Source organism: Strigops habroptila, chromosome Z (genome assembly GCF_004027225.2).
Source record: "Strigops habroptila isolate Jane chromosome Z, bStrHab1.2.pri, whole genome shotgun sequence".
Classification (NCBI taxonomy): Eukaryota; Metazoa; Chordata; class Aves; order Psittaciformes; family Psittacidae; genus Strigops; species Strigops habroptila.
Window position 1 is genome coordinate 62,673,974 of NC_044302.2, and position 234,918 is coordinate 62,908,891.

Below are 234,918 nucleotides of genomic sequence, written 5' to 3' on the forward strand. Positions count from 1 at the left end.
TAGTTATAGGGTCACAGCACATGTCAGTATCAAATTCAGAAGAACAAAACAAAAAATGCTCTCCGTTTCTTCATTGAATTTCCATCCTCCCCAGACTAGTGTTCAAGCAAATGATTTGCATTTATCATTCGCAGCAGTCAGTGCTGAAATTCTGACACATAAGTGCCTTGTCACTGTCACTGACTTCATAAGCCTACCCTCACTGTTGCTTAAACTCAGGATGAGCACCATTTTTGGCCTGTGGGAGGTAATGGAGAATATCACAGTTCTAGGATTAGTGTGGTCCCCTGAAGTACATATGTTGACTTTGGGCCTTTGCTTCCCTCTTCGTTAGGGTAGAAATCTAAACACCTAGTCCTGAGTCCAGGATTTGAGGACTGCAATTTATTATAATTATCCAAAGAGTTTGGAGATCAGTACTGGCAGATCCACTGCAATTTCACAGTGAGTGAGTCCATAAGCAGATAGCTTTACAGAAGTGCAGTTCATTTTGTTTACAGAGAAAACGCACTGTAAAAAACCAAATAGCCTACATGCCTCCTAATGAGTCATCCACAAAAGCCCCTGACCGTCACTGTACACAACAGGCTTCTCCTAAGATTCTTAGCAATTTATATTTACGAAATTCCAATACCAAAGGTATTTTCTAATTTCTGCTAGAACTGTACGGACTTCTTTGCAGGGATGAATGTTCCTACTTAAAGTATCAAAAGGATTGAATGCATTGTAAATGCATTCAATGAAAAGTAAATGAAACATGCTGTTATGGAGGTTATTCCAGGCCTTGCCCTCATCTGTGGTACTTTTTTCACAAATTCTCTCTGTGCTCAATGGGCCCAGATTAAATGTTGAGGAATTTTAAAATTTCACATATAGTTGGCAAGTGAATGGTATGTCAGTCACTTTTCCAAACAAGAACGAAGATGGTCATCTACCAGGACGATGAAAAATCATGCCAGAAATACAAAGGGGTTTTTGTTCCTGGTAGAAAAAATAACTATGGAAAGAATAACTATGTAAACCACCAAGGTTCTAAAGATGTAGAAGTTAATGAAGCATCTATTTCTCATAAATAGGTCAAGAAAGGCATTTTTTGGTAAACTTAGCAAGATGTATTTTGATGAAATTTGTTATTTAAAGAGAACATACCTATTTTATATTTTGTTATTAAGGACAGAATATTAAAAATCTATACATTTTAATACATCTAGAGCATCACTCATGTCTGAGAACCTGCCTTGCGCAGTCACCCTTGCATGCTTTCTTAGTATCTGCTTCAATCTTCCAGAAATTACTGATAAACGCTCCCATAGAGACTGACTCTTTAACTAATTTAAAGCAGTATTCTGCTTCCTCAGTTCCTAAAACATATTACTTCCCTATGTGGTCCCATTTCGAGGATGCATAGGCTGCAGGAGTATCTTGCCTGTACAGTGAGTGTATCAGTGCAGTGTTTCCGTGCAGTCTGCCTACAAAAGGATCTATCTGACTGGCTAACTAACTATCCAACTACAACTTCCTGTTTTCTAAAAGGCTTTTCTTCACTTCTCAGTAGTACCATGTAATTCCCCACTGAGTTCTTGAGGAGAAGCGCTGAAGCTAATTTGGAACTAATAAAAACTCCTTGATATCCCTGTGCACACTGCTTTCTCGTTAGAATTGCCACATCTCATTAGCTGTCAAAGCCTGAATCTTTGTGGTCTCAGACGTACAAAATTCAGCCTACATCCCACTGTTCTGACACATGGCAAATACAATCTGATGAATACCATGTTAACCATTATTTTACCAGCTGCCCTTTAGGTTCACCAAGAGTATTAACTGCTGCCATTTTATCCAGAAAGGTTATGCTTTTCAGCCTCTGTATTTTGTAGCTTGATGAATCCCTGTATTTACTCTGTCCAACAAGGAGTGAGTGCCTCAGCTCCTGAAATGGGGTTCCGCCAGGCAGACCAACCTGGAAAAGTGGACTTATTTTTCAACTTGGTACATTTCTTAGTTACCATCCCCTTCCAGAGTTCTCAACTGCAGTGACCTTAGGTCACAATTACCTAACTACAGCACATTTGGCAGACAGGTTCTGTCTGTTGCATCCAACAAAGAAGTCCCTGGTTGACATCCAGTCTTAAGGACACTTAAAACCTATCTTCGAGTTATTACCAAGTAAGGAAAAGTAGGGTCAAGTTTTTTGCTCTAACATCATTATTTATGTGAAATGCAAGTGAAGTCTATAGGTCAAGAGGAGAACGGTTTCTTCTCTGTGATAGATCAGACCTGAAAATCTAATGCAGGACGTTATTCAGTAAAGTACCTGATATCACAAGTGTATTTAGTTTATCTGCAGTACTTGAAAAGTCACACTCATGAGGCAATGTGTCAGAGAATGATAAGGGACAGAGGTATGAGAATAAATGAGTCCCACAGGAAAGTTCATTATGCAAAATATAGGCAAAGTGCCAGTGGCCTCCTGGTTCTAGCACTGACACACCAAAATGACTTACATCCCAAGCCTTTGTGCAGCTGTAATAAATAACTGTGGTAAAATGTTTTACCACCTTAGACTTTTCATATATCTGTGTCTCATTCTGACCTGTTCCTTATACCACTATTGAGTCCTCTGCCAGACCTGGAAATGTCTTCTGATCATCTATCTACCTCAATTCTTCCAACCCATTGAAAACAAATCTCAAGTTTCTGAGTACCACCACGTCAATATATTTTGCCTACTGAGAGTAGCAGAAAGCAGTTGTTGCAAAATCAGAATGAGTCAGGAGCATGGACGCAGGTCCTGGGAACATGCCATAAGCTGCATTCACAATGGTTTGATTTGTTGACTATAGATTTTAAGATTGCTGTTGGACAGAGTGAAAGGTGTGCTGGAATGAAATATTTCCAGAAACTGAAAGCCTACAGTTCTGAATAGAAGTGACGGACTTGATTACAGCTGAATTTAATATATTCCTGCCAAGCAACAGGGAAAAAAAATCACTTTTGCATATAAGTCTATGATTTTTAAAAGTTCTCTTTCGTTTACACTATAAATAATTTCAGAAAGCCAGCTGTATCCTGAGCTGTATCAAAAGGAGTATGACCAGCAGGTTGAGGGAGGTGATTCTTCCCCTCTAGGCCACTCTTGCATGACCCCAACTGCAGTACTGGGTTCAGCTCTGGGGCCCCCAACACAAGAAGGGCACGGAGCTGTCGGAGTTAGTCCAGAGGAGGGCCACGAAGATGATCAGAAGGCTGGAGCACCTCTCCTATGGACAAAGGCTGAGTGAGCTGGGCTTGTTCAGCATGGAGAAGGCTCCAGAGAGACCCTATAGCAGCCTTCCAGTACCTAAAGGGGGCCTACAGGAAAAATGAGGAGTGATGCTTACCAGTGAGTGTAGTGAGAGGATGTGCGGTAATAGCTTTAAACTAAAAGAGGCTAGACATAGATTAGAAATTAGGAAGAAGTTCTTTGCTATGAGGGTGATGAAGCACTGGCACAGGTTGCCCAGAGAAGCTGTGGCTGCCCCATCCTTGGCAGTGTTCAAGGCCAGCCTGGATGGGTCTTGGAGCAATCTTGTCTAGTGGAAGGTGTCCCTGCCCATGACAGGAGGTTGGAACTAGATGATCTGTAAGGTCCCTTCCAACCCAAACCATTCTATGGTTCTGCAATTCTATGATAATTTAATAGTAGGAATAAGTGTAACTTTAGAAGTGGTAGGTCAACACAAGCAAACAAAACAGTAGCAGTAATTCTAAAATGGCGTAGTTCAAATATTTTACATGCAATATTATAGGAGAAAAGCCTCTTTCCTCCATGCTTGTGCACTAAAACTAGTGTTCCCCCTTCAGATCCCTTTTAGCCAAACCCAGGCTAGAATGGGTTTGGCTAATGCAGAAATGCGTTAATGATATTCGTGGTAGCAGACCTACAAACTGAGCTGTGGAGTGCATTAATAGGAGCTTGACGATGATAAAGACTACTGAGCAGTGGCTTTGTGCCCTTAGGTGGAAACACAGGCAAAATAGGCAGCACAAACTCATGGCTAGCTGAGACTATCTTTGATCAGTATGCAGTTGATGTTTTCTGTAATGAACAACTTTTCTGTAGTGCAGCAAGTATTTAGCTACTATGTGGATGGACTCTTACGCGGAGTGGCACTAACATAGTAAGGAGATACCAGCATGTTCTCCTACTTTTATTTTGATTACATGTTTCTTTAAATGTATTATGTTCTGTTTATAACCTGGCTTTATATAAGTCTATGCACAGAAAGAGTTGTTTCCCACAATACATATAAATACATGCATATAGAATCATAGAATCATAGAATAGTTAGGGTTGGAAAGGACCTGAAGATCATCTAGTTCCAAACCCCTGCCATGGGCAAGGGCACCTTGCACTAAACCATGTCACCCAAGGCTCTGTCCAGCCTGGCCTTGAACACCGCCAGGGATGGAGCATTCCACAGCCTCCCTGGCCAACCCATTCCAATGCTTCACCACCCTCACTGTAAAGAACTTCTTCCTTATATCTAATCTAAACTTCCCCTGTTTAAGTTTGAAGACATTGCCCCTTGTCCTGCCACTGCAGTCCCTAATGAAGAGTCCTTCCCTGGCATCCTTGTAGACCCCCTTCAGATACTGGAAGGCTGCTCTGAGGTCTCCACGCAGCCTTCTCTTCTCCAGGCTGAACCGCCCCAACTCTCTCAGCCTGTTTTCACACGGGAGGTGCTCCAGCCCTCTTATCATCCTCGTGGCCCTCCTCTGGACTTGCTCCAACAAGTCACTATCAGAAGTCTATTCTCAGCCGGAGAACCTCAAAGGAGTACTCTGGTAACTGCTAGATCTTGAGTCTTCCCAGATGAAATGCTGACTTGTAACATGGGCTTTTGTGTCATCAGGGTAAAAAGAGCATCGTGCTGGTCAAAACCAATGTAGTTTAAATCTGATTTACGTTTCAGGGAAACCAATTTAAATACAACTGACATTTATTTCACTACTGATCTTATTAGCAATAACATATAGCTATTTCAAAATGTTATGGGTGGAACTTAAAGTCACTTGGTGTTGCTGTTCCATTACCAGTCATCACTCAGTCTTACAGCCTGCAGGTTTCTCCATCTTTGGCTGCCATTTTTGATAATCCAGTTCCCTCCCAGCTGAATAATTATATTTTTTTTTTCCTTTCACTAGAGGATATCAGCTTTTTTTCTCCCAAAATAAACTGACATGGACAGGAGTTGGCATTGCTGCTGACATTATCAGAAGCCCTAATGTTTTCCACGATACAAAATAATCGATGTGTCTTTTAGTAACTTCTATGTGTCTATTTTGATTTTTTAAGGCAAACTTTCTTTCACATATCATGTCTAATTTTTCTTGACTATTTACTTCAAATATTATCAGAAACTTTGTTACTAATTTCCCAGATTATTTTTCTTTACTTGTTTCAACTAAAGGAATCCAAAAGCCTGTCTTCGTCAATCTTTCTCAGTCTTGTGATAATTCAAATGAGTAGACAATTATCTGCTCGATTTCCACTGCCTGGTTTGCAGATCTCCACATGTTGAATGTTTGATCTTAAATGCATTAATGGTCTTTTGGAGACCAAGCTGTATATTTATAAAAGGCAGCATTCTCCTTTGAAAAAATCTGTTTACAGCTGTTGAACTGTATTGCAAGCCCTAGGCCTTTTCCTTTCATCTTATACTGTCAACCACATTAATTCATGCTTACCACTTTCTATGTAACTCGTGCTAAAGGCAGGATTTCAACCCTTTTCCCAATATTTTATGTGGTTTTCCTTCAATGGATGTAGACATGAATTTGTTTTGTTCCTAACCTGTTCCTTCTGAGTCTTTGAAGATACTACTGGGATAGAACTTAAATCCTACTGCGGTAGAACACTTCAGTATTCCCTTTGACTCTGGTTGCACCTTAGATTTTGCAAGAAAATCATTCACTCAATAATTCAGACTATGTATTTCAGCTATCCCTATTTGATTCCTTTAAATGCTCTTCTTTACCCTTACTCACAAACCTAGTTTCATATTTTAACTTCTGGACATCTTCATTTAATATGGTTTACAACTTATATACATTAATTTTTGTAACTTGGCTTATACATGATGGAGTGGTTTACAGGAATATATCTGTACATGAACATATCAGGTTTACAGGATATACCTGATTACAACTCCTGCACACAAAAAGTGCATAAACCAGGCTGCTTGTCATTCTTTTGAACACATCTTTTGAACACACTTTTTCTCTGTCTTTAGTACCTGATAACGCAAAGCTTTGAGGATCTTAAATGAGTCAATGCATTAAGTAAAAATAACAAACCTGGCAGAATTAGAAAGAGAGCGAGGAAGGATATTATAAACCATTGACTTAAACAAGTCAATGGTAATACAAGTAATTACTCTTAAATCTCCTGGTGGTAATATGTAAGAAGATTATTTTCTGGGGAATATGAACCTAGCCAGAAAGCAATCAAAATTTCTTGTCTAAAAATTGTATGCTGGAACTTTTAAAATACAAAATCTTCACATAAAATCTAAAGTAGCCTTTTTAAAAACTGAAATGTGACAAAGAAGATAGTTATTAGACCAGAAGCCAGTTACTGCAAAGAAACCTATAATGAAAACCTGATTAGAATCATAGAATCATTTAGATTGCAAAAGACCCTTAAGATCATTAAGTCCAACCATTAACCCAACACTGCCAGGCGCACCACAAAACCATGTTCCTAAGAGCCACATCTTTTAAAACACCTGCTGGGACGGTAACTCAAACCACTTCCCTGGGCAGACAGTTCCAATGCTTGACAACCCTTTTGGTGAAGAAATTTTACCAATATTCAATCTAAACCTCCCTTGGCATAACTTGAGGCTGTTACTTCTTGTCCTGTCACTTGTTATTTGGGAGACTGACCCCCACCTCGCTACAACCTCCTTTCAGGTAGTTGTAGAGAGCGATAAGGTCCCCCTCGAGCCTCCTTTTCTCTAGAATAAACAACACCAGTTCCCTGTATTTATTATGGTCAAGACAGTTCCTGGAATTAATCTATGTACCTGATACTTCAAAAGTGCCACTTGGCCAAAGCTAGGGAAAATTAGGACTGACGTATGGAATAAAAATAAGCACAGAATACTGCAAAGAAAAAACACAATTTTAAATGAATTTATTACATCAAGAAAAAGATATTCCATAACAACACATATTTGGTGAAAGGTTCGTCTTGACTTAGTAGCAAAGGGAAGGGAAAGCTCTTAAGGATAAGTGATGCTAAAAAGGCAAATGTTTTACAGTACATTAAAGTATATTAGCAATATTAGAGGTCCTTTGTGGCTTTAAATCAAATGGTAAAACATGAGGATGAAGAAATTATGCAGCAGGCATATCAGATGCTGTTATCTGGTGTATGCCTGAAGAGAACATAGTGAGCTGCTGCCATGTGGGTGTAATTTAGTATTTCTAACCCATTAGCAACTAGGGATAATTGTGAATAATACTGAGCAGGAATTAAAACAGGCCCAGATAACTTGCAGCCAAAACTTCTGAGGAGGTCTTGTTCTATTTGATGTGAAATTTTAATAAATCATGAACTCTAAGAGAAATACCAGAAGATTGTAACAGTGCTGCTATTGTGCTACTGTTAGCTGTAGTTTAATTAATTAAACACTGCCATCAGTCAGCAAAAGTAAACACCCTGATAAATTTTCAAAAACATTCAAAACCTGAATGTTACTGAGTGCTTTATGATAAACCGAAGAACAGGACAAGAAGTGATACAATCGGGCTTCCTGTTCCAGCTCTGCCACAGTTGCAGCATGACCCAGTGAAAATGGATTCATTGCTATCTTGCTTTTCAGATAGGGGTGGTGGAGCACAGGGAGTAAAAGCAGTCCATCTGAACAGGCGTTTGTGGGAGGTAATGCATTATTTTCAGTGAAGTTTAGACTACACTGTAAAAGATAATACAAAAATGCAAAACTTTGGTGTATTCGCCAGCAACAGGAACATGTATTTTTTCCAAAACATCTTTTAATTCAATATATTTCTAAGTCTCTCTTTGAAGCTCCGGTTATTTAATGTGTTTTTATCTGCACCGTAAAATACTTGAACATGACAGAATTTAAAGACTGCTGTTAGGGCTCATCACTGTAACAAGAGATCGTGGGTTTAAGTCCTCCACAGATACTGAAACATCTACGTAACGTTAATTCTATCCAGCAGTTTTAATTGTAAAAATACAGGATTTCTTTCCTCATACAACAGGAATGCGGGCTTGTAGTTAAATATGCATTAGCTCCTTTATCCCTGCACACCATAAGACTTTACAAAGCAATATTAGCAAATCTTGACAGCAGTGCACGCGTGGAGTTAGAAAAACTCTACTATGTGGTCAAACTTTTACAGTTTAAGAGAAGAGTCTTTCTCTTATCCTTCCACTTACATGAACAATGATCTGAAAATTCCTTTGCTTCCTCATTTGCTTATCTTGCTTAATGTCTTTTTTATTTCTTTCAGGAGATAAGACACACCAGCAGTTTCGTTTTACTCACATTGGTTTTTGGTTGTTTGCAGTACTAGTATAGTGAGTAACATCACACTGCAAAGATGAGATTAGCCTACCACACAATTAAATTAGCAAAACTTGGCTATGGTAAGTCTCAAACACCTGCAGAAAGAAACCTGAGCTGCCACTGCTACTGGTTGTTCTCAAAGTACTCCTACTGCAAGGACCAGTTTTGTCTTTTGAGAACTAGACTAATTCGTGATTTTTATCCAATTGCTTGTTCACTTTCTAACTGCCACTTTAATTAGTACCCTTTAATCCAGGCTTTTCTGTTGAAGGGTAAGAGCATGTTAAATAATGTGTACTTGGAAGGTGGTTGACTCTGGGATATTTTTCACTGCACCAGTATTTGGGGTCATTGAACCTGTCAAACTTGTTTGGGCCAGTATGAAAGTTGCTCTGGATCTATTCCTTTTAAGGAGTGCAGCTACAGTGAGTTACTGAGCAATGACATGCACAAAGTATACAGCTTGGCAAAGAAAATAAATAAGTTAGCTGGAAACTTTATCACTGTGTAAAATAATAAAACAAATAGGAACTCAACCATCCACCCTTAAGAGAAAGCCACACATGACTGTTAGTGCAAAATTGAGTTTATTTTTATCTCCCAATTTTGAAATATGCATAAGATTTGGGGTCTGTTTCTCTTTGAATCTCTGTATCCTACATAGCTGTTTAATCCTAAGAAAAGTGGATATAAACCACCACCAAATAAAAATCCATTTCCATTTTTCACAGATTAAAACAACCATGCTCTATGAAGGCCCTGAAAAAACACCAATTTCTCATTTTTACATAGTTTTTGAGTGAATGACAGCAGGATTTCCAATGCTCTTCTATTACTGCTGTTGCTCTGTAGTAGGTAAGAACATAGCTAGAAAGAGTTAAGAAAAAACATATACACAGTTTAGGAGTAAAACTGAAATATCATTTCTTCTGCCTTGAAGTTCTCTCTCTGCATCAGCAATACCCCAAAAGCCACTGTGAGCCATCGAAATAAAACTACTTTTAAAAATAGAAAAACTGAAGTTACTTCCCTCATTGAACCTAAATTGATACATTTTTGGTCCAAATTGATACATTTGGTCCATTTTTGGTCCATTATTTCCTAAAGCATAATCTGCCCTGCTTCTGTAGAACTTATTATTATTACGCTTACTACCTTTTTAATTCAAGTTACTACCTCCATGTAAAGCACATAATAAAATACACCATTCTGAAATATCTAAAAGTTCCTCCTACTGTAGCTGATCTCCAGGTTCCTACGTCTACCTAAAACCACAATATCCACTCTCTTCCTGGTTGTTACAGAGCACTGTTTCTTGGTTTTTTTAGTTGATACCCTCCTGATTTGAAGATGACGTTCACTCCTAAGGAAGCATAACAATGAAAATGTGATCACAAGAAGAGAGCAGTGTATGACTTTGTGTGTCTTTTTTGCAAGCAGAAGAAAGAGAGAAGTACCTGTAGCTGATTTATGATGTTGTTACAAGATATTCACTGAAAATTACTTCTGAGTGTCCTCCATGAGGTCAAACATAACTACCCCCACAAAACTCAACAAGAAGAAGTGATTTCAAACTTTTCCCGATTGCACACAAGCACAACTTTTTCAGCTGCTTTTCAGCAATATGGACACGTCAGACTATCAGATGTTTCAGTTCTAGGCATTTTTATATCATGCCAGATTTTTAAAAATCTCAAACCTACTCTTAGCAAACCATACACTTTTTTAGCTGAGGGCAGAATTTTCACCACTGATGGTTATTAACATTGTAACCACCTCTCAAGAAAAACAATACAGACACCAGCCTTTTACATACCCCTTAGGTTTTGGCAGCCTTCTCAAGATCACTAGGAGTTCACATGCCTGCATCTGCGGGAGTGGGCATATCTGGTTAATGTCGATCACGTAGAGGGAAATGTGCTGGGAGCTAATAACTGGTCTAGAAAATACCATTAGGTCTTAATGTTCTGCACAGCCTTAGAGTGTAGCTTTTAATAAAGCCTAGAGGCTGCTACAGACAAAAGCGGTTTCCAGGTATTTTGAGTAGTTTTATTTCTCTTCAGCTGCACTGAGAGATGTAGCAGCATTTTGGATAAACAAAGCCCTCAGGAGTTCAGCGGAAAATACTGATAGCCTTGTAATCTGCAAAATTTTATTACTCAGCTACAGGATAATCAAACCATAAGTAGTGCAGGTTTATTCAAGAAAGCAACAAGTAAGGTGGTAGAAATAGTACCGGTGATTGGAAGAAAGTTTATGCCTATCACATAGAATCATAGAATCATAGAATCGTAAGGGTTGGAAAGGACCTTAAGATCATCTAGTTCCAACCCCCCTGCCATGGGCAGGGACACCTTGCCCTAAACCACATGGCTCAAGGCTCTGTCCAACCTGGCCTTGAACACCGCCAGGGATGGAGCATCCACAACCTCCCTGGGCAACCCATTCCAGTGCTTCACCACCCTCACTGTAAAGAACTTCTTCCTTATATCTAGTCTAAACTTCCCCTGTTTAAGTTTGAACCCATTACCCCTTGTCCTACCACTACAGTCCCTAAGGAAGAGTCCCTCCCCAGCATCCTTGTAGGCTCCCTTCAGATACGGGAAGGCTGCTATGAGGTCTCCACGCAGCCTTCTCTTCTCCAGGCTGAACAGCCCCAACTCTCTCAGCCTGGCTTCATACGGGAGGTGCTCCAGCCCTCTTATCATCCTCGTGGCCCTCCTCTGGACTCGCTCCAACAGCTCCATGTCCTTTTTATGTTGAGGACACCAGAACTGTACACAGTACTCCAAGTGGGGTCTCACAAGAGCAGAGTAGAGGGGCAGGATCACCTCCTTCGACCTGCTGGTCACGCTTCTTTTGATGCAGCCCAGGATGCGGTTGGCTTTCTGGGCTGCAAGTGCACACTGCCAGCTCATGTTAAGTTTCTCATCAACCAACACCCCCAAGTCCTTTTCTGCAGGGCTGCTCTGAATCTCTTCTCTGCCCAGCCTGTAGCAGTGCCTGGGGTTGCCCCGACCCAGGTGTAGGACCTTACACTTGGCTTGGTTAAACTTCATAAGGTTGGCATCGGCCCACCTCACAAGCGTGTCAAGGTCCCTCTGGATGGCATCCCTTCCCTCCAGTGTATCAACCGAACCACACAGCTTGGTGTCATCGGCAAACTTGCTGAGGGTGCACTCAATCCCACTGTCCATGTCGCCGACAAAGATGTTGAACAGGACCGGTCCCAACACCGATCCCTGAGGGACACCACTCGTTACAGGTTTCCAACTGGACATCGAGCCATTTACCACAACTCTTTGCGTGCGGCCATCGAGCCAGTTTTTTATCCACCGAGTGGTCCATCTATCAAATTGATGTCTCTCCAATTTAGAGACAAGGATGTCGTGCGAGACAGTGTCGAACGCTTTGCACAAGTCCAGGTAGATGACATCAACTGCTCTGCCGCTGTCCATAAACGTTAGTTCCAGGAATAAATTGCCCGAATTATTTCCTACATTATATTGACATGTTCTTAGATGAAGAAATAGATAAAATTCACTGTAACATGTTGGGAAGAGCTCTTCAGCCTGTTAAAAAGTTGTACAGGTAGGGAACTCCACAGTCACTGAGAAATAGTTTAGAATGTGACTGTGTTATGGCACACAAAAAACCCCTCATCTAGAAGCCTAACCCTGCTACCTATAAGAGATGGGAATCTGTGTAGCTTCCCTTTTCCTCTCCCTTCCTTTGGCTGTTGCATTATAATGATTTTTTGTTGTCACTGTGGTTAAAGAATCACCGAAGAGGGAACTGGGACTCTCCTCCATTGAAAAAGCATTTTTTATTGATCCTTCTTAAGCGAGCTGATGTACTCCTGCAGAACCATGGAGGAAAAATAAGCATCTGTCGGTGCTTACTTCTGCTTTTGAATAATGCTAATAAAGGTTAGAGATATACGGTAAGAATAAATTTGGACTTTGAATTTTTTCCCCTGGAGAGACAACCCTAATGTGTGAACAGAGATATGATGTGAATTTTCAAAGTTGTTAGGGTAGTGGGAATTGTACTGCTGTGTACACCTTTCTGTCATTCACCAAAAAACCCTGATTCTGATACTTATCTCAAATTGTATGCACTGGAAATCAAATACTATTAGACAAAGCAAATATTTACTTGCAGTAGCAATGAATAAAATTATTCAGAGAACAGCCACATTTGTATGAAACTGCAGGATCAGCAAACTTTAAGGATCCTGACTCCTTTGAAACCCGCCTGCATACTTTCTTATGCCAGTAAGGTATTCTAAAAAGTTATTATCACTAAAAAGTACAAAAATATTTAGCTTTCAAATTATGAAGCAACTCCTTTATAATTGCTCTTAAGATTTAATTGGTAAAGGTAGAGACAATTGTTTTCCACGGACTTAGAAATACTAAGCTCTGATTTTAAAAAACTCACATGCAATTGCCTATGGGGAAGAAATCAACAAATCAAGCACTTATGTTTGTTTAAATAAATATTTACTTATCTTTCTATTGTCTAATGATTTCAGCTATCACTGTAGCATAAACTTTGAGTCAAAAGGTTGCTTGGTATTAAACGCATTTGAAACTCTGCAAGTTCAGAAGTTCAAGTATCATTACAAGGTTTGTTTTGTTTAGAATAAACCAGTGGAGAAAAAAATGATATAAGGATGACAGAGTAAAGAATCAAACTCCAAGGAAACTTTGAACACAGGCACAGAGAAAGCAAGGCTGAGACAAGAAAAACTTCAATAGTTTGATTCTTAATGCATACACAATGTCATTATAAACATGATGATCTAGCTCCTGTGCAATAAATGTTTCTTTCTCCTCCCCCCCAGAAAAAACAAACCACAAATAAACCACAAACCCACCCCCCCAAAAAAAACCTCCAAAAAAACCAACAAACCACCAGAAAAAAAAAGCTTTCCACATCTGAAAGAAACTTGGAAAGAGATTTCAAAATCATGTGCTGATTTTGCAGACCTTCAGTAGAGTTAGAAGGTCATAAATATTATTCTCCACTGTTTCCAAACTGGTAAATGAGTCTCAAACTCTGGGACATGGAATATGATGTAGTGTTACATTAGTAGATGTGTCCGGCGTGAAACAGCTGTGGAGATGATTCTGCACGGAGAAAAGAAGGGGCTGAACTGAAAAAACCTCATTTTTCTCAGCCATAGGATCTCTGGCCTGAAAGGAGTTCTTACCTCAACCACCCTGAAGCTAATTTTCAATTTTAGTACAAGTGCCCATACAGCTCTTCAGCGCTAGTGAGTCAAGCAGCTTGCTTTCAGTTCTGTGTCCTCGGAGGATGGTAATAGTTGTTCTGTAATACGTCAGTGCTTTCTATATCAATGAATAGCAAACATGCCTTTTTATAATAATGCTAATTGCTATGTACCTGTATTACCACAGACCTTGAAATACTTGTAGCAGGCAGAAGCAAAGCAGCCATTGCCTTACCATGAGATATGGTAGGCTTCCAGAACATCGGCAGCCATTGGGTAAGAAGTGACCTTAAAGATCTTCTAGTTCCATACAGCATCTGAAGCAGCCTTGCTTTGTAGCTGCTCTGAGGGATACTAGTTTTCCTACTGCAGGCATGACTTAGATGTGACTTTCCATGACTGTATTCCTTACAAAACACAAACCAGTTAAGTTAAATGCTAGATTCAACTATGTAAGCAGTGAGTGAAATACAGCTAATTCCAAAAACCCTCTAAAATGAAAACCAGCTGACGCCATCCGCAAGCATGTCCCCTCCTTTTCATGCTTCCATCCTTGTTGGGATGTCAGGTGGGAAAAGAGCAAGAAAGCCCCAGATACAGCGTTTTACGATACTTAACTTCTCAGGTCGCCCCTGTCCCTTCCGGCCTCCTAACTTTCTCCAACGGCTGTGTGCGGGTTTGGGGGAGGTGGTGTTATATTGGGGGCTTTTCAGTGTGTATGAGGGTTTTCTGTTTTAAGTAACCGGTTCCCGCTGGCCTCGGCGCGCTACCGCCTTCCCGGGGTCTCTCTCCCCCTGCCCAAGGCCCGCCTGCCCGCTGTCCCTCTCCCCTTGCCCGGGGCCCGCCTGCCCCGCGCCTCTCCAACCCCAGCTCCCTGCGCGGCGGGAGGAGGATCGTTCCCGCCCCGCCGGAGCAGGGGCCCGGCCGCGCCCGCAATGATTAACCAGGAGGGGAGGTGGCACGGGCCCATCCCGACCCCTGGCCCCTCGGGTGGCGGGAGGGGAAGCGGCAGCCCCTCTTCGCGCTGGGGCGCGGCTGGAGGGGCTTTCCTCCGCTCCCCTGCGGCGGCGGAGCCGGGGGGCCATGGCCGGCTGCTGCCTCTCTGTCGAGGAGAAGGAGTCGCAGCGCATCAGCGCGGAGATCGAGCGGCAGCCACGCCGGGACAAGCGGGACGCTCGCCGGGAGCTGAAGCTGCTGCTGCTGGGTGAGTGCGGGCTGCCGCCACCCGCATCGGCCCCACCCGGCCCGGCCGCCCCGTCCTGCCCGCCCCGGCCGCCGGGTTCTGCCCGCCCCAGGCGGGAAGGAGCTGTGCCCGGCGGGGTTCTGCTGGTGCAGGGGTCTGTACCGGTGCAGGCAGGGCTCGTTTAAAGTTGCCCCCGTGCGGCAGGGCTGGGGAGGAGCGGCGGGTGCCGCTGCCCGGTGCGCGCAGGGTTGGTACCCAGTGGTTCTCTTTCGAGACAAACCAAACCCAACCCAACGCAACCCAGACGAGCGCGGGCGCTGTGGGGAAGCCGCGGTGTTGTGTACAGGAATGTTGTGGTGAGAATTAACAAGGGAAGGAGAATTAACAAGCGCAGTAGCAGTATTTGCGCGCCTCTCTTGCCTTGCGCCGTGTCAGGGCCTCGCGGCGAGGAGCGGCGAGAGGCAGCACCAGCCTGCAGGGCGCTGCTGTTGAGAGCATCGCTCCCGAGGCACCGCTGCCTACATCAACCAGTTGACTTTCTCAGTGAGTGCTTTTCCGCTGGTGGTAGTTCAGCTTGGCGGAGGCGTTGGTGAGAGCTCCAGCGCAGATGAAGCTGGCGCCTTTCAGCCTCTCTAGCTGTTCCTGCTCCATGCAGACGCAAACACGCCTCCATTAGAGTTCTTGCTGCTTAGATACAGGCGGGGGAAAAGAAGCCCCCAGCAGTGTCTGAAAGAAAACAAGAAACTTGGAACCATCAGATACAAAATTTTAAACTAAGGTGAAGCAGCCTCAGTCTAGGAAAGTTTTATTTTTATGTGACAAACAGAAAAACAGCTCGATGCAGAGGCTCCCAGCCGTCAAAGCTCCCAGTGTCGGAGCAGCGTCTCTTGCTGTAACCCGTGCCATAGGAGAAGTCTGTGTCTCTAGTGCTACCCTGTCCTGGTGCTAACGCTCCCTTGCTTACTCTGCCTTCATCTCTGCTGTAGTCAGGTCAACATGTAGAAGCCCGCATACTGTAACTTACCAAATAACTGGCCAGGCTTCACTCACTAAGTTTTTAGGAAGACTGAACAAAACTGTAGATCACAAACCAAGTTTGAACCGGCTGCTCTCAATGTTGAATTAAAAAGTTATTTTAATATGAAACCAATTTAAAAAATTAAAACCGAAACCCACTGACTTGCCTTCAGTGCCTTGTGTCTGGTTTGCTACTGTCTTTGCCTATTACCTGCATAGAAATCCGTGGTTGGCTGATGCAACAGCCTGAACTGATGTATGTTGGATTTTGCAGTGAATACTTACAAGAAATAAGAATCATCTGTTAAAACTCCTCTAATGCACTGTTTTGTCTGTGCTGCTGATGCCTTGAAAGATTGTGAAGTATGTTTTATTCCAATTTGCCTTTCTTCAGTATAGTGCTCTACCTTTATGCAGTTTAAATGTTACGATGTTTTCACACTTCATCCTTTTTTGCTCTTGGGATATCACATCCTGTGCAATGTTGCTTTGCATATTTTTCTATACTCATTTACTGTTTTTACCAGGAAAAGAGGTGAGCATGAGGAACTGTTCAGTTTGTTTTGAAAAACATAGGACTAAGGAAAAAAACCCACACAAACTAAAAACTTACATTATTACTCTGTCTGTATTTTTTCTTGTTGAAATAATTGTAAAACACCTTCTCCAGCTTTATGCAGCAGTGTACAGCGATGATTATGTTGTGTACAGTTGAAAGAACTGTTCTATTGGACAGCTTCCGACAGCTTCCGACAGCTTCCAACAGCTTCCTGGCTGTTTGAACGTAAAGTAGAATATACAACTAATACTTGTAGTTTGGGGTCAAGCATAATTTTATGGGTTTTGAGCAAGAAACAGCAAATTCTTAGGGTGATTTTCGTGAAAGAAAAAGGAAAGAAATGGAAAGATAGAACCTAGTAGGCAAATCATTAGGAGCTGCTGCATCTAGAAGGTAGGGTTGCATACCTTCATATCAGAGATGAGATGAAACTTTTCACTGCAGGTAGAGTCTTCAGGTGACTCCTGGCTGCATTCCTGTGGACAGCTTGGTGAAAATTGTTAGGTTATGGTGAGGAGAGCCCATGGATAAACAGCCCTTGAGAGGCAGCAGTTTTAAGAATTGACATAAAAATGGTAGGCTGGCAGTACAGTGACTTCTGATGAGAAGTAGGAAGATCTCCAACCAGACAAGACCATGACATATTTGAGTGTAATGAGAATGCAGTTTTGATAGGCTTGCTGTCGTAGGCCTTCATTTTCTTTTAAACACCTGGAAGAGTTCATGTGCTTTACTGAAAGCTTTGCTGTCATGCATGGGATGCTGTAGTCACTTAACATTTTTCCCATTTAAAACATAAAGTTAACAGAAGAAATCATGAAGCTGTAAGACTGAACCATGAAATACTCTCATGTGCTTTGGAGTTTCTAAGATAGCAAAGGAATTGACCAGCACTGCTTTTTTGCATTTCTCAAAGAAGTGTCCTGTATTTAGAGAGAGAGTAAGCACAAGCATGCAGATTTTGATTGGCTTCTAACTGCAGCATGAAGTCCTGTGGAGGCTCATCTGATTCTGAGAATTGGACCATGGTCTGAAATACGTGATAGGAGTCCTTCTGTAGGATCTGTCTTTCAGGTGTGCCAAAAAAAGAATGAGTTTCTAAACGTACTCAACCACAATTTAGTATGAAACAGTCCAGTTTTACGTTTTCACTTATATCTGGGTTTGTGGATAGAAGCACTATGTTAAACCAGGAACTTCCATAGAGGTAGATGAAGCATTCTATGGCAGTCATTGTGGTAGCAAGGCATCTCTTTCAACCTTTCGTTTCCTCGAAAGAAGTCATTACATTTCTCCAGGAAACACAAATCAATGTTTCTGAGAATAGCAAAGTTTTAGGTGTGTCAGCATACTCTATTTTTTTTTGAAGGCACTGGACAGGCTGACATTCATGGATGTTCTAAAACGCAGTTTATTATTTTTGAGTAAGAAAGCTGTCTATGATGAAACTGATTTGCATTTGCACAAGTCAGAAAGATACAGAGAAAGGAAATATATCCATATAAGTCTAGTGATGGTAGAGTCCATCTTACCGATGTCCTCAGTAGATCTGTCACAGTTAATCTAAAACAGGAGACTCTATTATTTAATCCCAAAGAAACATTTTTTTCCTTAATTGTAAGCTCAAAGAGCCAAGACTGAGCATCTAGAGTGAGTAGGACTTTTTTTCTCAGCACACTAATGGCTTTGAATGGTTTGTCAGTTTTCTGCTGTAGCTCTCACTGACTTGTAATTACCAAAAATGCTTTACTCTTAGATTTTTGAATGTGGGTTTTGTGCATCGTTTTTATAGTGTCAGTAAGCAGATCTGTCTGTAGTGAATAAAAGGCTGAGTTAATCAGTGTGACTGTACCTGAACCCATGTAAGTGTTGGAGGGCGCAGTCAAGACATCTTAGCCTGTGCAGCTCCATGACTCACTGCAGATACAGACATGAGAAAAAATGCTGCTGTGCTTCAGCTCCTCACTGTTAACTGGCAATCATGGCTCTTGGTTTATCTTTCTGGGATGTGTGTGCTAGAGGAGTGCTTATACTCTTAAGTCATGAGGGCATATCTGATAGTGATTGCTTGCTTTTCTGCAGCCTTCTTCCAAGCTGTCTGCCTACCTTTGTCAGACATATTTACTATATCTGTGTTGGCTTCTGTGAACATATTTCATAATAAACAAGGAATCTCTCTGCTTACCTACTTGGTAAATTTGTTCTTTTTCTTTCCTATCTGTTTGAAAACTAGTACCAAGAAGAAATAATGTAAAACTAATCTAACTTGAATAGATGCAAAGAGAGGAGGCTGTCGTAGTTCGAAGAACATTTTGACGTGAATTGGGCTAATTTTTGTTCGTTTTGTTTTAGTAGCTTGCTAACTTGGGATTCCAAAAACTTACTCTAGAGAAAACTGATGCAATGAAGAAGTGCTAGTTAGGCCTTTGATTCTGACTGCGTACTGTTGTTTCTAAGAGTAAATGAGATAATCCATTTCTTTAAAAATTTAATTCTATCTGGCCTTGATTCCAAAAGAATCACAGAATCATAGAATCAACCAGGTTGGAAAAGTCCTTCAAGATCACCAAGCCCAGCCGTGCGCCAGCACTGCCAAGGCCACCACTAAACCAGGTCACTAAGAGCCTCGTCTACATGGTTTGCAGATACTTCCGGGGTCGGTGACTCCACCACTGCCCTGGGCAGCCTGTTCCGGTGCCTGACCACCCTTTGGGGAACAATTTGTTTCTAATCCCCCCTGGTACAGCTTGAGGCCATTTCCTCTTGTCCTGTCCCTTGTTCCTTGGGGGCAGAGACCAACTACCTCCTGGCTCCATCCTCCTGTCAGGTAGCCTGTTAGCAAATGACTTCAGTTACAGTGATTTAAGGAGCATCCATGGGGAAACCAGCAATTTAACTGGGTAATTGGGAGTGAATGTTGGGAAGTAGCACAATAAAAGCTGCACAGACCACTCTGGGGAGGGCAGGATGTGAGCCCCAGAGCATCTGGGATCCCGAGGCAGCAGCAGAGCAGATGCCCAGCATCTGGGAATGCCCATGCTGTGATGCCCAGTATAAGGGGAGATTCCAGAGGGTGTGATGCACAACAGAGATGTGGGCCCTCCATCTGGGTGCAAGAGGAGACAACATCAGGGCAGCAGAAGCAGCGAGGGGCTCAGGAATGACCTCTGGGGAGGTTTCTCCCATCCCACAGCCCAAAGTCATGTCACTGCATCCTGGGGTGTTGCCACCAGGCACCAAGTCATGCAGAGTTCCCTGCACTTCGTCCTGCCCAGGAATGTGGCTGGTTATTGCCCTGCTTGGCTGCCTTCCTGGGCACTCATGCCCAACTGAATGGAATTTCCCAGTGGATGGGCACCTCCATGCACCATGCAGGGCACCAGACAGTCCCTGCACCACTGCAGAGGGGCTGACATTGCTGTGAGGGTTATAGCCTTTCTGGCCAGCCCCAGCAGGCAAAGTCCACCAGGAGGCTCTGGGGAGATAGAATCATAGAGTCAGCGAATGGTTTTGGTCGGAAGGCACCTTAAAGCTCATCCAGTTTCAACCCCCTGCCATGGGCAGGGGCACCTTCCACTAGACCAGGTTGCTCAAAGCCCCGTCCAACCTGGCCTTGAACACTGCCAGGGATGGGGCAGCCACGGCTTCTCTGGGCAACCTGTGCCAGTGCCTCACCACCCTCACAGTAAAGAACTTCTTCTTTATATCTAACCTGAACTTCCCCTGTTTATGTTTAAACCCATCACCCCTTGTCCTATCACTACAGTCCCTGATGAAGATCATGGGATCGGCACCTAACCTGAGGAAATAATAGCATACTAGGCAAGGCAAAATTAGAATTGTCTGAAGTGATCGCTTTACTTAAAAGGGAGATTAATGGGTAGTATAGTGTAGTCATCTTTACTCTTCTGAAGGAGAAAGAATGAAGACATGAACAATTTTGGTTTTATGTTATTAATCTTCTGTTAATTGCAAAGTGATTCTTGTAATCCAAACAAGAATTTGGATTCTTTGGATTACTTTGTTCTACCGTATTTGCTTCATTGTTCTTTGTATAAGTTATGTTGTTTGCCTAATATTGGTGGAAAGAAGTACATTGAGTAGTATATCTTTCAGCTTTGAAACAGAAATACAAGGACTAGCTTAAAATAAGTACTCAGAATTCCAAAGTTCCCTCATTATGCAGGAAGACCATGTATGAAGTACTGGACAGTGAGCTCATATAAGTGAACTTGGGAGCTTATACATCACAAGCTTTGATTTTGGAAATTCTGAGGAACTACAGCTTAAAACCAAAGGCTGACTCTTCGCTGAATTTCTCTCTGAGCAGCTATGGCTGAGTGAGCTAAGCAATAAGTGTTTTCGTCTGCACATTGCAAACCAAATAGCACATACATTCATTTTATCTAATTTGGTGTGACTCATAGTCTTTTCTACAATCCTTCGCAAGTAAACGACCTGCTTGACTATTCAAATAGATTAATAAATTGCTCTGTAATATCACAGTCACATTTTGCTCATATAGTTTAACTAGATCTGATAAAATGATGAGCTACTAGCTTTTAATGATCTGTGTAGCATTCATAAATATATCTACCTGGCTACCTTCCCTTTTTTCCTCCAGGGTAACTTAGTGTGAATGAAAGCACCCAAAGAAGCAAGGACTGCTGTATGCCATTCCTTTATTTGCCTGGCTTAAGGGTTGCCGTAACACATCTTAATTGATTAATAGCTACTATTAAACACACCTTTCCTGTTTAAAACAAAACAAAACAAGAAAAAACCAAAAAACCCAAAGTCTGTCATGTGTCACCAAGTAACTTTTTTTGCCTGCTACGTAAACAGAAAACCTCTCCAAGTAATAGATGTTGATTTTGTGTCTAGTAAGTGCTGATCCATGACAGACTAGTGCTTGGCTTCCACTTGAATGTGAGAATGATAGCAAGCCACTATTAATTTTGTTCCTTTTTGATTTGTGGTCAAACGATGGTCAATTTGAATAAAAAAATGCTTTTGAAGGAACACTCCTGTAGGAAAGAATAAAACATACAAACTAAAATATTGTCCTGGGAAATAGTTTAGCTCTAGGTTATGCAGTAAAATATTAGATACAAGCTCTAGTTGTTATGTTTTCCTTTTTACTTTTTCTAAACAGTTCCAGGTCTAATGGTTTCTTCCACCGAGAACAAGTTAGATCATTTTTTATGAGTAGTAGTGTACAAATTGTTGCTTCAAGAACTGTTTGTTTAAAATGTGCCTTCAAGGCCCTTGAGATCAATTTTGCCACTTCCTCATGTTGTAAGTGTACTGTGTTTAATTCAGTCTCTTTAATTTGGATAGTCATCTAAGCCTGCAGCTTCATTTGCAAACATCAAAAACAGATCAGAACTAATTTGGAATTTGTTTTCCAGAAGATGTGGACATATCTTATTTTTGCATGCAGAATGCATGTTGTATTATGCAGCATGTTGGAAGCTTATCTTGGCTATGTTACTTTCCTCTGGCTTCAGTTTTAATGTGTTTACATGTTGATCTTTGGGGGTTTTTTACTTTTTTTTTCTTTTTTAAAAATAACTTAAGTCCTTTGAACTTCATTTAAAAGCTGTTGCATGTAGCTGCCTTTGCAAAGTAAGCTTTCGGGTCAGTATCATGGAAGGAGAAAATTCTGGAAAGATTTTTTTATATTGTTTTGGGTCAGACACCAAATATTTCTAATTGCAGTACTTTACAAATGTATGTGAATATTTTCCACTTCAGTGGTATTAAGAGTTACTTCTGGGCTTGTTTTGGAGGAAGCGATCAACTTGCTGATGTGTGCTGAAGACTCTTGCTAGCCCAATTGTTTATAAACCTGAGCACTGAGAAAGCTTACTCAAAGCATGCTTTTGGGTTTCTCCTTAGAAGGGTTCACTCATAACTAATAGTTTGTAATGTTGTGCAGGTTGCCGCTTCAAATATGCTAAAAACAAAGTTAAAATTTGATTCAAGTAAATAAAATTTCATTCTAAAATTACAATCTGATTACAATAAGTATATACTTTATTGGAATGTAAGTATATACTTATATAAGAAATCTCAGGAAAGAAATTACAGGTATTAACAGGTAACTACTAATCTGTTTTACCTAAGTACTTTCCTATTTTCCTTTAGTAAATTCATTTAGCCTGTGATTTAAAGGCCCCTGAAGAAAGACTTCTTTTTCTTTGTTGAGCAGATTTCTTTGTTGACCAATTAAAAAAAAAAAAAAAAAGTGAAAAATTAGGTTGTATTAGTAACTTTTATCACTGAAATTTCCATTCTCTATCATACTTAAGTGCTGAAATTTAGCAGTAGCTCACAAAATTTTTTTGGTTTTGTATTTTAAACTGTGCATTAAGTGGCCTTTGAGCTGTCTTGTATCTTAGTGATTTTCTGTAGTTATGCTTTGCCTCACATCTGTTGCATGTATAATATTCTATGTAAATTTAGATGAAGATTTTGTAGGTATAACTTCGTTTGCAGGATTTCTTGGAAGAGTAAGCTGATTTCTCAGTATGTCTAGCAGAGCGTGGTTTTCTACCTGGCCCTTTTCCACTTCTCAGATATATAGCTTGACATTTGTCTGTTGGCTGGATCTCTTGTTTCTGTCTTAAATAGGGACAGTAATCTGCTTTTATTTTTCTGAAATACTATGTCCTGTGAAGTGTTCCATCAGTTCCTATGGAAAGCAGCACTGCAGTATCAGTGTTAGAAGAATTGTAAGATATAGTTGAAAAATGAATGTGCCAACATGCAGCAGCCTATTACAAAAAATCTGTCAAATTTGAGTTTATTTAAATCAGAAGCATATAATGGTATTATGATTTCTTGGACATTCCAGTTTCCACTGTTGCATAATTAACCCAGAGTGACAGTTGCAGAATAGGAAGCTTTGAAATGATTTTTCCATCATGTCTGCTTGCAAATTTTCCACTGATATGTGAGTTGAAGGCAGCACAGAGAGGCAACATTTTCCACTTAAAACATGTGCACTTAAAGCAAGTATCAAAAGCAGTGTGAAAAAAGATTATGTACTTATTTCCAGTCTTTGCTTAGCACAGCAGTGTTTGTGTTTTGTCCAAAAAAAGTTATGGGGTTATGTTAAGTTATGTCCAAAAAAAGAGGGAACAAGATTTGATAATGTGCTTAGTATCTTGTTTCTTTTAAGTTTTGTTGTAGGAAAATTAAATTCAATGCCTCTTTAATTCAGTGCAAATTAAATATACATGCTTTTAAACAAAAAACAAACATAAAGGCCAACTTCATTAGCTGTGATTTTGCTTCTATTTTCTCAAATGTCCTTTTGAAACCGAATCTCTTTCCAGTTGATTGAATAGTCACTACTTTGTACATTTCTTCTAATATTCATAGCCTTCTAATAGACTCATAATACGAAATAACACAGGGATGATTAACTTTCTCTAGATAGCATTTTGAACTGTAAATAGGAAAACAATCTTTGCTTGAAAATTAATTAATTTTTGGGTTGGTTTTTTTTTCGGTGGCTGGAGGTAGTAGGCTTTGCTGTCTGAATGTAGTCTCTTCTGTGTAGTAGTGGTGACTGTATTTTAAATCAAACTCAAGATTCATTTCTTTCAAATACATTTACTCTGGTTCTGTTGAACCTGCAATTTTATCAGGCCAAGCCTGTAGTTATGAGGAAAATTGGAATCTTTGATAAGATTCATCCAGCTCTCCGTACATACAGGATTCTCACTTGAAAACTACCCTTTCTATATAATTAGGATTATAGGATGTTCTTTTTGCTAAGAGAAAGAAGAAAGGTAGCGAATGTCTTGCTTAGAATTATGAGCTGACTTGAGCACTGTCAGTCTATCCTTGAAATTAAACTGGTCATAATTTCCCATGGAAGAGAACTGAGGTCCTGTAAAATGTCAGGATGGTAGTTCATTTAGGCTAGAGCACCCTACTATCCTGTTACTGCATGACACAGATTTCAAACTTCCATTCTTGTTTTGAAACTGTTTATGTGCTGAAACTCAAGATAGGTGGGTTAAAACCGGTTCTGACAGATTCAAGAATATGTCTTCTATATAGTGCCATCTAAATCTAAAGGAATTTAGATGTTCAGGTGACATGAGAGCTTTTTTTACTTCAGAGTGTTTTTTTTTTTTTTTTTAATTAATCTTTAAATGGATATGTTTTGAAGGGCACCAGTTTCTTTCTTACAAAGTTGTTTTTAATTGTAACATTAAGTAGTCTGTTATTGCACATGATGCAGAGTATGCTTTTTAGTACTTTTAAACTTAATGCAGCAGGAATTTCTTTTCATGAGATGTACTTATCTCTCTAAAAGCAGAAAATTTTAGTTTTAAGTTTGAGGTTGTTTTATTTTGCACTATTATGTCTTAGTTTTATTATTGTTTTTTATCAGTGCAGTCTGTAACAATGTTTCATTTGTTAATCCCTCACCCTTTAAATCCTGCAGTTCTGATCACCTAATTATCTTTAATACCTAGATGTTTGAAAATCTCAGTTTAAGCACTGGGAATGATAAACGAAGGATCTTTTTGGGGACTGCATATTACTTGCATTTTTTATTTGGCTATGTGGAGAAACAGCTGGCACTCAGTGAAATGCAGACTAAACAGAGGAAACTGCGTAGTACTTGCAGTCTTCTTATTGCAAATCATGTATGTAAAGTATTTCACACTTTTGAGCTTGTATGTGAGGTAGAGAGACATACATTAAATGCAAAACAGTATTTCTGGATTGATAGAAGCATGATGATAATGGCAAGAGAATGGTGGTACAGTATTTCAGTGGCATTCTTCAAACCTTAATTCAGATGGTTTTGAATCATGACCTAAGAAACCAGATAAGATACAGAGATTGTGTATTGATCTTATTGCCATCTAACGTAAAGAACTAATATTTGGCTTCTTTGAACAGATTAGGACACTATATCTCTTATCACTTTCTGAGGAAAATGCTTTGTGTATGACCAAGTATGCTGTTGTGTGAGTCTCGTTTTTTAATTGTTTTCTGGAGGAGCTACTGGGCATTTTGAAGCTCAGCATTTTTCTGCTAATAAAATTTGCTGTAATCAAGCTGTAGTTTCGATCATTTGACAGTTTTCATTAGGGCCAGTCCCAAGGAGATCAGTAAGTAAATTTTATCCTAACTGCATGATTTGCCTAAGCACATATGTAGCATGTGTTAAAGCAGTTGAATGGTTTCTGCTCTGCTGAATACGCTTTGCACTTAGAGTGCAATCCCTAACTATTATCTGTTTTACCTAATAATTCACCATTTCTAGGAGTAATGGTGTGCCTATATGCTGGAATAAAGTGCATATTTTATCAGTTTTTGCTTTGTAAAACTCATCTGAACCTGTGTTCACATGTGCAATTGAGGGAGATGTGTGGAGATATTTTTTCATGCGTATATATTACAAATATTTAATTGAAGAATTGTTCTTAAGGTCAAAAAGACAGCTGAGAAATCCTCAGAAACCCCTTTGAGGGCTTCTTTGATTAGATGAAATAATTCTTAGAATCCCCAGAAAAACCCTGCCTTAGACTTCAGTATTAGTATGATATTTCTAAGAACAATTTTCCTTTACTACCTGTGGCTGCTCCTTTATGACTGCTAGTTTTTTGATGGGCCACCCATTAAACCATTTCTACCTCCCTGGCAAATGACTGCCGAAGTAATCTTTACCAGATTTATCTTGTCTCTTATATTGTTGTTTGGCTATTTGTCTGTTATTTCTGGCTCTGGAGTAGGGTTTTGTAGTGGTTTCCTAAGTGCTATCCATAATGTACATTGAAAAGGTTAGGTACAGACTTGTTATATGTGACCATAAGGGCCTCTATGGGTCTGGAGGCTATATTTTTCTTCACTGTAAACTATAACCTCTAGATCTGAGTTACAGTCATTTTCTTAGGGTGATTAGAACTTTGCATTTCAGGAACACTTAGTTATTCTTTTTGTCTATTTGCTAAGATTCATCCAGCTGTGCTCAGTTTATTACAACAGCCACAGGAAAGTGATAATAAACAGGTTGATGTATGTTTATATTCCCTGAGAGCCACGGTATAAAAGATTATTTTTACTGTAAGTTCTTTTACTTTTTTTTTTGGGGTGGGGGGAGAAGTGTGGGGCATCTGTTTCTTTGCCCTTTTGAGTTCAAATGTCAATGCGTCAATAATGACAGTTTTGTTTTCAGGTTACCGTGGTTTTCATTGAGCTTATGACCCCAAATCCTGTTTAGTTTTTGCCAGTCTACATGGATGTGTATTACTGTATTCCAAATTATTGTATTTGCATGTTGATGGATACAGACACCTTTTGAAGTCCTGTAAGAAATTTTTAATAGTTTCTTCGTAAACTTACTTATTTTGAGAAGTTCTTCAGCTTCCTGAGTGCCCTGAAAAACAGTTCTCTTTTATAATATAGCTGTATTTCTTGGCTAGGGTGTAAGTTTGCACTACGACTTCTATCTCAGTATTAATCTTAGTGTTCACATAATAATACAAGTGTCCTATGAGGTCTTTCAGCTGTTATAATTAAGCTTACAAAGGGTTCAGTACCAGTAGCTGATTGGCTCCTGCTTAGTTTCTTAGCATTAAACTCTTATTCTGTTTTTTAGTTATGCTCTACAAGATCCTGGCTTCTTTGAGGTTTGGCAATGGTTCTAGGTTCAAAGTCTAAGTCTGAGCTGAAAAGGTTGAACCTGAAACACATTGGATGACTATGTGTTTGGTATTAGCAGCTGTGGAGAACGGTACAAGTATAAGGGACACGTAAGCCTGAAGGAAGGACGATATGTGTTAACTAAATGTGTGCAAGTGTTAAATAATTTAGTGATCACTTTAATTTAGTGATTTAATTTGCCCTTGTGGCAGTACCTGTTGGGATGTAAATCTAAAACAGTCTATGCGATGGTGGGGGATATTAAGGTCAGAAGTGAATGCAGATGGTTGGACAGGCATGCACTAGCATGTGGTTCTGGCCTCCTAAAGAAATCAGAGTCATTGTCAAGGAACTGCAATGGCAAATGGCTGTGGCTAATGTCAGAGCCACTGTAGAAGCTGTGGTTTTGGCACCTACATGCTCATAGAGTCTCATTGAAGGACTGTGTGGCATTATTTGATGAAGACTAGCTGGGAATTGACTGCATCTAGTAAATGATACCATTATGGATATGATCTGGTATAGTACTGCATTGGGACCTGGTTCATTAGGTTCAGTGGTGTGGTCGTCTGAGCCTGGGAAAGCATTTTTGTCTCATATGAGAGATTTTGGAGCTAGAGGCAGAGGTTGGAGAATCGTGTTCCTTAGAGTAAATTTTTTTTTTTTTTTTAATCACCTTACTGGAAACAGTAAAACCAGGAAAGAGGGTTTTCACCAGCCTAAATTAATTCACCTATTCTTACACTTGCTATGTTATATATTTTTGGTAAGGTGTAGATCTGGTTCAGACACTTCCTAAGTAACCTCACAGAAATGAGGCACTTAACTATTTTGTTTTGGCACTTGTGTGTGCACTGGAACCGTTTCTTCCGCTAACAACTAACAATGTAATCTAGCAGACAAGAACATGTATTTGAAGTTCTTGTTGTCTGATAGATTTTGTCAGTTTTAAACAAGCTTTTTCTTGTGTTTAATTCTTGTTCTTGCTTGTATAGAACTTCCTATTACACACACACCACCAAGAATATAAACTGTTACTGGCATCATCCGGGACTTCCTGCAGCAGCAGCAGATTTTCCATTAGGAAGCCGTTTCACTGTTGCCTGTTATTTATTACAAAAAAGGACTGTTAAAATAAATAGAATATTTAAAGTTTTAATTAAGAGAATGCATTTTCATGATGAAAGATGATTATTATCTATTGTGAGGATTAAGAAATCCCAGGAAATTTTGTTCAAAGAAAAGATTAGAGTGTTCCTTTTGTTCTTCCTTAAACATGCATTTGTTCTGCTGGATGCATAGTCCAGTTTAGTGTAATGGAATGTGAAGCCTGGATTATCTCTGAAGCTGTTGTAGCCCACAGAGATTTGCTTACTAGTGCATAGCTACTTCTTTGTTGCCAGCTGAGGGAAATGAAACATGCGGCACCAAGGGAAACAGAGATTGCAGGCCGTCTGGCCCAGCCTCCTTCCCTGAAGAAAGGGAATAGAGATCAGTGTCTGGGAAGGAGGTGGATTAGGATTAGGAAGCTATGCAGCAGGGTAGGAGTGTAACATGATTTCTTGTAACATCTATGTTGATGTTACAATGATTGAAAGGAATAAACTTCAGTTTGCTAAAGTCGAATGATAGCCTTTGCTGACTTTTCAAGGAAGATTCAATTTAGTGTGAATATTGTAGATAAAAATAACAAGCTGATTTACCTTTTCCAGGAATACTAGTAAAAGTATATTTAGAAGCTAATATACTTCATCAAAGAAGAGACAGAATGATTTTTGTCTAGTAGCTGAAAAGCATAAGTTAACAGTCATTGGATGAGTTTGGGAGAAAAAGAGAAGGTGAGAGAAGACCTTGGAAACTTCAGTATGTGTAGCTCAAATTGGCTCCTTAGTATTATTTATCTTGATTCTTATTATTCAGTAATATTTTAATTATGAAGAATAATTTAGAAATAAACAAGACTAATGCAAAGTGGAGGAGCATTGCTCTACCACCATATGCAGTTTGCTCAGGCTTACCTATTCTCTGCATGCTTGTCTCAGTCTTTCTGTGTAAAACTTTTAATTATAAACTATGGCAGCTTTATCTTCGTTTGAATTTTCATTATTTCATCTTCATTAAATTTTCATTCTATTGAGTAACGTATTATTTAGATTCTTTCATTCATATAGTTTTCCATTTAGAATCATAGAATCATAGAATAGTTAGGGTTGGAAAGGACCTGAAGATCATCTAGTTCCAACCCCCCTGCCATGGGCAAGGGCACCTTGCACTAAACCATGTCACCCAAGGCTCTGTCCAACCTGGCCTTGAACACTGCCAGGGATGGAGCATTCACAGCTTCCTTGGGCAACCCATTCCAGTGCTTCACCACCCTTACAGTAAGGAACTTCTTCCATATATCTAATCTAACCTTCCCCTGTGTAAGTTTGAACCCATTACCCCTTGTCCTACCACTACAGTCCCTAAGGAAGAGTCCTTCCCTGGCATCCTTGTAGACCCCTTCAGATACTGAAAGGCTGCTGTGAGGTCTCCACGCAGCCTTCTCTTCTCCAGGCTGAACAGCCCCAACTCTCTCAGCCTGGCTTCATACGGGAGGTGCTCCAGCCCTCTTATCATCCTTGTGGCCCTCCTCTGGACTTGCTGCAACAGCTCCATGTCCTTTTTATGCTGAGGACACCAGAACTGTACACAATACTCCAAGTGAGGTCTCACGAGAGCAGAGGGGCAAGATCACCTCCTTTGACCTGCTGGTCACACTTCTTTTGATGCAGCCCAGGATATGGTTGGTTTCTGGGCTGCAGGCACACACTGAAGCTGGCTCATGTTAAGCTTCTCGTCAACCAACACCCCCAAGTCCTTCTCCTCAGGGCTGCTCTGAATCACTTCTCCGCCCAATCTGTAGCTGTGCCTGGGATTGCCCTGAACCAGGTGTAGGACCTTACACTTGGCTTGGTTAAACTTCATAAGGTTGACATTGGCCCACCTCACAAGCGTGTCCAGGTCCCTCTGGATGGCATCCCTTCCCTCCAGCGTATTGACCGAACCGCACAGCTTGGTGTCATCAGCAAACTTGCTGAGGGCGCACTCAATCCCACTGATGTTGAACAAGACAGGTCCCAACACTGATCCTTGAGGGACACCACTTGTTACTGGTCTCCAACTGGACATTGAGCTGTTGACCACAACTCTTTGCGTGCGGCCATCGAGCCAGTTCTTTATCCACTGAGTGGTCCATCTATCAAATTGATGTCTCTCCAATTTAGAGACAAGGATGTCATGTGGGACAGTGTCGAACGCTTTGCACAAGTCCAGGTAGATGACGTCAACTGCTCTGCCCTTGTCCATCAGTTTCGTGGCTCCATCATAGAAGGCCACCAAATTGGTCAGGCAGGATTTCCCCTTAGTGAAGCCGTGTTGGCTGTCACCAACCACCTCGTTGTTTTTCATGTGCCTTAGCATGCTTTCCAGGAGAATCTGCTTCAAGATTTTGCCAGGCACAGAGGTGAGGCTGACTGCTCTGTAGTTCCCCGGGTCTTCCACCTTCCCCTTCTTAAAATAATACGAAGAATATGTAAAACCTGAAAACTACTGGTCGTGGTTGATAATCTCCTTAGGTTGCTACATTTTTACCACTGTTAGACTAGTTTTTCTGCTTTGAATTGGAGATTATTCTACTATAGTGTCACTGCCAGCATTCCAGGCAGAGTGTTTTGGGGTTTTTTGTTTGTTTTGTTTTTCCTGTGACTAAAACCAGCTGTAGTCCATCCAGAAAAGAGTGAGAGAGGTTTTTCCAGTTCTGTTCTGGGGCTCGAAACAGACTGTTTCCACACCCCCACCGTGTTTTTTGCCTCTTACAGAAGTGGTGAGGCTTGTTTTTATCTGTACAGGGTGATTTTTTTTTTGGTCTGTTTTGTTGTTTAGTCTCTGGGAGAGAGAGGGAGATGCATAAACATACAGAAATGAGCAAAGAAATGCACACTTATTTTTCTAGACTATATATTTGAACCTGCTGTGCAGAAATGCCTTAGGGTTTTGAGCATAGAGATCCCTGGTGCTAAACAGAAGGGAAGTTGGGTGACAGAGCACGTTTTGAAGGTCTGAGGATCACTTGTCACAGCAGAATTCTACTGCCTCAGTGAGGGCAGGAGAATTAATTTGAGAGAATAAAGCTAGCCAGAACCAGGGCGACTTTAGTTCTGAACACCAGCATCCTATTGTAAAGGTTTAGTGCATTTTAGAAGCATTTTTACATTGAACCTATTCCAGTGCTTCTTAGCACGTTGGCAGCTTCATTGTTACAGATGCCATTCTTACATGAGAGATGTTGTTACAATGTCCTTTGTTGTGGAGAAGGAGAACATCTGGGCTTTGCAAGAAGTGCCCAGAATCCCAGCTGTGGAGGAGGCAATCAAAGGAAGAGGGATCACCACAAGGGTGAGTGCTCAGCTTTGAAAGATGGTTTCTGGTCTTCAAGTTGTGTGCTAGAACTCTTAATATGTAGTTTTTCATGCATGGTGAGAATACTGGAGCCCAGATCATTTGGGGGTTTTTGGTAGCAAAAAAAAAAAAAAAAAGTGCAATGCACTGTAAAGAGCTAGAGGGTGGTTGCTTGGAAAATTCTAGGAAAGGAAGCTTCCCTTTCATGTTTATTCTGTATAACACAGTTGTAACAGAATTTTAGGGACTGCTTCAAGATATATTAAGACATTGATTATTAGTGTTTTTTCCCTGGCAACCACCTGTTGAGAATCTAATTTTGCTTGATGCTACTGGCTAAAATGCGACATTAGAATTGATCGAGGAAAATGATCTACTGAGTGTTCCACCTGTCAGAAGACAAAGCAATAGCAAGTCTGTCCTCTTAGATGTTCATACATGTTGTGATCTAGATAGGGTGAAGGAGTTGGCCTTCACATACCTTGATATACATTGTTTTTCAATGTGTGTTTTAATTGCAGCAGTTTTATTTGGTGTCTTTTACATTACAATTTGATTTCTTGGGATTAGTAGTAGTTTGCAATACGTATTTGCCTGAATGATTGCACAGAAATGTAGCTGGAAACCTAGAGATCCAAAAATTATACAGTCTCAATAAGAAAGAAAGATGAAGAGTGGGAAGAATATAGTACGGAAATACCTTTTGGGTCTTCACTATTTACTTATTTCATAGAATCATAGAATGGTTTGGGTTGGAAAGGACCTTAAGATCATCTAGTTCCAACCCCCCTGCCATGGGCAGGGACACCTTCCACTAGACCAGGTTGCTCAAAGCCCTGCCCAACCTGGCCTTGAACACTGCCAGGGATGTTGCCTGCTTGGATTCTTGTGAAGACTGTGTTTGAAAAAGCATTAGCTAAACTTAGGAAGAAGGAAGAGGGTAGTGGGGAGGAGAGAACGTATAAGAAAGAAGTGAAACTGGGAAGAGATAGAGGGAGGGTGGAGACAAAGGGGATCTGGGAGAGTGAGAAGAGAGGAGAGAGAAAGTGAGCTCATGAAGAGCATCGTGTCAGTCACTCTGCACACTATGTACTTTCTTCTCTTTTTCCTTTACATTTAGAGAGAGTGCTTTCTCTTTGAAGTTACATCACTGTATGGTAGAACCTTGCTGGTAGTAGTCTATTCAGCTGCTTGGTTTCATTTGATATGTGGTGCTAATGCAAAGCTTCTTTCTCAACACCGAAAAAAATCACTCTGGATTCTTGTATCACACTTATTTTCAGATTTCTGCCACATGAGCTTCAGAACCAGAAGAACTTTTTAGAGTTTTGCTATACTACCGCCTTTGAATTTGATGATGAGATGATAAGTTAATTAACTGCAGTATCAGCATTTTATATGATTGTAAATGAACCTTTCTATTCAACATTAATTTTTAACTATTTAAAAAAAATACATGGCATATGTGTATTACATATTTAATATTTATTTGCCCCATTCTGCAACTCTTTATGATACTTTAGCCACATCAGTTATACCATGTTTGCAGTGGAAATTTGCTGACATTTATTTACCAGTATCTGCAGGAATAGTCTGGGATTAGGACTGGGCAAACAATAAATGCTGATATTGACCCTGTTTAGGACAGTGTTTCTCAGTCAAAGATGAGTTTTCAGACTACCACTTCCTTAAAATATTTAAAAACATTTTAGTCTGTATCCTGTCTACCACTAGATAGACTAAATTCACTTTGAAGTGAATAGGAGCCACCTATGTATTTCACAGGCAGAATGTGGCCTTTCATGGAGCTAGGTTGCTGTGAAAGGACACACACATCTTGGAGTTTGTTATGAAAGAACATCTCATCCCTAAGTACGTTTTGTGGTCCATCACAGTTTGAAATTAGTGTATGTACTGGCTTCCACTAATGTGTTCGCTGGGAATTTTAATGCAATTCTAAATTTGATCATAGAGTGGGTACATTTTTAAGGAGGTAATTTGCTATCTTTTTCTAATGACTCAACACTCTCAAATACAACTCTTTGGGGTTTTTTTGGTTTTGGTTTTGGTTTCTTTCCTCCGCAGGCATGTGATGATTGTAAATGAGCATGTCCCAGACTCTATACATTAATGTTGTAAGGTGGCCCTTGATGAAGTCAGAAACCTGTAAGGTGCTCAGGAGTTGTAGCCACAGCAGTAAAGCACTTGGCAGTAAGAATTGAGGAAGTTTTACAGAAAGTCTGTCTTTGGTTTGTGTGTATGCTGTAGTCAGTTAAAAATCAGTGGTTGGAGCAAATGAATGTCATCTGAAACAACTCCTGCGGCTCCTGATGGAAGAGGTTTGAATCAGTGTGCACATATATATAGATTATATCCCATTTTGTAACACTGAGCTAGGCTTCAGCCTCTTGTTGCTGCTGTCTAGTAATGACATCTTACTGTTCACTAACTGCAGTCTCCACTGTTTTATGGATTAATCTGGAAAAGGTACTCAAACTAAAAGAGTAAGATTTTAAAGTAAGGTGTCAACCTGAAACAGGTCACTGCAATGCAGGGGAAGACTCAAGAAGGATAGATCAGTCATTGCCTTTCTCAGCTGTCTCCCAATAAGTAAGTAGGGTTACTGACAGTTAATCTGTAGGCAAATTTTGCCTCAGCTGTGGTGTCTTCTTGGTGCAAATACAGTGTGAATTTGCCTCATCATTCTATTTTATAAATGAATATGCCAAAATCTAGGTTATAATGTGGACTACTGGGTATGGCTTGTGCACCTAGTGAGATGGCCTTAAGTAGCCAACCTGAGTTTTAACTGGGTGGCCTCTGTTCTTTAGGAAAAGTACATTATTTGGGGAATATTCAATGTCAATTAATTATGAGTGATATGAGACTGTTGTGATTTCTTCAAAGGAATAATGTGTCATGAACTCTGATTAACACAGCAATATTTCCCCCCCCATCTGCTAGTGTAATTCTGCTGAATTGTGACATAAGTTTAAAACTTGAGAACTAGCTATATCAATGAATTTGTATCTTAATGGAGTTTTAAAATTCAATAAGAAAAGGGACAGATGATTCTGTCTTAAGGGAAAGGAGCTCAGCTGTTTAGGAATGTTCATTCCTATAGAAATCCATAAAGACTAAGGTAAGTCATGCACACAACTTTGGTATGATGGTATTTTTCATAGGATTAATTCAACTGACTAAAACGATTTATACTGAGTAACATTGGTGCATGAGAAAAAGGGTTCCCTCCATGTCCTAGTGGCACAGGACACAGAAATAGTTGATGTACTGAATGCTTTTTTTGCCTCTGTCTTTACTAGTAAAGACAACAGAAAAGTATTCAGAAATCTATGGACCCAGAGACCAGACAGAGCATGTGAAGCAAGGTGGAAGAGTATCAGGTTGTAGAATGATTAAGCAAACTGCACATGCAAAAGTTCATGGGCCCTGGTGGGGCACCCACAAGTACTGACGGAGCTGACCATTCTCAGTAATCTTTGTGAGGCCACTCTCAGTAATCTTTGATCAGTCATGGTGACTGGAAGAAGTGCCTGAGGACTGAGGATGTCACCCCCATCTTCAAGAACAAGGACCCAGAAACTTACAGGATGGTCAGCCAACCTCAATCCCTGGGGAGGTGAGGGAGCACCTAATCCTGGAAAACGTTTGCACATTAATGACAAGAAAATCAACCAAGGTAAAGTCATGCTTTAACAATGTGATAACCCTCTACAATGAAATGACTGGTGTTGTAAATGAAGGGTGAGCAGTGGATGTTGTCTGCCTAGACTCCGTGGGGTTTTTGGCACTTTCTGCCATAAGATCCTCACAAAGAAGCTGATGAAGTATGGACTGGATGAGCAGGCAGTGAGGTGGATTGAAAACTGACTGAATGGCCAGGCCCAGAATGTGGTGATCAGTGGCACAAAGTCTAGTTGGAGGCCAGTAATTGGCAGCATACCCCAGGGATCAGTACTGGGTCCAATACTGTTTATCATCTTCATTAGTGATCTGGCTGATGTGGCTGAGTGTACTCTCAGGGTTGCTGATGCCCTCGAACTGGGAGGAATGGCTGATAAACCAGAGAGTTGCGCTGCCATCCAGACCCTCAGGACCTCAAGATGCTGGAGAAATGGGCTGATGGGAACCTCATGCAATTAAACAAAGGGAAGTGCAAAGTCCTGCACCTGGGGAGGAGCAGTCCCAGGCAGCGGTTAGTGTTGGCTGACTGGCTGGAAAGCAGCTTTGCAGAAGGGACCTGGGGGTCCTGGTGGACACCGGGCTGAACCCAAGCCAGCAATGTGCCAATACAACAAAGGCAAATGGCATCCTGGGCTGCGTGAGGAGGAGTGTGGCCAGCAGGCTAAGGGAGATGATCCTTCCCTTGCTCTCAGCACTGGTAAGGCCACACCAGGAGTGCTGAGACCAGTTCTGGGCTCCCAAGGGAGAGGGCTTTCCACAAGAGAGAAAGAATCACAGAATCATTGAGGGATGTTGTTCCGGAGAAGTTCCTTTGTTTCCTATTTAAGCCCTGTCCAGGTGCTACTGTCAGTTCCATAGGATACATGTGCACTTGCATTGTCTGTGATCTCCTTTTCTATTTTTTTTAATAAAATTATTTTAAAAATATTTCCATTATTTTCAATAGTAGCAGATTATTGAAAGACACTTTGCCGGGGCTGAGGGGTAGCTATTGCATGTTAAGCATATGAACTATTTCACAAAGCCCCATATTCCACATGCAAGGCCTTGGAGAATTAGACTGGAGGTTGTGAGTTTTGATTCCAGTGCTGATTTTGCTCTGGTGCTTTCTTTGAAGGTGTTTGGAATGACTTAAAATAACGGAATGAAGAGTAACTTCATCCTGCACTTTCATAGCACAAAAGACCAGAATAAGCTATGGAACTTTCACTTTATAAAATTGTTCTTTGCTAAAAATTTATGTATTTAAGCTTTTTATTTTTCTTTTCTTTTCCTGTAATTGAATAGCTTATTTGCAGTCATGTAGTCACTTCCACTTTTATACTTAGTAGCAGAAGTAACACTGAAATAGTGAGTTATGTAGGTGTCAAATGTGGTGCCAGAGCAGAAGCAGACATTCAGCTATATGTGTATCATTAGTATATACGGACTTATAAATCATTAAAAAAAAAGAAAAAAGTGTTATTTTTTGTTTTTTGTTTTTGTTTTTTTTCCTTAACAGAGCTTTTGTGGTGATTATTAAATATGTTTGGAGCCTCTCCCTATCTTAATTTAACTTCAGAAACTGCAAACCTCTTATTCGTAATCATGTTCTCTGTCATCAGCAGGGGAAAAAGTCACCAGAATGTGGTTTTAATATGTGGGATTTTAGAATGAATGAGGGCTGTGCCCCTGGTAACAGATGTGGAATATGGTTCTGAATCCCACAGAATATGAATGGAGCTTCTGAAATAGCTCCTGGGTTTTGGGGGGTTGTTTTTTTTGTTGTTTCCCTGTCCTTGTGTGTCTGTTCCTCATCCTTCCCATCTTCCCTCTCGCCAAATTTGTTTATACATTTGTGGAGTGGGGGTTGTATTGTTGGTTAGTAAAAAGTAATAGATAATACTTCAAAATATTGCCTAGCACAAATATCAGGAATGCTCAATGGTAAATGAACAAAAGAAGTGAAAACATTTTATTTTTGGTTATAGTCCTATAGGAAAATGAACTAACTGTGTGTGTGTTGCCAAGATGAAATCTGCTTTGGCTTTTGCCAGGTCATTAAAAACACTGTCTTGTCCCTGCCTTGTGGTAGTGGAAATGGTTGTGGCTTTGTTTTCGTGGAACTACGTGCATTACATTGTGAAGCTAATTTCAGCATTTAGTATGGTACCTTTGGTAACTACTAGGGAAGTAGTTAACAAAATGGGCGGAGTAATCCTCCAAGATGACTGATTGACTCCCAAAGATTTTCCTTTCTGATAAACCTCAAAAATTTCCTTTCTCCTGCTCCAGAGCTCCTCTTTGAAGTAAACAGATTTCATTCTGTGTTCATTTATATGCCACTGTTATTAAAAAAAAAATTAAAAAAATTTGTTGCTCTAACCTTATAAATTTTCTGTAAGTGAGGTTTATTTACTTGGAAGCCCTTTTTATTATGTCCACATTTGGAGGTTGGGTGGGGCTTGGAGCAACCTGGTCTAATGGAAGGTGTCCCTGCCCATGGCAGAGGGATTGGAACTAGATGATCTTTAAGGTCTCTTCCAACCCAAACCATTCTATGATTCTATGACATTTGTGGACTAGCACCATTTAGTTCTGTATATCAAACTGTTACTCCTAAAGTCATAGAAAGATGCTTTCTTCTTTCAGTCCAACAAGCCTAACGACTGCAATACAAATATTAGTTCAGTTTATAATGCAAGCAGCAAATCTCCCAATTTAATTACTAAATGTTGGTATCTTTATTCTCATAATTATTTCTGACTGTGAATAGCTATTTTTGCTAATAAAAATGGCTATTTTTCTATAAAGACAGTCAGAGAGTCAATCTGTCATGCCAGCTTGAGAGCGGAGGATTGAGGCCACTGAGTTTTTCATAGCTGGTAAGTCATCTATTGCTGTAAATGTGATTTTGCCAGTGAGCCTTTTCCATTGGCACCTCATAACTGGATAAGATGTTTAGTACTAGGTTGTAATCTAAAGATGGGACGTGGCATTGAACATTACTTTTGTAACCCTGTACCTTACCTTTTTGCTTTACTTGTGGTGGTTTGACTTCATCATGTTTATTATCATGCTTGACAACAGGGACAGTTGGGAAGGCTTCTGCTGGGACCAGAGGGCTTGCTCATGGATCTATCCAGTAACTTGTTCCTTACCAGCACCACAGTTGCCAAGGCAAGAGTGAAATGTGTTGTCATGTAGCAACAGATGAAATATATTTGCTTACTAACTGACCTACACGCATTCGGGTTTGGCAAGTGGAAGTGAGCACTTGGGCAGGTCTGTACTGCAGGTGAAGGTATCATTGCCATTGCAGAGCTGATAATGGTGAAGAGCAACCCAGACTTCAGTCATTTGAACTGCTCAAGTGTGGATCCAGGATTTACAGTAGGCTTTGTCACCTCTGCCAAAACTGCTGCTGTGTGTTCCTTTATGGTGGTAGGCTCAGCAGAACTGGTTAGTTAGAACTGGTTAGTTAGAACTGGTTAGAACTGATTTGCGCTGTCCTTAGCAATTACATCCTTCTAGTTCAATTGTGGCTGTATTCAGAGTCTGCTCATTGACGTAATTAAGTTGCACACGCAAAGTCCTTAGGAGAATGGGAGTGCAAGGTTCTTTTGTTTGGCGTTTTGGATTTTGTTTGTTTAATAACTTGTTGTTTCCTCCATAAAGATTTGAGATATTAGACTTAGCAAATAAAGCTGATGGGCAAAGGAGGAGTTAAGGGCAAGACAGACAGTGGCCAAAACAAAGATAATGTTTTATTCTTTGAATTAACTGGGAAAAATTCCAATATTTCTTTTGATTGAGAAAACGGATTTGGGTAGGTAACACCTATGTGGCAATCATATGTTGGAAGCAGAGGAAAAAAATGAATGCTTGAAGTGACTAGAAGGAGGATAAATATGTGACATTAACTAATATAGTTATGTCTCACCTTTTGCAAATATTCTGTCTCTTGACCTAGTCAGAGTATGTGTTCCATATTTTGGCAGTAATGATTCAGCAGATCATTTCCTGAAGATAAATGCACTAAATGAATTCTGTGCAAGTGCTTACCACAGATGTCACTGAGGAGTAAAATACACTTTGCCTTCATCTTTTAAAACATGCTTATAATGACGGAATTCCAACACCTTAGAGGTATATAGCCATGTTTTAAAGCCCCCCCCCCCCATTCTCTAACACTTCTAGAATGGATGGCATTAAGAGACTATTATATACCTCCAAGCTATATAATACATCAATATTTTATTGCTCTTTTATCTACACTTTCTATACTACCTGCCTTTTATTACCCTATTACCATTTTTATTATTCATAATATAAAAACTGTACTCCATTTTCTTAAGCCCCAGCACCTGAAGTCTTAAAACGCAAGTTCCAATTTGTGTGTCTCCATTTGTTTTCCAACTATTTTAATTAAAAAGATAATCCAAATCTGATTGTGTATGCAGTTGCCTCCTGAAATGCAGTTATCTTTATCTTAATATCTCGTAAATATGCATACTGGCATGACTACTTCATATTCAAACTTTTTTTGAAAGCCCTGCCACTTTTTAACATGCTTTAAAATGATGGTTTGTCAAGATGTGCTTCAAAAGCCTTGTTTCATTTTAAGCTAATGAGCCCTGAAGATTTTTTTAGATAGTTTACGGGAATGGAGAAACAAGGAGCATGTGTTGTTGGATTGGCAGAGAAACCCTGTATTCTGGCTTTACGACAAGAGGCACAACTAGGCACGTGAGGAGTTGCTAGAAAGAAGAATACAAAAGGAAAACTTAAGGTCAGAGTAGGGAGTATAAAGCTTTTAAATCAACTTGTCTTCAGGATTATGAGAGGTCAAGGGGTAAAGCAGGATGGCTGTGTTTAGTACCTGTGTATTTCATACCACTTTATAAATAGGCAATTTTCATTGTAGGTTGATATAGATTAGATCAAATCAGATAGTAATAAAACACTAACCTTAAATTTCTTTAGAAATTAAGTTGGACATGTGCAGGAAAGAACTCTAGCTTGGATTACAGATGGTAATATCTTCAAACCTGGCTTCATCTACCTTTGGTGTTTGCATGGCTTGGAAAAAAGCATCTTTCTTTAAAAGCTGAAGTTATATTTTTTTGAACTTAATTTCACAGCATTGTTACTTATTCCTGACAGTGAAGTTAACAGTTTCACAGTGTTTTTTCTTGAACACAAACGTTAATTGAGGGCACACCTGTAATGCAATAGGACTGTTTATTCTGATTTATATAAAAATTTAGGCCAGCAATTCAGCATGGCTTAATCAGAGTGTTTTATTGTCAACTGTAAGGATTCCACTGGCAGTGAAAAAAATTGGTGGTGAGGTTTTGTTTTTAAACTGAATTGTATTTGGATAGTATTTGTGTTGACTTCTCAAAGCTGACATCCCAGGACTGCCTTTCTGAGGGCTGTAATTTATAATGTAGCATCAGCATTTTACTAAAAGAAATTCCTGTAGGACTTTGTCTCACATGTATTCCAGCATATCTCTATGTTCCATCTCTCTCACGTAAACGAATAGCATCCAAAACTTAAAGAAATACTGTACATCTACTGAAAGACATGCACTCTCTCTTTTAATTACTTACAGTACAGATAACACCATGATGCCCCTTCATAAATCTAAGATTTGGCAGCACCTTAGTATTTGAATTTTTGGTACTCCAGGTATATCTCAGAGGTAAACAGAGCTGAGAATGTTTCAACAGGTCAAAGGGATCATCAAGCTAAGGAGTATCTTCCACCTGAGAACTGGTGGACTCTTCAACCTAGAAAAAGTACAGCTGAAGATGAATATATATGGTGGGTTGACCATGGCTGACTTCTAGGTACCCATCAAATTGCTGTATCACTCCGCCTTCTCAACAGAACAAAGAAGAACATATAATGAGAAAAATAATGGGTCAAGATAAGGACAGGGAGATCACTTACACATTATCATCACAGGCAAAATGGATTCAGCTTAGGGAAATTAATTTATTGCCAGTTAATAAGAGAAGGACAGTGAGAAATAAGAACAAATCTTTAAACACCCTTGCCCCTAACCCTCCCTTCTTCACAGGCTAAACTTCACTCCGAATTCTTCTGCCTCCTCCCCTTGTGCAGCACAGGGGCATGGGGAATAGGGGTTGTGGTCAGATCTAACACTTAGTCTCTGCTGCTCCTCCCTCCTCATGCTCTTCCCCTAGTCATTCAGCCTGGGATCCTCGCACATGGCAGTAATTCACAACCTTCTCCAACATCAGTCCTTCCCAGTTCTTCAAAAACTGGTCCAGCATGGGTCCCTTCTACGGTGTACAGTCCTTCAGGAACAGCTGCTTCAGTGTGGTTTCCCTGAGAGCCACATCTCCTGCCAGGAGCTTGCTCGAGCACAGGCTCTCCATGGGCTGAAGCTTCCTTTGAGGCATGTACATGTGCTCTGATGGGGGGTCCTCCATGGGCTGTAGGTGAATGTCTGCTCCACCATGGATCTCCATGGGCTGCATGGGGACAGCCTGCCTCACCATGGTCTGCACCATGGCTTTAAGGAGAGACCTTTCCAAGTACTTGAGAGGCACAGTAGGGCTACCAAATAGTTAGGATTCAGCTAATGAACTTCAAGCTAAGTCCTAACTTTAAAGATCCAGGGAGCGTATTGTGGAGGAAGTGTCATAGATTCTAGCCCCTCTTTTTACTCTTCTCTTTGCTACTACTTACAAAGTTGTTTGGAGATGGGACACTGTCTGAATGGACCATTGATGAGTCAGTGCAGATGCTTTTCTCCTGTAAGGCTAACAACAGAGGAACAAGGCTTCTGTCCTGAAAAACACTAGGAAATCACAGAATCATAGAATGGTTTAGGTTGGAAGGGATCGTAAAGATCATCCAGTTCCAACCCCCCTGCCACAGGCAGGGACACCTTCCAGTAGACTGGGTTTCTCAAAACTCATCCAGCCTGGCCTTGAACAGTTCGAGGGATGGGGATATGGGTAGCCTGTTCCAGTGTCTCACCACTCTCACAGTAAAGAATTTTTTCCTAGTATCTAATCTAAATCTATCCTCTTTCAGTTTAAAGCCATTCCCCCATGTCCTGTAACTACATGCCCTTGTAAAATCTCCCTCTCCAGATTTCTTGTAGGACAGCTTTAGGTTCTGGGAGACTGCTTATGGTCTACCCAAAGACTTCTCCAGGCTGAACAAGGCCAACTCTCTCAGCCTTTCTTCACAGGAGAGGTGCTTCAGCCCTCTGATCATCTTTGTGGCCCTCCTCTACATTGTTACATCCTGTAAATGGGCTTTAAGCAATATGTACATGCAAAATATTACCTGAATGATGTAAGTTCATATATAACTTTATAATATCCATTTGTTGGGTTTTTTTTTTTTTTAATAGGATCAATAATTCCCAGAGTATTGACAGTAATGAAAGTATTTTTTGTAATTTTGGTTAACATGTTTTCAACCCATAGTTATGTAAGAATCGGTGGAAATGTGAAACTGAGTAATATGTCCTAATGATAAAATTCTTTCCTGAGTTCAGGATTAGTGCACGCTTTATTTTTAAGGTGTAAATGGTACATAAACTTTGTACCAAGTCCTCAGTATTGAGGAATTTGATCCTTACACAAACAAAATTTCTTTCTTTTGTACTCACATACCTTGCTTGTTTTGTAATCTGACTTCTACATACAGGATGCTTAGGTTAAACATTGTAGGATGTATTATAAGATACTTTTACCAAGTAAACTCTCCCAAACCCACCAATGCAAATATTTTGACTAAAACAGTATAGATTATAGAGAGTGGAAAATTTAGAAATGGTCTACAATTAATGGTGACTCTTGTGCATGCTCAGATGGGGTGTGCATCCTTCTATGTGTATTTACAAATATTCTCAACTGCCAGGGTTTACAAATGCAATACTTTTGTCTCTCTCCTCTTTCCCCCTCCTCCAGGCACAGGAGAAGATGGCAAGAGTACGTTTATTAAACAAATGAGGATTATTCATGGATCAGGTTACACGGAAGAGGACAGGAAGGGCTTCATAAAACTGGTTTACCAAAATATATTTACTGACATGCAAGCAACGATCAGAGCCACGGATACTCTCAAGATACAGTACACATGCAAAGAGAATGAGGTAAGCCAGGAAAAAGAAAATTCTAGTTTCAGTCCATGAAATTTCAGTTTGTACACAAATTATTTTAAGTCATAACCTTCTACAGGCAGAACCTTAAAAATCCATATGTCTTGTGGGGAGTTTTGTGCCCTGCTGTCTGATTCTACACAACAACAGGTAGTTCCTACTGGGAAGAGGGGCAGGGTGAGCAGAGGTGGGATGGAGCTGCCTAGGAAGGGGGGAATTTTCAAAGTTGAAAGGTGGTTGTAAGTACCAAAAAAATAAAAATGTTTTTTTGAAATCCAAGTTGTAGACTTAGACTGCACATGATAGGAATGTGCAGCAGAGCAGGGTGTTCAATAGAGCTCCAGAACCAAGAATTCTGGGCCTGCTGCAGGAAAACATCCGATCTGCTTGATGCTGGTATGCTTTGAAACATACCAGCTAGAGCCATTTTGTGGCTTTGGTAGCAACCTTTATGTACCTAAAAAGCTTGAAAAAGTAAAGTGGCTTCTCCAACCATATTTTAGTTTCTGTGTATGTCATAAAATCACATTTTTTGTTTCAGTGGTTATGATTTGTAGAACTAAAAAAAAAAAAAAGTTCCGCTTCAGTTAAAACAGTTGCATCCTTTGCATCCATCCATTGCATCAGTTGCTCAGGTATCATGAAGAATATGTAAGTGAATCATTGAGACAGATTTCCAGTTAGCTGAATTTTAGTGTTAAGATAGGGAAGACTGTGTAGGAAATACAAAGGCAAAAATAATTTGTAGAATTTATAGGTTTATTATCTGAAGTACTATATGACAAAATAGCCTATTTTTCATTCAAAAAATACATTGCATTTGAACAATAACAAAAAATATGATCAGATTTTTTGTTACTTAGGTTGATTTGTGTTACTTATTCTCCTTAGGGTTATAAAGAAGAGAGATAGAAAATGTTTAAAATAAAGGACTGGGAAATTAAAATTGTTTTATTTTTTATCACAAAAGAACAGATGGTGTCAGGAAAAACAAATTTTGGACTTCAGAGAGCTGAGGTATTAGGGTAGTTCTTTCCTACACAAGAAAAGTATTCTGAGGGTTAATAAGTTGTCGCCTATAAAACACGTTTAGATCCGTAAGAAGGCAGCAGTTACAGAAACAGCAAATGCGATGGTGAATATACTTCATCCTAATTCAGATTTGTATATTTTGATGAAAAATGCTTATAATCAGAATCTATTTGAAGGAATACATTTGCACTGCCTGTTCTGTTTGTTTTGGGGTTTTTGTTTGGTTTGATTTGGTTTTTGGTTTTTGGTTTTTTTTTTCACTTGCCATTAAGAACAAAATAAAAGGACTTAATAATTCCGGGCTCTGAAAGCTGAGCTGGATGCGTTCCCATAACACACTATTCTGGCTAAATTGTGTTCTTGATGATAACTCTGCTGCCAGTGTCTTCAGATTCAGAAGATTATAATGCTATTTTTCAGTTTCAGGGAGGCAGGGTTTGGTCTTGTGCTTCTTTATTAAAGGTAACAAACTGCTAAGTGATGAGAATACAGCTTGGCAAGCTCAGCTTCAGTGGCATTTAGAAAGCAAAGTCATTTTTGCGTTACACACAGAGAAACTCTGGAGAGACAACATGAAAATAACCACTCCAGTCGCTCCAGTTACTTTGCCGGAGACTGCTGCAATTTAATCTTTCATTTAGGTGATGAATATAATGCAAAGTATGATAGATACTGTAATTGCCTCTAATTAAAGGAGTTGTGATTCTGCTGTCATAATTGTATTGCAAAGGTGTGTCCAGTGGCTGTACAGAAATTATCCAGCATGCTTCTCCACATTTCAGTATGTCTGTCATCTTCGTGGCCTGTCTTCTTTTCCCTAAAAAATTTGTTTCCCTCTAGCCATGTTATTAGTTTTTGTTTGTTTGTTTTTCTTGTATTCATTCTGTTCTTTGACCAGATCAGGTTTTCTCCTCTGTGGGCCCTGGAATTCTCTGCCTGCTGAGTATCTTCATTTAATGTTTTTGTAGCGAAGAACAGATTGTTCTGCGCAGAGTCTCTCTTCACTGTAACTGTGACATATGTCAAAATCTGTAACTCATATGTGGATAGTCTATCTTAAAGTTTGCAAATAAAAGCAAGTTCTATAGCAGGTGTTTAAAGATGTTTCTTATTGCTGTTTTCAACAGCAAGTATTTAAGTAAATGGTCTGACTTCCTGACGCTTAGATGCTGCATTGAGATGGGAAGGGGATTTTGTTTTATATTGACTTGAAATTTCTTCGATGAAGTACTTATCTGTATAGTCATGCTTGACCTTTATTTGAGCAGGCAATTTTTACCCTAATTTCAGGTGGTGTGTTCTTTGGGTACTTTGTCTCACCCTCAATTTGAGGTTGGAAGTTTTGGGTATATTTTAAGCATAAATCCTGCGGATGTTTAGGAACCTAATAATTCAAGGAATTACTATAGTACTACCTAAACTCTACAGTTTTGGAATGGATTGTTTGGGGTTTTTTTGTTTTGGGTTTTTTTCTGCTTTTTTTCCCTATTACGACAACTCAGTAAAATTTGCTGCTAGAAATGAACTAGTTTTAGGGGGGGGAGGCTGGAGTAAGTAATTTTTTTTTATCTATATGTTACTTTTTTCTGTGGTTTAGAGTGGAAATTGGTAAATTGAATGTTGGTTAAGTAGCCGGTTACAGTACAACATGATTTACTGTCTCTGAGGATAGTAGTTTTGTGTGAGGGCTTGAATCTACTTCTTTCCATATGATAGTAGGGATTGCCAAAAAGCAAGATGAAAGTTAATGGCAGCCTGTCTCTTGGCTTCTTGAGAAATTGTGATTGAGTTAATGTGAATATTAAGTAAATGAAAGAAGGAAAGTACATGGGATAGCTGGGAAGTAGTGGAAGCTCTTTTTTGCTGTACAAATTTTTTTTTTTAAGCAACTGAAAGTGTAGGAAAAGAAAGCCTCAAACACAAGGAAAAAGATACCAGGTGATGTTGGAGGAAGGGAAAATACAGCATTTCATTTGTGAGTATACATCAATCTTAAAAGGCAAATTTTAAAATATTTATTGATTGCTTGACTGTGCCAGGCAGTCACATCTTGTTGGATTATGTTAGTTTTTGCTCTGTCACAAATACGCAGAAGAAACAAGTTGTTTAAGCCTATTTGAACTGGAGATGCAACAGAGATTTTAAAATACTAGTCCACCAAAACTTTTCTGTCATCTTCCAAACTAACATGTATTCTATATCACCAGAAAATCACTCTCTTTTCCTTCTCCACTTAAGGCAACATTAGAAATTTCAACTTATTTGCATTAAAAAAAAAAAAGTGTGCACTTAGCGCCCTGGGAAGACATTTTTGTATAGCTGTTCAGGATAAGGATCATAGAACAGGAATTCAGTCCTCTTGTTGTGGGTTGGTTTGTTTTTTAAAATATCCTGGTAAGATGACATGCATATGTTTGCAATTAACAACAAATCTTTGTAACAGTATGAACAATTACTTTTTTCCTAAGGAGAAAAACAGAATTCTGTAGAAAATGCATTTCAGAAAGAGGTCATTATGTTGCATCTCCAGAACATTCCTTGTTTTCAATAAGCACTAATCTAGTGTCTTTCTGTCTTACAAAGTTGTCCCAGCATGAGTGTGTGTCAGCAAAACTAGTATTTTTCTGAACAAAAGAAGTACTACAGTGCCAAATCAGTTGTACTGGGCAGATAATTAACTTATGTCAGAAAAAGGGAATGAAAAAACACAAGTACAGTAAGATGAGATTTGGGAATTACTGAAAGAAGCCATGTAGCTGGGACAAATGGAAAACGCAGCAAAGAGTAATTATTGGTTGATTTCATTCATGGTGTTCACTCAGTCACAAAATGTGATTTAGCTGTCCGTGCATGAGCGTGTAGCATCATACACTTAGGCATTTGGACACACATCAGACCTTTTGCTTCTTCCCTGGAAGCGCATAGTTTTTTCTTGTTATTTTTTGGTTTTAAAGTTATTTTTTTGTGTGAGAATATGGCCTTAGAGCAAGAAGATGAAGTGTCCGCTTTGGGAGATTAAAGATGTGTGCTGCTTTACATGAGCAAATATAAACATGTTCATACTGAATTAACTGCTCTCCACCTAGAAGTCAGTGGAAAATTTACCATTTCTTGAATGATAATCTCCCTCACACACATAGTATGTGCATGTGCTCAGTTGGGACTGTGTGCATGCATGTTTGTTGACATTAGAGTATATGGGACTTTCTGAGGATGTGTGGGGAGTCTTTGTTTGCTTGTTTTGTATTTGGGTTTGGCTTTTTAAGATCATATCATCAAAATGCCTTATAGTATGTACAAATTGCCAGATCCCGAATGGGACTGTTTCCAGGCATACCACTGCCTTGAATGGTGGAGTTCTTATTCTGGTATGTCATACTAAAAATGTGCTCTTATAAACAATAATGCTAGTAACTAATTATTATTAAGACATCTATGGGAGTAGCCTGTATAAGCCTGTAAATATATGGACCATTTATTTTTCCTTTAAAAACTTCTGTGCATCTCTACCATGCCATCTTGTTCAGGGGGGTGAATACTGTGATTTGTTTCATTTACTTATCCCTGACAATACTAAAAATTGAATTTAAATAAATGTGACTGGCTACATATAGAGGGTTGGGGTTTTTTTGTTTCTTCTTGTCTTCGATAAATTCTGAATCTGCTGGTTGGCTGCTCTCAGACTTCCTTCCTAAATAGTTTCTAGACAGATCTAGATGCAAAAGCAATATTGACTTGCATTTACTTATTTTTCTTAGCAAGCAAGCTCCATCTAGCCACTTCCCTGTTCTCTAGTGAAATCACTGTTTTCATTTATTCTTCAAAATAATTGGCTGTTGGCTAGAAATCTTCAGGTATTTCTTGACCTTTTAAAGTCTCAGAGCTACCAGAAATCTAACGGAGTTTTCCTTCAATTTATTCACGAATTCATTCCAAGTTTTATGTTGTCTTCTTGCTATTTAGTTCAAGGTGAAGTTGGTTTTGCTTTGTTTCATGGTTTGGGGTTATTTTGGTTGTGGGTTTTTTTCTCCTTTCTGTCAGTAAAATCTTACATTTGAGTTCTAATTATTTTCATTTTGCTTTTGGTATTTTGCACTAGGGGAGATGGTTTAGCTTATCAGAAGCAGAGCTAACATTTCCAATTATTTCAACTAATTTTAACTGCCTTTTGGATGTTTTAGGAAAAAACCACTGGAGCAATGTCACAAACAGAAGAGTAGAAAGGAGAAAAAAAAGTATATCTTAAAAAGCATATACATTTGAGGTTTCTGGCAGAGAAATGAAAGATGGGATAAAGCCTGGGTGTATGTTTTGGATTTTTAAGAAAGTTTGGGCTGAACTGACTCATTTGAGTCTCTAAACTGAGTTGTATTTGTAATAGTGGTGATTTTTAATTTCTTAGGTCTTCTGATTTTTGAGGTCAGTACATAGTTCCTTCTTTAGAAGGAACACATTTTCTCTTAAAATACTAGCAAGTATATCCATACCTTAAATTCTGTTGTTTTTATGTAAAGTAAATATTGGTGGATACTGGGTTCATAGTGAGAAAAGTTAAAAGTTTTCTAACCATTAATAGAGCCTATGTTTTCATAAATATGAAAGTTTGGCTAGAGGTACACCATTAGATCTACCATAATCAGGTACTTCTCAGAACCAATAACTTTGTTTGTTAGACTTTTTCCAGGAAATGTCATATCTCTATCTTCTGGAATTCACTGAGGCTTTTTCTCTTGATGTGGCCTCTCTTCTAAAGTGTTCCAACTTTATAGTTACTATTTCTATGCAGCATTTAACATAACAAGCAAAAGTACACAAGCACACAGCATGTAAGTAACCAGGCTTGATCTTCAGTGCAGTTATGAATAATTGGGCAGAAGCCCTCAGCCAGAAGTGAATTGCTGTGCCTAGTTCTCCTCTTATTTTACAATGTTATAAATCTTACTGGCATAAATAATACATATAGATAAGAAGTGATCTGATAATGAAAAGGAAGGACAGCAGTGATGGGAATAAATAATTAATGATGTAGAGCTCAAAAGTGAAGTCTCCAGACTTAGTTTTGTACTTTAATGTAAGGGATTGTGTATAAGGGCAAATACTAGAAGGATATGTACACTTAAGTTTTTTTTGGCTTTTCAGAGCAGACTTTAATGTTCTGGAGACCAAATGTCCTTTCTGTTTCCCATACTCCCTGCTTCATAACAACTGAGTAATTCCATTGCTGCCTTTGTGGCTGTGAAAGCATTATTTATTGGCAACTGACACCAAGGGAAGCTTGGTAAACAGGTCTGCTAATGGCGCAGAGTGGAGCAACATCCAGTTATTCTTTGTGCTGTGGGTTGGAGAGATGAAAAGTGGCAAAACTTTGCTATAGAGGCTGAAACAAAGTCACTGTACAAAGGCTTCTGTGGCTGAATACATTTTGTTACCCAGCTTTTTGTCAGACCTCGCTACTTCTCCACCAGAATCAGGACGGAAGCATGCACCTTTGGCTCTGTCACATAAGTTCAGTCTGTCAGGTTCACATTCGTAGTTCGCACAACACAATTAGCCAGAGTTCATCTCTCAGAGCCCTTGGTCAGCAGAATGGGGAAAAAATGACTCTCAATCAGAAAGCAGCAATAAATTGCAGTTTTTAAATGATTGACTTGTCAGAGGCTCTAAGAAAATAATGTGTAAAATGACACAGAAGTCTGCATTTTCGGGTTTGGCATGAGGAGCCAGAGGTTGAATCAGTTCTGAGGGGAAGATAGTCAATAATGTGTGTGACAGCTGGAGGCTTTTGCCTCCTGCACACAATTGACTGTGTAAAAGACGTTCTCTGTGTGAAAGGCTGTGTGACTGTTTTTACTGACAGCTTTTTCCAGTTAATTTTTTCTTTCTTTCTTCCTTGCATACTTTGCTTTTTTTGAGATAGAAACGAGTAGCGCATGCTGTTGAAAACTCCTAATTCTTAGAAGAATGATGAACTCTTTTATAGAAATATTTACTGTAATATGGGACTAACGACTTGCAATGGAAAATCTGGGAATTTTTTTTGTAATGGAAATTTTAATGGGTATTTTTCTAAAGGAAAATTGGTGGAATTCTATGTTGTTTTAACTAAATCTCTTAATGAACAGGAAGACAAATAAATTAATGCAGATGAAAAGACCAATTAGTAGCAACTCAGCCAAAATCACTTAAATCAGCATCTGCTAGCATGGTAAAAATGACAAGCCACTCGAAAAAGAGAAGCAGCTAGAAAGTCCTCCAGGCCTGCTCTTTTTTTAGTGTTAAAGCCTGTGATACATTTTGTGGATTTATGATCTGCTGACAAATTATTCTTTGGAATAAATTTGCCACAATGAAGAAATGTTTTTATTGTTAATCTATTTCCTAGTAAACGCCGTGGTGCTATTTTTGGTTTGGTTTTGGGTTTGCTTTTTTCCCTTACACATACTGAAACATGATGCGTATTGTTCTTTTCATGAGTTTAACTTACATATTCTTACACTGTATGAAGTGTTTCTAAGGACCATTATATTGGTGCAGGTCAACAGGCCTCCATATCTGGCCCTCTTAAGTCTTGGGGTCTTTCAGAGCATTTTAGCGGGGGAGAACATGCTACTCTGTTACTTGATGTCGCAGTTGTTTTTTTATTGCAAGCCATTTCAACGTCTCCAAGTTTGACTGGGAGATTATTTCTTTTTTTTATTATTAATAGAAGAGTACTGATACTCTTAAGCACTCACAGTGCTTGTCCATGTTAATGCAGTGACAACTCTCTGACCAGCTTGCAAGCCCTCTGCTACATATCCTGTATGGCAGCTACCTTGGCAGAATTTCATATAAACACTTGCATTTGCACACCAGTGTCTGAGATGATAGATACTTCAGCACTCTAGTTACACATTCAAACCATGTGTGCTACCATGAACTACATCTTGTCTCTGGGAAAGAGTTGGATGGCATGGGCAGCTGATGGCTCATGAAAGAAGAGATGATAGTCAGAAAAAGAGGAGGTTTTCTTAACTTTGAATGACCTCCAGAGGTCTCTTCCAACCTCAGCCATTCTGTGATTCTGTGAACTCTTCAGGGATGGGGATAGATGGGTTGGGGAGAGGGCATGGCCTTCAGAGCAGTGTTGGAAGAGGTAGCCTGGGAGGTAGGTTATGAAAAAGAAGTCCAGAGGGGATCTACAGCTTTAGAGCTTTAGTGAGCTTTGTCAGCAGATAGCCAAGAGGTCCTTCATGTATTTGCTGCCCTGATCTCCATAGCTGTGAGTCACAAAACCATATGTTCTGTGTTAATTAAGTGTACGGCAAAGCCAGGAATATCTAGCATTGTGTTTGTTAGTCTTAAAGACACTTGTCAAGAGATTTAACAAAACACTAGGCTTTTCTCCTTGCTTTTTGATTTGTTTCTTTTGCTTCTACTTAAAGGGACAGTTGTTGTCTGATGAGCAGAAGTAAGAAGGTAAATTATACAGGGCTACAGACACTGTGGGTGTACAAAAAGAAAGTTGCAAAAGGTAAAAACTCATTTCTGCTTTAGCAGTAGAAAAATAGCAGTGGAAAAATTAGTAGAAAGACTAGACTGGCAAGACCTGGTTATGTTCCCTTTTCCCCCAAGTCATGAAAAGTAGAAAAAATAGGGTTTTTCAAGGATAACCCCTGTGACCACAGGGATTGTTAAAATATTCTTGTACAAAAAGAAGTGGTTGGGGTAAGGGATCAGAAGGCAGTTGGGGAGGCTTAAGATAAAGCTGTAGGAAACCCAAAAAGAACAGGGAATACAGAATGAACTAGAATGAGGAGTAGAAATTCTAAAAATAAATAAAGTTTAATATTGTCTAAGTTAATATTTTATTCCTAGTTGTCCTTTGTTGAATTCCTGAGTTTCTTCTTTTCCTTTTGATGCTAGATATGTGCTTGTAATTTCCCTGCTCTGCTGGCTTCTGCTGTGTTCCTGCTAGGAAGAAATTAAGCTAAATATATGGAACATAACACACATTGTGCTGAATTGCAAGTGATAACATTTCTTAAAAGTATCTGCTGACTGTTATTTTTCTGTTATGCCATGAAAATATGCCCCAAAAGTTCTTGGCACAAAGATGAATTATAGAATAACATAATGAACTGGAGAGATGGTGCTGCGATTATCTGGACTGATTTCCTGTACAGCACAGACCATTGGACTTTTGTGCATTCCAGCTTGGCTGTTTTTCTGAAAGATACGCTCCAATTAAAAGTAAAATAGGAATCACTGTAATAGTAAATTCACTTCAATTCTTGATTAAATTATTCCAGTTGTTATTCTCATAGGAGTGGATGGAAAAGGTGCCCTGTTCTGTTCCTTGCCAACCTTCCACTTTCGGCATGTGGATGTTGTTACATATTTGCTGGTTATCTTGAAAAGTTATCTGTTACTTTCTGTTCTACGCTTTTGAGTTACTTACTCTCTTTGTACCCTTAACAGTTCCAGTTTTCTCATGAAGGCACATACTAGGCATGGCTCCAGTCATTTAATCAGGATCAATTCCAAGCTTCTTCATGCTGTAGGCTAAAAATCAAGAGGCAGAGTGGCTAAGCTAGCTTTTCCCCAAGTCTCAATGTGATAAGACACCTGGCTTGGAGGGACACAGGGTGGTTGGGAAACTTTGCTTTCTGGTTTGCTGGTGAGTTCTACATTAAAATAAATACAGTCACAGTGGAGTGCCTGCTAGTGATTTCTGCTGCTTCGATCAGCCTGGCGTCCTAGGCAGCAGTTTCCCTTGTGTAGGTGCAAGTTGTCTTAAATGGTAAAAGAATGCCTTCCACCAATGTCATAGCTTTTCTGTGAGCACTCTTCAGTCGTTTGTGCAGGAAAGATGAAGGTCAACAATAAAGTATTGCATGAGATAAATAAATTGGCAGATGAATTTTATTGTAAAGAGAGGTTAAGTAAGTGGTGCATATAGGGAAAAGAAATCCAAATTTCACACAAAATGATGAACTCTTTTGCTTCTCAAGAGTGATATTTTGGGGTCTTACTAGATCTTTCCATGAAAATGTCAATTTAGCATTCAGAGCAGTCAAAAAGAAAGTTAAGAAAGTTAAGAAGAAAATGCAGATCTCTGTGCCACTGTATAATCCTCTGCTTACCTAAGCCTGTGTGATTCTGGTTCCCCACTGCTAAAACTGTATAGCAGGCCTGGAAAAGGATGAAGAAAGTTATGAATAGTTACAATGAAGACAAATCAGTAAGAACTGGTAAAGAGACAGGGAAGGGGTGGTTATAATGGTCTATGAAAGCTGGAGTAGCTTAGAGAGAGCTGGAAGAGGTTGAGTTAGCCTTCATTTCTTCAACATCAGGAACTGTAGAGCACCAAATGAAGACTGAAAGCAAAGCAAGGTGGTTCTTCACAGAAGATTAGTCAAGCTTTGGAATTCCTTCCTGTAGGATTGCAAGCAACACGAGAATCTACTCAAGTAGGTTCAAGAGCTCAAGCAGTCATGGTCAAGTTAAGGAAAACATCTCTCTTGAGGGTTATTAAATACATAGAAAACACATAGATCACAGCCTCACTGATCTGCAAGTGATTGGATGCTGGAAGATACACATGAAGAGGAAATACTGTGTGTGCTTTTAGTTGTCCCTAGATGTCCAATTTGGCCACAGCTAAAGACTAAGATAGAAGGACATTTGGTCTGATCCAGCATTGTCCATTGCTATAGAACTACCAAATGTATTTGAAATTCTGATAGTGAGGCATCTGTGTCAAAAATGGAGATAAAGCTGTTGTGCTTTTTGATTTTACTAGCAAGAGTCACATTAGCCTTTGTAACCTCAATATGGCATTGGAAATTCATGCTCAGCTGTCCACATAATCTGGTTTCCAAGTCCATTTGAATTGTTTCTCTCTAGAGTAGAGTTCTGTCTCTTCCCCACACCTCCCAGATTGTTGAATTTTCTTTTGTCTATACTGAAGCATGGCACTTACTTTGCCAACATATGTAATGAGTTATTTGGGAAGAAGAGGCTCATACTCTCCTACATTTGCAAATATATTTTTTAAAGCAATATTTTGTAAATTACCTCTATATTACAAGCAGTATTTAACTCATGTTAATATGTAAAACTAACAAGGTGATGTTTACTATGGGAACTCAGAGGGGAGCTTAGAAATTATGAGAATTCATCAGGCATTTTCTTTATGAAATGTTTTATAAACAGTTTGCTGGGAAGGTTTGCAACACCAGAACACAGACCTTCTGTTCCTCCCATAGAGCTAAGTCGTAACAAATTTAGAGTCCATACCTAGGATTTGCAAGACCAGTGACAAAGCTGATTTGGGTGAGAAAGAAACACTCATTAGCTCTCTATCTCCTGTCCCAATGTATATAGAGCATTTGGAATAAATTACCAAAAGCAGTACATCAGAACATATGATCTAAAATGTCAGTTCTTTGGTTCCTCCATTCATTTTCTATCTCTTCAAAAGTAACAGCCATCATTAGGATAGAGGAAAATGGGTTTTCCAACACGCCTTGTCAAAGTAAATCATTAATGAACTAGGCAGGCGTTTAAGATGCATCTTCTGTCTTGTCATATTGTTTTTAGCAGCCCAGAGTTTTCAACCAATACATCAAATTTCATGCTTGGTATTTCATAATATCCAGTATTTTCATCAAGACTCTATTTTCCAGTGCTACTGCTGATAAAGATGGCTGAGAAATCAATTGTGCAGTTGGGAGTTGTGTCGTACCCTTAAGTCTCTTTGCTTAGAGGGTCTTAGTACTTACCAAAGAAATGACAATGAATCTCATTCCTTTCCTTTTGCCTTTCAAAAGTCAAAGCCAAGTGCAGAGTGATCTGCTTCGCTGTATTTGAGCAGGTGACAGGAAAGAAAAGATTGGGCCTCTGTGTCTATGGATTTTTAAAAACTCAAGGGAGAGTAATGAACAAGAAATGGCTTTCATGAAAATGTGGAATTTCTTAAATAAAATTCATTGGGTCTATTCATTACTTAAACCAATGATCTAGTAGTGAATTAAACAGAAGCTGAGAATGCAACATCTTCTGAGCTTGAGGAGGGAAATCGTATCAACAGAAGTCTAACATAAGATTCTCTGTATCTCTCTTTGAGCATACAGTGATACTCTTGCATTTAGAATGGTCTATTTATTATTTCATAAAAGAAGACAGGAAAAGTTTGAAAGAACCAGTCTAGCATATAAAGCGGTATAGCTAAAATGTAAATCTTAAAGACTGAAATGTTAAAGATAATCTTGTAAACTAAGGTACATTTTGGGGAATCATCTAGCATATTTAGATATTGGACTATTGCTAATTGAGGCCTAAATATTCTTAAAGATGCACTTTTACTTAAAAAATTCTTTCATATTTCCCTGTGTACTGAATTAAGGAGAGTATTTAATGTGGTGTTTTCACTGATAAGTGATTTCTTAATTTTAATGTATTTCATGGGATGTCCTTAGAACTGAACTGCAGGGAAACTGAGTACTCAGAGCTATCTTTTATTATTTAGAATGGTTATATAAGTTTTGTTCTCAGTAATTTTTTTCTCAGTGTATTGCAAATAATTGTGCTCAGCTCTATCTGATGAAGCTGTTACACATCTTAATGAAGAGCGGTCAGAAATAATGTCCACAATTCAAATCCTGCAAATAGTTTGTGTCCTGTATGTGCATTAGTAAGGCTGCAGGTAAGTGAATTTTGAGGTCTGGTGTGGCCTGTCAACTACTTAAAGAAATGTCTGTCCAGCTGATTTAAAAAACAAACAAACAAAAGCACAACAAAAAAAAAACAAAACAAAAAAACCACACAAGCAATATATTGTAGGGAGTAGTAGGTGAATGTTGTATGTCATATTAAGTACTGAGTGATGATGGAGATGCAGCATTGTGTCCTGAAAGTAACAGTGAAACTGTATTATACTTCTCTTTTTGTTCTTGTAGCATGTTGCAGAAACTTAATATGGCCAGAAACCTCATTTTCTCCAGATGCTCTTAACGTGGAGTCTCCAAGGACATGATGTATTTCTTGATATTTTTAAGTTTGACGCTCGTGTGTGTCTTAAGAATGACACAGTATGTGATTTCATGCAAGGTACCTGCTGATGGCATGTCACGTATTTTCGTTATTCAGGTCAGGATTTGGTGCATCAGAAGTAATGAAGTCAGAAGTAAAATTCACCAGGAATGGGAAGCTGTGTATAGGGACGAACTGACACAGTCTGATTCCAGGAACACAATTTGTTTTCAAGAACAGCATAAGTTGTTGGCAGTCTTGGTAGTTCAGATGCACAGAGGCAAGCTGCTGCTTTGTCTAGAGCTGTTTGAGAAGAGGTAAGTAATAGTTCTCATTCATAATGAATATTATCTTTTTACGAGACAGTCCTAGGAAAGAAAGACATTTTTTCTTTTGAGATGCTTTTGAGATCATAAAGTCTAAATCATCTGGATCCTGTCCCCAGCTGGCTGGGCAGCAGAAACTCTGTACATGATTTTAAGAAATGAGTTAGGATGCAGGAACACTGAATTGCTCAATTACAGCAATTTTGATGCATTGTAAATATCCAGAATTGTTTGTAATTATTCACTGCATAACTTCCTTTGCACAATACATTCTTGTTCTCAGTAATACAAGAATTTTTTGTTTCCAAGAGGTTGAGGTATTTTCTGGTAGAACTGCAGAAATAAATAAGAGGAAATTAATCTTGCAGTATCAATGTTTACTCCTTCAGAACTTTAGTATCTTAATAGGTGGGTTTGGAGTGGGGGGAAATCTGGTGAACTTGCACCAAAATCTAGTGAGCTTGCACCAAAGTGTAGAGTGTAGAGGTTAAACATCCACATTCTTGTCCTTTTTTGGTTTTTTTGGGGTTTTGTTTTTGGTTTTTTTTTTTTTTTTTTGTGTGTGTTGTTTTTTTTTTTCTGTGTATGCATGTCTTCAGTTGGTTGGAGAACCCTTTTTTGACCCCAGTAGCTCTTACATATATAATAGTCACAACTTTAAAAACCAATTTATGTCACTTTTTTGTCCCACAACTGACGGTTTCCGCTGTGAAAATTCCAGTGTTTTAAATCCGTGCACGTCAGAAGTAAGAAACTCTATGCAAGTTCTGTCTGAAAACTGGTTTTCTTGGACTAATATTTGAATTTGTTTCTTTGCCAGAAGATCATTCTATTTCACTTAAATGCTTGCATTTTGATGTGTTTTCTTTCCTGACTGTGAATTCGCTAATTGAGACTCTTCCTCAGCCTAGGAAATCTCAAAGTAGTCTGTATCAACAGGAGTCCCACCTCTCCTACCACTTGAAAGGTTTGCTCTACACACAGGGCTGTACAGAACAGGCATGGAGGCTTTTGGATCTGTGAACCTTATTACTTTCAAGGAAGGAAACCAAGGCATGGATTAATTTCCTGTTCTTAGCCAGCTGCATTTTTCTGTTTTGTTTTGATTTGAGATGAACATTATCTAATCACAGATTTTTATTTCTTTTTTCCCCCCAAATTTGTTTCCTTCCTTTCAGGAATCTACACATATTGTACCTCCAGAGAACTTTATTCATGCTTTTCCTGAGTCCCTATAAACCTGAAAGAATGCCATTACAGTCACTGGTGGAATATGTGTACAAACCAACCAAATAGCAAAATCTCTCAGTAACTTTTTTCTTAATTTTAACTCACATAAAATGAGTAATGGTGTTTGGAAATAGATTTGTTTCTTCATGGAACTTTTTTTGAATGTATTCTGACTAATTCATAGGGCTTTTCTATTATTTTGTAAGGCCGGAATAAATTCAGTAAGTATTAAGTCTAGTTTCTGAAGCAAGAAGTATTCCATGGTCACACTATGTGCATGGCTGCTTTTCTTCACCTCTTGTAACTTTTAAACCCATCGAGATGTGTCAGCCAAAGTTACAGAAGAGAGACATCTCAAGGGAAGTTGGGTTCTGGCAGGTTTTATGATAAGGTGGCTGGATGAAGGACAAACTTGTGCAAGTATATTGGTGTAGGCAAAGGATGTGGCAACAAAGTATTGGACAGAAGACTGTATGTGAGGCGCTTGTGCTTGTGCCTGAGCACTGAAGAGGTATGAACACTGCATTGCTGCAGAACCCAAGGGCACATTGTGTTAGCTTTTTTGTGCTTAGAGCTATTCTTCTGATTTAACCCTGGAAACAATGACAGAGATTAATCCACATCTTCACACTAAACTTGGTTGCCATTTCTCATAATACACTGAGTAAATCAGAAGCTGTGTACAGGATTAGCTGGATTAAATTCTGTAGCCGAAATTAGTCTGTGTTCCAGAGTTACATAAGCAGCATGATTTATTCAGGAAAAGATAAAATTTCTGTTATGCATATATATTTTTTTTTATTATTTGAAGGGGATGAAAATTCAGTGTAATTAATTTTTTTAAGCACTGCTGGGGAACACAAATAGAAAAGTAATCTCATTAATTTATTATGCCAGTTGATTTGACAGTGTTATGTTACTGCAGTATAAGGTTATTCTGACCTGATCTTTTTTATTAGGATTTGAAAGAGCACTGATTGGAAACTTGCAGAGTTTACAATGTCCAGTGTATGTAGGAGAAAAGAATGAGGAATATCAGAATGTGTTTACTTTTAAAAGTTTCTTTCTTTTTAGGATTTTCTGGAGGCTTACACCAGCAAATCCTGCAGGAAGACAAGATACAGTTATTTCTGAATAGCTCTAGTAAAAACAGAATACAGACATATGAGATGGATTCTTCTTATCATCATCTAGTAGGAGTGATTGAATTAAAATATGTATTTTGGCATCACAGACAAGTAGATTAATTTTCCTGAATAGCACCTGTTCCTCAAATAACTGGCATCTTCTTGACATAATCTCTGCTCAGAATCACTGGAAATGGAGTAATTGGAACACTGAGACTATCAGGGGGTATCAGAGAAGTTTGTAAGGGTAAAGACTATGGAACATACATGTGCAATATTAATAGATAATATTAGTGCATTACCCACGTATGAAAATACAATGGCATTGTGTGGTATATTGTGATCTTTTAATGAAATTCACACTTTTTCTATTTTTCTCTTGTAAAAGCTGCATGTTCTTGAAAAGGAGTATTGCATTATCAAATAAATTATTTCTATCTTTTGTCCATTTCTCTTTATAACGATCTGGTATCTTCTTTACTTCTGATCACATATGTATCGAAGACGGAATAATTTTAAAAAAAATGGAGCATTTGAGCTAGGTTCAAATACAGTTAACTGATTTGTAGTCAGATTTCCACTTGATATCTCCACATTCTGCTGTTGCAATAAGGCAACAGCAACAGGGTAAAAATAACATGGCTCAAGAACAATGTTCTGTGAGAATGCCGGTTTTTGCCATTTGTGAGTGATTGGAAATACCCTTTTTGTGCCGTTTGGTACTATTGCACATAGTGCTAACATTACCAGAAAATGATGAAAACCCAGCAGAATTGAGATTAATTAAAGGCAGGCTGAGGAATTGCACAAAGTGTTATTTCTGAGACATGGTAGAAGATAAAAAAAGAAAAAAACAACAGCAAAAAAAGTTCCCATTAAGAAGCATGATAAACAATCCCATAAGTCCACATAATGAATTGGAGAGACTAGCTGACTAAAAGAAAGGAGAAATGGAGTGATTGAATATGTGTGTATCAAAGCCTGAATGAATGGTGTAGAAATCTATTTGATACCTCAATGTCTGTATTTCTGGGGTTATAAATAATGAGGCTACACTGGATGACAAGAGGTATTTTATAAGTTAGGCTAATTTAAACAATTTTGGGTTTACTTGGGCAAACATGGTAGGCTATACTTAGGAACAAAGAATGTTGATCTGACTGTATTTCAAACAGGATTTGGGGATAAGAGGAATTTAAAAAAGATTTGAAGGATTGATCTTAGAATATAAAGCATACCTTATCTGTATACTGCTTAGTATATACTGTTGAGGAAATGCAATCAGTTTGTCCTACTAGAATAGAAGAGCAAAATTGAATTGCTTTGACCTCACTAATTACTTCTCTGTCACTTCAAGTATTCACATAAAGTCAGAATAATTTATAAAAAACTTAATATATTAAGCTGAAATTAGGAGCATGAGCAGTAAAATAATCATTGTTGTTACCTGTGGTAGGAAGCCAGACTATGTAATTATGCATACTCTCAGAGGAAAAACCTGACATGCGAGTCAAGTCTGCTTTTAGGAAAAAAGCTAACCAAAGCAAACTCCTCGGTGTATTTTAAATTGGGTGATTTATTATAAATGTTAATTTTTAGGTTAGTTACAATGTGCTGATCTGATGCTGTACTAAAAGCATAAACGTTGCCCATTAGTCCTTAAAGTTGCTGAGAAATTTTCCCAACGCACATCCACATCCTGTGAAAACACAGGGTGGGAGTTGGTCAAATGCGTTTCTCACCCACTACAGAACCATAAAATCACAGAATCATTTAGGTTGAAGAAGACCTTTAAGATCATTGAGTCCAACTGTAAATCCAACACCGTCAAGTGCACCAGTAAACCATGACCCTATCCACCATGTCTTTTAAAATACCTTCAGGGAAAGCTTTTCAAATACCTCCAGGGGTGGTTACTCGGCCACATCCCCGGGCATCCCCTTCCAATGATTCACAATCCTTTCAGTGAAGAAATTTTTCCAAATATCCAGTCTATACCTCCTCTGGCGCCACTTGAGGCAATTTCCTCTCATCCTATCACTTGTTACCTGGTTGAAGAGACCAACACCCAAATTGCTACAACTTCCTTTTAGGTAGTTCTCCCCTGAGAGATAAGGTTCCCCCTGAGCCTTCTCTTCTCCAGACTTAACACCCCCAGTTCCCTCAGCTGCTCCTCACAGGACTTGTGCTCCAGACCCTTCACCAGCTTTGTTGCTCTTCTCTGGACACACTTCAGTACCTTAATATCTCTCTTGTAATGAGAGGCCCAGAACTGAACACAGGATTCAAGGTGTGGCCTCACCAGGGCCGAGTACAAAGGGATGAGAATTCCGCAGCTGGCATCAGCTAAAAATACTGTGCAAAGTGACTAATCACACAATGTCTGCATGAAAACTCTTTAAATATTCACAGGCAAACGTATCCAGATAGCCAGGATATAGATTTCCTTGATTTCACTTCCTAGAAAGATGACTAAGTTACACTAAGTAACAAAGGCAAACTAATAGATGTGGTGGTCTGATATGCGTATTTACGTGTTCATACGTCTTGCCTCTAAAAAGATTTTATTTTTCTCTGTGTATCCTTATCTTATTTCCAAGAATATTTCTGTCATAATCCAAAGATGAGAGATAGATAATAAAAAAGACATGGAGTTCTTGATATCCCAAATTCCAGTTATCACAGGTTAAAGAAATAGTGTGCTACTGTAACTTCTTGTTTTGATCAAACATAAAGTACCAGACCTTAAGGATCTGAATGGTGCAGGAATAACTATTGCTAGCTGATATTCCATTTGTGGGGGAAAAAAAGAAAGGAAGAACACTCTCTAAAGGAAATAAATTAATTTTTATCCTATTAGAGCCTCAAGGTTCATTAATCTATGTTCCCCTCCACAGCAACATCAGCTGCATTGATCTGAATCTTGATGTTCATGTAAATTGTTCTTAAAGATCTCCATAATGCAGATTGCTTTGCACACTCTCTTCCAGGGTTTATTACCATTTTGTTCTATCCACTATGATCAGACAAAAGGGTTTTTTCCTCCTCTGCTACAGAGATAGCAGCTCTCCTTTTTTTTTTTTCATTCTTTTTTTTTTTTTTAAGGCAGTGACTGCCTTTTCTCATATTTGGATTAAATAACTATGCCCTTTTATCTGTTACTTCTTTGATTTTGTCCTTTGGACACTCTTTAAGTGTGTGTTGAGAAGCAAAAGTAATATGTCACTTGTGGCCTTGCCATGTTAAAACAAAATGGAGTGGGCTCTTGTTTCTTTCATACATCTCATGTGCTGTCATACATCTCTCTGTGATTTTTTTTTCCTCCTTTTTTTTTTCTTTAACAGTATTTCTCATTTTTATTCAGCTTCTCAGTCAGTCTTTTCAACTCCTGGATCCTTGTTTGCAAAATTCCTTAGTTGTCTTTGTGCTCAAAAGCAATTTCCAGGAAAATTGCGGGTAATTGCATGGAGAAGTAGCAGTAGCAAGTGGTCCATTGTACGTTTTTGTTGCAGCTGGTACCTGGAACCTAGGACACAGCGTGTCAAAGTGACAGACACCTTCAGAAAGGAGTAAACAACATCTTTGGTTCCCACCTGTGAATGGAGGTTATGGCTCTTAAAACTTTCATGCTATTCAGATTGTCGTTATTGATCTTGAAAGTTGTAGTTCTGTTTGTGAGATGAATACTACTGAGGAATGGGAAAAATAATTTTAAGGAAATCAGCAATACCCCATCCCCCAACCACAGTTCTTTTTTTTAAGAAGCAGAAACTTGGCCCACTGTGTAAGCACTGATAAAAATTACACATGCTCTTACTTTCAACTTGATAGCATTACTGGCATGTTGCTTCTGCTTAATCTTATAAACAAGATTTCAGTGATCATTTACATTAACAGGAAGCAGTGTTGCATTTGCAAGTCTGCAGTCTGTCTGCAGTGAGACTGAGGATTTTAACACTGCATACATTTTCTGTGAAGATGAAAAGCAAAAGATAACATGTATAAAACCCACTTGGATTAATAGACCACTAGAAAATTGTGTTAGATCAGAACCATTTTAGTTCCTTGGTAGAGGGACTCACTGTCTTTCTAGATGCCTCTTCCTGGAGAATAAAGGAAAAAAAGTTCCATGTCAACAACAAAAAGAGTTGTTCCATCTCAATATATGCTAGCTACTAAATGCTTTAAGTCATGCTTTTTAAGTCATGCTGTGGGTTAGTAAATGTGGGACAGAATGCACATTCATCTCGCTCTTGCACACAGTCCTCTAAAACCATTCCTGCAACTGATGGCAATGGGTAGCCAGGAAAGAAACTAAAAACCAAAACTTATAAAATATTAAAACCACCATTTCAAATGGAGATCATTAAATCAAGCTGTGACCCAAATATTTTTGCACTGTGCCAGAAAATTATCTCTTTCTACCATAGGGTGAAAAAACGTACCAAGAAATAGAGGATGTCACTTCGTTATATCTGCGGATGTTATACTAATAGTTCTTGTTTCTCCCTTCCCCCTGTAAACTATAAGTGTTGTAAAATGACTTTTGGAAGCCACAGATTACATGTATATGTACTTGTGTATTTATATTTGTACCTGTGTGCGTATAGTTGTGTATTTATATGTGCACATACTTACTTTTAGTCCACGTGTATGTAATACTGTAGAAACAACTCTTTTGTGTTTGAAGGTGACCAACATTTACATATACATGGATGCACTCTCACACATAATTTAACAAAAGGCGAATATATAAAGATTAACTGCAAAGTGTTTCATTTCATGAAGAAGAAAAGAAACATCTTGTGATTGTCTTATGATATTTTTAGGTTAATCAGTTAAATTTTATGAAAGACCTGACTGTGAGGTCCTATTTTCAATCAGATTTTAGCCAAAAATTTAATGTTGCAAATTTTGATCTGGGTGGTGCTTTGGCCTGGTATTTTTTCAGTTGTACTTCTTAGTCTTGTTTTGCTTGCTGCTAGCTGGGGTACAGTTTACTATTCCTGCTTCTGTCATAGATGGGGGGACTAATAATGATTGAAAACTTAGAGAAACAAATTACTACAGCATATGCATGGCAGACAGCATAGGTTCAGTAAGAAAGATCCAGTCAAAGCTTACAGTAAATGGTTGGTGCACAACCAGGATGGTTATCAAATCATCATTTTCATTTGTGAAAATTTAATGTCCAGCTTAATCTGCTGTTCCTATCCAGTTATCCAGACTATGAACAGCCTGGATAGCCATAGAACAATGCACTATTAAAGCTGAATAATGAGAGACTGCAAAAAAAGCAATATTTATTTATCTTTAGAATAAATCTTTAGAATGTCCCAACTCTAAATGCTTGAATCATTTAATTCCTCTCTGCTTTTCACCTTACTTAATTCTCTTCATCCAAATGTTCTTTCACTTACTTAGAAATTGAAACCAACCATCATATGCTTAACGTTCATCTCTTCCTCTGGTCAGAATTCGGAGATACTGGCAATAGCAGCAGTGTATAATTTTATGTAGAGCTTAGCCGGTTTTTAGCTTCCTCTTGTTTAATTTTAAGAGTGGTTTGTTCATATTCAGTTCATTCTGTACCCAAAATATGTTAACAAAACAATCATAGGTACTTGTGTAGCTAATTTTAGATGTCTCTTAGTGCGTACTTTACCTCAGTAACAGAAGTTGAGATACAAAGAGACAAAACGTCAACCAGGGGAGCTATATGCAATTGTAAGTAATTCAGCAAAACTTAATCAAGAATTTTCAATAACAGCAACAAGAAGCTAACAATTGAAACTCACATAACTTCTCAGTAAAACTTAAAATGTTAACCATTAACAGTTAACTTCTACTAAAATTATATAGGGCCTGGGAGTAGCAGCTTTCAACCCCCATTGTAGTGAATTATAAAATCTCAGGGGGGTTTGTAAGTTTTTTTCCCCTAGTTTATGCATTATCTTTTTACTTTTTTAGAAACAAACACATCCTATTCATTATGTCAAATTAGCTGATGGGACTGTTTCAAAAATGAGATGAAAATTAGTATGAACGTAGTTTTACTAAAACCACAATGACTTCCAAAATATATTACATTCTACTCCCCAGAAGTTTAACTTACGGGCCTAACAATAGTATGAAGAAGAGAAAAGTATTTAATTGCATATTTCTGTATATTCTATGATGAGATATAACCTGTATTTCAGTGTAAATGTAAAAATGTATTTCAGTGTAAATGTAAAAACGTAAAACATTGTTCAGTGATACACACAAACTTCCTATTCGTATGGTATGAATGCTGTAGCTTGATAAATAATGTATTTCTGAAGCAATATACACCTGGCTGTTCTTGTAACCTCCCAATACTGAACAACCACTTTGTGTCCCTTCCTGTGAGCTTTATTTGCTGTGAAGAACCTGCTGTAGCTTCCAACTACAAGTTTTATTGAGTCATTTTGTAGTCTGTTTTGCCCAGCTAAATGAGGAAGGACCTGGGGTATGAAAGCAAAGACCACAAAATATAAATGCTCTGGAAAAATCAGAGATTCATGAGTTCCCACAGCGCTTTTAAAATCAGTAATTCTTGTTTTTACCACTGGGTACTTAGGAAACATTTTCGGTAGTTATTGCTCCTGAACAGACTGCTTTTCTCAGAAAGCTTTTGAAAGGAGTGATAACCTAGGTTATGGGTAAAGAAATAAACATGTATATAAATTCAGGCCTTATAAGTACAAAGAGCTTCATAAGGTAACATGTAAACCATTTTAGATTCTGTGTAACATTTAATTTCCTAGGAAATAGGACAGAGCTGCAAGGTATCAAATCAAATATATTTTTGTTTTCCAAGTGTGAAGATTGAGACCCTCCAAAAAGACTCTTTACTGAAATAATCTGTACTGTGTGTCATGTATAACAGCTGGAGATAAAATTTATTCATATATCTAAAAAAAGACAGTTGTCCCTTGTGGTGTTATCCATTTGTTGACTGGCAAAGATTTGTCCTTACTACAAGCTGTATTTAATATTATACTCATTCAGCTGGCATTTGTGCCTGTTTCTTGGCACTTTCAGAAACGACAAGAAAACTGCTTTTACGCAGTGGTATTACTGTGTGAAGTGAAAAAAGGCATATTCAAGGCCCCTCCTGATTACTTTGTTTCTTTTCAGTATCTCTTTCTGACGAAAACAGATTAACAATGGTGTGTTACACACCGTCAGCTGCCTTTTAATTTCAGAGTTAAGTTTGATTTCCAGTGGAGAACAACGTAATATAGATTTTTAAGAGACTAACGTATTTTTAGTATTCTAGTAAACTTAAGAGACAGGTTTTGAATGTATTTGCCAAACAATTTTACGACTTGCTTTGATATACATGATCAGTTTCTTTTCTTTTGCTTTGGTTTTGTAGTGTGTTTTGTGTTTTGTTTGTTTGTGGGATTTTAGGGGGTTTTGTGGTTTTTCTGTTGTAGAGGTTTGTTTGTTTGTTTGCTTGTTTTATGGGTTTTTTGTTTTTGAGGGTTTGTTTTTTGTTTTTCATGGAACAGCTCTATTCTCGTACTTCTGTTGTGTTCAGAATTACCCTTATTTTATCATCTGTGGTCTTTTCTTTACATGCATAATGTCATTAGGAAGTAGAAGTCTACTTAAAAAAAAAAAAAATCATCCTGAAGTAAGGCAACTTCAGGATAGTGATTTTAAATGTAAAAATGTTATAGCACTTTAATTTAACTTCTGCTGTGCCTGCTTATACTGTGTTTAGAGCATAATGCGCTATACATACTGTAATTAAGAGTGAATTCTGGAACTAATCTGTTGCTTGTATTTCATTTTAAAAAATTATGCCAATAACTGACGTTAGTATGTGCTTGTGCTGCTTTGCATTTCCCCTCTTTGCTCCATGGTTTGCTCTGTAAGCTAATAGACTCATTTTGGTTTGTTTTCTTATGTTAGTGAGCCCTTTCTGTTCTTTCTGTAAAGCACCTACTGTTCATGTGTTACAATGCTGCATATTTCCACAGTGTCTCTTGATGAGAGTGGAGTAAGCAGGAGAATCACCTCCCTTGATGGGCTGGTCATGCTCCTTTTGATCCAGGCTAGCATATGGTTGGCTTTCTGGTCTGTGAATGCACACTGCCAGCTCATGTCCAATCTTTCATCCACCAGTACCCCTAAGTCCCTCTCCGCAGGGGTGCTCTCAATCCATTCACCTCCTCATCAGTATGGATGTTGGGGATTGCTCTGACCTGTGTGCAGGACTTTGCACTTGGCCTTGTTGAACTTCATGAGGTTCACATGGGCCCCATGCCTCAAGCCTGCCAAGGACCCTCTGGACGGCATCCCTTCCCTCAAATGAATCAACTGCACCACCTGCTGTAGACTGATGGGTTATTTTGTATACTTAGAGGCAAAACTTAGGTTTATCTTTGCCACACCTCTTAAACTTAACAGAAGAGGGCAAACAATAATTATTTCTTTCTGTAGAGTAGTACCTTGGCTGTATTTCACTGAGATAGGTATTAAACAGAAGATGGCCTGTAGGAAGTTGATGCCTGATTGATGACTGTTTATGCTACATCAGGCTCTGGTCTGTCCTGAAACAAACCGAAAGTGTCTATACTAAAGAAAGTATCTAGAATTTTAGAAACATCACCACTCTTATAAATTGGTATTAAAATTTAGTGAGTTTAAAAATAGTAGGTTTATAGCTCCTTTTGACTTTTGTCAGGGTCCCATTTTACAAAGAAAAATCATACCTGGATGACAATAAGCAAGATTAACTTTGTTAAAATATTCAGTTGCAGTAATTTAACTTGAAAAAATGAATGCATTCAAGGATTAAAACTACTCATTTTCTCCTAGGTTCCTTTCTGTTGCTGAGTCTCATTGATGGAAAGAGTATAATAAAGGGGAGAGTGTGTACTGCATGCAAATGGCAATCCTTTCTCACAATAGTGTAATAATTTAATTGATTAGGAGAGTGCTCAGAAGATCAAACAAGTGGAAGTGGATAAGGTGACAGTACTTGAAAGAAAACAAGTTGAAGCAATCAAGAAGCTCTGGGAAGACCCAGGAATTCAAGAATGCGATGACAGACAAAGGGAGTACCAGCTCTCAGACTCTAAGAAGTAAGTATACTGCATAACCACAAGGACAAGTCAGACTTAATGCAGGTAGTCATAGAATCATTGAAGTTGGAAAAGACACTCAAGATCATTGAGTCCAACCGTTAACCTAACACTGCCAAGTCCACCACTAAACCATTTACCTAAGCACCACATCTACACGTCTTCTAAACACCTCCAGGGATGGGGACTCAACCACTTCCCTGGGCAGCCTGTTCCATTGCTTGACAACCCTTTTGGTGAAGAAATTCTCCTAATATCCAGTTTAAACCTCCCCTGGCTCAACTTGAGGCCATTTTCTTTTGTCCTATTGCTTGTTCCTTGGGAGAAGAGACCAACACCCACTTTGCTAAAACCTCCTTTCAGGTAGTTCAGTTCCCTCAGCTGCTCCTCGTAAGACATTCTTCAGCTTTGAACTGAAGAATCCTTCAGAAGACCCTTCACCAGCTTCGTTGCCTTTCTCTGGATCCGCTCCAGCACCGCAATGTCTCTCTTGTAGTGAGGGGCCCTGAACACAGTACTTGAAGTGCAGCCTCACAAGTGCCCAGTACAAAGGTAAAATAACTTCCCTGGCCCTGCTGTCCACAGTATTTCTGATACAGGCCAGGATGCCGCTGGCCACCTTGGCCACCTGGCGTGCTGCTGGCTCACAATGAAGATAGGTTCACTCTGTTTTTGTTAGTTATACCCGTGCCTCTGGTGGCCTGTGGCACACGACAAATTTGAAGCTAAAGTGATGAAGCAAACTAACTTTAGGCTTACTGAACATGCTGAAACCATCATCCCTCCCAGTTCTGAGGTCAGCACAGCTGGTACATAACTGAGTTTCCCTTGGGGGAAATCATGAAAAACAGCTGTACAAGACAAGGTGGTAGGTCAGACAATTCAGTTACATGAAAAGTTTAGGATATAAATAAGAATGAAGACAAGTTTGTCGCCTGTTCTCAAAGAATTTAATTGTGAAAAAATGATTGTTTTATGTGACCAGAAGATTCGCCTTTCTGCCAAGGCCGAGAAGTAATAGGGTTAAATTTCAGCAGGAGACATTTAGGTTAAGCACTTATGGTAAACTTTAACTCAGAATGGTAACATGTAGGCAATCTGTTCCTCTGTGTTAAACATTATCATTCTTGACAGATGTTTGACTGCCTTACCCTTAAATAATCCTACATTGGAGAAGGAGGATGCCACTTAATGGTCTACTCTAGCCTCATTTTCTTAGAAATCAGCTACAATTGAAAATCAGTTTATTTTAAATTTCGTCAAATTTTCCTTTTACTATTAATTACAATTGAGATCTCGATAACAATTTGCTACATTGCTGGAGAGGAGGAATTTTCTTAAGCCAAATGTTTTCACAGTGAGTGATAACATTCAGTACTTTTGATTTTGGAGCCCAAATTTGAGAGATGTTTGGGCAGCAAGGGGAGAATACAGCAAAACCGTCCTTCTTCCACCAAAGGAGAGGAGGTGGAGTTAGTGCTTAAATAAAGGAAGGTTTGTGCTAGAACCATGTTATATGATTTTGGGTACACCTTAGACTTCTTGTAGGCATTAGGATTTTGGATTATATAATGCTGCCCTCTAGTGGTGGAAAGATAGATTGCACAGAGAAATACCAGGCATCGGTTGTTTGTGTCGGTCACACACTGCTTACTGAGGCACAGGAATGTCATTTTAGAATTTAATCCCAGCCATGAAAAGCACAAGAGTCTCGTGAAACTAAGGAGGGTAAAGTTAAGAATGACTGCGTGGACAGGCGAGAAACTAAATGTATCATCTTTTACGTTAAAGTATATACAAGTTTGAGGGATTAATGTTTGCACTGCTTTCCATCAATCATGTTTCTGAATTCTGTCCAGCAACCTTTCACATTTGTGTGCAATATTAGCATCATGCATGAAGTGACAGGGAATAGAGTACTGTTGGTAAACATTATGGCTGGGACTGATATTTATGTTTGCATTCCAATCCTAATTCTGATACCGGTTTTGGGATAGGAGCAAAGATTATTCAAATAAAAGTTGAAGGGTTTTATTGGTTTATGCCAGGATCAATTGTGCTAAGACCAGGCACAACTGAATTTCTCTTTAGCTGCTTTTGTGGGAACATTCTGTGATTGCTGGTTAGGCTTTTGGTTTTGAATCTGTGTGATTAATTTATGATAGTGCATTAATCTTGTTTCTGTTGTATATTTAACTTTTCAGTTATCTTACTGACCTTGATCATATTGCTATGCCCTCATTTGTGCCAACTCAGCAAGATGTTCTTAGAGTCTGAGTGCCAACCGCAGGAATTATTGAGTATCTTTTTGATTTAGAAAATACTGTATTTAGGTAAGACTGCCTGTCAAATAATTTAGTATACAATTATGAAAGTAGTTGCAGCAACTTTACTTCTAAAGTCCGTTAAGCCTTTGCACTCAATGAGTGTTGCATGTGTTTCTAGCCCTTTCAGTTAATACAGTAACTTGAGTGGTGTTTCAAAACGTTCCTTTTGAAAATTACATGTTTCCCTCCTCCCCCCGTTCAAACAGCCCATACTGTGCATGCTGAACTATTATTTTAATTAAAAGTCTTGGATGTGGGGGAGAGTGCAGAGGCAAGGTATTTACAGTAACATGAGGCTCATATCAGAATGTAGTTTAATTCATTTAAAGCTAACAGTTTCTGCCTCCTGGCTGAAACTGTTTGGAAGAGATGACCCCACAGAGATATGTTAAAGCTCTCATGTGAGTTTACAACTTTCAGTAAGATAACATTAGGGAAGAGATTGAGGAAATGAGGAGTTAAAAAAGTGGAGGGTCAGGGCAGTAGATAGTTCTATTATTCCTACCATGTAATAGGGAAAAAAAAAAGCTCTTTCACAAAACTACCCATTTCATCACTGCTGCATGCTTAGGAGTGTTGCGTCGCGGCTAGAAGGAAGTGTGGCAGGAGGGCCAGGAGACCTCCATGGATGGATAAGGAGCTGCTGAGGAAACTTAGAGGGGAAAAAAGAGGCTTATAGAAGGTGGAAGCGAGGACAGGCGGCGTGGGAAGAATACAGGAACATTGTCCAACTTACGAAAGCTAAGGCCCAGTTAGAATTAAATCTGGCAAGGGATGTGAAAGATAACAGGAAAGGCTTCTATAGGTATGTAGCAAATGAGATAGACTAGGGACAAGGTGGGCCCTCTCCGAAAGCTATCGGGAGAACTGGCAACCATGGATTTGGAGAAGGCTGAGGTTTTTAATGACTTCTTTGCCTCAGTCTTCACTAGCAAATGCTCTGACCACACCACCTAAGTCTTGGAAGGCAGATGCAGGGACTGTGAAAATGAAGACCTTAGGCCCACTGTAGGAGAGGATCAGGTTCGAGACCACCTTAAGAACCTGAGCATGCACAAGTCCATGGGACCTAATGAAATCCAACCGTGGGTCCTGAAAGAGCTGGCGAATGAAGTTGCTAAGCCACTGTCCGTCATATTTGAAAAATCCTGGCAGTCAGGTGACATTCCTGATGACTGGAAGAAAAGTAATATAACCCCCCATTTTCAAGAAGGGAAAGGTGGAAGACCCGGGGAACTACAGACCACTCAGCCTCATCTCTGTGCCTGGCAAAATCTTGGAACAGTTTCTCCTAGAAAGCATGCTAAGGCACATGAAAAACAACGAGGTGGTTGGTGACAGCCAACATGGCTTCACTAAGGGGAAATCCTGCCTGACCAATTTGGTGGCCTTCTATGAGGGAGCCATGGAACTGATGGACAGGGGCAGAGCAGTTGACGTCATCTACCTGGACTTGTGCAAAGCATTCGACACTGTCCCGCATGACATCCTTGTCTCTAAATTGGAGAGACATCAATTTGATAGATGGACCACTCGGTGGATAAAAAACTGGCTCGATGGCCGCACACAAAGAGTTGTGGTAAATGGCTCGATGTCCGGTTGGAAACCTGTAACGAGTGGTGTCCCTCAGGGGTCGGTGTTGGGACCAGTCCTGTTCAACATCTTTGTTGGCGACATGGACAGTAGGATTGAGTGCACCCTCAGCAAGTTTGCTGATGACACCAAGCTGTGTGGTTCGGTCGATACGCTGGAGGGAAGGGATGCCATCCAGAGAGACCTGGACACGCTTGTGAGGTGGGCCAATGTCAACCTTATGAAGTTTAACCAAGCCAAGTGTAAGGTCCTACACCTGGGTCGGGGCAATCCCAGGCACTGCTACAGGTTGGGTGGAGAAGAGATTCAGAGCAGCCCTGAGGAGAAGGACTTGGGGGTGTTGGTTGATGAAAAGCTTAACATGAGCCGGCAGTGTGTGCTTGCAGCCCAGAAAGCCAACCATATCCTGGGCTGCATCAAAAGAAGCGTGACCAGCAGGTCGAAGGAGGTGATCCTGCCCCTCTACTCTGCTCTTGTGAGACCTCACTTGGAGTATTGTGTACAGTTCTGGTGTCCTCGACATAAAAAGGACATGGAGCTGTTGGAGCGAGTCCAGAGGAGGGCCACGAGGATGATAAGAGGGCTGGAGCACCTCCCGTATGAAGCCAGGCTGAGAGAGTTGGGGCTGTTCAGCCTGGAGAAGAGAAGGCTGCGTGGAGACCTCAGAGCAGCCTTTCAGTATCTGAAGGGGTCTATAAGGATGCTGGGGAGGGACTCTTCCTTAGGGACTGTAGTGGTAGGACAAGGGGTAATGGATTCAAACTTAAACAGGGGAAGTTTAGATTAGATATAAGGAAGAAGTTCTTCACAGTGAGGGTGGTGAAGCACTGGAATGGGTTGCCCAGGGAGGTTGTGGATGCTCCATCCCTGGTGGTGTTCAAGGCCAGGTTGGACAGAGCCTTGGGCAACATGGTTTAGTGCGAGGTGTCCCTGCCCATGGCAGGGGGGTTGGAACTAGATGATCTTAAGGTCCTTTCCAACCCTTACTATTCTATGATTCTAAGATTCTCAGTTTCCTGTCATCTTTTGATGCATGAACAACTTTAGTAATTGTAATTTTCTTTTTTTCTTTCACTATATTGCACATTTTTTTATGCTTATTTTGGACAGTAGGAAATAAATAACAGACTGCCATCACCAGCTTATTCCTAGGAACTCCAAACAGCAATCTTTGAATGTAGTTCCTTAGATCACTCTTGAAATGGACAAACTTTATTACTAGTATAGTACATAATGCCCTTGTCCTTTGTTATGTTACAGTATGTTAGTATCAGATATTTGACCCAATACACCCTGCTTCAATTCTCACAGTGAGGTCAGAATAGGCTTTCATAAAGCAGCAGTCTATGACTGCTCACTAACTCATACAAGAATTCAAGTAATTTCTATTACTAAGGCTTACCTTGATTTCACATGCCATCATGCCATTCATAGCGGTGATCCAAAACCCAGTGAATAAGAGGATATATAATATGAAGAATAATGATCAACCAATGCATTGCAATTGCACCTAATTAAAATAATATTTTTAAAAAAGCTTTCAAAAAAACCTTTATGATCTCTGGTTGATAGATTTTTACTACTGTCCAGAGAGTGTAACTTCATATTAATTTTTGTTGTAGAATCGACTGGAAGAAAGCAAGGCCTTATTTAAAACCATCATTACAGATCCCTGGTTTCTGAATACTTCAGTCATTTTGTTTTTAAATAAAAAAGATCTTCTAGAAGAGAAAATAATGTATTCCCATCTAATTAGTTACTTTCCAGAATACACAGGTAAGCATTTATCCCATACTATATTCAGAAATCCAAAAGTCATAGTTAAACCAGTTAGTTTTTCCTCATTAAATTGAAGTGCATTTATGGAATATATTCAATACCTATGCTTTTCTACTCTATCCTTTAAAATATAAACTTAAGTTACTCAGTTTTACTGGAAGTTTGTTTTTTTATTGGAGCATTGTGGACAGAGCCCTAAGAGGTTTCTTGCAGCCATCTGTTACCATTAGAGTGACACAATCACTATTTACTTATGAATTTACTTATGACAAGAATCACCTTTTTCATCTGCAATCTAAAGAGACAAGATATGGGGCAGGAACTTGGGGAATATGGCTATTAACCCAACTCCTTATATACTATAAATCCTAGTATAGTTTTACATTCATTATTATAACTTGTTATCTATATAAAACTTCAAAGTTAAAAAGCAGCCTGAATGACTTTTCTGAACAAATGTTACTCAGAGTTGCCAAAAGAATGATGAAAATAACCACAGATGGATTCCATCACTTAATATAGTATTATACTATGAGACATGTATCATGTTGAATCCTTCAGTTAGTAAGGAAAAGATTGTAATGGTTTAATAGCTACACCCTATCTTTGCAAAGAGAACCCTGTTTACTCTGTGTGTTTTGGAAGATTTAATTTCTCATGGCCTTTGACATACTACAGTAATGCAGCAAACTATTAATATATGCTGGGTAATTTCAGTTGCGTAGGTTTTCATAAAAAAATTACTTGGCCAGTAAGGTTTACCTTTTAAAAAGCACACTCCACACATTTTTAAAAAGCAATGTTGTAACACCTCTTGCTCCACTAACATATTAATGAGAAAATGCCAGCAACGGAGTATGCTTTTATGGTGATTTGACATTTAAATATGAAACTAGCCTGTTAAGATACTGCCCATATGTTTCTCTCTTGACCCATAGCTTTTAACTGTACAAAACCACTAATTGCGCTTTTTGCTAGGACCCAAACAAGATGTCAAAGCTGCCAGACACTTCGTTTTGAAGCTGTATCAGGATCAGAATCCAGACAAGGAGAAAGTAATCTACTCCCACTTCACTTGTGCCACAGAAACAGAAAATATTCATTTTGTCTTTGCTGCTGTGAAGGACATGATCCTGCAATTAAACCTAAGAGAGTTCAACCTGGTTTGAAGACAAAACATGGTTGCAGCCACCAAGTATGGCTTACTTACAGCACAGCCTGTGTGGATTAAAAAAAAAAAAAAAAAAAAAAAAAAGGAAAAAAAAGGTGTCTTTTTAAATAGCATTTGTAGAAATGGGAGGAGGATTTATCTTTACTGAAGTATGGATGAAGAGAACTTTATTTCCCATATTAGTTTTGTCTGAGAGTTATTTTTTGACAGCTGCAGAAATTAAGTATATTTAGAAGAATGTATATAACTACATTGCTGTTCAGCTGGTATTAATATTTTTTAAATTTAGCTTTTACAATTATAGCTTGTAAAACTTCAAACAGTGATGCCTTAAAAAGGACAAGTTTGTGTTATTTTAGGAAACTAGATATTTTTATCTTGTTCTGATCAATGTAGTTGAAAGACTAGGGTAAACCTATTAACGCTTTTTCGAAGCATCTCTCAGTGGCCTTCACAGGCCAAACCCATTAATGTTTTAGAAATCATTATAAAAGATTAGTTATTGGTGACCCTTGTGTATCGCCACATTTTTGTTCAAGTGCCTTAAGATAATAAAATACCTTTCACAGTTAAAGAATGACAGATTAAGATCGTGTAGGCAGTCCATGGAATTTACTATTTCCTGAAGGGGAAAAGCACATTGCAAACATTCTCGGCACTCACTGCCACAGGAGCTTGGAGATCATCCGCAGCTGCCTGCAGTAAACTAGGACTTCAGTTCCTCCGTGTCGCTAATATAACTTGCTTTTTGCACCTTGCATTCATGGGTAATTTTGCAGGGATTACAGAGTGCTAAAGCCTCTCCTTGAGAAGATTTCCAGCCTTCTTCCCATCTCCGCTCCCTGCCCAAATACAAACCTCTCCACTAAAGATGCCAGCACCACTAATAGCTCAGTCAGTTCTCCTTCACTGCACATGGTTCTCCATCTGCTTGATGCAACAAGGAATGAAACTCCAGAAAGATAAAAAACCTGAGAGATATCCAGCTAAAGATAAGTCAGTTTTTCTCCCATTTTGCCTATAAGTGTCCTACCTCATCACGCCTGTTCCAGCAGTCACGTTTCTTTCAGTCTTCAGTGTACTGATGGGGAGATGATGAGTTAATAAAAATTAATGGCACGGAGATACTCTTACTGCTTGTAGGAAGAGGCTTTAAGTCAATTTATTCCTCTGTTGAAATATTACAAAATTATTTAGAATTCTTGTTGCACATTTGCCCTGAAATCAATCAAAACCTCTGTATAAAAATCATGACTGCTGTGAATGGAACTTCAGATCCTTACATCCCCTTTGCAGTCACAGAAGCAAAAACTGTGACCAAGATCAGAGTTGCAATTCTCATGTCAAATAACAAAGCCCCGGCTTTCAGGTGATGTATACATGTATTTGCATATAATACAGAAAATTCGTCATTAATCCACCAGTAAGAATAGTATCAGGCAAATCTTGACCAAGAAACAGAGTTAGAGGTCGGGAAAAAAGGTGTCAGCTATCTGCTAATTTATTCAGTTTTAGACAGAAAAGCATAAGGCATTCAAGAATCACATAACCAAACTATGGCAATTTGCATTTAGGAGAAGATGATGATAAATGCAAAAGCTTTCTGTATAAAAATGTGAAATGCTTTATAAAATTTTGATCTGCATAATAAATATTGTGATACACATGAAAGACAGATCTGAGTCAGAAACCCTTTGCACCATACTTCAGAAAATTACAAATACACAATGCATTATTAGCAGTATTTTTCACCAACTGTTCCCATATGTAATAACCCTGTTCTGAAATACAGAGTCTCAATTCCTTAAAAAAAAAAAAATATTGGTTGCATCTTTAGTTTTGCTGCATCTTCCAGTAAAGATCAGTCACTGCAGGTGGAGAGGGACCAACTGGGAGAGTTTAATGCTGGAAAAAGGTACCACAGAATTGTATGATTTGCTGAAGAAACACTGTGCACTCTTGTCTTGTACAATACTTATGTGATTCCAAGCAATGCAGTCTTTAGGTAGTTATCTTCTGGAATTCAAATGCGAAACGCTCGAGAAGAGGAAAAAAATTTAGATCTTCTGAATAGTTTTGTGTGATATTCTCATTCTTGAAGCTAATACCATATCAGGAAATACACAGAAATCAAGTATGTACACATCTATTTAAATGTCATATGGATATGGAGCTATTCATGAACAATCCACAAGACTTAGCAATCCTGTTTAAAGCTATGTGATGTACTTATTGAAGCTGTTTTACATAATCAGAACAATTAGGAAACTAGGAGTGTGTAGTTCAAATTCAAGAATATGCTAGAAGTAGTAAATTTTAACTACCATCACATAGTAATATTAATCTCATATTGACTAGTGTGTGGTATTTGTTGTTTGCAGATAGATGGCTAAAAATAACTCAGAATAAAAGACCTTAGTGACTTGTTTATATGTATTTTGTAAAGTACTAAAGATAATAAATAGCTAATGACAGAGATACAGAAATCTTTTGGGGAAAACCAGATTCTTATGAAATCCTCTTTTTATCTGGCAACATCATCTTTCCTTTTTTCAATGCAGCAAAAAAACTCAAAACAAAACAAACCCCCTTCCCTCCCCAAAAAAAAAAAAAAAAAAAAAAAATAGCTCACATATGTGAATGCAGTTATTAAAAACTTGTCTTTATAATAAACCAGAGGTAACAATTAAGGTCTGTATTCTGCTTTTACCAATATGGCTGCAACAGAAATTTGACCATGTGTTCTCAGAGACAGGATTTGACGTAATTTGTCAATTTCTACCTATGAAATTCTGATTGATGGTGTTACTTGTTAATTAAATCAGCATATAAAGAAAACGAATAATAATCACATTCCAGTCAAATAAAATTCAGTTTCACTTTATTCAAGGTGAAGAAGAGGTTGGGAGGTAAGAGGCGGAGGTGGTAACCAAGAAAGCCATGCCACATAAAGCCATGCAGCTGAACAAAAAGAGGTGCAAACAGACTTACAAATGTTTTAGCAATGTGTCTGGCATCTTTGATTCTATGTTTGGTTTGTCATTGATTTCTTAGAGGTAGTTCTAACCCACCCTTAACAAACTACTACTGAGAACCCAAATGACATTTCTCAAAGGTATTAAGCTTAGGTAACAGTCATCTAGAAGGGAAACTGTTCTTCAGTCCAGGCCATGGTATACTTTTAAACACCACAGTGGGCAGACCTAAATGCTTACATTTTAATTTTTATTGATATCCCCGTGTCTAATTGCATATAGATTTTTAATAAAATTTAATATATCTATTCTGCCATCTTGTTGAAAAAATATGCATATTGCAATAAGGAATGAGGCACAGCAGAGTGGACATCTCAAACAACTTGCAGTAATCCAGAAAACTACTCTGTGGTGTAAACCTGAACATCTTTCTTCTTGCCCCCAGCTCATGGATAGTTAAAACAGAGAACTGGTGTCTGCCGAGAAATGGCAAAATTCATTTATGACTGTATGGAGAAAGTGTACGGAAAAAAAAAAGGGGAAAAAAGATACAATTTAATGACTAGAAAAACAAAACTAGAAAATCATGTTGTCATTAAAAGTGGAAACAAGGAGGGAGGTGGGGGAGTGTCCCATGTTGATTTTTGAACATTTTCAGTGTTTTAGTTCTTAGTTAAGGCTTTTAGTTAGCACAGAAGATAAAAATATTTTACACTCTATAGGAAAAATACAATTTCGGGGGAATTGTTACGTTTTCCAAACCATGATCTTAACCACAGACATGCACATTTAAAATAAATTCTTCAACATTAATGGTTAAATTGCCTAAAGATTACTGAAGAGCCAGCTGAGATTTGAGGAGTTTGTTGGCAACATAAATGTAAAAGTTAAGAGTTTGAGATAATATTAATTGAAATAGAGGCTCTGCGAAGAGAAAATGTTTAGAATAGGGTAAATTGATAAGCTACACAAACGGGAATGTACAAAGTAATCGCAAGACATACTAGAAGTGAAAGTTGCAGCAGATACTCAGTAAATACTGGGGATAGAGAGAGGATGAGACAACACTAATCAAGAATTAAAATAATGAACTATCATGCCTAAGATGAAAAGTGACTGATGAAAAAAACTACAGCTACGGAATGGTACTCAGTGCACCTAATAACACTACTTATCTAAGGCAAAGTATTCTATTAAGTTTGGCGTGATTATAACCTGAGTTAATATTCTTAGTACGTGCTTAGTGTACAAACAAGTGGAGCAACACAGTCATTGTCATAGTTTGGAATTCTCTTATGATCTTTTGATTCAATTTACAATTTATGGGAAGAATTACAAGATTACATGTATTTTGTAACCTCCTAAATGGTTACTCACCACTTAAAGAAAGATTTAACAGTAAATTAAAGAACTGCAATTGTAGGTTAGCATGCTCGTCATTTTAGATTTTACAATAATGTGACAATTTGGATTTCTCAAGCACCAGCAATCTGCAATGTCAAAATTATATCCTCTAGCTATAAATATTCCAAACAATAATTTAGAAATAATATTCTGGCAGTAGGTACTTACTACATTTAGCAGATATTTTGAAGATTTTTATATGGGAGTTTATAAAAACCTTCATATAAAACTGTACTGTTTTTCCTGTACTTTTTATGTCAATGGCAGTAAACAGCCATTCAACAATACTATGACTACTACATCTCAGGAATAAGTAGAATTGCACACATTCAGGCACTCTCTATTGAAGTTCTGCTGTCTGGATATGAAACAAAAAAGTTTCCTTGGGTAAGAAAAGTTGATAAAAGCAACTGTGAAATATTATATTTTTTATTAACAAAAATTTGACTTTATTAGTCACTTGCTTAGCACACAATACTGTGTAATCCAAGGCATTTATTTTTGGTATGCAACAGTGCACTTATAACCCCATAAACTCCTTTTTGAATTGCAAGACTTAATAACTTACTTAAAATGATAGGCTTTAATCAATATTTTTAGTGCAGAGATATATTAATTCTCCCCATTATATATATGTGTAAACTGTTGTATTTTCATGATATTGATAGAGGTTCTGCAACATTTCCATGAGTATGAAAGTGGTACTGTATGGTAAATTCATCGTGACCTGGTCCATTCATTTACAAAAAGAAAATGATGCTCACTAAGCAGCCACTCCTGTCGTCATCTAAATTGCACTTCTCTTGTGAGTAGCCTCCTTAGAATTTGAGTTGTAAGACTAGTGATTATTAAGTTAGCATTTCCTTTTGATAAAGAAATTTGAATTCCAATACAGCCTCAAGTCATAAGAAAATGAAGTCTGAAACGAAGGACTGATTTTCAGAATAATCTGATTTGCTCTGAATAGTATTGTAAGATGTATTCCAGAGTTCAATTTCACCATCAAAAGTAATGGTAAAACAAGTTAATTTTACACTGTATTTCTAAAAAACTAAATCTGGAATTCTTAACATTAAAAAAAAGAAAAACCAAACAGAAGCCAAAACTTGGCAGAATTTTTTTGATCACTAGATTTTTTTTTTTGACTTCATGTTATCTATTTTTGTTATATAGCCATACACTGTTATGACCGTGAAAAATGATTTCATAATTCTTTCTTCCCTCCTGTTTTTGCTTTTGTTGCCAATATCTAAATAGTTTTGCTTGTTAAAAAGGAATTAAAAATGTAGTTGTTCAGTATTCTTCGTATCTCCATTTGTTACAATTTTGGCTGAGTCTCTCTCACTTCTTCCAGTTTAGAAAGGATCCACTGTGTGAAGAAAAAGGAAAAAAAAAGTTTTCTTCGTTAAAAAACATACAAAGCAGTGAAAATTATATTGGATTCGCCAGCTACTTCATTATCTGTTCTCTTCCTAACCAAGTTTTAACACAGTGTTCAAAATTCTACTGTAGATTATAACCCCCTGATTTTCTCACATAAAAACAGAGGCATTTAAGTACCAGTATCTGATACTGAATGGCACAGCTAATTAAACTGGCTAGGTTGGTATTTCAGTTTCATGGTCTGTATTTCAATGAAATATTTTTTAAAAATAAATGACATCATCATTTCACCCACATCATTATTAATGCTTTTGCATTAGTCAACAACTCTAGACAAATCACAAATGGCAATAGAGAAGCAAGGATACCAAAAGACAGAGGACAACAATACATTGTAGCAATGTGATAATACAGTTATTTAGAAAGACGCTTTCTTGAACTATATTTGGTGAAACTCAGGAATTTCACATTCACATGTTTACTCAACATGAAAGGGAGATTAGTCTCCTAAGAGTTTTTAAAAAAAAAAAAAAAAAAAAAAAAAAGGGAAAAGAAAAAGAAAAAGAAGTGGGTGTTAGTGACATGGAAATCCGTGGCAGAAGATGAAGTTACGCAACAGGACCACCGTGAGAAATTTGCATAACGCTTTCAAGGAAGATGAGTAGATGATTAAAATCAGATTCTGTTACTGGGTCAGGTTTTATGTGACAGATCTTTAGGATGGCCTCCTCTCCATCACAAGTTTACCCCATCAAGGAATCTCAAGGAAGCCAGAGCTTCTGTTTAGCAGGTTGCTGAAGGTTTGAAAGAAGAATTGGCAAGCAAGAAACTGTTGAATCAGCACTTCTCACAGATGGAACACCTTCTAGTGTCCAGTAGACTGACAGTGTTCACAATGCAGTGTCACTGAAATGACTTCATAACCTCCTTACTATTAAGGGTGCGAGTTTCATTTTCAGTACTCTTAAAACACTTCCCTCAATGTCATCTCTCTATATACACAGCACAGATGTCACATTTGCACAAATGAGCCATAGTCTAAACAAAACCCAGAAGCAACTCTCAAAAGACTTTCTTTTGAAGGATAGCCCCTAAGGCCCTGATCACAATTTTTGAATGAAACTTTCGATTAATGAATTTTCTACGGAAGTACTCCTGCTCTACGGTAAAACCACATTCCTTACCAAGCCTGTCTGACAGTGACATTTCCCTTCATATTCACATTCCTGTTGGTTTTGTGAGGTTCATGGGCCTTTCTAGGAAAATACACAAGCCAACATTTTTGCGAGAAGTTTTTTAGCTTTCTTTTCCTTTCTTAAGACTTACGGCATACATAGTATGATGCATTAATTGGATTTTTGGAATTACTCCTGATTTAGCTGGGGCACAGGTGGGATTTCCTTCCCACACAGACTACTTACTGGACACCCACAAAAAAAAAAAAAAAAGAAACAAAAAAAAAAAAAAAAAAGAGCTCAGTACCTCCAAAGAGTATGGACAAGTCAGCATGGGGCCCTTGACAGTATTTGTAATGCTTTTTGAGGTAAGAGTCAAACGTCATAACTCAGCTGTGCTTAGAAACTATGCTCATGAAGACAAAAGCAGATGAAAAGATGCAAAAGCAACTTAAACTAATGAGAGAATGCAACTTTCACAGACTGTTTCAAAGTGTGATCGTGGGGTACTATACCTGACTGGTGTGAATGTATACACAACTAATTTACTGTTTAAGAAAATAATTAGCTACGCTAAGAAGAACAAAGCAGAACTTTTGCAACCCAACTACCTCATTGTTCTGGTAGCAGAACTGAACCACTCCTCCTCTCTGTTGTAGTCAAAACTAGTGATGTCAAAATGAAGAGGTCATATATCATATAAAATGAAAGATTTGTGTTTCTATTACGGATTTTCTTCTTTCCTCAACCAAAACTATATGTTGAGGAACAGAAGAAGGACACCTCACCTTCCCACCCACCTGAAATAAAACTAAGAGTAATTTACAAATATTGTTTGTTCTATTAAAATGTACTATTTTAATTCACATTCTTGATTGCTTAGTTTTTTGTTAGTAGTACTGTTAAATCAGCTGTTTGATAGTTATAATTTTGAAAATTTGCAGTGAAGTGCAAAGCTTTGTACTAAAGTATTTTTTAAATTCAGTACTGCCGTTTCCATCTGTGTCATGGCTGTGTGGAAATGCTGAACTTTAAATATACATAGTAGTTTCAGGTTAAGAATATTTCTCTTTCACTTTTTAAGCCAAATTTAGCACAGTATAATTGTAATAGTATCTTGATTTTACCTTAGCATCCTCTGGAGTTTTAAAATTAATAATTTTTCCAAATTCTTTGGCATGGAACACAGACTTAACTCGCTCCTAAAAAAAATTGAAAGAAAAAATAAAAAAGGTAATTCAAAATTGAATGCATTTCTTCAGACTTTACAACTAAGAAGGTATTTACCATTAAGGCAGCTATAGAGCTATTTGGGTCAGACAGCCATTATACTGATCTGAATATGTTCACATTGCATGCACACACCCTGAGAAACTTCATTTTCTGCATGAAAGCACAGCAGAGTGTAATGCTCAAGCAATAACAGACTTCCCTCACCATGGAGTCCCTGGAGACTGGACTAAAACTGTGCAGAAATGGAAGGCAGATAATGGAGTATGTGGAGTAACAAAATCCAGTACTTCCTAAGGTTGTAATTTGTCTTTCACCTTTAAGTAATTACTCGGGTGGACATTCCACCAATACTGACTTGCAAGTAGTAGCGTTAGCAACTTAGGCTTCAGAAACAGAACATAAGCAGTGATTTGCAAAATACTGTTTTCAACCATAGATTTCAATAAACAGCATACTACAGATATGTTAATGGACTCTGAAATGACTGCTGTGTAGGGGTAAAGATGGATATGTTATTCAGCATTGTCTGAAATGGCAGAAACTCTAAGAATTATTTCATCCTGTAAAAGTTCACTTGCAGTCAGAAATCCAGTTTGGAGGATTCCAAACCAATATGGCTCTGCCTTTCATGCTCTCTGCAATAGAAACAAATAATCTGAGTGAAAAAGTGAATGACTTTGTATGCTGTCAAGACTGTCCTGACAACCAATATGTGTAATTACACACATGAAGCTTATAAAAACCAGAAAGAATACAAAAACATTGACAGTTAAAATTCATTGACTGAAATAAAATTCAGTTACCATCTCAAAAAGAATTTAAGAAGTAATTTTTTTTTTTAAGGAACTTTGCCTCTGTAAGTACACTCAGTCACCAGTAGTCATCTTTCTCCTTATGGCCTTTGCCCGTTTACCAGGGAAAAATTTTTTGGATTGTTTAAAGGAAAACTGCAATTGAGAGCAACATTCTTCAATTTGCATTGAAAGGGATAAGCATATATCATTACATTTTTTTATAAAGATATTAATAGTTTTTTATAGTTTCACAGAATTTGGTTACTAGCAAATTAAAAAAAATCTCTTTGAAGCATAGTACCTGCAAATGTATTGCTCTGATATATTCGAAATTTTGAGATCACCACAAGGTAGAAGGCTAACATTGGCATATTTCCACGGTGACAGAGTGCATAATAAAAATATTCTGCAGTCTTTTGAGAGTTTTGTTGTATCACCATTTTACAAACTATGAATACACCATGAAGTGATGCATACCAAAAAAAAATTGCCAGGGTTCAAGGAATACTTTCATCTGCAAACACCAAGTCACCATTCTGCTTAGAACAGTCAGAAGCTAGTTATATGAGGAGTTTGCCCATGACAAATTTCAACTCCCTTCTCTGAGCATCTTAATTAGAAGAGAGATCAAGAATTCAAAGGCGAGAGATCACGAATTCCAATTTCAATTTTATAAACAGTAAGACAAAAAGAAAACAAAACATTAAGTTAACATACCTTGGCTTCAATGCGTAATCTTCTGCCATCGACGATGAATGGTTCTTTGGTAAATTCATCATAAGTGTATTGCCATTCACATGTCAGCTGTCCAAATGTCCCTTTTGTCACAAATAACACACCACTACAACGAGAAAATGAAATTAATAATTTTAAAATTAGTGTAAAAATACTCAAAAGTTATCAAGTAATCCTAGATCTGGTGAGGTCATTAACTGTTCCAAAATAGTCCTCATCTAATGATACGTAACAACCGTACAGCGTACTTTTCAAAGGAGTGAATTTTGAATCTTCCTCTTATTTAAAATACTCTATCTCATAGCAAAACTGTAACACTCCTTCTAGCTGTAGTTCTACAAAAAGATGCACCGAATTCCTATTTGAGAAGAATTCCTGCTACTCCACTGTTAGACATTATTCACTCCATTCCTGTATTACCCATTTTTCCTTCTATATGCTAATTTATAAGGGAATCCCATAAGTTCTACTGGCTTCAGCCTACTCAGATTTATAACAAATCCTTCTCAGCTAAAGACCAATATTCCACTTCTCTCCTTAAATAGAGAAATTACTATGACACTCAAAACAACACTCTTGTGCTGAACAATCCCACTGTTGAACAAAATTGTTAACCGCACGCTACTAAGCATGCCTTCCTCGTTATTTTATCTACATACATGATGACAGCACAGTCACTAGCCAACAAGTATCAAGGTACAGACATTTTGATGATAGTTTTAAGTATTTATTATTCAGAGTAAAAACTGTTTACCTTTTTGTAACCATTAACAGATCTGTACTGTTGACCATAGCATGTGCAATGTATCTCAGTTTTGCAAATCTTCCATTTTCAATTTTCTAAAAGAGATAAAAGTTTGAATATGTTTGAATATGCTAGTATTAATTCATATACTAATTTTGTGCTAAAAATGTATTTGTTCCCCAAAAGTCAAAGTCAGAGCATGACTAACATTTCTGTGACAGCTAAGTTCAAAATTACATATGATTATTTGGTTCCTGTTAATGCAGCCATGAAGATAAAAATCAATAACCAAAACAGTCATGATAAAAATCAATAACCAAAACAGTCAAGAATAATATAATTTCTCAAAACATTTCAGGAATCAGTTTTCTACATACTTCTAGTACACACCAAACTTCTGCTGACTAATACAATTCTGAGACAACACAAGAAATAAGGATTAATTTCCTAATTTATGTTCAATCACCTCCAAAACATTGGAGTATCTAACTCGGGGAAAAAAATCTATACTTAACTGTATACAAGAACCCACTGTAGTGTAAATAGTGGGACTTAATAGTGCACTTGAGGCAATGCTTATTTTCTCCATAATCTCTTGTTTCCCCCTGAATTTACTTAATCTTGCCCCTTAATTGCTGTGAATATTGTAACAGAATATTCTTTAATGGGCAATAACTTTTAAATATTAATGGCAGCAGATGAATAATTTTTAAAAACAGAGGCTCTGTAAGTTTAACTTGACTTGGCAACCATTGGATTTCTGACTTTCTGAGCAATGAGTGATTAAATTACTGATTGAATTAAGACTGCTGTATCTTAGTTGGGAACTAACTCCTTGCATACTTCCCATCTGTTGCAAATTGGAAGCAAAAAAATTAGTATAAGCCAGTATGATTCAAGAAACCCTTAACCACACACATACTGCTTCAGGTATGTATGCCAATATTTAAAAAACAGGTAGGTTAGTTCTCAATGCAGTTAAAATAGCAAAACCATTTAATGAGTATCCATCATCACTGTAAAATGATAAAGACATTTAATTAGACATACCCCAAAACTTCAAATTTAGCTGCACAGATAACTTCACTTGCCCAAACATATTTTTTAAATCATGCCATCCCCTAAAGTTGCTGATTCTTTAGTGACTAAAATCAAGAACATTTGTGTAACAGGCTCCCAAAAGAGATTTCCAGAAAGTTCTCAGGAAGTTCAGAGTATTTCTCTCTCCCCAACTCTGTTGGGCTACATAATCACATCTATGGATCACATGCCTACTTACATAAGTCACTGCTTGAATTTCTGCAAAAGCTAGTGTCAGGGGCAGGATGAATACAGCATGAAGAATGGTATAAGAAATGAGGAATTAAGGGCTTGGAAACTCCTTATTCAAGCTTTGCCTAGGGCTTGCCACACTCCCATTTGTTCCAGAACACAACATGTTGGGTGGTTAGAAGACAAACAAGACTGTATGGACAGACAGCATGGATAGGATACCTGATCCTATGGGTCAGGTCTAGTTCTGTATCCTGATGGATGTTGTTAGTGGCCTTGTGAGAAAGATGGGGAGAGAAGGCTGACAGAAACTTACAGAAATAATGTGTGTGGAAAAAGCAAGGGTGGTTTAGTAGAGATAACAAATACACATCATTGCATTTAATCTGCAAGACTCTGTGACAATGCTAACAATTTCTCTTACTGACAAAACACATTATAAATATTGCATAGCATGACCAGTATCTCTCTTCTATTAGCAGCAATTATAGGGAAGCATTTAGCAATTTAGCCTTATGAGGGTGGAGAGGATCTGTAGTCTTTCTCCTGCATTAAAGAACATAACTTCCTTATCCTTCACACAGCATTGAGGTAAGGCTTTCAATCCACAAGTTAATCCTCTTTAAGTGGGACTTAATAGCGCAAAGTTACCTCTTTCTCTCTTTTCACTGGCTTGCAAGTTAATTTTCAACAAGCCATCTCATCTGACTGTAACTGATAATGAACTGAGAATTATGAAAGTTATTAAGGAAGTACAGTTCTTAACTATCACACAGGTTGCAATCCTAAACAAAAGCTATTTAAATGTCTATCAGATTCCACAAAAAGTTTTTCATTCTACTAAGATTCACAAACAAGTGATTTGTGCAGCACAAAAATACTGTCAGAAGGTAGTATGTGCTAAGCTAATTACTCATTGTTAGCAATGAGTTTTGTAATGGTAAACTCAAAGTTATCTGTATGCTATAAGACAGAACACAGATAACTTGTAGAAAGTATCTACAAACTTTGTTCTGTAGACTGTAGTCTACAGTTTTGTAGACCAGACATGCTAATTGGAAATAAAGCACAGGAAAATGCTGCACAGTACTTTTGCAAAGGTAATACTTGCATCTGTGCCAATGCTGAGCAGTAACTACTTCTAAATATTCTGCCTTTAGATTTTTCTACCCTTCATTTACAATCTGTATCCCTTTTAGTGTTAGACTTGCACCTATTCATTAGGAAATATATCGTGGACGGATATGCCAATTTACTGCTGATAACTGCTACAGCAGTCTCACTACTGCACTCTGCTACCAAAGTGCCTTATAAAACTCAAACATAAAAGGATATAGATGTACAAATACACTTTTAAAACAATTTCACAGTATTTCACTATTGTTTGCAGAAAACTAGCAACTTGGACCACTGCTTGGTGATGCAAAACTATTACAGTTAACATTGATCAATCATTGTTCAATATTAGTTTCACCACCATAAGAAAAAAACAAATACTAATTTTTAAAACGCAACTTCTGTATTTCAAATTAAAAGTGGTTTAATAACCTGATTACTTTAGTATATGTTGTGGTTCATTGACTAGACATAGAAAAGGAATGAATCTGTTGAAAAAAAGAGTCTGGCAGCTGTTAAATTTGAAATAATCCAACCATAAATTCTCTTTCTTGCAAATTATTCTTACTTGTAGTACAAACGCTTAAATGTCACTGCAGTAACCTAACACTAGATGTGATCTTCTGTGCAGAGATGGATATGCAAATGTGCTCAGTGTCTTAAAAGTGCCATCTCTGTATTTGGAAAAATTCCCAATTACACCACATGATTATGATTTATTGAGGAGCAAGCACAGAGGCATTTGACAATGAAATGGAGCAGTCAGTAGTGGAGACAAAACTTAAAATTTATGAACCTTATGTTTATAGTTCTAGAAAATACTAGTAGTATGTGTGATACAAAATTCAGAATGTTTGGTATACTTCTTGAATCATCCCAACTGAAACATGTAAAAAACCAAAAAAAATTCTGTAAGAACCGCTGCAACTTAAAAAGGGGTTATAAATCTCTCTGTTTGGATTAATTTTTTCAATTGGATTTTAGATTGAGGGTTATAAATCTCTCCTTCTGTTCAGATTAACATTTTCAATTGGATTTTAGATTGCCAATGTATTTCCTTATTACTTGCTTACTGCCCAAACATTTAAGTTTTAAAGGCTATTCACTGTTCTTGCTAGAAATTCAAATATTGAATATCTCTTTCAGTTCAAATTATAAGGTGACTTCCTCCAAAGCTGTAGAATTGCTACTTCCACCAGACTAACCTGGCATAATTGCACACCCATCTTCACCACAAAAACATGTAATAACTCTAAGCAGTACCCAGGTCACTCGATAGATCTAACTTGAATGTGTGTGAAAAAGGGGGAAAACTGTCGCACAAAGCAAAACAAACAAACGGAAGTAAAACCTTCCTTTTTCCACCATGCAAACTTCTCTCCTCATCCCATATTAATAAGAATTAAAGTTAATCCTTTATTGGCTACTCCCTCATTCCAGTTATCCTAATGTGCAATGTCATTCTACAAACAGCAAAGCTTTTGTCAATGACACACTGGTGCCTGAAATCAAGATTCTGTTCAGCCATGCAGGACAGCAAAAACTGGGACAGCAGCTTTCCTTCAGAATATGGAGTTTCTACTTCACAACAGAAATATTTGCCTATGCTGACGGCAGAATTATGTTGGTCAATTTTTGATCTCGATACCAAGAGAATTAATTCTATGAGCTGAACGGTGAAACCATACTGATTTACACTTCTATGATGATGACCACGTCTAGATTTCTTTATGTTTCCTGCCAATACAACCAAAGTTCTTGGATTTGTAGCTTTTGAAGTGATTACGGCATCAGCAGGGAAATGGCAAAATATTCCAATTTGCTTTTCTGTTTTCTCTGTCAGCTAACAAGCTGGTGTATACTTTACCTAGGACATTTCTAGTTTTTACTTCCTTTTCCACCATAAAAAGCATTTGTTTTAGTCAAACAAGCCAAGATGAAAACTGAGTCATGGAACAGGCTTCCATGTTCTTCTGAAACAATTGCTGTTAGCTGTTCTCAGCAAGCTTCCCGTAAATATACACAAGTCTTCTATTTAGGGATGGACAATGGCTATATACTACTACCCCAAACTTGCACATTTAAGTGGTAGGGATCCTGCTCTTTCCTTTAACCTAGACACAACATTTGCTCCTTTGGAAAATGACAGCTATGAATCAAGGGAGCAGCAAACTAGACAGCATGCATGAATGGATGCCTGGCAAGAGTCTCAACAATGTCAACCAAAAATTAATGTACTTTGAACTTTGGAAATTATTTCTCCCTATAATTTTATGATGTGAAATGTCAATTTTAGAGTACTCCATGATAGAGATGTTTATGTTTTAATCTGAATCCAAGCCAAGGGAGGTGAGGGAAGGAGAGAAAGGAGTATGACATTTTTCCCACTTCTCAGATGTTCTTCCTGGCAAACTGAAGCTTGAGTACTAAGAAACAAGAGTGTTCAATCCATTCCAACATTCTACCACCTGATCTGAAGCTTACCTCATGACCAAAAATGGATCACTGAACTGAAAGCTGAACACCTCCACCACAGTAGGACACAGTACTGAAGCACAGCCTTTGAAGGTTTGTCTTCTCTACAAGCTTACATCCACTGCAGCATAGCTGAGAAGCAACCTTACCCAACACTGTAAAAGAGCCTTCACAAACTCATACACTATAAAGGTAAATTAAAAAAAAAAAAAAAGGGTTTGTATTTATTTTGGTTTTGAATAGGCACTGAGATGTGACACAGAGAACTCCACTGATTTCATGATGCCAAATGTTAATGGCATAATGAATGTTCATGAGCAATGTTCATAAGCATGAAACTAGCCTATCTTTCAGCTTTATTCCCTGGCAGGGCAAAGACCAGTGATTTCTGGCAGGTCTATAGCTTCTGTAAATAACTAATAACGACAAAGGTATAAACAATGTTTTAAATGATCCCAGAAACTGTCTATAGTATCCTTCTGAAGTGACTTACGCTTATAGAATCTCCTGAGAAAACCAAAAGACCAAACAACCCTAATCAAAAGGGATATACCAGATAACATCAGAGATAAAAAGCACTGCAAATTCTTCACCTCAGCAATGTATAATGTATAACCTCATTACCATTATATAAGTCACTAAAAGAGTAAAATTAAACACCTGGGAAAAGCTGAATCATCAACTTGGTTTGTAGCTGACAGCAGAAAACTTGGCAACCTGAGCTGAAAGCATGGCACTTAGTCTTGAGGTTTTCAGCAACAGTACTGGACTTCAAATTTAATTCACCAGTGAAAAAGTGGGAGTAAAAATTGTGCAGCCAAAAGTTAAGCTATCAAAACATATTATATTAAAAATGGGGGGGACGGGGCGCGGGGAAAAAGTGGTCTCCATTTTTTTATATGTTACTGTAAATCCCTAAGTAAAATAATCTCTAAATTGTTTTAGGGTTGGGGTTATGTGTTTGGTTTTATTGTTTGCTTGATTGTTGGGTTTGGGGTTTTTTTCCCCATTTTTGGTGCCTTAAAGAGCATCAGTTTCAGCTAGTTAGCTATTAAACTTTTCACAAGTTTTGGTTCCATGACTTAGAGAAAAATTAAGTCCTAATATCTGAGGTGATAAAATTTTTTGTTATCCTAAATCCAAATTATTTGTTTCTCCAATGTATATTCAGAGGGAGCTAGAATCAAGACACAATAAAATAAGATACTTGTACAAAATCATTACTTTTTGCTTAATATGAAAACTTCAATAGAACTATACACCATGAAAGAGATACCCGAAGGAATATAATCATATTTGCCACACATACTGGCGTTTTTTTATTTTTTACATTTTTATTTTTTTTAGATAGCATTCTACAACCTTTCTAATCTAATGAGTACAGAAAGAACTCTTTTTAGTTATACTGCATTGGAACTTGAATTAGTGATACCTGACCCAGAAGTACTACCACACATGAGAAATTTTACTTCCACATTCTTTCATGATTTGTAGAAGTTTAAGTTAGAAAACTTAAAAGTTAAGCCAACTTGATAGAAAAAAAGGTGTTATTTCTAAAAAAACTTCCCATATTTGTTTTTGCAGGGATTCTTTTTCAGTCATAAAATGATTAGATTTCTTTCTAAAGCTGTTTTAGAACGAGATAAAAATGCTTTGTTATAAAACTGACATGCATTGTCTTGCAAGACAGGTCACTACAGAAGAAAAGCAAAATTTTACAGGAAGAAAAAATAAATTGTACCAAAAAGCCAAAGCAAAAAAGAAAATGTCAGGTAACATTAAAAATTGCCAAAATCCAGTAAAGTTAATAAAAATGCACCAGTAACCTTTCCAATTTCCTCAACTTTTAAACATGATTTGTCTTTTTTCAGGATTGAAGATTGCAATAAACTCCTACATTAAAAAAAAAAAAAAAAAAAAAAAAAAAAGAAAAATCTCCATTTGTATCTGAAATACTCAAAATCCTTCCCACAATGTTTCAGGCAGTAACAAACCACAAGAGTCTTTCACCTACTTCAGAAAGACATCCTTTTGAGATGACATTACAAAATAAGTAGCAATACATTACCTGTAGCAATGTTAAGGACTAGTAGTTTCAGCTAAAACAAGCTCTCAAGTTGATTTTGTACCCTCATATCTGGGAGATTACAAGCATATATTCCTTGGCTCACTGCCAAAAAGATCAGACTGTACACCAGCTTTTGAAGGCATAAAGCCAGAATAAGCAGTCTTATGGATTCTAACAGCTCTTCCCTCAGAATTTTGGTAAATGGAAGACAATAGACAATGAAGGACATGATATCACCTTTGGTAAATATGCAAACATTTCAGAAGCTCTTATTGTTTTAGAGCAATTCTACTTCTTCAGCTGCTGGCAGAAGAGTTAATTCTTACTAGAGCACTTACTGATACCTAAATATTGCAAGAAATATGTAAAATGTAATGCAAAAATATGAATTCAGCAACAAACCACCAAAACCAACCCCAAACAAAACTCAAAAAACCCCTAAACCCCAAAACAAAAAAGCAAAATCTGTGCAAGCATTCCAATGAATACAGAATAAAACAATTTTAAAAGAAAGAAATACCTTGAAAAGCCATACGGTTGAATTTATAATACAGAATTGTAGTGCTTCGGTGGTGTTATTTTTACCCCCGCATGTTCAGGTAAATAAAAAACTAAATACTTTTGCATGTTACATATGTTTTACTACACAGAGCATTGTAGAAGTACTGCTATTTTCTCCATCTGTCTGTGATTTTACACAGGCTTTAGTTCTGGGGTGAATTTTTTTACTTTCTTTGTTGCTATGAAAACAAAAATATTGATTTAAGAACCAAAGAATTCATGGTCTCAAGCAAAAATAATTAAATAAATCATTATTTTCCACATCTAAGGATTCCAAAGAATACACAAAATAAGAATTTAAAAATTAAAATCAAACAAATGATAAATGAAAAATTAAAGTTTTATGTTAAATGCTCTTTTCAAAATATACGTATTTTATCTTTTAAATACTTCTATAGGCCATTTAGTGTTTTTACATAATCTAGTTCCAGGAAACATGAGAAACAATGTGGAACAGAACAGATGAATCCATTTTAGATATACTTTAGACATGTTTATTGTTAAAAAGAAAAGCAGACAAAATACTTTTGAAATATGAAATAAACAGTCAAACAGCATTTTAACACCAGTAATGACTGTACAACCCAGTAAAGTTTTACTAAACATTTAAAAGCATTCCATCTAGCAAATTATAATCAAAACCTGTCAAACACTTATATAAATGCAAAAACATGAAATACACTTGATAGAAACATATCTGGAAATAAGCTCTAAGTTGCAGTATTACTATTTCTTCCTATTATTTAATACTACTTTCACCTCATGTCCAGTTTTATGCGTAAGACTGTTTTTATTATATTCTTTGCTCCTTTGCACTCATCATCATACAGTTTATTTCCCCACATTTTTTGCACAGTTTCAAAAATCAGAATTTAGTATCAGACAACCCCATTTTCTCAGTGGGAGTTATAGCAGCAACATTTATACTTCAAGGTCTTGTACTTAAAAGTGACAAAGGCCATGTATATCTATTACAGTCCATATTAGCCTAACTGTCATCATCATCATCACTACTACTGTGAGTCTTAGTCCACTCCCTGTAGGCCTGTCTTTTCTGAAAGCATGGTAAAGGAAGAAGAAAGCAGAAGTGTTAGTTTTGAAGTATTAGTTTGTCTGGCAAATTTGTTAATTAAAGCAAAATAAATCCCCAGAAAACAAAACAATTCTGAAGTGACATCCTACAGTATGAGCACACAAAATCTCCTATATTCTATTTCCTTTAATCAACATATACAACCTTTAAACCGCTAGAAGAAATTTTATTCCAATCTAATCCAGTAATCGTCAAAAATGCTACAACACAGTGACTGCAGTGGGACCAGTCACCAGACCTTTATACATAGAAATAATACAAAAGCGGAAAATAATCTTTTTTCCCTGTAAGAAAACATGATGCTATTTCGATTGCTTCAGACAGGGGACATGTAATACACTGAGACTCATGCAAAAGAATTATTGCTAGAACAGAAACATTACAAACTAAAAACATTAGCACACTTCAGGGTATAAGGAATCAAACATACTATATCAGAAATTAATGTCTGACAAAAAAAAAAAGCAATTCAGTATTTTCTGATTTGACTGTCTACAGGGAGAATTATAACCCTGTTTGGAGCTTTTATAACATTTCTTCAAGAGCAGTTCTGCCTTAGAATCATCATTAGTAGTGAAAACTAATATGAAACATACAATTTTTCAACTTTAGCTACTTTCGAAAGGGTGGCTGTCATCACAAAATGTGACAGGCATTACACAAGGCAATGCCTTTATGCTTTTGTAAGTTGGATTTTGCAGGTGACGGTACCGTACTCAACCAAACAACAGAGAAAAATTAAAATTACATATTACATTGCAGAATTTTTAAAAAGTTTCTCAGGAAAACAAAACAAAACCCAAACTGCAAACATGTACAAATTTAAGAAGCAAAAGCAATGCAAAGCCATTAGAGAAGTCTGCACATTAGAGCTCACTCTGTTGGCTTGCTAGTGTTTGGTGTAGTGGTACACTTTAAAACAGAGAAGGGGATGTTTTGGAATTCATTTTCTTGAAAGAAAGAGGAGAAATGTTACGCCATTCATCATGTTAATACTGGCATAAGTTTCCAGTAGTAGCTTTTAACTATGCTCTAGTTAAGGTAGTACTGCTTTATAACACTAGCTTTAAATTGGAGAGCATGGACTAAAGCTATCTCATTAGAAGAAAAACAGAGGCATACTACTTATTCTCAAAGAACTTTCACAGTCTGCTGAACTAGATCACCACTGAACATGGCTGAGATATCCCAAATAGGACAATCCTCTTCTACCAGAATACAAAAGATGCACTGATAAAATGCAGAAGAAAGTCAACCATATTGGAACTTGACATGAAACAAACAGCTACGGCAATTCCCAAAATAGTCTAGAATTCCTCTTATCAACTTCTCCAAGAAGATTATTTCTATATGACTTCTCCAACTTATCCCTGGCACACTGAATTCTTCAATGTTTATTCAAAAAATTCTGTTTACATTCATGCAATCACTAATTACTACTTTATTCCTTATGTTTGAATATTTCTAAAATGCAGTTTTACTTCTAACAGAATAAAATAGAAACTTTCTAAGCTGCATAACAGTTATTTCTACTTTGATATCCAAATCAAATTTATTAAATGGCAGCTAAATTATTAAAGAATAACTGCTGCTCAGCTTCTTCATGTAAGTAGTATTCCACTAGAAAACTGTTTCTGTTCTTTCAATGACTGTAGTACAATACAGATACAGCTATTTTAAGTGTTTAAAAATCTGTTTTACATAAAATTGATATTAAAAAGCTATGGCTTAAAATGTGTATTACAAAATTGCTGAAAAAAGTATCTTTATCATCACAATTTATCAAAAATAAAAAGACAAACGTTTTTCTTTTTTCAAAAGGCTTTCTATCTTGCACAAACCTCTATAGATACACTGCTATAAATTATAGTGTCTTTCTCAGAAGCTGTATCACAGAAACTAAACCACCAAAGTGGTCATAAGCTTAAGAAATTAAATGAAATTTCTTGACTACTGAGTCACTAGGTAAGAGGTGGTAAGGAATTTAAGAAATGGAAAATACAGTGAATTATTTATTTCAACATATGATGAGCTTAAATGTATGTCAAATTATCTTTCATTTCCATCACCTGTAACATTTGGCTTCCGGTTCCATCTCTTAATCTGTAAGGTCTAATAACTCCATCTTCACCAAAGAAGCGAGGCGGGCGCAGGCTTATCACATCTTCTGATGAATCTGTAACTCTGACAACAGAGCCACAAATTTAAGGTATGTGTTGTTATTTATATTCAGATATAATATTTAGCAAAGGCTCTAAATTATTTTAAATACAAATTAAATTCAAGTACTAGCACAGCAGCTGTGTTGTCTATGTATGTACTTCTGCATACAAATAGACATTTGAGTAGATATTCTATAGATTTTACCCAGAAATCTCTTTCAAAGAATGCTTACTAGAAAATTCAATGGCACAGGGTAGCACACACTTAAATAACGTCTAAGTACTGTACTTCAAAACTTCAACATTAAAGACTCCTGTGCCATACAGACTTCTGCTTTGATAGTTTTCTTGCATCTCTCTGCTAAAGAACTTAGAGTGGAAAACAAGACACTGGCAACCTTACAACAGCAGAAGTGGTCTGGTTCACTAAGGGCCATTAAACAGCTGTATCCAGACAAAGCTACTAAATACCCCCTCAAAACACTTTCTCCTACTACTTAAACATTACAATGTGAAATAATTTACAGAAACAGGTTTATTAAAGTGAGACTATCACAGTATTCAATATGCAGTCCTAACAGTTCTCAATCTGAACAACCAGGACAGATCCTGGCATGACCTAATAGTCTTGGAACTCATCTTATATAGTAGTAATAATATAAAATGTAATTTTTGATCTGAGAAACCCTTTTTTCCCTGTATTTGGGGTAAAAAAGAAAAATCTGCAACTGAAGAAAGTCTGATTATTGAGGATTGTAAACTAGTTTCTTGGGTAATGGTAGAAATGCCTGAGATTTGCTGTTGTGTTTTTTAAATGCTATTGACTCTGTATTTTTTAAAGAGCTACCTATTTATTATATAAAGAAGAATATGGGTAAGGTTTTTTCCTAACTCGTCTTTATTAGAGACAAAGTTGAAAGATTCAGAAACACTGACACAAAAGTGATACAAAGACACAATGTACTGCTGCAACGACTATTGTCTGTTTCATGCCATATGTCACTCTTCACACTTCTTTTACTTACTTCTTAATACCCTGAAATGTGCTGCTTGCCATGTCTATGATTCCTCCAGTAGGCCTAGCTACTGCTCCCACTAAGCCTTTTCCAACACCTTTGAAAAAACCAGCTGCTCCTTCTTTCTGAGCTCCTAAAATGATTAAATGCAGAAAATAACTATAAAGCACTGAAGTTTTCTTACAATCTTAGCAAACTTGATTACCATTACTTGATATACAACCACATAGTCTGCTCCACACAAAGTTCATGTAAACAACATTTTAACTAGAAGTCAGTACAAAAAAAAAAAAACTCAATGAAGAGTTTTATAACTTAGATTTATGTCTCATCAAATACCAAGAATTTACCATCACATGAACAGTTCATGTATCAGAAGACCTAAACTTACCTCTTATTGGTTTTGTAACTATTCCTGTTATGCCACTGACAAAACCCTACCAAGAGAAACGAAAACCATTATAAATATGCATTCAGATTATAGTTTTCATTCTTCTTCATTAGTGAATAGCCTCACAATACATGTTTTGAAGTATTCTAAAGTTCACTACAAGTTAACAGAATGAGCAGCAGCTGCTTCACAGTTCTTACCTTCTCTTCTGCCCTCATATATTTTTATTTAAAACTATCACTCAATTGTGGCCATATATTTGCAAAAGTAGAATTAAAATAAAGGATAGGAAATCTCTGGTGACTATGTCAGCCTCTATATTTGTTACCCTTGCCTGCATAAAATTCATTAATCTTTTTATTTTTTTTCCCTCCTTACAGAAACTAATCCTTTTCCTCCACGAGTGATACCCTCTCTCAGACCAGTGGGCTGTTTATTCATGGCTTCTCTCCTTTTCTGCTGGTAATCCTCATCCATAGTTATCGCAGCTACTCCTTTTGCCATAGCACCAGTGATTCTTGACGCAGCACCAGCTAATCCACCTATTGGAAAATAAAACAAAATAAAATGCCAATGCAATTTACAAGAACTCACCTAGATTGCTTACTATTAAGTATATTACCATGATAACGCTGAAGCTTACCAACAGCTCCCCCTACTAGTGCTTTGAATCCTAGTGCCATTCCTTCTACAAATTCTTCAGGACCCTGGATGGCTCCCTAGGAGAAAAAAGGACGCATTTATGTTTAGCTTCAAATAGTATGCATTACATATTTTCAAATATTATGTTTTCATTGTAATTATATATAACAAAGACAGCACAAACATGAGACAAAGTGATAAAGTGTCTAAGCACCCACGAGAGCACCTGTGAGAAAAAGAAAGACTTTTTAGAACACTATTTCATTCCTGATGTCCGCTTCTTCTAAGGCAAATTGAAAAAAGCAGACTTATTTTAAAATAACTCTTTTGTGAATTAAGTTAAATGGACTACTCTCTTGTTTTGTATCTCATTTGAGCTTTCCAGTAACTTTTCCTCACACTTTCAGTTTAAATTTTCAATTCTAATCTAAATTTAAAAACAAAAAACGTATTAATATATGCACATTTTCAATCTATTTCATATATATCTACTTGTCCTACATTTCATAAGGCAGGAGATTTTTACCTGGTAAGGTTCATAGAAGAATGCTTCTACTCCTTCAGACAAGCCTCTTATGAATCCAAATGGATTACCCAAGACATCGAGGCCAAGAATAAGAACATACATCTGTTTAATAGCCTGTAATAAAAATGGTGATTAGTACAAATATTTCAGAAATTACATTAAACCAAAGGCAAACAGTGTAGCATACCCAGATTTTTAAAAAGCAAAAGTAACACGAGTTTAATATGAAACACTAAAGATTACTTGGAAAAAGTAGTTGTATCGTTGTTGTATCTTACACTGAGTAAATCATATTAAGTCAGCCAAATAAGTGTTACTTCTTAAAAGCATTTCACAAACAACTGACATTAATGTTCTCGAGATTTTACAAAGCACATGACCTAGACTTCTCTCATGCTGCAGGACAAAATTTGATCTGACTGGATATGCTGAGAAAATTTTGATTGTCACTGCAAAACATATAGATATCTATATGAAGTGTAATTCAAGATTTTAAATATTCCCTCTAGGAAAAGGAAGGGCCAAAGAACAACAGATAATTGGTTCACCAGTTAAAACCCTCTACAGGTTTTTTTCTCCTTTAAAGATGGACAGAGCACTAAACTAGTATGTCCAAAGAATCCCTTATAATTAATGATGGATGGATAGAAGAGGACTAATTCTTTTAGGCAAAAGCATGTCTGCTAGATTGTCTCCACTGGATGATAGGACCTGAAAAGTACACATGGGCCAAAGAGGGATCATAATTCATATACTACTAATGTCCAAGAAAAAGCATCAATGTTTTGATGTCAACTCTGCTCTATCGGAGTTGCATTGTGTTTGCTTCCACTACCCATTCCAGCAAGTTATTTTGTTAGCCATGCCACTCTTCCTCAAGCCATAATTCAGAAAAAGTACTTGCCCTCAAAATAAAAGTAATAGAATTCAACTCATGAGTAATTGTTTTCTATGTTTTTGTGCATTTAACCTTTGGACAAACACATAAGGCTGAAAGTAATTTTCTTTTCATAGAACCAAAGCATACAGTAGCACTTTCAAAACATAAATATACTGATATACTGAAATTTACTTATGCTAACCTGTTTTGAATAATGCCTTACAACTGCTGATTCGAGCTGTTGTGTAGTACAGAAGTGATAGCTGAGTTCAAAGAATGCCAACCTAAAAAAAAAACCAAACCCCAAAGAGAAAAAGTCCTTATTAAACAGAGCAAAGCAAAATCTAACATACGTCATATTGATTTAGTCTTTGGAAGTAATCTTTATAATCATATTTTTAACCTACTTAAAGACAACATCTTGCACATCTGTGAGGGTGGCCCCTATACTCTTCAGCAGGAGGTTCAAGGACTGAAGTGGTATCAATTCGTTCTTTCTTTCTTCTTTGTTACTGTCTTCTCCACCCGTACTGAGTGAAAAGCTTAAGTGTAACTAAAGGATAAAAATGAGATTGGGAAATAACATGGTTGGTTATTAGGCGTATTGTATTTACACCTTTATAATCCCTTAGGCAATTTAGACATTGAGATAAAATATTCCTAATCTTAACTGAAACCAGACTGACTTCATAACAGAGAATATAAACACACCATGTAGGGCAATAAAAAACAAAACAAAAAACCACTGACATTTAAAGTCAAACTGAATAACTGGAACGACCTTTAAGAAATAAGAACTTGAAATTGCTTACTCATGTTTTCAGACAAGGTCTCCAGAATCTTTTAGCTACAATTTAGGTTATTAGCTTGTTTCCAAAACATTTTGTTTCCATAAGTATACCTAAATTCAAACCAGGCTGAAAACAATAATATAGCATGGTGTCCAAGAAAGAATGAGAAACAAAAGCCTAAAAAGAATTCATCATTAACACAAGTTTTACAGGTGCTAAATAAACAGTGGTATATGTATGCAAGAAAAACCCAACTGTGTAGACCTGAAGCAACTAAAGTATTTGTTTCACAGAAATTAAGGGGACAATCTCAAAACAGAATAATATTCAGAAAAATTTCTCAAAGGGCTCTATAGTGCACAAGCATATTCAGCAGTTTTTAAAATCAGATGAAAAGAAGTTATGCCTGTTTCCATTTCTCTGAAGACAACACCATGGCCATTCATTAATGGTATAGCAGAGCTTAACCGTAGCTCATCTTAAAGATACATAGCTCGTACTGCAGAATCATTGTCACTTAATTCACAGCTCTATATTGACTTTATAACCTTTGAAGACTAATATTTTATTAGAACCTGAAGTCTACTGATTCCATTCTATGTCCTCCATGTCATCTTTTTCGTCAAATGTGACAGAATACATTCAAAGATAAGCTTTTGCCTTCTTTATTACAAAGTGTTCACTTTGTTAACATGTAAAGGGCATTTTACTTTCGTCCAAGTCTTGAGCAGTTTTTGTAGTAAAACAACTGGAGACATACCTATGAACATCTAAATGAAGATACACTGAAACAGCTGCTACATATACTTGGAATGCATTAGGCTAAGCCGCTTACATAAAGCTAGCCAAGCATTTTCCTGTTCTAATAGCAGAGCAATTCTAACATCTCAACAGATACTGTAAAGAGGTGAAAGTCAAATCATTCTTTGATCCCTTTCCCACGGGATGGAGGGGAGATTCTCTTATGAAGAAGTGCTATAAAGCCTACAATGTACCATCACAGTTTTAACAATGTCAGCTATGCAAGAATTAAAAAAAAAAAAAAACCAAAAAAAACCACAAAACCAACCAACCAATCAACCAAACAAAAAAAAAAGACAAGTAAGCTAAAAAATGCATGAGAGCTAGATTTGGGCACAAAAGACTCTGGTTTCCATGTAAGTATGGAAATACATACTGTTCAACAGCGGCACCTAAGTGTTTACAGGAATGAAGAAATAGCCAAAAGTAGACCTTACTGGAGTCAAAAAGCAAAACTGCTTTTCCAGGAAGTAGCAATAAATCAGAAAATGTCATTGCACAGTAATGCTGGCTGCATATGGTTTTTAGAAGTTACCTCATAACCTAATCCAAAACACATTGCCCATAAAAACTATAGCATTTTGCAAATATAAATTTAAATTTGCAAATACCATTTTAAATAATAAAAAGAATTACTGTATATGAAAAAAGTCATGGACAGGAATGAAGTAACGAACAACTCATGTAAATATTTAATAAATAATATTAGTGTAAATGCCATATAAGTAAATGGTAACAATGAAAGCACTACTTCAGAACATTTTTGTTTTATTTTTGATTGTACAATCATAGAACAGTTTGGGTTGAAAGAGACCTTAAAAAGCTCATCTAGTTCACCTCTATGTTTCTTCATTTCCAGTGCCTACTATCATGCAGGAGACAAAAAAATCTTCAGTTAAGAGAGATAACATAGGCTATACTGCGAACAGGTATACCTTAATTGGAGAGATATGAAAGTATTCATACAAGCTGATTTGTGACGTATCCATGGATGATACACTCATCAGTTCTTCTTGAAGAGATTCAACATCCTTTCTGAAAAGTTCTAGCTGTGAATGCATTTTCAAAATACATTACTTTAAGATTTGGACTATATAAAACTACCATGACAAACATGTATTTGTCAGAGATGCTAGTCATTGACCAATACTACTCATACACTCCTATCTTATGTTTTTACTTAAGGAGTCAGCATTTTAGAGGACTTTTTTTTTTATACAAAGAGGAGGAAACATACGTATAAAAAGACAGTACAAGATATATGTATTTCATAGCAAAAAAAAAAAAAAAACAAAATTAAAAAATACATATTTTAGTGAAAGTTCAAATATCAAATATTTTCAAGTAAAGTCTGTTTTTTACCTAGGTCAAACAAAGGACATACATATATACCCTTCTGAACACATAAAACAATACATAGTTTTTTAAATACAAAAAAATAGACTAAAGACTACTTCCTGTCATATAGAAACTAGACTTTTACAGACTCTGAGAAGACCACCATCTAGCCCTTTTCTCTCCTTCAAAAGACAGAGTTCCTTTACAACAAGTTTTGAAGAACTGATCATGTACAAAAAACCCAAAAAAAACAAAAAAAAACTTTAAAATAATAATTCTGAAGTTATAGTCAGAAAAGACTTAACTAGTCAAAGAAGTTGTACCTGAAATAATGTGTCCTATCGAAACACGAAACCCAGGTACCACCTTTCTACTTAAACAAGCAAAACAGTCAGAGCACTAAATATTAGGTAGGGATCAAATCCTAAAATAACGCCTTGCAATTCCACTAAAAACAAAGCGCAGAAGAGGGCCTCCACTAATTTCTGGATTCAGTGGTTCAGCTAACAATGCTGATCTCAATTTATCTTTCCATTGGGAGGGGAAAGACAGGAAAAAAAAAAAATACAATCATGTATTTTTTCCACTACACAACCACACACTGAAAATTAAGGTAATTCTCCAAACTACCACAATAATCTAGAATTCACAGGTACAGCTGGTGTAAAGCAGATTTAACAGACTGTATGCCCTAGAACGCTGCTGGGAATCACCAGTTTAGACAACATATTCCCACACCTGTTCCACACTTCCTTCGGATTTTCAATACATATTTACACTGCAGCAATTTTTTAATATTTTCTCCTTATTTTAGTATAATCCCTGAGCAGTAATACTTTCTTAATCTCCAACGTGTAGATATGGGGAAATAAAAGCAAAGTAAGTTACCTTTCCAGCATACCTTTCACCTGCCATACTAAGACTGGCTTTTAATGCCCCATTAGAAAGGACCTTTTTGTTCTACTCATCCAGGCAGATCTTTTATGCAAATATTTCTGGTTCATTTTTCAATAGCAACATTTTTGAGATATAGACAAAACAAATACACTTTCTGCTAAGTAATTTATTATGTTTGTTGTGTACTGACATTCAAATTTCAGTACTCTTAACAGGAACACCAAGCCAAATACACATTATAACTGCATTGCATCTATATAGCTTATCACCTTTTTGGTTTTCTTTGTCAAATCCAAGAAACTCTGGATGTTGCTTTGTGGTTGCATCTGGAGTTTTTATTATTATCTCCCAAGCAGACTACCTTGCAATCTGTATTGCTGTATTTATTTCTACTGTTCCTATGTACAAATTCCTCCCATTCTCCCTATACAGTAACATACTCCCACTGCCCTTTCCTCTCAGTATCAACATGTCAACTATATAATTTTCCAATTTAATAATTTTGCATCAAATTGCCAGTCACTTTTCACTTTCTAATCAACCTCTATCTCAATTACTTTTACATGCTCTTGGTCTCATGGGCAGATAAGTTTCAGTGGTTTCCTGGCCAAAATTTTCCTAGATTTTATTTTTATTTGTTAAGTAAGCTACATTAAGGAAAAAAGCATTACTTTCACTTCTTTCCCATCTTAATTACCTGATCCTTCAGGCATTAGTAAGACCAAGTAGTCTACAACAGCACTAGTTTCATTCTTTTCAGAAGGTTCTGAAGCCTTCTTTGCATAGCATGTAAGATGAGGATAAGAGAAAGAATTTACTGTTTGCCTCTGCCAACTGTAACACTTAAAAACCTCACAGCTTCCTATTGGCCCCAGACACAGTAATTAACCAATATTATGGACACAGAAGACTAAGCGTTTTTAATTTTTTAAAATGCAAGTTTCATAATTACAAACTTTAAAAATCTTTAAACAACAAAATGTTTCTACCTCTTGGTCATTCAGCACATCAGTTTGTGTAAAGAATTCAACCAGCGCATATAGGAAGCCAAGATCTAATCTGAGATCCATCTCTTGAATCAGGACCTTAAAATACCTACACATGAAACAAAACCCAATTATTAAGGTCTTTTGCAAAAATGCATAGCATACAAAACTTAATCTAGGGTATTCAGGACACATATATTGAGTTCAGGTTTTTTGTTTTATTAGGTTTGTTCTGTTTTGGGTTTGTTTGTTTGTTTGTTCTGTTTTTTGTTTTGTTTTGTTGTTGGGTTTTTTTGAGGGATTCACCATTGCTAGTGAAAAGCAGGCTCCCCGTAGTGGTGTAAGACAAATGCGTTTCCTGTAATCAGAATAATTTTAATCAAGTAGCATCATTTAAAAGTGTATATAGCACTGTTTTTTATAAATTAAAAGAAGACTAGAAATCTTCATTAAAAAGATGCTTTAAAATCCTTGCTTCACTCTGCAATTATGTATATAATAAAGCAGGCTGAGCTTTTATTTCTAAGTGCTCTGATCTTTCCGAGAATGAGTTGGTGTAAAATTATCTAGCATTATGTTTTCCCTTATAACAATTTTAATTTTAAAGCTTCATTAAACATGATCAATAGCAAAAAAAGATGGAGCATGTCAAAATACTTACTTAATATGAGATATTTCTGAATGTCCTGCAGTTCTCATAACAATACTGACATCAGTAAATGGTTTTGGTGCTATGAAGTTGTAAAACAAGAAGAAATCAGCACGAATTTTTATATGATAGAATACCTTTATATTTTTTAATATGAAAATGTCATACATGTTCAGGATTTTCTCAGTCTTGTACAGTAGAATTACATAATGAATATGACTGGCAAACAAATACGGGAAAAGAGCAGGAACAGAAAGAAATAGGAAGACAAGGATGAAATGGAACATCAAAATTGTATTTCACTGATCTACAAAAATGTGACATTTTAATTTAAAAATTAATATTGAGAAAATCTTAGTTTTGTATAATTTACCTAGTCATGGAATAAGATTCTGCAATGTCTGATACAAGAATTAAAAATAAATAAATAAATAAATCTGCAAATTTATGCACTGTAATTTTAAATTGACTGTATTTAGAACAAACACCTGACAGCTTATTATCTCCTGTAGAAAATTAGTAGCAGTATTCTGTCTCAATTCAGAATCCCTTCTGACACTACTCTGGTCTTCCAAGCGACCTTGTACTTAAGTTAATGAAAGACTGCACTTCATCACATAGTATACTGACATTAAGCTTTATGCTCCAAGCAATTGAGAAGTCATAAAGCTATATACAAAATAGGCAAAATATAATTTGCCATGTACAGAGCTTTTAAATGGTGCCTCATATAAGCAATTCTAAGCACACATTACTTAAGATTATTTCAGATAGATTACTAGGTTGTCTACTGCGTGCAAGCAAAAAAAGCTCAAAATACCCAAACCCCAACACGATTAAGATAAACAATTTATTTAGGGCAGTACGGAAAAATCAGGTAACTAAAGATGAAAAGTGAATCCTCACTGCCCCAGAACTCCAAAGGCAGGTTATACATAAATGGTGCAACAGATTCACTACCATTAAGATAAGCAACAATTTGATCATTTGTTTTCAGCAGGCAACTCTTCAGTCAGCACTAAGTTTCAGTTGTGGTCTGAATGCAACCACTAAGAGCCCATTTTAAATTTGATGAACTTTCAAATTGCACTCTCCAAGAGCACTGAATTAGTGTGTCAGAATATGTGCTTAAAAGGTATGACAGTGAAAGATGGAAAAAAACTCCTTTTCTTCTGTTGTTTAAATGGTTTTCTATATCTCTTCTTTGTAAAGCAAACTGCTTCCCTATCTCTAACATTAGTATTTGTTATCTGTAGTTAGTAAGCTTATACAAACTTCATCTGATAAAACTGACATAATTAAACTCAGTACAAGCAAGTTATCTTGGCATTTCAGAAGTATGGATTATGTTAAACTAGAACAAACCTGAATCCAAGGTGATGGACTTTGGAGGTTTAATAGGATAGAACACAAAGGGAAATATGGCTCCAGGAATCTGGTTTTGTATCTAATAGGGGGTAAGGACAGGACAAGTCACAGCACATTAGCTTTTCAATAGTGAAATATTTCGAAATCAAGAATTATGAACATTACCTGTAGTATTACACCAACTCAAAAACAGAAAAAAAAAAGCTGCTGTTGTGGTTCAAAATAGCTCTCTCGTCAAAATGAAATCATCCAATCCCAACAGTCTAGAAAAGCTTCAATAAATCAGTGGTAATAATAAATGGTCCACAGAACTTTTGTGAAGGATTTGGTTTTAACAACTTTAACAGATGCAAGACAACAAACCATACCTATTTTTTGTTGGTTATAAAGAAAAGCCGTAAGAATAAAACATAGAAGATGAACGGTAAATGTTTTTCCTAAGCAGTGATAGTTGTCTGGATTTCTTTTTTTCAAAACTATGGAAGTAGTATTTCCAAAGATTTAGAAGCAGTGATGTAAAAGCCAATGAGTACAATTAAATTCAAAACATAAAAAATCCAAACAATTTTAAAACCAAATCCAAGTTTCCATGGAAGTTGCTTTTTCTTAATAAATAAGACACTGGGTTTTTTCTACAAGACTCACCTGTATCCTGTAAATTTGAATTCTGATGGATTTCTGATGTGCAGATGAGCTGTATTCTACTTTTAAAGCTGGCAGATAATTCCTTCTAATAGGAATCTCATGTGGTTGTTGAATTTTCATATTCATTCCATTAGGAGTTAAACACACCTATTGCATTATTAAAAAAACTTCAGTATGCTATGTGTTTCAAATGACTGCTTTTTAAAACATACTTTAAAGTGTACACTGTTCATTTCATTAACATTGTAAACATAGCTTAGCAGAAAAAGTTTTGCAGCTTTTAAGTTAGATGTCATAACTTTATTTACAACGATCTAATTTTGCCATAAATTTCAACAGAAGTAAAACTACAAAATATTGCATTATTTGGGGGACTGCAGTTTAATATATGGTTTTCCAGAGTAAAGGCAGAGTAGTATACTGGTCAATGACAGATAAAAACTGGCTCATTTACCATTTACTCACTGGAATTGTGTTGGAGGTATCTATAATTTATCTAGAGATAAGGACAGCAGTATTTGGAGCATAATGTGCTTCTACATTACAGAATACTTTCTGGAATCTTTTCATATTTATGTGGCTGAATGACAGTTGATTTACCCCACAATAACACACTTGAAAAGATTTTGTGCTAAAACACCCTGCCCACCTTCCCAGTATAATAAATGAACCAAATGCAAAGCTTGTTTACTACAGCTTTAAGAATATTTAGCCCCTGCAAAAATGTTACACTTCAAAGTTAGAGGCTAACAACAAAGTCTATGGTAAGCTTTCAAACGTTTCTGGAGTTTTTTCCACAGATTTTTTTTTTTCCTACACAGAGATAAAGAGGGTTTTCAAATGGATTAGGTAAATCAATCATCTCAATTTTCACTGGAGGTTTCTTCAAAGATAGCAAAACTGATACATTGTCTTTTTTCTGTGTATACATGAAAACAATAGAAAACTATCAGTATTACCAAAACATTTGATTCCAGCTCAATAATCTTATTTTCTGAAGGAGTTAGCTCACTGTAATCTTTGAATTCTTGTTCTAGTTTATCAGTCTGCTTAACACTCATTGGTCTCCATCTTGACTTCTTCTTGGGTTTTGTTTCCCAAACCACATCAGAACTTTGAAAACAAAACAAAGGACCAAGAGAGAATGATTAGCTATTTCAACACAAGTTCCACCTACCATACTATGGCTTTTAATAGGTTATAACTACAGAATGAGAAACTACGTCATAAAGAACTACTGTAGTAGAGAAAAGTGACCCAAATCACCCACTGCCTTCTTGGTACTAAGTGGAAGCCGGTCTCTACAATACAATGCAAAAAAGAAAAGTTAACAGCATATCTCCCTGCTTTAATGAAGATGGGCATGTAACGATGCTTAATCAGAAAGCTGTATCCCAAAAATCAGTTCTTCTGTCTCTTACTTCTATTATGAATAAAACATCAAAAAAATTAACTGTTCTTAGATGGCACTGGACTCTGCTTAATTCCACTGCTTCTGCGAGAAGCTCACGTTTGATTTCAACCAAAGGCACACAACAGGGCACAAACCAACACTATCAGACAGGCGTAGGTTGTTTCGCCTTTCCACAAGTTCCTCCATACCCCATAAACACAGACTTCCAGACACAGCTCCCTAATCTAATCCCTTTCAGCTACATCTCTGTCTGTATTGATACATCAACGGCAGAACCACCCAGGAAAAAAAAAAAAGGTGAGCTAAAGGGCAAAACAGCAGCTACAAAAAAGAGTACTACCTTGAAATTGCTGGGAATTTTCCCTTATTTTCCTCTTCCTCCCAACCCCACAATGTGATGCCAGAACTACCATGGTGAAACTTATTTCTGCATCAAGTTTGATACAAATTGCCTTTTCTGTTCTTTTTGTAACAAGACACTCACAAATGGGAACATTCTGAAAAATAGGGTTTTCTTCACTGAAATCTCTTCTTCACTGAAGCCTTTAGAAAGGGCTTTCAGGAGTTTGATATCCACTCAGGTTTTAACAAGAAAAGAGCAAGTACTGCTAGACTAGTGACTATGGATGACTGCTACAAAAAACTCTGATTCAGTGAAATCTCAACACTACTTTGAATTTAGGCAATTAGCTGCCACTTTTAATGGAGTGTTTCAACTGTCTGGATAGTTATCAGAGCTCAGTTTCTCAAGTGAGGGCAAAGATCAGGGCTTTATTTGTGAATAAGATGTGAATAAGTATACATGTATGTAAAGTTTTTCTTTTCTGTTTTGCAGTGTGATGCAAAGAATCAAGAGGAAAAAAAACTCACTCTAGCAACTTCATGGCTATGAATATATAGAAGTATGTCTCAAGCATTACATAGTTCCTTTTCTGCTTCCCTCTGAAATGTTACAGTAGAAAACCTAAAGTATTAGCGCCTTGGAGTCACCATGATTCCTCAATCAAAACTAAAAAGAACTGCAAGCTGCTACTGCATCAGGATTTTCGACACGGAATTCAGCACTTGTTTCTATAATAAAGACCTAAAAATCCACTGACACAAACTATCCACAGACCTTACTCCTTAAAACTCTACTATGATTCCCCAAAATACACGGACAGGAAATACTTCTTTTCAACCTGCTGGGAGTTTTGCCATACAGAGTTTGAATTCTGTGTTGCAAAAACATGTACATCCAGCTATAGAAAGCATACGCATTAATATAAAACAGAGTGAAAACATTTCTCTTTACAACAAGAAAACAAAATTGTTTAATCCTAAATACTCTCACCCAGACCTCTTTTTCCTCTTCAATCACAGACGAAATTTCAAAATTAAATTCTGTGAAGTTGAAAAATTTTAGACAGTTGCACACAAAATATGTTACCTTGTAATTCCAATGTAGGACACCTCCTGCTTTGTATAATTATTTACCAATGAAATTCCAACATCTTGCAAAGACAGAACAATTTCTTGCTCTGCTAGTTCTGCTTTTACACTTTCATACGCCAATTTAAATACATTCACATTATCAGTGATCAGGACAATGCGCTGCAAACCTTCAAAAAATGACACTAAATAGACCACTTTTCTACAGTCCAGGCTGAGTGTTTCCATTTTGTCCTATGAACAAAGAAGAAAAGTTTTTACAACTCTATTCATCATTCTGCTACTACACAAGCAAATCCAAAAGTCTTAGCACAACAATAGGAGATATTTTTTTGAGAGGTACAGGAAAAAAATTAAATTAGGAAGTTTTACAACAGTCTCACACACACACACTTTTGAACTGAAGACAATACTTATTGGCACAAGCTCCAGAAAACAGTGTTGTTACTGCCATACTCATTGCATATAGAATTTCATACGTACACTGATGAGAAGGATACTATATTACCATTAAAAGGCAATTCACATAATAAACGTACTTCTTTCGGGGTAATTTCCTCAATTCTATTTCCACATTTCCATTTCAATTTTCTAGATCCTGCTGGGTCTGCCCAAGTATACAGTACTGCCTTGTTTGGCTGAAGACAGTCTTCCAATTCACTAAGGGAACTAGCGCAAAGTAATATAAAATTAAAATGTCAATAAATTTTTTTATGTCTGTGACCTCCATATTCTAGCATTTCAACAAATTTTTTTTAAATAATGAAAATAAAAACATTCTGCATAAAAAAACCACACACAAAACCATTCTCAGTAATAAATAATAAAAACAGTATTTATACTTCAAAATACATATACATGCTTTATAAATAAAGTATACACACTAGATTGTAAACACTTATTTTCTTCCCCACTTGTGATTAACAAGGGAAACAGTAAGTAGAGAAAAAAGACAGTGGAGCTTGCAAGCTGAAAGGAAAACTCATAATTTGTGCTGCCTGATATTAATATTCCAAGAAAAGTGTATTCAAAAATCCACTCTTTAGGAAGGGTTTCTCATACATGATTTGCTGAAGGGAAAAAGTGCAGTGTTTAGTATATGGATGCACAAGATGTTTTCAGACAAACAGATTGTAAACTCCATTCTCCCTCACATACAGTTAAAAACTGGCAGAGTTGCTTCTATAGCTCTCTGAAAGAAGCCTACCCCAGGAGGGGAAGTGGAAAGGGAGGTGCTAGTCTCTTCTCACTGGGATCCAGTGATAGCACATGTGGGAATGGTTCAAAGCTGTGCCAGGACGGGACATAAAAAAAGCATTTCTTTACCAAAAGAGTGGACACACCCTGGTACAAGCTTCCTAGAGAGGTGGTCAATGTCCACACCTGTCAGTGTTTTAGAAGCATTTGGACAATGTCCTTAACAACATGCTTTAATTTTGGTCAGCCCTGAATTGATCGGGCAGTTGGACTAGATAATCACTGTAGACCCCTTCTAACTAAAATATTCTATTCCCCAGAGTTCATTACAAAAGTTACATATATACTTATCAAATTTACACTAGGGATGCCCAAAATCCTGGTAAAAATATAAAAATTACTAATCTTTACAGATAAAAAGAAAAGTAAACAATAGGCTCTGTTCTTCAAACAGGAACAAACAGCTGCAAGCTTAACTTGACTAGCAGTTCTTCCAATTTGCAAGTAAAAATCTGTAAACAACACTGCTCTGACAGACTGCAAGGAAAAAATGATAGAGGCTGTTCAGCTTTTTAAAAGAAACAGGTCAAAACTGATGTAGATATGCTTATCTTAGCATTGCACAGTATCTGCTTACAGAAGCAAAGCATTATAAACACATTCCAGGTTGAGAACAGAATCAGTACAGCTGCATACAGGTGCAGAACCATATTTTACTGAGTACAGATAATTCATATTTGTTAAAATAACCTTAGTTTTGGTCTGGTTTGACATAATTTATGTAACTATTTACCCAGTTTTCAATCCATTTCCTTATCTCTCCTTTAAGTTCTTACACGTTCTTTCAGCTAAATCTCAACTAAGTATGACAGAACAGTGGAAGTCTCAAACCTAATTACGTTTACAACTTATTCTGCACAGTCAACACCTGCACAGTTCTAGAAAATTTGGTAGGTGCCCCTACCAGGAATGTAAATCAATGTAAAGGACAAGGCTAAAAAATTCATATAGAAAGAGAACAGAGAGCTGCTTTAGCTCACAAAACAGCTTTTTTACTTGTAGAAACAGACACCTAGCACTAAATAATACTGCTCTGTTAACTATTCATTCTCTTCAATTTAGAAAATGAGATTTTTTTTTTTAGTGCTTTGACAAATTTAGGGCATGTTTAGAAATAGGAATACTTACGATACATGAAATAACAGTTCACATTTCTCTGTGCAGACATCCACACTAAAATTCTTCTTACATACCTTTGTCCATACTCAATGATTTCCTCTTTAGTATGGTTTATTAATAGAAATGGAGCTGCGCCATCATGGTAATTAGCAAAGGTAATCACTGTAGAATGTTCAGTCAGGTTAACATCCACTGTAATTCCTCCAAGCTATCAGATATAAAAATTATGAAGTAAGTAACAGTGGAATTAATTTCTAATAAAGTAAATGTAATTTAAATATTTTGGGAAGCTTTTACTCTCATAAGATAAAACCATCAAACAGTCAAACAAACAACCTGTTTTAACATATCTTCAAAGTATTTCCCAGATGTAATTACTAAGTAACAGGCATAGCACTTAGTAATTAAAAATATGGAGGAGTTCTGTACTGTCAAAATTTAGGCTGGTAGTAGAGGAATCTTCAACCATTCATATACATTAATGCCCCCCAAAACATTCTACTTTTAAAAACATTCATATATTTTAAGATTATTGCTAGATGAGACCATATGCAACACAGAAGTAAATTTAGTGGAGTTGTAGTTTCTTTGAAAAGTAACTTAATGTTACTTTGGAACTAATGTAAAATACTTCTTAGCCTACTTGTATCTGTGTGTATACACTCAGGAAAGTGAGTATGAGAATGTAACAGGACATTCTGCAGCTGCACATACATAATCTTTTCCCCAGCTAAGGTTTTGCACTAGCTGATTGTATGGGAAGACAAAAAGTTCTGAGAATGGAAATGAAGCAGTTATGTTGTGTTATCTGATTTCTGAAGGCTACCATTTACCTTGTTGTCCAAATGCAGTAGCAGACAGTTTTCCTGCTTATCAAAATTTATTTTCTTTGGGAGGACATTAGAATTTTCAACTCTAACAAGTAGTTTGTTGGCATCATTTTCAGGCCAAAAAGGAATGCACTAAAAAAAAACAAACAGGTATTTTAAAGTAAGTGGGAAAACAAACTAGATGTTGAATGGAATTCACTTTAGCCCGAAGTTCATCTACTAAAATTCTAACCAAAAGTGTAGTGAGTTGGATCAGAAATTCTATTAAAAACCCTAAGGTAATACTTACCTGAACACAGTAAATTGAAAAGAAATAAAAAATAATTCAGACTACAGTGAAGATTCAAAAGAGTTAAGGAGACAAAAATGAAAACAGTAAGACTTCATATTCATGTGAAGAAGTAATTTAAAATGGATAATGTACTCAAAATCCAGACTATAAAGCTGAGCATAGCTACACCACCAAAATAGCCAAGCTTTTTACAAAACAATAAAAAGGCAAACAAAAAACCCTCCAAAAAACCAAACCAAACAACAACAGCAATCAACAAAACCTCTTGCCAAATAAGTATAAATTACAAATCAATCTTATAGTGACAATCATTGAAAAAAGGGGATATTAGCATAATATACCACGTAACTTGAGTATGCAGGACATCAGCGTACTAGCCGTTCTTTCAAAATACTTCTTATATATATATATAAAAAAATTTTATATATATATAAAAAAATACATATACACATACATACACACACACACATCTATATGTGGGTATAAAACATATAAACAAAGTATGAAGCATTAAGCAGCTAAATCAGAGAGCACGTTCTGCTATTCACACCTGACTGAAGTCACAGCCATTCTGGGTTTAAAAATCCCTCAGACAATCTCTTTTAAACAGTTTACAGAAATGGATAAAATGAGGAGGCAGGGAAGACAAAAGTTTTAATATTAACTAATGAAAAGCTTCCTACTAACTGAGTCCTGCCACAGTAACAAGCTACGATTAACAATAATTTTCAATCAGCAAGAGCCAAAGTCTGACTAGGCAGACCAGTTTTCCTGTATTTCACACTGTTCACCTGCAACATCCAACACTTTCGGAACATCTTTCTCCAACACAGTTTAAGAAACGAGATGTTTATATTAAATTGCATCTGAATCCTAGAATTCAATCTTCAATGGTGAAAGATTAGTTCACCAACTTACCATGCCACTAAGTTCCCTTTCCCATTGTTTCTCACACCACAGGAAGCAGGAAGACAAAGGAAAAAAATATAGTTAAACAGCAAGATTGAAGGTGTTATCTACATCAACATGTATCCTACAGACAAAGGAAATTTAGAATTGTGTTGTAAACTAGCACAAAACACAGCAAGTAAGTCTGGACATAGAAAATTAGAGAGTCCAAAGAAAATTCAAAGAGACTCAGTCAACAGTAAATGAAAACTTTATAATAAAAACCAAAATAAAAGAATTGGCTAAACAAAAAGTTACAGAATCAACCACAGAGAACCAAAACATAAATTTCTACAATAGTCTTTAGCCACAGAATGTGTCACAAAATGATGCTGTTTCCAAATGTTTTATGAGACATTTGCTAAGTGCTTCACTAATACTATATTTATACAACAATCTCCATTCCATAATAGGATCTTTGTATTTAACAGTGGTCTCATGTAAAGTCTTCGGCAATGTTTGCTTTCTTTCTCTAAGGATGCATGCTGGTCAACTGACTCGCACTATACCTAAAAAGGACCATCCTCAGCAAGTAGTTTCATACTAATCACTGTCTAACAACTTCTATTACAGCCTTTTGAAGAACAACAGATGTTTCTAAAAACAGTAATTAAAGTTTTCATAGATGGACTGCTTTCCAGACATGGAATATGTCCACAAGCAAATGAGTTCTACATAATAATTGCTTTTTTCCCCCGAGAGGACAGTCTATCTGTCACTAAGAAAGAAGAGTGGATAAAAAAGGAAAAGCAGCACAAAGGACTCTGCTTAAAATTACAAAAATAGAATGGAGGGAAAAGGGGAGCAAGCTGAGATACAAATTAACATTTCAATAAGCTTGGGTTTCTTTGAAGATTAACCAAATGTAAGAGAGTAATGTGAGAAACACACACACATAAAAAAAAAAGTAAAAATACCACAACACAGGCATTGAATAAATAAATAAATAAAAAATCTAGGTTAGCTCGTGGATAATCGGGTTTACTGGACTGTGTGGATCAGATGGCCTGGCACATCAGTCCCACAGAAGTATAAGGCTCTAGTAGATACCGGTGCACAGTGTACCCTGATGCCATCAAGGTATCAAGGGGTGGAACTCATTTATATTTCTGGAGTGACAGGACGATCCCAACAGTTAACTGTACTGGAGGCTGAAATCAGCCTGACTGGGAGGAAGTGGCAAAAGCATCCCATTGTGACTGGTCCAGGGGCTCCATGCATCCTTGGCATAGACTATCTCAGGAGAGGGTACTTCAAAGACCCAAAAGGGTATAGATGGGCTTTTGGTATCGCTGCCTTGGAAACGGAGGAAATTAAGCAGCTGTCCACCTTGCCTGGTCTCTCAGAGGATCCTTCTGTTGTGGGGTTGCTGAAGGTCGAAGAACAACAAGTGCCAATTGCGACCACAACAGTGCACCGGTGGCAATATCGCACCAACTGAGACTCCCTGATTCCGATCCATAAGCTGATCCGTACACTGGAGAGCCAAGGAGTGATCAGCAGGACCCGCTCACCCTTTAATAGCCCCATATGGCCAGTGCCAAAGTCTAATGGAGAGTGGAGACTAACGATAGACTATGGTGGCCTGAACGAAGTCACACCACCACTGAGTGCTGCTGTACCGGACATGCTAGAACTTCAATATGAACTGGAGTCAAAGGCAGCCAAGTGGTATGCCACAACTGATACTGCCAATGCGTTTTTCTCAATCCCTTTCGCAGCAGAGTGCAGGCCACAGTTCGCTTTCACCTGGAGGGCCGTACAGTACTCTGGGAACCAACTGCCCCAGGGGTGGAAACACAGCCCTACCATCTGCCATGGATTGATCCACACTGCACTGGAACAGGGGCAAGCTCCAGAACACCTGCAATACATTGATAATATCATCATGTGGGGCGATACAGCGGAAGTTTTTGGGAAAGGGAGGAAGATAATCCAAATCCTGCTGAAGGCCGGTTTTGCCATAAAACAGAGTAAGGTCAAGGGACCTGCACAGGAGATTCAATTTTTGGGAATAAAATGGCAAGATGGACGTCTCCAGATCCCCACAGACGTGATCAACAAGATAACAGCAATGTCTCCACCAACTAACAAGAAAGAAACACAAGCTTAGGTTCTGGAGAATGCACATCCCAAATTACAGTTCGATTGTAAGCCCTCTCTATCACGTGACCCGGAAGAAGAATGATTTCAAATGGGGCCCTGAGCAACAACAAGCCTTTGAACAAATTAAACGAGAAATAGTTCCTGCAGTAGCCCTTGGACCAGCCCGGGCCGGGCCAGATGTGAAAAATGTGCTCTATACCGCAGCTGGGGAGAATGGTCCTACCTGGAGCCTCTGGCAGAAAGCTCCAGGGGAGACTCGAGATCGACCCCTTGGCTTTTGGAGTCGGGGATATAAAGGATCCAAGGCCAGCTATACTCCCACTGAAAAAGAGATACTGGCAGCCTATGAAGGGGTTCGAGCTGCTTCAGAAGTGACTGGCACTGAAGCGCAGCTCCTCCTGGCACTCCGGTTGCCTGTGCTGAGCTGGATGTTCAAAAGCAGGGTCTCCTCTACACATCATGCAACTGATGCTACATGGAGTAAGTGGGCCGCACTAATTACACAGCGAGCTCGAATAGGAAATCCCAGTCGTCCAGGAATTCTAGAAGTCATCATGAACTGGCCAGAGGGCAAAGATTTTGGGATGTCACCAGAAGAGGAGGTGACGCGTGCTGAAGAGGCCCCACCATATAACGAACTGTCAAGAGAGTGAAAAGCAATATGCCTTGTTTACTGATGGGTCCTGCCGTATTGTGGGAAAGCATCGGAGATGGAAGGCAGCTGTGTGGAGTCCCCTGCGACAAGTTGCAGAAACTGCTGAAGGAGAGGGTGAATCGAGTCAGTTTGCAGAGGTGAAAGCCATCCAGCTGGCCTTGGACATTGCTGAACGAGAAAAATCGCCAGTACTTTATCTCTACACTGATTCATGGATGGTGGCAAATGCCCTGTGGGGGTGGTTGCAGCAATGGAAGCAGAGCAACTGGCAATGCAGAAGTAAACCCATCTGGGCTGCTGCATTGTGGCAAGATATCGCTGCCCGGGTGCAGAACCTAGTGGTGAAGGTACGCCATGTAGATGCTCATGTACCCAAGAGTCGGGCCACTGAGGAACACCAGAACAACCAGCAAGTGGATAAAGCTGCTAAGATTGAAGTGGCTCAGATGGACTTAGATTGGCAACATAAGGGTGAATTATTTTTAGCCCGGTGGGCCCATGGCATCTCAGGCCATCAAGGCAGAGATGCAACATATAGATGGGCTCGTGATTGAGGGGTTCACTTAACAATGGACACTATTGCCCGAGTTATTCACAAATGTGAAATGTGCTGCAATTAAGCAAGCCAAGTGGTTAAAGCCTCTCTGGTATGGAGGACGATGGCTGAAGTGCAAGTATGGGGAGGCCTGGCAGATTGACTATATTACACTTCCACCGATCCACCAAGGCAAGCGCTGTGTACTTACCATGGTGGAAGCAACCACCGGATGGCTGGAAACATACGCTGTGCCGCACGCCACTGCCCGGAACACTAGCCTGGGCCTTGAGAAACAAGTCTTGTGGCGACACAGCACCCCAGAGAGAATTGAGTCAGACAATGGGACTCATTTCCGGAACAACCTTATAGACACTTGGGCCAAAGAGCATGGCATTGAGTGGGTATATCACATCCCCTACCATGCACCAGCCTCTCGGAAAATCGAACGGTACAATGGGCTGTTAAAAACTACACAGAGAGCAATGGGTGGTGGGGCTTTCAAACACTGGGATACACATTTACCAAAAGCCACCTGGTTGGTCAACACTAGGGGATCTGCCAACAGGGCTGGCCCAGCCCAATCAGAACTTTTACGTACTGTAGAGGGGGATAAAGTTCCTGTGGTGCACATGAAGAATTTGTTGGGGAAGACAGTCTGGGTTATTCCTGCTTCAGGTAAAGGCAAACCCACTCGTGGGGTTGCTTTTGCTCAGGGACCTGGATATACTTGGTGGGTACTGTGGGAAGATGGGGAAGTCCAATGGGTACCTCAAGGGGATTTGATTTTGGGGGAAAACAGCCAATGAACTCAATTGTATGCTGTTGCCTGCTCTATAACACTTTTATAGCTCACCAGCTAGATATCTTCAGGTCGCCAGCAACTGACCCTGACTTCCCTCCGATCATCGCCTCAACAAAGAATGAATTTTGAAGAAACCAGACGAGCTCAGCAGTGACCAGACAAGTTCGGCGCCGTCATCAGCAGGCAACAACCCAACACTACACACCATCCCTCTTGCCCTGAAAGACTATTACAAGAGATGGAGCCTGACATCACGGACTGGATGAATTCAGCAATTTTATAGAGATTGGTCCATGGACTAGGGAATGATATCTTTATCTGTGGGTGTGGGTGTATATATATGTGTATATATGGGACAGGGGCGATGGTGTATTGAGAGATGTGGGATCTGAGCGTGACATGAATGGTATGCAATAAGGAGTGGATACTGTCCTGGGTTCAGCTGTAGCAGTCATTTTTCTCCTTCTTAGGTAGCTGGTGCAGTGCTGTGTTTTTAACTTTCAGCCTGGGAACAACGCTGATAACACCGATGTTTTCAGTTGTTGCTAATAATGTTTACTCCGACCAAGGACTTCCTCAGTCTCATGCTTTGCCAGGGAGGAGGGGAAGCCGGGAGGAAGCAGTGACAGGACACCTGACCCAAACTAGCCAAAGGGGTATTCCATACCACAGCACGTCATGCCCAGTATATAAACCGGGGGGAGTTACCCGGAAGGCCTGCTCACTGTTCGGGTCGGGCTGGGTATCGGTCGGCGGGTGGTGAGCAATTGTATCCTCTCCCCTTGTTATTTTCTTTATCATTATTATCATTGGTGGTAGCAGCAGCGGTTTTGTATTATACCTTAGTTACTGGACTGCTCTTATCTCAATCGGAGGGAGTTACATTCTCCCCATTCTCCTCCCCATCCCTCTGGGAGCAGGGGGAGGAAGAAGGGGGGGCATGAGCGAGCAGCTGCGTGGTTCCGAGTTACCGGCTGGGTTCAAACCATGACAACTCGATAGCAGACTTCCATATCTTGAGAACAAGATCAGATGGTAACTTGGTTTCTGGAAGTCTGTCCTGGATGCCCCAAGATAGAGCAAGAGTGGCTGGACTCTACCTAACTTTAGAAGAGATAAGAAACACACTGGATTGAGCAACTGGGCTACAAATGGACAACCGTGGCAGATTTAACTGTCATAACACAGGTTTTTAGACTGCTTATCAAAAGGGAAAATATCTACACCACATGAAAAGGCAAGCGATTTTGGAAGTGAAGTTTGAAATCATTTAGGAGAGGATGCAGATTCCTCTGTTGACTTCTGCTACTCCATTTGATAAATTACCACATCTAATCTTCCAAAAGATATTACTAGTGCTCCTAAAATTTACAAAATCCTCCTTTGATACTTGATAACTGAAAGGAGACTATGATCAATTAATACAATTATGAAACATCTGAAAAACAATGATGCTTGTGGGACAAATCAGAAAATTCTGCAAGGACATCAACAAAACAACCAACACAGGAAAACCATGGATTATATATGTAGCAACATACTTAAACTTTCAAAACTCTTACCTCTGAATAGCTCTTTTCAGAAAATTTCAAAAGTGCTTGTAAAATAATTCAATTTATTCTAGTAACAACTTTTTATCAAATATAAACCACAAAACCAAGAAGTAATAAAATCTGACTATATTTTGTCAAAATAAGAAATCAGATATGAAGTGGCCCATACCACTACATGTGAAGTTTTGTCATTTCAGAGCTGTATCAATGAACTGTATGAGTCACCAGGCATGTAAGGAACCCAAAAAAGTCAAACGAATGTTTGGTTCAGAGGAAATAGAATAAATGTGTAGGCTTATGGCTAACAGCCTATTTGTGAGTAAAAGCAAAGAATCTTATTTTAAAATAATGATAAATATTATGGGAAGCTGAACTGACTTAAACTCTTCAAGATCTAAACATCATTGTGTACACTTAAAAATCACAATGGAAAAATGACTACAAAAAGCAAGTGAAGTTGTATCATAATCATAAATTGAAATAATATTTAAACGGTATTTCTCTTCCATAATAATTACATACAAAATGCACACTTAAGGAGCATGTGTTGAAAGCACCAAAAATGTAACAGAAAGATCTGGTTACAAATATGATTTAAAATATTCCTTTAACTTTGGTATTTTAGTTTGCAAGCATTTCTGGTAATCATTTGGACTACCTACAATACTACAGAAAAGCAAGAGAGCCTCCAACTGCACCATCTGATTGGCTAGACTTCTGTCTCTGCTTTAGATACACTCTCTTCAAGACACATTGGAAGGGAAGGAGGGACATTTCACTCTTCCCAGAAGGCAGTATGGATCACTTTCAGCTTTCATAGACCTCCAACAGTACCCCAAAAGGTGCATTGTTCTTCCTACAAGTCCTAAAGGAAAGCATGATGGCTCAAAACTCAACACACATACAAAACGTAACTGCACTGCAGTGCAAACAGCCAATCTGCGTGCCCTGTCTGCAACAGTCCAGACCTCTGCAGCATAGATGAAAGCCCAAAAGCCATTTCCACACCACTTGGCCTAGGGACCAGTGATACATCTTTAGAAATTATGCATTAAGCATTAAAAAACAACAGTGAGACTAGTCCCAGAACAACAGTTTGGAGCATTTGAACTAATCCACAAGAGGAATTTTCTTCCTACATGAAAGTGGCATCACATGTAGCAGGTCAACCAAACCACTCTGTCAGATACTACTCCAAAAACTGAACGGAAGTTCCTGTGCAGAGAGAGATAATATCCTAACGGTACAGGTCTTTTTCTCTTACTATTTATGATGCAGGCAACAGAGATAACATTCCAATTACAATATAAACCAGCTTTACAGTATGTCCAAAAGCAACATTGAGAAAAAGTAACAGGACACAGGTAATTTATTGAATAAACACAATATATTCAGACACTCATTGAACACTGCATGGCTCATTTTCCATCAGTGAGTGTTCAATCCAATTTGCTTTTTTTAATAGGTTCGTTTATAAGTTTACCTGTTGTAAAACAATAGGAATCCACTTTTCCTTTCCTTCTTCAGCTACTTCCAAAGTGTATTTGCTTCTATTTGAGATCATAAAAAATGGAGTGAAAGTTACAATTCTAGTAATATTAAAACTGCTGTTGTCTATGGTGACACCGACCTGTGAATAGGAAGACATTGTTAGAAGTATGCTGTTCTTTTCTTACCTCATTTATATCTTCTGAGACTAATGAATTTGAAAGATAAATTTAACTCACATGATAATCTTTTTTATGACTCTTGCATTTCACAGAACCATGGCTTCCAACGGTGTCCAGTGAAAACTGATCAGACAGTTCACTGTCAGTTACCATAAGCTGCACCTATGAAGAAGCACCCTGAATTAATTTTCAATTTACAGACACTGACAACATTTAAAATCATATACAAAGTAAGCGTGTATATAGACACAAACATAAGTGAATACTGGAAATACTGGTGTTTCTATTCAAAACACAACTGCCAGTATAGTCCCACAAAGATACTCTACCAAGTAAATCTAAGATTTTCTACCACCCTAGTCACAAGCTATGTGGAATAAGCATTAAAACTGTAAGATACTGCAGAGGAAACAACCACACAAGGATCCTTTCCAAAACTTACTCACAATTAAAATCTCAAAGGCAAATCAACTTAAATGGTAAACTGCATCTTAAACCTTAGCTTACTACCAACTTTGACCCAATCTACCAATCACAATTGCAAGGATTCATTTTCAAGTACCACAGCTTCACATTGCTTACACAACTTCTAGCTCTTATTTAGAATGAGGACCATTTCTTCATGCAGTTTAAATGGAATAAAGGCAATACTCTTACTTAGGAAACATTTCTCAGTTAATTTTATTACTCTCGAAGATGAGAATCTCATTCTTAATAACACCTTTGAAAAAGTAAATTTCCCATTTCAAGTATATCTGACAACATGCTTATTTAAAATATGAGTTTAGACAAATATCACAGCTTTCATGACCTTTAGAGATCACAGCATAGAGTAGATAACTTCCAAAGAGTAAAAATGCTTTCATACAACAACATAGGGGAGTATAGAGCTGTAGGGTTTTACAAAATATAATACCTTGTTATTTTGGAAGAAGTTTTTGGGCTGGAAAGAGAAAAGGAGCGGCTTTTTGTAATCTGGAGGATGCTTGCGGTGAATACCATCAGCTTTGTACTGCAACATTCGACCAGTTTTATTCACCATCCAGTATGGACTGTGAATCTCTATAACCATCTGCCCAGTTGTGTAGGTCACGTGGACAGCAATATCCAGTTCAGTTTTATCCAACTCCGTGATGCAGTAAAATGTCGTAAAGCTGATATCGGGTAGATTGCTTTTTATATGGTACTCACTTTTCCAATTTTGATCAAGATAGTTAAGTAACTGCAAATCTAGTTTTGTTTGATCCAAGACTGCATTATGTATCTGGGCTGAACATCCCTCTTGTAGAGTGTCATGCTTGCTTCCATTTCCCTTTAAAAAAAACAACAAACCACAAACAAAAAACAACAGTGTACATTTAAATGAGCCACACTCAAAATTCGTATCAACTTTTACTTTCTACCTAGCTTTGAAAATTAAGATACAAGTTACTAAAGCAAAATTTTAAAATGCTTATTATGCAATTTAATTATGTAACATACTATGTCCTGGAACCAGGACACACAATTAAACAGCTACCTTGACACATTTTACAAAAAAGAAAAACCCAAAACAACCCTATATTGTCATCAATATTTAACACACACATACGCACACACGCACAAAAACTGTCACCAAACTCAAATACATAAACATGCTTAAATACTGAGTTGATTTTCTCAACTCAGTATTTCTTTCTCTAAATTTAAATTTGTAAGAGAGAGATCTTGAGACAGAAAAGAGCCTGTTACTACCATACATTTGGCAGAGACCAGAGTCTCTAGCTCTAGTAATTGTGCATTTGCAGCAAAATTTTTTACTGAATTCTACTATTTGAGCCCATATACTAAATATTACGACCACCTGAAAAGGAAAAAAAAAAAAAAAAAAAATTAAAAGCACGGTTCACTGTCTTCCACCTGTATTTCTATTCTCCTATGTCTACACCAGCAGGCAGTGGGACACAACCATAGCAGATCCACAGAATGAAACATTTAATGCTGAGGAACCAATGTCCACACTGCACATGTTTTAGGTGTTTTACTTGAGACTGGCTTCTCACCCAGAATGAATGACAATTAACTGTCAAAAGTGCATCTAAACATTTAATTTCATCTGAAAAGAACAAAGTTTCGCACTAGGCTGCAATTCAAGCCAAAACCTGGTAAAAAGGCAGGCCTTTGAGAATTTGTTAGAAGCACACTACTGCTAAAATTCAGTGACAGCGTGTAAAATGCTACTTTAGGCTGATCCATTTATGTCACTTGAGGCAGTCATAATTCAAAGTAAAAACTACACTGTTTAATTAGGTTCAAGCTGCACTCGAGCAAGAGAAAGTGACTCACAGGCATAAACATGTACAATGTAAGTTTTACTTTAGATATGTATTTAAAGTATGACTTATTACTAATGATTAATACCACCACTTTTCACATTCTGGTACTGCTTCATTTCTGTAAACACAGACTTGCCGTTACAAGATCTGTAAACTTGCTTCACAACTACTCTAACAGAAGCCCTATCTTTTAATATCCATTTATAAACATATTTCAACCAGCTTGTGAACTTTCATAACATAGGTGGGAAACATCACAAAAAAATTAAACATTAAAGAATTACCTCTAGAGAATAAGTTATTTGATAAGGAAGAAGATTGCGGAGAAGAACAGAAGGCCATAAATGAACAACATATGGAAAATCCCATTGATCTTCTGCGCATAATGAAGTTGTCAACATGTCTTTTACAGGAACAATATTGATGATAAGTGAGTGGTTAGTTGACCTCACAGACTGGCACTTCCTTTGTAATAAACTCTCAACATTTTTCATAATTTCATCAAACGTAATTCCTTCACACATATCATACTCTCCATCCACTCCATTTTCATTCGCTAGCGGTTGCAAACTCAGTACGGATCTGTAAAAGAAAATGTTTTTTAAACACTTGATACGACATTGAATTTTTCATTTCCAAAAAAGTACTATGCAACATTCATTCTATGATTATTTGGATTTTGGAAGATTTCTGACAGTAATTCATTTTGTTAGTAAACATTTTGTGAATGAAATGTTTACTATGTGAAATGTTTAAATGTGCCTAGTCGAACTCACCTATGTATTTCCGCAATGAATTTAGAATGTCACTAAGCCTTATTAAATAAAATACAGGTAACCAGAGATACTTACTAATTTACATTATCCACAATAAAGCGTAGTTTATTTAACAAAAAAGATACACAGCTGTCATCTTAAAAAAAAATAAAAATGGGGGGAGAGTGTTTGTAGGAAAACAGAAAGAAAAAGTCTCCATAATCATAAGAAAACAACAATCAAAGCAAACTTATCTGCCTAAAAGTTGGTGACAGTTCAGCTAAATTGTACACACAAACTCACTGTAGTTTCAAGTGGGTATTAGCTTGAAGGTGCTAATAGTATAGATGTTCTGGAAGCCAAGTCTTTCTAAGGTTGACAAGTCTTTTTCTACATCTGTGATAGAGTTTAAGTGTATTAATTTCAATTTTTTACTTCAGAATCACAAATAACAAAAGAAGCTTTTTTAAAGGGAAAAAAAAAAAGCTGTAATGCATCACTAGACATCACTCCTCTAAGAAAAAAGTCTGTACTGTGTGGATAACAATCACAAGCAGCACCTGGGCTTGGATTCTTAAAGTAACTTAGTTAATTTAAGTTGTCCAGTAAAATGGATTTCAAAAGACTTCCAATTCAAGAATTATATAGTATTCTATTTAACCCAAACTAGGTGCTCCCAGAAGATCACACCCAACAATGACAATACAATCATAATTATAGTATTAGGTAGCAAACGGAAACTTTTTTTAGTGTAATTGTATGGATACGACAATCAACAACCTATAAACATATTCCATGATAAAAGAACAATGCAACAAAGTACCTGTAAGAGGACAATGGTATGTTGAATTCATTTCCTGGTGAAGCAGTCCCTATACATCTTCCTTCCTCAAAAATATTTAACGGGATTGAAAAATGATTCCTTATCTAAGTGAAATAAAAATCCAGCAATATGTATTAGGAAAAAATTGATTCAGTGTTTTGAACCTAACAGAGGACAGAATGAGTAGTCTCTTATTTTTCATCTTACTCATTTACCACTCCAGGTCAGGTATTTCAAAAGAATTGTCTTCAATACCAACAAATCTCCTTAAATTATTTGGTTGTGCAGTTTAATCCTATATTTTAATTATAAAGTGAATATATTAGCTGTAAAATTATTTTTAAGGAGAAACATAAAGCCCTTTAAAAATAAATACAAGTAGATCTGAACTATATCATAAATTTTCAAAGAACTTTCTCCTAAAAATTATAACAGATACAAGGCTGTGGGGGTCAAAAATCCACAAGGTAAGTCAAACATGTATTTCAAGGTTAAACCATCAGCAATCATTATAATTTGGGGGGTATATAGTGCACTTGTTCTTTGCAAACATTAGGTTTTTTACTTTACGGTTACTGTAATGGCATTAGTAGCTCTGGGGAAAAAAATATTAATTTAGGTTAACTACAAAACAGTAAACCTGGTTATTAAGCAAGTCATAAACCACTTCAGGCAAAAGCAGCAACTGATACATAACAGGGAAACTACCACTATAGAGCACTAATATCTGGATCATCCCTATACTTGTAAACTATATATAAACTACATGTCTAACACTATTCAGTCAAAAAAAGATACAGACACAAGGGGCTCACTCTTCAGCTAACTTGTTCCTAATTTGAAATTCATGTCTCAATCGTAGAGAATGAAGAAAAAAAAAAAAAACTGATAGAATAACAACCTTGCAGCATCAAGGTAAGGTTAACAGAAGTTTGATCACTTCACACAAAGCAAATATGTCAACAAGACTGCAATTACAGCTAGTGTTGTAAGACATTACTGATGAATTATCCTGATCTAAAATCTGGTCCATATTCACTCCCACCCCATCCTCTGCCTTTGTCACTTTGAAAAGCTTTTTATTCTTAAAAATGTCTTCTGAACTACCTTATAATACATAACAGCTATGTTATATGAATTGTATAGGTAAGCTTTTTAAACATCTTTTAATGTTTATTTAAAGATTACAGGATCATTTTTATTCACTAAAAAATTAAAATAGTAATGAAATTATAATGTATGTAAATATAACAACCTGAATAGGAGAACGTATAGTTATCATCTTGCTTCCTTCAACAGTATCAATTTGACAGACAATGGCCCTTTCAACACCTGATTCGTCATGTCTCACTCTGTAAATACATCGACCCACTTTTGTCAATGGAATCTTTTCCACAGTGGAATGATTATGTGGACCTAGAATTTATAAGATGAGAAATAAAAGACTCAAAAACGAGCATAAGATACATTTGACAGACAGAAATACACATTCAGTAGGATTTGCTGTATCAGTCAATCTATTAAAAAAAAGTAAAGCAAATGAAAATGTACAATCCCACTTTTAATATGCCAATTTTGCAGTGTTCCTAAGAAACAGCAAAGATTTTTTTCACCAGAGGAAAAAGAGTCAAGTGGGTTTTGTCACTACAAATAAAATTAGTGCCTAAAGAGAAATGTTTACAAGATGTAATGGCTTTTTAGCAAGGTATAGTTCAGACACATTGTGAAAACAATTCAACTAATAAATAATACGGTCAAGACCATTTGTAAAAATCAGTTTTGAAAAAAACCTGACAATTGTTACAATACAAAACTTCATTTTTAACACACTTACATTAAAACTAGATGTTACTTTTTTTTTTTTTGCTATTTTAGCTTTAACTGTGTTTTAATTAAAATGAATTTAAAAAAAATCTTTTCTTACAAAGATCTCCTTTAAGAGTAACTTTTTCTATGAACACACATATATATATATATATACAAGCCTCAATTCTACAAAAATTAAAAACTGAGGTGGCTTAATTCTGCATTTACTTTTGAATGCAAAGAAATACTTGACTGCAGTAAAATAATGAAATAAAGATCAGTTGCCTAAATAACTTATCATAGTAGAAAATTTATGCTATGAAAATTAACATGATACCTGTAACTTAGCTGTGAAGACTAAAGCAGGATTTCAATTACTGTCATGCACAGAGACACTCCTTTCACATTATGTAACTTCCCAATACTTACTGACATGTACAAGATGCAGTATTATGTATGACGCACTACTTACAATAACAGAAGATGTATGAACTTTGGAACTTACAGATCTGAATGTAAAACCTCTTGCTGCAAAGAGTTGTCATTGCTGTGAACTGGTCACTCTCATTTTGAGTTCTGACAAATTCCATATTTAAATTCTCTTCATCTCTTAGAATAAATGTTTTTGCTCCAAATTCAACATTAAGGACACTAAAGGAATCACTAGGTGCAACAGTGATGGGAAGTCCTAAAGAATTTATTATTACAAATGGTGCTCGGTCTTTTTTGAAGATGTCTGAAGTTTGACTAGCTGCTTCAGCAAATGCCTAGAAAACAAAGTATAGATTCAAAACACAAATATATTGAATAAGATTTCATCAAGATGATCTGCATAAACATTCACTTGACATTTCTGACACTGCATAGTTAAGCAATCTTTCTTACCGTGCCCAAGTGACTTAACATTTGTAGTCCACATTTGGATAATGTAATGTTCAGCTGGTCTTTTGAAGAAATATTTATTACTGTTTTATATTCTGGAATTTTGAAGTGTTCTTCTTCTGCATCTGATTCAACCAATGCTTTTTTAGCCTTCTTCTTCATCTGAAAGGAGATTTTTAAAGAATTCTTATCTGACCACTTATTCTGTAGAAGCAAGTTTCACCCCAAAACTCCTTCTGTCTCCCTTTCCCACTTCTATGACCTGTCATGGTTTTTCTTTTTCTGTTCATGTTTTTATTCTCAAATAAATACAGAAGAAGAGAATAAAGAAGGCAAGAAGCAGAAGATGTATTTCAGAAGTCAGTAACAGTAGGTAAATTCATGATTATTCAAAAATTAAGAACATACACCTATATACAGCCACTCGCATATCCAGCAAATGCTGTGTGAAAACATTGTAACATATCTAATAACACTGTAAAAACTATTACATATAACATCAAATTTAGTCCCTTACGTTTCCAAACCAAATACATTTTCCTGACCTTCAATATTTCTGGAAATTCTGTATTTCCAAAAGTTGTATTTCAAATCTGGGCAAGAAGATAAAAGGTTTGACTCACTGTCTTCTACCTTTCTTCTGCATTAGGTCTCATACCTTTCTGGAAAACTCTTAGGAATATTTTTAATAGCAATTTCCTGATTGCAATATCTCAGTCAATAATCTTTACCCTTCTGAGACCATTACTTCAGAAAGCTGTTTGATAATGACAGTCTTAGGAAAAAGGCAGGTTTTCTACTCTGAGCAACCTCTCAGGCTACAAATACTTGAAAAGTTTTGAAAAAGAAAAAGCGGGACAGGAGGAGAAGTATCACTCTTCCTTAGATAAATGCTTATCTACCTTGAGACCAGAATCTAGACTATTTCCCTATGAAGGATGGAACTGAAGTGGTCAGAGCACTATTCCCACAGCAGACTTTGTGCTAGCCAATAACGGGTATCAGTTTTTCCAATAAATTTCCACTACAGGTACTACTGTGCAATGCGATCTTTCCAAAGTCACTCAATGCATCTTCAGCATATGGCCTAGTTTCAGAGAAAGTGATTTAAAGCTGTTATGATTATCTACTGCAACTGGAATCAAATTCTCTTGCCACCTGAAAGACAGTACTATTTAACAGATCTGTGAGTCTGGATCTTCACTCATGCAAAAGCAGTTTTCATTCACTAATTGGGAAAAAAAGTCTTGGTAACCAACAAGAAGGAACAAAACTGTTAGATTAGCCTCAGCTGTGAAAGATGCAGAGCATTTATTTTTACTAAGGTAGTGAAATGGAAGATTTGAGTTCCACTTTGGAAAATATACCTTGATTTCAAGAACCCATGGTTTGAATAAATCAGTCTTCTCAACTTCTAGTGGTTCAAGCAAAGGTTCCCACACCCCAAACATCTCATTAAAATAGTGTACCTGTCAAAATGCAGAAGTCAATTAGGAAGTTACATTCAACTGTTACATCAGTGGAAGCTCCACAGATTTTAAGACTTAAAATTCTGGTTTACAAGTATATTAATTACTTTGGTAACATGAAAGATTTATAATCAGCTTGCAGTTAGAGTTGAGTCTATACTGCAAAGACCCACTTCCAAATAAGCGGTATAAAGTATTGTCACTTAAAATATAATTTTGACCTAAGCTATAGGCACTGGAAGTGCCTATAAAAAATAATCTACCTACAACAACCACTGAATTTTATGTCACTAATTTCCAAATATGAGTCACTGTGAACATTTTATGTACAATACCAGTACCGCATAATATTTTATAGAAATGACACATGAATATGTTCTCCTATGATCTTAAATTAAGATTGTCATAGAGTTTTAGCCAGCTGATACTCCAAAATTTAATACTGATGCTACAGGCTTTTAGGAAGTTTGTATAGAATATAAATGTGAGATTGTATAACACCAATTACTATCATTAATACATCTAATACATGAGCTTTTAACTATGTTAACCCTCTTCGTTCCCATCCTACTCCTACAACATCTATCTGTAGGAGTTTAGCCATCAAATATATGATTATTTTCCCCTTATTGTCTAAGTAACATAAAAGGTTTAATATCCTAAGAAAACTTTTATTTCTTATGTAGGATTCCTCACCTCTAGTTCCAGACGAGAACGTAGGTTGATTAAAGTACTCCAGTTCTTGACTTCCCCGAGAAATGAGGACTTAGCTAAAAGCATCGGTACAGTTCGGTGCCCAACACCAGCTTCAAGTGTTATAAAAACAGATTCTATATTCATTTTCAATGACTCTCCTGTAGGAACCAGTTCAGCAGTTGGATTTTTATCTTCATTTTCATTTGACTCTTCAAGAAACCACATTTTTAGATTTTTTATATCTTTCTTATTCCACAGGTCTGGAGGAATTGGACTGACCTCTTCTTCTGTTGTTTCTGCAGTTTGATAAAGGGCTGATGTAATAGTAATTACTGTGTTTATGATTATTGGTGAAACCTACAATTAAACATTGGAATAATTTGAAATGAGAAGCTAGTACAGGGAAAAGCTACTTTCAGAAACAAAATTATAATGAATATGTTACAATAACAAAACACTTCTGTTCTCTACAGGACTTCTATCTTTGAAAACTCATTACTTTCCATAAAATACAGTTCAAACTATACAGATTTTCAGCCCCTGCCTTTCTTCCAGATGGAAGCTTTCTAAACTACATCATTCAATGCTCTATTTGAACACTTCAAAACTTATCTCTGCAGACCAGGCCATTTCATAAAACACAGATTCCAAAACCAAAACATTGTGACACAATTGTTAATTTTCAATTTTGTTTGTTTTCACATGCTAAACAGATAGCTGACCTGATAAAGAACAGAAACAATTCCCCTCTTCAGTCATTCCTGATTTTTTTCTTTTTTTTTTTTTTCCTAAGAAACATATCCCACAAGCAACTCCAAAGCTTGTAAGAAGAAAGTAGTAGAGAACTAAAAACTTCATAAAAGGGTACCTACTTTTATTGTTAGAGATCTCATCGTTAGATCAACTGTCTGTGGATTAGTACTTGACTGTTTCATTTCAAAAAAGAAGTCACAAGGCTGTAATACCTATACAAAAGAGTAAAAACAAATAGAGAAAAAAAATTTTTAAAATTATATACTTTCAAATATTATGTATCAAATGTACTGAAAGGAAAAGTAAAGCAAAAAAAGCATCAGAAGCATTACCTCAGCCACTCATCATTAAATCATTAAAGATTCAAACACCATCTACAATAAAATGCATTACACTTCAGTAACTCTATTCTTTAGGTAAAGTCTGCATATGTCTTCAGGTACACCACATCATCATGCCTGTGACTTTTGAGAACCAGACTTCTCAGTTAAGGGCAACACAGCAACAACAGTTACAGTTTTCCTGAATAAAAATATCAGTTTGAATCGTAATCACTCAGTTCCAGCTTTATTTTACAATCAGTCCTTGCATACTCTCACTTGCCAAGTTTCACCACAATCTAACGTACACTCTATAAAAAAACAAAAATAAAATAGTGCTATGTGATTAATAAAGCACACAGATGTAGTTAAGACTCTACTGAGACTGTACTGACAGGAAAGTTTGTTTTCCAGTCCCTACGTGAGAAAATATGTCATTCAAGAAGTCCCTAAAGTTTGGGCAACATAAAATCTTCACATCAGTATCAGCCTTCAGAAATCTTGTAATCTTTATATAACATCATACATTTTCTTTCTTCACTAAAGGAGGCCATACAATATCATCTGAATTTCTATATCTCCAATTATTTTCCCAGACTGAAAGAGTATCGTTTACAGAAAACTTGGGTTCAAAGATTTCCTTATGTATGTGTTTTCAAAAGGGGCAGTTATGCTGCTTCCTGCAGAGAATGTCGTCATTTTTGACCTCTACTATTTTACTACTCAAGTACTTTCTGAAATTTTCAAAGGTGGTACCATTTTAAGCATCAAAACTACAGCCCTCTGAAGTTTTTTCCCTCTTTACAGCACAAGCATCCTCCCAAGTACAGGTCTTTGTTTCCACAGTCTGAGACAAAAGATTCTGGCAGAAGATATTCCTGTAAGATGGAAAGCTTGGTGTGAAGCCTTTTAATTGCTTTTTACAAAGCTAGCCACATATTCCCCAGCTACAGAAATGGAAGTTCAAGCAATTCTGCATTGTGTTGTAGCTATCAGTGCAAGTACATCACTTTCTCAATAACTAGATTGTTAACAGATTAATGCAGTCACAAACTCTGTCTACCCAAGGAGTAAACTAAGCTGCTATGACAAACGAAGTCCTAATCCTTTGTACTTATAGCTTTGGTCTTTCCTACATAGTTCCGCAGAGTAAGTAGGCACTAACACAGAGCTGCAAAGACTCGTTCTTCAAAATTCATCTGTCTTTTGAGAACACATAACGCTTCAATATACTGCCAAATGGATTTTTTTTTCTGGTGCAACTAGGTATAGTGTGTTTAGCTGTAAAGGCAGAAAAGTTCTAGAAGCTCCAGAAGTCAATACATTCCACCTGGTCATGAAAACTAACAAGTCTAATTCTGTTGCCAAAATATAAACAGGCAGTTTTAATATAATGGATCTATGGACCTTAACACAAAAGAATTTATGAACAGCATACCGTAAGTAATATATTTCACAATACATACTTCCCATTCAGTCTGTGACCTTTTGTTAGTCACGTAGCTATTCAACACAAAGTTTTAGACTGAAAGTATTCCAAATTTACTATGTTGCATTTGAAATAGTACACACTCATAAAATTCTATTTATATGGCTTACACAGGATGCAAGAGATTATTAACATATTACTCTTCTGGGCTTTTTATTTTAGCTTGACATACTAAGCAAACCTCAAAGCCACAGATCAGGATGATGCTTTTGGCATATCAGACCAAATAGAATAAAATCAACAAAATAAGTTAACCACAAAATTTTACTCATATGTCTGTAATATATATTTTAATGATGAAAGCTTTGGAAATAACTTGCATTCTAGTAAGATCAGTTACACAGCACCTGTTAAATACAAAGAGGATATTTGCAAACTCACCGTAGTAATGTTCCCTTTCCTTTCTTCTGGAAGAAATGGGCATGCTCTCATTTGTAACTCTTTAACAGCAGCTGTCATGCTATACCTTTCAGGACTATTTTTAATGAAGACCTCACATTGTGTTGTAACCACCAGTGCAGGAGCATCGCTTCTTGTTAAGTCGGCCACAAACACAATCTCCGGATTTTTAACAACAATGTTCATTTCCATTGTAGATATAGGCTGCACAGGTGCTTCAAAAATATAAATTAAATTAGACTAATTGTTCACATTAGTTGTCATTATTTACAGCTCTCATAATTAACAGAGACATTTAAAAGATCTAGCATTACTGGTGTCAGAAAACCTGTAGATCCTGGTGATTGAAAAATTTCTAGGCTCCTCACTGGAGATACAAAACCATTAAAGCTCTAATTACTTTCAGATACAATAAAAGATTCCACAAGGCTTCTTTGTCAATTAGTATCACCACTATTGCTACCTCTGTTATCAGCTTCACTAAATATCTACATCAGCCAGCTACAATAGGGTCTTACAAAAATGCTGAAATGCTGGACACATTTTCTGCTCTCTGGAGTAGCAAAACACATTTTTCCATATGACAGTAATGCAGCATTTACTACTGCTTGATCTAGCCATTTGCAGTACTAATATACTTCTATGTAAGACTTCCTATGTTCAGATTTTGATCATCTATTAAATAACCACAGCAGGCGTACCTGAGGTTGACACAACTAAGATATTTAGAGTACAGGAAAACAAATATAAAAAAGACTTGCTTTGCAGACCTGATGTGAACTACAATGGCCTAGAAGCATAAATAGCTCATGATGCTCTAACAGGCTAATTTCTGATGTCAGGTATAGGGTCCTGCACTAGAAACACCTTGGGCACTCAAGCTAAAAGCGTGTTTACTGATGTAGAGAGAAACGCACATCAATGAACAACTTAAATGACAACATTTCTAGGCAGCAACATCAGTCAGGCTGAGTTCATATGTAAGCATAATATAATATGCTCTATCTTTCTGTAGAAGGATGACAATGATGATGGCCGTAATCATCGTTATAAACTTTGTTGAAACTGCAAAGATAGTGAGTGTCAGCAGTAATTGTCCTTTCCCATTTTGGTTTATTTCAGACGTACATTTTTATGTATTTCCTTTGCCTGGTAAGACAAAGCTTCATTTAGAAATAGAGACCAAGCGACATGAACCAATTTCCAGAATGCAAAGAAAGAAATATCAATTGTTAAAAGAATTCGCACTGTATGCATGAATACAAGAAATAGCATAAAGGAGTATTACAATTTTAGAAATAGTATTATAATACAAAAATTAAATGGATATTTAAATGGAAATTTAAAAATATTTCCAGTATATACCTTGCTCCTTTGAAGGTAATGACTGTTTGAGATTTCTCTGTGCAGCAGCACTTTCTGCATTAGCCTTTAAGAATATATCTGCAACAGTAAGTAGAAACTCCATGCTTGCACAAAGGTATATCTCTTGAACAATCACATCAAGAACAGTGCCATCTCTCCCCTGCTTATAGCTCATATCCATCATAACTTTCTTGTCGAATCCATGTTTCATTTCCACCATTCTGAAAGACCATTAAGGCAGAATTTAATGACACAATAAAAACCAGCCACAAGTTCTGAAAACCACTCAAGATTCTCACCCCAGCAATACATTAACAAGAGCGAATTTAAAAACACCACCAACAATTTTAAAAATTGACTGATACAAACATCTACACAAATTCTGTAAAACTTCAAAACTAAGTAGATTCCCATACATTGGCAACTAAAGGTGTTCATAATTTTAACAAGTCATACCATCACAATTCCGTGTTTACGCATCAAAAGTATAGTTTACTGACATCTGGGGATTTTTCCATGGAGAGGAACAATGTTAGTCTTACTTAGCAGTTTATTAAAGCTAAAAATGAAATTTGTTTCTACATGCATTTTTCATTTTATATTTAAAGTTTTGTTCATATTTAGTTTGTTTCTAGCATTTATACTGGTCTCATAAGCAACATATGAAACAAAAGGCAAGTAAGACACACAAGTCTACAGTAATATGTACTTTAAGAACCATCTACACCAAAACAATTGCAGTTTTAATAGAATGCTTAAATGGAAACATTTGGAACTTTTTGTCAAACTTCAATAAACAGTAATTTATGTCAAAACACAGACCTTGGTGTAGCCATCTGGATTGACTGTCTTTTATCATCTAATGTGCAGTTTGCCAGCTTGACTGAAGCATTCATTGAACCATCTGATAACATTTTGACAGCAGCTGACATCAAACCTAATTTAAACTCTGCAAGCTTCAAAAGGTCATCTCTCTGATCCAAATTTGTAACCTGCTTAAATCAAATGAAAATATGTTTGTAGACTTGCTTACAGGTAATGGAAATAATACACATTTGCGATATACAGCTTTCTTCTAACTGGTAAAATATCTAATAATAATGTATTAAACCCACCAGTAATTCAAAAGACAACAAAAATCAGTAACATATAGAGAAGAGAAAAAAAAAAAGCAAAGCTTTACACTTCTAACAGCTTGCCAAAGCAAGCTTACATTAGTGAGAGTGAGACAATGTTTAAAAGAAAGTAGAACTGTCACATACAATTTCAGTTTGTTTGCTGTTTAAAAAGTACATAGTGTATGCAAAGATGCCAAATAAGAAATCAAATTTTGTCTCTTGTGACTATGTAGTGTTCAGCCAGATACTGGAAAATTGTTCAAAATCTACAATAACAGACTACTAAAGTTTAAAATATTACTAAACTTTTAGTCAGAAATTTGCTGACAAGTTTTGTAAATTTAAACCAAGAAAAATAATCATGTATTCATACTATAACACAAATTTAAAATCTCCCTCCACAATTCTGTTTATACACCTGTTTGTGTCCACACGTGTCTAACTAAAGAATAGGCTGCATCCCTCTGCATTTTCTTCTTCCCAAACTGTATTTTAAACTAAGGTAAGTTTTCACCAAATTTTTAGTAGTATCACAGAAAATGCCACATATTATGTGCTACCACCGGTTACACTTTTTCCTGCAACATTTGCCACAATATTTAGTTAAATAGCTATTTATCATTTCCATCACATTTGTTAATATTGTTAGAAATAATTTCCTCTGCTCATAAATTAAACTACTCCTGTTCAGAATTTCCAGCACTCTAGGCAGCCTTGAAGTTGTTTCTTTCTCTTTGTAACTAAAATTATATTTACCTGTTTTGAATCTGGACTATACAATACTAAAGTCAGAGAGTCGAATCTGAAGTCCAGTTTTAGTGTTGTTTTTATTTTCATAGATGAATGCAATTCCACCACAGCGGATGTCACAACAGTTACACCTTTTGAAAATTAGGAAAACACTTAATATGAAAGAAAACTACCTGACTGCAAACAAGGAAAAACTAAAACCTACATCCTCACTAATGACACTACAAAGACACCAACTTCCCCTTTCTTTCACATGTAAATCCATCCACAATAAGGATATGTTTACCATGCTCTCTGTAATTACTTTTGTCAAAAAGCACACAACGTTCGAGAATATAAAATACTCCGCTTATATATTCTATATGCAATTTTTACCATCTTTAGAAGACATAAATGCACAACTTCCCTTAAATATGATGGTTCTGTGTGCAAGAATGTTACAAAGAATGCAACTTTACTTTTATGCTTATTTGTTCATCTTGCCATATCTTTGCTGTTTTTCACATTTAACAGAAGAGTTCAATAAAACATTCTTTTCTTAACCTTACTCGTCTTTTTTTTTTTTTTAGTCTCTGCTGAACAGTTCATGGGCAATGATGCTACTGAATAGGAACAACTTTCAGGGATGACATTATCATGACAAGAAGACCAGATCTAAAACTCAACAGCAACAGAACCAGCATACACAGGAAAGAGAGCAACATACCACCTTTCCAAAGTTGGGATGTTAGCAAACCCAGCTGACAGACTTTTAGGTGCTCACTGCATTACTGCCAGTGGAACAAGACAGTCCTTACATAAAGACACATCACACTGCAAAACTCACTTCAGTAGTCCAGTTGCTTCTATTCGTTATCATTATTGTTTGGTACAGTTCAAACCACAATGTCAAGATAACAAAGGCATGCTGCTAAAAACAACCGAATCTGGCATCCTTTCATAAAGATAATTCTAATAGAAATAATAAATTGACAGTAATACCTAAAAATGTTAGACCACATGTAATTTTAGAAAACATTACCTGCAGAATGCTGTGAAGTACTATGCAAATCACTACATTGGCTAGTAGTATCTTTTGGCTCTGGTAAAGGTGTTGATGCATCAGAGCTTCCACCTATATTTTCATTTAGTGTCCTCAATATTGTGGTAATATCTTCCTGACTGAGAATTATCTTAAAAAAAAAAAAAAAAAAAAAAAAAGAAAATTATTAAACTCAGAACAAATCAGTTCATTCAACTTTTGGCAACTAAAATTAAGTTTACAAATAAACAGATAACCCAAATTAACTTCATCTGAGTCTCTGTTTAGGAGACTACAGAACCAAGTAAAATGTTTTTCTCAAATCCACACAATCCCTTTTTGGTTTGATCTACAAACTTTCTTTACAAAGCTACAATTTAGAAATTGAACATTAGAAGTTGTACCCATACAGAGTGACTTATAGTCACCTAAAACTGTCCACAGTTAAGTCACAAGGTACTTTACAGTAATAGTTACTAGTTCTATTTCAAAATTTGGTAAATTGGTTTCCTCATATGACTGACAAACTTTTTATTTTTTTACGTGAAATTTAAATGAGCACATGCACTAAGTCAGAACTTGTCACAAGTATGAATTCAGCAGGTGATCATGCTGCTATTGAACAGACCAATAAATCCCCTACTTTTCCCAATCCTTCTTTGAAAGATAATGACTGGTAAAAGAAGGCTATAACATTATACCCACTTCTAACTAGCAACAGTAAGATATACTACAAAGTCTGCCTGCATTATCACAGGTGAAATAGAGAGCTTAGATTAGAACAGGAAAGCTACTGACTTCCTTTTTCCCCATGAAACGACAAAATCTGTCCTACCTATACACCTTGAAATCAAAAAATACCCCAAGGAACTTGGATTTCTATGGACAGAAAACCAAATCAATTTTCCACGGATATTTTAACAGCTGCTTTCAGAAACGAGTGCTTACATTCATAGGCTTGAGTAGGCCAGATATTTCAATATCAGGAACTTCGTTATACCATTCAGCAGCTAAATTTCGTTCAACAACTACTTCCAGATTGAGTGGCTGCAGCAACTGTACTTCAGTTTGTAATGAACCTTGCTCATAGCATGATCTGTGAAAAGAAAGAAAATGCTCTCGACACACTTCACTTACACAATCTAACAGAATTCTGTCTTTTCCTCATCGTTTTGAATAGTCCTGTAAAACAGTCTTCATACTACTACTAGTATCTCTGGCTAAAGCCTTACTCCACCAACTAGATATCTTTTCTTGGCAGAGAGAAGACACTTCAGCCATATACTCCTAGTATCTCTAGCTACAGCCTTAATCAACCAACCAGACATCTTTTCTTAGCAGGGAGGAGATACTTCAGACACATAACACACTAACTTCTTGCAAGTTAGGACCTCTTACCGGTTCTCCACTGGAGAGCAATTGCTTCCTCCTTCAGTATTCTTCAACTGTGTTTGAAAATTCCCTTCCCTTCCCTCTCCCTCTCCCAATGTCCTGCCCATTTTCAAACACTACTTTATGGCTATGTGACTTGGTATCTTTCTTGCTATGCATAGAAATCATAAAATCATTTAGGCTGGAAAACACCTTCAAGATTATCAACTCCAGGTGTTCACCCAACACTGCCATGTCTACCACTAACACATACCCCTAAGCACCTTGAAAACTCCATCAAAATAGCCTTTACAAACCGATATAACCTGTGCCAAAGTAGTGAAGGATGCATAAGTCTATTATTCTACATAATACTCCCTAAACAAACATTTCTTCTATATAAAGACGTGTAGATGGCCACTTCACCTAAACCATACATATTAATTGCTTTTACGAATTATTTGTTGTTGTATTTGAAGATAATAGTGTATCCATCAACACCAACTAACTATTTTGATAACAACTTCTCAAAGCTCTCCAACTGAAGTGTCCCAAAAGGATTACATGAGTATAAAAAAAAAAATCTTAACACTACATTACCTGTATAACTTCAGTTCACTCAATTTCACTGTCATACAGTCAACAACAGGTGGGAGATTATACTGTGTTTTTGTTTTAGAGATAAAGAACTGGTTCTTCACAGTGATTAGACCAAGATCAGCCACCAGGACATTTGTAGACATTGCTGACTGTGGAACTATCACAACAGGTGCTTTAATATTGATATCTAGTGCCAAACGGGAACTACGCTCTGCTAGTTCTTTTACACCTGTAGCTGCTTTCTCTGCTGCTTGAACAGTTGCCTCAGTAAGAGCTTCCTTGGCCGCTTGAAAGTTATTTACAAAAGCCTAGTAAAAGAAAACAGATCTTGGGATTAATAATTACACTACTTCAAAAGCACTTAAGAATCATATTTTTTTTAAAAGCAAACCATCTTGAGATACTCTTTTTGCCACACACTTTTCCTGACTTCATTAATAGCATAATCTCCCTCCAAAATACAATAAAGAATGCATACAGATAAAAATAAATTTCCATATTAAACATTTGGTAAATCAGATATTAACAGCAATGACCCTGTAGTATGACTTGTATGAATGATGTTTTATTTACTCATATGAAGAGTAAAAGATAGATTTACTTAGAATTTATGGAAAAGGCATTAATTTTCATGGTTTACTACTTGTATTTCAGTATTAAAAACAATGAACAGAAAATTACTAACAATAATAGCAAATACTGTTGCTTAGCCACCTCTCCACAATGAGAAACATATGGAGAAGAAAGGTAAATAGCCCAACCACCAATCCAAGTGAAGTTTTTACAATAGTATATAAGAGTTCTTACACAAATGGCCACCACTCCATATGGGATGTTTTAACCTTTTCTAGGTCTGACAGTGTTATCTGAATGCTGAAGCACAGTATCTGGAAAATTTAACTTACCAAAATAGATGAAATGAATTTGTTGACAAAAACTACTTGAATACACCCAACAGTCAGGTAAATACGATTGTCAACAACATTCATATTTGTATATGCAATGCCATCTGTAGCATTCACATACGATATCATTCTAAAGTTGAAGACTTCTTTTCCTGTGATGTAAAGAGCCTTAGGAAGACAAAAAAAAAAAGTCTGCTGTAAAAAGCTTACAGTAGAGAAACTGAATTCCAAAATGAAATCTAGTACTTCCATTTAATCAGTACTTCACACCTTCAAAACATTTTTACTTCAAATATTTCAACAATAAATGAAATAAATACATAAAAATCCTTGAAACTGCTGAAAATATTCAGTTAGAATCTCAGCCTGAGTAATAATTATGTCCATTAGTCAACAAAACAACGAGCGTACTGAGTAGGTGGGCATCACAGTTCCACAAAAATCAATGTCAGCCTAACAACTGCTGGTTGTGGGGGCACAATGAGTCTGCCTATATAGAGAATAATGCTCCCAGAAAATACATATTATTAAAAAGGAAAAAAAATTAATCACAGCTAAAGGGTACAAGTCCAGAAAGGAAAGTCAATTGAGCATCTATATTCTATTCAGAAATCAATGATACATGAAAATGCATACCTTTTTATACAATGCTGTCTCATCAGAATCCACAATAATGATGTTCTTTAATTTTGCAGTTACTTCTGTTGCTGATTTTTTCATGATCACTTGGCTATCCAGACCTTAAAAAACACGAATGCAAAATCTAGAGACAATTATCATTACAAAGGTTTGTGTCTTTGTGATTGAAGTTTTGTTCCTACCTTCAATGTGAATTTCAGCTATTCTATGTTTTTTCTCGGTAATAAAGATACGTAAACAAGATAAATCCGCACAGATATTGAGGTCAATAACATCTTCATACTTCGATTTCTTTGATGCTGTGGGAAATACAAAACAATAAAGTTACAGTTCTTTAAGGAGGAGATGTAATATTTCAGGATCTCTTTCCTAAAGCTTTGTTTGTATCAAGCCTGCAGCACTGGCAAAATGCACTTGCACAAAATGCAAGTACGACACGAAGTATACACACAGGATTGTATATGTAGGAGTCCTTATGTGCTTCAAAAACTGTGGTAATCAACATGAGTATTTTATTAACTGCAAGAAATACACTTAATATACCTCTACATAGCGCGATGCAAAATTAGAGACAGGTTATTCAGGACTAAGTTTATCTCAAATAGTGGTAACATTACAGCCACATTAATACACTACTCTTCTGGTCTATTGACTAGTCATCTGCAATCACGGGTCTTGTTTATATACGGCAGGCAATGTTTTATTATATCTCCACAACCTGTATTTTCTAAACTTCAGTTTTAAACATGAAAAAAACATTAATATAACTAGACATTGAAGATTACGGACAGTGAGCATCCTTCAAAATGAGTATGGGCACCCTTAAGAACTATAAAAGATACAAACACAGTGCCTTTCAGAACACAGGTGTCCAAATACTTAGTCCCTTTTTGGTTTTTCCAAAACAGAGTACAAGTAAAAATATGCTATTTCATGTTAACAGAAAAAATGTCTGCATATTCATTTGAGATGCCACACAACACTATCTGCAGGTACAATGCTAAATACAGACATCAACAGATAAGGGACTCAACCAATAACTTACTCCATTTTTTTCTTGAAGTCAAATCTGAAATAGTGTTATATGCTACTTCAAATGACAACAGGAAGTATCACATCTTGGATTAAGGGACTTTGAGTCCTAAGTGACAAAATCATAAAGGTAATCTATATGCAAAGCTAAATTACATATATAAATATACAAAGCTAAACTACGAGGCAAAATTAAAAGTAATAAACATCGAACCCATTTTTTTCACAGCCTACCTTTTCAGATGAGATATGACCTTTAAGGATTCTGTGTGAGCATGTTAAGGCTTTCTCAACCCTCACAATCAAGCTATCGTTCCATAAATAAATCAGCTTCAGTTACATGATTTTATTGTATATTGCTAACAGAAGACAATCCACAATAACTACCCTCAGTTAAAAGTTTAGTTTGCACAGTTGTACGGAAGTGGGGAGAAGGAGGGAGGAGAATCACCTAGTGACAGGACAAGGAGGAATGGCTTTAAAATGAAAGAGGGTAGATTGAGATTAGAGATTTGGAAGAAATTCTTCACTATGAGAGTGGTGAGGCACTGGAACAGGTTGCCCCAAGAAGTTGTGGATGCCCCACCCCTGGAAGTGTTTAAGGGCAGGTTGGGCCTTAAATCTGGTCTAGGGGAAGATGTCTCCACCTGTGGCAGAGGGATTGGAACAAAATGATCTTTTAGGTCACTTCCAACCCAAACCATTCTATGATACTATAAACTGCCACATGTTAATACATCAGAAACTAATTTCATCCTTTGCCTCCAATAATTTTGTAAGATACCAAGCACTTCAGTGTTTGCCTGCATAGCAAAATGGTTCAAAGCTGGAGAAGTGCTGAATCTTCTGTTCACAGCCTTGAGTAAGCCACAGAACAGAAGCCTTTAAGTTTTGGACTTAGGGTTAAGTCCATGAAGATACACAAATGATATTTCACCTAGACTCCAAGCATGTGCCTCTTCTAATATGCAATGGAAACCTACAAAACACCATGAAAGAATGAACGGAGGAACTCAACTTCTTAACAATCTGACAGAATAGTAAAAAAGAAAAAAAGAAGGGGAAAAAAAAAGGAAGAAAGGAAAAGTCATCAGCTGAAAGACCATGGCTGGGTGACATATTTATGCTCTTCTAAAATCTCATCCCACCAGATTTCTCACCATTTCCAAGGCAAACATATAGTGCAGGTACTGTTTCTGTCTCAAGCTTTTCTTCAAAAAGCATGATCAGACTGGTAGTGCACCAACCTCCCATAATAAAATCACTGATCCTCAGCAACGCTGTGAATTTATCACTGAATATGAGTATACACTAGACTTACAAACATATTTCTGTTTAGCAAAATAGAAATGTTTGAGAAGGCAGCACAAATTAACATTCTCAGATGAATCTCACCACATACTGCAAATGCGATACTTGGAGTGTAAAGATACCAAACTACTACTGTAGTTTAATGGAACTGCTTGTAAGAACCAACATCAGTGCATGCAGGCAGCCTCGGGAAGATCTCATCAACATACCAGTGGGTTGGCTAAGTCAGTCATACAAGGAAACTATTGAAATCAGTAACATAGAGCAACTATTACAATAATTCAACTAGAATCACCTTCAGAACTATTCTTTACTGTAGTTTTTGTGGGTGTTTTTCTTTTTTGCTTTAATAACTAGCTGGACCCTCAGTGTTTTACAATTAACAGCAATCAATGATTACAAAGATCTCAGAGAAGTCCTTCTCAGAACAGAAATGAATGTCAGTGGTATAATGTTGAGCATTTAACAGCCAACAGAAGCAGACACAAGATTAATAAACGGAGATGATCCGTTTATTTGCTCTTGCACAAGATCATCAACAAATCAGACTTGCTGAGTTCTTGGTCAGATTATGACAGAACTGCATAGCAAGCAAGTTATCCACAAGAGACTGATGTTCCTCAAATACAAGGTAATAAAGTAACTGCAAGGCAATCAAGTGTCTCAACTCATCCCAGGGAATGACAGGCTGAGAAAGTTGGGGCTGTTCAGCCTGGAGAAGAGAAGGCTGTGTGGAGACCTCATAGCAGCCTTCCAGTATCTGAAGGGGGCCTATAAGGATGCTGAGGAGGGACTCTTCGTCAGGGACTAGAGTGGTAGGACAAGGGGTAATGGCTTCAAACTTAAACAGGGGAAGTTTAGATTAGATATAAGGAAGAAGTTCTTTACTGTGAGGGTGGTGAAGCACTGGAATGGGTTGCCCAGGGAGGTTGTGGATGCTCCATCCCTGGTGGTGTTCAAGGCCAGGTTGGACAGAGCCTTGGGCAACATGGTTTAGTGAGAGGCGTCCCTGTCCATGGCAGGGGGGTTGGAACTAGATGATCTTAAGGTTCTTTCCAACCCCAACTATTCTATGATTCTATAATTAAAAAAACACAAAAACAAACAAAATAAAGGAAAAGAAAAAAGACAATTTATGAGGGGTTTTGGTTTTATTTGTTTTTTTCCCCATGTACTCAGTGCCTTGAATACACAGCAAAGGTACATCTTGACCAGTACGTCAGAAAACTGTGCATAGAACGAGATGAGATTAACCTCATTAGAAGAGAGTAATTCCTTTAGACCAGTATTGCTGGATACCTGACTGGCCTGCTCCTCTTTCACGCTGTAACAGTACTAATACTTTTGCCGGCCAAAGAGAGATAAGAACCCTGTATTTATACATAGAAACCAGATACCTACAGAGTAACAGCTACATCTGATAAACGTGAGAAAGCTCACCAGATTTCTCTCAATTTTCAGGAATTCATATTCTACTTATGTGTCCCTAAAAACATGGTAATTGATATTAATGAATGCTATTACCAGCTTCTTATAACTAAAGATTGAAAATGGTCAAGCCAGCTTCTACCATGCAAGGACTTTCTGTTTATTACACTTCAACGTAAATTCAATTCATGTGCCTGTTAATAAACCCAAAGCAGCAATTCCAACAAATTATTCCTACAAAACTGGTGCCAAACAGAATTTAGCTGTTCAGCAACCAGTAGGTCACTAGTAACCAAAACTGTCCTCAAGCTTATGAAAAGCAGCACTATATATTTTGTACTAATATCTACAGCCAATATCTACACATCAATAAATAGCTAAATGAGTACCTACCTGCAGGTTGCAAACCTAAACCAACAAAAATATTATCTCAATGTGAAAATAGTGTACAAAGTCATTTCATTGAGGAATTAGAGAAAAATGGTAATTATGCTATTATTTGGAAAGAACAAAAGTGCCTAGAATGTATTTAATACATTTACTGTAAGTTTTCACCTTAGTGCTAAGTTTTCTAACCAGTAGGTTTTTTTCCATTTCCTTTTCTACCTAAATGCTGTAATGCAAAAATACTTTTCTCATTATATGTAAGAACACCATTAGGAACATAATCAGTGACAGTAAGCTAGCACCTAATGCAGATTAACAAAACTATGTGAATTTGAACACATATCTTCAAAGAACATGCTTAAGTATTTCTACCTCAGGAAATATCAACAGCTGTGGCATCTACCTTGCCTCATTAATTATAGTTATTTCTCATTTACATGCTCCCAGCCAAGGAATAAGAGCATACCTTTGCTACTCCATACTACTCTGACGGCTAACATTCTTATTACCACTGAAATTAAAAAAAGGCTGTGAAGTGAAGTAAACATAACCTGAAGAAAATTTCTCATTTCAAAAGACACTGATAGGCTCACAAAAATAGAAAATATTTGTTTGCTTCCTTGCTTAAATAAGTGAGGAGAGAGGAGTGAAAAGAGAGAGAGAGACGGAAAAAAAGAAACTTACTTAATTTCTTAAGAACATCCTTCTTCTCCTCTATTTTTTCATAGACCGGTTCTTCTGCAACTTTAGTTTCTTGTTTGGGTAGAATATTATTCAGATAGTTCACAGCATTCAGCAGAGCTTGAGAATGCAACTGAATATCTAGAGATGAAAAGTTCACCTAAAAGAACAAATTATATTTATCCAATATGCCTATCTCCCCACAATGAGACATTCATGTTAAGGAAGGGAAAAAAAATAAAAAAAAAAATCATACCTTTATTTTCTGTAGAACATTCTGATAAATAGTTTTCAGTTCTGGTCCATTAATATCAGCCTATTCCACCAAAAGTGCATGTAAAACAAACAAATCAGGAGGTTACTAATTTCACAGGATCACAGAACCATCAGGGTTGAAAGGGACCTCTGGAGATCATCTAGTCCAACCCCCCTGCCAAGCCAGGGCCACCCAGAGCAGGTTACACAGGAACGTGCCCAGGTGGGTTTTTGTCCTGGGTTCAGCTGCAGCAGTCATTTTTTCTCCTTCTTATTAGCTGGTGTAGCTGGTGCAGTGCTGTGTTTTTAACTTTCAGCCTGGGAACAATGCTGATAACACCAACGTTTTTAGTTGTTGCTAAGTAACGTTTACTCCGACCAAGGACAGCCTCAGTCTCATGCTTTGCCAGGGAGGAAGGGAAGCCTAGAGGAAGCAGTGACAGGACACCTGACCCAAACTAGCCAAAGGGGTATTCCATACCACAGCACGTCATGCCCAGTATATAAACCGGGGGGAGTTACCCAGAAGGCCCAGATCACTGCTCGGGTCGGGCTGGGTATCGGTTGGTGGGTGGTGAGCAATTGTATCCTCTCCCCTTGTTATTTCCATTATCATTATTATTAGTTACTGGACTGCTCTTATCTCAACCCATGGGAGTTACATTCTTCTGATTCTCCTCCCCATCCCTCCAGGAGCGGAGGGAGGAAGAACTTGGGGGGGGGAGTGAGCGAGTGGCTGCGTGGTTCCGAGTTTCCGGCTGGGCTCAAACCATGACAGTTTTGAACGTTTCCAGAGAGGAAGACGCCACAACCCCTCTGGCAGCCCATTCCAGTGCTTTGCCAGCCCCAATGTAAAGAAGTACTTGCTCATATTGAGGTGAAACTTCTTGCATTTTAGTTTATGGCCATTGCTCCTCATTCTGTTGCTGAGCACACCTGAAAAGAGTCTGGCACCATCCTCCTAGCATCCACTTTTGAGATATTTCATTACAGAGAATTTATTTTAAAAAACACTACAACTTAAGATGTACAAGTTAATCTGTTTAGGGAGCTGACACACTTTGCACATGACACTCAGCATGTTAAGGAATGAGTAAGTAGGAAAAAACCTTCAACAGCTGCTCAGTAAGATTGTACTGTCTATGCTTGGCTTACAATTGAAAACCTAAGTCTGTTCTTTTCTCACCTTTATGTACTCCAGAGTAAGAAGGTCATCATCCACATTATCCAAGGTAGTAACTATGTAAACTGGTTTGTCATTATCATCTTAAAAAAACCCAGAAGGAAAAAAAAGATTACTTTTTTTAAGGAGAAAAAACAAACAAACAAACAAAAAAGACAAGTTTTCTACAATTCTTTTAATCATCTATAGACTACAAACTAGACTACTAGCTATCATTACTATTTAATCACAAAACCTCTTCTGTAGAACTAGTTAGATGTTTACTAAAATCATCAGCACTAAAACATGTTTACCAAAGCTTTACTAAGAGAATGAATTCCCTAATTACTTTTGCCTTCCTCATTCACCCCCTTCACTTAATTTACAGAACAAATCTTCTTCAGTTGACAAAAAAAAGCCCCATAGGCTTTTAAAATACAAATTCACAGTGTCGTTTGTGAATTATTTTTTATCAGACTATACATACTTACCCACATACTCTGGGCACACCAGAGAAACTTCACGAAGGAAAGCATTTGCCGTCACATCAAATCTTCTTAATTTAAGTTCAGTGCCTAACTTAATAATATCAAGCTCCAGCACAGGTGTCTCAGCATTATCAGTAAGACGGCATAGTTTAATTAAGACCTAAAAAACCCCAGACAAACAGAAAAATAAAAAAAAGGTAATGGATTATCTCTTAGTTTTTATATAGTATTATATATTTATGTATATTTTACTGGTTAACATCTACGGATCATTCAACTTTACAGAGCACATGCCCTGAAAAAAATAAACAGCTCAACAACCAAAATGCTGGAATACTGTTTGCTGCAATTTTAACAAAAACTTCAAACATACACACATGTAATATCAAAGCTACACCTACATGAACTAATTTATTTTTTAAAATCTCTGTAAGCATTTAGTAACGTTCAACTTCATAGTCAAAATGAGATTTTCGGTCAGAATAATGAATTTACTGCTGTCACTGGAATTTCTTTGAACTCTCCTGGGAAGAATTAGATTCCCAAGCTGAGTATCAGCTCAAAGGATTTCCTACTTTTTCACCCATGCATGACAAAGATCTTGTTAAATAAATTCCTACCTGAGCTGTTTTTAATCAGTCTTTCTCAAACAAAGCAAAACAAATACATATGTACTTTTCCACATAATGCTCTCCACAGAGACAGAAAATCAAAACCAAACCCAGTAAGTCATTTTAAATTACAAAGCCAACACAAAGGTGACTCTTCATAGATTCTCAATTGATTTTTTTCTTACAGATTTTAAGATAGTTTCCATTAGTGAATAATGTAAACCATAGCATTTATCTTTAGACTAGTAGTTGTTCAAGGCCAGGTTGGACAGGGCCTTGAGCAACCTGGTCTAGTGGGAGGTGTCCCTGCCCACAGCAGGGTGGTTGGAACTAGATGATCTTAAGGTCCTTTCCAACCCAAACCATTCTATGATCCTTAAACAAAGTCTTGTCATCAGTCAACACCCAGAAAATTTCAATTTTATTTATGTATTTTCTATATGGTATAGTATATACTATGTTGCAAGCTAGTTATGATGTGTTGAAGCCATTTTGCAAGCCCTACCCTAAAAGAGAATTTTTAAAGTTAACTGCATTTTTATGGTTTAATGGTAAAGCTAAAAGGTGAGCAGTAGCACTAACACTGTCATAGATGTGATAGCCTAATGATAAAGGTAATGATAGTGATAAGAGGCCATCTGTTTTACTAGGCTAACTGGTGGAGTTAGAATCTTGCACTTGGGTAGAATACCCTCTCCTTACTCTTCCCCCAAGTCTGGAACAGCAAGAATAACATATAAAACATTTCATAGTGAACATGTTACAGATTTAGGTGTGAAGTCAACGAAGCCTGGGAAAAACTGGAGCTGAAAAATACAGTGCCTGTTACAAGATGAAACATGCATGAAGTTTTCCTAGTGACCACATTAGTATCCCGAAAAAATGTCAAAAGCTACATCTTAAGCCAAAAATATGTAACATGACTTTTGAGTGATAGTTAGGTAAAGGAAATTCAACAATAAAATTAGCTGGGATAAATCAAAGGAGATAAACCAAAGCATTTCAGTGATGACAAGGATGGAGAAGCAAAACTCTGACTTGGAAAAGCCTACAGAGTAGTTTCAACAAGAACTGGGGAATCAATACTTCTGTAGACACGGATTCATCACACAAGAAACAGGGAAAAATTACCATTCAGATGTGATTCAGAGAAATTTTAAAATATCACTTTTACCTCAGCTACTTCAAACCTTAGCTGGAATTTTGTCACAGCTTTCAAAGATTCCTGTTTACATAGGGTTTTTTGCCTTGTACTGCTAGTTTGCTTGAGGGAACCAGACGGAGTTTCAAAAAACGGCATGTCTTCCACAGGACTGCTCAGAGCATCATAAAATTCTTCTTCTGATTCTAAGGATTAATTCACAACAACATTACGTACAGATTTCAGACAGCCAATATACTCTGACCTAGAATTTTCATGACTACATCTATAAAAACTTAAATGTACAAGTATGGGAAGATTACCTAGCTGATAATTAGCAAACAGTAAAGTCTGTTTCTATCATTATCTCTGCTCCTGGCTCCACAGCTTTTCACCACAGCTACATCTCCCTCTAACACATCATCATAAATTAGTTCTTTTCAACTAATTCCTTCATCAACAGTCTCTCACTATTGTCTATGCAACAGAGAGCACAAACTGTGGCTCATCTTGCCTTCAAGTTTGTACTAATAGCTTAATAACTCTTATGCTGGTCTGACTGCTGCTGACCACACAGAAGCCTTTGTGCCACTAATAGTGACACTACTTTGGATCTCTCCCTGCTAAGGATCTCCCATTTCAGGGGAGACTCCTAAGTACTATCAAGGTTTTAATCCACCAATTACAGAAGTATAACCAAGACAAATAGATGGCACCATCCTATAAGGCTCTTCTCCTTCACCTAAAACCATAAGCAGTGAAATGAAAGGTAACTCTGGAAGAAGTATCCTTCTTCTGACAAAACTGAACAAATGACAATAAGAGGTATTTTCTATGGCTTAAAAGCACCCTTCCATCTGGGGTTGTGAAGACAGAGAAATAACATGAATCACTTAAAATTACTGCACAGTTGTATGCATAGTAGAAATTTAAAACCAGACTTGATTCAACCTAAACCTAGTTATTACTTTCTCAAATCAATTTTAGCCACTGTTGCCTTCATCTCACCCTAGTATTTAAGAATTGAAAGACACTTTCTCTCTTCCTTTGGGCACTTAAAGGAACTCATAGTTCCAAAAAATATACGTACACACACAGATACATATTTGTATCAATACTTTACACACACACTGAATTTAAAGTGATGAAGTAGATGTAAAAATTAACTTTGCTAGTGTTTGCAAACCGCATATATTATTAACATGAGAGAGGAGAAGCAGTATTGTTCTCTGTTTCTCCAGCTGATTGTTTTGGCCTCAAAAAGGTGATTGACACTGAAATAACACTCATATATTTGTGTATTTTTCATATGTAACTACTAGATGGAATGTTACAATCTAAGCTGTTTGCACAGCAAGGCATTATTAAACATGACCAATTTCTCCATGGCCAATCTTCTGTCTGATCCTGGAGAAGTTGAAATGATGGGGTTTTATAACAACACAGTAATTTCCAACTGTCCTCATTTCAGTATTTTGTAACTTAAATAAATCCAGCTAAGTAGGAGAGAAATCCTTCACCACAAGAAAATAATTTAAACTGCTGTCAGATGACTAAGCACATAGTGAAGCAAAAAAATGGCATACATACTACTTCAGATGTTCTGAATAGAGATTTGTAGTAACGTATGCAAAGACAAAAATAAACAAACCTATCCTACCAAACAATTTACTGCTTTGCCTTTAGAAAGGGAACAAGAAAAACAAACACACAGAATTTTACTGCTATGAGAAAATACACAAGTATTTTGTATAGAGAAAATTATAATAAGCTGCACCAACTACAACACTACCAAACCTCCAGAACTTAAAACAAAGCCACAAGTGGTCACTTACTCCAAGAGAAACAAATTAATTCAATGAACTCAAAAACTTGACCTGTTTATTATATCAGACTTCAAAATAGATAGGATTACCTGACTCAGTAAAAGAATGAAGATCCAAACCAGGAAACACACTTTGCGATAAATGTGTTGCTGAAAGCACAGGCGATAGCATAGACTGAAACAGAAGATACAATTATTTTTATTTTTTGCTTAGATATGTGCTATTGCATATACATATGCTGCATAAACTTACAACATTGGGAAATGGGACTTATTTTAAGTGCAAATCACTATTGTTAAAAAATTACGTTACTGAAATTAAAAACACACAGAGAAATGAGCCCTAAATCAGACACGGCATATTCATCTCGCTACAGAGAGAATACATCAGGGAACATTGCGAACATCGAATATCACAGATAGAAAGATGGACAAAAAACAGCACATCATATGAAAACTCTGGAAAGACAAAACCTAGTCCCTCACAGGACGACAGCATGGCCACAGCAGAGAACACAGTAAAAGAAAAGATCAAGTGTTCTTTATAAAAATCACGACAGTAGTGACAGGTGGGAAAAAAAAATAAAAAGTGCTAGAGATAATATTAGAGCAAACAGATGTATCTATATTTCACAGACTCATAGAACCATTTAGGTTGAAAAGACTTTGAAGATCATCAAGTCCAACCGTCAACCTCACACTGACAAGTCCACCAGTAAACCATGTCTCTAAGCACCATATCTACACGTCTTTTAAGTACCTCCAGAAATGGGGACTCAACCACTTCCCTGGGCAGCCCATTCCAATGCTTGACAACCCTTTGGTGAAGAAATTTTCCCCTAACAGAATCATAAAAATATTTAGGTTGGAAAGGACCTTAAGGATCATCTAGTTCCAACCTCCCTGCCATGGGCAGGGACACCTCACACTAGACCATGCTGCCCAAGGCTCTGTCCAACCTGGCCTTGAACACTGCCAGGGATGGAGCATTCACAATTTCCTTGAGCAGCCTGTTCCAGTGCCTCACCACCCTCACAGTAAAGAACTTCTTCCTTATATCTAACCTGAACTACCCCTGCTTAAGTTAAACCCATTACCCCTTGTCCTATCACTACAGCCCCTGACAAAGAGTCCCTCCCCAGCACCCTTGTAAGCCCCCTTCAGATACTGGAAAGCTGCTATCAGGTCTCCATGAAGTCTTTTCTTCTCCAGGCTGAACAACCCCCACTTTCTGAGCCTGTCTTCACAGGAGAGGTGCTCCAGCCACCTTACCATCCTTGTGGATCTCCTCTGGACTTGTTCCAACAATTCCATGTCCTTCTTATGTTAGAAGGACATGGAATGCACACAGTACTCCAAGTGGGGTCTCATGAGGGCAGAGTAGAGGGGCAGAATCACCTCTTTGACGTGCTAGTCATGCTCCTTTTGATGAAACCCAGGATACAGTTGGTTTCTGGGCTGCAAGCACACACTGGAGCCGGCTCATGATCAGTTTCTAATCAACCAACACCCCCAAGTCCTTCTCCTCAGGGCTGCTCTGAATCACTTCACTCAACCTGTAGCTCTGCCTGGGATTGCCCCAACCCACATGTAGGACCCTGCACCTCGCATTGTTGAACTTCATGAGATTGGCACTGGCCCATCCTCTCATGTGTCAAGCATGTCAAGGTCCCTCTGGATGGCATCCCTTCCCTTCAGCATGTCGACCGCACCACACAGCTTGGCAACATCAGCATTTGATCCCGCTGTCCATACTGCCAACAAACATGTTGAACAGAATCAGTCGAATCTAAATCTCCACTACCATAACTTGAGGCTACTTCCTCATTTGTTATTTGGGAGAAGAGACCGACATCCACTGTGCTACAACCTCCTTTCAGGTAATCGTAGAAAGCGATAAGGTCTCCCCTAAGCTTCCTTTTCTCCAGACTAAACAACCCCAGTTCCCTCAGCCACTCCTCAGAAAACTTATGCTCTAGACTCTTTACCAGCTTCATTGCCCTTCTTTGGACAAGCTCCAGCACCTCAGTGTCTTTCTTGTAGTGAGGGGCCCAAAACTGAACACAGTATTTGAGATGCAGCTTCACCAGTGCTGAGTACAGGGGGACAATCAACTTCCTAGTACTGCTGGCCACACTATTTCTGACATAAGTCAGGATGCTATCGGCCTTCTTGGGCACAAGCTGGCTCATGTTCAGCTGGCTGTCGACCAACAGCCCCAGGTCCTTTTCCACCGAGAATCTTTCCAGCCCCTCTTCCCCAAGCCTGTAGCATTGCAAGAGGTTGTTGTGGCCCAAGTGCAGGACCTGGCACTGATCTTGTTGAATCTCATTTCTTCATGTATCTGGAAAAACAGATGCTAGTGGAGTCTTTAATTGTGAGATGCAGTTATGCACAATGCAGACAAGTAACTGGAATGTATGAAATGTCACTGTTTTGCCACTGGAGTGGAGAAAAGGACAAGAATCCTCACTCCACATGATATCATATGTAACAGAATTAAACTGTCTTAGTGAAGATAACCAAAGCCAGATTTTCCCATCAAGCCTCAGAAAGTGGTCTTGGTGGTTTGATTTTGTAAACAATTCTCACCTGCGTTCTCACATGCACGTAGAATGTGTGTGCCTTGCACAGAGCTCTAAAGCAAGGAGAGACATGTACATTGTCTGTGTGCCCCCGTTCTTCTCAAGCGCCTTTGGCTTTGGACTGCGCAAACAACAGTGGTTCTTTCCCCTCCAGCCAACCCCTTACCACTACTTTCAAAGCCCGGTCGGGGACAATTATTCAGTAATGCATAGTATCTTACAGAAACCTAAGTATTATGGCAGCAAAGAAACATTCATAATTGTACGTTGTTTCCAATGATCCACTTTCATCTCAGTCATCACATTACAGCACTCTCACTTCTCAATCTCCAGCCTACATAATTTGACCTTACGGAATATATCCGTGTCTATGAGTAATAGTTACACCAAATCTCTAAAAGTCTTGTAACTGTGAAAGAGTCTCATCTGTAACACTTTTCCGTTCTAAGGTGGCAAGGAGAAGAAACTGTGAGACTTGATTTTACCGTATCATGAGAAATCAAAGAAATCATGAGAAATAAAGCCTTCCACACTGAAGAGCCTTCTCGTGCTGAAGTATAAGAAACTGCAGAGTGCAAAAAACTAGAGGTTATCTGCTCTGAAGAGTCTTCTGTTTTCACAGCCCAAGAACAATTCCTCCACTAACTCAAAATGTAAAGCATAAATTTCACATGTGGAGCTCTGAAAAAGGCTTTCACGTCCTTTTTGGTTCAGAAGTGATGTGATGGCAACAAAGCTCAAAAGAATTTCAGCTACAAGGATGAAAGCATGGGAGTGTACCTGCAACCACCAAAGCAGCAAATCCTCTCAAATTAACTGAACTTAACACCAGCAATTAGTGTCTGTCAAGCTCTGCAGTAGACAGAAGCTTGTGCAGACAGGGTTAACCATAGGTTTTAGTATGGATGCTGCATGTAATTCAAATACATTCACATTGGCTCAACAGTCTTTCCTTACCTCATCTTATACATCCCAAGCAATGTACAAGTAATATTAAGCACAAAGTTAAATTATTTTAACTGTAACAGCTGAATACTATAATTAAATTTGAGCATAGGTAATGTTACAAAGTACAGGATGATCATCTTACATATGCACATTTTATTCATGTAAAACTAAAATCCCATCACTTATTCTTGAGGAAAGTTTGTCTGTAATTATTTGTCAAAACAATAGAGACTAGGGCAGCTTTTGGCTAGGGATACTACTATTAGTACACAAAGAGTGGAAGAGCAGATCGTAACATGACCACTAAAGAGATGGCAGGAACTACGTATTGAAGTGGAACGATCTTCAGTCTATATATACTTTGAATAAGTAAGTATGTCTAGTCATGTGCGTTTACAGTTATCAAGTATTATGCTAACATAACCCACAGAAAACACCACCAAAACTGCAGCAACAGCCATCAAGAACACAATAGAATAATTAGTATAAAGATGAAAAGATAATAATTAAGTAATCTTTAAAAATAAACAAAAAAGAAAGATGACCATTGTTGCTTTAGAATAAAGTATACAAAAGATTAAGTAACATAATTAGAAGCATTTACAAATGACAGAAAAATGGATAGCAAATTTTATCTTTGACCTTGAGATTTCATGTATGTTCAAACAACAAGATTGCTTTAAAGCTACATAAAACATAGCCAGATCACACAGACTAGAGCAATGTTAAAAATTAGCAACTCAGAGTTAATTTCTTGGTTTTGTTAAAAACAGCTCACATCACAAGATAAAACACTTTTCAGGAATAGAAACAAGAAAGTGCCAATCCTCTATCCCAAAAAAAGCATAGAACAGTGATCCAAACCATTTTTACCCAGGAAAGGGGTGGGGAAGTAGGGAGAGAACACACTCCACGCTCCTAAGCCTTAAAAATGCAAGGCAGAACTGCTGCCCACTCAGGTGTGATGTTACCACTGAATAAGGAAAAGCTGGGAAGAGCAGTGAAATCAGCTGAAATGAAGCTGCCATTTCTGCCAGCCAGGCACTCTTTAGTGAACATAGCCACAGACAGGGGATATTTTGCGGGTTTTTTGTTGTTGCGTTGTGGGGTTTCTTAAACTCCAGGCTGACTATGATCCATGTACTACTTCAACTTTAAAATCACAAGGTTTCAAACTTTTCTTTGCTAAACAAAATAGCTGAACACAAGCTCTGCAGCACTCTGATATGTGTCTAAATTTGAAAGTACAATTAAACTAATCCTCAACAAAAGTGAATATGTTTGTTAATCAAGAACAATATGAACTACAAAGTAATACCCAGAGTAACAGAAGTTTGAAGATAACTAACAAGAAAAATTTCTAAGCTTTGAAGAATTACCTAAGTTTTTTTCAAAAAATACTAAGGAAATGCTTGTTCTCAACTTTCTGGCACTCCTTTCTAAACTGCAATAGCAGCTAATAGCAAGAAGGTATCTTCCTGATAATTATTATTGAAGTATTTTTTAAAAATCTTACCTCGGTTATTTTTGGAAGTGTACTGGTAGCAGGAGCACTTTCTGGCTTAGGAATGCTATCAATTAGCTCCAAGATGCATGTCAAGTTCTGGTCTGATATTTGGATAGAGAGTAAAGGCAGCTGTCCAGACAATTTGAACCTGTTTTGTAAACAATGAAAGTTATCTTAAAACTATTTCATTCAAACTTTACATCAATTTTCTTACTGGTCAGAAAATCACTCATCTAACCATTTTGGTTTTTAATATATTATAGATATATAATATATGAATATATATATATTTTTTATATATATATATACACACACATATATGTAAATTCTGTTGCACACAGAGGAGATACTTAACCAGCAATAGAGACACCTTCCACTAGACTAGGTTGCTTTTGATGCAATGCCTCGCAGATCACGACTGCAAATAATACTAATAACCACTTCAGATTTGGCTACATAAAGCATTTTCTTCACAATCAGAAATTGCTCACTCTTATTTGTATATTTGATTACTTGCAATAAATCACATAGGTGACCCTTTACACATTATTTTACAGAAGAAAAGGTGTGGGCTTTCTTTGCATAAGAATGTTTACAACCCAAAACTTCAAGTGAAGTATAGAAAATGCTTCCTAGTTATGTACGTAGTTATGTATATTTACGCTTACTCTAGAAGTAGTCAAGATATTTATCAAAAGAATAAATGTCATAAGAATAAAGGACTTAAAAGAATAAAATAACAGTCTTTAAAACTGAGAGCAGTAGAACATATTTTAAGCTTGTCTAAATAGGCTTTGGCAAAAAGAAATGAAATCACTTCAAATGTAGATGCTGACCTTTTAAAGACCTAAAACCCACCCCAGTCCCAGTTTCTCATAGAATTAAGCAGAACAGAAGTAAGCAGAAAACTGGCTCCAAGAATACAATTATGCTTTTATTACAACATCTAGTTGGAACAGATTAAAGGGGTTTATTCAACAAGCCAACTGTCTCCAACAATAGGCAGCAGCAGATGCTTAACATGGAAGGTGTAAGGAACAGGACCTACTATTCCCTTCCAGTTTGCCATGCTTGACTCACAGCTCAATATTCTAAAGAACATAAAATACGTGGAGAAGATGTATTTTCAATCACCCTCAACTAACTTTGAGAATACAAGGATAACTGAAAAACAGCTCCTTATACCTGAGCAAGCCAAGCACAAAGTTGTACATGTTCAACAGTAAATACCTTGTTTTCTACAGTTCATTAACTCCTTCACATCCTTAAATTCTAAAGTAATCAATTCTCAACTAGTTTTGACTTTTATTCTTACTTCCATTTCTGTAAGAGAGAAATTTAGACCTTCCATTTTTGTTTGTTCTTTTATTTTAACAGAAGGGCAGGGTAGATGTGTAGCTGTTGGGTCTGAAAGGACCTCCATGTACTGCTTGAGTGCTCCAGTAATATAGGACACTTAGAAATCCTCACTTCAACTGATATGGTGGTCTTCAAAAAATGAAAATTACATGAATTAGTATTCTCTTCAAGGCAGCAATACAGAAATGTGCCTTCCTAAACAAAGCACAAAGTCCTGGTAAATTCATTATTATTTTTGAAGAATGAAATCACAAAGAGTTCAACTGGATTCAATGGTGACCCAAGGAAGTACAAATATTAAAGAATCAAAAAAATACAGACACCCAATTACCTGCTTTTTATACAACTTCAAGTAAAATAGATGGCCTCCAAACTAAGGGACTCATTCATTAAAATATATTGTTTAAACAAAGAAGTTTTGGTACTAGTTTTTGTTGTAGAATAAGCATCTTTCCACTCACCTTCCTCCACAGAACTATTCTGTTCTACAGCACAGTTCCAAACATTAATGGAAAAAAACTCAGGAAAAATATAATGCTGACTTTATATATATGTATAAAAATCGGAACACTAAGGAATAGCTACATGTATACTAAAAATACATTCAGAGATGTGTAACTGATGTGAGCAATACTGATGCATAATGCCCTACCCAACTACAGCCACTAAAATTTACAGTTTAGCGTATTTTTACTGACACAAAAGCTATCAGGTGATTTTTATTATTTGTACACAATGTCATTTAGAAATCATAAGAGCCAAATTATTTGTATTTAAGTATCTGTATATAAACACATTAACTGACCATTAAAAACAAAAAGAGATTATGCAGAAAAGGTCAAATCTCCACCATCAAGTAAAAAGCTGCTGTATGTGTCATTTCAAGACTGGTAGGCGACTGTAGAATATTATAATACCATCTGCAGAATACATCCTGGCAGCATTTGGAGACTGAACAAGGTACAAAATGAACATGTTCAGCTATTGTTCACTTATGGTATCAACATGTTAGATTTGAAATGCTTACTTGCACTTGGTGCAGGTTAAAGTATTAGTTATGATTAGTAACTTACTGTGGTGTATGTTTATCGAGTACCAAACTGCTGTCTGTGGCATTCCTAATAGTTTTAGACAGTACAGGCACTCAGAAAAAAGTAGCAGCTGATCCCCAAGAAATATTACTGTCTCTCTCAGTGGAAGAACAAATTGCCTATTTCTAGACACAGGTAGAAACTATTCATTGTCAAGTAAGTATGAGAATTCAGAATACAGAAATAATATCCATTAGGGAAAAATTTTCCAGCATCAGTCTAGACACAAACTGCCAAAAGGAGAAACACACCTGGTAGCCAAGACAGTTAGACAGGTAGTACTACAATACTGCAACAGGTGTTCTCATTAAGAGCAGACATTCCTTAATCCAGGTCATACTAGCATAACTTGGAGATATGTTGATTACAAACCTACATTAAAATGACATTATGTTATACAACCATCGAAGAGAAATCTCGTTTTCCTTAACTGGACTTTCTAACATAAAAAGACTGATTCCCATGAATTGTATTTCCCTTATTATCTCACTTTCACAACCAAACAGAGAAAAAGTAAGGAGGGAAGAAGTAAGATGGTTTGTAAAGTCAAGCATCAAAATTCAGAATCTGGCCTCCCAGCTTTCCAGAAGGTGGCACCATTACACCATGCAATCATTGATCTCTATTCACAATACACAGCACTAGTGAGGTACATTGTTTTTAGGGCTTTTTTTTCCTGACTAAGCAAATCCTTTCATAATAAAATGAAATGAAAAGTAATTCTTTTATTTCATAAACTGCCTCTTGGGTTTGCTGATTGTACTAAACAATTTTCTGCAATAGCCTATGTCTATTTTTATGCCATTAATTTTCTGAAGCGCCTAGCTAAAAACTGAATTTCCAACAGTGTTAAGAAAGTATATGCTGGCTTGTTGTAGCTCAGGAATATGATTCTTTTTAAAGACTCAAACAAATTACATAATGCATTAATGCACTAGTTTGCAAGAACTTCAAACTGATCAGTTTTTTTTAATTAGTGGTGTTCTTTGGAGATACTAGTGAAGACGCACTTTCCAAAGTATGTGCAAAGACAATCTTTGCCACTTTCACTCAGTGATCTTCAACATCAAAGTTTCATCATTAATAGTAACACACATTTTCTTCTGAGCACAATTTCCATAATCAATAGGTTTTTTAACCTAACTGTAAAATCAATGCATTAAGAGCTGTTTCCCTGAGAAGTGGTCTCTAGTAGGCAAACAAACACAATGAGTAACTTAAGTAAAACAGCGGGAGTATGAGAACAGATCACTTCTCAGAATATTTTTGTGATGTTTATAAGAGACTTAAAGTTTTCAGTTCGTCAGTATTTTCAATGAGAACTGAAATACAGCTGTTAGAAAGACCTAATTAGAACAGGTATTAGTATCTTTAATAACAATCTTAAAATATATTATACTTTTTTTTTTTAATATCACTATAATGTTCTATCACTGCCTCAATACTGCAACTTCTTGGGTTTATTCTCTCCTCAATTAAGGTATTTTAGTTGCACGATTCACAATGCAAAATAGTGCAAGTATAATTAGATTACCTTTTTCATTAAAAAAACCAAAAAACTCATTTACTATAAGAATTTTAAAATAGGAAAACACACATACTTGGGCATTCTTGCATCTGTAACGACCATAGCCCTGCTAAATTCCAGTTTTACATCCAAGGGCTGCAAGATATGTTGAGATGAATATTTCAGTTTCCGAGCCTCTTGCCACTTCTCATCTGTAAGAGCAAAGAAAACCTATGCTTTAAACACTGAGATTCCTTTTCATTACACATCACAGAATTAAAGTATCTGATATTAGTTAGTATATATTGCTAAAAATTCAGGTGACAAAATCTCTTCTATGGCTCTATCAATGCACGTATATAACACAAGATCCAAATTTCAGACATACAAGACTACTTAATTTCCACTTGTCACATCTAAATAGCTAACCCATCCATACTGCAGATTTCTAAGGGCCAGATTCTTCACATGCATGACACTGGGAATTTAGGCTCCACATTCCCCTCTGGAGCCAGAGGGTTAAGAATAAAATGCGTAAGACTTCTCTGGTTCTGACTCTTTCTACACTTTAAGTTCCAAAATTACCAGTAAAAGTTTCTTTCAATAAGGGATTCTGATCCCTTCTTTACTCTCAAAAAAAGATTAAACCTACAACTACTCATGGATTCTGCTTTAAATGTGTAGGGATACAAAGAAAAGGCACTGAAGGAAAACACCATAAATTCATTACACTTATATTTATTATGCCTCAAATCAAATGAGACATCTTCAAAAATAAGCGCTTTATTGTAAGTTTATTTATTTTGCAAAAGTTAAGGTTGGAATCTAAGGCCTAAGGTATGTTTTGGAAATTCATTACATGTTCATAGGACTGAATTTAGAACATGAGTTTAAAGAAGTATGTTTCAAAGATTCTCCACTGCTACAGTTAAAAGTATAAAAGGCACATAAACCCCCAAAATACTTTTAGAGAGAAAGATTACTTTCATGAATACTTACCATGTTTGCTGTACAGTAACTGTATACTGCTGAGCTGGATATCAAAACTGTCATAAGCTCTCGACATTATCTCTTCAATAGTGCTTTGTCGTACTATGAGTTTTGATAAATCAGAACGACTTTTGCTTTCCATCTTAAAAAGAGCCACAAAAAAGCTACATGAATTTCAAAAATATTCAAAGCACTAGTTCTACAAATAGTTGATCCTATCACAACAACAGATTAAATTTAAAGTCCTCATTATAAGGACTTTCATGTGTTACACGAATCACAGCCAAGGAGATATCTAAACTTAGTAGCCTGTATCAAAGCGAAAAATGGAGAGTAATAAACTCCATTTCTTTGTCAAGGAGAGAAGCAAAATAAAAATAAACTAAAATCGATGAAGTTTTTTAGAATATATTTTGTATAGAATAATTTCCTTTAATACGTGACTCATACCCCAAAGTTTAAAGTCTCAAACCTTTTGCAATCAATGGAATAACTGTTAAAGTTGTTTATATAAAAAAATATTACTGCATTAACCACCTCAGATACATGAAATCTATTTCTGAATCTTGTTGAACTTAGTTGTGGTATTATCCTGTTACATATTAGATAGAGTAAAAGGGAAAAGAGAGTTTGGACTGTTCATCATTTATGTTCATTGTCTTCCTGCAATAACAGTCAATATCCCCATGACTCAGCTCTGGGATGTCCCTACTTTCTACGTGCCCTCTCTGCTTTTCATCCCTGGTGAAATGTGGCTGTTCTCATCCTTAAATATCTAATGATTTTGGAGCCCTATCTGCTTTTGTCAGACCCAGATAATATTCAAGGTAACAGTGAAACCGGTTCAAATACTAGTGTCTAAGACGTAGCACTTCTTCCAGTGGTACTGAACTATGACTACTTTTACATTAAAAAACTTGCAGATCAATTACTCAGAATTATCAAATTAATACTGCCTGTGCAACCTTAATTAAATGCACTTACGTATCAGCATTGAGATACAATTTTAATTTTATATGCCATTTTCCCCATTTGGACTTGACCTTATCCAGTACATAACTGAGGGAAAGATACTATTTGTTTTGTATTAAACATATCGATTCAATAAATAACCTATATCTCTCTTAAGCATATGCCACTCAAAGGGAACACGGAATTATTTAACATATCCTGAGAGGCATCTAACTTTTCCCTTTTGTATGGCTGAATTTCTATTAAAGGACAGGAACCAATCTAAGAGTCACATGCACTATGAAAACTACTCATCCATTTCGGTGGGGGGAGGGAGGGGGAATCTCAGACATTTACTGGAGTCTAACTTTGAAACATATTCTTCTGTGCACTATTCTGAAAGTAATATCCTATGGGTGGAGTAGAGGAGGTGGGTTATTCCATTCCCCCACTCCATTAGATCTAGAAGGCTGTCTCAAGCACCCAACCAATATACAGATTACTGAACTCTACAAAATGCCTACAATGACCAGCACTCAGAAGACCTGGTGAAATTACTGGTCACTGAAATAAACCATCTGGTTGTAAATCCAAATTATTTCTAGTATCTACACAGCAATGTTTTTCATAAATTCCACTTTCTGAAGCACCTGATATATTGTCTTTCTCCAAGGCCAAATGCAAGGTCCTCCACCTGGGTCAAGGCAACCCCTGGTATCAAAGCACTGCACCCACCATGACTGATGCATCTACCCAGACAGAGCTCCACATGCTGCCATACAAGCATCACGCTGCAAGGTGTGCCCAGCTGTTATGCCAGTACAGGACAGCAGCAGTGAGCACACTTGTGAGAGTTGCGCCCTGGTAGAGGAACTCCTCCACTTAAGGACAGAGCTCCCAGAGAAGGTGGGTAGGTTGAAGAATATCAGGGAGTGTAAGAGAGACACCAACTACTGGAATTGCACCCTACCTCCCTTGGAACAGGCACAAGAAGGCAGAAAGGACACCAGATAAGGAGGATTCCTTAGCCACTCTCTGCCTGGCTGAACACAATGCCTTAAGGGATATGGGGGAATAGTGACAAGTTCCTGCCTGGCGCTGTAGGTACATCTCCTCTGGAACTATTCCACCTTCCCAGATGCCCCTGAATAACAGGCAAGAAGCTCTGCAAGTGGAACAGAACAGTAACGAGGATGATGGTTCATCTAGCTTGGAGGCATCACCAAGGTTAAGTCAGCCTATGACCTGCACCAAAACTGCTTCCATAAAGGAAAAAAAGACAGGTCATTGTTGTAGGAGACTCCCTTCTGAAGGGAACAGAAGGCCTACCAGGCAAGCCAGACCCACTTCTTAGGGAAGTTTGCTACCTCCCTGGGGCATACGTTAGAGACGTGAAGAGAAAGCCTCCTACCCTGGTACAGCCCTCAAATTATTATCCATTATTGATTTTTCAGGTAGGCAGCAAGTTGCAATAAAAAGTCTAATAGCAATCAAGAGACTTCAGGGCCTTTGGATGACTTGTTAAGCAATCAGGAGCACAAGCAGCATTCTCCTCTATCCTTCCAGTTGCTGGGTATTATGAGGGAAGAAACAAGAAGAGCCAGGAGACGAATACCTTGCGCCAAGCCTGGTGTCACTGGTAGCCAGCCACAAGTGGCGTTCCCCAGTGCTCAGTACTGAGGCAAGTTCTGTTTAGTACCTTTATCTGTGACCTGGATGAGGGGATCGAGTGCACTCTCAGTAAATTTGCAGTCAATACCAGGTTGGGCAGATTCTTGATATGCTTGAAGGAAGTAAGGTTCTACCAAGGGATCTGGACAGGCTGGATTGATGGGCCAAGGCCAACAGTATGAGGTTCAACAATTGCACTTGGGTCCTACACTTGGGCCGCAACAAGCCCATGCAATGCTACGGGCTTGGAGAAGAGGGGCTGGAAAGCTGCTTGGTGGAAAAAGACCTGGGGTTGTTGGTTAACAGCCAGCTGGACATGAGCCAGCTTGCGCCCAAGAAGGCCAATGGCATCCGGCTTGTATCAGAAATAGTGTGGCCAGCAGCACCCTGTACTCAGCACTGGTGAGGCTGCATCTCAAATACTGTGTTCAGTTTTGGGCCCCCTCACTACAAGAAAGACACTGGAGCTTGTCCAAAGAAGGGCAATGAAGCTGGTGAAGAGTCTAGAGCATAAGTTTTCTGAGGAGCAGCTGAGGGAACTGGGGTTGTTTAGTCTGGAGAATAGGAGGCTCAGGGGAGACCTTATCGCTTTCTACGATTACCTGAAAGGAGGTTGTAGTGAGGTGGGGGTCAGTCTCTTCTCCCAAGTAACAAGCGATAGGACAAGAGGTAACAGCCTCAAGCTGCACCACAGGAGGTTTAGACTGAATATTAGGCAAAATTTCTTCACCAGAAGGGTTATCAAGCAATGGAACAGGCTGCGCAGGGAAGCTGTTGAGTCCACATCCCTGGAGGTACTTACAAGACGTGTAGATGTGGTGCTTAGAGACATGATTTAGGGGTGGACTTGGCAGTGCTAGTTAATGGTTGGACTTCATCTTCAAGGTCTTTCAACATATATGATTCTGTGATCAATACAGGCTGGTGGATGAAGGGATTGAGAGCAGCCCTATGGAGAAGGACTTGAGGGTATTGGTGGATGAAAAGCTGGACATAAGCTAGCAATGTGTGCTCGCAGTCCAGAAAGCCAACTGCACCCTGGGCTGCATCAAAAGGAGCATGGCCAGCAGGTCAAAGGAGGTGATTCTACCCCTTTACTCCATTCTCATGAGACCCCATGTGGAGTAGTGCGTTCAGCTCTGCATTCCCCAGTACAAGACAGACATGGACCTGTTGAAGCGGGTCCAGAGGAGGGCCACAGAGATATCAGTGGGATGAAACACCTCTTTTGTGAAGAAAGGCTGAGAGAGTTGGGGTTGTTTAGCCTGTAGAAGGCTCTGGAGAGAGTTTTCAATATATTAAGGGGGCTTCTGAGGCTGAGAGAGACCTTTTAGCAAGGCCTGTTGCAATAGGACAACAGGTAACAGTTTTAAGCTAAAAAAGGGTAGATTTAGACTATATATAAGGAAGAAATTTTTTACATTGAGTGTAGCATAACACTGGAACAGGTTGCCCAGAGAGGTGGTAGATGCCCCATCCCTGGGCAAAGGGATGTCTCATCTTCAAGGCCAGGTTGGACAGGGCTCTGAGCAACCTGTTCTAGTTGAAGGTGTCCCTGCTCACTGCAGGTGGTTTGGGCTTGATGACCTTTGAAGGTCCCTTCCAACCCAAACTATTCTATGATTCTAATTGATACCCACATGTTCAAAAAGTCAGTCTGTGTCAGAGACATAGAAAACTTACTTCACTTTCACAAGATTTTAAGCTTTGAAACAGGTTATTAAAAAGGTTTACCTGCTAAAAAAGCAGGTAAAGCAATCTAGACTGATAGTAAGTAGCAGAATCATTCCTACCTAGAGTACAAGTAAAAAAAAAAGAAAAATTTAATTGCCTGCATACATGTAAGATCATTTGTCCCAACAGAAGTTCACCGATGAGTAAGAAGATTACTAATAATATATACAGTCTCTTTACGATTTTATAGTGCTAAATTGTAATTTTAAATACAAACTACCTTTTTAACTTTTCCCTTGCATAAAGCATCTCAAACTCATCTCTAATTTTATCGAAGTTACTTTAAAAAGTGATAGTATGTTCACTTTTCTCATTTTAAAGTAAACTGAATGCCCAAAAGGTAATTGATAACAAGAATAATAGTAGTATTAAAAATAAGAAGACCATTTAATCATATAACTACAAAGTTTACTATTTTATATGCTAAGGTAAAACATCATTAGATATTTTCCACATAAGAGTTCAAAGCATCAACTGTAGTTTCACTGCAGTGGAGGATTATTTTGTAACAATTCTTTTGGGTTGAAAGAATCTACTGAGAAGTGTTCAGTAATTTCTGCCTTGACTAGAAAGCAGTTTAAAATAAATATCTAACATATAAATGCAAAAGGAACTTTTACTTAACCACTACTACAAAATACATACTAAGAAACTGGAAATCACATAGAAGCTGAGCTATCATTTTCAGTAAGTTACTTCATTAGGTAAATATATACCTTAAGACTACCAAGATCCAGGAGTAGTAAATTTGATGTCTGGTCATAGAATCCTTTTTGTGGAACAATGATGTATGAAGCCATGAGGTTAATTTTGAGGTCAAGAACTTTCTGGGTTTCAATAATATACAACAAACCTGAAAAATAATATAATTAGTAATATAAACAAAGTAATCCATACAGAAGCTACAGAATTAAACGAAGATAGAAAAAGAAATTCAAGTCTAACTTTAAATGCTACATAACTGAGTTTAATTGTAGGTACAGATGCTCTTCAGATTTCTTCTGAACCAATAATTACAGGCAGTCTTTAAGGAAGCGCCAACTAGATGAAATTGTGATAGCAAACAATGCTAATGGACAAGTAGAGACAACATCACGACACATACAAATCCAAAGAAGTTTCATACTGAACACAGATGAAATAAGAAGTGGAATTTGCACTGCAACTTGGAATTGCTGGGGTAACCCACTGTGCTCTGCAGATTCAGAAATTTAATTGCTCTAGAAGTTCTTACTGGAAGGATCCAACTATACTGGCCAAACTGTTCATGTTGATCTTAGTATTAGCCTTAAAAGTATTCGCCACTTTCATTCATGTGTCAAAATATAAGATCTCTAGAGATAAAAAGCTAGGATGAAATTAAACTAGAGGAATGGCTTTAATGCTGAGTAACTGGAAAACAGATGAATATAACCAATATTCATTGAAGAATAAATAATGTGGATAACAACTGTATAGAGGCAGAGGAAAAGCTACAACTCCGGAAAGGATTTAGGGATTTCATTAGAGGACCAATCTCTCTGAATATATTGGTCATATATCAATATGAATCAGTTTTTTAGAAGTATGAAACAATTCAGGCCATTGAGATACTCAGATGAACAAAACAGAAAAGTTGGAAGTAATAAACCATTTTCAAGCCTGTAGGGAGTAGAACAGAACAGATACTGAAATACTATCTCAGGGTGTTAAGCGTATTTTACAAAGGAAGTTGAAGTTGAAAAAGACGCAGACATAAAATTATCTAATACCTGGAACAAATGTTTTGTAATGAGACTGAAGAATTCAACTTAATTAGGTATTGTGTTAGAAAGCTATGACTTGGATCCATGCATCCCCATGTGTAAAGATGTAATATTTTCATCCCCCTACAATCTAAAATTTGTCTGAATATGCAATGAGAAGAGCATGCAGAACTTGCCTGTTGATGTTTTTTCACGAAACTCTTCAAGCTTCATCATAGTTGCTGATGTCAACTGCTCTAAATGGACATCTTTCGGAGGCCTGAAGAAATCCACTAAGCTATTTATTGTCATCTGTTAAAATAAAAATAATACACGTCATATTTACTATTACGATTTTTTAGCATTTATACCTTATTCAAATATTTACTTACCGCATCATATACTATTTCCAGTGGCTGTGATTCTATTCTAAGCCTCTGATCTGCTTTCTCATCCAAAGGATTAGTCTCAAACATTATGCTTAAGAGTGAGGTACTCTCATCTGAATACACTGTTCGAGAAGATAGGAGGCAGGGTGTACACTTTTCTCGGGACATGCCTGTAACTTCAAGTGAGGTAACTCTTGTTTCAAATCTGTAAAGAAAGGTAAACAGCATGTTCGTATACAATATCCATCTGGCTAGATACAATTAGATGGCAAGAGGATAAGGAATAAGCTGGGGAACAAAAAAAAAAGAAAGCAAAAACCAAACAAAACCCAACATATCACTACCCTACTTCAAATATAAATAGCGTAGTCTAAGGACATAAGATATATACCCATGTGCTAACTGTTTTCCATTTCATTACCTTTTGTGTCTATTAGACACCGCTAAGTAAGAAAGAGGGACCAAGCTGTTCACTTCATACACTTTTCATGAGGACAGGTGTCAGGGCAGGAAAGAGACATGCAAATTCGAATTCTGTATTATGAGCTCTGGAATTAGATGCCACAGCTTATTCTGGGGAACAGAGATACAGCAGAGAGGGAAGGGTTCCAGTGCAGAGAAATAAAAGAAACACCACAAAAAGAGCACAAGATTAACAGCCTCATTACTCTGAGGAAGTATTATTTAGGTGCTGGATTTATTTTCTCTCAATACCATGTCTACCTCTGTAACAGCTTTCAACCAAAGATCTGCATCTCCCAACACTCAAAAGAAAGTGTTTCAATGTAAAAATACAACATTCTCTTCCCTTTTGCTCAGTACAATGCATTATTAAGACTCTTTAGATGAACAGGGGAACAAACAGAAAAGCTGCAAGCAAAATTTGTATTTCGCATAGAACTCCACAAGATCAATAGTATCTTAATATCATACATAGATATTTGCCCCAAAATAGAAGGGACAAGTTTTAAAGCAGGAAAGCTAAAATTTTTAAGTCATTAAATTTGAAATGAAAATATTACATATTGCTGCTTTTCATCATCTACTGTGAGAGCACAAAACCAAGCCAAAATCGTCAGTTACAGCAGCCTTCTGCAAACCTAAAGGCTCAACTGAAAGCTCAAGAACTTTTCAGTCATGTTAACTGCCTATACGCAAGTGGTTACAAGATCAACTTACTCAGATAAAGTTTCAAACAGAGTAACAGTCACTTTTCAAAGCAAGAAACGAGTTATTAAATGGCTTTCTTGTACGTAACAATGCTAAACTGAAAAAAAGAAAATCTGTAGTGCACAAAAAATTCTGAAGCCGGAGAGAATTTAAATCATAGAAACTGTATCCATCTGTATTTACTTCATCCTTCAATTGCAGGATGATTCTGCTGCTAAACTGCACAAGAAATAACAGTGAAATATGGAAGTTAAAAATCGTAACAGAGCCTTAAAATGTTCATTAGCCATCATCAACATTTCACAGAGAGCAAAGACAGTCTGATAAAGAAAGTTCACCTTATTGCTTGTGCACCTGGTCGTTGCGTAAATACTGTACTCAAGCCAGTTAATGCAAATTCTACCAGCTCAGGACTTTGCTTGTTTTCTCTTATTGATATAGACATGCTTAATAACTTCACAGAGAACTTCATGGCTTCATACTAGATATGCAGGAAAAACAACAGTGGATCATAAATACAGTTTATGAAGAGATGAAAACCATAAATACCAGTTTGATACTATTTTTCTAGTGCTATAAATAACTTATATCATAGCTGGTATAAAAATCATTCCCAAATAGTTATTATGAAAAGGCAGGGTTAGAGAAAGAGTGGACTATGCTTACAAACATGTCTGATGTCTCTAAACCACATTTTGAGCTAAAAGGCATCTGATGTAGACCTGGAAGGTGTCCACTGTACCATACATGGTACCTCACATAAAAATTACTGTTTCTGAATGGTTCAGAATGTTGGTTTTCCTCACTACAGTCCTTTAGTCACCTCTTCCCCTATATACTAACCTATTCTACCTCATGTACTATTACTCATATTTAAGATTCCGGAGAATCTCTTGGTGCACTTTCTTAAAAAAATCTCAATATTGTAAGAGGGTATGAAGCATTTCATAACTTAAATACCAATATACTACTTTTATATGATTTTATTTAACTTTAGTGAGCAAAATTTCTTTTTGAACTTTTTCAGAATACCCAAAGTAAGCTCTACAACCACACTGCAGAAACTACACAAAGCTAGCATGCAGTAACTTCGTTAAGACATGTCAGAGTAGTATTCAACTTTAGAGACAGCTTTAAGTAATTTTAAAGGGGATTATTATCTTTAGACTTTTATTAGTAGACAAAGCTACCAATTGTTTGGTATCACAGCTGGTTTTGACTTACTGATTTTGGAAGGGTTGGATCCACAGCTGTCTCACTATATCCAATTGCTGCATAAAGTTTAGCCTTCTCTTCAAGTGTCATCAGCTCTTCAAGACCTGTCACATTGCACAGGGTTAGTTAAACTGAGTACAGGTATCTCAAAAATGAAAATACTGTTATATACTTTCCAGTAGCTCTGTAACTTACAGCAGATATCGTCAATATTGTCCTAAATCCAAGCAAAAACCTGTAGCTTAAATTACCTGAGTGTCCTAAAGTATGCTTTAAAATGCAGCTATATTTTTATTCTGACCTACACTATTCCCAACTTGGTAACAACAGAAGCAACCTTTTCGATTTACTTTGTGTTCTACAACCTTCAACAGATGCCCTATACTTAAGTGATTTAAACTCTAATATATTGCATGAAGTAGCCAAATTACAAAATGAATGTAAGTAAAATTGATTATGTTCCATTAACTGCTACTGTTTTATAGCACTTTCTTCAAGTCCCCATACACAGTACCTTATGCAGACAAATATGAAAACTGTGGCAAAAGAAAGCACAAAGACAGTTCAAAAAGACCTGACAGAATTGTAAGGTAGCTCTGTAACACACAATTAACAACTTCATCAGCAAAAAAAAAGGCGACAAGAAAACGTAAATGTCAATAAGCTGATAGCTCAAATATTAAACAAATTCAATGTTCCATTGCTAGGGACCTGCTATTCTAAAAGTCATTTCTAGTAACAGGAAAAAAAAAAAAAACAAAAACCAAACCAACAAAACAGTAAGTGAACATACTTGAACCCTTTACTTCTTGTTTTTGTTCCTGCTTTTTTTCACCAGACCAGTTCCATATCCAACTAAACCAGCCACCAGAATTTTCATCATCTTGTTTCACTCCTGGTCTGTAGATTTTTAATCCAGCCTTAGTTGCCTGAAAATTAAGAAATACCCAAACAAGGAATTTTCTTAGAAAAATATAGACTCGAGATGTGCTCTAACACATGAAAACATCATTAGACAATCATTTAAAAAAACATCATCTTATTTTTTATTTTTCGTCTAATAACTTTTTCAAGCACACGGTGCATCATCAGACTAATTCTCACTTGCATAAAAACAACCACCTTTATTAACAAAAAGAGCAAGCAAAAAGCAGCAGCTGATTTATAGTCAATAAATGTTTCTGACATAGCAGATTTTCTCCCTAGCTCTTACCACCAAAAAAAAAAAAAAAAGTCCACAATATTAGACTGTGCTCTACATTACAACAATGCACTTACAAGGAATCATTAAAAATACATATGTAAGCAATTAAATAGCCAGCACAGGCCAAATTTTAAATGATCCCTTTATTTTTCATTTCAAGATAGATGTCCAAATAATAATGAAATAATAATGCAATAATAATGAAAAAAAATAAATTACTCTTGTAATACAATACTTACTCTAAGGAATACAGAAAACTACTTCTTGATCTGATATATGTAGGTGTAACAGCAAGGAAGCACTCCCTCCTCCCACATTATTTCAACAACCAGGGATGTCCTGTCTGATGCCAGTGATGACTCCAATACTGTGTCCTCCCAGAAAGTGCAAACTACATCCAGACTTGACCACTGAAAACTTGGCGTAGGGGACAGCAAATGACCATCATGTGATCTAACAGACAGAGGAGTTCTCAAAACTGTAGTGGACTAAACAAACCAACTTTTTTTCTTCATGACTAATACAATCCAGAAAGACATAAACACTTGCAGATAAGCCCTGAATTTAGAGATGCTCTAGTAAACATGATACCCAAAGTGAGCGAGACAGAGATCCCTTCTGAACATTGAAAAAACCCAAGATCTTTCTACAACACAACTAGGGAAAACAGCTGGCTATAAATCAGACCTATTAAGGGACTCGTCACATCTATCCACCTACAGGTCAATGGAAGGCAGGAATCACCACAAAAACATACAGGTTTCTGAACTAATACTGTTGATTCTGCTCAGATTGATGATGCAGATGTCAGTTAAACAACACAAGGCCTCAAAAAATTTTAACTAAATTCTCCAAAGTCCTCTTTATAAAGAATACCAAGTCATCAAGCAGATGTTACAGTGAACAGTCCAAGCAAAGAATGGACAGAGCCTTAGAAAAAATGGCTGTTAAACCCTTGAATTTAGAGGTTTCTAGGGCACCAAAGAGTTGAAGAACTACTGCCATGGAAAAGAAGTAGTGATGCTTAAATCTATGATTTTCATCATGTCTGAGGCAGCGGCTTACACCAGAGTCTAAGGTAAGAGAGGCTACAGAGAGAAGGGAGGGCAACTGTGCTTCTGCCAGGATGAAGAAAACATGTGTGTAGTATGGGAACCAAAGAAATTTCCTGAAAAAATCCTGATGAGCTTTCCCTGTCCTCCATTTACAATAGTTTAGTAATGAATACAGTCACAGTCTGTGGAAAGATTATTCAGCAAGGTAAACTGTTTTCACTAAAAGAAAGCGAGATCATCATCCTGTATTCCAATTAAGCTGAATCATCTCTGAAGTCTTCTCTAGATTGAAAGCACAATATTTCTCCATCTGATACAGACTTGACGCCTGGCTCACTGAAGCTGGTGTGTGGTACTAGTGATAAGGATTATAAAGTGGCCTAAAGCTTGGAATATAATGCTCTTGCTACAAAGTTCCCAGAAAATCAGATGGTATGGTGTTCGCAAATGTGAGTTGTGGGCATCTTAATTTCAAAGCCTAGAGAAAAGCAAGCCTCTGAAATTCAACTGTGAGGTATGTTTTTAAGAAACCAAAAATGCTTAACAAACAATAGGGTCCTTTATCTGTCTTTACTCGGCCCATGTCTAAAGGGTGCTCCTTTAATTTTCTAGGAGACTCAAGGCTAGCTGTCAGGATACCAAGCTAGTAGTGGATTTGACCCTTACAAGTCCTTTGAGACCTGATAACAATAAGAAATGGCTTCCGACAGACAGATGGAGGTTGAACACAGTTTAGAATCACTGACTGATTTCAATACTCAGAAATAAATTCAGAGTTAGCTAGCAGATCCTACAAGATGCTTTTCTAACACTTTTTAAATGCAAGGCTTAAAAGCCCAAACAAATGAAAATCCATCTGCTTGCAACCTATTATAAGCATTACAGAAACCTATCTTAAAAGTCAGGACTGGAAAGCGGTCAGGAACACAATATGACATAACCTTTTGTATGCAAAATGGTCACACTGGAGAAAAGAAGAATAAAACTAGACAGGAAATATTCTGGGATTTCCATTACCTTGCAAAAAGTAGGAGGAAAAAGATAAAACCAAAGAAAATGTAAAACATATCAAAATTAAACAAGAACTAAAACAAACAAACAAAAAAATCCCACAAAAACTTCTGGTGAAAAGCACACCAGGTCAGCCAAACAACTGAACGGGAGGGACATGAACCTGTCTTCTGGTTCTGTAAAAGTCTGAATGAAAATCATACAGGCATCCAAATGTGGTTGTATATACAGGCAACTAGAAGGAAAAAAATCACATTTATGTATTCCTGTTTAGAGTTTTGGTTTAGAAGCACCATATCTATCACTGCAGCTTTCATGCCATACTTAACATACTCCACACGCAAAGAGAAGGAAAAAGAAAAATTAAAAAAAAAAAAATAAAAAAAAATCAAGCACTGCCATAAGAAATTACTGATATTCATAAAGTTTAATTATCAATACACTATTTCAGATTCTAAATATCATATTCTGCTTACTTTTAGTCACATTGATAATTAATGGAGAAAAGCGACTTCACAGGCTTCAGAAAGCCTATACAGATTTTACTTCAGTCTCCTGGAATGATGCTCAGAGACTGCACTGAAAACTAAGCAATATACTAACCTAGGAAAAACAAGGCTAACAATTGTAACTATTCAAGTCACATTGTCTTGACTAATTGCGATTATCTACTTGCATGTATTCTGCATTTGCTGTATTCCAAATTATTTGCAAACAGTAACACAAGGTTCACATACTACACATAGAGATGTTCAGCCTACATAATAGGGTATCCGGAAGAAAGAAAGAAACTAATAGTCTAGGTTGGGGAGTGGAGGGGAAGCCTGAAGGTTTGAGTACAATTGCTTCCAATTTGACTTATGCTATCATACTTCGACTGTATTTTCCACAGTAGACGTTCCTCACCAAAAGTGGAAAGAAATTTATCCCAGATCAGTTATTCTGAGGAAGCAGAATATGCAGCTGTTTACTTTTTACTTAATTACAAACTGAAACTTACTATGCCTTGTAATAACAAACGTGAAACACAAAGAAAATAGACCGTATGATGCACAACTCTATCACTAAAACTAAAATGCATCTGCCTAAAATCTCCACAACCTCATGCTGAAGTTATTCTTAGACTCACTTAAATGATGAAATTTTACCTCAACTTCTGCTTGTTGCCTTGCTAGAGTGATGTTAAAAATATCCAAGGCCTTTTCAAATTCCTAGAAAGGACGTGAGAGATTATTTTTTTACAATTTCATTTGGTTAGGTTTCATGGCTCAGTTTTACAAGAAATGACAGTAAACAACTTTCAGTGCAAGTTAATTTGCTCAAGCTCAAAACTTAAAATAAACCTGGAAAAGAAAAGCACATCAGTTTAAGTTTTGCTTCACTGCAGTTACTAGTTTAAAAAATTATCTAGTATGTTTATTAATACCACTCACAAAGAAAGGTACTGATGATGTTGCAAGTTTGGGCACTGGAAGTTTAACTTAGTACTGACTTACGAACATGTAAACATTTAAGTTTAAGCAAATAGCAAGGAGAACGGTATTTATGCCTTTAATGGAAAAAAGGCTAACCTCCAACAATTTTAAGATTTCTTCATTAGGTTTTTTTGACGTTATCTTTGTTTTATACATCTCTTTATAGCTCTTCACTTGTTTCCTATGATGCCAAATATGTTCCCACGACCACATTTGGAGCTTAGGTTGAACATTTACTTCAAGGATGCCATAAATAACATACTTCCACCTAAAGCAAAGACAAATGAAGTATAGTTTGCATTTCTTTTGGTATATTGAAAAGACACCTAGAGCTATGCAGACTCCCACTAAATACAACTTCAAGTTATAAAAAGTGAAATCCCTTTTCTAATAGTCACACTTGTGACCAACAGAGGAACCCAAGGATTTTATTTTTCTCCAGACAAAGTTGACAGGTTTCTATTTCATAAAATTAAAAAGTAACCTTTTACAAAAAGTGCCAACAAACGTGTGTGTGTGAATAATCAAAGCATATTTGTAAGGAATTTTCTGGAAAAAATAGGATCTCTGGAGTCTGTGTTGACAATGTTTGCCTATTCGTAGATAATAGCTAAATGCTTGTAATAGTACCTAACATATAACGCAGTGTCCTTCATTAAAACAGAATTAGGATATTAAAACACTATCAGACTTCAGTTTCTGATAATGATCTTTAAGAAAGCAAATGAAGGCTTTCAAATATTGTGTCCTCACCCTTGGTTTGAGATCCTCATCACTTTTTTTAAACACTCCTAGTTTCAGAAAAACAAGCAAAACCAAAAGAGAAGACTTAGTTCCAGAAGGAAATGAGATCTAACCTCCTTAGGTAACAAACAATCCGCTGGTAATTATTTCAAATTAATAACAAATTGTTTCCAAAGTCTGAGGTAGCCTACCATGTCTTGGCATTGTTGTGCAATGGAACATCAGGTCTGTACTTCCTATATGGCAGATTTCGAGTCATCATATCAATAGACTCAAGAAGCTCCATAACACTGAAGTACTAAAAAAACAACCAACAAAAAAAAAGGAAAAAAGAAAAAAAAAAAAGAAAAAAGAAAACACACACACACACAGAGAAAAAAAATCAAACTGTTATCTTTCTGAGAACAATGTGAATTGAGCTTTTCTTTAAAAAGGAAATAATTTACAAAGAAAAACAAGACTAAGGGAACCAATTCTCTATGTTTATTAGAAAATTTCAGACTGCTTTTCTTATTCTTGCAAACTAACATTTTTACCACACTACATATACTTTCAGAAAAATAGTTTATACCTGTGGCTTGTTGAATTCAACAGTTATATCCTGTAAATTTACATTTAAATCCATTTTTGGTGATGAAAAGTCAACATCAGATCGAGGATTCATTAGGAGTTTGGCTCTAGCTGAAATTGGGCGGAATACTAAAAAACATAAATTGATATAAAAAGTGCAATTAAATTATTTAAGACTGCTATAAATGATCCATAATGCTTATCATAGCTAAAGTTATGACAGATTATTCATTTTAAAATCTTAGACTTCAAAACATGAAGACTTCATCAACATATCTTCAAGCATAATACAATCTACACTCAATTTCCAGTTTCATTCTGGCAACATTTGTGGAACAAATACAAGCCCAAGTAAGCATGGAAAAAATTAATACGGATTCTACATAAAGCAAATCATGTCACATGAAAAAATACTCAGAGCAGAAACGTTTTATCTGTTCCTCAATTCAGCAATATCAGGCATTCAAAGCCATGTTTAGATCAGCATTTCCACTGTTTCAACAACTGACCCAAGAAAAAGTATTCATGTATTACATGGCTTTGTGTAAATCCTACTTTTATTAAATAAAATTTCTTTGATTTCAACAGAAGTACTGATAGACCATCTACACAGCAAATATTCTAAATTCACCAAGAGGTTCATACAAATGGAAACAGACATTTTTTCAAGATGAAACCATATTCACATCAATTTAGCGTTGTTTCATTTTAAGCCCTGTATTTCTTGAAGCTTATTTTACTTTTAGCTGCAGGTTTGGTATGGTAGAATTTCTTTTAATTTTCTCCCTGTATTTAGCTTACTAATCTCAATTTTTCATCCTTCCTATTTGTAAGTATGATGTTTGCGTTTGGATCAAATGACAAAAGCCTTAGACAACTGATGATGTTTAAGCTTATTTTCTTGTAAAAGAGAGTCCAAGCTAGCAACTGGAAAAGACAGTTAAGAAATCAGAAGAAATTACTAAACAGTTCTCTAGCAAAGCAAGTCTCTGGCAAAGCAAGAGACACAGAAGGCTTCCCTTTCAGGCAAAGCCAGCAACAAAAACCCAAAAACCTAACAGTGCCCTTTTAAACTCTTGCTATGGTGAACTGAGGAGTTGCTTGCTAGAGAACAAGCCACTTTGAAGGCCATTCTACCTTGTAAACAGTTACTAAACAATCACACAGATGCACATGAGGAATAAAACCCATCTATTTTTCACACAATGAAAAGCAAATAATCACCATGTTTGAGTGGAGCCAATGCAACTTTGGGACTAAAGTAAGCAACACTCAAAGCAATACAATCTGCAATATGGCAACAGTAAAAAATAAAAATGATATTTCAAAGTTGTGTGATTACTGTTTCCACCTCTAATTAAAAAACGATACACTTCAGATGAGGCAGGTGACCTTAAAAACATTAATCTATTACTCAAGCCAGTCTGATTTAAAAGACATACATGATGCACATATTATTGCTAAACTTAAAATAATGAATTATCAGTGAATGTGAACAAAGAGGATTTATGTATGATATTTCATCAGAATGATACATGATTCAAGACTCATAATTTAATCAAAGCCTTTTTAAGGCTATATATATCTGGTACAGTATTCACTGTCAGAGAGACAGATATTCCTGCCAAAGAACTAAACTGCACTCCTTACTAAGATTCCTGAGTAACAGCCAAAGTAGCAACCTCTGAGAGGCATCAAAAATTAGAAGCAAGGTATATATGCATTATTACAAATAAAGTATCACTTACCAAAATCATAACCTTCTGGAATCACATTGTGGCTGGCAACTCCATGTTTTAAGTTAACCTACATACATCATGGAGTTAAAAACAAGTTGTATTTTTATTTCATATAAAGTTTTAAAATACAAAATATTAGCCTTTTAATACAGGTTTCAGATAATCCCTCTGATAGACAGTCTAAATCAAAATACTTATCTATGTTTTAAACAGGATGAGACTTCTATTTTTAGCTGATAAAAATCGCTGAACAATAAGATTACCACATATTGTGTATAATTTTGTAACTGGCAAAAGACAATTACTTATTTTTTTTAACTTCCTCAGAGGGGTGTTGTACTTCCATCATGTAAAAACCTTAAAATTTACTGGTTTTCCTAAAAAAGCTATTACTAACAAGACAATTCTCGAGGACATTGATTAACATATATGGAAGCAGAAGTGAATGTGAAGCATGCTCTATGCTTCACAGTATGAACTAGAATACTAGATACATTATCTCATGCTTTCCTTACCAATGATTCATCACTACCACCATGGTAGAACATCTCTGATTTCACATTCCAGTAAGCAAAAAGGTTATCCAGTCGTACAAGCTGAAAATACAACAGAACATAGTATTAATACCTACAAATTTTAGATTAATAATTCGGATTTCATAAAGTATTGATGAATAAAAATATTCAGAACATTCCCTGAACACTACGTATTCTTTTGTTTTAGAGCCTATATAGTTAAATGTTTTCTTGATCTTACTTTGTATGGAAGGAACTCTAATTTAGCTTATTTTAGTAACAACTCTTTCTTTAGCATACAGTTTATATTGTACCTTGTAGAACAACTTGGCAGTTTCATCATGTAAACATGGATTCCAATTCTGGTCTGAGGTCTGAAATGAAATTTTAAAAAAGTTATTCCAGTATCTGTAATTTTATGATTTTATCATCACCGAAACAAACCAGGAAAAAGAGAGGAACATCATCATAATTAAACCACACTGAAAATAATGGGGCAACATCTTCTGATTTAAGATGATTAAGCCATTTTTTTAAGTGGAAACTTGATAAGACTACTTCCTCCTCCAGAAAATACACACATGTTACTACAATGACTGGCAGGCTGCACACAAGAACCAAAAGATTCTTTAAAGTTCTGTTTTCAGCAGCGCAAATTCTTTTCCTTTACACCAATATTATTTTTAGGCAGGTTCTTTGGAAAGAGATAAACAATGGACTAGAATTTTTTTGTAATTCTAGAAGTAGCATTTTAGTGTGAGCCCAAGAGAAACACTATATGCTATTATAGTTTTTCACGGCTAATATACATTTCAAGAGTGAAATAGTACTTTTTTTTTTATTCACTATGCAACACTGTTTAAAGGAAGGGGCTGGTAAATACCTCTCAATGTGCTGGGAACAAGCATTCATGAGATAACTATTTCATTCAAGACAGTAACTTCTACTTAGACATTTTAAGATTATCAGTTACATAGCAAAAACTATTGAATCAGAGCAGCTCAGTAGAACAAGCATATTGCTGCTACTAGGTAGTCTTCCAGAAAAAAATAAAAAAAAGTATACAGTCTATGATGACTGCTATTAGCATTTTAAAGCAGAGCTTGCAGATCAAAGAACTGAGCTCCAGTTTGAAACAAGATGCCACTCTTTTTCCCTTTTTCTCCCTTTCCCAATATCAAGAAGTGACTTCCTTTCATGATGCTCATGTCAGTTTCAGCAAAATATTCAGAGACTCCGAATAGCCCAAAACCAGCAAAGCCTGGTATTTGGCAAAAATAAAGTGTAGCAGGCAGAAAAATAATAATTTACTCTCAAAAGTCTGTTTTAATGCTACCACTCAATCTTTAATGACACCCCACCGCAACATTTATGCTGGACTTCTTAAGCCAAGTAGTTACCATTGTGGATTGCTCATGATTACAGGCATACTTTCATTAGATATTACGACATCACAATAATACAGAAAAGCATAACTTCCAACATGCTTTTAAGATGAAAAATAAAATTACCTGCAAACTTAGGTTCTGAAGTGAAATCCCAAATGACAAGGGGTTATTCCGATTTGTGATCTAGCAGAGAAGGGGGAAAATACCAAAAAACTATTATCTTATGCTCTAAATTTAGATTTGGAAGTAAACAGACAACAATTAAATATATATATATAGCACAGATCTGACAATTTTATCTTATTTGTGCCTGACCACATGCTTTTAAGTATCTTCATGCTTTGGTACGAGCTTTTTATCGGTTTTCATTTATAAGGTGTTTTGGGGTTTTTTTTTAAGACTATGAAATTCCCAGAACTTTACTAGGATTCTCTCAAGAGGGAAAGTGACTAGAAGAAATGAAATCAGATGGGTTCCTAATTTCTCATTAGAGTGCACAACCTCTTATGCTGAGACATACAAAATACTTACATCATCTTCATAGCGAATATGGATGTTGGAAATTTTCACCTGAAGATTTTTGATAACCTGAGTGACTAGTTTTTCTACAAAAGTGTCTTGTTTCTCTTCTTTTGCTTTATCTAAGTTAAAAGAAAATAATATTTTGTTTGCATTAAAGCACTTTAAAAACTACACTAGAGAAAATAAAAATATAATAAGTTTGTATGATAGATATTTAAATTTTCTATTACATTGTACTCTAGTTGTATAGAAACGTCTTTTCAGTATAATCCATAAAAATTACGTTCAGACTAGATAGTTTCAGCTTTATTACCTGCTGCATGAAGGATCAGGTTGTTCAAAAATATGACTTGTACCGACTGATACTCAAGGTGGTCAATACATATTTCTTGAAAGTACCAAAAGTTAAATTCAAGATTATAAGACTTCAAATGTATCAAAGAACAAATTAAACAGTCTTTAAAAAGGTGTAATTCTTTACTACTAGAAACAAAGTCAAATTGTTTCTTATGAAAGAAAAGGAATAAAACATCAGGCAACATATGCCATAAGCAATAGTTCAAAAGCCTCGTTTATATCAGATCATGTCAAAGCTTGAACCTTTTGATTTTCAAGATGCTTGTTCTGTAATATTGATGGCAGCAACACTTAAAAATCTGTAACTAACAGGATTTTTAATTATCAAGATGAAAACAGGAATCTAAAACACTTTAAGTGACAAATCCAGCATCTTTCTGGATTAAAAGAAAGAAATAGCATTATTTTCATTAGCTTTTCCCACTCCTACCTTGGTCAGCTATTTTCTGCTTTGCTTCCTCTATTCTTTGCAATTCCCTTTGTCTTGCTTCCAAGAACTGCCTGGCTTCTTTTTCAGCATCATATTTTATACCTAAACAGACAATTTAAAAAGTATGATACAAAAAAATGTACACATTTTTAGAAGATGCTGTTTCAAAAGCAGCAATTTTCACGTTTTGTTAATAGCTGCATAAGATAAAAAAATTAGGTGACTAAATGTAAACTACTAAAAGACACCCCATTCCCATTATCTAACTGCATTTGCTAGGACTATTTATCAGAAAAAAAGTTCATGAAAACAGTATCAACCCATTTCAGATTCCTTTGAAATCCCACCAATCTACATTCACTTTTTTCTCTACATTAACTTACTGGCTGTGGGCACAATAAGCAAATAAACTCCATCAAGAACTGCCTCAACAGGTTGAGTATAAAGGTTTTGCCATGGAATCTGTAAGTTAAGTTGACCTACAAACACAAAAAAAAAAAAGGTTGAGGTACACAGTTAAATAGTTGACTGGAAAAATAAAAATATTTAAGAAGTAATTGACATTTAACCACAAAATCTCTGAACAATTATTTTACTGGACAAAAAAAACCACTGCAATCAAGGCACATGTCCTTTGGGTTGTTTGTTTTACGCAGGACACCAATGAACATGCGGTAAGTTTTTCCATGAGCAGAACTATTAAGTATACGGGTCCTCTCCTTTCTCCCTTGAATTACATTCCTTCTTCCTAACAGCAACCTCTCCCTCCTTGCAAATCTACTGCAGCATTCTTATAAACGAGCAAAGCATGGGCAGCTCATATATGATCAGCCAGCTAAATACTCCCCAATACATATTTTTCTTTATTTTTCTGCTGAAGAGAATCTTCAAGTAGTGTGTATGTTTTGTGAATGTGGGGACTGTGAGGTTACAGAGTCTCTGACTCTTCACAAAAGTACTAATTTTAATAAACTATGAAATCAGTCAGAGGAAAATACATACTTCCAGGGTAGATTAAGGGAAATACAATGGCTTTAGACTTAGTTTGCTTTAAGAAACCACTAACTTCTACAAGACAATCAAGTCGCAATGAGAAAACTTTCCATATTAGCAAAAATAGGGAAGGAGGATAGAAAAGGAAGTGGAAGGCAAAATCATTCCGAGGGATGAGAACTAGCCCTGCTCAGTTGCTCATCTTTGCTGTGTTGGGTTCTTATTAATATTAAGCTGATTAGACAAGACCCCAGTATATTTTAAGTTTGCCATCTCAGCTTAAGAAAATGAACTACTTCAAACTGGTTTTTTGCTTTTTGTTTTTTGGTTTGGTTTTTTTTTTGAGAAGAAACAAACTTCAGCATGTAGAAAGCATTCAAATCAAGGAAGCATGGAAAATTACTTGCTCAGGATGCCTAGAGCCACTTGCAAGGAAAAGTAGTATGTTTAGTAACTCCTGCATGGGTGTATGATAACTTACCAATATGTCCTGCTATAACTTTAAATGGCACATCCAGCTGACTCTGAAAGAAAGTGTTTAAGGACATTAAAGCTCATTTCAGCAACTTGTGAAATGTTCCCATATAAGGAAAAAAGACGACAATCTTAAAGCTAAGAAGTTTACCTTTCAACCACTGAGAAAAAACATTCAGTATAAGAGGATAAATAGGCACCTGTTTGCTTTTGACCTAAATACACTCTTTAAGCAATTCAGGGTTTGGTTTTGAAAAAAAAATAAAAGCTAAATGAAGCCAGCATATACCTTCACCTTTAAATTTAAGCTCCAATTAATTAGGCAATCCAGACAAATGCAGAGGAAAAAAACCCACTAAATTTCCACTGAAAATACAGTGTGTCTTAAATAGGAACCAAAAAAGCACATAAAGCCCAAAAGTCCAAGGATCATGTTTCCAACAATTTTATTTTCACTAACTTACCAGTGCATTTTCTTTTATTTCAAGATTCTTCAGTGCTACGGCTCCTAAAAACAAGAAACCAACAAGTAAAATAGTAATCAGCAAAGTAGTAGTGGTTCTCGCTGAATATGTCAAAGCCTGAGTCATTAGTCCCTGACCTGTGGTAGTACCACTATTTGCTGTGGAAGATACCCACAACCTGCACCTCAAATATGCATGAAAGATTATTAAGAACACACTTCATTCATGCTGTAAAATAATATCTGATATTTTCTTATGGAGCTTGCATGTCTGTGGAAAAGAACCAAAGATTCGTAAAAACGTTGGAAATTACTGTCACGTTTTGTAAGGACCCATTTTGAAATTAAAAGTTTGCTTCTTTTTCCTTAACCATCTGCTTCCTATGCTTGTGGAAATCTAGCAACATTAAATTTAGAGTGAATTTTTAGCTCTCAAAAGATCTTACATTTGCAAGATATATTTATAGGCTTATAAAAGTTCACGGGAAGCATTTCAGTAAATCTAATTTTTTAAATGTCTAAAGATAACAATAATTCGGTACCCCGTAAACACAGAAAATTTGAATTTGCGAGATCTGGTTTTACAACATACTTGGCATCAGACACTTGCCATACCAAAGGAACATTAGAAGGGACCAGGAAACTCATGACTTAAAACCATGCACACAGTCTGAAGCAATGTCTTCTGCAAACTCTACAAGAAGGATGGAACACCTGCAATGGTTACCTTCAAATTAGTTTTATAGTGTTAACACATGAACATGGAACAGACACCTGATACAGCTGAGCAGCAGCATAAATGAGATTCAGGAAACCAGAAGCAGATTACAGGCCTGGAAATGAATACAACTTGAGATTGCAAAGAAGATTTAATTGACCCAATAATGTTTTCCTTTGGGGGACACAAGTTAGAAATGGCCAAATATATAGGCAGACAGGAGCTCCAACTGCAAGGAATATCGTTGCTGTTGTACAGTGTGGATGGCATTAGACTAATGTTCAAAGTATCACCAATTTTGTGAAACTGGACCCTAATCTCAAAAATGCACTCATTAGAACAGTTGGCTCAAGTTGTTGAACTGCTGTGCAAAAGCTGATCAGGTAAAGTAATCCATCAATCTTGTAGCACTCGCAAAATACTATAAAATTTTTAATTATTTAATTTATTCATTGCAACAATCTATCATCACTTTACAGCAGAATCCTATACATCTGGCATTTGGTACCATCAGCATCTCCAGACAAATACCTCATGCAGAAGGATATTTTTTGAGAGCTAGTGGTTCTGCTTTTAAGCCTTGCAATACACCTACATTGATAAGAACACTGGGGGGGGGGGGGGGGGGGTAAAAAAAGAAAAGAAAAAAAAAAATCAAGGAAAGGATTTCCAGCAGTAATCTGTAACTATAAATAGCCTACATAGTTTGTAGGTAATAACAAGATGAGAGGTTTTATATAACATTGGGTTCAACTCTACTCTAAATTTATTCCCTGATAAAGCTGATCCTGCACAGACCATTTTAACACTCATTAGAGAAAGCTTCATTATATGAGAGACACCAAAAAAAGGAAAAAAAAAAAAAAGCCATTTGCTTCTCTAAAATGACATCACTAATTGTAATCATATTCATGGCAAGTAATTCTAATTGTATGCAGCTCAAATGTTCAGGTTTGTAACCAAGTTACCATGCATGGCATGCAATTTTTGCACATCAGTTGAGCCACAGTAAAAAAAGTTCACAAGCAAACTTTGAATGTGACACACGAAGCAGTTTAACTGAGTTTGGTTTCTTCACTTTCACTGTCAGCTAAGCAAACCACCTCATTTATCAAGGGTTTGGCACATGCCACATTTCAGCTGAGGCACTGTAACTTAAGCTGCAATAATTTGGCAACCCTAAAGCTTCTGAAAACAAGGTACTGTAAAATGAGCAAGGATTATTATCTCAAGCATTTACAAACAATATTTTGTTGTGGAGAACTAAAGCTCATTTTAGCTGAGCACATTGTAATGGCAGAGAATAAACATGGTATCAATAGTGTTTCAAAGAAGGCAGCTTTGACAATTCTACACGAAATGTTAGGAGTGGGAAGTGGGGTAAGTAACTATTCAACATTTTTCCTATACTTATGATTTTACAATTAGTAAGTTTAAAGGTTTCAGTTAAAATCATTCGAAGAGGTAGAAATCAGTAAAACTTCAATCATCTCAATTTTCATATAAACCTACTGAAACACATTCAATAAAATATCAGACGTTACTTACAAAAACCTCAATTGTGAGTCTAACCACAGTGAATAGACTATCAAAGCACACCAAAGGCTCCTAATGAAGCACTATGTTTTATATATGCACGCAACCCTTCCTTTTCCTATACTTGAGATGGAATGCAAAAAAGATTGACTAAACATTCCAGCAAGTAAACATGAACTATTTGCAAAGTTAACATACTTCACTGGCAACCAATTCTAACACTCACTCTTTGAAATGCAATAACTGACCTTGTCAATATCTTCTTTCATTGCCAAAATTTAAGGAAGGGGGGGGAAGCACTCTCGCAAATAGAAGCAGAAAAATCAAGGAACAAAGGCCTGTCACAGGACATAACACAGCTACTGAATTGTACTGTCTTGGAGCACTGCCAATGGATTTTCATTGCAAGAATTTCAAAATACATCAAGATGGTTATTTGGCTTTGTGGGGTTTGGAGGTAGGGGGATGTCCCATTCCCCCTCCCATTGGGGGCAATTGGATGTTTCCTTATTTTGACAACAGAAATGCAGCCAGATAAAAGCCCATTTGATGGATTAAAAAAATGCCCAACTAAGCAACCTTGAAAACTGTGTACTTGGAGTGGTCCAAATATCTAGGGTTAAACGTGCAGCCAAAACAATAATAAAAGCCAGAACATTTATAAATACCTATAGCACAGTCTAGGAATTATGTAAGCTATATTATAAAGCAAATTCTTAGTTTTAGTGATCTCTGGACATTGCAAATAATTCAACAAAATCGAACACTTGTCAAAATTAAGGAACAAACAGGTTTGTAGTTTCAATTTTAGATACTCAAAACAACTTTGCGAATTTGAGTGCATGAACCAACATTTACTACCAAGGACTTGGCTGACAAGAAGAGATCTAGAAAATGAAATAACACTCTGTAAACCATTTAACCAAATAGGCTTAACTGAAATTGTTATGGATGTCAACAACAGTTGAAGAGGGGGAAGGAAATTAATCCACATAAAAACCTGCAGATTTAACCTATGTATTAATCCCATCTCTGCTATCTTGTAAATAAGAACAGGGCAGAAAGAGTGAGGGAGCAGGGAAAGCAGATGAGAGAGAGATGAAAGATGATAGATGATAGGCATCAGAAACCAAAAACACCTCAGCTGGTATCTGACCAGTACCAAACACTCCCACTGTCGTGGTTTAAGCCCAGCCGGTAACTCAGAACCACACAGCCACTCACTCACTCCCCCACTTTCTTCCCCTCCTACTCCTGGAGGGATGAGGAGGAGAATCGAAAGAATGTAACTCCCACGGGTTGAGATAACAACAGTCCAGTAACTAAGGTATAATACAAAACCACTACTGCTACCATCAATAATAATAATGATAAGGGAAATAACAAGGGGAGAGAATATAAAACGAAAAGAGGAAAAGGAAAAGAAACCAATAAACACAAGTGATGCACAAGACAATTGCTCACCACCCACTGACCGATACCCAGCCTGACCTGAGCACTGATCTGGGCCTTCCAGGTAACTCCCCCCAGTTTATACATGGGGCATGACATGCTGTGGTATGGAATACCCCTTTGGCTAGTTTGGGTCAGGTGCCCTGTCTCTGCTTCCTTCCAGCTTCCCATGCCCCTCCTCCCTGGCAAAGCATGAGACTGAAAAAGTCCTTGATCAGAGTAAGCATTACTTATCAACAACTAAAACATCGGTGTATTATCATCGTTGTTCTCTGGCTAAAGCCAAAACACAGCACTGCACCAGCTACTAAGGAGAAAAATAACTGCTACAGCTGAACCCAGGACACCCACTCACATATTTTAACATAAATTCTGCTTTTTAGCAATAGCATTATCAGCTTGTGAACCCCTTTGATTACTTTATACAAATTGCTGCCTTTGCCAGTCATTTCCCACTTTCGTTTGTGCTGTTAATTTTTCATGTTTAAAAACACCCTCTGGAAACAAGCTCTAAGTTTTTGAGGATGACAGTGACTACCAAACACCTGTTCTATTGACATCTATCGTAAAACAGGTCATGAAAGACAGCACAAAGTACTAGATATTCTTTATTCCTCCGTCAATTCAAATTGTTAACATGTAAGGGGTGGATTGCATCTACTATACACTTGCCCAACTATACCTGAACGGGCCATGGTATGCAAAAGTAGTCATCTTTATTATAATACTAGGCATAGCCATTAAAAAAAAAAAAAAAAAAGAGTGCTTGTGTGCTCACAAACTTGTGTCAATTATCTGCCTGTATCATCCTACTAATACAGCTTCCCCAGTAAGAGACACCAGCTATTCAAATAACAAGCTGTGTTAAGTAAGATACACTTGAGACATTACCTAATAAGTAGGTACGCCAAGTCAACTGAGAATTAAGTATTTTAAAGGACAGTACAGAAGGTCTGACCAAGATATTGAATGAAAAAGTCACTTAGGCCCAGTCAAAAGAAAACAGTAAAAACATGGTGAAACAACTGATCTCTCATCCTGTTTGGAAACCTCAGCATCACTTCACTTCTCAGAGATAACTGTCATTACTTTAACCATTTCTTTGGCTATTGAAGTACAACTTTATTAGGTCTAGAGCATTCAAAAATATGTAACTTGTCTAGATACTTCTCCAACCTGTTTATCTAAGCCAAGTACTTACACATTTGTTAACACAGCTTACTGAAACTATGAGAATAAGAAGAGGTTTAAAACACTATCCTTCCCAGTATCAGCCATTAAATAACTCTCTTTGATGACTGCCTAACACGGTAGCTTTTCATTCTGCTTCATACTAACAGAATTAAGGAATAAAGAATAAGCTTTTGTTCCCTGTTACATTGGTTTTTGAGCCTTGGCTTTTCCAATATTGGCCTTACCTATTCAAAGTACCTTCTTTACTTGCATAGGCTGTCCTACGTCCTCCTTTCTGCATTGCCTTTTGAATTTCAGGTTATTCAGTTCTTGCAAATCTCTCAGCCATCAGTCTGTTTCCAGACATCACATCTTTCTCTAGTATTGAGACAGTCTGTATTTTTACCCTTGAATCTGTGATTTGGGGTGGTTGTTTTTGTTTTTGTTTTTTTTTAAAAAGACTCATCTGTAGTTACTATGTGTTCATGTATGTTGTTTGGAGCAGTTTCACCACACAACTTTACTACACAGATTGAACCTGGATAGATTTAATGTGGCATGCTGAATTCTCTCATTATGCAAAACTGAAAAGCTTGTTCATTAAAAAGTCATTATTAAAGCTCCCAAATTTGCAGAAGCTTAAACAATATAAAGTTAGTTTTTATGCACATAACCAGACTCTTCCAACAGGTTATTACCACTCTTGATTTAACCAGGCTAGCTATAAAATACCACAAGGACATAACTTGTTCCAGCATCTAAAAAAACTCCCTTAGTTATTTAATCATTCAGAGACAAAAAAAAACCAAACATATGCCTTTTAAAATTTAAGATACAGATTTATAGCATGTATGCAGTGCTATTGCACTCAAAAAGCACTGGCCATTTGTTAGAGTGAAAAACTCCCCTTTTAATCCCTACCAAAATACTGAATGGATTTGGGACAATCTAATTTCAAGACTATATGATTTATGTAAAATTTAGCAAGTTTATCATGACACACAAAGACAAGCACTGTATGAAAACACACAGCTGTTAATGGAAATGCTTTCAGAGTGCAGGCAAGCACAAGAAGGTATTAAGTTTACACAAAATACAAAGACAAAAAATAGTACTATTTTATTAAAGTAATAAATTAGTTCCATAATTTCAGTAATTAGGAAGACAATAAAATTACCAATACAGTTTAGATACACTGAGTGTAGGGATCTACTAATAGTGACAGCCTCCATATAAAGACAGCAGTCTACTGCTATTACTACTGTTACTGCCTTTTAGATAGAGGAATGCAATTTTTAAGTCCTCCAAGATCTGTGGAATGAAACAAAACACATTGTTTGAAATGAAAACATTAAACACAGTTTAGGTTGCAAATGCAAGCAAAAGCATCATGCAGTAGATGAGGAAAAAATAAACCTCTACAGGTGACCCTTCAGCAATGCTACACAGTTAGGCATCTCAGAGCAAGACGTAGCTTCATATATCAATTTTCATGCTAAGCAAGTGAACAGACTCTGTAGAGAGAAACTAATCTTCTTCCTAGTACAAAGGCACCATAATGAAGAAAGAAGAATTTCAAGAAAAAATATACTAAAGCCTCTTGAGGCTACTTGAAGAGGAAATAATAGAAAAGCCCAAAATCAAGTTCCACATATATAAAAAAACATAACAGCTGAATATTAACACTCTAAAGTTAAAATTAGTGAGAACTATTTAGGATTTTTTTTTTTTTTTTTTAAATGAGAGAGCTCATGTGCATCTAATCTGGTAAGAGTTGCCTCATAGAACCATAACCTGCCAAGAGTAACCACCAGCAATCTACAGAGCTGGAAAAACAATGTTTTACCTTTTTGCAATGTCTAAACATTGCCCAAAACATTTACAGAATGTTCCATATTTTACATTGAATGTTTTGCTTGCCTTCCTTGAACTGAAAGAAGAAACTATGATAACTGAAGAACACAAATGGTGTGTTCAGTACACAAATTATTTGTTTGATGTGCTTTTGCTGAAAGATGCAGTAACTCATTCCTTTCAAATAAGATGCACACAACCCAGAGTATATAGCACATCAATGCTACATTGGGCCTTACTGCTATAGATCAAGGACTACTACTTTTTCTCCAGCAGTTACATGTGTTTTTGCAGTGTTACAACTCCATATAGAGACTGAACTTCGCAAAGATTCTACAAATGCCTTGACTAACCAAAGGAAAATTACTGCAGAGATGAAACCAAACAAGGACACCATTTCAGAAAACAGAAGCATGAAACAAAAATTCCCAAGACACAAAAAATCTGATTCATAAACATGAGCACCTAAGACTGGAATTGTACCTCAAGGATGCTTCATACCTGCAGACGTATGAACAGACATGTAAAAAAAAAAAAAAAAAAAGGAGGGCCAAACGTGCACCTCTGCTTTTGCTGATGCTGCAGACACCCGGAATGCACATTCAAAACCGAGCCAGGAGCGGTCACTGCATATGCATCTGTTAATTGTATGGGTCTTACCCCTCTTAGGCGGCCTTACTTTGCCCAGACATACTGGAAAAAGAGATCTTTGTTGCTGTTTTCTTGTACATACGTCACTAAAGGGACCTCCACAGAACAGAACACTTTCCCCCTCTTCAGAACTGGCATGCTAATTTATTTCTACAGGCTATTCTACTCGCCTAGCACGGTCGGTCATAGCCTCTGCAAACACCTAAGACGGTCTCCAATCCTGATTCTTCAACACTAAAAATGACAAATATTCTAGACCTACAGATGACAGCACCAAAAAACAGAATGTCACTGCTGTTTGCTGAGGGGCTGCTCACTTCCACCGGCACACCACCGATACTAAAACATTATCAAAACCCCGTTTGTTTTCAGTATCTTATTTCCGGGCAGGGAAAAACTTGGTCCGGTTCGGCGCTCAGCAAGGCCGGGTAAGGCTCCCCGCCCAGCCCTCCCCGAAGTTTCCGCGAGTGCCATGAGCGCCGCTCAGACCCGACACCCGCAACCTCCCCATCGAGGGTACGTCCCCAGCCAGGAGAAGACAGCAGGGGCAGCTCCATGCGGAAGAATTAACCGTAAGCGGGCATCCACACGCCCCGAGCGCTTCCCCCGCCCGCTGCAGCGCCTCCCGGCCTCCCCCCGCTGCAGCACCCGGCTGCTCCACGCCCCCCGCGGACACTTCCCTGCCCGCCCGCCCCCACAACTATTTTTAAGCTGCCAGGCAGGTGGAGCGGCGGCGGAGCTGCGGGCAGGCAGCCCAGCGCGGCAGCGGGCGCGGCACCGCCCGCTCCGGCCCGACCGGCCCGGACGCTCGGAGAACACCGCCTCGGCCTCCTCCCTGCGCGGGAGGGCGGGCAGCGCAGCGGGGGTGCGGAGGGCGGCGGCGGGCGGGCAGGCAGGCGGCTCCGCAGCGCGGCCGGACCAGGTGCCGCGTCCCCCCGCCGCGTGGCAGCCCCGTACCTCCCCAGATGCCGAGCTTCAACTGGGAGCTGTCCAGGTTCACCACATAGTCGCCGAGGAAACGGTTCAGGACGTCCACGACCAGCGACTCAAACACCATGCTGTCTCCTGCCGCCGCCCCGGCCCCGGCCCCAGCAGCAGCAACAGCAGCACCACCTCTCCAGCTCCTGCCCGGCCTCTGCCCCGCCCCCAGCCCGAGGGGACAGCCCCACCGCCTCCGTCCCGCCCGCCGCCGAGCCGCGGGGCACTCGTTGCGCTCTGCGCATGCGCCTTGGGCCGCTCCCTCTGGCGCAGGCGCGGTAGCTTGGCGGCGGCGGCGGCGGCGGCGGGCGGGGGAGGGCGGGGCGCGGGGGGGCGGGCGCCTGAAGGCGTGTCCGCGGCGGGTCGGTGGTCTGCGCGGGGGTTGCGCGCCGGGCGGGCGCTGCTGGAGGGGTTTAGCGTGTGGGTCAGCTGGTGCGAGCAGTTCGGTGTGACGGCCGTTACCATTTTTGTATTTTTTTTTCCTTCCCCCGGACTAAGCCAGTGTAGAAATTACCGCAACACTCAGCGCTCTGAATTACTGTTGACGACACCAAGCTGTGTGGTGCAGTCGACACCCTGGAGGGCAGGGATGCCATCCAGAGGGACCTTGACAAGCACGAGAGGTGGGCCAGTGCCAACCTCATGAAGTTCAGCAAGGACAAGTGCAAGGTCCCACACCTGGGTTGGGGCAGTCCCAGGCACAGCTACAGGTTGGGCAGAGAGTGGACAGAGAGAAACCCTGGGGAGAAGGACTTTGGGGTGTTGCTTGATGAGAAGCTCAACATGGCCCAGCAGTGTGCAGTTGCAGCCCAGAAAGCCAACCGTATGCTGGGCTGCGTCAAAAGAAGCGTGACCAGCAGGTCAAGGGAGGTGATCCTGCCCCTCTGCTTCACTCTCGTAAGACCCCACCTGCAGTACTGTGTCTAGTTCTGGGGCCCCCAACACAAGAGGGACATGGACCTGCTTGAGCAAGTCCAGAGCAGGGCCACAAAGATGATCAGAGAGCCGGAGCAGCTCTGCTATGAAGACAGGTTGAGAGAGTTGGGCTTGTTCAGCCTGGAGAAGAGAAGGTTTCAGGAAGACCTTAGAGCAGCTTCCAGTACCTAAAGGGGCTACAAGAAATCTGGAAAGGGACTTTTTGCAGGGGCATGTCGTGGCAGGACAAGGGGGAATGGTTTTAAACTGAAAGACGGGAGATTTAGATTAGACATTAGGAAAAAAATTCTTCACTATGAGGGTGGTGAGGCACTGGCACAGGTTGCCCGGAGAAGCTGTGACTGCCCCATCCCTGGCAGTGTTCAAGGCCAGGTTGGACGGGGCTTGGAGCAACCTGGTCTAGTAGAAGGTGTCCCTGCCCATGGCAGGGAGGTTGGAACTAGATGATCTTTAAGGTCCTTTCCAACCCTATCCATCCTATGATTCTATTATTAGCATAATGACTAAAGCAAGTTGAATCTTGGTACTTCTCCAAAGAGCTTGACTCTCACACCACTGGGATGTAGTGAATCAAACTGCAAAATCTGGGTCATGTTTGCCCTGAGTGATTGTGTGCCGAGGCCTCCTGCACTCACAAGATTCTTGTTCTGTCAAACAGCCACAGTGCGTTTCTTGGATGGTGGCAGAAAGAAAATAATTTGTATCCAACTTGTTCCTGTAACTGCAACAATTATGTTTGAAATTAAGTTAAAAAGTTTCATTGGTAAGCAAAACCCCTGAGTTTTTACAGCATGCAGTATTGGGTTTGCGTGGCACATTTGCGGGGATGGAGAGCGGCATCCCTTAGAAGAGACCAGGGACTGCCCCATGCCAGACACAACCCATTCCTGCCAGCTCCAGCAAACCCATCTCAGCGCACAGCTGGGCCTGTCAGCAATGCTCATGGCACCTCTGTGATAATATATTTAAGAAGGGTAAAAATTGCTGTACAGCAGCTGTGAGTGAGAAGAGTGAGAAAAACGTGGGAGAAGCAGCCCTGCGGATGCCAAAGTCAGTGCAGAAGGAGGGCAAGAGGTGCTCCAGGTGCCAGAGCAGAGGTTCTCCTGCAGCCCTTGGTGCAGACCATAGTGAGGCAGGCTGTCCCTCTGCAGCCCATGGAGGTCCATGGGGGAGCAGATATTCACCTGCAGCCCAGGTGAATTCACCTGGAGCAGATGGATGTGCCCCGGGGGAAGCAGCAGCTCATGGAGGAGTGGGTTTTCTGTCATGACCTTGTGGCCATAGTTCGAAGTCTGTAACATTTGCAGACTTGCCACAGCAAGAAGGTTCAGAAGAAATCTGAGCAATGTTCACACAGAGGTCAGGATGGGAGGTCATCAGGTCATCTTCAGGGTACAGGGCTGTCCTCTGCTACAGGACAATCACAGCCAGCCTTCTCAGTCACATATTAGAGTTCAGGGAAGTAAACTTGCCCATAGAAGAAACAAACAAAAGATGTTTCTGCTTGGTTTTGTTCTCAAAAACATCTAATTTCCAGGGTATAATGAAATCACATTACTTTAGGCATATGGATTCTATGTATTTTCATGTACATAAATATGAAAGTTTTTACCCTTGTTTCTTCCATGTTGCAGGTAGTGCTTTCAGAATGGCTTTGGCTCAAAACAGCATGAGGGGTGGTGAATTAAAACAGGACGGACTATGAACCTCGTTTAGTGTGTCACCAAACCCCACCAAACATTGAATTCTGTCAATCTTACAGGGACATAAATATCTATGAATTTTAGTTCACTATGAAATAGTGAACTATTTCATAAACCATTTTAGAATGCATTCATAACTGCAGTAAAGCCACACATGAGAGGGATGCTTTATTTCAAAGTCTTTCAGAGCCACATGGTTTTGAGTCTTCTTTGGAATCAGCTGAATCATGCTGGAACAATGTTTGCTCTACTTACACAACCAGTCCTGAGGACAAGGTGAAATATGTATAAGTCCTAAACTACTTTAATTATACATGCAACAATGTAGTAACTGCTGAAAAGTGTAGTAAGCTTACTCCGTAAATCCATAGTACTGAGCCTAAATCCTTTGAAATTCAAAGACAAAACCACTCCTGAATTTTACATCTGTTCATGATATACAATAAAAACTCCAAGGTCTGCTTATCAATAAAACGTTTTAGCTCAATTTTAAAGCCAGTTCTTGCAGTTGTAGGAACAAAATAGAGAGTAATTGCATTCTTCCTGCCGTCATCAATGAAATGCATTCAGTGGTTTGGCAAAACAAACACTGAAAGTTCAGTAGGCTTCTGAACACATTCACCAGGAAAACTCTGATCTTCATGTTTTGTTCAGCAGACTCTGTAAACTGTAGCACTGTAAACTGTCTCCTTTCCCTCACTAGTTGTGAAATGCTCTCTTGTTGATGTCTGCTGGCAAGAATTATTTGTTGCTTACATCAATACCATCAAGAAAGTATTTTTGGTGCCTAAGTAACAGCAGAAGTCTGGCCCTATATGTGAATGGTTACTAGAAATAGAACACAAAGTAGAAGGTTCCTGCCTTAACCGAAGAGGTGCCATATGGCAAAAGAAGGGAAGTTAATAACTTTGTCTGTGACACTAAGGACAATAATTAAGCCCAAATATATTACATCCACACTTTATCCATATGATTCAGTATGAGCTTTTCCATTTAGGCTAATATTGTCCATATTTCTGGGTTTCAGTTGGTAGTTTGATAATTAATATTATTGTCATTTTTATGGTTACTAATATTGTTATTATTGCTTATGCTTTTTGTTTCCCCACTGGTGAGATGGGGACGAGAATCAAGAAAAGGTAAAATCCACAGGTTGAGATAAGAACAGTGAAAAAATTGAAATAAAGAAAAATGTAATAGTAATAATTGTAATGAGAAAGAAAAAGAGAGAAATAAAGCCCAAGACAGACAAGTGATGCAAAATGCAATTGCTCACCACCCACTGACAGATACCCAGCCCAACCCGAGCAGCAATATGGCCTTCCAGGTGACTTCCCCCAGGTTATATCCTGGGCATGACATGCTATGGAATGGAATACCCCTTTGGCCAGTTTGGGTCAAGTGTCCTGTCTCTGTTTCCTCTGGCTTCTTGTGCTCCTCCTCACTGGTAGCGCATGAGAGACTGAAAAGTCCTTGATTGAAATAAACATTACTTAACAACAACTGAAAACACTGATGTGTTATCAGCATTGTTCTCTAACTAAAGCCAGTTAACTAAAACACAGCAATGCACCAGCCACTAGAAAATAAAAAATAACTATTCCAGCCAAAAATGGGACACAGCTGTACTGTTGCAATGCTGAAGGTTAGTAGTAGTAGTCAAATGGTAGTTTTTATGCTAGATTTAACCTGTAAGACTGTTTAGTCTGCTAAATACATGTCTCTAGAGGTTTGGGGTTTTTTGTGTGGGAAAATGTAGGCGAGGAGACAAGAGAAAGCAGGTGTGTGGTGTCAGATCTGAAGGTCAGTGTGTGGCTAAATATTTTTTCCTCTGTTTCACTTGGCCAAATGTCGTGATTTAACCGTAGCTGGCAACTAAGCACCATGCAGCCACTTGCTCGCTCCACCCCCCCGGTGGAATGGAGGAAAGAGTTGTAAGAGTAGGTGAGAAAACCTGTGGATTGAAATAAAGGCAATTTAATAGGGAAACCAAAGCTGTGCGTGCAAGAAAAGCAAAACAAGGAATTCATTCACTACTTCCCATGGCAGGCACGTGTTCAGCCATCTCCAGGAAAGCAGGGCTCCATCGTGCATAATGGTTACTTGGGAAGACAAATGCCGCCATTACAAATGTCCCCCTTTCCTTCTTCTTCCCACAGCTTTATATGCTGTGCATGATGCCATATGGTCTGGTGTATCCCTTGGGTCGGCTGGGGTCAGCTGTCCTGGCTGTGTCCCCTCCCAACTCCTTGTGCACCCCCAGCCTACTCACTGAAAGAAAAGGCCCAGAAGAGGCCTTGATGCTGTGCAGGCACTGCTCAGCAGTAACTAAAACATCACAACCCTGTGTTATCAACACTGTTCTCATCACAAATCCAAATCATAACACCATACGAGCTATTATGAAGTATATTAACTTTATCCCAGCCAACATCAACACACCAAGCCAGAAATATGACTCCTTCTCATGAAGTATTTATTGCTGGGACTGTTTTGTAATATCCGTGTTTTTAAAATTCTCCTTAGTCATTGGTCAGCTGATAGGAATGTATTAAAGCCAAAAAGACCTTAAAAGGCAGCACTACATATTACATTTAAAAAAAAAAAAAAAAGAGGAGTGGCAAAGCCAAAACGCTAGTGGGATTCCTTAACTATAACGGAACCTCTGGATACCGAACTTGGCACTTGGTATTTCTCCTCACAAGACTGCAGGAATGAGAGTGAATGAGCAATTTAGCAAGTAATGTCAAGGACAGTTAGAGTTACAGTTTGAGAGCTGTCTTTATTAAGTGACAGAGACAGCACCATCTAGTGGGGGTATGCGAGCTTCTTAGCGTAATGTTGGACTGATGAGCTCATGCATTTTTTAGTGGCTTATATCCAACAAATAATTACAATTAATGCTAATAATTTTAAGTTATTTTATGTCCCTTTTTAAATTAAGTGCACGGGGCAAACATAAATTCTCACAACACAAAGATATGCATTTCGGGTGGCTGGCCTTTGCAAAGCACCCTTGGCATCCCAGCAATCATCTAGTAGCAAGTTGATGAGCTCTATATAGAAGCAGGTGGAGCAAGACTCAAGACTACGTGGTCTTCCCATATTGTTAATATCCTTAGGTACCATAGGTAAAAGACTGAGAAGATAGAACATGTTGCCAAAGACATTCCTGTAGGTTTTATCTCTGTCCACATGGTACGGAAGCCAGTGTAGATGTTAAAAATAACTTATAGAAGTCCTAGGGATTAATGCCACATTTGTGTCCCTTTTTTAAAAAAGCATTGATTTTGTAACTTGTGGAGAGGCCCTGTAGATGGGCCCTGGCAGAACATTTCTTTAAAATAATATTTGGATGTGGACTGTGACTACCCCTGCTGCAATGGGGTGTCAACTTGCCCAAATCTGCTCAGTCCAGAGGGACTGGAGCCATCATTGCTATGTCTCACTTCCTGATCTTTCTGCACTGTTACTCGCTCTGCAGTTGTGTATGGAGATACTTGGACTCCATGGCTCAAATAGCAAATCTGAATCCAGTAGTTCCCCTGTATGAGCTTTTCCATAGAAAGAGGGCATATGGGCACTTGTACTTCAGTTTAAAGGAGTGAAATACCTGTAGTTAAAATTCCCATGACACTAGAGTTCAATTAATTTTAAAACATCTAGCCCAGGCAGCCTAATTACAGTCCATGGTTACTTCTATCATTATATGAGAAAAGAACTAGGGCGCAAACTTGTGCAAAAGCAGCTGTTAACTTGTGGCAGGTAACTGTTTAGGAGGCCTGATGTCATCACTGATAAGAAATAAAAGGGCATCCTCTTCTGGTGACATCCCAAAATCTTTGCCCTCTGGCCAGTTCATGATGACTTCTAGAATTCCTGGACGACTGGGATTTCCTATTCGAGCTCGCTGTGTAATTAGTGCGGCCCACTTACTCCATGTAGCATCAGTTGCATGATGTGTAGAGGAGACCCTGCTTTTGAACATCCAGCCCAGCACAGGCAACCGGGGTGCCAGGAGGAGCTGCGCTTCAGTGCCAATCACTTCTGAAGCAGCTCGAACCCCTTCATAGGCTGCCAGTATCTCTTTTTCAGTGGGAGCATAGCTGGCCTCAGATCCTTTATATCCCCGACTCCAAAAGCCGAGGGGTCGACCTCAAGTCTCCCCTGGAGCTTTCTGCCAGAGGCTCCAGGTAGGACCATTCTCCCCAGCTGCGGTATAGAGCACATTTTTCACATCTGGTCTGGCCCGGACTGGTCCAAGGGCTACTGCAGGAACTATTTCTCATTTAATTTGTTCAAAGGCTTGTTGTTGCTCAGGGCCCCATTTGAAACCATTCTTCTTCCGGGTCACGTGATAGAGAGGGTTTACAATCAGACTGTAATTTGGGATGTGCATTCTCCAGAACCCCATAGCACCTAAGAAAGCTTGTGTTTCTTTCTTGTTAGTTGGTGGAGACATTGCTGTTAATCTTGTTGATCACGTCTGTGGGGATCTGGAGACGTCCATCTTGCCATTTTATTCCAAAAAATTGAATTTCCTGTGCAGGTCCCTTGACCTTATTCCGTTGTATGGCAAAACCGGCCTTCAGCAGGATTTGGATTATCTTCCTCCCTTTCCCAAAAACTTCTTCCACTGTATCACCCCACACGATGATATTACCAATGTATTGCAGGTGTTCTGGAGCTTGCCCCTATTCCAGTGCAGTCTGGATCAATCCATGGCAGATGGTAGGGCTGTGTTTCCACCCCTGGGGCAGTTGGTTCCCAGAGTACTGGACGCCCCTCCAAGTGAAAGCGAACTGTGGACTGCGCTCTGCTGCGAAAGGGATTGAGAAAAACGCATTGGCAGTATCAGTTGTGGCATACCACTTGGCTGCCTTTGACTCCAGTTCATATTGAAGTTCTAGCATGTCCGGTACAGCAGCACTCAGTGGTGGTGTGACTTCGTTCAGGCCACCATAGTCTATCGTTAGTCTCCACTCTCCATTAGACTTTGGCACTGGCCATATGGGGCTATTAAAGGGTGAGCGGGTCCTGCTGATCACTCCTTGGCTCTCCAGTCTATGGATCAGCTTATGGATGGGAATCAAGGAGTCTCGGTTGGTGCAATATTGCCACCGGTGCACTGTTGTGGTCGCAATTGGCACTTGTTGTTCTTCGACCTTCAGCAACCCCACAACAGAAGGATCCTCTGAGAGACCAGGCAAGGTGGACAGCTGCTTAATTTCCTCTGTTTCCAAGGCAGCGATACCAAAAGCCCATCTATACCCTTTTGGGTCTTTGAAGTACCCTCTCCTGAGATAGTCTATGCCAAGGATGCATGGAGCCCCTGGACCAGCCACAATGGGATGCTTTTGCCACTTCCTCCCAGTCAGGCTGATTTCAGCTTCCAGTACAGTTAACTGTTGGGATCGTCCTGTCACTCCAGAAATATAAATGAGTTCCACCCCTTGATACCTTGATGGCATCAGAGTACACTGTGCACCGGTATCTACTAGAGCCTTATACTTCTGTGGGACTGATGTGCCAGGCCATCTGATCCACACAGTCCAGTAAACCCTCTCCTCCACCTGGCTGGAGGCAGGGCCCCTCTAATAGTGGTCATAAAATTCTCTGCTTATGTCTTGTAGAAAGGGATTAGTATTCATTATCACAGGAGCTGGAGTAAAATCAGCTCTTCCACTCCATCTGGGAAACTGCTCACCAGAGACTGGAGCAGCAGCTTTCCTGGAAGGATCATCCTTGACCATTGTTTTCCTCTTCAGTTCACGCACCCGTTGCTCCAGAACTGAGGTAGGTTTTCCATCCCACTTTCCCATGTCTTCTCTGTGATCCCGCAGGTAAAACCATAAGGTGGCCCGTGGCGTGTACCTCCTATGTTTTCTTTCTCGAGCAGTAGGGCGCCTTCTGTCAATAGCTGAGACATGGGTTGGTACGCGTGGGGAGCTGGATAGATCAGATAAATCGTCTCTCAATTGTTTGAACTCCTGGGACAGTTTTTCCACAGCTGAAATGATGGAAGGGGTGAGATTGTCTTCGAACTCTCGGAGTTGACGAATCAGGTAATCCACTGTTGGTGATACTCCGTCATTCCTGGTCATTGATGCCAATGTGTGGGCATATGATGATGGTGCACTTCGTGTAAGTTTCTGCCACATGAGTCATGTACATTCGACTTCATCTGGGTCTACGGATGTGTTCCTGGCATCCGGCCTATGATAGATCATCTCTATAACGGCTGATTTCCTCAGGGACTGGATGCCTTTCTCTATCGTGGTCCAGTTGGCTGAGCGACTCGTAATATCGTCTTTGTAAGGAAACCTTTCCTTCACAGCTGCCAGGAGCTGCCTCCAAAGACTGAGGGCTCGCTTCTCTCTTGCAATCGCTTTGTCAATTCCTCCTTCCCTAGCAAGTGATCCCACCTGCTTGGCTTCCCTACCTTCTAGTTCGTGACCGTCGGCCCCATTGTCCCAGCATCGGAGCAACCAGTTGACAATGTGCTCCCCTGGAAGACGGGTGAAATCTTTTCGCATATTCCGTAGCTCGGTTGAGGTCCGGGGTCGAGAAGTCACCTCTTCTTCTTCTTCGTCTTCCTCTGATCCACGTAGTAGTAATTCTTGTTCAGATGCTGTTCCGTGTAGTAATGGCATTGGGTCTTCATCTTTCTTCGCTTCACGGGTTGCTCTTTGTACCTCTCGTTTGCTTTTGCTTATAGGGGCAACAGACATTGTCACAAACTGGCCATTTGGTTTAGCTGCAGTGTTTGTCACTGTGGTTGGAGTGACTGCAGTGCCTGCCACTAGGGTTGGAGTGGCTGCAGTGCCTGTTGCCGGGGTTGGTGCAGCTGTTGTGCTTGGGAGTTGAGTAACACCAACAGCTGCATTGTCTGTTGCTGTCGGGGTTTGAGTAGCTACTGTGCTTGTCACTGGGGTTGGTGTAGCTGCGGTGCTTGGAGTAGCCACGTTGACTGTTGCTGTCGGGGTTTGAGTAGCTACTGTGCTTGTCACTGGGGTTGATGTAGCTGCTGTACTTGGAGTAGCCACATTGTCTGTTGCTGTCGGGGTTTGAGTAGCTGTTGTGCTTGTCACTGGGGTTGATGTAGCTGCTGTACTTGGAGTAGCTGTGTTGACTGTTGTGGTCAGGGTCTGAGTAGCTGCTGTGCTTGTAGTTGGCATAGCTGCGTTGTCTGTTGCTTTGCCATCAGATCCAGAGACATTTTTTTCCCTTTGAAGGTGCTGGATAGTGTTGAGCAGGGCTCTGTTGGCGTAGGCCAAGCCCCAGCACGTTGCCATGATTTGTCCCTCTCTGATATAACCAGGACGACAGCACACCTCATTGAAGTATTTTCCTAGTTTTTCCGGATGTTGCACTTGTTCAGCGGTGAAGTTCCAAAGCACTGGAGGGGCCCACTGGCCTAGATACTTGCCCATACTATCTCACACACCCTGCCACTCATGACTGTCCAGCCTCAGGGAAAATCTCTTGGTGGTCCTCCTGTATCGTTGTCTAACCCTAGACCAGATTTGAACCCGATACTGCTTAACTTTCGAGATCAGATGAAATAGGGTGTTCCCAGGGCGGGATGGCCGTGGGTAAAACACACTCTGTATGTGTGCCAACATGCTGATCCCCAGCACAATCAGCAGGCAGGTTTCAAGGGTATTCAAAGGCCATCTAAAACCTTCAGAACTCTCAACTGCTGTTGCAAATAGGCTGGTGGGGGAACGGGGGGTGAAAGAGAATGCCTCCTTCGTAAGTTGACCCCCCGAGGAGAAAAAAAAGATATTCAATTGCTAAAATATTTCATTATATACCTCCCAAAGTATAGAGGTGATGGCCACGCTGGAAGCACAAACCAGACCAGTTTCATGATCAATGAGTCTATTGTATTACAAGTCATTACCATGAAGTACAGTGAAACAAGAACCTTAGCCCAGGGCCCCCAGCCGATAAACACTAAAACAGCAAATAGTGGCTGTAAGTAAGGTACAACATGCTGAAACTCTGAGATCAAGCGCAACACGTCTGAGAGCCAAATAATCACCATTGTGACGAGTAGTAACAATGAATGCTTATCACAAATATGATTAAACACACTCTGCTCAGATCTGTCGTTATCTTAACCCTTCGTGCCCCACGTTGGGTGCCACAAAGAACTGTCATAGTTTGAGCCCAGCTGGTAACTCGGAACCATGCAGCCACTCACTCACTCCCCCCCTTCTTCCTCCCCCCGCTCCCGGAGGGGTGGGAAGGAGAATCAGAAGAATGTAACTCCCACGGGTTGAGATAAGAGCAGTCCCGCAACTAAGGTATAATACAAAACCACTACTGCTACCACCAATGATAATAACGATTAGTGAAATAACAAGGGGAGAGGATACAATTGCTCACCACCCACCAACCGATACCCAGCCCGACCCGAGCAGTGATCTGGCTTTCCAGGTCACTCCCTCTGGTTTATATACTGGGCATGACGTGCTGTGGTATGGAATGCCCCTTTGGCCAGTTTGGGTCAGGTGTCTTGTCTCTGTTTCCTCCCGGCTTCCCCTCCTCCCTGGCAAAGCATGAGACTGAGAAAGTCCTTGGTTGGAATAAACATTACTTAGCAACAACTAAAAACATCGGTGTTATCAGCGTTGTTCCCAGGCTGAAAGTTAAAAAACACAGCACTGCACCAGCTACTAAGAAGGAGAAAAATGGCTGCTGTAGCTGAACCCAGGACAATGGTATGTTCATAAATTGTGGTATGGTAACATGCATGCATCTTGCATTACCAAACCATTAGCTTGGTGGTATGTCCAGGGTCATTAATCTTCTTTCCCTAGAAATGAAGGTCCTAGTCCAGTTCCAGAACGAGTTTATTTGGAACTAGCTTGCAAGCACTTGTGCCACTGTTTCATACTCACATGCCTGTTGCTTTTTTGGAACCTCTGAATTTAGGACTTGGTATCCCATTTCATACCTTTGCTGAATTCTTGTTGATTTTGTGCCTTGGAGATTGCTCTAGAATTCTCCTGATTTCCACTTCCACTTCTTCTGGGTTGACTTAAGTGACATAAGGTTGACTTTTAGCCAACTTTTCTTTTTTTTTTTTTTTTGGTTGAAGTATCTTATTTTTAATTTCCATACAGCATAAAAGGACAGCACATAATGCATCAGTAAGAATACACAAGTGGTTATATAAGACATTATATAGTAAAATATAATGTATGTCACTGGTAATATACCAATAATAAAATTTCTTATTTTTATCATCTATAAAACATAACAGCATTATGAATGTTTTGCCATAGTTCCTTTTCTTATGTTGTCAAAACTTAATGCTTCATGTATGCTTTTTGTAGACTTGCACCTGTGAGACATGGACATTGCTATGAAACTGGATAATAAATCTTTTAAAGTGTGATGTTTCATCTTGTATCTGTCCCAGAGGAACATTTTGGTTTGAAAAGAAGTCAGTTTTAAAATACATTTGTGGATTTTTATAAAACCAGAAGATGGCAGCAAGTGTTGACTAGAATTTTGTAGCACTGAACCACTTCACACCTTCAGAGCAAATTGATATCCTTTGTAATGCAAGCATTTGCTTTCAATGTGGTGTGTAACAAAAAAGAGCTGATTTACATTTGCATCAGTACCATTATTCTTGCACGGGGAAGTAAAAGGGCTAATCCATTTCAAACAGATTTATCCATTTGAAAAGACTAATGCTGTGAGCGGCTGTCAGTGTGCATATGCCAAATAAATAATGCAAGGATCTGTTTAATATGTTCCCTGACAATACAAAACCACACATATAATGATGTTTTTTCTATGTACTGTCATCTCTGAAGCTTTCTGCAGCACGTGTTCAGACGATAGATGCTGTTTCTGAATAGGCATATCAACAGCTGAAGGTATTAATGTTGGTGGAAGATACCATATATGTTGATTCCAGGGTAGTTCAGAATGAGGGCAGTGCTTCCATGGAAGTTGGTGAGAACACTTAAAGCTGAGATCTAATTCTCTTCCATATGTCAGAGCCTGTTTCTAGATCTGCAGGGTGGATGGGAACCCAGCTTGGGACCTGAGCAATGAACCAGCAGGTAGAGGTGCAGGAGGTTTAATGCTTGGTTTCTAGATTTTAATTTGGGTATTGCATATAATGTCAATTTGTGGAAAGGCGGGAATAAACCCAGACTATACTCTCTGCACGTTTTTATTAGAATAGCACACTTGCCCACAGCAACTGATTGGAATAATTTAAAATCCTTTCTGGAAATCACATACTAGGCCACACACTAAAGCTAGCTTTGAGTAGATAGCTCAACAGATCTTGCTGAAGTTAAAGAGGGAAAAAGTTCTCCCAAGTTAGTATAAATTACACTGGATCAGATAGGAGCTGGGAGAAATATAATGAACATCACACATCTTTAAATAATAGTTTTGTGATACCAGCTTCCTTCAAAGAGTTTAAATTGTAGTGTAGCTATTTTGATGTAAGGTTTAAGTATCATCAAAAGAGGTCTGGAAGCCATTCATGATTTCAAAAGTCTTCTGAATATTTTGCCTCATCTGGGCCTTTAGAAGTCTGAAGGAACTTAATTTATTTACTTTCTTCTCAGACAAACCATCTTATAACTTTGATTATCCTCATTGTCTTGATTTTGTTTTCCAGTTTATCTGTTCAAGATGCAGGTGAGTCATGGGGTTTATAAAGTGGTATGTTGATGTTTACTCAGTGACATAATGATGTTGACTGATATTTTATTCTTGCTTATCTGTGGCGGCTGGTAGTCCAACAGTCATACAGTGAGGGACGAAAATGAAAAAAAAATACAACAGTTGAACTGATAACGATATTCTCTGTGTGTATGTGTTGCAACAGCATGTTCAGGAGTATGTTTAACTACCTTCTAAATAGAAGAGCTGTGAGGCTTTTTATTTCCACCCCCCTCCCATCCAACAGGGAGAGTATTGGGAAAAAATGGAGAAAGCTTGTGAACTCCAAGGTGAAGTGGCCATAATAAATTTACAGGAATCAAAAGGAAAAAAGGACCAGATCTGTTGAATTGTTTTGTGTAACAAAGATTTTGTGTTGCACTGGTGAGGGGAATGTTGGTAAGAATATTGTTCAGGCATCTGAAGAATATCCAGCTAGTAGAAAAACAGAATACAAAATTAGTGCTCTGAAAAGTGCAAATATTCAAGTGTCTCAAATGAAAGTGTTGCGCATCAGTATTAGAAGACTGAACTGGAAAAGAAGTTAATTGTTATACCTACCCATCTACTGGTCATTGGATACTGCTGTATACTGGGTATGATTTATTTCCAAAATTAAATTCAGTTCAGGAAGTCCCACAGCCTTTTTAATCAATCCTACAAGATTCTAATCACCTTCCTGGTTTAGAGACAAGTTAGACAGAGGTAAGAATTTAGACAGGAAGTAATTACACTTTTTTTTCTGCTGGATCAGTTTATTGGTTCTATAGCTCATCAAGTTTGAATGGTGAATTCCACTAGAATTCACTAGTTTCCTAATATAAATAGGCTATAACAATGATTCTAAAATAAACCCATTCCACCAAAGAAATATGCAGGTCTAAGAACATGTTGTTTTTCCACATTTTATACACAGTAGAACTGAATCTCCAAAGAAGCCTACCTGGAGTCATAACTGGAAGAAACGTGAAAGAGGACAATTAACACTTTTAGTCATCTGCTACTGCAGATAGCTGTAAGTTAAATGTCCTTTTTTCTAAATTAATTACAATATTCTTCATTACTGCAGCAAAATAGTGAGTGCTTTCTTCAAAACGAAACATCTGAAACAGTGGAAAGGTGCATTTTCAAATGTCTGTAGCTACTGTTAAATATGAATTAGCATTTAGTGCTTTTTGGCTAACTTGACTTCTTTATAGAGTGAAGAACGCTACTTACACCATGATGGGTTCACAAAATGCACTCATTTACTTGAGATATTTTGTAGTGCTGTTCCATCAACTGGAGGGACCAGATACTGGTAATTGAGAATGAATGTCAAGTAGTGTCAAGGCTCCTCAGTTCATAAAGCTGATAACTCGTCATGCAATTGCATTTGTCTCTTTACAACTGATATGGTCTCCCTCTTTACCAACCTTCGACAGAATAACCTGTATTATTCAGCTGCTGGCAATAGTGCTGTGGTATTTGTTTTTGAGGATGAGCAACTCTGAAAAATTGTATGAATGGAAAGAAAAAAAAAACAACCCAGACCTTGATTTTGAAGGCCTAATGGCTCTAAAAAAAAAAAAAATAAAATAAAATCACATAAAGACAAATCAGTGAAGCACGAGAATATCAGGATTGGCTTCTTGATTATGAGTGATGAATTCACATGTCCAGTAATGTTTCATAGGTTTTGCATCTTCTATTTTTGGTTTACCTGATCTATCATTACCATGAGTACTCTTTTACATAGTCTTTCCTAATCCCATGCAAATTTATCTCTTAGTACTCAGTAGAATATAAAAGCCCTTGGGACTGAGTCATTGTTGCAATAGCACGATTTCTTGCTGAGTTGCTTAATCGTTAGGGGAATAGTGATATAAACCAATGCACCACAGCTCTGAATTGCTCTGTTATTCAAAGACATCTCCACAGTAAACTGGCTTTACCACAGCCTGAGAAAACATGCTCTTGAAAATAATTTAAAAAATGTTTTAAGATGTCGATGTTCCATTAAATGTATGTCAGTTACATTTTATTGAAATAAATTTATTATCTCTAGTAGCACTATTAGAAAAGTCTAATGATTTGTGTCTTTACATAGCCTAAAGAAGTGCCAAAACTTAGAGAGCCCCTTTGGCCAATATTAAAACTCTTCTATGTTTTCTTGATACCAAGTTTATCTCAGTAAGGAGATATACTTTAAGAAACAGTGCTATTATATATACACCTGCATTTTTCAGCTTCTGCTTTTCCCAGCATGCCAGATGCAAGAGGAAATCACATGTTCATAGCCTAAATGCATTTTAAAGTCTGGCCTAAATTTTGTCATCTCTTTAATAACATACATTTTTCATTTTAAACACATTTCCATTGCCCACACCTCAACAAAGCTCTGTTAAAAGCCAGGAGACAATTACACTTTCTGTATCAAAACTCATGCCCTCATACAAGGACTTTATTCCTCAGCTATAGATGTAGCTTCTTATTTCTGCTTCTTTCCTCCACTCTCTTTGTCTCTTCTTCAGGTGTCTTTCTTCATTTTCTTGTTGGGGCTCTTTCCTCTTGGTATACTATTAAATATTCAATTCAATACTATTAAATAAGGGTTCAAAAGCATGAGTGGAGTTCTCCTCTGAAAGTTTATTCATTTATCTGCAGCTTTGGTGTGGGTGGTTTTGGGTCCTTCCAGGGAAGAGGACACAATACCAGTGAGCAGCTTACAAAATGCAGTAACTGATCTTCAGATAAATTTAAAAAAAGAAAATCTTTTTACTATTTTATATTGTTCATTTTCATGTATTTTTAGAAAGGAAACAGAAGTGGAAGGTTCAAATATTAATTTCATAGGAAGGTCATGGTATAGTCAAACTACTGAGAGAGGTTATGCTAATGGGATATTCTTCATGAAAAAGGGTGAGGGCCTGGTTCTTTTCAAAGTACTTTTTCACAACACTTATTTTTCAGACTTGTCAGCATTGTTATTCACAGCCTCCTTCAGGCATCCCCCTGCTCCAGTGTGGGGTCCTCCGTGGGCTACAGGTGAAATCTGCTTTACCATGGACCTCCATGGGCTGCAGGGGCACAGCCTGCCTCACGATGGTCTGCACTATGGGCTGCAGGGGAATCTCTGCTCCAGTGCCTGGAGCACCTCCTGCCCTCCTTCTGCACTGACCCTGGTGTCTGCAGGGCTGCTTTTCTCACGTATTCTCACTCCTCTCTTTGGCTGCAGTTGCTACTGTGTAGTAACTCTTTCTCCTTCTTAAATATGTTTTTCCAGCGGCGTACCACTACCACTGATGGGCCTTGGCCAACAGTGGGTCCTTCTTGGAGCCGGCTGGCATTGACTCTATTGGACACAAGGGAAGCTTCTAGCAGCTTCTCACAGAAGCCATCTGTGTGTCTCACCTGCTACCAAAACCTTGCCATGCATACCCAATACAGAGATACCTTTGACACCCTTACGTTGAAATATATCCTTGTCATGTTTCAGGAATACATGATCTGAATCATAATTCTGTGGCTTTTTAAGACCTCTTACATATCAATAAATTACAAATACAAGCAAATAAAACTTCACTTGTTCAGAGTTTTATGTCAACATGTTGATATTTTGTTCATCTTTGTACATAAAATAAATATTTTAAAATAAAATATACCATCTTTTATAATTTTAAGAGAATAATTTCACAGCTATATATATATCTCCCAAGGGTGCATCACATACCTTTCGAATTTACACCTGTTATTCATATATGAAAGTGAATGTAATGATGCTTAAATGGAAACTTGCCGTGTTGAACAAGTTGAATATTCACAGTACCATATAAATAAGGAACACTGAACTATGGCATTAATGCCATTAACTCACCATAGCAATTTGAGCAACTTTCAATTTTGTATTAGAAAGTGAGAGAGTAAGTCAAAGCTGAAAAAGACTTCAGCTGTTAAAAGTTGTTTGAAGCCCACTGAACATGAACCGGGCAGCTGAATAATGCAGGCAGCATAATGAACTGGAGATAAATGATTCCAAGCAGACCCCTGCTGAGTGCCAGGAGAATATGTTTATTTGGTAGATTTATTGTCTTAACATCTTTTTGCAGTGACCTCCAATTTAGAGAAAATACCTGAAACATTTATAATCTGTGTGTTTTTATTTGTAACTGTAGGACTATGTTCTTGTTAGTTATTTGGAGCAGCTGTGAGTAGTTGCTGGCTGAAAAGATGTTGTAGAATCAGCTTGATAAATTCTTCTTTTAGGTATGTAAAAGTAATTAAAATCTCAGTCAAATCTGTTCTTGGTCAAGCAGTTAAGACTGGCCATTTATCTTCAGGCCACAAACCAAATAACTTCTGAAAGGTTGTTTTTTGAGGCTTCCTCATCTTCAAATAGAAAAGCCTTACTTTGTAAACATTGTTACTGTTATTTGTTTCGTGTCTACACCCACTGTTCTGATACAGAAATAGAGGAAATTGTTAAGAGTTGCTTAATAGAGACCATAAGGACTCTCATACAGAAATAAGTGGTGGTGTTATACTTGAATATTGTAAAATATTAGTGTCACTGGCTACATTAAGGTTCATTCATCAGCAGCTGTGCTGGGGCAGAAGCTCCTTTACTTCACTCTTTACAAGGTGCAGTGTAAGTAATACTCAGAAAAGCCTTTCAGATTCAAGCGTTAATTCCCTATATTTTTATTTTAACTCCATAAGCTCAGGCCCTAGGTGTACATCACCTTCCTCTTCAGTTCCCAGAAAAACTTCCTTCCCAGCAGTGGTACTCTTGGGGAAAAAGGAAAAAAAAAAATGCAGTTAAGCATTTAACTAGTTAATTGGTTCATCAGCAAGAGAACTGGTTCTGAATGAGTTCTCGAATGGGTCCAAAAGAAAAATTTTCTTCAAGTTCTGCTATAGATTACAATCACATTTCTATGAACATAGGGGATTAGCTCTAGGATTTTCAATTACAGAGAAAATTTGCTGTCGGACATCTGATCTTTTAACAGCATCATTTAAATTGCACAGTTTTACGGTTTAATCTTGCCTTCTTCTTCTGTAGGCCCACAGAAACTGCAAACAGAGGACATATGCAAGGATCACAATACAACTGGTTTTTTGCAATCAGGTTTTTTTCTGCTGCAACTGCAAAAAGCAGCAAAGGGTTACCTCATCTCCTGGATAATCTTTCAACTTCCAAGGAGACATAAGGGCCTCCTACAATGAGGTGGCTACCTTGGTGGAGAAGGGAAAAGCATTGAATTTTGTTTTCCTCGACTTTAGTACATCATTTGACACTGGCTTTTGTAGCATCCTCATAAATAAGCTGACAAAGTACAGGATAGTTAAGTGGACAGTGAGATGGACTGAAAACTGGGAGAATGGCCAGACCCAGAGGGTTGTGATCACTAGTGGTTTACTTCAGTGACAATACTGGGGCCAGTACTGTTTAATGGGTCACCAGTGACCTGGACACTGAGACAGAGTGCATCCTCAGCAAGTGTTCAAATGGCACAAAACTGGGAGGAATAGCAGATTTACCTGAGGGATCTTGACGTGCAGGAGAAACAAGCTGGGAAGAATCTCACAAAGTGCAGTAGGGGTAATGCAGACATTTGGCTTTTTGGAGGCACAACTCCATGCACCTCAGTACATGCTGAGGACCATTCAGTTGGAAAACATCTTTACAGAAAAGGACCAGAGGGTCCTGGTAGACACCCAGTTGAACATGAGCCAACAGCCTCGGGAGCTGAAATAGGCAGAGTCTGCTAGCAGACTGAAGTGATCCTTTCTCTCCACTCAGCACTGGTGAAATACATCTGGAGTGCTGGGTACAGTGCTGGGCTCACCAATAAAGGAAAAATATGGACATAGTGAAGTGAGTCCAGTGCAGGGCCACAAAGAGGGTAGTGGAACATCTTTCACATGAGGAGAATCTGAGAGAGCTGAGACACTCCAGCCTCGGAGCAGAAGGCTCAGGGAGATCTTATTCATGTGTGTAAATGCCTGATGAGAAGGAAAGAAGAGGGAGCCAGACTCTTCTTACTGGTGCTGACTGACAGGACAAGAGGCAATGAGCACAAAAAACCATGAAATTTCATATGAACAGAAGAAAACATTTTGTACTGTGAGGGAGGCAAAACACTGGCAGAGGTTGCCTTGTGAGATCGTGGAGTTTTCTTCTGTGTAGATACTCCATACCCACTTGTATGCAGTCCTGGGCAACCTGCTGTAGGTTGTGACCCTAATTGAGCAGAGGGTTGCACAAGATGATCTCAAGAAGCCTCAACGATTCTGTGATTCTGAGAAGTTGCTGAGAAAGGCAGGAACAATATGCTTCTTCTGTTGCTTATGTGCAGTATGTGTGTGTGCTGCTATTGTTTTGGAAAACAGATGTTTAGCCACTAACTTCTCTGGGTAGTAGTGATATAGGTGTTTATGAGGGTGTGGTTTGGTGGTGAGAAGGAGGAAAGAGGAGAAGAAAGTAGAAAAGGAAGATTTATTTTTAATTCATTTTTGCTTTTTTTGCACAGGGCCATCGCCAGTTTTTATCAACATGACACATATTTCAGAAATGTAATGGTATTCAGCAAGTTCATACGAACCTGTAAATAATGAACAATTAATACGTTTTAATATTGAAATGAGAAAGTATTATTTAATGTGACACTTAACACGTATTCATAAATAATCATGCATACAAACATATTAAGTCACTTAGAACTGTAATTAGTAATGTTCAAGTCCTGGCAATCAGCAGTATTCAATTGGAATATACTGTTTGGCCTACTTGGCCTTAATAAAACTTTAAAAAGAGGGGCAGCGTGTCCTTTTTAATCTGCTTCTCTATGGCCAGTAGTAAATAAATGAACATGAGATTGATGGGTATGACAAATTAATATGCACACTGACAACTTATAAACACAGCATCGCTTAGGGAATTACTATATGAATATATACAAGCAATTATATGTTTTAAATGATTTATTTCATTTTCCAAATAATATACCACTGAGTGGAAGTTGATAAAAAAGTGAATACAAATACAATATTATATCAACTTTTTACTGACCTTATTAAGTGTAGGCCCTTTTAATGAGGAAATTAATGAATGAAGCAGTTCATTATGGCTAAGCATTCTTTGTGGTCGTTAAGAATTTGTCAGCATAGACCTGTCATAGTCAGTTTAATTATGATTAATATCTTATCTTGAATTCCATCTCCATTCATATCTGAGAAACAAATGCAAACCCTATTACCTGACCAAAGTTCATCAAATAGGGTGAGCTGCTGATGACCTTATATTTTATTCATCTTCACATTCATATTTATCAGTTTTTACAAGAACTAAAGTCAATCTTCCAATATCAAAAAAAAAAAAAAAAAAGGCAAAAACTCACACCAAAAGCCCAAACCAAAACACTTATAAACTTCTTCATGGTATGTTATATAACCAGGAACTAGGAAGCAGGATCCTATGTTCAGGATTAAATATCACAACAGCTTTGTTACCCTTTTTCAAATGCAGTTACGACTATTTTATATCAATTTGAATAAGGAGAATGACTATCTTACTCTCTAAGATTTGCTGTAAATAAGAACTCACTAGACTGCGTAGTTTAACTGATTTTATTTAGCCAAAGCTCTCATAAACATCAGTGCAAATTGTACTTCAGCTGTAACCAAAGTTTAGTCTTGTTTGGTTTATGGGCTTTTTCTGTGTGTCTGTGAATCGATGTATGGGGAGTATGCTTTAATTAGTTTGTGTTTCTAAGGGCCTGTCAGTCATCAATGGCCCATAGTTCCTGGTATTTGAACTTCTATTGAATCAGTTAAGTCTTGTCCACACTAACAGTTCAGTCTGAAATAGTCCACACACTGTCTTTGGCTGTATTGTACTGGTTTCATTAGTATAATGATTTTATTCTCTTATTTTCTAAACAGAGTAACTAAAAAAAAATGTTGGTCAGACTCTGCAACTCTAAATCCTGTTCCATTTTCTGAGTACCTTGGCTAATTTCAGACTAGCATCCACCTTTCCAGAGAAATATAGGTCTCAAAAGTATGAAATTTCTTCAACATTCACAAAGACTGCTGGCTGAATGAAAAACTGAGCAAAGATATGGAAGTGATGGTCTTTAGAGAATATAGGATACAAATATGTGGTGCCTCAGCTTTAGTGTTTACAGTGCTCACACAAAACTTCGTTTCATCTTACAGAGTTTCAAAACAAATTATTTTGCCATTTCTAAGAAAGGAACCAGGGCAAAACATGATAGTTTATCCCTGTTGAGGAATTTAATATCATATTTGCTGATATGATAGAGGTAATTCTTGATTAAAGTTTCTGAAACTGCCAATGCTGTCACATGTTATTTTATTATTTAAAATGTATTTATTTTCATCCACCGCACCATTAGCATGTCCCATAAATGAATCAGGATTATGTGGTAACAGCTGGAGCTTGTTAAACCTCATCCTCATTAGCTGCAGAAGTTAGCCAGGAGCAAGGCAGATCTTCAGGAGGAGGAGAAGTGTTTGCTAAGTGAGGAAAGGAGATTTCCTCCTTAGGAAGGCAGAGAACTAAATTCCATCTTGTTCCCTTTTCTGGAGCCTCTGAGATGACAGTGGACAAAACCACTAAGCCAGCATCTTCATTGACGGCCATTGACTAAGGGTTCCTCACAACTGAGAACACATGGGATGATTTTGAAACACTAAAAAAAAAAATTCATCTAATTCTCACATGTATTAGCATAAGCCAACAGTAATATGAATATAAAAATACAGTCTTCTAGATCCCTTGAAAGAGACTCTAGCTGTAAGGGGAAGTGGGATCTGCAACTTCATGTTCCTGTAACATCTAATAATTCTTAAACTGTTACCAAAATGAAAATAATGAACGGGTAGTATCCCATCATCTCTTTAACCAGAATGAACTTTTGATGTCTGTATTTAAAAAAAAGCGACTTATCTAACTGAAAACTACTTTATCTAAGTTTACGGACATCGAGAGATTCTTTCTCAGTTACATGCATTTACACTGTTCTTCAACACATGATGTGCTCTTGAAAATATCGTGAGTTCAGTTCAACTTGAACTGAGTGACTCAGGGGCCGGTGGGGGAAGCCTAAAATCATCTTGTGAAATCCAGCAGATCTTTCTTTCTTGTGCATTTTTTCCCAAAAGGGAAAAATTTTAATTTTCATGACCATTTAAAGACCATCTTATTTTATTTCAAATCCATGGTATAACTAGAGACAAGTGTACCTCATCAATGTGTAAGTCTGTGAAATCAAAGTAGTCTACGTGAGTGAAAGATTTGAAAGACCACATTTTAATTAAGATTTCCCATAGGTATCTGGGGTCGTATGTTTAAGAGCGTGTAAGGTAATTAAAAGTTATGTCTTTCAGCAGTCTCCACTACTGACTTCATGAGTCTGCCCTTTTGAAAAGCACCCTCTATCACATTTATGATGTTGTCTTACTTAAACTGGGTTCTAATCTAAGTCTGCTGAAGGCTTGATTGTACTCCTGTGACTGTCACGGCAGTGAATCCCAAGGGGAGGGACAGCATGGATTTGAGCAATAGTTTCTGTTCTGTGTTAGTGACTTTGTAACTCACTTCCAGGTCATATCTAAGTCTTGTCACTCTCTCCCTCAGTATTTCCAAGGTACTGTCTTTCTACAGCTGTCTCTCTTTCTTCTCATTCACATTGATTATCACAAGATCATACTCTTATTTTATCTTTCTTTAGTTTCTGCACAACTAACCTCTGCTGAATAAAGTTTAAATTCTCATCTCTTTGGTGCTTTCCACTCATATAAAATCTCAAACCTGTCTTTACTTAGTCTTTTCCCGTATTACTCCCATTTGCTTCCACTCTGCCAGTGCTCACAAGCACTTATATTAATCAGATTTTGACATAAAAATGCTTCCTAGTCACAAATATATCTCCGTGTGAAACCCCTACCATATCCACAGTCAGGTTGTATCTAAAACTCACTTTGGCTCTTTGGTTTATAGATAATTTTTATAATTTTTTCTTTTATATTTTTATAAATATACAGATATTCTTTTATTTGTATAAATGGTGTGCAATTTGTCTGTTATTATTCCCCTTCTGATCTCTGCATGTAGGTAAGAGGCTCTTCAGATCAAAGCTGTCTCAGGTATCCAGTTAGCATTATTCATCCTACTACTGGGATCATTTTAATGACAAAATAACTTCACTATCTAATCACACCATCAGCATTCTACTTTTATGGAAATACAAAAACATTATGCTAAGAAGCATTTTCAAAAGATAAATGAAAATAATTAGGGCATGCACCTCTTTTTTGGTTGTTTATTTGTGTAAGATCTCTCGTTTAAAATAGCTTGTAGAAAAAAAGTCTCTCTCCAATGTTAGTCATGGACAGTTCAAAAAATATATATGCCTAAAGGTGATTGCAATTTAGAAAGAAATAATTTCCTGGGGTCAGATTCTCCCTTGCTGACATTCACTGTAGTCTCTTATATTTGTGCAAGGTAAGCATGAGCCGGCACCTAAGTAAAGCTCTGCATTCACTTCCGTTGATGACCATTTGTACTGTATTTTGTCCTGGAATAAATAGCTTTAAAAGGTCTTGAATCAGCACCCTGAAAAATCTAGATTACCTTCAGTGATCTTGTACTGACCTGATTATATTTACAGTGTTTTTATTTTGAAGTCCCTTTCTGGGACTGGATAGAATGAAGATAACTAATTCTAAAGGGAGGCTCCACAGCTACAGCTGCACAGGCAAGATTTATTGTATTGGCAGAACCTTTGGAAGTGACAATTCCCGTATGCTTCACTGGTATACTGATACTTGGATGTAGGTGATTTTTCACCTCAAAAATAAATAGTACGAAGTTAAAATCATGAATACAGCTGGATAACTGATCATAACTTTTTAGTTCTCACTCACATCAGACCCCTGTTTGTCTGCTTAGTATATAGGGGATTATGACTTACCTCTGCATTGTTCTGGTTTTAGAATCTTTTTATTGATTTCTGCGTAGCTTGACTGTACCCAAAGAATGTTTGGGTTTGCTGTTTAATCAAATTATCTCATGAAATCACATATACTATAAATTACAATGTAACTATCTCCATATACAATGCTTATATTGTTTTCATAACAGGAAGTCGGATAGTCTAATGAAATAGCCTCTTTCAAATTTGTATTGTTTCCCCTTTTACAGTCCTTTTTATGGCTATTAAAGTTTATTTCAAGAGACACAGTCTCTGGTGAGTTTTTTTCTGCCTTCTAGTGTGAGGTTAACACTTGTGGATAACATTTATTTGTGCTGGTAATACAAATTAGATGTCAAGCACTGGAGAGAAAAAAATATATGAAAAAATGAGATTTTCTGCATCCAACTCATTAACTGTCAGTGTGGAGCCTTATTCTGCATAATACTTAAATACATGATAAAAACAGAGTTTTGGTGCTGGAATAGTGAGAAATGGTAGTAGGAGCAGGATTATAAGAATTCTGATAATGGGTAATTCTTTGAAGTCTCTTGTCTCAAGCTAATGATATTATAAATATGATGCATATATCAGATTGCATTTTAAAGACAACCAAATTTTGGATTTGTAGATACGAAGAAGGACTTTGAACTTTGGCAGTTCATACTTTCAAAAGGCAAAGAGAAAGATTGTGGCTTGTGAGGGTGGTAGAATTCAGGAGTTTTGAATGTCTCAAGTTAGCAGTACTTTGTCTTGCACCAAGTATATTTTGTACATGGGTAAGGCAACAGGCAAAATTGAAGGTTTATTCTGTATATTGTGGTTCGATGAAAGTGAAAGAGCAAATTGCTCTGCTTTTGGTTCATGGCAATGATCACCAAGCATAAAGATCCTTGAATCAGTAAGGTATGTATCTTTTACTTTTGTATACTCCTATTTTCTTTTAGTGGACCCGTTCCATCATGGAACAAAAAGACCTTGCCAGGCTGTTATATGCCGTGTTCTGCGTTTCTGCAGCACACCTTCATTCTCCATGCTCGCACACACACACACACATAGTTTTCTTTTTTTATGAGGAGCATAGAAGTCTACTGCTTGGATAGACTGGCACAAAATTCTTACATTACAAAATTCACCAGAATATAATGTGGATAATTCATTTATGGATAATTTGTGGTTAGTTCTTATGTGAAAGACTGAATTATTGGCTTTGCAAGGTAAACTATGCAGAAGTTATGTCTCACAGTCCAACAGTTAGGTGATTCAACAATTCTTTTTTTTTTTAATGCTACATTAAAGGAAAGATAATTCATTACAGAACTGTTGCTCCACCACTAGCTTGGTGGAATTTCTCAGCAGAGGTGTTTGCACATAGGGTCAACCCCTGTGTTTATAGCTGTCTCCTTTCTGCAGTTGCAAGGGGAGGATTTTGCAAATGTTGTGTATCTTTACCCATTTAATTCTCATCAGATAGTCTCTGCACTGCAAAGCAGTCTTCCATACCACTTTCTAAAGGTTTGTTATTTTAACTGCAAGACTATTGTTCTGGATTGAAGGCAAATGCAAAACGTCATGTTCCTGTTTGCTATTTGTCTTATGTATCTTACCTGATTAATTGCTGTTAAAGCAAGTGTATTGCAAATACTCATCCTTCAAGGCAAGTGAAAAGGGTAGTCTGTAACTTCAGGAGTGCCACTGGGAATATATTTGACCTCACACCTCCAATCCTGACATTGTTTAACCATATCCCACAACTAGTGAATTTCAATTATTTGTTCAGAGGAGCCATTCATAATTGCCTGGTGTAAGCCTGCCTTTAGGATGCAAAGCAGAAAACAATGAAAATGCTACACTGGTGAATTAGAACAGCAGCACTTAAATGTATAAATTAAATGGGCCTCTTTTCACAGCTTTCTCTTTCTATTCTGAGAGGCCTCAGTCTGGTGACATCAAAGACAGGATTATGTGAGAAGATAAAAAACTTGATCTAATGTCCATGTTTGAAGTCATGAAAGTCCTCTTCTCTCCAAGCCAAAATAACCCTCCTTATAACACAATGAGCTAGGGTCCAGGTGCAGGGAGGGGGGAAGTTTTCAGCAAGGCACTACGGATATCTCAGAGAAGCCAAAGAGTTGTACATTGTGCCATAATCTTCCCAAATGTGCTAAAAGATTGTATGTAGGCTTTAGACGCTTTGTCCCATCAATTAATTTGTTAAGTCTTTCTTTTAATTGAAGAAGACTATTATGCATGTGGCTGGATTGGCCTTTAATAAGAGTTTAACCTGTTTCACCTACTGATAGGGAAATCTACGTCATTTTGTATGAGGAAGAAACAGTGAATGCTGAAGCACATTGTCATCTAAAAGCACAGTGGGATCGTATGTTTTTGGCTTCTGTGCATGTTACATTCCATTTCTGATGTATCTTGCCTATCATGTGTCCTGTAATCCTGCCTATGGATTACAAAAGGATTTGAAATGTAAGGCAAACTGATGGGCTTTTTATACTTTGAAATGTATTCCTCTCTGTGAGGGAGCCTTCTTACGTTCAAATATTCTCTTATGTGATGAAATTATCTGCTCTGTGTCTCTAAAAATTGTCAGAGACCAATGCAAATTTTCACCTTGTAATGATTTAGAGCTTCAGTGCTTCATAAAGAAGACTTGTTTTAATGTGAGCATCTGCAAAACACATGCCTTAAAAGTTCTTGCTCTTAAAACAGTGAAACAGCTATGGTGGGCTTGCACAGTCTCTCAAAAAGCCAAAGCAAATGCTTCTGTCTAACTTAAAATGCATGCCAATTGCTGTAAGTATTTATAAATATCAGATACTAGTGAGAATGTTTGCCATTTGTATAGTCTATGATCCTGCTATATGGTCCTCTCTTTGCCCTGCATTTTCAGCCTTTGATGCGTACTCACTAATAGAAGAGATACAGAAGTACTAGTCTTTCATAACATAGCTATAGTCAACCAGATGCAACAACCAATGTGAAAAATAGGGTATTAATGTACCATATGTCTGATACTTCCCACAGCCTCATTGGACAATTTCCCATAACTTTATCACATTCGATTCTACTCCAGTGGTGGGAGAAGATTTCTCAGTGGTCTATTTACAGTAACTTTAAAATAATATATCTGTTATAAGTATTACTGCTGTTTACCTTATGTACGTACTTCCAGACAAATAGCTAAGTTTTTATAAAAGTATTGGAACAAACATCTTTCACTCAATTTGAATTATGATGGCAAATTGAATGGTATTATTCAACAATCTGATTTTATACTGGTTTTATACGTATGATCCATGTAGCTATATATTTTGATGGCTATAAAGTAGTTTAATTTCTGGCTTTTATAGTTGTGTCCAGGTACATATAATTTCTAACTGCCAATTCCCAAACTCCCTGCCTGGATATATCTATTACTTATAAGGTCAGTTCTCCTTTCATTTACTGAGCTTAAGTCATTAAATGCATCCTGCCCTTTTCATTTGAAAAAGGTTTAGAATTGGATACTCTGTTGAATGAAAAGTTTTATTAGTGCAAGATTCATGGAAGAACCATCAGTAGCATCTTTGTTAAATTAGTCCCTGACAGACAGGGTAATTTTGAATGTTTCCTCACGATGCAGGACACACAAATTAGTGCTAATTCTATAGGCAGGAAGCATATTAATTAGATTTCACAGGATACATAGACCATTAGCATGTGCTTTCCAATGTCTTACTACTGTGACATAATACTTATGTCAAGTCAGACTTACAGGTGGATATTTTCTTCCGATCTAGATTTCAGGAAGCACAGTGATGCTAAAGTGATTGGATAAGTACAAAGAAAGGTTTTCATTACATGGTTATGGAGGGAAGGCCCTCATAGAATATTTCCAAGATGTAAAAAGGGGAGCAACTTTAATCCTGCAAGAGGCCCTTGAGGCTTCTTTTAGCATTTGCAGTTCTGGGTGGTCCAGCTGAATCCTTTGTGGTCCCCCTAAGCATTTTGATGACAATGCAACTCGTGGAAATTCTTGGGATGAGGGCCTGCTAGACACTTTAACAAGCTCTCAGCATCCTTTACTGCTTCTATGCAGCTTTCATGCCCCCATCTTTCTGTATTTTGTCTCTGCCAGATAGGGGAGCAGGAGAAATTTGGTAAGCACAATAACTGAGAATAAAGAGAGAGTTATATAACCAAGAAGAACTTGGTAGCATCCGTGCTAGAGCTGAAAGCATTTGCCTAATTGGTTAGGTGCAAAACAACAAAAACCTGACATCCATCCATCTATCCATACTCAGGGCTGGAAGCTGCCATCTGCCAGCATCAGGACCTCAAGGCACAGTGACGCAGTTCTTCCAAGAAGCCAAAGCTCCGTGGCCCTTGGAAAAGGGATAATGTTAATTAGAAACCACAAAGCTCAAAGGGATGAGGAAACCTGATTAGCTAGCTTAGCTCAGTAAGAAAATGAAAATATTTGACTCAGATAAGGCTCAAAGGAAGAAGGAAATTCAGGCTGTCCCTGAGGCAGTGCTGGGACCCAAAGCTTATTTTCGTGAGAGTACCAGTGGATTTGACTGCTTTCTTCAAAGTAAGACAGGTACCGGCAATTACCCCAGAGTTTTGTCAACACAATGTGTTATTTTGTAAGCCCTTAGTTTATTTCATCTCTGCATTTCTGGGAATTGAATTAAAAGGAAACTATCAAAATGAAAGGCTCTTCGCATGAAGAAGACTAGCTTGCAGGTGAGAGTCGAACCATTATTTGTGAGGTTTAGATACAGCCTCTGACTCTGCTACTAGCTGCCCAAGCAAAATTAGGTGTTCTTTCTATTCTCCACTTGCAAAATAAGACAGTACTGCCTTTTTTTTTTCTTCTACATCTATCTCTGTCCAACACCTAGAATGAAAAAAAACCTTGACCTTGCTTGGAACCCCTGATTACCTAGTGTGTAGACTGAAAAAAAAAAAAAAAAGAACTGCTTCACTTCTCATGTGACTTGCAAGTTCCCAAGAAATTAAAATGTTACGGCTTTGATTTTTTTTTTTTTTTACCTATTCCTTTGTTATGTTTGTTTTCCTTGACGGCATCATGTGACAGTAAACTATGCTATAACGATGTGAACTAAACAGAAGGCTCATGACAATCCCAAGGCAAGGATTGTTGACACCATGGGAAAGTTCAGACTGCAGAGTGTATGAAAGTTTTCCTGTTGTTCAGAAGAGTCAAATCCCGAGTTAAACCTTGGTAGAGGTCTTGCAGCTACCCTCTGCACCAAAATTTTTGTGCTAGAAAGATATGCTCTTAGCAGCCAGTAGTGACCAATCCCTTCCTACCTTCTCCTGCACAAATCCAAAAAAATTCTCCACTCCCCGCTTCTGGGACTTCCAGAAAACTGCGGGTAGTCAGAGGGTGCCTCTGATGGCAGCAAATCACTGCCACTAATGTGGTCCCGCTCTTATTCATGACCATCTAAATAGGGAGCAGTTCCAGGTGGCACTTTTAATTTTCAGCAAATCAGAGGAATGTGGTTTTGTTCAGCAGCTTTCCGATTCCTGGCTGGGAGCAAGGTGTGTTTGTAATGCTTCCCAGGCACAATGAAAACTAAATCTGTTGACAACAGGCTTAACTTCCTTATAAAAATTCTTCTCACTGGAGAAATTGTGGAGTGTCAGTAGCTGAAAAAATGGCATAACATCATAGCATGTGCTAAGCTAGTATCTCTTCGCAATCAGCAGAGAATTGATTACAAAATATCGTACTCCAGGAGAACTTCAGAGAAATTTGTTGTCACATTGGGAGAACGTGGGTTATAGGGTAAAAACTTTTCAGTTCGGTGCTGTGAAGGTGGAGACATGATCAGAAATAAATAAAACTCGGTGTAGTAAATAAAAAGTACTATGCAGAGAAGGAAGAAGTGAGGGTGGCAATATGAGTACCATATGTATGCTAAAGGTAATAGGAATCTATGACAACTCACATTTTTTTCTTGGCCTTTATTCATATTCGTGCGTATTCTAGGAGTTTTCTACTCATTCGTTAAAAAAGGAAGTCCTATGAGTTGCTTGTATCTGGCAAGCCTCTTCAGGTACCTTTGTTAGAAGACCAAAAATGAATAAATTTACATGTCATGTTACTTAACTTCGTATTGTTTCAGAGTATAATCAGCGCTGCTGTGAGGCTGTAGTCCTTCTCTAATTACACTGCTGATTTGCCAGGCACTATGATACCAAACTCTTTACTGAAGCTCTGTTCAGTATTCAATCTGTTGCACTGCTTTTATTTTCACTAAAAATCAGTAACCAGAGAAAAGCATCAAGTTACTCTATCATGACTTGCATTCGATGTATGAAAGTTGCATATACCCTGTTTTATATTTATATTTTTTATTATTTCTTTCTCAATTTCTTGTACTTCAAAATAAAGTCATCCCAATAGGCTGATGTTTTTCCGTATTTTTTGCCTTCATTTCTGTCCGGAGGTTTGCAGATGAAATACGCTAATGACACAGATGCATTTCCAAAGCAGAGAATATATTTAAATGTAAAAGCTGGAGCAGTATGCATTTTGGCAGCAAATATAAGCCCGTGTTTTCAACCTGTTTGTTTGTTTGTTTTCAGCACTAGGGTTTGTGAACAAATTGGAGCATTTGGACTTTTTAAAAAAAAGCTTAGAAACAGAATTTTTTAATTTTTATTTTTTTTACATTTTATTAAGTATATGAAGTATCACAATAATTTGCATATTTACTAATCTGTTATGGTTCAAATTCAAAACAACCACAAGTAAAAGACCACATGGAGATTAATAAAACTCTAATTTCAAGCCTTAGGAGAGGGTAAATCCAAATTGTGCATCCCACATAAACCAATAGATTAATAAAACACAAACAGCTACTACAACCACATTACTAAGTCCTCTTACACTTTTCCCAGCAAATGATCATTTTTCCAGTAGCAGTTCTATGGTGCAAGCAGTACATGAAAATACATTTTTAGCCTTTCTGCACTTTTAACCAGAATTAATAATTGATTAAGTTTATTTAGACCATCATGAAAGGAAGACCTGATCCACACTGGGAGTTTGCTGTGTAATATGCAGAGTTAAAAGCCTTTTTTTGTGCATTGAAGATTGATAAATGAAATTAGTAGCCCTTACTAGTTCTTTTACTAGTAAGGGCTAATTTTTTTTTTGCCTAAGGATTTATTCACTGGATAACACCTGTGTTCAGTCAACACCCTACCTTTTGACACTAAGGGGCAGTGATTGAAGTTGTTAAAGAATATCAAGTTGTTTTTACTTTTTCAAATGGCTGCTTTAAGATGACTCTCTGGCTTAAAAAGAGAGGCATCCTTGGTCCTTATGTTTGTTTGAAGGGCTGCTAATATCTATTGTCCAGTGGTTATTTTAATGAGTAATATATAACAAAAGCACTCCACGCAGTGTGGGCTTAAACTTTTCTCCCAGGTCTTCTACCGTAAAAGCAGATTTTTGTATCTCATTGAAAATGAGTATGAGTACCTCTCACAGTGTAGATTAAGCATCCATGTTAAGTCTAGAGAAATATTAAAATATTATGTGGTATACTGTGGGCGTCAAATGCATTAAAACTTTTCTTTTAAAGCTCTGTGATGCTCAGCATTAGAGCTAGGTTTTTTCATGTGTCAGAACTTGCTTATTTTCTCCTTCAAAAAACAAAGAGTTTCTTTTCACTTGTCCTGTAACCAGAGCAGGAGGTATGGACAAAAGTGCTACACTGACACCTCTGTTGATGCCTAGAGCAGCACGGGCGCCTCAGACATGCATGGCATGGACATGTCCAGACCAGGACACAGATGTTTGGAGTTGCTTCTCCATGTTAGAGGGGATTAAAATCTGTATCTATACTCAGTCTACTCTGTCGTTCATGATGGCATAATATAAAAAGCTGTGTCTCATTCTGGAACTTCCTAATCGTTAAAATTTATTTCACCAGAAAATAATCAAATTAATGCAGTCAGTAATGCAGTACTTTCATTTGAAGTATTTTTCATATAGAATGTATGCATGTCTACTCGCATATGGCATACAGTGAAATAACATTAAAGAATTGCTTTGATTTAGGACACTTGGCTAGGACCATTCCACTTTCACATTAAGAACAATTGCCACAGGTCGGACCAAATGTTCATGTAGCCCAGTGTCCTGTCTCCAACAGAAAGAAAAACAATGGATACTCTAGAAAGAATAGAATAGTAAAAAGATGTAATGACACTTCCAGAAATATATTACTAGCATAGCAAATCTGAGCAAGAGATAGCAACTTATTACAGAACAACTCTCAGTGGATTTATGTTACAAGAGTTTTCCAGCTGTTCTTCAAACCCATGTAAAATTTTAACACCTTCAGCATCCTGCAACAATGAATTGCAGTATTTAATTATATGCTGTGTGAAGTATCCCCTCTTTCTGTTGGCTTTGAACCCTTTTGATGACTCCCAGTTCTGGTATTAAGAGAAAAAATGAGTAAGCATGCCTTAGTCAGCTTCTCCAGGTCTCTCATGATTTTGTAAACTTGTGTCATACATCCCTGTATACCCTTGCTTTCCATGCCGAAAGGATGTCTTAGACTACTGAATTGCTATTTTTACAGAAGATATACCTTTGAATATCCCATCTGATTCTCTATGTATTGCGCCAGTTTTAATATATCTATTTTCAGGTGTGAGGTACTCACCAAACTTATTGGTGCATTCCGGTTTACCTAGGATTTAAACAGGGACATGGTATTTTCTATAATGTTCTCTGCTCCTTTCCTAGTAATTTTGCTTTTTTTTTTCACAGCTAATGACTATGAAGCCAACATTTTCATAAAGCTATTTACTATAACTTCATAAGAATCCTAAGTTCAGTATCTATTGTTATATATATAACTATATATATTTATATTATATAAACATGTTATATCTATAACTATATATATAGTTATGCTGATTCTATGATTCTATATAAAATCAGGATTATTTTCCCCATGTGTATCAGTTTGCATGTATCAACAAGGAATTTAATTTTCCATTTTATTATCCTGTAACTCAGTGTGGATGTCTTTCAGCAACTCCCAGTTTGCAAGCTATGATTTTTTATCAGTCTGAATGACTCTCCATAACTCACCTTTTACACACCATGATTATGAATTTCTGGGTCACCCAACACCAGCTCATGTTGTATTCTGCTGTGAAATTTTGCTGCTTATTCCTATCCTTCTTTCCCTGTCTTCAACCATTATGTGTTTTCTCCAGTGGCTGTAGAAAAGCACCTGCACCCTGTGGCATATTTGACACTTCATGAAGCTTACATTTGTTCTTGCTATGTAATAGCATAATTTCAGCAAAAAGCATTAACTCTTCTCTATGTGCCATTTTGCAGTTGACCAGTTTTAGTACATGGATATGAATTTGAATCCTTTTCAGCTGAAATGATCTTGAACTTAGATTTCCTTCAGATGCTCTGAGAAGAGTGCTCTAACCATTACACTTTCCTGCACGTGCAGTGCCGGTGGCCACACTGTATGAACACTGGTTCTCTGAACAAATTAGTAACATATTTATATATTTCCACATAGAGGTCCACAGGCAGTAAGTTTTGATACTTAGTATATAGTTGTCTAAAATTATACCTGGTTTATCTAACTAAAACTGGTTATTCTAACCATATGTTCAGCAGAACTCCAAAAGCAGAGGTAGAACTTTACTTTTTTAAACTAGGACTATTGCAGATTTCAAGCACTTACAGGGATAACTGTATCTTAGAATAGGCTTTATGGAAAATTATTTAACATAAAGTCTTCCAATAAAAAGGAAAATTTGATCCCACAAGCAGCAGCAGCAGCAAAATTCAAAGCAGATTTGTCAAATCAATTTGCGGATGGAGAGACTTCAGGATTGAATCAATGGAGCCCAGAATTTCAATTATAACTCTGGTAAGTACATTGTAGCATTCTGAGATCAGAATATATCCACAGAAACACTGCTATCGTATTTCAGGCCATAGAATCATAGAATCAGCTAGGTTGGAAAAGACTTTTAAGATCATCAAGTCCAACCATTACCCCAGCACTGCCAAGACCACCACTAAACCATACCACTGAGGGCCTCATCTACATGGGTTTTGAACACTCCCAGGGACAGGGACACCCTCCCTGTGAGGAAATTTTTCCTAATATCCAATCTAAACCTCCCCTGGCACAGCTTGAGGCCATTACCTGTTGTCCTATCACTTGTTACTTGGGAGAAGAGACCGACCCCCACCTCACTACAGCCTCCTTTTATGTAGCTGTAGAGAGTGATAAGGTACCCCCTGAGCCTTCTCTTCTCCAGACTAAACAACCCCTCAGCCATTCCTTCAGCCGTTCTTCATAGCACTTATTCTCCAGACCCTTCACCAGCTTTGTTGCCCTTCTCTGGACCCACTCCAGCAACTCAATGTCTCTCTTGTAGTGAGGAGCACAGAACTGAACACAGGATTCGAGGTGCAGCCTCACGAGTGTCAAGTACAGGAATATGATCACTGCCCCGGCCCTGCAGGCCACACTATTTCTGGTACGGGCCAGGATGCCATTGGCCTTCTCGGCTGCCTGGGCACAAGCTGGCTCATGTTCAGCTGTCAGTCAGCACCCCCAGGTCCTTTTTCATTGAGCAGATTTCCAGCCACTCTTCCCCAGGCCTGTAGCATTGCATGGGGTGGTTGTGACCCAAATACAGGACCAGGCACTTTGCCTTGTTGAACCTTATACCATTGGCCACAGTCCATCGATCCAACCTGTAAAATGTATTAACTTGAGAAGTCTTACTACATTGCTTTCCTTTCTTGACTTACATGCCCTATGGACTTACAATACAGAAAGCGATGCCTTGGTTAGGAACAGTTAGACAGAAATAAGTAGAAATACTAATCACTACATTAGCTAGCCACAGTAAATCAGAAGCATACTGGGGTGGGATCAATGCCTTTTTTTAGACCTCTGTTCTTCTAGCACTAATTTTGTCTCCACTAACTTTGGCAGTCAGATGATATGAAAATTAAGTTTGCTTGTCCTGCTTGCATCTGTATCTTCTGTTTACAATGATCCTGCCTGCACCCACTCAGTAAAGGCTCAGCTGCCTTTTCTGTGCAGAACACATATGTGCTTTAACCTGAAGGCAAGCAGTTGCTGTGTGAAATGTGCTGGTATATTCAATAGTCAAACTTGTAGTTAGCACAAGACAGTTTTCCTGCTTGATTTATCAAGTGAAAAATCTTACCCTTCACTAGTTTACACTGGCTTTTCTGCTTGGAGGAAAGGGTACTATTTCGTTTCTCTACATCTTGTACCATCATCTGTTTTTTTAAGCAGCATTGGGATTGGGCTTTTTTGTCTATGTGTTATTGATACAAAATTTGCGTAATGTTGCCAAGGCTATGTTTAGAGATGGAGTCCTTAAAAATAAGGAAAAAGTGCATGAAGGAGTTAGGACATACTTCTCAAATAGTTACTCTCTCCCTTCCTTCAGGCAGTCTGAAATTACCAGGTTCTAACCCTCTGTAGTTTTCACTGTACGGGCTACGAAACAAAAGCAGTGTCTTTTGGTCATACAAAGTGTAGGCAACTGCCTTGGGAGTTACACTAAACCCTCTGGGCGGGTGACCCGCGGCCTAACCCCCCGGTCCCCTGAGCTGCCGCTGATGAAACAAACCTGCTGCGAACCGCCTGCGTTCACCCCGCAAACCGCGGTCCGGGCGACCGTCCTGGGTCGGGCCCTCGGACCCTCCCCCCCGGCTGCAGGCAGGCACCTTCTTCCGTCGCGACACTCTCCTGCCCCGCAGCCGGGCTCTGTTGCGATACCTGCCAGGGAAACCCCTAAGCCGATACTCTGCTGCGGCACCCAGCGCCGGGCTTCCCAAACGGTCCCCTTACACCACACAGAGCTTTCCCGCGACGAGGTTCGGAAGGTTATTAGGAGCCTTAAACCTGTCCAGAATCCTCTGAATAATTCCCAGGATGATCACCTCTTCTCCTGCTCCTGGTTTCCCATTCCTCTTGTCCCTCAGATCTATGTGAGGGGAAAACTCAGCCTCCCTAAGTTCCCACATCGAGCTGTTATAGAGAACTACCGCAATTCACGATTTTTCTAGGGGCCTGCTTTCTTTATAAGCAACTAGATTTTAGCAGCAGAAATACCAGCTTGGCTCCCTGCCTAAAATGGAAGACAATGGAATGGAGAAAGTGTGAAGCACTTTTTATTTCTATTTATTTCTTTGTCTTTTTCTTTCTTTTTTTTTTTTTTTTTTTTTTTTTTTTTAATGATTTCTTTTGGGTATCTGGTTACTGGTCTGTGTATCTGGCTGCACAACTTTTGAGGCAATTCCCTCCTCAGACAGGTTCCCAAACCATGATACCGATCCGTGCCTCATTAACATAGTATTATTAGGGGTTTTTTTCAGAGCTCGGAATGTTACAATTTTCGAAATTAAGGTGTAACCCCCCGATAAAGCGGAGGGAAGAACTAGAAAAATCGACAGTTCCAGTTGAATTTCAAATGGTCGAACAGACCCCACGAGCATGCGTGGGGAAAACTTTGGACAGCCGGAACTCGAGGCCAGGCGGGTTCACTTTTCCCAGGAATAGTTTCTCCGGCTGGAGGTCCACCAAAGGACCAGCCTGGCACAGGGTACCCTTCCTCGGAGGCTAGGACTGCGACCTGAGCCCTGGGAGCACGCAGGTAAATCCCAGAAAGAGGCTGCGATCCAGCACCCACTGAAACCGGTGTCAAAACTCCAGTTGCCTTCAGTGGGATGGGGATCCAAACCGGTGCCCGCTCCGCAGACCTGGCAGCCGGCGCTTCGCCCTTGAGCTGCGGGTAGCGGCGAGTCAAAGTGTCTCTGCAGCAGGCTATTTACCTGCGAGAGGATTCTTTCCCTTTCATCTCTTTGCTTTGCCGCAAAGAAAACTTTGGGGTACTTTTGTCAGACTGGGAGGAGGGAGGGAGTGCGAACTTACGCTATACGAGCACTGATTTCTAAAACGGTGTGAAAGGCGAGTATTTTAAACAGCAGCACCAGCAGAAGCAAATGAATAGATGGGCTTTAATGAGCATTGGTGTACAGCAGGGCAGACAGGGTACGGCAGCAATCAGTCACAAACCAGCCGGGACTCATCAGCCAGCGCGGCGCTCTCTGACTTCTGATCCCTCTGCTTTACACAGACCTCTCGTCTGTCGGAGGGTTGTTTTCAGTAAAGTGCTTTTCCCGAACATTTTCTTTCAACAGTATTTCTGTCGGCTTTCCCCCTCCACCCCTATCCCCAGCAAGTTTTAGTGTTCGCACTCACGTGGAAAAAACGTCAAGCAACACATACAAAATAGCGGTAGCGGTGAGCGGTGAAAGGTGATGTGAAAAGCCCAGTCTACGAATCGCCGAGTTGTTTTTTTTTTAATGAGAAACTAGAGAATTCGGACACCCATTCACAGCTTGAGAGGCCAGGTCACACTTCAGTCCCTCCTGAGCTATTTCCCTCCGATGTGAAATATCGGGTTGGACTGTAAAAGTGTGAGGAGGAAGGACAAGTGATCGCTAGTTAAAGAAGCCCTCTGCCGTCAGTGCCGTTTTCATTTAAATTCCCACTAATTAATCGAGCTATTTAAAGCTTACTCTTTAAACAGCGAGCATTACACTTCCTGAGCCCCCGCAGCTCGCCAGTGTCCAACGTAACGGCTTTGCCCACCTCTTTCGGAGCAAGATCTACAGGACAGCGGGACAAAGGTTTCCGGTCCCTCGGGGGAGAGGAAGAAGCGGAGTCCAGGGGCGGCTTTGCCCTTCTGCTCCCCCCAGCCGCCGGAGGACTGCAGCCGCTGTCCCACTGGGCCCCGTGTTCCGCGGGACCTCCTGGCCGGCCTCCCCGGGAGCGAGTGTGGGCGGGGAGGCAGGGCTGCTCTGCCGCCCCGCAGGCTGGGGGGATGGCGGGGAGATCTGCCCTCCCGGGCCCTTCCTCCGAGCAAGCCCCTTTGGCCCCGGCTGTGAATTTTCGTATCACCTCCTCTCCGCCACTAACGATATTTAACGACGACAAAAGCTCTTACCTGCGACCTGGCTCTCAAGTGATCTGATTGTACACAATATAAACACAGACACCAGCAGGGGTATAGTCATGAGATCGATCGGGTTTCCGTGCCGCACGCATGCCCCAGACATCGACATTCTCCCCCCGGGAGCCTCTCTCCCCCGACCCCTTGCCCCTTAGGAGTGCACCAGGACGGAGTGGAGGGAACCCTTGCCCTCGGGGGGATTACTCGCGGTTTGTCCCAGCAGCGAAGCGGCGGCCGGGGAGGCGGTGGGGCAGATCTGCGAGGCGGCGACCGTCAGAGCAGGGATGGCCGAGGAAGCGGTCATCGCCGGCGCCGGCTTGATGGGCACAGGGACGGCGGGCATGGTCTGTGCCGGAGGGTGGCAGAGCGCCTTCACGGGCACCCCGAAGGGTCCGTAGTCGGGGGACATGGGCACGCCGGCCACGGAGTCCATCACCCCCACGTGCGGCCACACAGAGCTCACCACGCTGCTGAGCTGGCCTGGCACCGGATAGCCCAGATGGTGCATCACGGAGGCCAGCGGCAGCCCGCTGGCCTGCAGCACGCCCTTGTAATCTCTGCCGATGATGTTCTCGATGGCGAAGGGATGCTTGAAGCCGGAGGGCTGACTGCTCCCGTAGGGCGTGAACTGCGGCAGCCGCCCCACGGCGGCGGCGGCTGCGGCGGCGGCCACGGCCGCCTCGGAGCCCGCCAGCCCCGGCACCTTGCCCGAAGGAGGCGGTGGCGGCGGCGGCGGCGGGTGCGGGTGGAAGTAGTGCACCATGTGCGGGGCGGGCGCCGGGGGCTTGCCGGGGCAGCCGGCCCCCGCCCCGCCGCCCGGCCCGCCGCCGCCGGGCAGATGATGCTCGGGGCGCAGGACCTTGAAGCGCTTGCGGCGTCGGAGGAAGCTGCCGTTTTCAAACATGTCCCCGCAGTCCGGGTGCAGCGCCCAGAAGCTGCCCTTGCCCGGCTGGTCGGGGCGGCGCGGGATCTTGATGAAGCAGTCGTTGAAGGAGAGGTTGTGGCGGAGGGAGTTCTGCCAGCGCTGCGTGTGCTCCCGATAATAGGGGAACCGCTCCATGATGAACTTGTAGATGTCACTCAGGGGCAGCATCTTCTCGGGCGAGTGCTGGATGGCCATGGCAGTCAGGGAGATGTAGGAATAGGGCGGCTTCTGGTCGCTGTACGAGCTCTTCCCCGGCCTGGGCATCGCCGCCCCGCCGCAGCCCTCCCGCGGCCGCACCGTGTCGGGTCGGCACTACCCTGCCCCGCCGCCGCGCCTCTACATCGTGGGCTCCACCCGCCCGGCCCACTCGAGACCGCGGCTCGGCCCGCAGGCGGGCTCCGCTCACGGCTCCCGTGGACAGCCTTGCCCCCCGGGAAACGCTCGCCGCGCCGCCCCACCGCTCGCCGGAGGCGCAGCTGCCGCCTGGGCCGCGGGGCCGTGGGGGGAGCGGGGCAGAGGCGGGTCGCGGCCCGCGCTGATGTCCTCTCTTGCCCGCAGGAGGCCGCCGAGTCTCCCGGGCTTCCCCGCTGCCGCCCGGCACGCTCTGCTGGAGTTGGTGCTCCACGCGCACAGAGGGCTCGGGGGCATGGAGTTACCCCGCACCGCTCTCTGTGGAGGCGGGGAGGAAGGAAATAAAGACACCCCCCTCACCGCTCAGTCCAGCGTCCCCCCTTAAAAGTTTGCTGCGGCAGCGAGGGCCGAAGCCGGCGGAGAGAGGAGGCGAGCCGGGCGGCCGCCGCCGTGGCTGTGGCGGGGCTGCGCGCTCGGGCGCGGTTTTGTAATGGTGCCCGAGTGGGGAGACCCCCGCAGCTCCTACTCTCTCGCTATCACATGACAGCTTCGCGGGGACTTGGTGTGTCGTGGAAAAAGAGCGAGGAGCGGCTCCCGGCTCCCCTGTCGCTCACACCTCCTCATCAGGGCGAGGTGGAGCCGCGGGGTGAGGAAAAGCCATGTGGGAGTGGGATCCGATTTCAAAACACAGGGCAGGGACAGCAGCCCCACCAGGGAAGCTCCCCCCGCCCCCCTCCCAGCTCCCGTATCCACTTTCATCCTGCTTGCCACCTCGCTCCCGCACAGCCAGTCTTCCAGCGGCGAAGGTCTCTCGCGGGCACCCACCGCAGGGAGGTGGAAAACGGGCGAAGTCTTTCCTCGTCCCAGGGGAGAACCGTGCCAAGAGTACCGTGGGAAACTGGCCTCACCAGCAAGCGGGAAATAAGGGCCCTTTGGGGTAATTTCTTATTATCGCTTTCATTGAGCTTAAGAAGCTACTCTAAACCTAGAACAGAACGGAGAGAGATAAAAAAAAAAAAAAAAAAAAAAACCAAACAAAAAAAAACACATTACGGTCAACTTTTGTTACCGGCCGCGGTGCGGCTAGTATTAAAACAGGGAAAGAACCAGCCAAAGCATCCTCAGTACGCTTCGAGGCGAGCTAGTTAGCGCCAGTGTTGATTTAGACCGGCTCATTAGTGGGAATCAATGAACAGTGCAACAATTCACATCTATCCTCCAAGCGCCCTGTGTTGCAGCGGGCAGGCTGTAGATTTGAGCGAGAGGCAGGGAAGCCTGCTCTCTCTCCTACAGCCAGGGCTGGGACCAGAAACCCTACCCAACGCCAGCACTCGCCAGAACTCAGCGAGCTGATACTGTAGGTGTCGGCCTTTAAATTATTAGTCCGGCTTTTACTGGCTAAATAAATAGGTCGAAAGAACTTACTACTACTAAAAGAGAAGGAAAAGAGGAAAATAAGGATAAGCGCTCCTTTTAACCCACTCTCCTCGCTGGCGCAGGCCGCTCCGCTCCCGCCGTCGGGGCGTGATGGGAGCATCGCAGCTGGTTGTCCCTCTGCGAGTCGGGCGTTGCAGGTGGAAATGGTGAACAGCAGGGGGAACCCCCAGAAAAACCCAAACCCCAATCTTTTAAACGTCTACCTGTAATCTCTGCTAAGAGGGTGAAGGATAAGACTAATTTAATTCCCTTCCTTAAGTGACTTGTATTTAATGGTCATATACTTGACCAAGGTCAGTCAAGTGAAGAGCTTGAATCAGAAGTGAAGAAACAGAATAACTAGCCAAAATTCTGGAAAGTTTTGCGGGGAAGTGTGTACTTTAAAAAAGTTTTGGGTGGTTGTCCAAAGCATTCGCTTTGCCTCTGAGAAACTAGGAGAAACTTACGGTGGCGGCAATATTTACATTGTGTGTCTTGGGGAGCTTTTCCCCTTCTAACCGTCACGGCGAGAGCCGACATTCGGGCATGTTTACTAATGTGTTTATGCATTTTCCCAAAACCCATTTTACTCGTGTTTTACCGATCAATTCTGTCCTAACCGACTAAAAGCCCTGCTTCTACCCTCAAATTCTGTAGCCTGGATCTGAAACTCAGTGCCTGCCTCGCTTCACCGGTTAGTAACTCGGCATTTCGCCCCGCACACAGGTGTGCGGGTTTAACCTGGCCCTTTGGCAGATTAAACCTCTTCACCTCCGCTGCAGCTAGATTGTATTTTTCGCGGGAGAAGCGACCCAGCCCGAGAATCCGGTGAGACCCAAAATACACTGTTTGAGTCTGTTCTGCTCTGACCCCTTCTCCCAAAGCGGCCGCTCCCCGGGGCAGCGGCAACCGGCGGTTTCCCGGGAGGACGTGGAGAAGCTGGAAGCGGAGGCTGGGCAAGAGCCGGGTATCGTCCTTCGTCGGGCACCGTTGCGGGAAAGCCGGGCTACCGTGCCGTCAGTCCGGTCCCCTGCACTCCCGTCGGCCTCCAAAATGGGCTCTGCTAGGCGAGGGGTGTCTGGGTAAGCCGCGGTTAACGGGAGCCCTTCCCAAGGGACCGTGCGGTACTGCCGTGCACGAGTGCGCGTTTATTAGGCAGTATCACCGCAGGGCTGCGGTCCATCCAGGTATTTGTGAAAGCGAGACCTGTTTCTTCAAGTATCTGACGCAGTTACTGAAAGAAAAATGCCTCAGCTGATCGCCCAGGACAAGCTCAGAGTTCAGGGGTAACGATTTACAAATGATACGCAGCTATCAGCCACTCTGGGTTACTCCAGTTACGGCGTTATCCCTCCTAAAGTGGCAACACAGTTTTTCAGGCTGTTCTCTGTCAGGAAAGTCACTATAAAGTTTTGCTGTCCTCGGGAAGTTTCTTTTCCTTACACACTTCAATCGCCTTCCCTTCTCAAGCAAAACTCTCCGCCAGGAAGATGGCCGTGGCTTTTCTGGAGCAGGGTCACTGTCACCTGTCTCCCTTCTGCTTTCTTTGCAGGGTTGGCTCTGCATTAGGGACACCTGTCTTCTTGTTGTGCCGCGATCGGCCTGGCTTGGTGAGGGCTAGGTTTACAGAGCACTTTGGTGACACGGACTTAAAAAGCGTCGCTTAGCAAAAGCTCCAGCATTGAGGGCAACAGAGCAAGCAGTGCTGCGTGGACGGCCGGCCCCAAAGAACGGAAGGATAGAGCCAGGCTCTCCTCCGTGCTTGGGAGAGGTATATGGGGGCCGGGAAAAAGCCGTCACCCCAGCCTCCTCCTGCACTTCTAAGCTCAAGGTCCGCCCGTTTCAGCGGAGGATCGGCTCCGCTCTTGCATTA

General features: G+C 38.3%; 3 protein-coding genes across 14 annotated transcripts; 1 reads left to right on the top strand and 2 right to left on the bottom strand.

Annotated features, from left to right (window-relative positions):
- The first annotated feature begins 14,804 nt into the window (after positions 1-14,804).
- LOC115601034 (guanine nucleotide-binding protein subunit alpha-14-like) lies at positions 14,805-75,307 on the top strand. Its single transcript, XM_030470559.1, is given in 7 exon segments — positions 14,805-15,025; positions 43,346-43,530; positions 68,234-68,385; positions 68,431-68,433; positions 70,590-70,710; positions 73,928-74,081; positions 75,063-75,307. Coding segments are annotated over 7 exon segments (927 nt in total). The 5' UTR covers positions 14,805-14,904; the 3' UTR covers positions 75,254-75,307.
- Positions 75,308-78,119: 2,812 nt separating this feature from the next.
- Positions 78,120-192,170, bottom strand: VPS13A (vacuolar protein sorting 13 homolog A). 12 transcript variants are annotated; one of them, XM_030511525.1, is made up of 73 exons: positions 191,911-192,170; positions 183,571-183,614; positions 183,114-183,156; positions 182,023-182,118; positions 181,640-181,741; positions 180,862-180,971; positions 180,454-180,513; positions 179,257-179,316; positions 178,943-179,023; positions 178,437-178,494; positions 176,690-176,817; positions 176,310-176,416; positions 175,471-175,642; positions 175,048-175,110; positions 171,423-171,558; positions 170,639-170,733; positions 169,753-169,895; positions 168,248-168,449; positions 168,053-168,167; positions 166,848-166,984; positions 161,785-161,917; positions 160,880-160,997; positions 156,838-156,976; positions 151,879-151,963; positions 149,997-150,169; positions 148,215-148,371; positions 147,748-147,827; positions 146,563-146,622; positions 146,310-146,466; positions 141,650-141,766; positions 141,465-141,568; positions 140,829-140,996; positions 139,924-140,231; positions 138,901-139,048; positions 137,953-138,103; positions 136,938-137,062; positions 135,886-136,055; positions 135,064-135,284; positions 133,681-133,913; positions 131,610-131,702; positions 130,738-131,094; positions 129,940-130,041; positions 128,576-128,734; positions 128,196-128,457; positions 127,140-127,300; positions 125,885-125,988; positions 124,591-124,888; positions 122,908-123,303; positions 122,049-122,153; positions 121,805-121,951; positions 114,638-114,676; positions 113,431-113,559; positions 112,672-112,805; positions 110,761-110,890; positions 110,220-110,455; positions 108,336-108,489; positions 107,377-107,523; positions 106,729-106,810; positions 105,376-105,445; positions 104,718-104,823; positions 102,429-102,542; positions 100,309-100,454; positions 100,104-100,185; positions 99,022-99,135; positions 98,497-98,572; positions 98,232-98,395; positions 97,854-97,899; positions 97,472-97,595; positions 96,354-96,468; positions 85,709-85,794; positions 84,937-85,060; positions 83,320-83,394; positions 78,120-81,003 (listed from the first exon to the last, which is right to left on the bottom strand). In XM_030511525.1, the coding sequence occupies exons 1-73, from the start codon at positions 192,008-192,010 to the stop codon at positions 80,953-80,955; spliced, it is 9,627 nt and encodes a 3,208-aa protein (XP_030367385.1). In that variant the 5' UTR covers positions 192,011-192,170; the 3' UTR covers positions 78,120-80,952. The 12 variants fall into 12 exon arrangements, with proteins under 12 accessions (XP_030367385.1, XP_030367384.1, XP_030367387.1 ...); XM_030511524.1 differs by having other exon boundaries at positions 135,886-136,058; XM_030511527.1 differs by lacking the exon at positions 114,638-114,676.
- A 38,334-nt stretch (positions 192,171-230,504) lies between these two features.
- FOXB2 (forkhead box B2) lies at positions 230,505-231,542 on the bottom strand. The gene has a single exon (XM_030470012.1). It carries the CDS (start codon positions 231,540-231,542, stop codon positions 230,505-230,507), a length of 1,038 nt encoding a protein of 345 aa, XP_030325872.1.
- Between the last annotated feature and the right edge of the window lie 3,376 nt (positions 231,543-234,918).

What these genes read in the sequence shown, in the direction of transcription:
- VPS13A (XM_030511524.1), bottom strand. Translation starts at nt 192,010, where the DNA reads ATGGTGTTTGAGTCGCTGGTCGTGGACGTCCTGAACCGTTTCCTCGGC. An exon ending in GTCATAAAAAAGATTATCAT is followed by an intron (nt 121,952 to 122,048) that starts GTGAGTTAAATT and finishes TCCTATTCACAG; the next exon opens with GTCGGTGTCACCATAGACAA. An exon ending in CTGTTAATGGTTACAAAAAG is followed by an intron (nt 85,061 to 85,708) that starts GTAAACAGTTTT and finishes TTCTCGTTGTAG; the next exon opens with TGGTGTGTTATTTGTGACAA.
- FOXB2 (XM_030470012.1), bottom strand. Translation starts at nt 231,542, where the DNA reads ATGCCCAGGCCGGGGAAGAGCTCGTACAGCGACCAGAAGCCGCCCTAT.